Here is a 246262-nt window from a genome sequence, read left to right on the forward strand (position 1 = left end):
TGTGTGTGTGTGTGTATGGACACAGCTGGCCCTCATGCTCTTGTGTGAGCATGTGTGTACGGCATCTATCACTTCCTACCTTATTTATTTTTGAGACAGGATTTCACTGTGCAGCCATGGGTGGCCTGGAACTCACTACATAGACCAGTCTGGTCTCAAACAAATAGGTCCACCTGCCTTGGCCTCTCCAGTGCTGGAATTATATTTATATTTATATTTCCCCTCACTGAACCGGGAACTCATCAGTCCACTTAGGCAAACTGGTTCCATGAACTCTGGGGTTCTGCCTCCTGTCCCAGCTCTTCAGGCCACCAACCCCCAGTGCTGGGTTATAGACCACTGCACCGGGCCTTGTACACGGGAGTTGAGACCCTGAACTCAGGTCCTCGTGTTTGCACAGCAGGCACGTTGCCGACTGAGTCATCTTCCAAGCTCTGCCACTTGAGACTTTAGCTGATTTTTTTTTTCAATTTTGAGAGGGTCTCATGTAGCCCAGTTCAGGCTTGGAACTCCCTGTGTAGCTAAGGATAGCCTTGAACTCCCGAGTCTCCTGTCTCCACTTCCCCAGTGTGGGTTCCAAGCAGGTACCACCACACCCAGCTTTCACTGATTTTCTTCAACCCTTCTCTTCTGGGGAGATAGGAGTTTTCCTCCCTTGCTCATCTGTGCTGTGGGGATGGATATGCTGGTAACTATGCTTGAGATCACGGTGAGAACTTAGCTGGCCAACCTCTAGGGGCCCAGAGTGAATGAGTCCCTGACCCTGCTACCTTGAGGAAGAGAGAGAGCATCCAATTTAGGAGCGTCCATGTTGGTGGCTTTAGTTCTCTCCCCATGAAAAGAACGCAGGGCCCAGGCTGGTGAGAGGACTCAGTGGGTACAGGACTTGCTGCCAAGCTTGACAACTGGAAGAACACCGTGCAAGGGCGCGAACACCTCAGGCTGTCTGCTGTCTTACCACTATGCTCATGCTAAAAAACCAAACCAAACCAAACCTAATGCAGAGGTCATAAACTAGAGTTAGTATTAAAATATACTTGGTGAACCAGTGTGGAATGGTAACCACACAAGCCCAGAGGACAGATGATCCGGCAAGATGTTTATCAATGAGGTGGACACCAACCTGAAAGGAGTCCTGTGACATCAGGTGGCCTGTGCCCCCTGTCTCCTGGCAACCAGACCAGCCGGGCCTATGCAGGGAGATCCCATCTGTCTGCCTCTCTCTGTCACACACACACACACACACACACACACACACACACACACACACAGAAGGGACTGTGTGTGTGGGAACTGTCCTGGCCTCTGATCTCCCTGACTCATGATGGAGTCCCCACTTGCTCGTGGCTGGACCAGATCCTGGCATCCTCAGGGCAGCAGGGTGGGTGTCGGAACTAACTTGTGTTGTTTCTCTCCAGGCAGAGGGTCTACTGTTAGGTCCTGGTCGGATCACATGGGCAGACAGAGGACAGACCTCAGCCTTATTGATCATCTCATTGCTCTCTCTCTCAGGGTCCTGGCCTGGCCTCGAGGCTCTGGGCGGTGCTCTTTTGCCCCCCTCTTGACAGTTTCTCTCCTGGAGGCTCGTGATATGAAACAAAGCCACGTCAAGGGTAGGAGTCCTATGACGCTCTTTGACCGCTGAGAAACAGGACGGCCTTGGCTTCTCCTCTGACAGAGTGGGGTGATACTCAGTGGTCACAGCCACCTGTCACCACAGCTACCCCGTCCTCAACCCAAGGCCCACACAGTGGATGAAAACTGTTTGAAGTGAAAATATGAACATTATTTAATAACTGATCTTCTGTAATAAACCATTTGAAAATATTTTACAAGGAATCACACACACGATATTTTACAAAGTTTCTCGACTTTTTTTTGTCGCTGTTGTTTTTCCAACTTGTCTGTACAAAATAGAATAACAACGAAAAAAGGGCAAAGTAAAGGAAATGGCCCCCCAAGTCCCTCAGCCCGAGGTGAGAGGACAGCCAGGTCAGGCGGGTGGATGAGAGGAATGGACCCAGCCGGGGGACAGACAACTACTTGATGGGGACTCTTGTTTCTGTTGTTTTTAAACTTAAAATATATACCTATTTTTCTGTATACATTTGTTTCTTTTTCGTTTATATTCTCCATTGAGCACCTGACTACACTACAGTTACACACGCGCCCCCACAGGACACAGCTGACATCCAGGCTGGGCACACATCATGGATGCCCACCCTGTCACCAGCACTGGGCATGGACCATACACACACTGAGAAAGCAACAAGCAACGTGACATTAATTAACGAAGCCATTAATTAATGCATCACCCTCCCCCCCTCTTCCCGATCCAACTGAGCCTCATGGCTATACCCCCCGGCCCTCAGTCCCCTATTGGCCCCCAGGTTGGGAGGCCTTTGGGAAATGACAGGGATGAATCGTGTGAAGAGATGTGTTCAGGCCCAGACTCGTGTGTGAGTGTGTGTATGTGTGTGTGCAGTGTTTATATATGTGCACGGTAGAAGTGTGTGTTCAGCAAGGGAAGGGTAATTTGGCCTCCTAAGGGAGGGAGTGTGTGTGTGTGTGTGCATGCAGTGTTTATATGTGTGCACGGTAGAAGTGTGTGTTCAGCAAGGGAGGGGCAATTTGGCCTCCTAAGGGAGGGAGTGTGTGTGTGTGTGTGTGTGTGTGTGTGTGTATGTGTGTGTACAAAGAACAAAGAGAGTTGGGCCTGAATGTGTAAGAACCAGATTGGGGGTGGGATGGCCCAACCAGGAGAGACCAAGTCACCCCTGCTAAGGCAAAGAGCAATGTCTGGAGGGGTTCTTCTGCTAAAGGGGTTCAGGCAGTGATGGGTGGTCCTATTAGGGTCCTGACACTAGTGAGGAATGGGTATAATGAGCACCTGGCAGGGAGAGGGGCACTGGAGGGACACTGGTGGCTAGGGGTGAAACAAAGAGGCCTCTTCCCCAGCATTTGGCACTGACATTCAGCTTTAGAGATGGGAGGGCCAGCGGGCTGCATCATCTCCGAGTAGAGGCAGAGGGGAGCAGAGATGGAAGGCACAGGCCTACCCTCTCTCTGACCTCTTGCCCTGAGTAAGGCTTTGTGGGCCCCCCCCCCCACGGTGTGTGTCCACATCTATTCCTGTGTTCCCTCCGGGGCATGTCTAGTGAGAGTCCAGTTTCTGCTTTCAGGGGTCCAGGTGTGTGTGGGGTGTGTCCGAACTGATGTCATCGTGAGACTGTCCCGACACCTGCAAGGCTGGGGCGTGGGTTTGTGGTTGTAGGCCTGAAAGGAGCAGGAGCCTGTGGGGGGGCTGCCTCAGAATCTCTCTCACCACTACCACCTTACTTCTTCCATTTCCCCCCCCCAGAGAAGGTGAGTTTGAGCGTGGGTGGGGTCAAAGGGTCAGGTTAGGGGCACCCAGCAGAGGCAGGGTTGCCTATTCAGAGGAAGTTTCCAGGCAGGTTGGTTGGTGGAGGCCTGGTTTGGCACCAGTACTTGTGGCCTCCTTGTCCCAGCCCACGGAGATAAGTCCGGGGTCTGCGGGCACTTGGACAGTTCAGGGGTGAGATAAATCTTGAGTGCCAAACACCATGACACCCTACGTTGGGGCTCCCCTGCCCCAAGGCACAAGCTCTGGGGGGAGGGGCCCAGGTTCTTCAGTGAGGGAGTGGCCCAGGCGCTAGTTTGGGGACTGTGGGATGAGGGAAATGGGAGGGTGAGCGAAAGAGTAGGAGGCCAAGGCGGGGGTATGGTGTGTGTGTGTGTGTGTGTGTTGCAGGGGGGTCGCTCAGAGGCGGCGAGAGGCAGCAAAGGAGTGGACTTGAGGCTGTGGCCGGGGCGGCAGGCCCAGGAGGAGCAGCAGCTGCAAGGAAACCAGGACGCCCAGCGACGGCGGGAAGGAGGCTCCGCGGCCACAGTCTGAGGTATCTTCCTGCAGCGGGGAGGGAAACAAGCAGGCGGTCGTTCCCCAGCCGGCGCAGGATCGTGGACGTCAGCAGAGCCGCTCCCCCGACTCACCGTGGCGTTGTAGTCAAAACAGATGTGAGGGCCTCTTCGGTACCGCGGTCTCTGCACCAGTTCACATTGCTCCGGGCCGTCCGCTGGGCATGGGTGGGGAGTCAAGGAGGAGGCGGCAGCAGCGACACGGAGGGGAGCATAGGGCAGGAAGGGCGCGGGGAGGGCGGGGGCAGGATACAGTGTGTCTCCTTCTGCAGCAGCCGGCCCGCCTCGCACTGGCTGCATAGCGGCTTCTCCGCCACCACGAACAGAAGGTTGGTGTTGGTCAGTCTCTGCGCGTGGAACAACCTAGAGGGACGATCGGAGGGCGGCACCTTGGAGGTTCGCTCCTCTCCGGAGCCACTGCCCTGGCCACGCCCACCAAACAGACCACACCCCTGCGACACGCCCCGCCTCTCGTCCTGCAAGTACCTGCTGCAGTTTCCGCAGTCGATGATGGCGTTGTAGGACGCGTTCACCGAGCCGAAGTAGTACTGGGTCTGCTTCATGACGCAGCTGCTCTCGCGCGTCTCGGGGCTGCCCTCGGCTTCTGCCGGGTCTGCGGGGCCCAGACGCCTCAGCCCCGCCCACAGACCCTGACACGGTGTCGGCCTCAGCTTGGCTCAGACCTAAGCCCCGCCCTCCCCGGGAAGCGGGCGGACGGCAATTCCCACCCGTGAGATGTAGATTCGAGGCCGAGCCTCCCAAGTCCTACCTACCTGCCTGGAACCAGCTGTGGTAGATGAGGCCGTAGAGTAGCTGCTGGAATAAGGACCTGTAGAGCACGGGGCACCGAGTACTGGCGGTTAGGAGAGGCCAGTGCCTTCCTGGCCATCTTTACCAACCACTCCTCCAGGACTCACCAGGCGGCAGCAGAGGTCCACCAGGCCAAGTTAAGGAAGTCTGCAATGGTGGGCTGTAGTGGAGAGAGGAGCATGGGCTTCTACTGTTGCCTCTGGCTCTAAGTCAACCCCAGCTCTCTCAAACGTTAGACGTGGGGGAGGGTTCGCTGTAGGCGGGTCTTCCAAACACCCCTCCCCATCTCCGGGCATTTCGGGAGCTCACCACAAAAACACCCCGGGGTGCAGCACCCAGGTTTCCAGGAGGCTGTGGGGCACAGGCTGCCTGATAGTCATAGGATTCCTTTCGGGTGTAGAAGGAGTTATTATAGAGTGCCAGCATCAGGTTGGCATCCACCTCACTGAAGAATCTGCCAACCTGGTGATGCAGGGAGGGAGCAATAGTCACAGGGCTGGCAGTGCTGCACCTCTAGAAGGCTCTGCCCTATACCTTCCTTCCATTTTCTTCCGGACCCTCACCTGGTCCCACTGATGGTTCTGGTTTGACAGTACCAGGAATCCTCCGTCATCGATGAGGACACAGAGTAAGTCCTAAGTGGCAGGAAAGGGGGAGAAATACCGTGAGGGACCCCGCCCCAGACTATTTCAGACTCGGGCAGTCAAGCTGTTCCGAGTGGGGGCGCCAATGCTCTAGGTCTGTCAAGACCGAAGTCAGGGTAGGGGTGTCTGGGGATGAGGGAAGTTGGGGTCCAGAGCAGAGTCACACTCACCTCATTGTTAACCTCGCAGTCCATCTCACAGTGGCTGCTGGGGCCGCACTGCTGGGCAGAGAATGGGGTCTGTGAGGTGCCAACCAGTTTCCCTCATTTCTGCTACCCTTCATATGCTGGTTCTGCAGCCTATCTGAAGTACCCCGGCTTCCCACAGGTGCCGGACCCACTGCGAGTGGCAGGCTCATTAGGGGTCCTTGGGGACTCCAGAGAGGACACGGCTGGGCTTACTTCCCCTTCCCCTACCCAAATACCTTCTGAGGTTGGTCTTGATGGGTACGGTTGCTGGCAAGCACCTTGAACTTTTCGGCCCAAGCCTCTAGGTCCAATTTGACACCCACCACTGTGGGAGAGAGCAGTGGACTGTCTATGCTACCCACCTAGTTGATTTCCTGACTACTGTCTCTTGCCCCACCTCCGTCTTAGTATTCACCTGCTGGCCTCAGTGTGCGACGACCTAGACTCAGTTCCACAGCTGTGCTGACGAGGACACCCACCGTGTCATTTTCCAGCTCCAGTGGCCTTAACAGCGCTGGGATGGATGGGTGGAGCAGTCAGAAGGGGAGGCTGGCCATACTGGCCACTCCAAACTGGGTCCTACCAACCCGGGACTAGACCCAGTCTAAGCCTACAGCATCCCAGACAGTGTTTGGCATGGCTTTTCTCTTCACATGTCCCTGGTCTCAGCTGAGGCCTCCCACCTGCTGATGGGCACCATGGACAGACACTCACAGTCCTGGTGTGGGGGCTTGAAGACATAACCATGGTTATCCAGGCTGCGGCGATAGAAGCTGGCATTGAAGGGTTCAGGGTTCTCTGTCCAGTCTTCGGCTGCCCTAGAGCGCCCAAGACAGGCAGAGCTCAGTGGGTATACGACTGGATACCAGGGGCAGCTTGTGGTATACAATGGTCTTAGCAGTGCAGAGGCTTCTGGGTAGTAATGGTTAGGTCCCAGACAGGAAGGGCTGTTGGTGAGTGGGGTTGGTCACTTACTTGTTGGGGAAGACACGTGTAATGCCACCATCCGTGGCAGCAAATACGGCTAGCAGGCTGTACCTGGGGACAACAGGGAGGTGGGGTCACAGACCTGCCTTCTACTGTGCAAGGCCAGGGCCTCTGGGTCAACCCCAGCCTCCTGCCACACACAGTCACAGCCAGGGTGGTGGTGCATACGTGTTGAGATCTTGGTCCCGCCACACACGTTCTACTAACTGCTGTGTAATGCCCGTGTCCAAAATCAAGTTATGCAGAAGGAAGTTATTGCCTGGAACAGAAGGATAACTTGGAAGGATATCTTATTGTAGTTCCCTATCATTCCTTCCCCTAGTTTCCAGGGCTCTGGTGAAAGCCTTCTCTATGCCCTGGTCAGACCTTGCCTGCTTGTCTCCAGGCTTCTGCGGGTATGGCCTCCTCCCTCCCCTCACCAACCCCAGGCGCTGCCCAGATCCAGATGCCCTGCCATATACTCACACTGCTTGGAGTCTGGAGTCACTTTCTCCATGAGCTCAATGAAGTTTTTCAGGAATTCAGTGTTGTTGTCTGAGACATTCAGGTCCTTGCAATACTCTCTGGGGTAGGGAGGGGCAAGAAGAGTGGGCTTGGGGGGGCCGCACAGGGCAGAGGGTTCCAGGCTTTCTGACGGGTTGGCCTGGACAAAAGCTGAGAAGTTCAGATTGAGGGGCGGGGCATGAATGTCCTCACAAGCTGTGGTCGCTGTGGGCCTGTAGGCTGCTTGGACTTAAGGTAGGCAGAGCAGACAGAGGATGGGGGTCTGCTTCCTCCGCCCTGGTGGGTTTTCTCTTTCCTGGGGTTGGCCCTGCAGAACCTGCCATCTCTCCTGTATAGCTGAACCCAAATGGTGCACCCAAGAGGCCTCGGGAAATGCAAATGTCAGTGTCTGGCTCATCTACCTGTATGCCCTACAGTGTTCCTGTGGGCATGGCTGGGGCTGAGTACCAGCACTTGCTACTGCCAGTCTAAGGCCTCATCTTGCCTCTTCCTGGCCTTGTGCCTTTGGGCAATGCATTCTGCTTTCCTGGGGCTCACTATTTTCATCATGTCACAGTTGGGAAGTCAGTAGGAATGTGTAGGTCCCAGACTGGCTGTTCCTTCCCTCAAAGTGAGCAGGCCCTCATGAGGCGCAGGCTCTGGGTCCAGCAAACATGGGTGCGGCAGAGCCTCGAGAAGGTTCTTGGAGAACAACGTTTCTCTCTCCCCTGATGGATGCAACCATCTCTCTTGCTCAATCCTTTATCCACTCCCCTGCCACCAGGTACCTCTCCAGTGGCCTATATGACAGCAGCTTTGTGGGTAATTTAAAAAATGTGCTACTTCCCCATGCTGTGCCAGGACCCATGAGTGTGGGCACCTGGGACTGGATCCTCAGCCCTCACTGCTTTACCATCCCTCAGTGCCTATGTGAAGTGTACCCTCTGTATGGATGTACCCAGTGACACCCACACAGCTGTGCATAAGACACACCACACACATGATACGTGTGGTCACATTGTAGGGTACTTCATTTGCTCATTTTATGCACACTTATTCATACTCCTGAGCCAGTTATTAAGATGACACACAGATCTCTTCCCTCAGTTTCTGCATGTGTCTCACAGGCTGTTCCTAATCACTATTGCATACAGCCCACCCCACATTTACCCGTGGCCTCTTGCACATGTACACAATGACTCACAAGTACAAACATCTACAGAGACTTGTGGGTGCATGCACACAACGTGCATACACACAGAGGTTAGGGGTGTCCAGAGCCCCATGTGGCGCCGGGGAGTGCTCTCATTCAAAACTCGGGTCACAAGAGAGGGCTTCAGCACCAGGAGGCCATGGCAGCCATGACCTCCTCAGAGGTAGTCCATGGCAGATTGTGTGTACACTGTGATGTGTGATGTGTGTGTTCACACTGAGTGGACTCCAGGGTTGGCTCTGGGCCCTGAACCCTCACTTGCCAGAGAAGATCCTCAAAGCCTTTGCCCTCCTTCCCACTCCTCAGGACTGGCACCACTGGCACTACCCACAGGGGCTCTGGGTGGCTCAGCCCTCAGACCCACACGAACACTGACACAGGACAACCATGGGGGGTGGTCAGGTGAAGGTATGGGCAGGACACCACAAACCAGAGCAGCAGCTGCCCACTGAGGGTGCGTTAGGGGACAGGCCAGCCCAAGGTAGAAAGGGCTCTTTCCTGGTTGCCTGGGAGGGCACAGAAGGTTGTAGAGAATCCAAAGCCCGCCTGCCCCAGACCTGGTGGGACATAGGCTGTGGGCTACTAGCTACTGCTGCCTGGTGCGGCTACATGGCCTGGGTATGCACACAGCCGCACATACCGGGCTATGCATGGGGTTAGGAGCATCACTGCACAGGACATAGACACACAGAGCTCCAGGCAGCAGTGCAGGAAGTAGGGCAGGACAGTCAGGGGAGGGGAGGATGCCTTAGCAAGGCCACACGCAAGCTACCTGGGAGCAATGAAAACATGTCCTTCAGACTCAAAGCTGCTGGGGAGCAGGAACTCAAAATCTGCAACAGAAACGGGGGGTTATCCGGCGGGGGCTGGGGAGGCAGAAGGCCAGGGGGCTCAGAGCTGATGGGGCTGGAGGGGCAGGTAGGGACAAGGCGGCTTAAGGGAGGGGGAAGACACCAGCAAAGAGGGAACCCGCCACTTCCACGTTCAGGTTTGAGCCAAAGAGAAGGGAGGGCGAGGAGGGTGTAGGGCCTGTGGAAACTACAGCATCGCAGGAGAAGGGCAGTTATAGCCAATATGTTGCCCGGGCCTGGTCCTCTGTCGGTAGTGAGTCCCTTGGCGTGGCTGTATATGCTTCCATACTGCTGTATAGCACATATACACGGACACACACACACACACATATATATACACACACTGCTATATATATGCATGGTCTGGGGGAGGCGCCAGTCTTGTTCTTATCACATCCATAATGGAAAAACCGCATGCTGAGCTTCCTTTGCCTCCAAAGAGACTTTGAGGAAGGGAATTGGCTTTTGGCTGCAGATTTTTATCTCTCTTTACCGCAGCTGTTTGCATTTTGGTAGGTCTTGCTTTTGTTCTGTGTCAGGCATCAACATGGCCAAACCGAAAGGGTTTCTCACAGGCACAGACAGTCCAACCAGAGACGGGCGCGAACAGCTGGCGGTGGCGGCTACTGCAGTGCATCGTGGAGGTTTGAGGGTGGGGTGTCCTTCCTGGAACAGGATGCTGGGTGAAGGAAAACCCAGGGGGCAAGGACTGTTCCACAGTGTGTGGCGAGACAGGGGTGCTGGTGGACTCTGCACACCTGCTTTCCCAGCTGGGGGCACAGGGCACACGGGGAAGGAGGAGCCTGTGGGGAATGCTGGGAGTGCCTAGGTGGGTGGTCTAGCACCTGTGCCTGTGCCTCAGGCTTAGGAGCTGTGCATGTAGGTGGCATGGATGTACGAGTGTGTGCACACTCGTCTTTATATGCATGGATGCACGAGAGTGTGCACACTCATCTTTATATGGGTGTGTACTCACAGGCCTGAGAATATGACTGTAGGACTCCATTGTGGCCTCTCCTTCTGCCCAGCTGGATTGGGTTACTCTGCTGTGTGCCTATTTTATTTTATTTTTTCGAGATAGGGTTTCCTGCAGTCCAGGTTGACCTAGAACTCCCTTACACAGCCGAGAATGACTTTGGACTTCTGGTTCTCATACATATACACCTTCAGAGAGCTAGGATATGGGCAGGAGCCGTCACCTCTGGAATATGTGATGGTGGGGATTGAAGCCAGGACTTTTGATAAATGCCAGAAAATGACAAGCATTGTTGCAACTGAACTATATCCCCAGCCCTGTTACGTGTATCTGTGAGGGCCCTTGGATAGTATAATTCTGGCAGTTCAACTCCCTAGATTTTTAAAAAGATGGTCTCTGCTCTCTTAACTAGCCTCCAATTCATGGAAATCCTCCTGCCTGAGCCTCTTGAATGCTAGAATTTAGGCCTAGGCCACCACACTTGGCTTTCCCTATCCTACCCTCACCCACATCCCGAACTCTCACCCCAGCGCTTTAGTTATCCCAGAAGAGGGATTTTCACTGTTCCCAAATACTCCCACGATGCACTGCAAAGTTCTGGACAGAGGAAACTTGAGGTGCTTTGGGGGGCTGGGCAGTCACTGGTTGGACTGTTCCTTTCTGATAGGACTGTGAGGCAGGGTTTGGACACAAGCCGAAGGGGAGGGAGTAGGGGGGGAGGAGGAGGAGGAGAAAGAAAAAGGAGGGATGAGGGACAAGGAGGGAGACTATACTATGTTTGTTATGTTTCCAGGGTCTTGAAGTTCTAGGGTCAGCATGTGGGGTGTGAGATGGGAGAAAAGACAACTCAAGCCAGTGGAACTATGCAACCCACTCTGACCGAGGGCAGCAAGGACAGTTTATTCCCTTTGTTGGACTAGGCTAGACGGGTTTCTTGGGGAGTCCTCTGCTTCCAGGTTGGGGACATCCCCACGTGGTTCTCCATACCCCACAAGGTCAAATGTTCCCTGGGAAGGCTGCTCTCTGTCCACCAATGGCAGACATCTTCATGTGCCACCTTTTCTAACTCCCATTGTCCTCTGCCAAGGCCTGGCGGTTCACCATCTACCATTTTGCGATCTGACTTGGAATCCTTTCCTTTGTCACTAGCCTGGTTTCCTCTGGTTGGCTCTAGGGATCCATGCCTGGTGAAGCCTACGGTTTCTGAATCTGCCTTTATTTCCCCAGGGGAATAGCTTTCCCACACCTATGGACCCTTCCTAGGAACAGCGAGCACCTAAGATCAGGGATTGCCCAAGGGTCCTTAGCAAAGAAGTAGGAACCGCAGAACATAGACGTAACCCAGGATGGCTGGTTAGCCTTGCCCTCCTGTGGCCTGGTTGCCTGTGTGACGCCCCCACTAAGGCTTCGGAGACTTGCAACCTCTTCTAGGAGGGCTGTGAGCTCTGGGGCCACAGCAGAACCAGAGGCCTAAGTGTCATTAGAGGGTGCCTGCTGGGATTTTCCTCTTCCACATTCTTAGATGAGTCCCGCTGAGGGCTGACCTATCAACTGTATCTCAAGCTTCCTGCCCTACTGGGAAGGTGGTAGTGGAGAAGCATCCAGCTCTGTTCCCACTGTTGAGTTGTCTTAGAGGGGCAGAGAAATTGGAGAGGCAGAGGGCTTCCCATGGGGTCCCACAAAGACTACGGAATAGGAGGAAAGGGTCTGGGCCCACAGGCACGGTGGAGAACTCTCCGCAGACAGCCCCAGAAGTGGGCTACTGGCTCTAAGAGGGGTGTCAGGATCAGAGGAAAGGCAAGAGCCGAGGAGCCAAGGGATGCTGGAAGGGAGCCCCAGAGGGCAGGGGTGTGGCTGGTCCTGGGCAGGAAGGGGGGCAAGCAGGGGCGTGAGGGCAGGTGGGGTGGGGAGAGGAGGGTGCACTGGTTCTGAATATACTTGCCCTTCAGTTTGCTGATTGGCACTGGGACAGTCCACCAAGAGAGAAAGCGAGGAAAACAAAAACACAAACACAAAAACAAACGAAAAGGGGGAGGGGAAGGGGAGGGGCACAAACAATATTTTATTCAATGGCTGTTTGAATGAAAATATTGTGTCTCATCATCATACCGAAAGGAAACTTCTTGCAAAAAACGACATGAGAGAGAAAGAGAGAGCGAGAAACTCAAAGGAGATGAGCCCCAGTTGGCCAGGCAGGTGGGGGGGCGCCCGGTGGGGCCGGAGCCCCAGCCTCCCTCCCAGTGACCTCTGGCATTGGGCAGGCAGGGCCAGGCCTGAGATCCAGGCCTTTCCAGAGAGGCCCATGGTGAGCAGGCATGCATGGGGAGCCACAGGCAGAGGAGTGGGAAAGCCGAGGAGGGAGAGGGAAGGAGAGAGAAAAGATGAGAGAGATGGTGTGTAGGGGTGAAAGAGGGAGGAGCGGGGGGGGGGGGAGAAGGGTGTAAGCCAGGAGTGAGGGAGAAAAGAGAAAGGGAAGAAAGAGAGAGGGAAGAAGACAGACAAAGGGAGAGGGGGAGGGCAGGGGTTCTGGGTTGGGGAGAATAGATGGTGGGAAAGTGAGAGGGACTGAGCAGGAGGGAGAGGAAGAGAGGATGGGGAGGAAGGGGGGAGAGAGAAATGATGGTGGGAGAAGATGACTTGGGAGGAGGGGAAAGAGCGAATAGGGGAGGAACAGAGGACAAGAGATCTTGGGACAAAGGAGGCACCACAGGAGGAACAGGGGAAGGAGCTCAGAAGAGAGGGAGGGGCAGGGGTGCTTTCTAGGAATGTAGCCCCCAGGAGTGTTTAGGGCAGGCAGGCTAGAAGGGAAGACACGGGCTAGGAAAAACCAAAAACAATCCTCAACGGAAACCATGAGAGAATGGTCTAGAACCAAATCTGAGAAAAGGCAAGCATGCAGATTTCCACAGACTTCGAAGGCTGGTTCCCCAGCCTGTGGGCACGCCTGAGGCTGGGCAGACTTGGCAGGAGGGGCTGCCTTGCCGGCAAGTGCGGCTGGCTATGCTGCCTGGGGCCGGCCAAGGGTGCAGGGGCAGAGGCAGGGGTGCAGGGCGCAGGCAGGGGCCAGGCCACTTACACTTGACCTGCAGGATCTGGTCGCTGAGGTTGGCTTGGAGGTAGAAGGTGCTGTAGGGTGGGAGCACCAGCCCCAGGCTGGGGAGGAGGGGAGGGGAGAGCACAGGTCACTGATGAGGATTGGTGGGCCACACTAACACTTCCTTCCTAGGGCCTTAGAGCCACAGAGGCCCAAGCTGTGGCAGCCACAAGTCCCATGAACAACTCCATATCCTAGGAGTTAGCACCTTGGAGGCCTGAACCTTCTCCCCAAACCATCCTGGAGGCCTCGAAACTACTAGTCCCAAAGTGATTTCCCACCCTACTGCCCACCTCAACACCCACCTGCCCCACAATGTCCTGACCAACAGGAAGCTTTTGAGGGACAGACATGAACCCCATGAGAGCCCAGAGGCAGTACGGGCTGGTCCCGGGGTGTGACAATGCTCCTATCTTTTCAGAATAGACTACAGAGCAGTTGAGTGAGGCGCGTGAAGACAACCCCCGGGGTCAAGACTGGCTGAGGCTGCGATGCTGACTGTGAGCAGTCAGGGAGTGTTGAGATGATCCCTGGGGTGTGGTACCCAGGAGATCCTCCAGGAAGGGGGATGCCAGGGGCACTGTCCTGTCCTCAATCCCGTTCTTCCAGGACCTGCTGCTTGCTCCACAGGGCCAGGGGAGGCCCTGGGGGACCAAACATCTCAGGTTAAATAAATAGTAAGGACAGGGGTGCAAGAGGGAGAAGCAGCTGGGTTCAGATTTCGGGATCACTCTCGCCCTTCTCTGTCTACCCAGCTCTGGCTCACTTACCTGTAGTTGGTGCTCCTTATAGGCACCCAGGTGTAGTTCCGAATCACCTCATCTATGTACCTCTGGGAGAGGAGGCTGCGTCAGGTTCTTGGGTGAGCAGGCTAGGATGGGTGGGTAGGGATGGGTGCCCATTCTGATGCCCTTGTTTCCCATCCTGTGCCTTCATACCTCATCCAGGGACTTGACTAGTGTTCTGATCTGCTTGTGGCCCTTGTTGCCATCAATCATGCTGCGACGGATCTGCAAGGGCCAAAGGTGTGAACCCCCTGCTCCTGTGCTAGCCTTCTCCCTACTTCCCTGCCCTCACCCATGCTCCTGTGCTAGCCACCTTCTCCCTGCCTTCACTCCTGCTCCTGTGCTAGCCACCTCCTCCCTGCCTTCACCCCTACTCCTGTGCTAACCACCTCCTCCCTGCTTCCCTGCCTTCACCCCTGCTCCTGTGCTAGCCACCTCCTCCCTACCTCCCTGCCTTCATCCCTGCTCCTGTGCTAGCCACCTCCTCCCTGCCTTCACCCCTGCTCCTGTGCTAGCTACCTCCTCCCTGCCTTCACCCCTGCTCCTGTGCTAGCCACCTCCTCCCTTCACCCCTACTCCTGTGCTAGCCACCTTCTCCCTGCCTTCACCCCTGCTCCTGTGCTAGCCACCTCCTCCCTGCCTTCACCCCTACTCCTGTGCTAACCACCTCCTCCCTGCTTCCCTGCCTTCACCCCTGCACCTGTGCTAGCCACCTCCTCCCTACCTCCCTGCTTTCATCCCTGCTCCTGTGCTAGCCACCTCCTCCCTGCCTTCACCCCTGCTCCTGTGCTAGCTACCTCCTCCCTGCCTTCACCCCTGCTCCTGTGCTAGCCACCTCCTCCCTTCACCCCTGCTCCTGTGCTAGCCACCTTCTCCCTGCCTTCACTCCTGCTCCTGTGCTAGCCACCTCCTCCCTGCCTTCACCTCACCTCCTCCTTGTTCTCATCTTCCAGCTCTGCATCCAGGAAGTCCAGGGTCACAGGCTCCCGGAAGTTGGTAGTCTGCAGGAAGCCAGATAGGAAGTTAGGAGTCCTCATTTTGGAGGGTTTACCTGCCTTCCATGGCCACTCACCTGGCTTACCTGGGGCTTGAGATTGGGATGTAGCAACACGTAGCCATTCAGGTCAATAGCAAACACATAGCCGTTAGCGCCAAGCTGTAAGGTACAGATTGGGGGTTCAGAGGCTGTACAGGGATTTTTTACACTATGAGCGTCTCTCTATTCTGTTTCCCATGCTGCTTGCCTTTGGCCAAAGGCCCCCTCCTGGCATATGGCCCTAAGTCTGCCTCTGAAGCCAGGCTGGGTGCCCCTCATACACCAGCCCCCATGAAGACTGACTGGCCCTGTAGGCAGGCATCCTTCATTTCCTGTGGAGGTACCAGCCAGCCTACTTCTGCACCTACATGAGGCCCACAAGGCTGCTGCCTTTGTACCACTCTGACCCTCTTGTACCTACTGCTTTCTCAAATTATGCTTTCCTGTCCCCATTTCAGTGTCGTCGGACAGGAGGGAGAGACGCCTGGGAACCCTGCAGGCCTGCTGGAAGGCAAGCAGGAGGGAGTGGAACCCAGGGACCAGCCTTTGCCGCGGACTTTGCCGTGGAATCTCTCAGGTCAAGCAAGGGTTTCATATGGTTCGGGCTTAAAGCTGTCACGCATGTCCTTCTTCCCCTTGCTTTCATAGCTGAGACCTAAGTTCTCTAGCCGAACTGCCATCCCATCCCTTCCCCAGCTCCAGCTTCTGCCTTTTGCTTTCAGGCTGCTCTCTGGAAGAGTTCCCTCTGCTCCCCCTCCCCAGTTCTCCACCCAGCACACGTCTGGGGGCCGAATCTGGCTTGCCACCTGTCACAATAATTTGGATGTGAGTCTCATATGGGTTTTAAGTTTTTGTTTTCTTCCCCAAGATATGATTTCTCTGTTTAACAGTCCTGGCTATTCTGGAACTCACACTGTAGAGCAGGCTGGCCTCAGATTTACAGAGATATGTCTGCCTCTGCCTCCTGAGTGCTGGGATTAAAGGTGTGCCCCACCATTACCCAGCTGGGTTTTATGTTTGTTTTTAATAGATTTTATTTATTTATTATGTATAGAGTGTCCTGGCATGTATGCCTACACACCAGAAAAGGGCACCAAATCTCTCATTATAAATGGTTGTGAGCCACCATATGGTTATTGGGAATTGAACTCAGGACCTCTGGGAGAGAAGTCAGTGCTCTTAACCTCTGAGCCATCTCTCCAGCCCTAGGGTTTCATTCCTTTTTTTTTTTTTTTAAAAAAAAAAAAACCAAAGAAGGAACTGGAGCGATGTCTCAACAGTTAAGAGCACTGACTGCTCTTCCAGAGACCTGGGTTTGATTCCCTGTATTCACATGGCAGCTCATAAACATCTGTAATTCTACTTCCAGGGGATCCAGTATCCTCTTCTGGATTTCATGGATACCAGACACACATGTGGTATCGACATAAATGCAAGCAAAATATCCATACACACTGAATTTTTAAAAAAAATCTAAATAATTATTCTCTTTTATGATGTGAAAATAATATAAAATTCAAATATCAGTGTCTACAGATAAAACCTAATGGGCCGCCAGGCATGGTGGTGCATGCCTTTAATCCTAGCACTTGGAAGACAGAGGTAAGCAGATCTCTGTGAGGTTGAGGCCAGCCTGGTCTACATAGTGAGCTCCAGGATAGTCAAGACTACATAGAGAGACCCTGTCTCAAAAAACCAACCCAAACAAAAATGAAATGAAACTCTACAGGCCATAACTATTCCCATGTGTGTCTGCTTTCACAATACAATATTAACACGGGAAATAGCTGTTTAGGTCAGCAAGACCTGACTGAAATAGTCACAGCCTAGTCTTTCCCATGAGGCTTGCTGGTCCCAGATTTGGACAAACCTTCTTGGGAAACTTCTTTCTTTCTTTTCTTTTCTTTTTAAAATTTGTTTACTTTATGTGCATTGGTGTTTGATCTGTATGTGTGTTAGATCCTCTGGAACTGGAGTTAAAGACAGCTGTGAGCTGCCATTGGGTGCTGGGAATTGAACTCAAGATCTTTGGAAGAGCAGCCAGTGCTCTTGACCTCTGAGCCATCTCTCCAGCCCCCCTGGAAGTCTTTCATGATCCTCTGAATTCAGAGTGCCCTGTGAAGACCCTTCAATCCCTGGATCTCCTCTGCTGAGTCTGGCTTGTCTCACCACGAGAAGCAGGATAGTGGGGCAGGTGGACACTTACGGTGTAGTTGGGAGTCAGCCTTTTGATGTCATTCAGGGCCACATCGATGCCCATCACACCCAGGATTAGCTGGTTCTGGGCACAAAGGAATGGGATGGTATACTGTAATGAGTCAAGTCCATGGGGGAACCCCCGGCCCAGGCCTCATACTAAAGGCCTTAAGCTGCTGACACAGACAGTCCCTTGTCCAGTTTGTAGGATGTCCTATCCCTCCTCCATCCCCAGACCTGCTAAAAGCATGCCAGCCCCTCCCCCAGACAGCCCACTGGGCACCTCACCTTCTTTTCCCCAGGGCCATCCTGTGTCAGGTTGAAAACAGGTAGAGTCCCAGTTACCACCAACCCCAGTCCCTAAGAGGAGAGGAAGAGGATGAGGTCTCCTATGGCCAGTTCTGTCCCTACTCTGAGTGTTCAGAGCAGGGGCTCAGGCATAGGCCACCTGTCATTTTCCTTTACTTGGTCAACACCAACAAGGGGGCTCTCAAGGGTCTTGACCCTGTGGGCATATCCCTGAGGGAAGGCCTCCAGTCCCCTTCTTTTGCCCAAAGGCCTTACCAGTGCATCTTCATACACGTTTGTCCATTGCACCTGCTTGGCTTCCTTGCCTGCCAGTACCATGGGCCTGCCCAACACATCTAGGTATTCCTGGGTATGGGGAGAAAGGCACTTAAATGTCCTTCCCAACTCACTTTCTCTCATCTGCTGTCATGTGCCTTAGCAGCCACCAGGGGTCGCTTTCGGCCCACGGCAGTGGCAGGCACTCAGCAGCAACCAGAGGGAAGCAAAGAACTGGGAGGGGCGGGCACCTCACCTGTGTGTTGATGCGGATGGCTCCGATGGAAGGGATCTCAAAATAGTAACCTGTAAAGGGAGGAGAGGTAGGCTTGTCTGGCACAGCGAGACCCATATCGCAGGGGGCACTGCCTCCTAGGGCATATCGGCAGTCTTCTGTGTATTTAGTTACTCCCCCCAAACTTCTTTGTGCTCCCTGGCATTGCCCAGGCACTGGTACAGAAGAGGATGGATTGTAGGGGGGGAGGGGTCTAAGGAAGCAGTGGAGGTGGAGTAAGGAGTTTCATTCTAGGACATTAGTTAACATTCAGAGTTTACCCAAGTGCACAGAGAGATGGATTGATCAGCAAACAGATGTAGGAGCAGAAAAGCTGGACAGATGGACAGTGGACATACAGCCAGATGGGCAGGAACATGCTTTGTCAGATAGACAAGTAAGACAGCCCACCAAACAGACAAAGCAATGGACAGCCATCTGTATGGAAGGACAGACAGACAGTGAGTGAACCAACAGCTGGACATATGGATGGACAGCTGGCAGCAGCACATAGCAGGCAGATGCCTTGGCAGGGAAATCCAGCGAGGTACCTTTGTTAGTGCAGGCCATCCACTGCAGAGGAGTGACGTCATAGTTATGCTGCCCGACGGAGAATGTGAACACGCGCACCTGCCGGAGCAACGAGGTTATTCCTGTGGCCACTTGAGGACAGCCCTCTCCTGTCCAGGGCCTAGTTCAGGGCAGCCACCCATCAGGGTTGAGCCTCACCGTCCGGTTGGGCCAATTGTACTTCTCGAAGACATCCTGCACACGATCTTCGCCCCCATCCGTGAACATCATGATCATCTTATTACAGTTAGCTCGAGTGATGTTGGACTAATCAAGGGTGAACACAGAGTCAGGCAGTCCTTGGTCTCTCATAGGTCCAGGGCAGGGCCTCCCTCCTCTGGAAGGTAAGCTTGGCCCTCTGGCCCTTCTCCCTCCCTCAGAGCAGGTGGGTTATCTGTCTAAGCTGCCTGTTTAGTGTGAACAAGGCCGTCCATCTTTATCTTCCCACGACACTACGCCTGGTCCCTTGCCCACCCTTGCCCACCCATTTGCCCAACCATGCGGCTCACATTCTGTAGCTGGTCAAAGGCATACTCAAAGCCGGCCTTGTAGCCTGTGGTGCCCTTGGCCACCATGCCCTGCACGGCTTCCTTGAACACCTTCTTGTTCCGCACATTGGCCTGCACCAGGTGTGTGAAGCAAGACACAGGCTGCGCCTTCTCGTTGAACTGTGGGGACAGCGGGAGGGTGAGTGGCTTCAGGCTGGCCACCGCGGACAGCTGTTGCACAAGGCTGATGGTTGTCATGGGAGCAAGCTGGACGGGGGGTGAGTAGCTCCCAGCCCGCCTGCCACCTTGGCACTCACTGAGGCCACGTTCACATAGTCATCATCAGAGAGTGTGTCCAGCATCTCACAGACGGATGTCTTCATCAGCTTCAGAGTCAGGCCGCTCACGCTACCACTCCTGCGAACCGGGCAGGGGCTACGTATGTGTGGGCTCTCAGACTTCTCCCGCCCTCTCCTCATAATGTCCCCAGGCAGAAGACTCCAGCCCTGGCCCCACCCCAGCCCCACCAGCCTACAACGCTCACTCACACATCCACAATGATGACCATGTCCTTGGGGGATGAGGCCCCCTGTATATACCTGCCGGTGAGAAGACTCAGTTAGGGACAGCACCTCGGGACCTGTGGCTTCTTCCTCCCTCTACCCATTTATTGGTTCATATATTTCTATTGGCCATGTACTACATGGGTCGAAATAGGTCTGGGCACTGGGGAGACCATGCTCTACAAAAGAAGACAGCTCCTTCTCATGGCATGAGTGATTTGGTCCCTGATTAAGTGAACAAGAGGTGTGGGGGGCAGAGAGCTTAGTGGCTTGTGTCCTCTGCCCCAGATAGAGGCTTCACAGAATGGGGGAGGGGGAGGGAAGGTTATGACGTAGGGAGAGAGGGGGAGAGCAGAGGGCAGGGGTGTCTAGGGATCAAAGGAGTAGGGTGAGGCTCTCTAACCTGGCAGAGGCTATATCTACCCTTGGGAACATCCTTACTGGGCTGATCTCTCAGTCCTGAGTGGGTGGAGGGGACTGGGTAGTGGACGGTATGTGTGGGGGCAGAGGCAGCTGGGCGGCCTGCCTGGGTGATGGGATCCATTTTCCAGTGGCAGCGATGTGTGAAATGAAAATTGGATAGAGCTGGCTGCGCCCTGCTCGGAGGTCTGGATATTGAGAGGGAGGGGAGCAGGCAAGAGATGGGGAGCTGAGGGGGTATCTCTCTCTTCAGTCCCCCCTTGCTCACTCACCAGGGTCGTCTTCGGACGTCATACAGGTCAATCTTCTTGGGGGCTCGCCATGGTGTGGCTGTGGAAACCAGGTGGAAGGGCCTGACTAGAGCAGCTCGGAGTCATGAGAATGACTTGGTTTACTCTGTGCATCTCAGGATGGGTGGGCTTAGAGATGGAGCAAGATGGATGTTGGATGGGCCAAAGAGACAGGTTGGCACCTACCTGGGTAATAGCGAGTGACTCCCGTGGCACTGCCGAAGACCTGCCACAGCAGGGTAGGGTCTTGTCTACGGTTCTCGATGAAGACATTCTCCAGGGCCTCGGTCCAGTTAAGCTCATTGAGAATGACAGTAGCTGGGGAGCAGGGCAGAAGGCTGGGCTGGAGAGCTCTAGGTGGCCCCTGCTAAACCCACCTCCACAGCACTGATGCCTAAGCCTCCCCCGTCAGTGGCCTCCCCTGCTCGTGGCCTGCTCAGGCTTTCTTTGGTTTTTCAGGATCTCACTAGGAACCATACCAGCGCCCCCGCTCCCCGAAGATTTTCTTGTCCTCCCTGCTCCAAATCGTCAAAGCAATTTCTCAGCCTACCCCTCAACCAGGCCTCAATGAGCAAGCAGGGCTGATGTGGCTTGTGGCCCATGGAACAGGGCCGCCTAGGTGGCAGGGAACTGTGAGCTGGGCCCCCATCCAGCATGCTGCCTGGAGCCTGAGGCTGGTCCCCAGGGAGCTCACCCACTCAGCATGCACTCCAGGCTGCAGCCACAAGAAAGCAATTAAGGGCCTGCTGATGGGGCTGGAATTATTCAGCTATTAAGGTACCTGATAAGCTGGAAGCCACTCAGCTTCATGATTAATCAACTGGGGCCAGGAGCAAGCAGGGGCAGAGGTGGGGGCTGTGGAGGGGCAGGGGTGGGGCCAGGATCCTACTCCAACACAGGCACGTGTACTTGCACACTCATGCACATGTCCACGCAGCCTGCATCCTCGGCAGGTATTCCTGGCTCTAATCTCCGCGCTTCCAGCCAAATGTAGGAACCCTATCCCCTTTCTTCCCAGCAACATGATTGCTGCCATGGGTAAGGGGCACACAGGAGGTCTTACATGCCACCACCAATTACCCATACCTTCCATTCCCTAACCCCTGGAGTTGCACATAGAGTGGCCCCTCCCTCCTGCCAGACTCACCCCTACACACCCTCACAGAGTAAGGCTGCTCGCTACCCTGCTGACCAACTTGGGTGGCATTCCTGTTCCATAACTCAGGGTGTCCTTAAGTCTACCTGATGTGTGTGTGTGGGCACATGTTCTTATGTATACACTGTACCAGTTCCTGAACAGAAACAAACCAGGAATGCGACACCTGCTTCTGCCAGGCCTCTGACTTCTGTATTTCTTCTTAGTTTCCTTCTGTCTTCCCACGGGGAACCCTGGCACTCAACCTTCCATGATCCCCATCAGAGATCTCAAGTGACAGCCAGAGAAGGCTCCATCGAGGCTTTGATTCCCTCAGAACAGATAAGCTGAGCCTGACACACCCTCACCCACCCCTCCGTCCTTCCTTTATGTGCTGTGTCCCTCTGTCATCTAGCTCCTTCTTGGCTTTGTGGTTCCCCTTAACTGACCACAATATGAACACAAAACCTATTTCTATCATTGGCTCTGCCTATTGAACACTATGTTATGGTCCTGTTTCTGATTTAGAAGCCTAGTGAGTTGAACACTTTCTATTTTTCTTTGTAAGGAAAAATGAAGTGAGACCCCCAGACGTTTCACATAATGCCATTTGTCTTGTGAGCCTGCCGGGATGCCTGCCTATCACTGGGCCTTCAGTCTTTCTTCTGGAGAAACTTGGAAGTCCCTCAGGCTGCCAGCAGAGGGGTGACCCCCGCTCCAGGTGGGCTGTCCTGCAGATATGTGTCCTGCAGGACACACTGATGCAGCCCCCACATGCACACAGTCCTATATCACACCCGTGTACACACACTCTCAGATCACACTGAGTTGGGAAATGGGGACCATGCCCCCTCAGGCAGGCGATTACAGATTTAATTAAAAGTGACACAGTAAATAAAAAACATATAAAATGTAATTTGTGTGGGTAGCGAGGGGTGACTGGGGAGGGTGGTGTGGCTCCTGTTTTAATTAGCGTGCCTGTTTGTGATAGTGCCCCTCGACTGGCTCAAGCAGGTGGTCTCCAGGCAGCGTGCAGGTAGGGAAGCATTCCCCCTCAACCTGAGGTCACCCAGAAGACTTGACTGACGTTGTGGGTGTCAGGGGCTTCCTGGGATACCCTAGGAGTCCCTGCTTTCTGAACCTACCTTTGTCCTCAGCTCCCCAGCCCCCAGCCTCCCAGCCTCCTAGCCCAGCAGATTCTGAGGCTGTCCTATAGGTAGGTGCTCAAATAGTTGTGTTAGAACCAGAGCCTTCAGTCAACTTCTAGAGGACATTTCTGAGGATTTGAGTGCTGTAGGGAGAAGATGCCAAAAGCTGAACACTCGATGAGGAGCTTCGGCAAAAGACGGACGCTATAGCGACCTCATTTCCCCACTGTGCAAAGCTGCCCTGTCCCTGGGACACGGAATCTCAACTACGTTTTCCTGGTCCCGCTTCACCACACCTTCGGCTGCTCCAGGCTAGAGCTATTTCCCACTCTTCCAGCTCTGTGTCACAGAGCAGAGTGGGCTAATCAGGTCTGGGGCTGCTGTTTACGGCAGGCGGCTTGCTGTCCTTAATCTCTGGGTCCGCCTTATGCTGGGGCTTCCCAGCCCCTCCTAATAGAGTCAGAGAAGGGCAAGGGTGGCAAGGAACGGCTCTGAGGATTCAGCCCAGCAGTGAGAAGCAAGGCGTATGTGCATGTGTGTGTGCGAACTGTGTACACACAGGCTTGAGCCCACGCCAGCAAAGGTAAGAGGCTGTTTAAGCTCTGCTGAGAGTGGCTGCAGGCCTATATGTGGGTAAGCCAGAGAAATGAACACGTATGACCTTGTGTGCAGGGGGCTGGCTGGAGGGAGGTGGCACTGGCCTTCCATCTCAGGGACCTGGGAATGCTTGGGAAGTGGTCTTGCCCCAGGTCGGGGTGGGGGAAGGGCTGTTCCCAACCCCCTCACACTCACAGCCTTTGTAGATGTCCGTGGGGATCTGCACAGCCGTGTATGAATAGTTGACTTTGTTCTTGAAGTTTGGGTCCTCCATGAAGTCCAGTCTTAATGTGCTGGTCTTGGATCCCCTCTCCACGTCTTCACCCTCAGGGTCATCCTGCAGAAAGCACCCCCGCCCGTGTCAGGTTTGGAAAATGGTGAGTAGGCCTGTTAGGTTTGCTGGTGAGCTGGGGAGGGCCAGAGTCCAGGAGACAGGGTCATCTTAAGGACACAGGTATTGCAGACACAAGAGACAGGATGGAGAGACAATGGGAAAACACGGGCATAGCATATGAACCCCTCACCCAGAAGGCTTGTGGATTAACCTGCCTTTATCCACCGTTCATTTGCCAAACCCCAGTTAAAACCAAAGCCAAAATGACCCCTTCTCCACATCCTTGAAAAGCAACTGTCACTGAAGGAGGCAAAGTGGGGAGCCAGTTAGGAGTGGGCTGCGGACTTCTACTTCCAAGGACATGACTTATGCAATCACAGTGAGCCCTCAGCAGTTCTGCATCCCCATACTCCCCACTGAGTCCCACCCAATCCTTGCAGGAAGACTCCTTGGTGAAAGAGAGAGAGAGAGAGAGAGAGAGAGAGAGAGAGAGAGAGAGAGACCTAGCCCCATGTGGGGCACCATCCCCTGTAGTAGGGTAGCTCTAGAGCCGAGTGGGGGTTAGCACAGAGACCAGGTGACTTACAGAGGGTGGGTCCACCATGCCTACTAGCAGCAGGATTGTAAAGGCCCCGTTGATTTTCTAAAACGAGCTGCAGCCGCCTGACAGGTGCCAATTACGGTATCTCTCGGCCAGGCAGGCTGGGCATGCGCTGTGCAACCCCCCCCCCCCCACCGCCTACTACCACAGGCTGGCAGGAGTGGGGCTGCGGTTACAGAGTGGATGCTGTAACCCGTGGGGGAGCAGGCTCGGGTGCAGGTGTGCAAGCCTGGAAGGAAGATGGTGGAGAGAGCATAGGGTGGGAAGAAAAAGCCAGACAGGAAGGCAAGGGAGACATGGAACGCTCCACACACTCCCTCACCCTGTTCCCCCAGGATGCCTCAGCTCAGGCATCCTCTCTTTGCTCAGATTCATCCTCTCTTTGCAACGGGCCCCGAGCTGCTCCTCTGCTGCTCCCTGAATGCCCAGGCATTCCCTCTTTGTGTGTTCCGAGCTCTAGGTTACTGCCCAGGCTGTTTCCTTTCACCAGGCCATATCCCAGGACACCACTCTTAAGTGCTCTGAGACAACCCCCTTCCCTTCTTTCCAGGGAAGGTTCTGGACAGCAGAATTCAGGCTATTGTCCTTCATGCCCTTCACTGGGCACACCCACCTCCTGCTCACTCAGGGAAGCCTGTGAAATGTTCTAGGTGAAGCCAGAGTCGGCAGCAGCTGAACGTACGGGCTGGAGTAGGGAGTCAGCCGTCTGAGAGGCATAAGCCACGTACGCTCCACTTACAGGCCGAGGTGTGGGAGAAGAAAGCCCCCCAAATGTCAGCGGCAGATGAAGGGCGCTGGAAAATTTAATCTTCCAACTTTCCCAACTAATGTGACATTTGGATTCCATTCTGATAAGCTTTCAGCTGGCGAACTTTTTCCTTCCTTCTCTTTCCTCACCCCCACCTTCTGGCTGGTAATTTAAAAGTAAATGGTCTAGAAAGATCTCTAACTGTACCTCTGGCAAAGATTAAAAAAAACAAAACAGAACAACACAACACAAAAAGCTGGGGACTTGGTGAGTGTGTGCTGTTATTTAGGCCGGGTCTGGGGGCTTCTGGCCTCACTGCCCCTAGTCCAGCCCTGCCTAGAGCAATACTTTCTGACTGGGTAGTTCCAATCCCCCTGAAAGGGCTGAGGGAAAGACTCAGGCACTTGGAGCCGGGGGTTGGGGTCCTGGATAGAGCTGGGGGCTGCTGGGAGCAGGGAATAGTGTCCTGGTCAGGGTTTGGGTACAAGGCTGTCCAGGGAGCCTTTCTGTGCCATCCCAAGCCCAGGAGCTCGGTGCAGTGGGCAACCGCAGTCTCCTGCTTTATATTTAATGCACTGATTGCTAAAATTACAGCCCGCTGCCGAGGGGGGTAAGGAATTAGATTCAGGGTCTAATTAAAGGTTCGTTCTTCATTTGAATTTCAGATCCCAGCTTTAATTTTAGCAACTTCTCCGGGAGCCACGGAGCTCAGCCAAGGGGAAGCGCACCTGCTTGAGCCCACCCCTCCTTCTCGGCCCCCTGCCCTCCTGAAGGTTTCCCAGGCCAACCTGGCACTATGGCCTCCCACGCAGCCATCCTTTCCAACCCTCTCACCTCCTGGTGTCATGGGCTACTTCTGCTCAGGCCGGGCGAGCCTACAGGTCCAAAAAGGGAATGCTGGACCTTGCTTGGGTTTTCTGTATCAGCAAGCACAAGTCAGAGCTAGACGCTATTCCACTGTCCCACCCCTGTTCACAGTTGGGTTCAACCACTGCGTTTTGGAGGCAGACATTGATATGTTCACAGAACACTGTCTACTCCCGAGTGCTTGAACCCACAGACACTCTTTCTCACCCCACAGTCATCCTCGCTGAGGTCTCTACTGATGGGGACCTCACTACCTTATAAGCCAGCCCAAGCAGACCTAAGCTCATGGAACAGGATGGCGCAGGCCCAGTGTCGCCACTTCTGGGAGATTATCATAGAGGCCTCATCTGAACAGATGCAGGAGCTCAGCTGCCTCTGTGTCTGAGGCCAGGCCATAGGTGTTCTCAAGGGCCTGATGTTCTGAATCCTAGGGAAGGGAGCCTCCACTGTCTTGGGGAGGGGCCTAGATGTCACTATGTCTCACTCCAGGAAGGCCCCTCCCCCTGTACTCCCATGGTGCTCAGAGAGTCCCTCATGCTGAGACGGAACTGTCCTGATGTCAACACCTTACCACCCTGCCCAGAGAGGGAGACACTGTGCAGGGAAGCTTTGCCCATTGTGGCGATGAAGTCACAGTCCTGGACTGACAAGGACCTCTAGGGAGTTGTGGAAGATGAGAGACCTGACCCAACACAACTCAGAAAGGTTGAGTCAGAACGGTGACCCAGCAGTGGGGGTGTGGCTCTGGCAGCTTCCTGTCCTCTACAGCGAAGGCGGGGCACTCACCAGTTCAGCATCAGCCTTGGCGTCATAGTATATGATGTCTTCCTCCTGGTGATGAGAGAGAAACCTCAGCATTCATAGCTCAGGGGCTCCCAAGACGCAGTCTGGACTCTTTGGGTACAAGGCTTAAACCAGCTCTCTGGATTTCTCTAGGACTGAGACAGTCCCCTCCTCCACCCGAAGCCACCCCAGGAAAAGTGGGATGAGTCAGTGCTGCTGATGCCCTGCCCCCACCCCAAGACTCATCCTTCACTCTCTAGAAGCTGCTGTACCCCAGGCTCCCCACACATAGGGTACTAGAACCTTGCCCTGCAGGCGGGTTGAGGGCAGGGTCAGAGCCAGCTCGGCTGCTGAGAGACTGGCTGAGGCAGGACCAGGGAGTGAGGAAGACAGAGACTCCGAGCTGAGCCTGGGCAACAGCGAAATAATGACTTCACACTGCATCTTCCAATTTCTTCTATTAAAAAGGCTGCTCATTACGAGCATGTACTTATTAATTATCTGTGATTTGTTGTGAAATGCAAAGGGGTTTACACAACAGGAGCAGGAATAAACAAAGCTGGGCCCGTATGCCTGCCCGTGGCCCTCACTCACATGTGCCTGCCTGCCCATCCTGGCCCGTGCCTGCCTGTCTGCCGCCTGGGTTCTCGGCCATCTGCATGTCATAATCATCCGCCGCCCCGGGGACCCGTAACACAAACGGGCTAATTTCATGTTTAATGATCTTTAATCAGAACCGAGTGCAGCTGACAGAGGCCGCCAGAAGGTCAGCCTTGGTGTCAGCAAGTGCCGCGCGCACAGAAGGGGCCATCCGACTTTGCCCCGGTGGGCTCTAGGGCCAGGGCCATTGTCCGAGTCACTCTCCCCAGGTGCCTCAGCGGTTTTATACAACAAAATCCTTTAGTGTCGTCCCGGGGGTTCCTTACGCATCTGGGGCTGTTCCCAAGGACCTGCCTGCAAAGCAGCATGCACAGAGCCAGCTCCATGATGGATGGAAGACACATAGGCTACCCTGCCCAACCACGGCCTGGCTAGGGCATACTGGGTGACCTGAGGGTTGGCCACCCTTTCTCTGAGTCTCTTTATGTCTCTAGGGGCGGATATGGCCAGATGCTACGTCTGTGGCTAATGGTTATAGATGGTTGGTATTTCAAAGTGTTTAAGGCAACTGTCTCAGGCTGTCTTCTTTAGGGGTTTTGGGGTTACGTACAGGCTATTGGCCGGACATAGTGACTTAGGTCAAGCATTCTGGATCTGTGACTGAATGCCTGGCACAATGCCTCAACATGAATATTGGGCCAAGGGAAACTCAAGAGGTGTCTACTATGTGTGGCACTTCTGGTGGCCGACACACACAGAGACATCAGGGCAGGGACAAAGAGGGCCTTATACCCAGGCTTCAACCTGCCCTCCCAACTCATCTCCAGCCTCATCCAAACTTGCCACCCACCCACCCATCTTGGAAGCCGGGCCTGGGTGGGGGCTGGGGCAGGGCGCAGGCTCCAGGGGGCTCGGCCTTTCCCTGTGCTTGGCTCACACAGAAGCACGTAATGAAAGCTGACATTACATCAAACACAATAAGGAGTTTCGGTTGATGAAGATCATTCCTGAACACACAAACCCATTAAACTGAGGGGAAAAAAAATATCAATTCAACACACTCGCAGGCGAAAAGAAAATGTGATTTGTTATCTAAAAGGGGGTTATAAACACGGTTCTGATGCTCTTTCCCTCCGTAATGAAAACAGGCGGGCGCAGTGGGAGGACTGCAGATTGCAACCTGGGGCTTCTCTTGCCAACTTTTTAGGCAAACCTCCTGCAAGGACAGGAAAGGGCGTGGGCGGGGGCCAGCCATTGCCAGGCTGTGGAAGGGGGTCCGTCTGTGCCCCAGTCACCTTTGGGATGCCCTGGCACTCACTTGGGCCGTCTCTTCAGCAGTTCCCATGGTTCTCTTTATTTGTCCTGCTGTTTCACAGTCTCAGGGGAAGACAGAATGCTGGTAGCATCCGAGATAAAAGAAAAATGGCATCCAGGATTGTTAGGTTCCTGAAGACTACAGGTGGGGGGCCCAGGTTACCGTAGTCTTCCTGCCCCTCGCCTTGGCTGGTAGCCTTGGCAAGGTCACATGTGCGAATACATGGTAAGCACAGCTGTGACTGCTATTTGTGGTGCAATATGGAGCTGGTGTGGCAGGACGAGCTTTCACAGTGTGCGGGAGCAGGTCCTTGTGAAGCTTGCATCTGCCTTACCAGAGCAGCATCAGAATGCTGGCTTTAGAGACTCATGTCCTGGTTTAAACAGCAAGGAGGCAGACTAGTACGTGAGCCCAGGGGCCTGGGAGAAGGGTCTGTGGGTCAAACTCTGACCATCAGTGAGTAAACACAGGCTGAGTAGGCTGGGTGTGCTGGCGCACGCCTTTAATCTCAGCACTCGGGAGGCAGAGGCCCAAGGAACTCTGTGAGTTTGAGGCCATCCTGGTCTACATAGTGAGTTCCAGGACAGCCAGAGGATAGTGAAATCTTGTCTCAAAACAAAAACACAAAAGCAACGGCAACGGCTGGAGAGATGTGCCCCAGGAGGCCCATGACGATCTCCAGGATCCACCCCCATGTTGTTAATAACGCCTGCTAAGATCATGCAGCCTCACTGAGCTTGGCATCCGCGTGTGCATCACCCACCATAAAATCCAGAATCTGGAAGAGGACAGAGAATATCAGAGGCCTCTCCAGGAGGCCAACCCACAGCCCATATGAGGGGCTGAGTGTGGAGAAGGATCCTTGGAAGATCATCAGGATTGAGAGTATGTCCCAACGACTTTCCTCTGTTCCCTCCTTTTGGGGGATTGTTTCACTCAAGCTTGGCAAAGGGTGGAGAAATCACCTCCCCAACTCACACGCATGATCCCCATCAGGAACCTGTACATGAAGGTGGCTGGTGAGGGGCGGGACTCAGTGGGTCTGTGTGTGCACGACGCGTTTGCCTCTTAGCGGGAGCCAAGCCTGGGCAGACACAGGGGTGTTGGCAGCTGTGGGGCAGGGTGAAGAAGACGGTCTGGGGTGAGTGGAACAGAGGTCTGGGGTGAGTGGAACAGAGGGCTGTCATGCAAAGTTGGTGTTTTGTAAGGCTGCTGCCAAGGCTGCCCAGACATGACTGTCACCTGCCCACCAGTCCCCTGTGCAGAGCCCAGGCAGTCACCCAACCTTGCCAGTGAGGTCATGTGGTCTTCGTTCCATGACCTACTGCCAGCTCAGCTAGACCAAAAAGGACTTTTTTTGAGAGCCGTCTGTTGCTGGCTTGGTGGAGACAGGTGGTGAGCACTACGGCTGGGTTGGACCCTTAGGCCGGGGGGGGGGCACCTGTCTTGTCCAGCTGGCTCTTCAGGCCTTAGTCCTGACTTCACAGGTCTCTCTTTAGATTCCCTAGGTAGAGTTACCTCCCCCATCAGACAGGCAGGGCCATTGCCTCCACCAGACTCCCAGGGAATGATTTATCTTCTATTGTACGTTGAGGCCTGTCCTCTCTCGCCCCTCTGACCCATGCCCTGGCCCAGATCCTCCCTGGTGGTGGCTTAGGTGGCAAACAATGTTGGCACAGTGTGATGCTGGCACCAGGCACAGTCTAGCAGGTGGCCCATCTTCATCTACCGTTAAGTGTTATGGGTACCAGACCACCTGCTGTCCTGTCTGTGCAGAGTCACATGCTGCCACGGTCTCTCTAGTAGTCCCAACTCTGGTTCCTTGACCCTGCCAGGATCAAATGGGTAGGGTCATGGCCTGGAACTAGACAGTGTTTTTATTTTGTTTTGTTTTATCCTCCATTCATTGGCCCCTTGACTGTATCTCAGCTCTGGTCCTGTGTCCTCCAGGATCCTCAGTTCCTGCTTGTGTCATAGGGTAGGCATGTATAGGGTAGGCATGTGTGCATATATACAAGCACACCACAACTGTCTGTTCCCTGCTCTGTGCTGTCCACACTGGGAGATCCACACCCTACAAACTGTACAGTGAATTTTAGTCTAGCTCCCTGAGTCCAGTATCTTTCCAGTGCCCACAACTTCTGGATGCCACCATGTTCCCAATTCAGAAGTAAAAAGACCATTCCTGGTCACTTTGCCACCAGAGCATTGGGCTGGACAGGTGAGAGTTGGCACTGACACTGGTCTGTCTGTCTATCCCTGATCTGAAGGAGTCACCAGTGAGGCAAACAGACGGGACACTTGCCTGGGCGCTGTCTGTGATACAGAGGTGCTGTGAGCACTGGTTGGGGCTGGAAAGAGGAATCTCGGGCGTTGCCCTACGAATTAGGTGACAAGAAAGTTCCTGAGAGAAGGCTGAGCCTGGGAAGGGACCTGAGCTTGAGGCTGGGATTGTGACATGGGTCGGTTATCTCTCCTGAGCCCGGAGGAGGAATATTACTTCACTCCCTGTCGGTCACCTTCTCAAGGTCACTGGGTTTCAGTGGATTTTATGCTTGCAAGGGACAAAATACATCCTTTCCCCAGCCATAGTCGCTGTAAGTCCTGTCATGAACAGTCCCTGCCAGCGTTCCCTAGCAGTGCTGGCTGGCGGGTGGGCTAATGGGCCACCATTAGAACTAATGCCTCTCAGACAAGCAATTGCAGTGGCGGCGGCGGGCAGCGGCAGCAGCAGCAGCAACAGCAGCAGCAGCAGATCTTCATGGGAACAGCAGTGACCTTGCAGCCTGGAAACAGGTCACTATAACCCTTGCACCTGAGGATCTCAGGCAGGTGCACTGATGGGCTGGGAGTCACAGAGAAGAGGACACTGGGCAAACAAGGCTGTGGCCAGTGCTGTCTGTGGCCACAACCACATCTGTAGCAGCTCAGATCAAGCAGGAGGGTAGTTAGTCAGAGCCCACTTCTGCTTCAGCCCAGGGCAGTTGCAAGCAAGGCAGGTATGGACAAAGATGCTGCATATATCAGTGGCTTGGTATCCAAGCAGCTTGGTGAACATCTTCATCTCTTGGAAGCCACACCAACATCAGCTAACCAATGGGGAAAATGAAGCCCTTGCTGTGTCTCACAGAAACTGATGCAGTGATATAGGAATGCTTTTTTTTGTTTGTTCATTGTTTTTGTTTTTCAAGATGGGTTTTCTCTGTGTATTCCTAGCTGTCCTGGAACTTGCTCTGCAGACCAGGTTGGCCTTGAACTCAGAGATCTGCTTGCCTCTGCCTCCCAAGTACTGAGATTAAAGGTTAGGAAGGGTTCTGAGCAGCATCTCTCAGTGCTCTTGGGTACCCCTGAGCTCCCACATTCTCTCAGGCATCCTCAGCGCCCAACCTGGTCCAGAATAAGTGGAATTGCTTATCCACATATCCACTGAGATCCATGGACCAGGGACCTGGCAGGACAGCACTGGAAAACACATGGTTTGTTTGTTTTGAAGAACCTGGAAGAAGAACAGGTCTGGAGCTGTGGAAGCTTCTTTGTCTCCCTCTCTGGGGCTTGGACTGGGAAGGAAAGAAAATCAAGAGGAGGACAGGCCTCTTGTGCCTTTATTTCTGGACTCCTGCCCTGCTCAACATGAGTACTCACGGGGGAAAAGAAGCCAGCAGTCAGAAAAAAAATGAGGAAGAGGAGAAGTGTGTGTGTGGGGTCCTGGATACTCAGAGGGTGGAGGAAATAATGGACTGAGGAGAGATAACAGCTTAGGATGAGCATCCTAGGAGGAATGAAGGGGATTCCAGGCGGAGACCAGCAGAAACAAAGGCCCAGGGACAGGAAAGGGCCTCCAGAGGTATTCAGTATGGTAGAACATGTGGAGACCAGCAGAAACAAAGGCCCAGGGACAGGAAAGGACCTCCAAAGGTATCCAGTATGGTAGAACGTGTGGTAGAAAGGAAGGGCCGAGAATCAAGGCTGTGGAAGGATGCAGGAGGAGCCAGACAGCTGGTCCGAGTGCAGACTCAGGGCTGGCGGGGCAGGTGGAACTGTGAAGCAGGGGTTATCTGGATGTAGCAGCATGGTCTGAATGTCAGATAAGAGGCACTGTCTGTCTGTCTATCTATCTTTCTCTCTTTTTACTTTTTAAAAAAAATATTCATTTATTTATACATATGAGTGCTCTATCTGCATGTATGCCACCATGACAGAAGGGAGCATAAGATAGAAGAGGGCACCAGATCTCATTATAGATGGTCATGAGCCATCAAGTGGTTGCTGGGAATTGAACTCAGGACCTTCGAAGGAGTAGGCAGTGCTCTTCCTACTGAGTCATCTCTCCAGCCCTCTCTTTTTACTTTTTAATTTCACATGTATGAGTGCTTTGGTTACATGTATGTCTGTGTACCATATAAGTGCCTGATGCCCATAGAGACCTGAAGAGAGCACTGGATCTCCTAGATGGAGAGAGGGAAACACACACATGTGTGTGTACACGTGTGTGTGTGTGTGTGTGTGTACGCGTGCACGCGCGTGTGTAACATTCACATGCTTTGATGCTGATGCAGGTGGAGAGGTCAGAGGACAACTTTGTAGAGTCAGCTCTCCTTTCTACTTCCATGTGGGTTCTTGGCATCAAACCAAGGTTGCCAGGTTTTCATGGCAAGCGCCTTTACCCAATGAGACATCTCTCTAGCCACCACTCCCATCTTTGAGATAAGGGTCTCGTAGCTCAGGCTAGCCTTGAACTTGCTATATAGCTGAAGCTGGCTCCTTACTTTCTTGCTTCCATTTCCTGAGTGCTGTGACGACAGGCATGCATAGTGATGCCTGGCTGAGGAGAGACGGGGCTGTGATGTAGTCGGGGTAAGAGAAGGGTTTCTCCTGGGTTCCGGGGAGCCTAGTTAGTTTAGGGGTAAGTCACTAACTTATGTAGTCATTGAAAATATCATCTTGGGCTATGTATAGTTCATGGTAGAGTGTTTGTCCAGCATGATCAAGATCCTGGTTCCCATGAAAGAGAGAGAATGAGATACAAAAAGAAAGAAATCAGGAGCTGGAGAGATGGCTCAGAGGTTAAAGAGCATTGCCTGCTCTTCCAGAGGTCCTGAGTTCAATTCCCAGCAACCATATGGTGGCTCACAACCATCTGTAATGGGGTCTGGTGCCCTCTTCTGGCCTGCAGGCATATACACAGACAGAATATTGTATACATAATAAATAAATAAATAAATATTAAAAAAGAAAGAAATCAGCTGTTGCCCCCAACTCCATGTAACATGTGAACTCCTTGTACCCAACATCCACCAAGTAGTGGAAGAAGCTCCCACGAGGGCAAGGCAAGACAGGGGAGGGCAGTCTGAGGAGAATATGAGCAGCCGGTTTTGAGATCCAGGCCACAGATCTGAATGCTTGGGAACTGACAGCAGCTATAAATCTTTACTACCAACAAAAGACATCAGCAAGTACGGGTCACAGCCCTACCTGCTTCCTGGGGCACATGGGTCTAGATCAGACTGGCTCAGAGCTGGAAGGAGCAATGTATGTCCCACCCTCATCCTATATATTAGTCCCTGGCTCCTGGGGATAGCTCTTGGTGCCTCTTTATGTTCAGCAAGGAGACTACTAGGAACCATGGCCCAGACCCATGGAGCCCTGTTCGCTGGTCTGATTACTGAGGGTGCCATGCCCCTGGTTCCAAGGCTTCCCTGAGCCTTGCCTTAGTCAGAAACTAGCCCAACAAGACGGGTCAGGAGTGTACAGCTCCAGTCAGGAATAGGCTTTGTCCCCTCTGACCCTCGGGGCCCTTTACATTCTATTCCCAAGGTGTTTGAACCTTTTCTGTTTGCAAGATGGAAGGAAACATTTCTGTGACTTTGACAGGCCTGTCTCTGGGATCCAGCCTGGGGATCTCCTAGGAGGACAGACGACAATGCCCTTTTTCAGGGTCTCTTCCGGGTCATGACATTAAATTCTCAGATGAGTCCTGGGGTCAAGAGGCACCTATGACCCTGGAACTCTCTAAGACTCACGGTATCTTCTTTAGGAAGGGCCATTTTAACAAAGCTGTCTGCTCATGGGTCACCCCAAGACTCCTGTGGAGTGACAGCGGGCTTATATCCACATTGCATCCCCCAACACTGAGGAAAGCTTTTTTTTTCCTGAGGGTTGGACAAAGGATCAGAGGGTCTGTGCAGCACACACTCCTCCTCTGCATACCACCCAAGTTCAAGGTGTCATACCCTGCATGCTGGAGGGTGGTATAAGTTTTTTTAATTACATTTTTTTTATTGTGTGTGTCTGCATGCACACATGCCATAGTGCATGTATGGAGGTCAGAGGACCACACACGGGAGTGGGTTCTCTCCTTCCACTAAGAGGGTCCTGGGGATTGACGTTGCCAGGCCAGAGGTAAGTGCCTTTAACCACTGAGCCGTCTTTCTGGTCCAACATATGCTATAGTTCTTACCTTGATATTGTCCTGCCAGCGGTGGGCTTTCTGGAAATTCTCTGCAGCATCAGCCAGTCTCTGAGGGACAGAGCACATACATGGGAGTCAGAGGCTGAGGCAGGATGCCTGCTCCATGCCCAGCCCAAAGCCCTCTCCATACCCAGTACTCCCGAGGACCACGATGACTCAGGACCTCCCTCTGTCATTAGTCCAGACAGTGCCCAGCTTGTAGGAAAGGACACCTTACCAAGCACCTGGATCACGCGGGAGACAGGACGCCTGCCTGCCTGCACAGGCAGTCTAAGTGGCTTTTCCACAGGTCTCCGGCCCCGCAGTGCTTGCTGCTCAGACGACGGCACAGGCAGCTCCTGGCCAAGCTCAGTGGTACCTACCCTCCACCCTCTCTCTATAAGCTAGGGTGTGAAACCCCACACATTCTTGCGCGTCTCATCATGTAACTTTGCCTTGGCCAGGCTCAGCAGGACATATCTACAGTCCATTTCCACTCACTCAAACTCGCTGTCCTCTCCCAGGCTTCCTGAGACCCCCACAGGGCTCCCAGGCCTCCTCCCACATGAATCTTTCCCAGCCTTGAAGGCTAGCTTCAGTGATTGTTGACAATGGAGCCCAGTCCTGAGGGCAGAGCGCCCCTGTACCTGTCCATATTGTGCTTATCACGAAGCAGGCTTAGTGCTAGACTACTCTGAGATGGGGAGACGTGGCAGACTCAGCCAGCCCTGCTCCTCACGGTGGGGAAGGGTAAACTAGTGCATAACCAGGTATAGTTATCAGGGAGCTGGTTAGAGCCGAGAGGATGGGGCTCATACTACTGGTACCGGACACATTCCAGAGGTTTATGGTGATGGCACTGGGACATGGCCACCCTCTGGGCTTGAACTTAGGACTCCTATGGATTCTGTTCTTTAGGAAGGACCAAGGCTCTCAGGATGAAATTGAGTATGGTCCTCTAGACTTTCTTGAAAAGCAGAATTTAGTGATATCTTGAGGACTACAGTGATAACCACCACCAGGAACTGGTGTCCAGTTTGTGGGGAGGGCACCGTATGCCAAGTCCTCCCCTGACCAGTGCCATATGTACACCCCTTACTGCCCACTGTGTGTGGTAACATTGTGAATTCTCCAATGAGTATGTCCCAGGCTTGGAACAGTGAGCAACTTGACCAGGACGCATAGTGAGTCTGGGTTAATCTGGAGCCCTAGTCCAGCCCCTACTATTACATTCACCGTGCTTAGTCCATGAGGTCCAAAGACCACTCCTCCACAGGGCCCCCTATACCTGGTGTTCCTCATTTTGGCCCTACCCATCCCATGTCCCGACTCTAGGTTTCCAACTTGAATCAGAAGACCCCAGTCTCTTGGCATTCAGGACACTGCATCCTCATCCATCAGGCATGTAGGCCCCAGAGAAAAGGGTCTAATAAAGCCTATCTGAGGCCTTGGAGCTCCTGGACACTCCTGGGGGTGACCTTCAACCTACATGCCCTCCTGGAACAGTTCTCTTGTCATTGTATGTGGATGAACACACACACACACACACGGTATGAGTGTGTATACACGTGTGTGTTTGTGGGTATGCATGTAGAGGTCAGAGAGTACCAAATGTCTTCTTTATTTAATATGGTAGGGTTTCTTACTAAATACAAGGCTTGCTGATTTGACCAGCCTTGTTAGCTTGTCCAGGGATCCTGTCTTGACCTTCTGAGTGCTGGGTTTATAGGCAGGCTGCCACACCCACCCATTTTTTATGTGGATTCTGGGAATCTGAATTCTGTTCCTTAAGCTTGTGTGACAAGCCATCTCAGTCCTGGTAGAAACCATCTTCTCCCCCTGCCCCCTCTCATTTGATGTTTTCTGAGATAGGGTTTCTCTCTGTTGCCTTCTCTGTAGATCAGGCTGGCCTTGAACTTAGAGATCCATTTTTCTCTGCCTCCCCAGTGCTGGGATTAAAGTTGTGCGTCACCACTCCCAGGCTAACCCTCTTCTTTTGAGACCTCGGTCTCCTTCCTTCCAACCTGTCATCACTAACTCCCTGCCTGCTAGTCTCCTGCCCTCCAAATCACATCTTTCTGCATCCATTCCACACTCAAGACCTGGAGCCTTATCTCAGAGTGCAGATCTGATCATGTGCCTGTCCCCACCCCCCCAGCCCAGCAGGCGTTCCAATGCTTTCATGTAAAAGCTTTCTTGAGACTGCAGAACTCATCCTTTTTTTTAAAATCTTGGATTTTTACTTGGCCTAAAACCCCTAGGATGAATGAAGGAGACCCCAACTTTCACAATCCTGTAGTACCTTTCTATGGAGGCATGTGTGCCACTTTAAGTGGATACCCCTCTACACCAGGTACAAAGCTACTTGGGCTAAAAGATCCAGCAAGTCCAGGGAAGTAGCCCCGAGGTACACCTCAAAGCAGGAGCCTTGGACAATCAGTCCATCTTCCCTTCTCTTATCTAGTGGACCCCTGTCTTTCCTGGGACCCCAGATGTACTTGAAGGGGGACTTGAGGCTACGTGGGGCCCTGCAGAGGCCATTGCTGTTTATAAGTGTCATGTCTAAGGCAATGTAGGAGCCAGATTAAGGCCTCTTAGTATACAGAAGATGGAGAGAGGAGATGGGTTATAGACACCAAGCTAAACCATGGCTAGAGAATTTGTTACTTTCAACCACTGGCCAGTGTGCATGTGTCTGTGTGTGTGTGTGCGCGCGCGCACGCACATGTGTGCTCCTTCACCCCCTCAGCACACAGCTTTGACCCTGGGATTCACGGGCCCCAAGAATACGGGGATCTCAGGCTCCATAACCTAGCAGACAAAGTAAGGCAGCACCCAGGAGGGAAGGCCCCAGTCCTTGGTCTCCTTAAGCTCACAGAGTCCCAGGGGCTCAAAGGCCTGGGTCAGCCCGCTGACTCGTGAATAACGAAGTTGCAATAGCCACAGCAAAAGGATTACTTTTAATCCTCAGTAACGATCAAGCCATTATTATTTTTTCGGTGTTACAGATCAATCAGTCCATCCCCAGGCGCTGGACGTGTGGGAACTGCTAAATAGGCAGTTCCAGTAGTGTGGGAAGGAAGGGCCAGTCGGTAGGATCGGGCGAGGTGGGCAGACCACTGCTGTTCAAGGTCCCGTCAGACCGGGCAGTGGGAGGGTGAGTGGTCGCAGGACCACTCTGGTCTGCTTCAATATGGTTTTCTTAAGAAGTGGCTTCACCTCTCTGGCCCTCCAGATCTTTCTGTGAACTGGAGGTGGTAACTGATCCACATGGAGGGTGGGTAGGCTCTTGGCACCCCCTTTCTCCGAGCCTAGCAGTTCTCATAGGTAGCTGTCCGCCGGAGTTTTCCTTCAGGTTCTTGCCCACTCGAGGTCCTCCTTCTCTTATCTGCTTTTCTGCCTGGTTATCCACCTTCTCTGGACATTTCCTTTCACCCTTGCCTAGCCGGTGGGCTTTCCTTTGCCTCTTCCAGGCAGTGCATGTCCTTGGATTTATGTGGGGGCTCTAAGTTTAACACCATCTGCCTGGCCCAGGCTGGGTACTTAGAGCCTTGGGTTTTTATCTCTACAAAGCCCATAACAGTCAGGCCTGCTTTGGGTTGGCCAAGGGGTCCTCACACTCCCCCAAGATTTATGTTCCCGGCACTTTTCTTCCATCTCTTCAGAGCCCTGTGATGGGCCAAGGGTAGGCAGGATGAGTAGGGAAGGAAACAGTGGAGATACAAGGGGGAGAACCTACAGGCTACTCTGGGTTAAGCTGGAGCTACAGTTTGGTTCGCCCCAGGGTGTCTGCTGATAAGGGAGAGACATTCTGTTCTTAGCCTGGACTCTGGACTCTGAGTGACTGTCCCCCTGGGACTGACTCCTTGCTCAGAATCTGGGCTCTGCTCTTGGAGCCACGCTTAGTCCTTGGCCTCCTGCTACCAGGCCCCTGTACACGCTGTTGCCCCTCCATGCACTTCTGACTAGATTCTCTAGTGTTATTCACCCCCTCGCTCTTGACAAATCCCTGACTCCTGTCAGGCACCGGCTTCCATTATGACACCCAGGGAACCTTCTGTGTGTCTGCCATCTCCTTGATCTCAGAACTCAAGCGGGGAAGTGCCTAGTTGCTATTAAGTTTAGGGTCACTTGGATCCTAGCGTATAGCGAGTTTGTTAAATCAAGGTCGGAGTGTCTCTGGACCCGTATAGAGGTATGGGGCTTGAGCTGAGCCCTGTCCAGGCAGGTGTGTGATTGCAGGTGTGTGGTTTGGGCTCTTGGGACCACCCTGCAGGGTGTGCTGCTGCTGCTGTGAAGTTACCGACAGTGTCTGGCCTGGCTTGTGATGTCCCCACCATGGTCAGCATGGGAGGGGGCTGCAGTGGGATTCTGAGTACGGTTGTTCCCAGCCAAGTCCATCACGATAACAGCAGGCATTTCAGAGGCAATTATCAGAGAGTTTCACTTAACAATCAATTTCCCTCAGCTCCAGGAGCCTTTCTTATAAGAAAAGGCAAGAAAGAAGGGGACGGGCTGTGCGCTGGGCTGGGGACAATACTCTCCTGGGGAGCAGTACAGTCACCAGTACCTTCGAATTTCACTAAGTTAAACATCTTTAGCTTAGGGGAACTGAGACAGACAATGGTGTGAGAAAAGGGGCCTGGGGCACGGACAGTTCCTGGAGAGTAGGAGTCCCTATATCCTGGCCTGAGATGGGTTTGGGGATGGTGGGGGAGGCAAGAGCCCTCTTGTGAGTCACCCTCTTAAAAAAATCTGCTTTCTCTCACATCAGGCTGAGCACTCCACACTTCTTGCTTTTTTGATCTTCTTTCACCTGGGAACCCCTTAGCTCAGTGCTGGTGGCAGAAACTTCTGGAGACAACCACCCATGAACCACACAGCCCAGAGGGAAAGTTCTGAGTTTTTTTTTTTTTTAATTAGTTGTAGCTACTCCTGCTTTCAAGAAGATATGAGAGGTTTAGAGTGAGAGGCCCTGAACTGGGGATGTGCAGGATGGCTGAGATCTGGGGTGCAGGGGGGTAGGAGGGACGAGTCAGGAGGGAGCTGTGATGGAGTGGGGAGTGGGGAGGTAGAGGCCAGGGCCAGCAAGCCCAGAGCAGAGCGGCAGCACCAGACAGATGAGAAACTGCAGGAGGGCTGTCAGGCTAGCATCAGGCTAACTAGTATCAGATGTGCCCAGCACCTACCTAGGCCCGCACACTAAGGCAGGTAGCTCAATGCCAGAGAGAAGACTGTGGGGTGCCAAAAAGGGGATCTTTTGTAGCTGAGGGGAATGAGGCACAGAGGATTAGTGCCACAGCCACAGCCGCCTGGTCAGGAAGTGGTTAAAGAGACATCTTCAGTCTACCTAGTGCCAAAACCCAGGAGGGTTGGGCAACAAACTTCTCAGGGCAGGAGCTAATCAGGTCAGGTATGCCTGGCTAGCGAGACATAGCAGCTTTGCCCCGTGGTTCCTTTGTTCTTTACCCAACAGAGAAGAACAGTAAAGTGGTCTCCCAGAAGTATCCAGAGCTTACCAACTACCCCCGGTACCACTGGGTCCAGTCCTGAGGGAGGCAAGCCCAGCAGCCCCACCCAGTTGCCTTGCCCAGCTCAGCCCTCTCCTGTTGTCACCTTCCCTCCTTCCCCGAGGGCCCCCACATTAGATCCATATTGTGCACTGATAGATACTAAATACAGATTTCCAATTTCCAGAGCTGTTATGGTCTAATGAGTAAATAATATACATATTTAAAACTGTCTAAAAACATATCTGCATAATTAAAATATCTGCATAATAACGAAGCAAGAAGCAGCTCAGCAAAGAGGGAGCTGGAGACCCAAGTCTGACAATAGGAACAGTAATGAAGGCTGTGTTGGGGGGTCCTGGCCCTGTGAATTTCTCCTCCCTGCCACCTTGGCCTTGAATAAGCAATGGTGTGTCCACCCAAGTACCCCAGCCAGGGAGCAGGAGCACCCCAGCTCAGACCCACCTCTGTGCATCTTGTGGTCTGAGTCTGTGCATGCACAAACCGGCAGTGTCCAATCCATGGACTGCTGATTCCTTAGTGGCCCAGGCATCTTCCTGACACCATTTGCAGCACACGAAGAACTCGGAGCTTTGTGCACACGACCTCATTGACCATGACCTTCTGAGGGAAGGCCTTGTCCTAGCCCCCCACTTTCTAGAATTCTAAAGGATGAGGGAAAGTGTGGCAGTTTGGGCACAGGTCAGTCACACCCGTACCTTATGTGCCCTGTGATGGGGACACACACATCAGTAGCTTGCTTTTCAGGGCAGGCACTCAGCCTTGGCCCATTCTGTAAGATTCCTTCCTCCATCCATCCAATGCTGCTTCCAATATAAAGATAAACTCCCCACCGGAACAATGGAAAACCCCAACCCATCACCCAAATTCTAGCAACCAAAACAGCCAAATAGCAAACAGCCCCTGGAATGGCCAGTCCTGCAAGGAAAGTACCTTGCATTTGTTGACAGCAACAGGATTCCTGACCTTTTCCCTCACAGGTCACATACACACTACATGAGTTGCTTAAAAAAAATGGATTTGTTTTCTTATAAAAAGGTCAGAACACATGTAACAGAGAAAACCTCATCGGAGCAGTGGTCTGTCTCTGCAGGTGCGAAGCTGCTTCTCCACTTCTGAGCCTGGGCCCCCCAACTCCCTGTGGGCCACATCAGTTTGGCTATTGATTCCTGAACCATTCCATGCCACCTGGGAGGGATGGTTTATGTTTCAATTTCCCAGGACAAATAGGAAGATATAAAGCATGGTCTGGGATGGAGGAGGGGGCAGCAAGACCGTGGCCCCATCTGGTGTCTCCAAGGTGTGACTCAGACCACACAAAATACCTCAGGAAATACTGGGTCTTTAAGGACTGGGTCCCTAAGGAAGATACCCATGCAAAAAGCCACATTCTCTTGTAACCGGTACTTGATCCCCCCAAAAGGGGGTAGTGTTGGGGTACATTCTAACATTAAGAAGAGGAAAGTTAATAGCTTGGAGACACTTCTTCCCAGGGAACAAAAGGGGCAAGCGCATCCACAGGTGGCTATCAGTTCCACTGGCTTGATTGCTTTAGCTTTAATGGGAACTCCAGACTGTATAGAAAGAGCGGGTTTTATCACCGGATGGCAGCCAAATATATATCAACCAGGCGAGGGACTAGGAAAGGAAACTCTGTGGCTTGGCATACATTGTTGGGGTCAGCTTGAATTTCCAATGCAGTTCCGAGGTCCCAAGGGGAAGTGGACCCTCTGAAGAGTTTGATTCTTGCAATGGGCTGCTTTTTAGGAGGGCTGAGTGTAGACCTGGATCGCCACACAGGGCTCTAGAGCAGGGCAGGGGGTGGGGTGTCTCACAGGTCCACCTAGTCATTCTGCAACCTCTAGGCACTCCTGCTGACATCTGATAGAGGGCACCTGGTAAGAAACAAACCAGTATTTCCAATAAACAGCTTTAGGTTGAAATTTGGGTACGGACTTCAGAGCCAGGCTGTAGGTAAGTGTTTTCCACCAAGGAGCACTGAGATAGGGGTATCTCCAGGGCTGCAGGGGCTCAGTCTGAGATGCTATCTGGCCCAGCCTAACCTCTTCAGGGTGTCAGTGACTGAGAACCTCTAACTTTGTGTTCCCCACCCTGCTTGAACCACAGCATGAAACCTATATATCTCTGCAGGTGAATTAGTCCCTGATGAGCCAGGGGGACTTTTCCAATAATTTAACCAGATTTGCTCCCTTTGAGTTCTGACCTAGTACAGTCATCAAAGTTTCTCTCAGCCTTTACCCAGACACACAGACAGCATCAGCATGGCATTATCTGAGTTCCCCTTGGAGCACACTGGTACCTTTGCCCCTTCATCAGGCTGCATTTCTGAGTCAGACAAACGTAAGCCTGTGTGTATGTGCTTGTGGGTGACAATGCTGTCCCTCTCACACCTCCCAAGCTGGAGGCCTGAGCTCAAGGCTCAGCAATTGCCCTCACATGAGATCGGGCCATTGCCTTCACTTCTCTGACTTCAGTTTCTCACCTGTATAATGGGAACTAGAGCCCTTCAGGGCTATGAGGACATGGACAGAACGGGTCTAGACAGAGGGCAAAGCATGGTCTCGTTCTGGATCCCAGGTCCTGGGTTTCCCTTTCCTTTGTCTCTGTTGATTGTTCCCTTCCTATTCCTCAGCGCACTTGATCATCTAACGTTGGCTTGACCTGACTTCCGCAGCTTGTGTCAATGGACTGTCCTGCTCTTTGGCTCAGAGTTGCTTATTATTCCCAGCATTTTGGGGATCTCTAACCTGGTGCTGCCACAGCAGGGACCAAGCACCCAGAAGAGTGTCCTCATCCAAGCCTACCAAGATGTACCATCCCTTATGATGGTCATCCCAACGATAACGCTCATCTTCCTGATCAGACCCTTCCAGAGCCCCCAACACCAACTTCAACCTCCATACCCAAAGTGTCTGGCATGAAGTCATCCATCTGGGTCTCTACTGGCCTGTGTCACCATGTTGGTTCTTATATCTCTGCCAGTGATTTCTGGGTACTCTGATCATGCTTCCTTCCTGTTGCATTTTTCTTTAAATTAATTAATGTGTAGTCTCTGAGATAGGGTTTACTATGTAGCCTGGCTAGCTGAAAGTCATCATATAAACTAGGTAATCTTTCTGCCTCTGCCTCTGAGTACTGAGATTACAGGCAGGTAATATGGCACCACACACAGCTCCTGTTGCCATAGTACCTCCCCCTGAAACAAGCTTTCTCTGTGGAGCTCTGGCTATCCCAGAACTTGATTGGTAGGCCAGTTTGGCCTCGAACTCACAGAGCTCTACCTGCCTCTGCCTCTGAGTGCTGGGATTAAAGGTGTGCACCACCACACCCGGATTCTGGTTGCCATTTTTAATAGGGTTGTCTTAACCTTGTCACACCCCTTCTGTGCTGACTTTGAATGTTGTCCTCTACACTCAGGTTGCAAACCCTTGTTTTTGTTGTTCCCTGAGCCTGGACTTATCTTTCCCCTCGTCCTTTGGAATTGGTGTTTACCAATGTGCTTCAGGAAGCTTGGTTCTCTGCTAGGCTAGGATCCAGAATCCTTTGGGGCTCCCATTTCCGTATACTGTGTCTGACTCCATTCCAGATGTTATCCCTCTGGGCAGGGACAGATCATGGATCTGTGCAGTCTCAGTACTGGACACAGGCCCAGATTAACCAAAAGCACTGCGTGATCTCAGGCTTCTATGGTGGTCAGTGAGGTCAGAGGTGGATCAGGGTTCCCTAAGGCTCTGGGTTTCACTGGAACAAAGACAGCAGAGAAGAGGAGATGTGGGCAGGATGAGGCTGAGTCTAAGCTCAAGTGTCACCTGGCGCCCATGCAGAGAGGATCACTGGCATTGTCTTTCTAGGGTCCCAACCCCGCTCTAGACATGACAGTGCCACCTGTCAGCCCCATCTTGCTGCTGTCAAGTCAGGGATGAAACAGGAAGGAAAGTCACTGGGGTCTGTTGACTATGAAGCTGAGTATGTGTGGTCACACACACCTCATCAGCTCAGGGGCCGAGTCCTTGGGGAGAAGTGACACCCTGGCCCAGGACCAGTATGTTCTCCAGGCAGGTCCCCAACCTCCATATCTACTCAGACATCTCTAACATTCACTGTGGCTCACAGTACTAGGCTGTGCCTGAGAGCTCATTGGCTGGATTGAGGGTGAAGGGTGGTGGCTCCCGAGGGAAGGCATTAATGTGTCTCTGTGTCCTCCTTGTCACTAAACGTTTACCGAGCACCTTCTGTATGCTTGGCCTTTGCTAGGCATGTGCGGGCCAGTGAGCATGGCTCTTCTGCTGTGTGGCACGTCACCAATAAGGTTTCCATTATATTCCATCTAACTGTTCCCAACTGCAATTCAGTTTCACTGACCTGAACACAGAACTTGCCTGAGGACTCTTACAGTAAAAACTGCTTGGGTTTGAAAATTCACTGGCAGAATGTAGGGTGTTAGGAAGACCCTCTGCTATAGAAAGTACTCCTATCAGGAAGCTGGGCCTGGGCCACCAACCCCAACGAAAGCCCAAGCCCTCGCCCAGCCACCATGCTCTCGTCTCACGATGTTATTTTTATACTTTTCCCTAAAACATAGCCTGAGCAGGCCCTTCTCAACTCTATTAACATTAGGAATCTAATCAGTAATCAGGCAGCTCATAATTTTCTGATTAGCTCTGATTAGGCCCAACCTCGGGAGAGGGAGTGGGACAGTGAGGAGGGGGGCGGGGCTGGACAGGCAGCGGGAGGTGCCTAAGGGGGCACTGGCTGGGCTGAGGGTGGAGGGCAGAGGGGGAAGAGCCCCATTCCTATTGCTACCTGTTACGGGGAAGAGGCACAGAGTGAGCTTGGTTGGTATAAGTTGGGTCAGAGGGACTGAGGGCTCAGAGAGAGAGAGCGCAGGTTAGGCCCAAATTTCAGTACCCTGGATAGAGACAGACACTTGGCAGGTGGACAACAGGGTCGGGCTTGGATAACGACCTGGTTTCCAATGCACCCAAGTCTGTCTGAATTCACAATCCAAGCAGATCCCAGGCAGAGCCTTGAGTGGCAGTGACAATGAGTGTTCAGAGGGCTGCGACGTGTGATATGGACCCAGGCCACTTTCCTGAGCACACCACAGAGAGGGCCTGGCTGGATGATCATCACTTTTAATGTGAAGGCCATGAAGTTGCGGCCTATTGGCTCCACAGCATATTGGAGGAGCCAAGGCCTGGAAGGACTGCCAGCCGTCATGCCACTTAGGGAAAGAACCTGGGTATATACTGAGGCATACCAGGGCCAGTTTTCTCTAGCTCTGGCCTCTGCCACCTTTCTTTGCCTCATGTTCAGATGGACACAGAGTATTGACCGAAGCAATCCCTCTGGGCCTGGCCTTGTGGGACCTATCCCTGACTGACCATGAAGCCCTTCAATTCACTGCATTACCCCACAACCCCAGGCTCTTTGGAACCACATACTGGACCCCTGTTTAGGTTAGGATCAAGGCGGTCCTGCACTGGCTGTCCCTGTGATCTGGGATCACGCTTCTTGTAGAATGTAACCATACAGGTGACCTGGTAAAATACACAAGCCTATTGGAAGAGATGTGTACAGCTAATGCCATGCAAATTGGCACAAAGGCAATCAGTCTGACTCTAAAAGCTGCCCCACCGGCCGCAGGCTGGCTCATTGTCTTTTCCGTCAATTTGCATCTCATTACCCACAAGGCTCTGCTCACTGGAGGTTAAAAGAAAAAGGGAACCAAGCAAGCCCTACAGTGTTCTGCCTCCATCTAGAGCACAGTCCACCAGTGGGTCAAGTTGCTCAGGACTGACCCAAGAGGTGTTCTCCACAAGGAGCCCTGCTACCTCTACAATGTTATTGCCACCCCACCACCCCTCCCGCTTCGGTCATCCACCACAGTGGCTTCCCGTTCCGACACCAACATCACCATGTTCAGCCAACATCACCTCTGTGACTGCCACAACCATTCCTTCCGTCATCATTTTGGTTTCCTCCCCATCAGCACCACAAGCATCTTCATCGCTAACTTCACCCCTGTCTACCACCGTTATCGTCCATCACCATCATCTCCATTACTCTTTACCGCCAACATCACGTCATCACTGCCACCACCACACCCCTGAGGCTGCCTCTGCTATCACTTCCGGTCTCCTGGTGACCAGCACCACTGCTACTGACCCCACTGCTGCTTCCTGTGCTATCGCCCATGCGCCTCTGGAAACAGTGTAATAAATAATAGATACACGCATGCTTTCCTCTTCCCTGTTCTTCATGCAGAGGGTTAGGGCACCTGTGAACACATGACCCAGTGACCAGAGACCTCATCTTCAGCTCAGGTCGGGTGATGGAATGGAGCTTAGTCTACACCCCAGGTTCCAGCAGAGCCTGGAACGCCGGTAGGAGAACACCAGGATGGTGACCTGTGGCCTGGATGGCTGATGCGGCTGAGTCTGGATTACCTCACCCCTAAAATGAGCTTCCTATAAATTGGACGAGAGACTGAGGAGACAAGGCTAAACACCCCCAGGAGACTCCATGTGGGAGGATGTGATTAGTCTCAGCTAAGATGGCTTTGGGAAGGGGGGCAGCAGACGCAACCCGAGGGAACAAGGTCAGAACGAGGGGGGAAGGAAAGCGGATCCAAGTGGGAGCCTCTGCGGGACAAAGGTGTGGAGAATGCATGGTCTTCTCTGGGGGGAGGCAGGGCAGGTGAGGCTGGGCAGCTTAGTGAGACCTCTGCTCTCCCCTAGCTCCTCCCCATCCAAGGGCTTATGCCCAGGGTGCTGGGTGCTGACCAGCATGGTCAAGCCTCTTCCACAGAACTCTTTATTTCTCCTCACGTCACCCAATCCGTCCTCTCAACTCTATGAACTCCGGTCAGTATGTTCATTCTACAGACAAGGGTTCCAGGGTTCAGAGAGTGTGAGTCACTTGCCCAAGACTACACAGTGATGCCATGGCAGAGTTCAAACCTGAATACGCCATTAACCACGCCAGTGCTGGCCTCTGACCTCTCTACCCTCCCTGGCAACAAGACTAAGAGATGAAGCTGGACCAAGGTGAACTTGGGGCTCCCCACAGAGGTCATCCACAAGAGTGGGAATTGAAGCCATGAATTTCCACCCAGGATACGGCTGTGAGTGGATGCCTGAGACTGCCCACTAGCTTTGGTGGCAGCAGTATGGGTACTACCCTGGACAGAAGGCTGGGCACCAGCTGGCCCAGAGGTCATGCTGGGAGCCTTGGCAAAAGTGACAAGCAGACAAAGGCCTGGAGGTGGAAGGCAGGGTGGGCGCAGCCCGGTTGCCAGGTGGAAACGCCCAGCGTAAAAGCCGCTCTGAACACTGGCTGCGTCCCGCTGCTGCAATCAGCCTCGACACTTGGTTATTATGAGGAGTAAAGGCGGCCGGCGGGACAGCTGGAGCCGTGGCGACAACATTTAAGGCGTTTGTCAGAGCTGTGGGACACGGGCTGCCAGGCGCTAATGGCTTCTGTGTGCTGCTGCCAAGTGAGAGGAGGGCGGGCAGGCGGAGGCGGCCTTGCTCCTGCCTGGGCCTCGTGCCTACCTCATGCTGCGTGGCCGCTCCACGACAGGTAGGGCCCACCTGGGCCTTACAGATGCCTAGCAACAGCCACATAGCCTTGGTACCAGCTGGAGAGGGTGGGGCGGTAGCTATGCAGCACATGCCTGCCTATTTCGGACATTTTTTGCCGTCTCCACCTCCAATCAGGCCTCAGCTTCCCTACCCATTGGGACGAGGGATTGGGAGTCTGTTCTCCATTATGCCATGCCCAAGGAAGGGACTCCTAGGTCTCAACTGGCTGAGTTTCTGTCTCCTCTTTGGGTTGGACTTTGTGAGAGACAGATTCTGCAGGAGAAGGACCCACACTGCACTCACATCCATCCTAACTGAGCAATTTCAGCTTTAGGAGCCTCAGTTTCCCTCCCTGTGAAATGGGAAAATAGAACCATCCATTTTTGATTGCATTGACAAGAAAACACAGAGGAAGCTCGACGAAGTGTCACATGCCTATAATCCCAGAACTTGGGGTCCATAGCGAGGGACCGGTGGGTCTGGGAGTCCTGCATCTGGAAGAACATCTGTTGGACCCGGCACCAACACTGGGTGCTGCCACAGGTTACACCTCTGAGCACATGCTGAGCCCCGGCTGCTTGCCAGTCCCATAAAGCAGATCTATTCTTGTCCCATTGTACAGATGAAACTGAGGCTTAGGAGCATTCAGCTTTTGGGACTGAGGAGATGGCTCAGCCGTTAAGAGCACTGGCTGCTCTTCCAGAGGACCCGGGTTCAATTTCCAGCACTTATGTGGTAGCTCACAACTGTCTGACTCCAGTTCCAGGGAACCCAATCAATACCCATGGCAAAAACACCAACGCACATTTTTAAAAAAGTACTCAGTTTTCAGTCATAGCTCACGTGGGCAGAGTAGGGGTTTGTCCCAGGGGCTGTGCTGGTGTGTCCCTCACCCCCCTCTCACTGATTAAGTCAAGAGATACTTTGAAGTTCTCTGAGGAAGATCTTCAGCTGGCCATAGATCAGGAATATGCATAGGGAATCACCACGAATCTGGGAACAGACCCAGGGGACAGGAGATCTTGGTGGGCCTGAGCTCTTTCCCAGGACACAGAACAAAGCGAGATGTGTCAAGAGGGTTCCTGAAGGCCTAGCATAGTGGTGCATGCTCTTAATCCCAGAATTTGGGAGGCAGAGGCAGGCGGAGCTCCACGAATTCAAGGCCAGCTTGGTCTACAAAGAGAGTTCCAGGACAGCCACAGCTACATAGTGAGACCTTGCCTTAAAAACAAACAAACAAACAAACAAACAAAATAGAGGCCCCCTAAAGAGGGGACATGAAGCTAATTTTGGAAACCAGGAGACCTACCCACTGGTGCTCTCTCCCTCTGGTACTGTTGATGGGCACGTCTTGGAACCCGCATGGCACAGGGGACTGGGACTGGGGGTGCACTGCTATAGTTTAGTTGTTGATGTGATGGTCACTGACCATTTGGAAGAAGCTGCAGTGGCTCTGTCTTTTTACATTTTTATTTTATGTGTCTTCTGCTTATCACATGGGTATAGCGCCCACTGGATTGAGAAGAGTCTTAGATTTCCTGAAACTGGAGTTGCAGACAGTTGTTGGTAGTCATGAGGCTGGGGACTGAACCCAGGTCCTCTAGAAGGGTTGACTGGGGCAGCCCAGGCCATCCCTGCACATCTGTACAGGGCTTTCAGAGAATTCTGTCGGCGCCCTCATCCCACTTCCGAAAAGGAGAAACCCAGGCAAGGGTGAGTAGCCAGGCTTACTTGGAACATGGCCATTTCTGGGGTCTGCGTCACTTCTTTGAGCCCACAGAGCTAGGAGCTCCCCACATCAACCCAACTTCAGCCCTCTAAAGTTATTAAACTATATTGCGGGAGGGCTCTAGGCAACTTCATTCGGTGCCCAGTGCTCTGCTAGGGCTCTACCAGCCTACTCCTAGGATAGCATCTGTCCCAGCACTCTGGGGCCCTGCTGTTGCTACTGTACCGCCAAGGCCATCTCCACAGGAAGCAGGATGTCTGTGACTGTGGTCTCTTGGCTCTCCACTGATGTTTACAAGGGAATGTTGGGTTTGTGACAAGTTGGAAGTGGGTGGGGGGCTTCGTTCTGACTTTGTGACCATCAGCCTTGCCATCCTGGGGGTGGTGGGCTTTGAGTTAAAGAGGGAGTATGTACATGTGAATATAAGGTGTGTGCAGACCTTTGAGTATGGGAGAACATACACGCATGTGCACATGCCCACACGGTATCTGGGTCTGAACATTTGGCCAAACCCTTACCTTTGCGTCCTTGACTGTTTCTGACATGCTGGTAGATTGGGCTTTCTCTGGGGATGGAGGTGAAGGAGTCACTGAGCCCTGGCTCCCAGACACTCAGGTCCCAGGCCTTGCCACCAAGTGGACTGTCCTGGCTTGGGCCGGCTTGGTTCCCACCCAGAGGTCCCCTCCTCCAAGGTGACCTCAATCTGTCCATTGCTTTTCCTCCCTCCTGGCCTTCGTCCTTGCCTCTGATCATTCTGTTTTCTGTTATCTCATCACAGCAAACATCACAATGCAGAATAACAGAAAAGGTGACCCTGAGGGCTTCTCTTCTTTCTTCAACCAACTAACATTATTTGTGGTGCGCAGTGGGTGCTAGAGACACAGGAGGGGTGAGTGGGACCTGTCCCCAACCTTGAAGAACTCACGGTACATGGGAGGAGCCTCCACTTGTCTCAATACCACCCCTCACCCTAGCCAGGCATAGTACAGCCAACACCAGGCTAGACCAAAGAAACCTAGTGTGCTAACCCCAGGTGCCTCTGGGATCCTCACATATGACCTCCACAGCTACAGGTCGGGCAGGGGTGGGGAGATGGCAAGGCCAGAGCCATTTGTTCATTTCTCAGAAAGAAGAAGGTTCAGACAATGCACAGTGCTCAGAGTCCACAGAGTTGGCAGGAGAAGGGTCTCTGCCGAACCCAGGCCTGCAGCTCCACAGCCTGTGATGGTTACACCAGGGCGAGCAGCAATCATGATGGCCCGTGGCACCTGGTGGAGCCTGGGATCACACTGAAGCCAAGGTGCCAACCCCTAACCCCTGTTCCAGGTAAAGGTGGACAGAGCTGAGGACACCATCCTCTGAGTCCCAAACACCACCTGGGCAAGCTAGACTAGGATCCCAGAAGACCTGACCTGAATGCCTTATCTCCTCTGGTTAAAATACAAAACGCTGGATCTCTCCCTTAGCTTTCAGGGGGCCCAGAGTCAACCTGTCTACTCAGCTAGGCCAGGTGCTCCATCCTGGCCCCAGCTTCTTATCGTATCCCTTTTGCCCTGTCTTTATTATTCATATTGTATACAAAAAACCATTCTACATGTTGCCAAATGAACTGAGGAATAAACCCAATTAAACTGTCTTTCCTCCAGCAGCCAGGCAGGAGAGGTTGCTTGGTGAAGTTGGACTGACTGTGGGGCCCTGTGCCGAGCCACCACCCCGACTAGACAGGCAGGCCAGCATCTGGCAGGCGCAGCCGTCTCCCTGGAAAACGAGATGCTTCTTATTGAGATAACGAATCGCTTCATTTAGATCCAAATTAACCTCCCCCAATTACCCCATTCTCTACCACATTTCACCAGATCGAAACCCCTTCTGCCTGCACAGTGCCCAGCCCTCCCGAGGCCAGGTCATGTGCATCCCAAAGCCACCGTAGCTCAACAGCCTCAGCCAGGCCAGCAGCCGCCGCAACCCCCCCCCCCCCCGCAATGGGTCACGTTTTCTTTTCTTCCTTTCTTTTTTTGGGGTGGGGGTGGAAAGCTTGATGCAGCTGCTGCTCTAAGGAGTGGGAATTTTTATTTTAATTTTTTTTAGCTCGTTCTTTGAAATAAGGATGCAATATGGGATCAATTTTTGATGACAGTGAAGTAAAAGGGGAAAATAGTAGCAATTTTCTCTTCTGAACATGCCCTATTTAATGGAAGGATGTCAAGGTGGAGTTTTATATGGAGGAGAGACCGTGTGTTCCCAGGGACTCACGGTCAATCAGAGATGCCGGGCACGATTTCAGCTTGAGGGTGGCTGGGAACCCCTCCCCATTCTCTAGTGTCTCCCACTTGGGGGTTACCAGGGGCCCAGATGTGGGGCAGGGAAGGGCTGAGCTTCTGTCACCCCCACCCCTTACCTGGCTCCACAAAGGACCCTCCTTGCTTTGTGCTCCGCTGGTCTCTGCATCAGGATTCAGGAGCTGAGACCCCAGGGGATCTTGTGTTAATTAGGGTTATAAAATCCTGCCCAGCTGCCGTCGCCTTTATGGTAAACCCAGGAAGCTGAGCTTTAGTTGGCCTGAGCTTTAGGGCAGGGGGTGGGAAGCGGGTGAGGAGGGGGAGGGGCCCGGGTTGAATGCCTGGCTGGCAGGGCTGGGATAGTCAGCGCACCCAGCCTATTGTCTGGAGCCTTCGGACGGGGAGGTGGGACAAGGAAGGGGCTGCTCACGGAAGATACTGAGGGGAAATGCCACGCCTCCAGGCCACCAATGTCAGAGATAATTCAGTGGATTCAGACTCAGCTGCGGGCACTCACAGTGAGGTTCAGGCCAGGGCAGAATAGACCAGAGTTCAGGGTTTCTACCTCAAAACCCACCCCCTAACTCAATTTACCACAGAGCCCATTGAAATCTGGGGTGCTCGCCCGCATCTGAATGGCACCTTACCGGCCTATTCCTCCAGCGGTCTAGACTGGGCATACATCTTTCAAGGCCTCTGCCCCTTGCAGTCCAGAGCAGAAACGAGGTAGAAGCAGTATACTGCAAAGGCCCATGCAACACAAACACAGTCACCAGATTCACAAAGCCACTCCAGGCTGCGTGAACTGAAACAGGGCTTAGGCATACGGGATTCCCACAGGCCTACACAGAGCTGTGGTTCCACAGACACGTACTCCATAAACACACCTCAGTCAAGGTGAAGCCCTTCCAGAGGACAGCTTTGGTGACACACAGGAAGAAACATGCTGGGTCTTTTCCATTTTTCTCCCCCCACTCCCTGGACCTGCCACCCATGGACCCACCAAACACAAGCAATTTGTATCCCAAATGTCACTGTCTAGAGTCTTTGCCATAAGGTCAAAGCAGTGCTGGCACCAAAGGCCTTGCTGCCTCCTCCAGAGTGCCCACCACAAAGAACAGAAACCAAGGAGTGGGCAGGGCAGGCCTAGATCCAAAATGTCGGCAGATTTAAGGAGGGTGTGTAGCGGCCTCTGGCCTCAGCACCTGCCCCAGACGCCGCCACCCAAAACCACGCCTGCCACCTCCTTTTCTTCCTTGGCTGTGGCCGGGCCTCTGAAATAATTAGCAATTCTGCTCAACAAAACGCAGGCCCGATGGGATAATAAACTCCAACATCTGTCAGAAGAGCGAGCTCCTATGAAATTGCCAAGAGAAACATTTTTCTCCTCATTCAATTCACATTTAAATCGAAAACAACCCCTGCAAGTCTGCGCCAGGCCTGCGGCGAGGGGCTCCGGGAGCCCACAAGCTGTTCCTGGGCCTGCAAAGAGGCTCGGACGAGTGGCGATCACTCACTCAAATTAACAAATCATTTTATTTAGAAATGAAGAGAATTTGTAAGTGACGGATGGCTGCAGGGCCACTGAGGAGGGGGGAAAGCCAGTCACTGGTCTTGTTACCACACAAGGTAGGCAGCTCTAGGTACCCCTAGCAGAAAGGTCTTCCAGGGAATCCAGGGTTTAGGAGCCAGTACTCTCCATTTCACAGCTGCCTGGTGAGGTAGACAAGCTAGGAACCATGCTGCCATTCTAAGGGGGTACACCGAGGGCCAGTAAATGCCTACCCAGGGCTGGCTCTACCCGAAAAGGAGCCTCCAAGGCCTGCAATTCAACCGTCGGGCTGTAGGAGGTGCTATGCAGAAAGGCAGGAGTCTTGTGTGACCTCAAGGTTGGATTTGGATATGGAAGAACTTTCTCAGTATAATTATACTCCTGTTACAGGAGCTCCAGAGACTTGTGCTCCAGGCCCAGAGCTGCAGTTTGGCCATTTTTACAATTGGATTGCCGTGGGTCCTCTCATGTATGAAAATCTCTGAAGGCCAACTATCAAATACCAAATAAAAGCATACTGCTGGTAACAGGCTCCAGACCTTGCCAGACCCTCCTTAGGGTTCCATCATATTCCCCTTTGGACTTATGAGGTGCCTGCACGTTAACATTGGGTCCCTCTTTCAGGCTCTCACAGGACCTAACTTTAAACAGACACAACAGCCTACTGTGGAAGGCAGGGGTACGCTTTTTTCAATCACAATGGTCTCAGGGCCCAGTAACTATTTCTTAAATAAACAAATGAATGGGTGGATATAAGGGCCATGGCTGCCTCGACATGTGTGAGATAGGGGACACTGAATGCCTGTTTATTATGATACATTTTCATATCCTTATCCTTCGGCATGGACCATTCCTTCTGCCTAGAACGTTATTCCTCTCATTCCTCTCCAGTTACTACCTGAGCCTCTTCAGCTTAGTCTCCTCATTTTGTACACCTGTAACTCTATGACTACAGCCCACTTTGAACCAGTACCCCCCCCCACCTGACCCTAGCGTTGGAGATTGAACTCAGAATCTCACACATGCTAGACAGGCCCTTTACCACGGTGCTACAGCCCCAGCCTTCGGCCAGGTTTTCTCAAGTCAGCTGGGACCTGGTTCCTCTTTGCCCTTCCTTGAGCCATGGTTGAGCTCTTGAGGTTGAGGGCTTGATCCACCTTTGAGAGCTTCCTGGCTGGAAATGTCATGAGTTATTAAAACAAACCTAGAAGGCAGAGGGGCTTGTGGAGGACAAGAAGACAGGACGGGGCTAAAGGGACGTGCCGTAAGAGAAAAGGTGTCTGGGAAGGCAGAAGGAATGCTGGGGCTGATAGTGGGGCCCGGGCCTACTGGAAATGGAGGCTGTAGGCTTGGGTTTTATCTGCATGTCTAGGTGGTACCCAAGTCCCCTGGAAACTTGTGCAATGCCATACTGCCGCAGCAGGAACCCTGAAGGGACAGAGCTGTGCCCTTTCTCACCTCTCCCGGCTCTCTGGGCTTTCCTAGCATGCTTAGGGGATTAATAAATGAGCACAGCTCGGCATAACGGGGTTCAGGGAAGACAGACATATGCCACAGTGTGAGGAAGAACACCGCCATCCTTGGTTGGTTCCCACAGAGGAGCGAGAAGAGGGCAGTGCTGTAAGAGGCGAGGCCAGCGGGGGCGACACAGAGGCTCCTTTCCTAAGACTCTGCCATCCTAGAGCCACAGCTTACCTGGATAGGAAGCAGGTATTGCCTGAGCTCCTCAGGGCTGGACCACTGGCACAGGCACACAGCAGGTGCTCAACAGGTCTTCAGCAGTAACCTTTGCAGGATTCCGGGGCCTGACCTCAACTCAGAGTCTGAGGTTCAGGGCTCCTGTCGCCGTCTGTCATCTCTCCCTGCCCTACCTCTCCCTCCACAACCCCTTCTCTGTGCCACTCCCTACCTTTCTCATTTGCTTATTTTCTTCTTTGTGTTTATATTTGTGTGTCGGGGGTGGGCAGGAGGGCAAGTCAATCTTTCTCAATCCTTTCTTTACCTTGCTTTTTTTGAGACAAGATCTCTTATTGAACCTCGAGCTGACCAATTGGCTAGACTGGTTGGTTATCAAGCTCCAATGATCCTCCTGTCTCCACCTTCCTAATGCTGGGATTATAGGTATGTGCCACCATGCTTGGCCATTTACAGGGGTGCCAGGGACCTGAACTTAGGTTCTCACACTTGTACAGTAAGCATCTGACCAACAGAGCTATCTCCTCAGCTCCTGCTCATTATTTATTGATAAGTAAATAGCCTGGGCTATGCTCAAATTCACTATATAGCTGAGAATGACCCTGAACTTCTAATTGTCCTGCTTCTACCTTTCAAGTTCTGGTACTGCAGGCATTTCCTGCCATGCTTGGTTTCTGCCTTTCCTAAGTGGCCCACAGGTTTCTTTTACTCTCTATTCCTGTGATGATAGCTCCCTTAGCACCCATTCCCAGGTTACTGGGGTGGTCTCAGGGTCTATGAAGCAGGGGGCACGCAGGGTTTCTCAGGAGGGATGGCGAGGACAGTCTAGAGGACGTGTGTGTGTGTGTGTGTGTGTGTGTGTGTGTGAATCTAGCTCCATAAGGCTGCACCTCCATTATAGTTCCTTCCCTGGGGCCTCCTGGTGATATCTATTGCCACTGCTTCAGGCTGGAGGAGGAAGGAGAGGTTGAGGGAAGAGATCATCTACAGGCAAGCAATCCTTTAGTAATACCTCTGTTCCTCTTGTGGCTGGGACCTGCCTGGCTTGAATTCTGAGTTTCTACGCATGTAGGGGTTTACATGGGGATGGCCTCTGCCTTGAGGGTGGAGAAAATATAACCCACTGGAGCATCTCAGGGTAATACATGGATATCCCTGGGTAAAACTGTGAGTTTATGACACCTTGTGGAAGTGTGGAGAAATACTAGGGATATGGGTGGTGGAGACTCAATTCTATTTCCTGTGATAGAGAGAGTGTTTGATGGAGAGTATCTATACCAAAATTCTCTAGAGATACAGCCCAGGAACTGCTTAGGGTTCAGCAAGCACAAGCATGGTTTGACCCAACGAAGGAACGCTTGAACACTTCTAATTGTGAAGCAGGGAGCTGGAGACGCGGTGGCATCTCTCTCCAGGGTCGGCACAGACTGACAGGTCAGCTAGAAGAAAGAGCTGAACTCGCCCCCTCCAGTTCTATAATTACAGATTCTGATTTGGTTCCCCGATGTCAAGGACCTGTATCTCCAGTATCCCTGGGGCCTTGATCTTGTGAGCCAAGATCTGACAATGTGCCCCTGAGACTGAGCTGGGAATTTGACATGTGATGCTTCAGTGACCTAAGTGGTGACCTTGAGACCCATGATACCAGCCCTGGGCTGTAACTTGCTTGGTAGGTACTTCCTTAGCTTGCAACCCATGGATTCACATATGACCTTGAGGCCACCACAACTAACAGCACCCTCACAGAGAAGGAGGAGGCCCCTTTACTCAGGGAAGTCCTGGCCTGTTTAATGGGCACATGCTGTGTCCCTGAGTGACTATGCAGGACGTGGTGGTCCACACACAAGGCCCCAAAGCTCCACTTTGAACATGACATTCAGATCCTTAGAAATTATTCCCCTGGCAGAGCTGGGATGCCACACATGGGGGTATCCTCTTTGGGGCTAGGGCCTGGTTCCCAGAATCCACCACTGAGACCCAGACAGGCCTGACCTGCACTCGTTGGCTTCGCCTATCCTGCCTTCTAGAGGAAAATCACAGGGAAGTAAACCTTGAAGGGAGAAAGGAGAATGTTTTTAATTAAAAGTTTAAGAGAATTCACGTCCCGAGGGAATCACAGCAAGAAGAGGCGGGGAGTCAAGGGGCGGGGGAGCGGAAAAGTAGGCCATGCCAGCTAAGGCTCCGAGCCCAGTTCTTCCAGTTGCCTTGTGCACTGCCCAGCATCAGCGGACTGGGTCCTGTGCAATGCAGCCTCAGTTCTCCACTGGGGGGGGAGGGATGGAGATGCAGGGCTCAGCACTGGTGGTCAGCCTGGGACCGTCCTGAATAAAAGCTTAAAGCTGGGCACGAAAGCACACATTAATATTACTAACACTCAGGAGACTGACACAGAATTGCTTCAGTTGGAGGCCAGCCTGGGCTACCTAGTAAGACCCTATTTTAAAGCAGTATCAACACAAAAATCAACCAATTGGCTTAAACTAGGGACCGCTCTCTCTGCGTAGCCCCAGCCATTTCTGATCCCAGGAAGATGAGGCTTGAGGCTTGGTCGGGAGCTGTTATGCCTAGCCAAGGCCTAGGGACGTGCAACCCACTGTAAAGTTCTGCATGTATCTTGCCCACAGCCGATGGCTCCAAGGAGCCCCTGCCTGAGGGCTCATCTATCACCTCTGCCTACTTACGTCCAGTTTGCCTACTATACACTTGTCTATCACAAGCTGGGCTGTCGGCGGGAATAACACCATGTATTTTATTAGTGTGAGTCCTGCGATTGGGCAGCAGTGCCTGGATGTGAATAAAATGGTGGGTACTCCTGGGAAGGGACCGGGTGAAGTCTGTGCAGTCCTTTTCTCCTGGCACAGGAAGGGCTCTGACATCTTCAGGCCTAACCCACTGATTTTCTTCTACTTATACCAGGCTGGGGCTGGGATGTATTGAGGGGGGGGATCATTGCTTGTGGGGCCTTGTGTGGAGGAAACGGGGCCAAAGTTAACCTATGAGATGTCCCTACCCCCAGAGGGCTCTCCCTAGCCCTTCCACCCTTTACTGGGAGAGGAAAAAGTGAAGGGGACACTATGACAGATGCAATAGTTTGCAAAATGAACTAATTACACGGTAGTCACACAGGGAGATGAGATTAGCAGAGGAATATTTGATAAAAGGAAGCCCGGGTGTGCATATGAGTGGCAGGAAAGGCCGGGGCTATCTGGAGACGATGGAACTTGGTACTCCTGCGGAGTCTGGGAGAACAGGGGCAGTGGTCCCCTGAATTAGTGAATTGCTCACAAATCTGGGTTGCCACTACTGTCCATAGAGTACGGCTTACCCGTTGGCCCCAACTCTTCTAAGTGGCTGGGACCCTGGAGTCTATCTAAAAGCTGGCTAGAAGCAGGTCCCCAGCTCTGGGAGCCAGGGCTTCAACCTGTAAGCGCAGTAGATCTGACGGCCCTGCTAAATTGCAGGAGGGAGAGTGTGTATCCACTGTGAAGTTACCCAAGACCCTGCGATTTGACAGAGTCCATGCTTTTACCACCCTTGCCTGGAAGCTTCCTACTGTTACAGTCCATACGCTCCAGGCTTGTGGCAAGTGACCATGCGAAGACGGTGAGTAAGAGAAAGGCAGCAAGTGCTGCCCACTTCCTGACAATTCCTTTGGATTCTCGGGGTTTGGCTTCACTCCGCAGCCCACTCCCATCCAATATCTCCTGCTTCATACATGTCAGCACCAGGAAGTGTCCTGGGCTTCCACCTCTTTAACAAATGCAGCCAACCCACCCTTGCTGCCTTCCCTGATCCTGAAATTCCTCCACTCTTCCACATAAGGCTGCAGGCCCTCAGCGCCTCTCCTGACACCCAGAATAGTTTTTCCTTTTCCTTGAGTTCCCTTGAGTTGGGAGACTGGGTAGACCACTCCAGAGCTCAGGCATCTAACTCTGCGCCATCTTCCTTTCCTCTTTCAATGTTTGCCCTGTTCTCGGAGGGGCAAACTGCCTCCTTTTCTCCAGCCTTGACCTTGGGGTCACCTTTCTGTGTTTCCAAGCAACTGGGACACCTTTCCAAAGAATCTAAAAGAGAACTGCAGTAGAGAGAGATTCACCTTGTCAGACCCCATCTCGGAGTTCACAGTCCAGAAAAAGCCAAGCCCCTCCTCCAGGTGCGGTGATATTTTGTTTGTAATCTAACAAATAAAGCTTGCCTCAAGATCAGAGTGCGGAGCTAGCCACAAGTTAGCCATAGAGGCCAGGTTGTGGTGGCACACGCCTTTAAACCCAGCCCTCAGGAAGCAGAGACAGGTGGATCTCTGTGAATTCAAGGCCACCCTGGACTATATAAGATTCATCCAGTCTAAAAGAGAAACAAAGCCAGGTGGTGGTGGCAGCTCACATCTTTGATTCCAGTATTTGGGAATCACACATCTTTAATCCCAGCACTAGGGAAGTGGAGACAGGAAGGGATATGGCTGGGCAGAGAGAGGAATATATGGTGGGAGGAGACAGGAGCTCACCGCATTCAGTCTGAGGATTCAGTCTGAAGATTCATGGAGACAGGATCTTGCCCCCTTTGGTCTGAGGATTTGGCAGACTTAAAAAGCCTCCTTAGTGACCGGCTCCTTTACTTCTCTGATCTTTCAGCATTTACCCCAATATCTGACTCCAGGTTTTTATTATTAAGACCAATTAGAATTTGCGTTACATCCAAGAGTCAGCACATTGACAGTTTTGCCTCACTCAGAGGGAACCACCCAGTAAACTCACTGGATGGATCTTAGCACCTGTCTCACAGGTAAGGCAGCCGAGCAGAGAAATGAACTGACTACCAGCCTCGCAGAAGGCTCTGAGGCTGACGTGGCAGTGTTGCGGCTGTGATCTTACCTGTCTCCACCCAGTGGCCTTGTGCTGCCCTGGAGGACTGTGTTCCCAGAGAGTCATTCTCTAAGGTGTTTCTGGAAAACCTGCTCCTTTGTTGCTCTCTGGTCCTCTGTTTCCATGTTTTTGAGAGCGAGTCTCGGCACCCTCCCCCACACAGTGGTTCATTCCCACTGTTTTAGGATTATATAGTTCCTGTATGGACATCGGCTTCCCTGGTTTAAGGCCCCCTGGAGTCATGGAGTCTCTGTCCCTTGCCTTGTTTCTGACTTACTGCCTGTCTATTCATCTGCTCACCTGCCTGATGCTTAGGCCTCTTTTAAGCCGCTGGACCTGGTGACTGGGGACACACAGGAGGAAGGGGTCTGGAATTATGGGAGGTCAGAGGGACCCTGAACAAAGGGCTGGGGGACCCTGTACTTAGTCTCAAAGCCTTGAAGAATGCCTCTGGCTAGAAGACCTGGGTTGTGTACGAGGGAACTTGCTTTCCCTGGTTCCAGCTGTCTGCCTCATCGTACTTGGCTTTCTTATGGACAAATGCATGGGATGTGGGTGAGGAGGAGATATCCAATAGTTCACCGACCCCAATCTTGCCAGGTAAGGGCTGAACCCCAGGTCCCTGGGCCGCTGGAGGATGCGGCTTCATGTCTTCAGCCATCTCCATAGCGGGGCTCCAGCTGGTGTTGACACAGCAAACATGGGACAACTCTCCTATTCGCTGAGAAACCGAGTGGGCAAACACAGGGAGGCTGCAACAAAGGGCCAGCAACCGTGACCAGCCTCCCAAACACCAGTTTCAGGGCCTGGGCCAGAACACAGGAAGCACTGTGCAGCCTGAACACTGGGAGCCTTGGAGGTGCAAGTCGGAAATGGGGTTCCTTGTCAAGTCCCCAGAAAAGGGAGGGCTGACAGGGTGGGGCTGAAGGGCTACTGCTGGTCCCTGAACTTCCATGTTCCCTCTATATTCCTCTGGCATTCTCCTTTCCCTAGCTAAGTCCTCCTCTTCCCAAGCTCAGTCCCAAGTTCCACACTTTGTGCCATGGATCGTAACACTGTCCCCTTCTGCAGACTGTACTCCCTTAGGTCTATGCACAGTGTCCCTGGCCCTGGTGACATAGTACAGTGCCTGTATGTGACAGGCAAGTACTCGGTACTCACTATCAGAAGCCGAAGCAGGGCACCTGAAGCTCCCAGGATCCTGTGACTTGATAACCAATCACCTGGCCTTCTCATTACCCCTGTGTGGTGTCTACCACCCCGAGAGCAGTGACACCAACTGCTGAGCCAGTACTTTCTCCCATAGGCACCCACTGTCACCAGGGAGCTGCTGTCTATTGCATAGCCCGAAGCTCGGAAAACTGGGTGAGAGTCTGCTCCTAGATCCCGCTTTGAGAGCGGACCATGCTTAAGGATGTGCACTAAGCATCCCAGAGATCAGGCAGCGGGTTCTGTCTCTAGCTTCACCTCTGCCACATTGCCTTTTCCCTGCAGTGGAAACTGAGGCACAGGCTGCACTCTCTGCTCACGCTCCTTACTAGGCTGGTGTTGGACCAGACATTGCTGAGATAGCCCTTCTTTTCTGCTCTTGACAATTTCTCCTGTCTCCTAAGACTCGGTTTAAACTGCCACCTCCTCCAGGCTGTCCTCTTAGACTTCTCAGTTCCATGGTGGCTAATTTGCACACTGACACCCCATGTCTCCTTGAAATCTGGGACCCAGAGGGTCAGGATCAGCCTGGCTGGCCCACTGCTACCCTCCCCAACCCGCACACACAAGGATTTCAGAACAAAGGGCCACATGCTATTAAAACTCAATTAAATTTCTCACTTCTATGATCCTAAATTAGTCTGGTTTGTCCCTGCGGCGCCTGTAGGTCCTTTCCCTCTGCCTCCTAGGCTCTCTCCATCTTCCAGCTAGGACTCCCTCCCCCCATCGGTCCCAGAAGAGTAGGCATAGTAGAGGGGATTCTCCCTCTGAGTTTAGGCCTTGTCTGGGAGTGGAGTTCAGTGTTCCTCTGTGGGCTCAGGGATCATTTCCTCCATCTAGCTGGCCCTGCCCTTGAGTCAGGGCAATGCTGCTTCCTGGCCTAATACATTCAAGCCATCAGCCCCTTCCTTTGATTGGTAGATGCTGGGGAATGGCAGTGACTTTTCCGGACCCTTTTCTCTGGAGATCCCAGGCGAAGACCCTATTGCTCAAAGGCTACTTGAGACCAGAGGCCAGCTCCAAACAGACATGGTGACATTTCTGGAGGCCCAGTAGGTCTGAGTCAGCTGGGTGAGTAAAGATGAAGGCCTGATGAGACCCTGGGACCCCTTGGCTATGCCCCAGCCATACTATATATACCTGCAGTCCTCCTAGAGACCCAGGGGGACTAGCTCTTGGCCCCACCAGCACAGCCTAGTCCTCCAGAGGATCTCAGGATCTCCGGGCCATCCAACAGGGATGAAAGTAGGAGAGGAGGGCTCCACACTCATGTCCACTGGGAACTGGGAACAGTGTCTTTCTCTTGCTCATGCTGACTGACTCCAAGGACAAGGACGCTCGGGTGTGCAGAGAGTGTCATCAATTTCTATACACATTCAGGCCACCTCTTCTGAGAACCCTTCGCTGAACTCCATCCTTCTATGGCGACTTAAGAGAAACCTCAAGGCTACCTGGGCTCTGCCATTCCTGCCCCACCCTTCTTTCTGGCCATACACGTGAAAGGTATTCCATAGATGTCCATTCATCAATCCAGTGCATCCTCGTCCCCAGGGGCCCCCAGCAGGCTCCTCTGGGTGGCACCTTGCCAGGAAGCAGCACTGTTTGGGTGAGGGGGAGAATAATCAGCTGTAAACGCCGCAATCAGGGAGAAAAAGCTGCTCAGGCCCTTGGCGCCCACGCGTGCGCCTAATTGGCTCCACGTGTCTCAGTTCTTTTCAAGAGCGGGAAAGTGGAAGGGTCAAGATCTCTTAATGTTCGTAATGGAAGGGAGGCAGAAGCCACTGCCAGCCCCACATAAACACCTTTTAATTGCTCAGAGAAGGGTGGGCGGAGACAACGGGTGCTACAGACTCCCTTGTCTGTCAGCCCGCCATTACTGTGCCTGTTCTGAGCTTCCCAGAACTGGAGTCCGACCCCTGAAGCTGAGCTCCAGCAGAATCCAGAGCCGCAGTTCAGCATCTGTTCTGCAAATGCTTACAAAGTTCCTGTTGCAGGCCGGGCCTTGGCAGATGACTCATGGCCTGAATTGCTCAGGACCAACCTATTTGTTGAACGCTCATCAATGAATGCACCACTGGACTCAGCTGAACTGGCCTCTAGCTGTCTCAGAGCTCATCTATTCCCCTTGCTGCCTCTTCCGGGCAGCCTTTCCTCTTGCCCCTTTGGAAGAAATGATTTTTTTCTCTTGCTCAGGCTGCCCTATTCCGTCTGCACATCTCTCAGGTCCCCAATTCCCCGCTGCCTGTGGACTTCTATTCATTACTGTCACATGACCAGAAAACGCTAGGCCGCACATGGAGACACACTGTGAGAGTGGGGTGCTACTGGCATCTAGTGGGTAGAGGGCAAGGGTGCTACCAAACATGCCCCAGTGCTTGGAGCCGGCCCCGCAAAGGCCGATCCAGTTCAAAGTGCCCCTGGGATTGAAGCTTTGGAAAGGAAGCAGCAGTTGAACTGGGAGGAACCTTCTCTTCCTAACAGAGTAGCCTGTCCTCAGGCCCCCAGCCTTACCTCCTGTTCCTTTGAACACCCACTCAGAGCTCCATTCCTGAACAGACCCAGCCACACTGCCAACATGCGTCAGCTAATTGGGTTAAGTGGCCATTAGCAGCAAAAGCAGGGCGACCGCGCTCAGAAGGGTTTTTAATTTTACTCTTTAAATGACGCTAATTCCCCAGAGGACACTGGTGGTGGGGGTGCTGCCCACTGGAACCCCTAGATCTGAGGCTAGGGCTGCACTTCCCTTTGCCCACCCATGGGAGTCTTGTGGGGGCCTTTTCATCGTCTATGAAAGAAAGTAAGGGATCAGGGATTTGTCTAAGGTCACTAGGTCATCACAGACCAAGGTCCTGTTAGAGGAAGCCAGTGCCTCATCTTCTTTTTCCCCTGGCCTGTTCTTCTGTAGACAGCTAATGCTACATGGTTGTAATGGTGGCAAATATGAAGGCGCTGTCAGTTTGTATGGCCTGAGTTTCTAGATTCTGGAGTCTCAGCCAGGCCTTGCCACTGCCCCCAGCTTGTCTGAGTTGGAAGGCAAAAGGACTTCCGGGCTGCCAGTATCCACACTGACAGTCTCAGTAGTCTGCTTTGGCCTCGGTGCCATGTCCTGAGTGCCGTGGCCCTGGCATTCCCATTCTCTGGCAGTTAGTTCACTAAGCCATCAGGCCTTAGCCTTGCCTATGAGCTTATCTCTTACTTTATCCTACGACCTCTTCTCTAAGCCACATGGCAAAGGTGGCAGGGATGGGCAGCAAGCAACATAGCCTTCCTTTATGTCCTTTATGTCCCGGGGTTGTGAAACTGGAGGTACTGGGCAGGGAGGGTGCTCAGGTCCTTAGTTTAGTTGATGGCCCCTTGATGTTGACAGGTGGTTTTGAACTCTTGAACTCAAGCAATCCTCTTCTCTCGGCCTCCTGAGTAACTGGCACTACAGGCACAGAGAAGGAAGTTAGGGCCTGAGATGGAATGGTCTTGGCATATGAAGGTAGGAACATGCCTGGCCTTCCCTGCACCTTCTGCAGCAGCACGGAGATTATCACACGGTTGGCCATGAGTGAACACAGGTGACAACACTGAGTGGGGATCGTAATGATAGATAAATGACCTTTCTGAGAAGGAGGCTGTGTGCAGAGGCCTCAGTTGAGAGGACGGGGACCTAACAATTGTGCTTCAAATCTGCCTGAGTCCTCATGGTGAGGCACAGGACTCAGGCACCTTATTGTCCCTTCTGGGGCTCAAGGCCCTAAAAAGCCCTGGCTGAAAGGCCTTGTCTCCCTGGGTGGTTGAAATTTCCGGTTCCCTCCACATGCCCAAAGCAGAGAAACTAGCATGGTTTCTGAGCCTGGGAACACTGCTTGCTTGTGTTTGCAAGGCCCTGAGCTGGCCTCTTCTGACTCTTGACTTCGGTCAAGAAACATCTGATGGACGCTGATTGGACAATACAGCGACCTTGTGTCCTGCAGGTCTCAGCTCCCTCTTCACAAGCCCCAAATTAAGATTCAAGACCAGATCAAGGGTTTTAAATTGGATTACTGGACGGGGTCCAGGGAGGGGGGAGCAAATGAATGGGGGGTGGGAGTCAAGCCCCCCCCCCCATGCCCTTCCGCTCATTTGTACTCAGGCTGCACACAAATGTGGGAAAGAAGAAAAAGGAGCAGAACTTGATTAAAAGCAAACTTAAAACAATGAAGTTCAAAGCTTACTTTGAACAATTAGAACTGAGGGCTGGGCAGTCCTGTCTTGGAGGGATGTAGGGTGAGCCTGAAATCAGACTGCAGCAGAAGGAGGTGCTGGGATGGTAAGGGCTGTAGTCTTAGTGCATGCCTCGGGACTGTGGGGGCCACGGGCTGGGATCCGGGTCAGGAAAACCTGTGTTCAAGTTCTGGCTCTCTTGTGTCCTGTCCTGACACCTCCAAGTCTCAGTGTCCCCTTCTGTAAGAGGAAGGGACAAAGACTTCCTTTTGTGGTTGCTGTGAGAACGACTCGTGATCCACTGACCACGTGGTGAGTTCCTTTTCCCATCATTCTTTCATTGAAAGTCATTCTGTATTTGGCTCTGACTGTGTACCAGGGAACAGGCTGGTGCTGTCTACTCAGTGGGAAGGAGGCAGATATCTGTCCTCTCTCTCAGGCAGGGATGAGTATGTGGGGTACAGGATGAGAGTTAAACAGGACTCTAAGCCTGTGGCTATGCCCCAACCCCCTCTGCTATTAGGGCTGGTTGTTCTTGTAGTATTGGGTTAAGGGGGTAGGGAATCAAGACTATGGTTTCTGAGGAGGATGGCGGGGCCTGGGTTCTGGGAAGCTGGCAGGGTCATCCTCCAGCACAGTCCAGCCTCTACCAAGGAAAACCCGTTCTGAAGTCTGTGTGCGACTCCCCCTAAGACCTGAACATGACCTTTCGCACGCATACCTGATGTCAACAGTAATTTGGGCTGGCCAGCCAGGTACAGGTAGTATGTATTTGTAATCCCAGCTCAGGAGGCATGGGTAAGAAGACCGGGAGCGTGAGACTAGTCTGGGCGACATACTAAAACCTTATCTAAAAAAGTTTGAGCAAGGCAGCCACAGTCTGTAAAGGGGGAGGGGCAGGAAAACTAGGAAACAGTGTGCAAACTGGGATGAGAGAGGGGCAAGGAGGCAGAGAACAAGATGAAAACGGACACATTTGGGAGGGGCAGTGGACAGGTGTGGTGTGCTAGCTGGGTAGGTGAGCACATGGTATAACACTAGTAGGCAGAAGCATTTGACCCCTACAGCTGGTACCTGGCTTTGCCCCTTCGGTGGCAGCCTATCTTTCAGTTGACTTTACTTATCTGTGACCAGGAGATCCCCAAAATCAGGCAAGACTAGGCTCTCTAGGTACAGCTCTGGGTTTGCTGGGTTCCTAATTGTTGGGCGGTCCTTAGAACCATTTTTCCTCCAATCAGAAGGTCATCCTCACTCTCTTACATGCACCTAGGTCACATAAAGCAGGGTTCTGTGAGGGACAGTGGGGTCCAGTTACTGGGGAAAGGGGACTCATTCTTTATTGGGGTCTAGATATGGAGGATCTAGGTTAGCTGTCTTGACTTGACCCTGGCCATAGTTGCGGATGGATGCGCTAATTTTTTAAAAATTGCTTTATTGAGATTTAATTGACAGAGCAAATTCAGTCACATTAAACATGCATTTCAGTGGTTCTTAGAATAATTAGAGTCATGCAACTATCGCCATAATCTAAATTTAGAATATTTTCATCACTACCAAAAAGAAACCTTGAATTCAACTAGCCCTATCTTCTCTCCACCAGCCCTTGGCAACCAGTAAGCTAGCTTTCCATGTCTGTGAATTTGCCTTTACCAACATTTCATAGAAATAGGATCACACACGTGGCCCTTGTCACCGGCTTCTTTCACTTGGCACAATGAGTTTCAGCTCATCCATGTTGTAGAGCATACCAAGATTTCTTCCTTTCTTAAAAAAAAAACAGATGTTGCGATCTTCTACAAAGGCTGGGGGGCAACTACAATGGTGCCACTGATTTAGGATCAGAATGGATGCTCTTGCCCATTTAGTAATGACTCCGTAGCTCCTGAGGGCACCCCCCACCCACCTGCTGTCCTTGGAGCGAGTAGTTGCCTGGCTGCTTTGTCAGGCTAGCCTGGCAGGTCTTACTACTAGCTGCTAGAGTACACTAGAGTTTAAATGGGGGGACTGAGACCCGGAGCAGGCAGAGAAATATTTAGATAAGGGCAGAGCAGGGACTCCAGCCTTCCCACCTGTGGCTGCCTCAACGCCATCCCCTCCCCACCAGCTCCTGCAGCCCACCTAGGAGCATACTCTACCACCCACAGACAGACCAGGGGACTGAGAGGCATGAGAAAGCTCCAAGGCCCTGCAGGAGGGAGAGGCAGGACTGCCTAGGTCTGCCGGGTCACCACACATGCAGCCAAACCCCATGACAACTGCCATGGCTGCCCAGTCCTGCAGCTGTTTCTCCTGCCGAAATTCAGGATCCAAGCGTCCTGTGACAATGAGGGTCGGAACACTGCTTGAGTCAAGGCTACCCCACCTTCCCTTAATGTTCTCTTGCTCCCGACACACTGGCCTACCTTCAGGCCCTGCACCTTCCTGTCTAGCAGGCTCTCGATGTCCCCTGCCACCTTCTCCACCAGTTTCTGGGGTTCGTTCTCTTGTACTTCGAACAGGTTCCGATTGTCCTTGTAGATCTAGAAGAAAGCAGAGGTGGAGGGTGAGGTCAGAGCAGCCCATAACTCCCATGCCACGGCCTCACATACTGTCACTGCAAACACAGCTCAGTTAATCCTTATTCCTATAGGACCTGGCTTTGGCCCTAACAAGCAGAGTCCAGGACCTTCATGATCTCAGGGAAGGGGAACCACAAGGCTGGAGTTCTATAGCTTGCACCTGGGATGAAGGTCCAGCGTGGGCTAGTTGGTGGCCAGTGTTGGTGGTTCATGGGTCCAAGTCTGCCTTGTCTGGGCCTCAGGGATCCATTTTCAGGGGTTATGAGTTGTCTCAACTTTAGTTCCAAGTGCCTATGAGCAGCAGAGGGGGAGGGGGAGGCTGGATGCGAAGCAGAAGGCACGTTAGGTGGTGAGAGAGATGGAGCTAAAAAGCAGACATCACAAACCACATCCCGACATGAAGTTGTCCGCACACCCACACACGTACATATATGTGCATAGCCACGAACGAATCTCCTGCGTGTGCAGATGCACAGCTACTCCTCCATGTAGCCTTAGGCAATGCGCTCCTTTTACGGATGCTGCCCTAGGCCATTTGCAGAAATGGAGAGCTCTGCTATTCAAGGCACAGAATATTGAGGGAGACCAGGTAGGAAGAATTACTCTGCCCATTCCCCCTCCTTAGGAGGTGGAGTCTGAGTACACATGCATGTAAACTGGTGGTTAGGATGCGATGTGGCTTGGCACTGCCATCTGTGTGCACACACCAGCATGCGGGCTTTAGGATGGGTGAGGCTAAGTCCTCTGAATACAGCTTGTGAGTCTCAGAGGCAGGTTTCAGCAGGCATCTTTTTTCATGCTTGGGTCTTGGTTATGTGCATGCATATGTACGCGTTATACACCTGTGAGTGTCTCCAAGCCTGACCCAGACCAGTTTGTGCATTCATTCAAATGACTGCGGGAAGTCTGTACCGTAAGTTGGCTCCTCACCACTAGAGGTCTTAAGCCCGGCTTCCATGGCAGAGCCTTGCCACCAAGTTGTGCAGAAGTGGGGGCATGCGGAGACAGAAAGGATTGGCGGTAAGGGGCAATAAGAAGGTGACACAGGCACCTGGTGAGAGACAGACAGGCAAGGCGTGATAAGGTCGGGGAATGACAGAAGAGGTGCAGAGGTAAGGACTCTGTCATCTGATAAGGGGATGGGCTGGGGGCTGGAGGCTGCCAGAGCCTCAGTCTTGCTGCCTGCCCAGTGCCTGGCAGCTCAAGGGTTAAAGCAGTAAGCGAAGCAGGCTCAGGCAATCTCCTTCTGCCATCCCCCATCCCTTTCGGCTTCTCTTTTCTTTTTGTCCTCCTCTTAGAACAAAATAATTTGTGGTGAAGTTGTTCCTTCCTCCAGAGCTGTGGCAATTAGGGGGCGAGTGTCAGGGCCTGTTTGTATAGCCAGAGAGGACCGAAGCTCTGAAGCTCTGAACAGACACCAGGGCAGGTTGTGCCACAGAACCCAAGCTCAGCTCTGGACCAAGGTCCTCTGATGGTCCTCTGTGATGGAGGCAAAGAAAAGGAAGAATCACAACCCAAGGGCTGCAGAGAAATGCAGGGAGCCGGTATCCTACATTAGGGGAACTGAGAATCAGACAGGAGAGCACAATTCTGGACATAGGGCAGAGTGGCAAAGCCAGGTTCCATCTTCTCTGACCCATCCTTCTCAGGTTTGGAGGTTTAAAACATCTCACCACCTCAGCTTTGGGTCATAGTCTGGTTGTATAGCAGCCATGATCTGGGCCACACAGTTGAAGCAGCACCCAGCCTATTTGTGCCAGCAGGGGGCGCAGCTGCCTGGCTTCATCAGGGCCAAGGGATGAAGCTCTATACATTAGATTTGCTTGTCAAGGTCATTCCCAGGCTCTGAGGCTGGGCCATGCTGGTTTTCCTGAAATGTCTGGGAACTCCTTTCCCAGGTTTACGATATACTTTGAACCCTATGTGGCTACTGGGTTGGGGTCAGCAAAGGGAAGCAATCTGGTGTCTTGGCTCTACCTCAAGGTCCCAACAGGTGACACAAAGCTTGGAGGCGGAGGTTCTTCAAGAAGCCTCTGAATTTCCAGGGTTCGATATATCTGTGAGAATGGGAGTCCTTCCAATTCTCAACTGAACAACGGCACAATGAACAACAGCCAATGAACTACAGCACAGTTCGTGTCCTCGGAACCCTGTACTGTGGCCACCACGGCTACTGTCTGAGACCGCCAAGACGGAGGAAGTAATCTCAGTCCCCTCCCTGCCCCCACTCTTCTGCTAGGTATGCCCGCTGAGACCGCCATCAGCTTTCTTTCCAAGGAGCCAACCTCCTTCTCCTGGTTTTGCCCCTGAGTCCCTCCCTCAGCCACCCTGTCTTTTTCCCTAACACCTCAGTCTCAGCCCCAGAGGTGATAACAGAGGAGTCCAGACACCAGGGAGCCACTGATAGTGCATAGCGACAGCTAGTTCTTTTGCTGTCCCCCCAAGCACCGTGTCTGTGTGGAGAGGACACTGAACAAAGGCATGTGCCCAACTCCGTGTTCAAGGACAGAGCATTGGGCCCTGGGTCAACGCTTCACCTCTGCTGCAGCTGTGGGAGCTCCCGAGCCCGGCAAGCCTCTGCCAGGCCTTTTTCCTGCTCCCCTTCTACCGACGGGCCTATGATGGCGTCCTTCTGCTGGCTCCCCGGTGCCTGAATTTGAGGCCTCTCTGGACTATTGCTAGCAGACCTTGCCCATGTTGTCCCTGCCACCCTGTCTTCCCATATGCTCTAAATCCTGTCTAGAAAGAGGAAAGGGATTGTAAGGGGTTTCTGGTGTAACAAAGACAAAATCCTAGTGGCTGCTCAAGTTGCCAGTCCAGACAGTCCCCAGCCCCAAATGAACCCCTGATATGCAGCAGCTCCTGAACGGCAGACCCCTGGAGTCTTGTCCTTTCAACATTCCTTTGGATCTGTTCCAGCTGTTCTGTTCCCTGGAAGGGCCCTGAGCTCAGCTCTGAGCCCAAGGGAGATCTGAGTGGCACAGTTCAGAGGTGCCCCTCCCCACGGGGTAAATCATCCCCACATTGATGTGGGCCAGGAAGCTGCTTTCCAGCATGGACCCAGGAGGGACACCAGGGAAAGCATAGTGCTTGGACCCTACCAAAGGCTAGCTCCTCACCAGCTATAAGCCCGAGCCTTGGGACCAGCCGGGGCATGGCAGAAAGGCCACAGGGAGCTGGGCCTCAACCAGCAGGACCACACACCTTCTGGTTTCCTTGGCCCAGAGAGTTATTTGGAAAAACCAGAGTTCCCAGAGCAATGCCGCCTTCAGCGGTCCTCACCTTTAACCAGAGAGCTGGATTGAGGTGAACAAAAGAGCCAGTGCACACACAGGCACTGCAACGCTAAGCCATCCATGGTAGCGGGGCAAGAGGCAGAGGCTTCACCAAACAGGGAGTAGAAGGAAGGTGTCGGGATGGGGAGGCAGACAGAGTCACGGCTGAGGGAAAGGGACAGTGGCAGAGGGCCAGAGAACATAGACTGCAGGGGTGGATAAGACAGGAGGGACAGTTTAGGAAGCTATCTGGAGTCCCTCATGCTACAGATCATGGGCCTCTATCGTGGATTTCTAGTCATCATTTTTAAAAATGTGTTTGTATGATGTGCAAGTAGGTACAGGTGGAGATCAGAGGTCAACACCAGGTAACATCTTCAGTTTTTCTCCACCTTATTTTGTGGCGGCGGGGGTGGGGTGGGGTGGGGAGGCGGTCTCACTGAGTCTGGAACTCACTGATCTGGCTAGAATGGATACCCGTGAGCCCCAGGGACCCTCCTGACTCTACAGTGTCCCTAGTGTTTACAAAGGTGCCAGAGTTTAACCTCAGACCCTCATGCTCATGTGGCAGGCTTTTTACCAACTGAACTTCCCAGGCCCTGCCTAGGGTAGTGACTCAGTAGGGGTGCCTTTTCCCCTTTAGGGTGCTCATATTAGCTCTCTGGTCCTTTTGGAGGCTCCAGACCCAGCCTCCTGCCTCCTGGGGGCAGTCTAACATAAAAGAGAAGTGAGTCTGAAGGATGCCTGCAGAACAGCAACCTTGGATGGGAAACGTGAACACTTGCAAGGTAGAAGGAGCCTGGCAACCTCATACACAAATTCAAAAAGCTACCATAGGAGAAAAAAGATCCCAGGACAAGTAGCATGGACAGACCCCATCAGAGACATTTTACAAAGTCCCAGAAAGTCAGCAACAGTGGGGCCCAGACCTGAGTCAAGGTGAGAAGTTAAGAAGGGAGGAGGGAAGGTGGGAGGGACATTGGCTTACCCTGGGGCAGGTGCTTTCATACTTGCCCTCACTGATCCATGCTGGCCCAGGAAGACGTGTATCCCTGTGATCTCCATCTAACAGGCAAAGACGCTGTGGGCTAGAGAAGTGAAGTCCCACGGCAGAGCTGGAGTCTGCACAGGGCCCGTCTGATTCAAAGCCCTTGCCTTAGGGTACTTTGTAGCTCTGCCCTGTGTATCTCTCTCTAAACTTGAAGGTAAAGCTTTCGAGAAAGGGGGCATAAGGGTTTAAAGGGATGAGCTGGAAGTCTGACCAACCAGAAAGGAGCTTGGGGCAGATGATGATGCTGAAGAGCTTGGGGTCAGTGGGAAGTCAGTGGCTCCAGAAGGGAGGGAGCGGAGGCCTGGCAGGACCAGCTAGATCCCCTAACCAACCACATAACCCTGGGAGTGAAAACAGGCACACTCTGGAGGCTTCTCTCCGCAGTGAAGGTGAACGAGCCCTAATCTCTGGAAAATTAAATCAGAAAGAAAATGGAACAAGAAAGATTTGATGCAGGCTTGCCTTGCTTCTGTTTGTCACCTCAAAGACACAGGCTCAGCGTGGGGCCCAGCTAGGTGCTCCAGCATCCCAGCCCCCATTCCGAGCCTGGAATCCCTGGGTGAGCATATGTCCCCTAAACCCTCTTCTGCCACACCTCCTGGTGTCTGCTCTTTTGTCTGACAAAGACCAGCCAAGGTGGGTGTCTTAACTGCCCCATCTTTCATACCACCAGGCTCCTAATGGGGAGGGCAACATGAGGACCACAGAGGGCAGATTAGATCTCCTAGGGAAGAGGTCCTGGGGTCTGGCACTGATGGTGAGTATCCACTGATAGACAGGGCTATGCTAGAGATTAGGGAAGCCACAAATGAGAGTCATAGGTAGCTCAAGGCCAGCAAGGAGGTAAGAAGAGTGGAAGACAGGTATGACTAGCTAGGCAGAGTAGAGACAGAGTCAGGGCCCCTGGCCTCACCTCTAGTAGGCTGCTTAACCAGGCTCCTATCTTCATCATGGTTTATAACATACCATTAACCATCCTTGAAGATGGGAAGAGTGACGCAAGGCTAGGCACCTGGAATTCTTTCCCACTTAAGCACCTAGGATATGGGGTTGGAGAGACGGCTCAGCATTTAAGAACACTGACTGCTCTTCCAGTGGACCCAGGTTCAATTCCCAGCACCCACATGGCAGCTCACAACTGTCTGTAACTCCAGTTCCAGGGGATCTAACACTCTTACACAGATATTCATACAGGCAAAACACCATAAAAAGAAGTAAAAATTAAATACCCAGGATAGATCCGGCACAAACCATGCCTTGTTGGGACTTAGAGGGTGTACATGTTGGTACACAAAAACCCTAATGCAGGCTGTTCTACACTAGGTTGTGTTTATGACTGGGAACTCCCCAGGCAGCTTCACTTGCCATGGACAGGGCAAGGGTAAAGGACCACTGGAGCCCTCAGAATACAGTGCTCGGGCACCGGCATGTGCCATTCAGCAGAACACAGTGCTTGGACACCAGTGTGTGTGCCACTCAGAACACAGTTAGTGCTTGGGCACTGGCGTGTGCCACTCAGTTCCAGGCTTTCTCACCTGCTCACATCTGTCAACTGCCATCACTCCATGATGAGTCAGCTATTTATGGCATATTGTCACAATCAGGGTCTGTATACTGTGACACTGTGTGACACACTGTTAATAATAATTCACCTTCACATTGAATAGGTTGCCTGGGGAACACCCTCTCTAGAGGGGATCACAGACAGATGTAGCCAGTCTTGACTGAGGTACAGGGAAGGACTTTCTTCAGTGGGTGAGGACACAGCCCTCTTGCGTTGAGAGCACTACCTTTCTTGGCCCTGCCCTATGTACACAGCCCACACTCCCCAGGGGCACCCCACATTTGTGACATATGCTGCTTGAGCTTGGGTAAGGGAGAAGGGCCCAGTGGCTCCTTGGTTTGGGCTCCAAGAGGAAGCTTCTAAGAGCTTTAGAAGGCAGGCTTCCCCATCCCTTTCACAAAACCCAGGGAGGGGGGATAAAGTCCCCCAACCACCCCCAGCAACGCCTCCCTGTTTTTAAAGTTAAAGTTTAGTTGACTGTCATCCATTACTGCAATTAGTACATTATGTCTAATTATGCAATTAGTGTAAAAAGTGCACTTGCCGCTGAGAATGGGAAATTACGCTGCCTCGTTACGCTGTAAAATCCATGTCATAAAAAGGCTCAATCTCTTGTTTTTCAAAAGACACAAAACCCAACACAAAACAATAAACCAAAAAATCTTCCTAGCCAGGCTGGGACCAGCCTGAGACAACTTCCCCAGGGTGGCTCTAGGAAGGCCCCTCTCCCTGTAAGTCCCACCCTACTTCAAGCAGAGGAAGCAGAGACCATTCCTGGGTGCGGCCCTGCCTTTGCTCCTCTGAACTGTGGATTTAGTTTCTAAATGGACTTATTTATTTATTCAGTTTATTCTTAGAGACAGGGTCCTTGCTACTTTGTAGCACACACTGCCCTCTAACTCATGATCACGTTGTAATCACAGGCATTTACCACCACACCCGTCCCACACTAACTTTAAAGCCTTGGTAAACTTGACTGTCTACTGAAGCCTGTATCCCATATGGGAGCAGTCCCAGTTCCAAAATCAGAGGTCCTTCCTCCAGGGTTCCTAGGGGTACTGTGAACATAGGAGCATATCCCACCTCAGGAAAATTAAACGAGCATTTTTATAGCCAGGATTCCCCAACGCTGGAAGCATTGCTTGGCAAGCAACAAGTTCTCTGTCATGGGAACTATTGTGAGCCCAGCTGTCAAGGAGGCTAAGGGAATCACCTACAGTTACCCAACACAGTGGCTTGGCTCCAGGCTGCCATAATTAGATGACAGTATTCCCATGGCCTTATGCCTAGGTGACACTCAGTATATGACTAAATTTTACCTACATTCTGGCTCTCTTAGTACTGAAGGGATGTTCTGGGAACAGGCAAGAGATGAGAGAAATTTGAATTTTTTTATGTGTATGGTGTTTTATTTGCACATACATCTGTCCGCCATGTCTGTTCCTAGTGCCCACAGAGGCCAGAAGAGAATGGTCCCCTGGAACTAGAATTGCAGATGGTTGTGAGCTGTCATGTGGGTGCTGGGAATTGAACCCAGGTCCTCTGATAGAGCAAAAGGTACTCTTAACCACTGAGCTGTCTCTCCAGCCCTAAGAGAGAAACTTTATGGCTTTCCCTACTACAAAGATAGCAATCCCTCCCAAATGGCTCATGAAGAGTGGGGAGGGATTACACTTTAGTGTATTTCAGTATTGAATTCTAATGGCCAAAGCCACTCATGACCCATATTCAAGGTCACAAGCTATAGCTCCAGCATGGATCATTAAGTGCCTGCTAACAAAAACCTGGGTAGCACCCCTGAGCCCTTACCTCCAAGCTCCCTCCATTCTTTGACTCAAAATTCTCCACTGGGCCTGGAGGCAAGTGATGTCCTCACAGTGGGCATCTATCTTAACCTCAAGGGGAAGATGCCATGGCATGGGAATGCCCTTACAGTGGGCATCTATCTTAACCTCAAGGGGAAGATGTGTCTCCCTGTTGCTATGCCAAGATCATACATGTTCACACAGCAGAGAACTTGAAACACACATATTTCAGCATCCCTAGGACATCGGCCCAACCACAGAGCCCATGCAGCTGCCCCTACTTACAATGTGCATGTTTCTGTTTGGAGTGTGCTGAGATGCCAACAAGGCAGTTGGGGTGTAGGAGGAAAGGACTCGGACCCCACTGGAGGGACACATGTTGTCTAAACTCAAGACGGGGGTCCCTGGAGAGATGGAGCTTGCAGAGCAGGAAAACCAGTTCCATCCCAGTCCAGTTATATGACCAACTGCCATGGAGACTCTCAACACCCCCCGTTGTCCACATTTGACTTTGGAAAGCATCAGTGATGCAAGCCCGAGGTGAACCAAACTGTAGGCAAGATCCAGGGGCCCCTGCTCACACTCCCCTCCCTGAGCTGGGAGCTGCCGGCTGTCGAGGCAGCTGGGAGGGAAGCTGTGCCCAGCATACCAGCTGGCACGGGGGAGTGCGAGTAAACATACCCGCACTTTCCCAACTCATAGAAGTCGCGGGTGGCGGCCGGCTGGTGTGGGTGCCCATGTTTATGGGAAACAGATTGTTTGTGTCGGCATCTGCGGCCCCTTGCCACCCACCCTGGCTGCACTCTCTCCTGTTGCCTCCCACCCAGTTGGCTCATATTTTCTTCCCACGGGAATTCTAGCAGGCACAGAAGGACAATGACAGTCATGACAAGGCCCTCTGTGCATCCAGACAGGGCTTGGTGTATAACCCCCAGTCCCCTTAATAATCCCACGTTTACTATTCCCATTTTACTGCTGAAGAAATCAAGGGTCTGGGAGCCAGAGAAACTGTCTAGCAACCATGAAAGTATGCCTCGGTGGCACGGGACTTCTCAGAATCATCATCCTTGCCAGGCCCTGGGTACATCACCACTCTTAGGTCTGCCAGACATGTCTGGTCTGCTCTGTACACCCTCATTCACCTCCTTGAGTGGCGACCTAGCGCTCAGAGGAAGCAATCAGCTTTCTCTCTTCCCAACTGGAGGGACTGGGCTTCATGACTGCCTTGCTGCCTAGTCTCTTTAATTCTTTCTCGTCTCTGCCTCATGCTTGAGGGGTTTATACAATGGACTGGAGTAAGGTTTCTCTATGACCTCTTGGGAGCACAGTGCTGGGAGGGCCGGAAGGGGGTCTGGGAGCCAGGCAGGCAGATGCTCAGTGTGGTCCTGGTGAGCCAGGGAGGCTTCTAATTATTTCACAGATCCAAACTGTGACCACATCCAAAATGATGGCTCTGAGAAGTGCCCTGGCTATCCAGATCTTATCAGAGAAGTCCATTTCCCATTCCCTGAAGTGATAGCAACTCACCCCTATAAACTCTCTCATGAGATGTGGTGGAGGCTTGGCCTGAAGCCTGGTTCTAGAGGCCAGAGAGCAAAGGACAGAACTTGCTTCGTATGCCTGTATGACCTCCATTTTACTGGTATAACCCAGCAGAGAGGGTTTAGTGGCACAGAGGCTGGGGTAGGTCCCTCAGGGACTCCAGACCTTGCTCCAAGAGTCCCCCAGTTAGGCTTCCTTTTACATATTCCACCATAATTAGCTGAGAGGGCTGGCCGGTTTGTCATCTTAGAGGTGAAGAATGGCATCTTATAGGTGCCATTCGGGTTAGAACCTGTCCAAAGGTAAAGTTTCCCATGTCTCATACCTATGCGCTAGAATGTTTAGACACATGAATTTGAATTCCAGCCCTGTTCTTTATGAGATACAACCCTTTCCCCTCAGCCTGGCTGTTCTGAACATTCCTCAAAGATTGATGGCTATAATGTAGGGAGCTGGAGGCCTCTTGTGGGGTTTCCTTCTAGGGTTGCTTCCATGGCCCTGGGTACCTTCTTTGCACAGGCTGTCCTCCACGGGCCAACTTTCTGGTCTCAGGGGCTATCCTTTACTATTAAGACTTGCTACTAACAGTGCCAACAAACAACGACAGCATCAGTAACAGCTCTTGATCACGAGAGAGGCTGCTAGGGCCCTTGGGCTGGCTGATCATAAAATCATGAGATCCTCACACGAGAACAGCAGGACATAAAGGCAAGGATGGCACCAAGCCTCGCGGTGGTGGCTGCAGCCTCCCACACTGTGTCAAGAGATCCCCTCCTCTGGTGGGGCTGCAGAGATGGCCTGGCAGTTGAGAGCCCTGGCTGCTCTTCCAGAGGTCCTGAGTTCAACTCCCAGCAACCACATGGTGGCTCACAACCATGTATAATGGGATCTGATGCCTTGTTCTGTCATGCAGGCAGACATGCAAGCAGAGTACTCATATGCATAAATAAATAAATCTTCAAAAAGAAAGAGACCCCTCGAGGGTAAGGCCATCCCAATGTGCTTGCTCCACACCTGTCTCCACAGGCAGCTTCAAGCACACCTGTTGGGGCTGGAGAGGCTTCTGAGGGGTTAAAAGCGTTTGCTGTTCTTTCAGACTCAACCCCTAGCACTCTCATGGCAACTCACAACTGTCTGTAACTCCAGTTCCAGGAAGTCCACCTCTTCTGGCCTCCACAGGCCCAAGGCATTCATGGGGTACACAGACATTCATGCAAACAAAACATCTATACACATAAAAAATAATAAAAAGAAATAAAAATAAGGGCGAAAAAAAAGCACCGACTTGTCACCCATACCGACTTTACCTCATTCACACCCAGCGCCAGGCAGTGACGAACAGATCCCACTTATATATTCCATTGAGACTCATGGAGGACGCCTGTCACTGGCAGCCCCAGGCCTGGGTCAGGCTCTATGGGTCTCCCAAGCATATCTCAAGAGGAGTTCCCAAGTCACCTTAAATCATGTGCGATGTTTTAAGCAGTGGAGCTTTGCAGCTTTTGGAAGGCTAGGACGCCCTGAAGGTCACAGCCCTAGCCCATCTTGAGGCGCACACTGCTGGAGAGGCTCCTAAGGATGAGGCTCCTCGTAGGAGTAAGGACATGGCATGGTCAACAGTGGCCTCTGAGTCAGGTCCCAGGAGACACTGGGCTTGCCACCCAAGTCCTTGATGCAGGTTGATCAGAAGGCTCAAGTCTGAGGCAGCAAGAAGGCAATGGGCACTGGTACCAAGCTGGAGCTGCCCACGTGAAGAGTACTAATGAGCGTGTGAGGAGCACTCAGGCCTGAGCCATCTTGTTTACTTCCTCTGTCAGTATCTCTCAGCTCCATCTTACTCCCTCCCCTACTTCTTCATTTTTCTTTCTTTTCTACTCTCAGTTTATAGCCCTTCTTGAGTTTTATGTATCCTTGTAAGTGCCTTTACATCTTCCACAGAACAAGTTGAAAGCATAAACAGACAGGACCCAGACACTGGGGCCTTTTGCACACACTAAAAATATGATGAGAACAGATATGCATTGTGGGTATGCGTGCACCCAGGAAACACCCACACTGGGGGCACAACCCCAGAGGAGACCCTCATCATTCATAGCCTCTCCTAAGTCTTCACGGGAAAGCTCCCGACTTCAAATCTGAAAAATGCTGGCGGTCATCCCTCAAGGATTTTCTGAGCTGGGGTCAGCGAACTGCTGACCGGGTGTCTGGCAGGTGTTCTCATGCAGGCTCCGGCCCTTCTCTGTACCCTAGTCTCCCCTTATTTCGCTGCTTGGGGAGAGGGAGAATGCCTGGCACCTGAAACTCCAGGCTCCCTCTCTATGAATGTAAGAACTCCAGCAACCACAAGAGCCAGCATTTACCTTCTGTGGGCCTGAGCGGTGTTTGCCATGCAAACCAACTATGCAAACAGGACTGGCAGCCCGACATGCTGGCAAACACTGGCAGGCCCTTAGCCTGAATGGTCATGAACTTCTAAATAAGTGTGCTGTACTCAGGAGAACAGGCTCTGCTTGGGGCCCCATCCCATGTGGGCTACCTCCTCACCCAGCTTTGGGGGCACTACTGAATGGGGTGATGATTACTGCAGGAATACTAGCAGAGCAGAAACAATTCTCCATTCCGGTCATTTGCGGTATTGAGTCCTCACGAGCCCCTGTCGCTGTCCCTGCTTCCTAGATGGGCCAACTGAAGCATATTGCCTCAATGACTATGAGGCCTAACCATGCGCATAAACAGAGAACCTGGTCCAGATCCAGCCCTACGTCCCCAGCAACTGGTCTTCAGGAAACCATTCAACTGCCCCCCACCCCAGCCATAGGTCTTGGGCCATCTGTCCCAGGGCTATGGAAGTCAGGGGACAGCTGCGTTCTGAGTTGGCAAGTCCATCCTGTTTTGAACATCCTATGAAGAATTGTTCCTCCGAGACTGCCGAATGAATGATCAACAGGAAGCCAATCTCCTTACATTAAGGGGCCCTCGTTCATCTGCCTGAGGTTGTCCATTTAGATCTATCCAGGGCATCAGTTGAAGTCCTGGTCTGCTCAGTGGCTCCTCCCATGGGCCTCAGGGGAATATTACATATTATCTAGGCTGAGGCCCTGAGGTTGCAACTACCCAAGAAGTTCCCTTTACCCAGAGGGATTGTGGCAGGGGGAAAACCCCATTCTTAGACAAGACCAAATCAGAGCTTCTGGAGGGGACCCAGGGTGGGGAGGGACATTTTTGTCTCCTACCCCTTGTTAGATCTGGAATGGGGTGTCTGCCAGTGCAGATTCTCTGGGGACTAGGAGCTATCATGCTGTGACCGCTCCCCCTCGGTTTTCTCACAGACTAGACGTCCTGGTCTGGCAGGTCTTAGCAGGGACAAAGCCTAGGGCTCCCACATCCTGTTTAGCAGCCTCTACTGGAGGGAGGAAGGCCTGAGCTGCTAGCTCTGTCAAGGACTCCCTGAGCAAGGAGGTGGTGATGGTGATGACGCCAGGACAAGAGTGGAACAAATTGCCCCAATTATGTAAGGCAGCCCTATTCCCCCTTCACGTGGGCAGGAGAGTGGACAGCTGTGTTCCTTCTTACCTCACTCCACTGTGGCCTGGGCTTCCTGGGAGTGCTCTGGAAGGCTCACAGGCCAGACTCAGGTTACAGCCAGTTTGCGTTCCTGCCTGTACTATGGGCTGGGCTGCACCCTATCCTCTTGCCTCCGCCACCAAAGAACCCCAAACTACTCCAGAATCTAGCTGTAGCCAGCCCTGCCACACACTCTCCCCCACTGGGGTACTCCCCAGAGCTGTTCTCAGTGCAATGCCCATTTAGTGCCTAGAGTTAGGGTAAGAAATAGACCAGCTGTGTCCTCTGCATGGCCTACAGACTGTCCTGCTTCCAACCCTGGGCTACAGCTACTACTTTTCATCCTAGGACTAGAGATGTCCCAAGCTCAGGTCCCAAGGTGATGACCACAGTCCCGACTCTTAATCTCTCCCCAGCATAACCTAGGCAGTTCCTGCATAGACCCTTGGAGGACTGTCCTGCAAAGTAGGCTGGGAAACCCCTCCTGTACAGTACATTCTCGGCAAGGCTCAACGGAGCCCAGGCTATTGGCTCTTTATGGTTATAATCCTGGCAGGTTTAGGGCTGCTAAACTGTAAATTTATCTCCTCTATAAACCCAGATAATAGAGGAGCCAGTGTGTGTGTGTGTGTGTGTGTGTGCATGCGCACATGCAGAAGTCTAAGTATGCCTGTTACACATGTGTTGAAGGGCACACCCATGTGGGTGGTACACAGCTACGTGTGTACACTGATGTGCACATTAGAATGATGCTATTCCAATGGACAACACATGTCAAACAAATGTCCTAGCGACTGTGTGTCCTCAGGTATTTGGAACACCGTGACACATGTCTCTAGGTACACATATGTCCTGATGTGCAGGTGTCCAGGTATATATGTGCAAGCTGGGGGAAAACGTCAATTCTTTCCCGGAATAAAACCTCAAGTTCCAGGAGTCTTTCTGCTTAAACCCAGTAGATCTCTTCTCTTCTGTCCACCGTCTTAGAGACTAGAACTCTGCATTTGCCACATGTTTAGCCCCAGGCAACTCAGAACCTCCCACTAGGGATGCCAGGCTGCAAAGGGCCCCATCACAGAAATTCAGGGGTGGGGACACAATCAAAGACTGTCAGACAAAGCACCCTCTCTACCTACCCCATTTCCATGCTGTTTCTAGGTACTCTTGCGGTACCCCCTTGCTAGAGAAAAGCACCTTTTTCTGAACACCCCCTTAAGTCCACAGCTTAATTGAGGCTCTGTCTCAATGTGGATGTGACTGAACTCCATACGTAGATTCATTGAAGCCCAGAGTGTACTTTTAAAGATTCTGATGGATGTATCACCAATGGGCTCAGTTTCTAATTAAGATAAAGCCCCCACCAACTCATGACAAACCTGGACCTTACACCACGCAATGTGCTCGGATGATGCTCTCCGAGGCAGGTAGGCAGACAGGCAAGGAGGCAGGCAGGATGAGAGCAGCAGGAATCAGGTCCATATGCTGCGAGTGCCCAGCTAATGGGCTAACAAATTAGCAGGTCTCCCCTCTAAAAGGTGATGAACGAGCAGCAGGCCAGGAGAGCTGGAGGATGGGCCCCCTCCCCCACAGCATGCCCTGGGCTCAATTTCTGTCTGGTCTCTCTGGGATGCCCAGCTCTGCCATGCTGGAAAGGATATGAGTTAGGGATAGAGGCTGACTACAGGCCACAGGCAGGTGAAAGACAGAAAGGGAACCGCAGCTCAGGACATGAACCTGATGAGCTGGAGGAAGGCTCTGTCTGTGGACTGTGGTTCTGCTATCTGGAAAGCACCTTTAAGAAGGTGGGGTGAGGGAAACACAGCCCTCCTCAGACCCTTCTGAACTGCTTCCTACACACTGTGCCGTTATTGTCTTGAAGGGGAGAGCAGGCAAGTGGAAACCTTATCCCGAGTCACATCCCCATGCCTCCTACATGACTCCTTGGAATTGGGGGTTGATGAACACAGCAAGAGCTCTGATTCTGGGTCTTGGGGGGTCTGCTCATGCACTGGAGCTGCTTCTCCTACACAATGACAGGCTTGGAGCCACTCCAAAGCATGGACCATGGAGGAGACATATACTTGGAGGTACACAGGCTGCATATAGGAGAAAGAACAGTTTCCAGAGACGTTAAGTCCACATGCAGAAGGAGATCAAGAGGAAGTAGACCTTTCGGTCTCAGCTAGACTTCTCTGATTGAAAGTTGTGCTGAATGGTCACTTCTACTGAGGGCCCAGTGTTCTCCATTTGTCCCTTAATCATTAGGGAGTCCTTTTCCATGTACCTGAAACGGGGCGGGATTTAACACATTCTTTGATAGGAGACTGTATGGGTCCTTTTGAGAGCCTCTGGCCAGGGGAGACAGCCTCAACCCAGGACCTAGTCTGTCTGTGGGCTCCTTGTGCAAACAGCACCAAGCCCCCGCCTGCACCCTCACCTCCCGCATGCCCGCCTGCCCTCCCCGTGTAAACAGAACCCGCCCGCTCTCTCCCAGGGGCTGCTAATTCCTCGCCAGAACTGCTCGGACGTGAAATTGGAGTGAGACAATGTGTGTTTAAGGAAATGAATCTCGAATCTTAAGAGGCTCGGGGAGCCCGCCCTGCACCCCCATCACCTCACCCACCCACCCAGAGCGAGGAAAGGCACACTTGGCATCCGAGAAGAGAAAGGCGGAGGTGACATCCAGTGCCAAATTAACAGCCGCCACAGCCAAATATTGTACTTGCCTCCAATCTTCTTTTATTTTTGAAAGAAAAGGCTTTTACAAAGTGAAAGAGGCTGTTGGAACACTAAGGCTGATGATGGTTTTTAACTGGCATGCCAGCTTGCGCATGCCCGGCTCAGAGCCTTCCTTTTCGCTTGCATGCCAATGCTTCCCTCAGCAGTCACACCCATAAGACACCAGCCCTTATACTCCTGCCCTTCCACACCAGCCACAGGCTGATGCCGCAGGAGTATGGGGCCAGTGTGGCAATGCTTCCCTAAGCAGTCACACCCATAAGACACCAGTCCTTAGTTCCTGCCCTTCCACACCAGTCACAGGCTGATGTTGCAGAAGTATGTGGCCAGTGTGGCAAATTTGGACATGGAATCTACTAATGAGCCATCTTCAGGCCTGCACAGGGCTCTTTCAGATAAGGAATATGTCTAGTGTGCTCATATCTGCCTTATTTGCAAGACCTCAACAAAAAGAGCCCATCCACGACCTTGACAAGGGTTCTTTGGCCGATCTCTGGAGGCCCCATTGTCTCTACCACAGACGACACCAGCCTGAGGAGGCCCCATCGTCATTGTTCCTCCGACCAGGGGCTCTAAACTCTATCCCCAGGCTGCCTAACGGACTTCTACTCTTCAGTCGCTTTGCTGAACAAATGTCATTGGTGCCGTCCCAAGTCCAGACTGCCCCATCTGTCATTAATTAATTAACCCATTGAGGCAGGCTGAATAGACCCCTGCCCTGCTTGCCTCTACAGAACACTATTTCCTTCCCTGACTCCTTCCCCGAATACTCAGAAAATGTCTTTTTCTTTGTGTCAGGGTCTTTGTAGCTCAGGCTGGCCCGGAACTCACCATTCTGCCTTTCCTCCCAGTTTTGGGAGTTACAGGCTTGGGTCACCAAGCTAGGTGCTCCAACAGCTTCAGTGGGGCTTCTTTGGCAGGGCAGACTTGACTCATGGCTCCTATTTCCACAGATCCAGGCTGCCCTTGGCCTTGATTTGCCTGTACAGTGAGACTCCCAGCTGAACAGACAATGACGCTTGGCCCTGACCCATGTGTGTGCAGCCCAGAGCTCACACCATGCTCAGTGCCCCTCTCAGATCCCTTTGTATCCTAACTGGAGGTGTGGCAGTGCCCTGTTGGAATGTATAACACTGGCTGCAAGGGTCCTTGAGGCTCACCCAATGCCTCAGAGCTGGAAAGAGACCATCCAGAACCTCGGCAGGAGTTACAGTCAAATTCTCGTCCCTGTCTCTCCCCACATGTGCCAGGAGCGTGACTGCTGATCACTTGCCTTTGAGTCCTTCCTGGGCCATGCCTGAGTAGTAGGGAGCAGCTGGGGCCATCACTGAGGGGCTAGTATAGGTGGAACCAACTCAGACTTTGGTCAAGAGTGCATCACTACCCAATCAACTCTGCTTTGTCTGCCACCCATATGTGGTCCTCAGTAAACCCTGGATGCCAGCTCCACCTGACTCCAGGGAACTAGCCCATCATAGCTGGCGGCAGGAAAGGTTCAAGAAAGCAGATTCTAGGGTGGGCACCGTCCCACTGCCAAAGAGAACTTCACTGTGGAGGTAGGTAGGGTACTAACTACTCTGGCATGTGACAGGCACAACTGATCAAATGCCCCCTCCATCATCAACTGGGGTGGAACACTCACAAATGGGTGCAATATTTCAGGTAGCTGCGAGGCCCAGGGAAGTGTGATTATAAGGACTGTGGAATGGGATGGCTGTTGCTCTGGGCTATCAGCACTTTGGAGAGACAATCAAAGATGGAGTGCGATTAATCACAAATTTAAGGTGAAATGTGTAACTCAGAAGCCCCTTTGGCTGGATATAAAAAGACTCTCTCATCTCTTGCAGCCAGAGGCAGAGAAGCTGAGGGTCAGGCACAGGGCTTAATTATAAGCGTCAAGGACCTGGGGGTGGGGGCATCACAATCCCAGCAGGCTGGTTACACAACATCCAGGACGCTGACTGGAGTCCTGAGTCATGGGATGGGGACATCCGGGTCAACTCACTTGGGGACCTTGAGGTCCCATTAACTCTGGGCCTATAGAGGAGGACACCCCCCCCAATTCCACTAAAAGCTGACTTCCCATGGTGGACTTGTTGAAAGGTCTCCTGTGTTCACGTCTAAGAGTTCATTTCCAAGGATATGACCCAAGACAAAGGCTTTGCTCTCTCATTCTGACCCTCTCTACACATCACTGCATCCCCAGCACCAAGCTCTCCCTCTCATCCTATCAGACCTTTGTCCGTGCTTCACCGGAAATGTTCTTCTCTCTGCCCTACCTTCCTCCGGTGCCTTTGCTAACCCCTCAATAGTCTATCCCATCAGGTCCTCTTAACCTTAGCAACATATACATGTGTCTGCCTGCACGCACGCACGCATGTGCACACACAGTCATGCACACAGAGTCTACAGCATGTACCTGCTTTGGTATCTTGACATTCAGACATCATCTGAACAGGGCAGAGTCACTGAACTGCCCCATCTGTCTGCCAAACTCTCAGCCAGTTTACAGAGGCTCAAGAAGGCCGATCATGGGGGCTGTAGGACTGCTACACCCCTACCCTAGTTCTGGGCCTCACATCTCCCAGCCCCAAACTAAGGCCACACTCTGTTCAGAGAGGTTCAATTATTAGGCCCTTTTGCAGGCAAGGAAAACAAAACTAAGAATGTATGTCACCTGCCCAAGGTCACAGGAAAAATTCTGAGAGTGACAACGACAACAGTCTGCTTCCTTCTATGCTGAAGACACTTATGGCCTTGCGCAGGCTAGACAAAGACTCTATCACTGTTTTAAAACATAAAGCAAAGAAAAACTAGCCTACAATTCACAGTCCCAGAGAACCTAGACAACAATGAGGACCCTAAGAGAGACATACATGGATTTAATATACATGGAAAGTAGAAAAAGACAAGATATCCTGAGTAAATTGGGAGCATGGGGACCATCGGAGAGGGTTGAAGGGGAGGGAAGAGGCAGGGAGGGGAGCAGAGAAAAATTTATAGCTCAATAAAAATCAATAAAATTTTAAAAAATACAAAAGAAAAGATTCTACCACTGAGCTATATTGCCTTAGCTCTCTTTACTTTTTTTCCCCCGAGAAAGGGTTTCTCTGTGTAGTCCTAGCTGTCCTGGAATTCAATCTGTAGACCAGGCTGGTTTTGAACTCAGGGATCCACCTATGTCTGCCTCTTTGTTGCTGGGACTGAAGGTGTGTGCCACCCCACTCGGCTCCTCTCTTTATAAGACTCAGTCTCACTAAGTTTCCCAGGCTGGTCTTGAACTTGTGACTATCTTGTCTCAGCTTCCTAAGTAATTGGGATTGTAGGCCTGAACCGCCAGGCCTCTCTGTCTGTAGCTTTCTGATTGTTAGCTCCATGGTTTCTGTCATGGCTGGTGGAGCAGGCCAGAGTGCTGGCATGGAGCTGTGGCCCCTCAGAAAAGTTAGGTCCCCTTGGGGATGGGGATGGGTTTCATGGAGCAAGTCTTGGGTTTGGATAAGAAGAGGCACGTGGAAAGGTTCTGCAGAAAGAGGAATTGTGGGACAAAGGCTGACAGGTCACAGGGAAGGTAGTGGTGGGTAAGGAGCCCTGGCTTGGTGATGAGTCAGGGAATGAGGGTGTGACCTGTGTGAAGGTCGTGGTGGACACAGATCAGGCTTGGGTCCTGCATCTGTTTCAGCGCTTCCCCCTTTACTGGGTCCTATATCCATCCCTCCCACCCCCAGGTTCCGGTGCCTGCTCTGAATGGCCAATGAGGCCATCTGATTGGCTCATCAAGGGCAAATAATAGCTTTTGCTGAATTCAGCTGCAGCCAATCAGAGGCAATCAAGCACACAAGAGGCCTGATGGGCCATACGGGCGCACCCACGTGCATCAGAGCTGGCCCCTCTGCCTGGCTGTGGAACCTTCCTCCCACCCTCATGGGTTTGAGAACTAGGGTGGGGGGCTGGAAGGAACTGTGTTCAGGAGGTCTCAAAAAAAGACGAGGAAGGGGCCCAGCTGGACTCCTGAGCATGAACTTGGCACCTGCTGTGCTCGGAGAGCTAGAAAAGCTGTTAGCTGCTGGGGGCAACCTGGGAGAAGACACTCCCTAGGCCGGTACAGGCAGCCTGGCTCCCAGCCCCACAGCAGCCTCCCAAGATTTGTCCCTCGGTGTCTGTTACAGAGTCCCTGCCTCTTCCCCGAGGAGACCGGAGCCTCCAATCAGGCCCTGGGAAAGCAATTTTTCAATCTTCAACTGCAAACACTAATACCGCTGAAGCTAATTTTACAGATTTCCACTTCCAGGCCTCGCCTTTGTCCCAGAATCCCTTAGCCTGGGAGATTAGCAGTTTAGAGACTGGAAAAAATAAGGTATTTTAAAATTCAACATAAAACTCTCTCTTAGACTCAGTGAGCTAAGAAAAAAAAAAGACTTTAAAAGACTTTTTTTTTTTTCTAATTGGAAAATAGCCTGTTAGTGAGGGAGGAGCCAGGTCCAGCTTCCACTAGCAGTGGGCTCCAGTGGACCTGCCTTTCCACCGAGGCTCAAATCTGCAGCCACAGACGGATAACGGGAAAAGAGTTGGGAGACCTGCATGTGGATGCCTGCTGACAGTACCCTCGGGCCCTCTGCAAGAGCTCTGCGTGTGCCGCCTTTGAAGCTACCCAGGACCTCCCTGACGCTGACCGGGAAGCCTTTCCAGCTGTAAAGACAGGCTAGGACAGGCCAGTGGCCTGCTGCTTGTTTTACCGATGAAGTTGATTCTACTCCAAAGCAGACCCTCTTTGGGCCTCAGTTTCCCCCACTAAATCAAAGTTCAAAGTCCCTGGCCACATGTTTATAACATGCACACAAAGTTCAGAAATGGATACTGTCTGCCCCAACACACTCCAAGACCCACACCCAAGCCCTTCCAACACAGACAGGCACAGGATGCTCTCGGTGGAACTCGTTCTGCGAGCACCCCTCTATTACATCTCTTGTGGATGAGCAGCGTAATCACTCCGCTCTCCGGGGGCCACAAGCTCAGAAACGTCCTAATGAAAAATAAATGTATTTACAGGGAGACGTCAAAGCCGCCAGGACGAGTCAAAGTAATATGCCTGCGACAGGCACGCGGACTTTTATTTCTTCCCCCTCCACGCTCCAGAGCTGCTCCTGCGGCGTGGAGAGATAAATATTTTAAATAGCGACACTTTGGCAATGCACGGTTATGCAAGACAAGGAATAATTAGAAAATAAATTACTTTTTTTAAACACAGCGTTACAAACATTGGGCGCATCAGATTACTGCTTTATGCAGGCCGAGGCAGCGTGGTTTGAGGAGGCCAACGTAGCAAGGACCTCAGGGAAGATCTTAGCCTGTCCCCAAAGCCCCCAGATGGAGAGACACTCCTCCTGCCCGCTCTGGGAGGCTCCCAGAATTGAGCTGAAGACCACACTTGGCAGCTTCCAGAAAATCTCGGCGATGGAAAGGCTTCCTCCGGCGTCTCACCAGCAGTAGGCACGGACTAAAAATAGTTTAATCTCCTTGAAAGCAAAAGGAGCAATCAGCAAAACAGACACTCGGGCCTGCATGCCCCACTCCTCTTCATGCTCTGCTCCATCCATCCCAGCCTGTCCCCAGTGCCAAGCATTGTCAACCTTTGACAGATTCCAGGAGGGCAGGGTTTCAGCGGCCATTCACCCTCCCACCGCCACAACCATGGAGGATGTCGATCAGCCACCATACAGTACCTCTTCTTGCCACCAGCCCAGCACGTTATGTGTGGCTTAAATTTGGAGACACCCCAGGAAAGGACCAGGGTATGTAATGTTAACTCCGCTTTCTAGGTGGAGAAACTGAGGCACCAGAGAGGGCCACATGCCAAGGGGAAGGGCTCAGCGGGAAGGAGGCTGGTGGCTTTGAATTAGCGCCGAACCAATCTCTATGGCTGGTTCCCACAAAATAGAGGGCAAGAAAAGATGAGGGCTTATTGGGCGGGGGTGGGGAGAAGCTCCCATGATGGGGCCAGCTCCCTTCACGGCTGAGTGCATCTGTCACACAGGTGTATCTTACCTGCTGCAACCAGCACAACAGATTGACGTCATCATTTTCACCCACTGACCCGGGATGGAATTTGCTTCTAGTGTTCTGGCCCCCGCTTGCTGTATGACCGAGAGCCTGTCGTGGCCCTCTCTTGACCTCAGTTCCCAGGAGGGACAATTCCCCAAAGTCATGCCTGCTCAGGACTCATCAGGACCCCTCATCTGCCCCTCCTCATTCAGTCCCACCTATTTTGACTTTGTCCACCTGCCCTTCCTCCATGGCTAACCACTCCAGACCAGGAGCTCAGAGCGTGACAGTGGGTTCTGTATTACCACTCAATTTTGCAGGAGAAAAACCAAAAACAGGAAGGGAAAGCCCAGATATCCAAATCTTCCCTGATGAGGTCAGAGTAGAGCCTGGCCTCTCATTCCACCTCTAGCCTCCCCAGGATAGCCTCCCCTAGAATACCACTGTTGAGCTGGGGAGGTCACTTAGTCGTAGCGTACTTGTTTAGCACAGATGAGGCTCCAGGCTCCATCACTAGTGACACACACACACACACACACACACACACACACACACACACGTGTGCGCATGCACGCGCGCCCTCAACAAACAAACAAACCACCACTACCTCTTTAGAGTTCTTGAATGCCTTCTGTCCCCTCTTCCATCCTTTCCCAAATGAAGCTAGTACAAAAAGCAATAAAGTAGACTCTGGCGGGTGGTCCAGCCAGCCTAGCCTCTGGAAATGCCATCAGAGAAATTGGAAGTGAAGTCTCTTTTCCTTCTCAGCATCTTTCCTTGTAACCAGCAGTTGCCTGCAAAAAGCCATTTCATTATCTTAGCTCTGAGCTTTTCAAGAACGGCCTGTGGCTCACCTAGCCTGCCCAGGTCTATCTGCAAGAGTGAGGAATGTCTCTCATCAGCCCCTGGAACCCTCAACCTCACTCCCAGTTGCCCTTGGGTCCTGGGTGCTCCAATTTACCTATATCCTCGGGTCTTGTCCGACCTCCAGCTCTGGCCTGTGTAGCACCAAGCTCCTCTGTCGCTGCCTCTACATACTTGTAGCTTGGTTCTGTCAGCTGCAGTAACTCCACTTCCTTCACCATCTCAGCATGGTTCAGGGTTCAGGATTCAGGGTTCAGGGTTCAGCATGAACCCTCCCTTTTAGAGATGAGGATGCTGAGATCTGTGTCATCTGATTTGGGTAATTTATTGGTCTGATCTCCCTTAAGACCCTACCCAACCTCACTTCTTCAGCCTTCAGGTGAGCTCAGTTTCAGTAGCTGGAGTTGGTAACTGGAGAAGGCTCCCAGGAGGACAGAACTGTTAAGATAAGGGCACAGTCCTGGGTGAAGCTCAGAGACCTGGGGCAGCAGTGAAAAGAAAACTTGCCCTGGATGACTCAGAACCAGCTGAGGCTTTGGGGGAAAGGCCTCCTGGCCACAGGGGTCTTATTTGCTAGACTACAGTTACAAAGGTGTTGGGCACTGGGCTTTCCCAGAACAACTGATGCCCTACCATCAAGGCAGTACATTCTCCTTCCACAAAGCCCTCCCACAACCACTGAATGCATGAACTAAGTCTGTCAGGGCCTTCCCTGCAAGTAGAAGACCCGAGACTCAGATTGAGGGGTGCCAGATCATAGGCAGGGGGAGAACCAAGTTGTCTAATTGTCCCTCTGAAGCTGGTAGTGCCCTTTGCCTCTCTTTGTTCTAACTCCTTGGATCTCAGAAATCTCACTTCTGCCAGTAGTGGGGGAAATCCCAATATTTGGGAATCCCAAGGCCCAAATGGGATATTGGAAGACTCTTCTCTTGGGGGGACCTGCAGCCCAGGAAGACAATCTGACCAGATCTTACACAATGAACATCATAATCCATACGTCCCTTGACCACACCCAGAGCTTCTACACACACCATTTGGTGACACACCGACTTGGGATCTCCAGGGTTGGGTCAGTGCCATAATCCTATCACACGCTCTTCTGCGTCTGTTTAAAGATGTTCAGAGCGAGAGAAACCCCAACATGGAGCAGGGAGGGAACCACGCACCTCAGAACCAGAGACCAACTGGCACAGGGAGAAAATGTAATCTGTGCTATAAACACTGGGGCTAGACGAACCAGTGTGTCTTTTACATATAATGAAAACTGGGTTCTTGCTGTTGGAGAAAGAAATCTCTAGAAGGAAAGAAAGAAGAATTGAATGAGCCTCTGAGGTTGCTGTACTGGAGCCTGCCCACTGTGGTTTCACAATTTGAAAACATATTGAAGAACAGATACAAATGTAATTATAGATGTTGTGCTTACCTGGGTGAGCGTACACTCCCACACCCCCCCCATACACATTTCCTACTCCTAGGGCCTAGAGGCAGCAATAACATGCAGTGGCAGCAAGCACACATGGCACCCAGATCTTGATGTCTAAATATTCTCCAATGAATGGAGCTAGTATTCCTAGGAGTAGTTTGGAGTTCAAGAGTGGGACAGGAAAAAATACAAGATGTGTCTGAGCATCTCGCGATGACAGAAATTAAAATAAGGGCTCAAGCAAGGCTGGGGGCATGCCCAAAGAGCGCAGGGGGTGACCTGCTCCAGGGCTGGAGCAATCTGCACAACAGAACTAATAACAATACCACTGAATTATATCTATAGACTACAAAGAGCATCCATGAGTCCACCCTGAAATAAATAATTGAAAAAATAAACAGAGGAAAAAAGACAGCTCTTCCTTACAGAAGAATTCCAGTTAATACATGCAGAAGGAAAGAGAGAAATAGAAAAGCACCATTTGAACATTCCAGTAATAATCGCTGCAGGCAAGCTTCAGCAATAGGATGCTAAAGCTGACAGCCAGAAGTTTGAGAGAAATGGGATGTTTGCACAGCCTCAAAGTATCTCCTCCAAGAAAGGTTTTTAAAATTATAAATGGAAAAAACAGCAAGTTTACTATGGAGGAAGCAAGCAGAAGCCCCTTAGCCAAGTGACCAAGACCAAGACATACTGACATCATGTAGCCCTAATACAACACACTGAAATGGACATACATCTGTGTCCTTCTTTAAAGGTGTAAACCCTCAGTCTAATCACAAGGAATCTTCAGAGAAAAAAAAATTAGGGGGAGAGGCACTAGACAAAACAACTGAGGAATACTTTTTATTGTTTTATGTTTTTCATAGATGATAATATTATTGAGCTATAACTCAATGATGGGTTTTGCTATGTAGCCTAAGTTGGCCTCCAACTCGCCATCCTCCTGCCTCAGCCTGTCAACTGTTGGGATTGCAGATGTGAGTCACCACACCTAGCTTTGGCTGGTACTTTATTATTATTATTTTTCAGTTTTATGTGTATAGGTGTTCTACCATGGATGTTGGGTCCCCCAGAACTGTAATTACAGACAGTTGTGAGCTGCCATGTAAGTGCTGGGAACTGAACCTGGGGCCTCTGGAAGAGCAGCCAGTGCTCTTACCACTGTGACATCTCTCCAGCCCCTTGACTAGTACTTTTAAACACGTAAGACAGGGGCTAGAGAGCTAGCACAACAGTTAAGAGTACTTACCCCTCTTCCAAAGGACTTGGATTTAGTTCCCAGCACCCATATGGTGGCTCACAACCATTTATAACTCCTGTTCTGGGGATCCCATGCCCTCCTCTGGCTTCCACAGGCATCTGGAACACACACAGACCATATACATACATGCACATGAACCCCTATGCACATAATTCTAAGTGTTAAGGAAGTACGGGCTGGGGAGATGGCTCAGTGATTAAGAGCACTGGCTGCTCTTCCAGAGGACCCAAGTTCAGTTCCCAGCACTTACATGGCAGCTCACAACTGTCTGTAATTCCAGTTTCCGGGGATCTGACACAGATCTGACACAGACATACATGCAGGCAGAACACCAAAGCACATGAAATAAAAATATATAAACTAAAAAAAAAAGATAAGGAAGGACAAGTAAAGATACAATCTGCCACAGACTAGAGGAGATGAAAGAAACATGGCGGCTAAATATAATGGACTGTCTTAAATGTGGTCCTGGAAGAGAAAGAAGACATGGATGTAAAATCTAGTAAAACTTTGCATTACTTCTCCACTTCGGAGAGCAGGGCTACACTGGTTTCTCAGTTGACATGTGTACTGCGGTTCTGCAAGGCACCTAGAAGAAACTGTGGAAGGGATTGGGGCACTTTTATATGATCTTTTCAACTTCTCTGTGTGTTCTCTTTTTTTTCCAAAATAAAAAGGTTTTCTAAAAAGGGACACTACTGAGAGTTAGCAGACACCGAGGCAACAATGAAACAAGAACAAGATGTTATTTTTAAAAAGGTGCAAAAAGACATCTTAGAAACTTAAAATATGGTGGTAAAATGTAAGACTTGATAGAAAGATTAGAATATAAAACTGAGAAATCGCCAGACAAAAGTACAGACATGGAAAACCAGAGAGGAGGAGGAATAAGAAGTGGATGGGGGAAGAGGGAATAGGGCAGGGGGAAGAGGTATCAGAGTTGAGAGTTCTCTAAAACAAAATAATAAAAAAAAATAAAGAAAGGGAACGAGAGAAAGCAGAAAAAGAAATCAGTGAAGAAACTTCCCGAAGTGAAGGCCCTGAGCATGGAGTCGCGGTGTCCACCGAGGGAAATAGAAGTAAATACTATTAGAGTAAGTGTGGAACCGTTTAAACACTGGGCAGAGTGGGAAATTTTTATGTTTCTGGTTAAAGAAACAAAACAAAACAGGTCATAGTCAATGGGTCAGGACTCTGGCTGCTTTGAAACTGTGTCAGGAGAATGGAAGGAACTGCTTTAAAACACGGGAGGTGGGTGGTTTCCAGTGGACTCCAGCCCACCTATGTTTCTGTGATGTGTGCAGGGGCAGAAAGGCTGAGACCTACAAGCCAAGAGCCAGGTTCCCTTTCTCAGGAAGGCAAATGAAAACATTCTGTGCCAGACAAAGGGGAAAAAAATCAAGACCCAGGACCCAGGAAAGAGGGGACACGTGCTAGAGAGGTGGAGATGGTCCCAGGGACGAGGCCCAAGCTTGGGAACAGCCAGTTTTCACCTGAGCAAGCTGCAGTGAATAGAACCTGGAGGTGTCAGCTTGAATGAGGAGGGTCAGGTAAAATGGCACGCGTGAGTCTGAGGCAGAAGCAGTACAGGTCACAGGACACCCAGCAAATAAATTAACAAACAAAACCCTGACAGTTGTCACCTTTAGGAAACAAGTTCAAGATTGTGTGTGCTATGACGTAGGGTTCTCGACAGCACTTGTCAGGTCAGGACAGGGTCAGCAGTGAGTTCGAATCTGAGGAGGCGCAGGGCCAGAACTGCCTGCGGTGGGAGGCACCTTCTCATCTCTCACAGCGGGGGACCTGTGGATACTGCCTAAACCTGAACAACCATGCAGCGACGACATAAGTATGTCATTCTGAGATACGGAGCTCGGAGAAGGGAAGTACCAGCCTCTGGGGAGTTAGAAATGCAGAGGGGTCTCCACCGCTTACACAGCTTGCTGGTGTAACCATTACTTTACACCAGGTGCCTTGTAATACAGAACTTAAAAACCCTGAATTTTGAAATCCATCTAGAAATGTAAGGGAGGTTGAGAAGGCAGAGAAGCGAAGGAAGGAAGAAGGACAAACAGCAGAGGCAGAGATATCAGACTGGAGATCGTTTGACCCCAGCTCTAGCCGCAGGACGTGGACGACAAAGCCGTAGAGCCTACCATTTTACTCGGTCTGAAAGGGAAGGCAACTTGAGGTTTTAATTCTCTGATCACAGGTACAGGTGACCAAAAGACCAATTTGGTGTTTGTGACCTCTGTTCTGAGGTCCCTTCCTTACATTTTTTCAAAGTGTGACTCAGAAAAGGATAGGAACCACTGGAGTGTTCTGACAGATAAAGGCACCCATGCCAGGGGGCTGAGGGACAGTGCCAAGGGAGGCTGGAGACACTCTAGGTCTTTCACAATTGTTGGTGCTCATACCAAAGTCCAGGGTCCTCTCTCATCTGGACGGATAGGCAAGCCTGCCTGGGAGGGGCTTGGGAATGAGAGCGGCTGTCTGGAGTGTGGGACTGAGTAGGGCTGTCATTTGTTAACTCTCACAGCCTTCGTGGAATACAAACTCCACGATGAATACGGAATGCACAACACACACAAATGTATAGGGATACCTCAACTCCATAGCCTCCTGTTCAAGGGACAGGGTGGAGCCCAGATCCTGGGACAGGAGGACCAGTATGTGGACCAGTACTGTTCGGCCTCAGGTCAAGTACAGGCTCAGATGAGTGGTTTGGAAAAACTCAGAGCACTGAGTTCTTCAGACAGTGACATGCTGGATCCAAGCCCTCTGGGTGGGCTCAGCTCTCCCAGCAAACCATGTTTGGAAAGGCGAGATGACAGACAGGACTTGTGACTCCTCCAGAGCCTCATCACTGTCCTAGTCTTTATAAGGCCTGGGGACTTCCGTGCCCTCAGATGCTTTGGTAGCACCACAGCCCCTCCACGGACCCTCCACAGCGGCTGATGCCCCAGGATGTTGGCATTGCCCCAAACTAACCCTTTCACACCACATGTTCACTGGTGTTTCTTAGAGGGCTCAAGGTTATAAGAGCGCCCCTTGGCCAGATAAGACCTTTTAAAAAATTAATTGATTATTATGTGTGTCTTTGTGTGTGTGTTCACTCCTGTATGAGAGTGTAAGTGCTTGGACGCCATGACACATGTGTGGGAGTAAGAGGACAAACCCAGGCGGCTGTCCTCACCTCACATCTGGTCCAAGCCATAGTCTCTTGTTCGTTACTGATGGGCATGCCAGGCTAGTTGGCCAGTGGTCTCCCCAGGATTCTCCTGCTTCTGCATTCAATCTCCCTGAGATCACACACCCACACTACTGTACCAGGCTTTGTGTGGGCTCTGAGAATTCAAACTCAGCTCTTCATGTTTGCCTTTACCCACCGAGCTATCTTCCCAGTCCCGGACCTTTTGTGGCTCCACCCCAGGGTGTCTATCGAGGCCCTGCAGATGTGGGGGATCAGAAGCCAATCTTAGGTGGGAGGTCTCATCTAATGAGGCAGCTCATTCAACTTCCTGGGAACTCCCCATCTGTCCCCTAACAAGCTGTGGTCGGAGGTGTAAACGTTGTGCAGGCTCCCAGAGGCCCTAACCAGAAATAGAAGCTGCCAGACCATCCTTGATGCAAAGCAGTGAGTTTTCAGGACCCAGTTTCCTGTCCACCCCCCAAGCAGGCTCCAGACCTCCCTGCCTCCTTCTCACTGAGTGGTTCCTTCACCACTTAGCAATGGAGACAATTTACATAATGCATGGAATGTGAGCACAATAATGGCTGGGGAAGCAGGGTGCCTGTTAGTGGCTCCCTTAGTGGCTCCCCGGGAGGGGAAAATACCCGCTCCAACACGGCTACTACCTCCTTCCTCCTGGACTTGGCCTGTAACGCTGCTGCGAAGCAGGGCCTTTAAGTGCTCAGCAGCTGCCAATAAGAGTCTGGAAAGGACGTCCCTGACCTGAGACATGTTCTGGAGCAACCTCAGGACAAAGCTACACACTGGAGGAAATTTCCAAAGTACTCAAGTTTGGAACACAAATCCACCAAGCCGTGCTCCTGGAGTCCACACCCCTGCTGGGCCCAGACCCTGTGTGCTGATCCTTCCTGGAAGAGGCCGCTCCTACAGGCAGGAAGCTTTAGCTAGGCTGCCATGGAGCCAGGCTGCAGCTGCCCAGGAGGCGGTCACGTTCAAACACAAAGGCAACGAAGGAAGGGGGAGAATACATAAAAATTACTGGCATGGTAATTGCTTTTTATATAAATGTTCCTTTTAAAAGTTTTCCCCAGTGGTAAAGTCCCTCTTTAAAAAGAATAAATTCACCGCACACCGATTTATTCCACGCCTATAGATGGAGCATAATGAAAGCTCTTCCGTCAACACCTGATCAAGAGGCAAGTGGCTGCCTCTTGACCCATCTACCCAGTCTGACTGCGCAATGATGCAGCAGAGTATCGAGGTGGGGCTGGGGGATTTTTGAGGAGTGAGGGCTGGAGTTAGCACTGAGCCCAGACTACAGGAGTCTGGTGCAGAGCTCACCAGTGTCTCAGGAGCTGTGTCTGCATGGAAGATCCAGAGCAGGGCAGCTACAACCACAGTGATGTCGCTAATAGGAAGGAGTGTGGGGCTGTGGTTACTGGGAAATGTGAGGGCCCTCATTTTGTGGGGACACGACAGCGTAGGCATTAATGCAGAGAATATCAGTATGTGGCTCTGAGAACTGCCTGAAGAGCCCAGCGGTGCCTGTGGATTAAAGAAATGCTCCCTGTACGCATCCAGAGGCACAGAATCTGTGCCCTCGGACCAGCCACCGCTCCACAGGGACAAGGTCCTAGGTGGCTTTACAACCTGGCCTTTGTACTGAATTAAGGACATCAAGAACTCTCCTGCACAAGGTCCATGATCTCCATGGTGTGGTCACTTCATCCTGAGCATGACACACAACTGATGCTATCCTGCCCCCTCGCAGGAAAGCTGCACACATCGGCGAATGACTCGGGGGAAAGCATGTGTGTAACGTGTGCTTCTCATCCACAACTGAGATTTCTCAGCTTGGATAATGAATCGGTTAAGTAGTTCTCACCTGCTTAGGTGACAGAACTCTTGGCATCTGCCTCCTTCAGCCCCACCCTGCCCTATGTACGCCTGCACACACCTCCACAGGCAGCTCTTGGCGCCACACACTGATCCACATGCGCCCTCTTGCCTGGCCACACTTGCCACGCGGAATACATGCAGGCATGAGCACTCAGTTCCCTGAACACACAAACACTCAGTTGTTCACGCCTCCCCTGGAGCGCTTAGGCACAGGTGTGTCTTCAGTGTGAACACGCGGACTTGCACTCCCATGCAGCATCATGCATACTTTATCCTCTCTCCCATACACAACAGTCAGCCAGGTACCATTTCATATGAGTCTCAGCATGAAGGCACTGACTTGCAGTGAGTCACCAGGGCTAATGGCCTTCCTGGTTATTCCGGTGGACTCTGGCAGGCCTGGACATAATCCTGCCTTCTGGTCACAGTTTCTGTATTCCATATGATGAAATCATAACACTGGATCTCCCAGAGGTTTCCTGGCAGCCTATGTGCACAGTAAGGATGCAAAAGCTGACGGGAGTGGGAAGTCTTAGACACCTAGGGCCTTGACATTGACCTAGAGGGTTTCCTGGAAGTGGAGAACTGTGGTCTTGGTTTAAATCAGCAGAGGTGGAGAAGGTGAATGAGGAAGAATAGCAAGTGGATTTGGAAGAAGTCTAGTGAGGGTAGAGGCACAGGGCAGCGGGGAGCCCCAAATGCCTAAGCAAAGCTTCTAGCTGCCTCTGCTCAGCGCTTCCACCTTAGCTGAGATTTTGCATCACCCTAGAATGGCCCACACTCCCTAGCTTCAGCCAAGTGCCAGCGTATCTGTGCAGCCAGCTCTTCTCCAGAGCACCTCTCCCCAGCCCATGTCCTCTACTTCCTCATAGAAAGCAACCAGGGGCTCCTGTATGTAGATTGCATTCCAGCAGCCCCATACAGGCCTATCTCTCCCAGGGTAGCTAGCACTGACCTCACTTTCCCCAAGGGGGCTAGATGGTACCCAAGGCCTTGTGGGACAGTCAGAGCCCCCAGTGCCTCCTTCTCAATCTTTAGATGTCTATCTTTGGTTATCCATCCACAGAACTGTCACTAGCTGATCATCTGTTGTTACAGCCATGAGGTGTCTACTTGCATAGCATATACTAAAGCCACATATGTGCACAGCCTGTTTCTTGTCCTTCTGTGCACCCTGAGGCTAGGCACCCAAGCCTAAGTGTCCGTCATGTGGCTATCCAGCCAAGGAGAGACAAGGACAGGGCCTTGGGGTCTACTCAGGATCTAGCTACTTCAGTCTCCTCCCTAGTGTGGAATAGGTTGGCTAGCCTTCAGAATCATCAGGTTCCAAGGCTGGGAGAAAGGTAAGACCAAGGCTGTGGCTCTGCTGCTTTCTCCAAACACGGCATCTTTATCCATACAGAGAGGACAGCTGTACTCAGGAAAGGTGGGGAGAGGACACCTCCATTTTCGGCCTGGTAGTGGAAAACGCTGCCTGTGCTGCCGCCCCTGGGTCTGGCTGTGGTTTGTCAAAACCAATTACTTCTCTGCCTCTGTCAAGCGCTTGGGGCTCCATGAATCTGAGTCAAGTGTCCCCACGGCTGCCACCGATTCAGCAATGGATAAGAATGGGAATGGGGAGGAATACAGAGTGGGTCAACTGTCCCCCATGGCCCAAGATGGAAACCCACTAGGCTCTCTATCCCATCCCCCATCTCCCACTCTGGATCATAAGACGAGCCCCTGGCTGTAGACTCGGCAGTCCCAGCACTCTTCAGAGATGGGTGTGGAAGCTGGGGAAGGAGAGCAGAGGCCCTAGCTACTTCCATGAGGACTGGGTCTTCATAGAAGCTGGACTCTTGTTCTTCTGCCACAAAGCCAGCTTCTCTGGGGATCGCAGAGGAGAGTCCATGTGTTCACTAGTACATCTTTTCCATGTATGTGTGCATTGAGAGGTGTCTTGTTTTATGAATAGGCATTGGATTAGCATTCTTTATTGGATAGGCGTCTCCAAATTCCTGAGACAATAGACCTAAGTGACCTTCACTTCAGGGAAGTACTGTCTGCCTGGAAAGGTTTTGCTCATGTCCTTCAACATGACAGGGAACCCCCGGCCAGAAGACCCTGAGATTCCTGGAGTTTCCATCTAAAGAACCCCTGATCCCAGCTATGGCCTGATCAACCAACCTGCCCGTTCCTGTGGCCAATACCTGGGAACAGTCCAGAGCTTGGTGGCTTTGTACTGTCCCCTAGTTTATGCTAGGCAAGCTCCATATTCTTCACTCTTCTTAAAGGGCCTGAGGGCCAAGCAAGTGACTTGTTGGCTAAGAGGATAAATCAAGGTTTCTCCCCTTAACCTCTGCCATCTCCTCCCCATGGTGTCTCTGGATTTGGCTCCCTGGACTTCTGGCCAAGAAAAGCACTACCCTCATTTGATCACAGATTCATAGATGCTATTTATTCCAGTCCTGCCCAAGCTTGGTGGCCTTTATGCCTTTCTCAGTAAAATGTCTCCAAAATATGTCATGATCAGCCAGAATGAGAAAACCAATTTTCAAAATCCTGGGTTGAGCTAAGCAGAGACGACACCCTGATATTTGAATTTTTAAAAAACCTGTGACCAACCCTTAGAACTGCAATCAATTTGTTCTGGAGATACGGAAGGAAGACACCCATGCTTACAGGGCTCCTTTTTCTGGCAGAAGAGCTCTCATGTGTACGCCTCTGTAGCCAACACCTTTCTTCTTTTGCTCCCCTGAGGCTCCTCCATCTCCCACAAAGATAGAACTGCTTGGATCTCCATATCGCAAATGGGGGCAGAAGCTCAAACAGGCAGGAGAGCATGCCCCAGGTCCAATGCTGAAAGTCCAGCCCTGTCATTCCCACCCACATTATCCTTCAATTGCTGTTCAAGGTGTGAGCTCAACCCCAGCTCCACCTCAGTGTGAGTCAGGGAAGATTCTGTCTTCAGAAGACACAGACCACAAACATGTCCTTCCTATTACAAGTTATTCCTCATGTCCTAGGGATGACCTTGGAAGTGCCCCATAGGGACCTCTTGTCAAAAGTTAGAAGCCAGAGGCCTCGCATCCTATGCTTGTATCTGGTAGTGGGTCCCATCTATGGACATTCTTCTAGACCCTTCTGTGTCTGTGTACTCCCCAGAAACCTTAGCAACATCTTCCTGAGGAGATTCCAAAAATCCCAGAAACCATCTAGCAAGGACCTCTGCCTCAGCCTTTCTCAGTTGAGACTCCAGGGGTGAAGAGCAGGCATGTGTGCCCAGTGAGTTCTGGATTTTTCTACCACTGAATCTCCACCCGCTGAAGTCGTTCGGAAACAACATTCTCATGCTCCCAGACGGAAGGAAGAGGGGAGGGTTGGGGCTGAGAAAGGCTCTAGCGTCAGTCAACCGCAGCAGCCTGGCAGGAGCTGCCAGTGCTGGGGCCACTAAGGCTGTTGGTGCTCGAGGCATGGATACTACCTAGGGAAGATGTCCTGGGGCAGTCACCCTCCACTGTACTTCCCGCAATGTCTCTCTAATGTGCTGTGTAAAAGGGTGATAGACCTTAGCCTGGCTGGCCCATAGGCAGCAGTTCCTTCCATAGATGAAACAGCTTTTAGAAAAACTCCTCAAAAAATGGAAATTTTTCCCATTAAGTCTCATTGGAGAGTGCGTATCTCAGGGCGGAGCAAAAGAGCAGCAACCACCTCCCACCAACACTGCGTAACCCCACTCAGGAAAGCGTGCTCCAGACAGCGTGGTGTCTGGGGGGGTGCGTGTGCTGTCACTCAAAGACAGGCAAAGAAAGGGAAAAGGTAGGGAGTAGGCTAGGCTGAGAATAGGGTACCAAAAGGGGGTCCAGACAGGGCTCGTCCAGGCTCTGATGCACCCGCCTCTCTGTAACCAATTATGCTCAAGCAGCGGCCTCATCACGTTTCAGACGCCCTCCCAGGAGCCCCCCCTCAGCCCCATGCATCCCCGCTGGGTGCCGAGCAAGAGGACCATATGGAGGGAATAATAAGACAATTAACTTTCCATTAAAGAATAATATATGTGGGTTTTTAGGGAGGCAAGCGACAGCAATCCCTACCCAGCGGCATATTTCACACCCGAGCCCCTTGCCACCTCCCCCACTACAAGGCGCCCCACATCACCATCATCTGCGCCAGGGGAGAGGAGGGTGTCGCTGGGCCCCCAAAGGAAGGAGGCAGTTGGATGAAGAGGTGGGGCCTGTGTGATAAGCAAGTGCAGAGCCACTAAGAAGCTGGTTCTGAGATGGGGGGTGCAGTAAGCCCGGAAGGATCTGGGAGGGAGTTGGTGGGGTTCTCTCAGCATCTCCCAGCAGACTCTCAGTGCACTGCATCCCTAAAGAGCTGCTTGCTGCCTGTCTTTCAAAGGCGCACACACAAACCAGTGTGTGGACCAGGGGTCACAACCACTGCCTTTGCCTGGTCCTTCTGGGACTTCTTCGAACCCATGGCACATCCCCTCACCCAAGCCTCTTCTTCTTTTCTTCTTCTTCTTCTTCTTCTTCTTCTTCTTCTTCTTCTTCTTCTTCTTCTTCTTCTTCTTCTTCTTCTTCTTCCTCTTCCTCTTCCTCTTCCTCTTCCTCTTCCTCTTCCTCTTCTTCTTCTCCTCCCCCTCCTTCTCCTTCTCCTCTTCTTCTTCTTCTGCCCCTCTATGGTTCTGGTGCTCCATGCAACTTTAGGGCACTGTCAACCTTGCCTTGGATGCCCAACACACACTTTGCTCAAATGGGAACAGACCACATCTTCAGCAAATACTAAAGCCAGTGTGTAAGTTTGCAGAGGTGAGCTGGGGAGGACGTGGCAGGGCAGAGACATTTCTCAAAGGCACCTACAGAGAACCATAGATGTTTCCAGGCTTTGGTTCATGCTGATAGCCAGCTCCAGATGTAGCGCACTGCAATTATTATTTACACATTTCTGGAGTGTTGAGGAATAGCGGGGGTGGGGGGCGCGGGCAGATAAGACAGACAGGACTGGCAGTGGCACTGGTTTAGAAATACTATTTTTGGCCTTCATAAGAGGTTGAGGAGCCATAGACTCCATGGGCCTGAATCACTCTGACTGGAGGATGTCAGAAGAGACTGGGACTGGGGATCTGAACCTAAGGTCCTGCTTCTTGTGGACACAGTTTGGGAAGGAGTTGACTATGCTGGTTCCATTGCCAGGACACTGGGCTCCAGCAACGGCTGTTGGAGATGACTGACCAAGACCTTGGTTTCCCTCCTTCACAACAGGTCTGTGAGGATACCCAGTTGCACGTAGGTCGGCTAAGACCGCCATGAAGGAGGAGGCATCTGGGATAGAGCCAGGGCAACAGGCATTTCCACCCTGACCAGCAAGTGAGGCCCATGGAGTTTGACACGGGCAGTATGGTTCCAGAAGATAGGCATGATCCTCACGACATCTCAGGTCCCTGCTCCCAGCCAGCCTTGTCAACAGCTTCCTCCCACTCTTAGCAGATGGTCTTCTCCCCTATAAGCAAGCATCTTACCTATCCCAGGGCTGGTACACCCGATGACTGTCCCACGCCTGAGGACAGTCTCTCCTGCCTTGCTTTTCACAAGGTCCCCAGAGCTGTTCTTATAACCTGCCATCCATTCAGAAGTGGGAATGTACCTGCCCTAGGCTTCAAAGAGGAGAGGATCTGCCCTTCTCCTCATCCTCCCCTTGCACCCCCAAGCAACTGATGAATTATTCATCTTGATATCCTCATTATGCAAATGAGCTCTGAGCCCAAGCATATGTTCTCTACTCTCCCCCTAGCATGGGGACAATATGGTGCTGATGGGGGAGGGTAGAGAAGGGGCTCAGGAGATCCCGCTCAGTCCCATGGGGAGGCGGAATGTTTAGGGTCCACACTTTCATGGACTACACAAGGAAAAATTGGCAAGGGCTGGGGTGGGGCTATTACGTTCAAGAAAGCATAGCTCAGGGCTATCTGGCTAACCTAAGGAAGAAGAGATGACAGGTTATCAGCATACCAGGTACTGGCCTGGGGTCGGATGAGAGGATGACAGGGTCTTCATACACAGCTTCCTTGCCATGGTCTGCCATGGTTTCTAACCTATAAATGGGCCACAGTCTGCCCCCAGCCATGCCCCATGGGGTTGGGATAAGGTCGGGAGGAGGAAAATGCCAAGGCAAGGAAAACTCTCCCAAATGCCACTGTCTGCAGTTTCTGCTCTCTTGCAGCTGCCAGCCCTTGAGGCTCCAAGCTACTGGGGGTGGGGCAGCCTCTAGGAGTAGGGCAGGCAAGGAGTGGAGCCATGAAAGAGGCTCTGATCACCCCAGTGTCAGTGGTTAGGGGAGCTCAGAAGCCCGAGGAGGGGCAGCCCCAATGAGGGCCTAGGTTGGCAGTTTGGCACCATTAGTGAGAGGGCCAGTGATAGCATTGGTCACAGCTCTGCACCAACTATCCTCCTGCCCCACCAGAACCAAACACAAGCAGGGCACACCAGTCCTTGCACAAGCATTGGAGGGAGGGAGAGGGTGTGAGGGTTGGGGTTAGATGTGAACAATGGAGCAGGTAGGGAGTCCACTGGCTAGATCATTCTAGCTCCCACAGGGTTGCTCTCTTCCGCTAGATCCGTACACCTGTCCCCTCCCCCATGGATACATCTTGGCCAAATAGTCGGTGCCAAGAAGCAGTCCCAGAGCTGTCAGCAGGAAGAGGCTGAGGAAGCAGGTGAGAAAAACTGGACTAGGACAGAGCCTCTGAGAGCTGGCAGCCGTGGGCAGCGGAGGGGCTGCCAAGAGTAAGGGACGCTGGGTCAGCATTTCCTTGCCCACCTGCCACACCAAGCACAGCCCTGCCCAGGTTCCCAAGCCGCAGGCATCCTCTGTGTGCCCAGGAGGAGAAAAAAAGCCAGAGGCTGGGCTAGAGCAGGAGGTAGAAGCCCCAGTGCTGCCACAAGCCTGCTGTGGCCACTTGTTCACTGCCTGGCTGGTGAAAGTCAGGAAAGATATGGTCACTGGTAAAAGGGCCTGGAATTACCCACACGCCACCCAAAGGGAGAGAAAATTTCCTAGAAGAGAAAGTGAAGAAAATTCTAATGATTTCTGGATGGGGGGCGGGGTAAAATTGGCTTGTCCATTGCCACCTTACTCCTCATATTCCAGGCAAAACCCCCAAGGGAAGAAGGACAAACAGGGGGATCCAGGTCTCCCCAAGGTGCATATGACAGGTTTGCTGTCAAATTCCATGTCTGGTCCTCACCATCCAGGAAGCTCACTCATCCAGACAGATCCACATCTCATGCATATAGCGTACATTATTTTTTCATAGATAAATGTTCGTTCCGAGTCGCTCATAAATATGAAATCCTGGAGGGCTCTTAACTGGCATTAGATATACGCGGATGTACTAATGCCCCATAGAAAACTTGGAAAAAGCATGCACTACAGATTCCAGGGGCCTTACCATTCCTCCATTAACCTACACGGTCGCACTTGGCAGTGCCCACTTATAGCCTGGTTAGTGCAGAATGCTATTCCTGAGCCTAAATTGACTCCTGTTCCGGAACAGCTTTTCCCACAGTGCTTTCTCTGGAAGCTCTGGCGGCTTCCAAGTGCAGCTGAGTCATTGAGAGTTCACAGGAAGAGTAGGATGGGGGCTGCTGCAGTTCAAACCCAGCACCAGAAACAGGAGTTCTACAGGCCTGGGCCATCTCGGGAAGAATGCTGAGCAAGCTAGTAGCTCAGACCTCCAGACCTGAATGCCCTCCTCACCATGCCACCCACTAATGAGCCACCTCTGCTTAACATCATTTGTGCCAGGGGTCCTACATCCATAAGCAATGTAAATATACTCACTCCAAGTTAACTAAGCCTGAAAAGGGGCTGAGGATGATCCTACAGTCCCTGCCTACATCTCCTAACCCTGGATGACAGAAACACTAACTACTGAGCCCTAGGCCTAGACGCAACCCCCAATAGAAACTGTTTTCTCTGCTGTCCCCAGGCCAACGATGGAAAGGAGAATCCCATTATTCCTCTGCTTGATTCTGGTCAGGACCTCCCTGTACAGACCCCACTGAACAGACACCCTCCTATTAGAGCCTCACACCCATTGCTGTAAGAACTTCGTTCTCTGAGCCTCGCATTCCTCATAAAGAGCTCAAGCCTGTAGCCTGACGGCAGCACATTTTGCAGCCTTCTGGGGGTGACGGATGGCCGGCTCTTCACATCACTATTTCAAACATTAACATAATCTCCCAGGATGAATGTGGTCGCTGGCGCCTAATCAATCACCCCTCCCGCACCTTGATCCCTCATTCCGACACTTAACATAGGCTTGCCACTTCATACAGACTATAGTGCCTGGAATACCAGCCTCCCACCCTCTTCTCTGGGTCCTGCTTGGCTTAGCCATCCTATTTACTTGCTGATGAGACTCCTGGCTTCTGCACACCTTGTAGCTATGGCCCCTAAAGGGCCTGGGTTCCCACCCAAGGCATTGTCTCAAATGCCTTGAAGAGCTCACCGACATTGAAAACTGGGAAGTCCCAACACTCTCCCAGACACAAGGTTCATCAGAATGGGCCACCATTCCAACAGGTACCTGGAGAAGGTTAGACTGAGACCTCATGGAGTCACTACTTGAGATCCACTATGGCTCACTATGCCAGGACTTCAACAATGTCACCTCCTCCTCTTCTCCTCATTTCTCCCTCATTTCCTCATTCCTGCTGGGAAGAAGGTCCCGGATGAAAAGCAAGTACATCAGCTTACCTCTCGGAGCTGCTGCACGCCTCCAAAAATCCGCATTACGCCATCAATCTCCTGCTCTAGGCGCCGGGCCCAGTGCTGCATCCTGCATCCAGGAGAGAAAGAGATGTCAGGAGCTGCAGCTGCAACAGCCCATTTCTGGCCACCCAGGGGAACCAGGGCAGCTACTCACTCAACTCAATTTTCACCAGAGAAGGAGCAGACACAAGGAGTCAGAGTGAGCCTGTGATTTTTCCCTTTGATGTCTGGCCTGGTGGCCTAGGCTTTCCTCACACTGACTGGCAGCTAGGAAGGAGAGAAGAGTGGGCATTGTGGATGCGCTGAGGGAGTTCAGCAGTTTGGAAGAAGCCTGCAGAGACACTATTGTTCACTAGAAAGACCAGTCCTTGATGTAGCGGTTCTGAACATGGGGACTTCTGGACACCAGGGAGGTTGGAGACCTGAGAAAGCCAACTGAAGTTTGAGGAAAGGGATGGGACCAGATGTCATCCCCAACCCATCATGTAAACAGGAGGAGGTGGAGGTACCCACTTTCCTGGGCTTCATCTGAGCAAAAGACACAGCTCCCAACTCAGATGGCCCTTGCCTTCCTAGTTTCCTGTCGGAGACCCAAGGCTGGATATCGATCATGAGCCCAACTAGGGCTCCAGTACAGATCATCCAACTCCTTTCTGGAGGTCTGGCGAACCCCTGAACTGCAAGCCTACATAACAGGCCGCCTGTATGCTGGACCGTATGGTCATTTAAAACCATCTCTCTCTCTCAGCTTCCTCTTCTGGAATGTGGAGCTAATTCGGGGTCATCTTTAGAATGGTACAAGAAAACGTAAGAGTAGGTTGAGCCAAGGATGCTATATTCTCTGTGAGTGGACAAGATGGACAGGTGTCCATAACACTCTGTATTCTCAGCCCTACATCCATTTTAGCAAGCTGTAGACAAGGCTCCAAGACAGCCCATAAGGGACCCACCACAGAGATGGAAGAGGCCAGGGGTTCATAGAGCACAACGGAGTAGGGAAATGTCAGGAAACTTCTCAGGATCCCAACACCCTTCTCAGGGCCAATTACATCCCCTGGTGTCATTTAGGGCCAGGTCTCTCTTCTGGCTCCTTGTCCCACATTTCTTCTCAGGCCTCTACTAGGGGGTTGGGCTCATGCCATTGTGTGTGCCCGGGTCGGTTGGCATGGGAACTCAGAGCAGGAGGCGGGCAGATCACTAATTGCAATTTGCCAAGCTGAATGTCAGGACCGTAATGAAAAAAAAATCAACATCAAAAGAAAGAGGTATTAGCTTCAGCTTGTTGTGGGCTGAGCTACTGCCTGACTCCCCAACTCTGTTCCCCACCATGGAGGAAAGTCTAACCTAGAGTCTGTGCAGAGGCCAGGCTGCCTCAGCTGCCAGGATGCAGAGGGAAGAGTGCTGCTCCCTGCCTGACCCCCGCCCACCAGCACCGAGGCTCTGGCCCTGATGGCACATGGACAATATAGCAGGTGGCTCTTTTGTGATCCTGCGACTACAGAACCTTGGGGGCTAATAATGGATGGAGTCACTCAGTCCTGTATCTGGACCGAGTGGGCAGAGTCAAGACCCACTCTCCGAAGACATCTATTAGCTCTACCCTGACCCTAAACCGGACTTCAGCCATTCAATGGCTTAGAGGACAAGATACCAGTCATACTCCTTCCTGCGTGAATATACAGAAGGGCACCCACTATCTACTCAGTACAGTACCAGCGTGTCATGTGCTTTATGGCTTCAGTCTGCAGAGACAAACAAAATCACCAAACCACAGATGAGGAAGTTGAGGGTTTAAGAGGGGGGTTTAGAGACCTATCTAAGGTCACTCATCCAGGAAAGGGGGGACACAGGACTTATTGCAGAAGCTTGGCACAATCGCAAGAACTGACGCTCAAGGGTCAACCACGTGCATCTCCTTCCAACTTAGCACACCACCTTCTGTGCTTGAACCGGCCACAGCGGGAACATTTACACCACAGAAATGAGCAGATTTAGGAATCACAGCACCACTATCACCCCCAGCAGCAAACTGATAAGCATTTAAAAATGCTTCGACAATTTCATACAACATATTCTGGTCATATTTACCTCCTCCACATCCTCCCAGGTCTATCCTTACCTCCCAACTTTATGACTTCTATTTATTTGCTTATTATTTATTTATAGATCGGTTCCTACTATGTTGCTTTAGTCAACTCTCTGTGTAGACCAGGCTGGCCCGGACTCACCTAGTCTACTTTTCTAGTATTGGAATTAAAGTTGTTGCCACCACGCCTAGATCCTCTTTTCTCTTCTTCATGTATTTGGAAATAATCTACTGAATCCCATAAGTGCTGCCCACATACTCATAGGTGGGGGGGACACCCACTGCAGTGTGATCAAACTTCCTGGGACCATACTGTTAAAGAAAACCACTCTCCCTCCCCCAGGAGCTATCAGTTGCTAATAGCTGGTAATATTTACCAGTTCACCAAAGATTTCACCTGGGTATGGCCTCTTTGCTAGTATGCATATAGACCTTTGCTTCTGGAATCTCACAGGCAAATAAAAGACAATAAATTAAAAAACTAGGCATGGATGGCAAGTTTTTATTTTGCTCAGACAACACATTATTAATATAGTCACCATCACCTCATGTAAAGAGGCTAATTCAAATTCTTCCCTAGGACATACATATACACTCCTTCCCTCTCTGTCTTTGTATCTCTGTCTCTCTGTCTCTCTGTCTCTCTCTCTCCCTCCATCCCCCCCCCCCGGGATTTAGGAGCAGCTCTAGTCCTCAGTCTGACTTAGTCTGCTATCTGGGGCCTCACAGCAGGTCCCCAGTTTGCAGCCTATCAGTACAATGCTAAGGAAAACAAGTTACTCTGATTCTTCACCTAAACCAAACCTAATTAGAAAGGCAATATCTGTGTTCTGGAGCTAAAAAGGACTTGACAGATAATCCATCTCATTGTCACACAGATATGACTTTGTGGGTTCGAGGGTTTGGCCAGTGGCCGGTGCTAGCTGGGGGGCGGGGGAGATGTACAGTACTGAGGAGCTGATGAAGTGAGTGCGCCTGCAGCATTCCTAGAAAAACCACACACCAACGCAAGTTCAACCCTGACTGAGGCATAGCTGGGCTTAATCCCACAGAAAGGCATGGGCGCTTTGGGAGAATGAGAGATGCATCAGAATCCAGAGTCTCACTCACTCAGAGGTAAATGGATCACATCCTGCCCGTGTTCCTGTGGACTTGGACCCATGAGCCCATGCCAATGCCCCCTGGCCAGATAGTGCTGCCCACAGGTCATATTCTAACAAAGATGTCTACCTGCTCTATCCTCAGATCCTGGGGATTTTCCATCCTCTTCGCTGAAATGACACTGCTTATCTCTAAGTGCCTGTAAGTGCCAAATTAGCAGGACGGTGAGGGAGAGAACTCTAGAGGAGGAGGTGGTGCAGCCGGGGGAGGGGGGGCACCGCACTTCATGACTGCTGTGGGGACAGGATGGAGACTGCACCCAGTCTTTCCACGAGCCTGAACTGGGGGAAGCAAAGGCTTTGCAGCCCTGATTTATAGACAGCAAAACCAAGCCACCTGGCGAGATGGGTGCCCGATTATACACTTAAAAAGATGTTGGCTCCATTAGGTCCATCGTCCTTGCAGGACAAGGCAGCTCTGAGAAGCCTCAGGAGAGACTGCCAGCTGTGGAATATTGGAGAGTTCTGTCCCTGTTGGAACTTCAGCTTTCCCACCTGTCAACAAGGATAATAATAATTGTCTGAATGCTGGAACGGGGGGCCTGGGGGACATAACTCAGTTGGTAGAGTGCTTGCCTAGTACCACATCAACCAGGTGTGACGGCATACGCTTGCAGCAGCAGAACTCAGGAGGTGGGAGCAAGAGAATCCAATGTTCAAGACCAGTCTAGAACACATCCACAGGGACACCTTGATAAGCTGCAGTCATGCTGTAAGTCTCCTAAGGACTGGACAATCATACAGTATGGCCTTTATCCTCAGGATCAAAGGGCCTACTGAGGGCATGGGTGTGGGGACAGACCACAAAGGGAGAGTGGGGTGCAGCACACTGAGTCAGCCTAGTAGGAAAGAAACTATCACTGGGAACTGTAGGGTCTCAGGTCTCAGTCTCTAAAGCCAAGACGCCAGTGTGTGTGTGTGTGTGTGTGTGTGTGTGTGTGTGTGTAGGGGGGTGTCACCATTAGGTAAGAGAGAAAAATCAACCCTATGTGAGGAGAAGAGCTGGTGCTGAGAAGCCATTTAGTAGACAGAACCATCCAGAAGCCCTCTAGAAGGCTGAGAGTCTCTAGGTCCAACCTCAGGTGGGGCCATCCAGCCTTGAGACCGGCTGCAAATGCTCACCCCGAGGACAGGGAAAGAGAGAGGAGGGCACGGAGGAGGAGAGGGGGCAGGGAAGGGACAGGGGAAAAAAGAGAAAGAGACCGGGAGCAGATGCAGCGGCATAAACTGTTGTTGGTTGTTAATTTTATATGTGAAGTTGTTGATCAGAATGTGATTTAATTGTACAGTATAATCCAGGCTTTTGGAATAAATTATGCAGAAAACTCATCTATAATTAAACAAATCAAAAAACCAGAGACAGGTGACACTGCTGGTTCACCCTCAGAGGGCATGGACAGCGTGGGCAGCCTGGACCCCGCAGAGGGACCAGAAAGGAAGGGAGGGACAGTGTGCAACAGCAGACACGCTCAGAAGAGGCCAAGGCCTGATGGGAGCGAGGGACTCTCTAGACCCCTGAGTCCTGCCTCTGCAGGCCTTTCTCACCACATTGGAAGCAGTTTTTTTTTCGTCATCAAAACCCTGCTGCCCCTGCCAGGCATCCTCTTTCACCAGGGACTTGAGCTCCGCAGAGCAGCCATGGTTTGTAAGGGCAAGGGGTGCACACTAGGGGTGGAGCAGGAAGGCGGGTGTGAGGACGGGGCTCAGCTGGAGCAGGCAAGGGTGTCAGGGAGAAGGCACAGCTGAACCTTCTGGCTGCCAAGGGCACAGAGAACCAAGCTTGGCACTGGTAAAGGCCCCAGGTCTCTTGCTTCTCTTGTGACAGGCTGGCCAATTATTCTCCCCGCGTTGGGGGTGGCAACAATTTAAAATAAAGTGCTATTCAATTATTCTGATTATATTTCAATTGGTCTGCCACCTCCACCTCATCTCCTTCACAGGCGTCTGAGAGAAAGAAAGATAGAACAAGAGGGGGAGCAGGAGATGGAAAGACAGACCAAAGATTTCTGGAGAACCCCGGCCAGGCTGATCTGGCCTGGGGAAGACAAGTTGGTGGCATTCACAGAGTCCACTACCCCATGCTGGCCCAGGAGTGGCGTGCTTCCCCCACTGGCAGCTGTGAGCAGCCTCCCCCACCTAGGCTCTCACCTACTACAGGTGGCAGAAAGTTCAAGGCTATCCTGGAGAATCGTGGCATCCTCAGGGCTACCTCCCTAGGGCATCCTTCCAGACCATGTGTGGAGATGATATGTCATACCCAAATGCCTAGGTTCAGCCCTTGCTATTCCAAACTCTTAAACCAGATGTGTGCTCTCGGGTTTTCCCACCCAGAAAATGAAGATTAAGCTGACTATCTTGTCTGCTTCCCAGGCCCAAAGAGGAGGCAAGTGGAAGTTTGTCTCATATTCAGAATGCTAACAAGGACTGTATCCCACACACTCACGTATACAGCCTGTCTAGGCTGTAGGGCTATCTTCCTGCCATCCAGTCTCCCTCAGATGGGCACACCCTCCCTGCGTCCTGATTCTGAAAGCCTTGGGAAAGAGAAGGGACCGCCGAGTCCACTGAATCCTTCCTTCTGCTGAGCCCCAGCATTTTTCAAAGTTCAGCACTGACGTCAGGAAGGACCCCACCACAATTTGATCACGGGTGACAAAGCTGGCAGAGGGAACAGTCTAGTCAAAGTGACTTGTTCTCCGGCCAGAGGCCAGGTGGGCCGAGCCGTCAAAGACAGTAAGATCAGACACAACACCGGCTTCACACTACCTGTGTCAGGCCATGGTGGGAGCGAGGCCAGAGCGAGGCGGGGCTGGGTGTGCATGCTGGGCTGATTCGCGGTGGTGTAAGGCTTCTCACACCCTCTCTCCAGATTCACAAGCAGAGAAACTGAGGCACAGGACTCAGAGGGGACTAGACATCATCCAACTATTTGTGACTCAAGGGGACCTTCAGAGTGAGAAACACGAAGTTTCCTGGAGCCCCTCCCCATCTCATGCAGCCCAACTGTCACTAGGGACTCAGGGACTCTGGGAAGTTGGCAGAGGCTAGTACTGCCGATGCTTGAATTAGTACAAATCCACCGCCTCGTCTACTCCTCTACGTGTGTCTTGGGACCCTGCCCAAATACTGCTTCTTAATGAGGTTATTAATTATGGGGCTGTCCCTTCTTTTCTTTGCTGAAAAAGAATTTTTCCTTCTAATTGGTGCTTGGCTGGGAGGCAGCAAACTTGTACCCTGGCCCCACCCCCCACCCCTCTAATGGTCTTTTGGCTTTAATTAGGGCACTGGGTCCACCCAATATTTACTCATAACAGTCTTCTGGGGGTTGGGAGAGGAACAAAGGAACAAGGACGGGAGCCAGGGAATCTTGTCACTCAGGGCCAGGAGAGTCCAGGTAGCCCACTTGGCCGAGAGAAACATGGAAGAGATCCAGCGACACAGAATAAATGACCACAACCCCCTATCTCACCACCAAGGGCGAGGAAGCTGGTGCATGAGCAAGGAGGGCTGTGCGCTTGGGTCAGGCTTTAGTTGGAGGGGGGTGGCCAGAAAGAGGGGTGCTGGCGGCAGTTAGGGATGGTGGTGAAGTTCTGAGTCTCACTTCTGATTCCCTCAGGTTTTGCTATATAGGTACGACTGTCTCCTTCAGGTTTCAATGGAGCATTCTAGTTACACCGAGAAACCCCTAAAGTAGATTGCTCTAGCAATCTCAGTAACAGTGGCCCTGGTGGGAGAGGGGCTGGAGAAGGCAGATGGAACAGGGAGAGGGCAGAAGACCCACAGCAGGGAAGTGTGGAGGAGCGGGTCAGCACGGATCAGGGTCCTGGCCTTGGTGGGCAGAGACCCTAGGGTCATCTTTCTTCCATCTTCCATGTACCAGGCCATTCATCCTCCATGGGCCACATACAAATCTCAGTTTTCCTAATCAAACAGGGCTGTCCCAAGGTCCCCAAGACCACTCCAGGATTCATGCCTCAAGAGGTTTGACTGGAGCCCTCTTGCCTAGGGCCTCCCTGGGACTACAATGTATTCTCTTAATTAACCGTCTCAGCAGCCCAATCACTATCTCCAATCCTCAGGGGGGAAACTGAGGCAGAAAGCAACTGAGTGAAGTCCCCAAGGTTGCACGGTTCATGAAGGCCAATCAGGATGGCTTATCTCTTTCCTGAGGACACCAGTCTTGAATGTCTAGTTGCTGATGTAATGTGGCCACTTGGGTGTCTAGCAGGTGTCTGAATGTGTATGACGTTAAGATCCTGGTCTTCCCTCTGGGGCCACTCCCCTCCCCTCAACCTCTTACCACTGCTGATGGTCAGCCCTGTTTGGGGGGTGACTAGGAACCTATTTTTTCTCACACCCACAACCAACTTGTTGTGCAAATCCTACTGGCTGCACCTTCACAATGTGCCTTTCCCACCCCACTAATCACCTTTCTGCCCCCACTCCCAACCCCTACCCCCAGTCTGGCCTGGGAGGACATCACCTCCCCTGGACCAGCCGCAGCTAGCTCACTGGTTGCTTTTTGCTTCAGCAGCACATCTCTCCAGTTTCTTGATCATACCTAGCCAGGGTATCCTTTTGGGATGGGATTCCTCTTATATGCAGCAAACTTAGGTCCTGGGTCCGGAGGAAAAGCCAAAGCCATATCCCCATATCCTTCAGTGGCCTTGCTCAGTGTGGCTGAACATAGCCTTGAGCTCACAGTACAAGTCTTGGAACACACGGTTTCCTCAGCCTAGAACAGTCTCTCTTTAGTGGCCCACAGTCCTCTCCCCCTCTCCAGGCCTCTGCATACATGCGCCAGCTCAGTGAAGCCCCCAGGCCTCTGCATACATACCGCCAGCTCAGTGAAGCCCCCCTAACTCCATTTTAAAATGCAGTCTCTCCTCTAGCAGTCACTGGTCTCTATTCCTCCTGGAGGGTCACTGTTTTAACTAGCCATTTTCTCCTCAGCAAATGCTTCTGACTTGGGCTGCAAGCCCCGAGGCTCACGTTCCAGATCTCTGGCCTTGAGGAGCAGGTCCTTGACTGAGCAAATATACTTCCCCTGAGACCAGCTGACCTCCCCGGAACGCTGCTCCAGCCCGTGCATGGCCAGCTCTAGGCACTCACCAATGAAGGCTGTCCCAGAACTAGCCCAGGAGGCCCTCCCTTCCCCATGGCTCCTCTCGGTATGAATTATTAAGGCTCATTTATGATGGGCCTGCCCAAGCCTGTGGCTTCCCTGCATAATTCATGGCTCTCTCAGAAGGGTGGTGTGCTGGCACAGACACTTCTTCCAGGAAGCAAGAAAAAAGTGCAGAGGAATAGCCCAAATGAGGACTGTCCACCACCCTGTCACCCTGCCCCCAGTGACGGCCACCAGGTACCTCCACCCACCCTTTGGCTCAGGGTGCTTTCTCATGTCCACTTGGGTTCTGGTGCCCTGAACTGAAAGATATGGACTCCGTGCAAGCACACATACTCTCCTGTCTGTGCCTCAGTTTCCCATCTATAGGATGATAAGTTTGGGCCATATGAGTGGTTTTCAACAGCTCTGGCAGTAAGACCTTTTATTTTCCAGCTAAATTCTATGCGAGTCCTAGAGTCTTATTTAGCACTATACCTTAGTTTCCCTGCACTATGCTGAGAAAGTCCTGGTGTGTGTGTGTGTGTGTGTGTGTGTGTGTGTGTGTGTGTGTGTGTGTGGTTTATAGCTCATCGCAGAAGGGTAGGGTCTGGAATCCTTTCCTGAGATCCTGGAAAACGCCAACAACTTCCCTGGCAGCCGAGACTCATGAATGCCAGTACCCAGGTGTCATTGTTTGTGAAGTTCCCAATCCTAACTGGGATTCAACAGTGAGCAAGAACCACTTATGGAGTAACCGAGGCCTCGGGGCAGGCCAAAGGGCTTAAACCATAGTTACAGGAGGCAGATTTTCTGTCGTAGACTTCCTAGGTCCTCAGTCACCTGCACCAGGCACAACATGCCTCCTCTTCTAGTACATTCCCTATAGTCAGGCCCCACCCAGACCCATTTCCCAAGCTGGTAAGCTAAGGTCCCTCAAATTGGCTCATAGGAGGTGGCCATATGGCCACCACCCTGTGTGCCTAGCCAGGTGTGCTATGATGGAGTGAGTGAGTGGTCTCAGAAGGTAAGAGCAGGTCTGGGACACCTGTAGAAGTCATCAAATAAGTTAGGGACAGCTCTTGTATGCCATCCTCCCATCGCTGCCCCAACCAATAACTAAAGCCCCCGTGGGGGTGTCCAGACAGACCCCACCCACGTCATGCCACCCGTTCTGGTCAGATTCCATGATTCACCAGTCCCCATCTCCCCTCCTGCACGTCCTTCCCCTCCCCCAGTATGAGTCAATTCCTCACTGAGCTACAAATAGCTGTCCTCTGCTTGTCCTCAGTGTGGTTTCATGCCTTGAGGAGGACAGAGACCCCCCCTCAAGAGCTCTTGTTCCTCCTTAGTTCCTGGGCCTTCAGAGACCCAGGAGAATCCAGGTCAAGACTTCAGAGGCTAACCCAACAGGGACAGCTCTGTTCTCTGGCCTCCCTCCTCATCTGGCCCAGTCACCTCTGACAGAAAGCCCTTCTGGATTTCCCTCACCAACCCCCACAAATCCACAGTTCTCACCATATTTTAGCAAGCCTCACCTTAGGTTGAGACTGGAGCCTGACTCCAGAACCATTCTTTTTGTGGTACATAGTTTGGAGCCAGGGAAAGAAATCTTCTGGGAAGATTAGAGGACAGACTCCCCCCCCCCCCAAAAAAAAAACTGGCACCTGATCTGACCTTCTCTCTCTGCAGTGTGAAAGAGGCTGCAATGGGGGGCTGGGAGAGAGGCTTCACCCTCAGCAAACACCCAAACACACAGGAAATAGGGGGTAAAACACCCATTGTGTGCGACTGCTACCAAGATAAACAGCCAGGCGCAAACCAATTCATGCCCACTTCACAGACACAGACACCGAGGCCTGAAAACGTGGGGCAACTTGCCCCAAACTGTACTAGGTGGTAAGGGTGGCAGGCTCCCAACAATGAGGTATTAGGAAAATAGACACAGCGGGTGGGAAACGCAGAAGTCATGGAGCAGGACACTACTCAATTCCTGGATCCCAACGTAGGCAGGTTATAGCCTAGCCAGGATCTCCTCTGTATATACCAGGAAGCTCGGCCCTCTGAGTTGGTAGGAAGGGAATACAGGCTGGCAGCTAAGGACTACATGTCTAAGGACGCCACTCTAATCAATCACTCACAGAACACAAACCTGTGTCCATCACAACTGGGTCCTGCTGCTGAGTCTGTTGGCCCATGTTTTTTGTTTGTTTGCTTGCTTGCTTTTTTTTTTTTTTCAAGATAGGGTTTCTCTGTGTAGCCCTGGCTGTCCTAGACCCCCCTTTGTAAACCAAGCTGGTCTCAAATGGACAGAGATCCACCTGCCTCTGCTTCCCAAGTGCTGGGATTAAAGGTCAGCAGCACCACCACCCTACCGGCTCATGCATTTCAACATTGTAGCTTATATTCTGTAACTAGTATCCTTATTCCTGAGGTGGGAGTCATAGGTACTGAGACTCAGTCCAGGTAGCAAAGGCTAGCCTCAAATTTTATACATAGTTGAGGGTGACCTTGAACTTTAGAGGCTCCTGACTCTACCTCCAGAATGCTAGGGTTACAAACCTGTGCCACTATGCCCAGTTTAGGTGGTGCTGGGACTTGAACTCAGAGCTTTGTGCATGCTAGATAAGCACTTGACCAACTGAGCAACATTCCCAGCCCAAGGCTGGAGCATTATTATCCTCTACATTCTTTACCCTGCTGCCCCAACATCAGACCCTCTTACTGACAAGAAAGGTCCATAAGGCCTTTTACCATTTTCGGTATTTTTTTCTTGCTCTCTGGTACTCTATGCAAAACACCACTGTGGGCTCCTAGGGATCCACACCTATATCAAGAAAGGGTGGCCCATAAGCCCCACTTTGAAAGGCACCTCCAGGATGGTGGCCAGGCAGAGAGGAGCTACATGCCATTACAACATCAATTGTTCAGAACAGGGCTAAATGACTGATAAAAACACATCCAATTCCCTTTAAAGATGAAGTAACTAAGGCACCGAATGCCTGGAGCTCTGTAGCTAGGAGGCATTGTGATTCCTCAGCTCCTCTCCCTGCAGAGTTTCTAGCACATAGTAGGTATGCACATCATACAACAAGAAACCCAAAGCTACAGGTCCCTCCAGATGGGCACATGGAGTCTCCATCCTGCTTCATTTTAGAGTAATGGCCTCATCTGTACGCCACCAGTCTGGAAATCACCTGTGAAATATATTTCTCCCGGCACTAGCTCAGGAACCATGTAAATCACTCGATTTAATGGCCTCTGGGATTGCTCCTTGCCACCCACTTCCCAGAAGCTCTGTGCTAGGAAACTGGGGCTGTGGGGCAGCAGGCTGGCTGGCCCCAGTTGCATGGTCTGGCTTCCTAAGACATTCTAGGCACTAGAAGGCACTGCCCAAAGGGGCAACAGTGTCGACGAGCAAGGAAGGAGAAACCAGGGGTTCAGCACCTGGAGCTGGAGCCAGGTACTAGGCAGACTCTTTCAGATTCTACCCCTGCTTTCTGCCTGGCCCCACGACAGGAGCTTATCTTCAGTGGAAGGTGGGTCGATGTGATCCATCAGAACCTCCATAACCCCAACTGAGGAAGGTTTAGGGCCACTTGAATGACCAGGGACAATCGGTGGCCTGGAGTATGATGTCTCCACATTCCCTGGATATTCCACGATGCCTGGGTCATTCAGGGGTATCTTTTGTTCAGCTACACGCACATGTCTTCTTCGCTGTCCACCTTCCCCACAGACCGCGAGCTCCTGAGAACAGGGACCCAGTTAGCTCACCACACAGTGAAGATGTGGGAAGATGGGTTTGGACAGACAAGTAGCCTATGAAGTGTTCAACAGGGAGGTGGGGCTTGGGCAAACATCAAGGCAGAACAGATTGGAGGGAGTGGGGCAGCCTCCTCAGGAGGCCAGGACATCCTCCCCCCACCTCCCTACCTAGGAAATGTGCAGGGCTTTGGGAACAGCATGACCTCTTACTCTGGCTGGGGAAACTCCTTGGAGCCAGTCCACCATTCCCCTCACCCTTGTCAAGAAGAATGGGTATTTATTTCCCCATTTCTCCCCTTGGCCACAGTTCTCCACCTTGGCTAACCTGGAGGGCTCTAGAAAAATACGGGTTCTGGTCTGGGGATGAGGCCCATTTGGCAGTGTGTTTGTCTATCATGTATGAGGCCCAGGAGGTTTAGTCTCCATTGCCACATACGCCTGGTGTCATGGTACATGCTTGTGACCCCAGAACTTGGATCCGGAAGCAGGAGAAGCTGAAGTTCAAGGTCATTCTTAGCTAACCAGTGAATCTGAAGCCTGAAGCCAGCCTAGGCTACCTCATCTCCAAACAAATAAACAGAAAAGGAAAATGCTGACCTCCACCTCCACATTAAATGCTACAGTCCTATGGGTCTCCGGCCCCCTCTTCACCCTCAGGGAAACCAGTGCAACAACACTGCTGGAAGACAGGGGTGCAGCTTGCACTCTGGCAGCAGCCAAAATAGGCCCACAGGAGGCCCCACCCCAAACCACGGCTTCAGTCTGCTTCAGCTTCCGGAGACATGACCAGTTCGGCCCTGGGACCACCTGTGCAGATCATGAGCTCCTCGCTCTGCAAACATTTACTGAGCACTTGAGAGTCACAATCCAGGAACTGAAGACAGTAGCCTGGGCACACAGCCCTGACAGACACATACTGGAGAAGTAGATACTGAAGTATCCTAGAATGCCCATGACCCTCCTAGGGAGGTTTCAGAGGACAGTGACTCCTCACCAAGCAAACATTAGCTGGACCACAGGTGGGTTTGTTTAGGGCTGATCGGACCCTCTGAAGTTCTCAATTGTCCCCATCTTCATAGTAGGTGGAAGGCAGTATCTGGTACCCTAGTAAGCAGAGATCCTCTCCGGTGCTACCCCCAGCCCACCCCTGGCCTACCAGAAGACAGTGGGCACCAGTGAAGAGCAGCTTACAGGGCAGGACACAGAGGACAGATAAACAGATGGGGTGGCAGAGGAGTATCTTCACCAGCTGCAGGATCATTGCTCTGAAAGGGCCTGGGAATGATGAGGTCCCCTGAGGCTCAGAGGAGGAAGATGGGGGGTCGGGGCGGCTTGTCCCACAGTCAGCTGGGCAGGGCTAAAGCAGAACAAGAAGGGTCTGGAGAAAATGGGCAGAGGGGATTCCTGAGGTGCTCATGTACAAGTCCTTGGTGTTTCTGGGCCTTCCTGACTAAATAATTGGATGGGCTGCCTCCCTCCCTGCAAGTCTCCCTGCCCACATGATGCTGGCTGCAACCTGGGCAGAGGGACTACAGGAAGGTAGAGGTGGAGGTGGGAAATAAGGAATGAGCCTCGACTGTGCTTCCCCTCTACTCCACATGCACACTGGACACAATGCCACCAGCTTCCAGCAGGTGCCAGAAATAGGTGTGGACCACAGGAGGACTGTAGTGGACAGAAGGGCTCTCGGCTGTGCCCAGGAGAGGCCATACCCTTTCCTTTCTGGATTCCAAACAGTTCTGGAGAGCCATACTCTCATGTGGTAGGTGGGGATTAACGACCAGAGGGGCACTCTAACCCAGGAGCCAGAAAGAGCCAGGATGCCCAACTTAGACTAAGGACTGGTTCAATGAAGAGTGCAGAGAGAAATGGGAAGGTGGGCACCGGGTCATGGGAACATAGCTGTTTTAGAGTGAGGACTTTATCATTCATCAGGAGCCAGTCAGCAATACCATAGGCTTTTCACAGCACCCAGCACAAATACAGTCCCACTACTGGCACAGGTATAGCCCTTCCTGAAGCTGCCCTCCCTCTAGAGTGAGGAGGAGATCTCACAGACAGTACCCAGTGAAGTAGGGATCTTCCCCATGGCCACGGGATGCTTATGGTAGCCCATTAAGGCAGGCCAGCAGATTGGCTCCACAGCAGCAGGATATGCCCCTCTGCCAATGGGTTGGTAATGTCTAGCAGCTTCCTGCTGCCCAGAACAGCTTGCCCTTGCCTTGACAGAGAATCGAAAGTGACCTGAATGACTTCCTCCATCCAGGCACAGCACAGCATCTTTATGGGTTGGGGGTCTAAGCTATGCCTCACCTGCTCGGAAGTTCAAGCGCTGTCTCTTACTAGGACTCAGTTTCTCCACCTGTACCTTGCAGGAGTTAAACTGGATAAGCTGGCACAACACAGGCACCGAGCGACAGCTATGTTGTAGGGGGAAGCAGTGCTGTCCTACCGGGTCCCCTAATCTCTGAGTTGCCGCCATCCCCAGGTCTGCTCCAGGCTCAGAGAGAAAGCTCCCACGACAAACCCACCAAAGTTTCCGTCAGAGAGGGCCAGTCCTTGCAGATGACCATGTATGATGAGACACACGGATGTTACAGTGACACCCCAAATACCCTGCGGCTGGAGGCTGCCTGGAGCTACATGGAGGCGTCTGAGTGCTTGGTTCTGAGTGCAGAGTGGGAACCCTGAGATGCCACTTGTTATATGCAAGACAATAGCATCACCTAGCCTTGCCGGGAGCCTCTTTTGTCTTGAGTGTGAAACAGGGTGTGTGTGAATTGGCCTCCTTGGACAGCATGTACAAAACACACTACCAGAGCCCAGCTCTCAGAAACTGATGTTGTGGGTCAAAAAACTACTTTCTTGCTTTCTTGACCATGTCTCCCCTTTCCTCTCATCTTTCCCCCTCCTCTCCTGCTTCCTTAGCTCCTCCTGCCCCTCTTGTCTAACCCTGGAGCAGCCACAGTCTCCCTACCCTCCATCACACCAGCTTTCTTGCTAACAGAACCCAAGCCTGCAGAATCTCCACCTCCAGCCCCAAGGTGACCCCATCCTCAGCTCAAGGGTAAATCCTGATTAGCCTGAACCAATCACAATGTGCCTTCTCTATCGCCAGTGATTGGTTTAGAGTGGGCATGTGACCCAGTGCTAGCCAATGCAGTGTAAGGGGAAGTTGACTAGGGCCTTCTAGGCAAGGTTTCTTCTCCTCTTAACAGAAACCTAGAGGAACTATCTATCTCATGTTCTATCCGTAAAGTCCGGGTCTGACGTGATGCCTGGAGCTGTGGCAGCCATCTTGTTGCCGTTAGGGAAGTTGACCAAAATAGTCGGCCATACCCAAAGTAAGGCCAGCCAGGCAGAGCACAGAAGAGCTGATTCTCATTGACAGCTGATACTTATCAACCTCAGACTTCTTGTCAGAGGAGGAAAGGCCTAACCATAGGGGAACCTACTACTGGGATTGCCGAGGTGTACACCGGAGCAGCCTTGATTTCTCATCACCATAGCCAAACACATCCCACGAACTCAGTGTCCACTGCGTGACAGCACAGTCCCTCCTCCTCCACTGTCCCCATAGGGTAGCCTAGCACTGGCCCAGGTGCGGGACTATAGGAGGGACACAGAGTGGAGGGAACACAGGGCATCACTCAGGAAGGCTCCTCACCCCAGCTCTGGGGCCCGGAAGACCAACCTGGCAGAGAAGTCTGGATGAAGCCAGGAGTCAGGGAGGCCAGAGAGCCTACAAGACCTGCACGAGGCTCTACCTGGCTGGAGAACAGGTATTCCCAGGGCTAGTGGCAGCCCAGGCAAAGATCTGAATTTCAGGCCAGAGTTAGGTAATAGCTAATTCCCATAAAGGGACATGGCGGGGACGGGTCCCAGAGAAGGGAGCCCCCCGCCCAGCGCCTGCCCAGAGAGGACAGAGAAAGGTCCTTCTGTAAAGGCTCTGTGCGGAGGTTAGCAGTCCTGTCAGCGCCTTCACATTTCTAATAACTGAAGTTGGGGGCAGGGCCGGAGTGGGGTGCTTTGTTGTTTGTTTGTTGGAGCTGATGGCAGCACTGAGCCTGACCTTTAAGGCTTCAAATGCAGCATTTCAGGCAGCGCCAGCGGGAGAACGCGGTTGCGGAAGGAAGCTATCAAGACTGAAATGCCACGTCAGGCTGGAAACTCGTGGCAAAGCAGGGCTTCTACCTGTCTGAGGAGCACACCCATTTCTTGGTACCCAAGGAGAACCAGAAAGCTTAGGTGACTCTGAAACAGCACGGGGACATCGGCATCGAGGTCTACCCCCACCCCCAATAGGACTGGAGTACCACACTACAAAGGCAGTCTGCTTTAAGTTCACCCAAGGGACCCCCCAACTGCTCCTTTACCCCAGGCCACAGATATGGCTATTTAAGACAAATGATTATGTGTCCCAGTGTGCAGATGGCTGCATGGGAAATCACCCTTCAAGCTGCATGCACTGAACCCTAGCCCACAACATAAATGTGGCGTCTGAAGGCTCCCTTCCCTCTCCTTGGGCCTCGGTTTCCTTGCATACGAAATCAGGTCATGTGGCTCTCTTGGAGCTTCTGTGACTGGGTCCCTCCTAAGTCCAGCAAGTACATGAGGCCCATAGTGCCCAGCTGGTTTCCTTGATCCTTCAAACACACTCCCTGCAGCTCTACCTTCCTGTAGTCCCTCTGCTCAGGTTGTAGCCAATATCGGGCGGGCAGGGAGACTTGCAGGGAGGGAGGCAGCCCATCCAATTATTTAAATTAGTCAGGAAGGCCCAGAAACACCAAGGACTTGTGCACGAGCACCTCAGGAATCCCCTCTGCCCTTTTCCTCCAGACCCCTCCTGTCCTGCTTAGCATCAGCCCTGCCCAGCTGACCGTGGGAGTCCTGGACAAGCCCCCCTTACCCCCCCCCCCGTCTTCCTCCCCTGATTCCCCATCTTCTTCCCCCGAGCCTCAGAGCCCCAGACCCTTTCAGAGCAATGATCCTGCTGGTGAAGATACTCCTCTGCCACCCCATCTGTTTATCTGTCCTCTGTGTCCTGCCCTGTAAGCTGCTCTTCACTGGTGCCCACTGTCTTCTGGTAGGCCAGGGGTGGGCTGGGGGTAGCACCGGAGAGGATCTCTGCCTACTAGGGTACCAGATACTGCCTTCCACCTACTATGAAGATGGCATCCCTTCTCAAATTGCTCAGAACCTTAGGCCATCCTGCCTCCCAACACATAGACATTAAGAACACCAATAAAGTCAAACTTATGGTTCTCGCAGACATCAGAACCTGCACAGCCCCAAGCGCCAGTGCCCTAATGAGGGGGACCAGGACAACCAACTCATAAAGATTCAGCACACGAAAATTCATCCTTGAATCTTACTAGAGACACCAAACAGAGCACACAGGGTCAACAGGTCAGATGCTGAATAGTGACTACTGACCGCATGGGCATCTTGCCTTGGGCAGGGACCCCAAAACCTGCTGCAGGTGCTCCTTGCCCTTCACTGTGCAAATGGGAAATATGCAGAGAGGGAAACCCATCAGTCCAACGTTACACAGCCAAAGTCTTCCCGTTTGCCAGCACCCTGACCTCCTCCATGTGACCCCTACAGACTTTCTCCACACAAGGGCTACTTGCAAAGACACTCTGCTTCTCCAAGGCCTCCCAGGGTTCCCCAGAGTCCCAAGTCCTCCGGTGAATCTAAATACCATTCAGTTTGCAGAAATCTGAATTACGAGGACACAGCCTCCGTGTGTTTTCTTCTCAGACTGTCATCCTGCCAGTTGGTAGATGATCAAACTTTGTAGCTCAGCCTCAACTCAGGCTGTCCCTGACACAAGAGTTTGCAAAACACAGGTCTTCACAAGCAGGAGGCTTTGTTTCCCACTGCCAGCATTCGCCCACCAACTTCTGGCATGCGCATCAAAGGCAGGTACAGAAGGTGGGTACGGCAAGCGCATTCTGGCTGCAGAGATAAACTGGCATGTGCCTGCATCACACACACACAGAGGCACATGAGCACACGCCCACATTTGAGCTCATATGTGCCTGTGTGAATATACCTGCACTACTCTGCGCATACAAACATGTCTGCACATGTGCATACAAGTACTGTGCTAGCATAAATACACCTAAGAACACACCTACTCACAGGCACACAATTATGTGAGTAAACAAGTATGATGCATGTCCAATACATGTGCAAAGTCATACACAAACACACAGCTGTAGACAGTCCTACCTATAGGCTTGCATTTGCTCTCGGGCCAAGATAAGGGCCCAGTACAACAGGAAAGCCCCAGAAACCCTAACTGGGCCCAAGTACCGACAGGCTCTGACTGAATACTGGATGCTATAGGTAAGGGGACAGGTCACTCAGGGTAGGCACAGCTCTCCTTGAGCACCTTCCTACATCCAGAGCCTAGAAGTACATCTGTTCCTCATGATCTGCACCATCTCAACCCTATGGGGTACCACAGAGGTTCCCAACTCCAAAGAAGCCTAGTAACTACCCAAAGTCATGAAGCTGTGGGGGGGGCACTCTTAGGGGCACACTAAGAGGGCATTGCTCAGAAAGGACTGGCCTGCTATTGGGGGAGGAAGCAAGGAGCCTAGGATCTAAGGGAATGGAAGGGAGAATCATGGAGGGGTGTCTCCTTCCCTGTTCCCTTTGTTTAGTGAGTATCACTTTTAAGGTGGGAAGAGATGGTTAACGACCAGCAGGAAAGACTTCCTCTCTTCCTCCTTTTCTGCTAAACAATTAGGCTAATTAGAGCCCAAAGTGGGTCAATCAGAAGCCAAGAGGCATCAAGGCACCCAAGGTACTAGGCCCAGACAACTTCATGCACACAGAGAACAGGCGGGTTGGTCCCGCCTCACCCCTGCTAGAATGGAGAGGAGCTGGAAGGCAGATTCCCACACTTGTCTTCTTAGAGGGCTAGAATGTCAGGGTCGAAAGATCTGAGAAGAGAGGAGACTGAGGCTAGGTGTGGGGACTGGGAGGGAGACACCTCTGTCCAAGGTCACCAGAGAAGGCTGGGCTGGATTTGCTCTTGACAGAGGCACCCCAACTGGAGTAAAGCGTACCCCCCCATACACACACAGCTAAGCAGGGTCTGCTAGCACATGAGGTCATCCTCCTACCAGGCTCAGTCACCAGTAGCAGCGGGGGACAAAGAGAATCAGACAAGACCAGACAGGACCATGTGGCCATGGGAAATAGCAGGACCGGAGGAGGGAACAGGATCAGTTGTGGGAACAACCACACCGACTGTCTGAGTCTCAAAGGGGCAGGGTAGGACCTGTCTACATAAAGCCACGCTCAATCTGTGTGCATCCAAAGGACATAATTCTAGATTCCTTAAGGACGTCCCAGGAAACCTCTAGGGACTTCAGACCTTTAGGGACGTTTCAAGCTCAGTGGTCATCTGAACGGACACTCTCCACACCCTGAGGTCCTTAGTGACACTAATGCAGAAGACTCTTTAGGTTACAAAGAACGAGGGAAAAAGGGGATGTAAAAAACAAATTTAAAAGGAAGAAAAAAAAGAAGTACAAACCATACATATAGTTTCCTTTGGGAATACACGTATTGATTCTGTAGCTTCTTGTTTAGACAGTGGCACCAGGAAGAACAAACCTGACATGAAAAGAATCTCCTCAGCAAGTTTCAGGCCTGTGTCTGTGATAGGAACCTCCTCACCATCAACTTGGGGACTTCAGGTACCAGTGCCCCTCCCAGGCCTAGGACCCAATCACCAAAAGACACAGATCAGGGATTCCCAGGCAATTTTGGAATGGGTTGGAAGTTGGAGGTGAGAAAGGACCTTTCTCAGAAAGAGATCATTCCCATCCCATAGGCAATGCTACCCTGCAGGGCCCAGGCCTGCCGGCTTTGACTCCTAAACCTGCAGGCAACCTCTGAATAGCAACAGGCCCTCAGGAACCTAGGGCCTTCTGCCCTAACCCTACCTGGTCTCAAGCATCTGGAAGCTCGGGGTCTTGTGAAGTTCTATGGGTCTAGCAAATTAGCTGAGAGGCGCCAACTTCACACATGCATTAAAACCTAGGCTCTACCCCAACCTCTGACCTTTCTTTAGGGAATCATAATAGAATGTGGAAATGGAGTCACCACACACACACACACACACACACTGCTGCTCACTACCCTGCCCGGCAGACTTTGCCACAATTAAAGCAGTAGGGCAAGGACAATTCTGGGTTGCGAGGGCATTCTATGATGAACAACATGCACACATAAAAGAGGACTGGCAGGCCAGCCTTGGCCAAGGATGGCCCCCTCAGGCTTACATTAGGACCAAAAAGAGAAAATAGGGACAAAGCAGGCAGGGTCACAGAGGGGAAGGGGGCTCTCACCCACCTCCCACGTCGTCGGTCTTTTCATTTTCTTCCTAAAGACTTGAGTTTTTAGCTCCTCTCCCTACTTCCGGGACCCCGGTCCAGATGTCCCCAGGCCCCTAGCAGGAGGGTACATCTCTAACAGATATCCTCTCTTGGTTCTTATAGGGAACATAGGTTTTGGGTAGGCCCTTCCATCTTTTTGGGTCTCAGTATCCCAGTCTGAGGAAGGCCTTGACAAGGGTTCTGAGGACAGCTGGTAACAGGGGTGAGCAGCTCATCCTGGGCTCAGTGAGGGGAGTCCACCATCACCCTGGCAACAGCTTCAACCACCAATCACCAGAGACAGATGGTTGGACGAGGGGAGCAAAGGAGAAACAAGAAGGAAGTTCGTGTCGGACGTGGTAGCACACTTTAGTCCCAGTGCTCAGAGGTCACTCTGGTCTACATAACAAGACCTTACCTCAGTAAATAAATAGATATTTTTTTTAAGAAAAAAAAAAAAAGAATGCGGTCAACCAAGTGGGGGCGGGGCACTGTGAAATGACAGGCAGCTGAGGTCCTACAGCCAAGGTTTGTGAACTTGATACAGATATGAACAGTCACTGCTCTGGTTCCTACTTGCTGGTGGCTGCCCTTCTCCCATTGCTTCTCCCCACTAGCCTCTTAAGATTATATTAATTCAGGGGGGAAATCAAGACGAGGTCATCTCAAAAGACAGGGTCCGATCTAAAGGCCAAACGGAGCATACAAGGCTCACACCGACACCCAGCATGCCTCCAAACTGTGTCCTTCAAGAGGCTAAGAGCTGGTGGTGTCTATCTACACTCAAGCAGAGGGGAGAAGGAGACACTGAATGCTGAAGGGTTCACTTGATTTGCTTGAGAGTCAGTTTTACTTTGTCACTTTGGGATCAGTCTCTTCTGGGGACATAGGTGTGGTGCGGAATCTGGGAAGGTACCCATTTTAAAGTGGCCTTCTTCCCTTTTCAGGAGATTAGTCTGACCTATCTATCCAGGAGGAGTAGCCTAATAAAAGTCGGGTACAGAGGGCACGGCAACCAAAGATCTCCCCTAGAACCTCAACACCAGGAGGGGTGCAGGCACCTGGCAGTGCCGCATTCTACTGACAGCAGCAGCAGGCCTGGAAGCCTCACCCCTCCCTCCTGCGAAAGCTGCGCAGGTTGTTGGAAAGAGGGGGGACCCACACATGTAATGTTGCCTCCCACCAATAGGGAGAGCCACAGAGAGGTAGAGAGACCTACTCCAGGCCCAGACAGACACGCGTCACCCACCATTAACCATAGCTAGACTGACGCATGCCCTGTCATGGGCACTGCTCCCCATTTGTCCGCTCAGAAGAGAAGCACTTATATACTCTGACAGGCATTAATTTGTTGGGGGTACAAACCCTTCAGGGCCCCTCACTGCTCCTCACCCAAGCTGGAGGAAGGAAGGCACCAAACCTACCCCATCGCTAGAGCAGAGCACCTGTATTAAGAGGTGCAGGCAGGCAGGTGGGCAGTTCAGATGGGCACCCTATGTAGCGCTTAACCAGAACTCCACTGAGCAGGGGAGCGTGAAGATCAGGGGTGCCACAGGGCAGGGTACAGGGACCCAACAGAAAGGACGAAAAGGCAGGCAAGCCAGGGTGGGCAGAGATTGAAGACAGGACAAATAAGGAGGTAAGGAGAGAGAGAGACCCTAAGCCCCAACACTGGAGTGTGGAGGCAACAAAGAGGGCCAGAAAATACATAAATACATCAAGGCTGTTAGCAGCCAGGACCAACTCTTTGCCAGCAGCACCGGCTGGCCTGACCGCTGGGGTGGGCGTAAACGGGAACAGAAGGAAGCAGGTAAAAGGAAGCATGTGTTGTTCTAGGACTCCATCCTCCTAGACACGAGAGTATATACACACCCATGCATGATACATGTATCTGAAACCCCGATTCAGATCCAGGTGGGCAACAGAGGCCCCTCTTCCTAAAACCAAAGTCCCGTCCTCCCTCCAGTGGCAACTCCTCTGCCCTTTATAATCTAATGGCTCGGTTCATTTCACCCGATGGCAGACGGCCACACTGCCAGAGAGATAACGGCCACCAGATCCTAAGCCCGCATTTGATTAAAACCAAGCAGTTTGAAAAGCTGGCCCCTTCCCACAGCTCCATACCCTGGAGGGCATTCTTAATCATTGAGGGCCCTCCCCACGGAAGGCTTGTTCCATGGCATCCCGCTACCACGGGACTGATAGTCCTACTTTCCAGCTTAAGAATCCACCTGTATCAGCGTCCTCCGAGGCTGGGCACTCTGACCCGGGAGAAGGTTCAAGATACCACCCAGCCCTGAGCAGCCCCATGGAACCCTGAAACCCCCAGCGGCAGCATCAGCCTTTTATGTCATTTAACAAAAGCCTTAACTCGGAACCAAGCAGTCACTAGGAGGGGTCCACAAGAGTCCCCTTCCTCCTCCAAGGATCAATAAAATCTACATCCACAGGACCAGGGCGGCTGAAGGGCGCTGCCTGTCATGGCAAATCTGCTTCGATGCCACACGTTCGTCACCTCCCACTAGACCCCAAAGCTCCACAGCCCCTGTTCCTTCCCCTACTTCATCCCCTAATTATGGTTTGTAAGACATGTCCCAAACCCTCGAATTAACTCCAACAACATCAAAAGGAGAAGAGTGTCCAGTGGGAAATGATGTGTGGCTGTAGTCACACCCTCCTCAACATCTTCTGGGGGCGGAGGGACAGGTGCACCCTTGCTCAGGGTTTTACATTGTCCTAGGGGAGACTCAGGAAGGCCCAGCAGCCATGGGAAGCACGCTGCAGGGAAGGGGAGAGAGGTCAGGAGAGGCAGAAAGAGGTGACTACTTAAACCTTCACTTGAGGAGCTGGGAAAGAAACAGCTACGAAAGGAAAAAAAAAACTGTGGCTTGCCTTTGAGGAAAAAAAAAGAACAATAAAAAATGCTTTTGCTCTTTTTAGACGCCGTAGTTCCAGCCCAGTTTCATCGCTGCACATGAAAGACGATAACACACCCCACCAACCCTTGAACTTCCCTGCGCTCGTGAAAACCCAGACAGCTGACAGAGGACACGTCTGTGCAGCACCTGTAATTTGCCTTCTGATCACCTGCCTGAGCACGGCCAGACTGTGTGAGGCGAGCGGCGGATGGCAACGAGGACAGCGAGACAGGCTCGGAGCAGTGCTCCATCCGAGTTTGTTTTTTCCTCATCTGGGAGAACCTGCCAGCTGAAGTAGGCAGGTTTTGTGGCAGAACCAGGGGCTCCTACCCAAGGGCAGAACCGCTCTTATGACGCAGACTAGCCGGACCAGACCCTTCCTCTCATGCCCAACCCTGGGCCAGGACACTCGTGAAGGAGTCCAGGGGACAGGTGGCTCCTCAAAGTCGAGGACAGAAAGCAGAAGCGCGATCCTTGCCATGCCCCCAAAGGGGTGTCTGGACAATGGCATATGGTTGGGGCATGGTGTCAAGAAACAGATGTTGTCCTAAAGGCCACATCCAGAATACCCACTTCCTATCTAGACACATCTGCCCGACTTTGCCAGCTCCTGGGGAAGGTGAGAGACTCAGATGGAGGCTGGTAGAACCTGGAAATGCTATTACCCTGTTAGGAGCAGGAGCGACAGGGGCAGCAGTATCAGGGGCAGGCAGGGGTCCTCCCCATCATTCACCTTCTGGCCCAACCCCAGCACCTTTACCTCCTTATACTTGAGCTCTCCAGGGACGCCCCCTCAAGTGGGCGGCCAAGAACAGGTGACGTTGACCACAGCAAGAAGGTGCTGGTATCTTCTGCATCCAGCACCCTCCCCCCCAACCAAAGGAAAAGGCCCAAGAGGACCAAGTGTGGATGTCTGATTCCACGTCTGACTCTAAAGGGCTAGGTTCCCACCCGGGATAGAACACAGAGCAGATGCGTTCTTTGAAGTCTAGCGGACAGGGGTCTCTGGCCATTCTCTCAACCAACCCCAAGATCCTCTATTACCAGGACAGGGGCTGGAGTATCAGCTGACAGACTCGAACCCCTTGCTCCATCCCTGGGATTGAAGATTTTTTTGCTCAGTCCCCTTGTGGGTGGGGGGAGTCTATGGGAAGCAGGGGCACCGCAAGGAAGTTTCGCAACGCAGCCAGAAGCTCTGGGACCCTGGCTGCCAGCCCACGGGGGTTTGTAGCCGCCACCCTCAGTTGCAGCATGCCACGGGACCCAGAGCCCCCGCCCTGACACCCGGCGCGAGGAGGGGCAGACGCTGGCTGAGGGGCGCAGAAGAGCGCGGGGCTCCGCGGGGTCCCGCGGCTGGCCGAGGCCACTTACGTGTGCTGCTGGGGGAAGCTGTAGGCTGAGGCGCCGGGGGCGGTGAGCAGCGGTAAAAGCAGCAGCGGCGGCAGCAATAGCAAGAGCGGGCGTGCGGGCCCGGACGCTGGGTCCCGGGGGTCAGGGAAGGGCCGGGGGCCCCGACCGGGCCAGGGGCGCGCGGTCCGCACCGGGCCGGGCCAAGAAGCGCCGCAGGTCCGAGCCGGCACCGCCATGTTTCCATTCAAGATGCGGCGCCGCGGGGAGGGGGGGGGACGGCGGCGGCGGCGGCGGGCTGGGGGGGGGGGGCGCGGGCGGCGGGCTGCGGGCTGCGGGAGGCAAGCCGGCCTCTTTTCCACCTCCTTCTTCCGCGTGGGGCCTCCGGGGCTGCACTGGCCGCAGCGCCTCTGCGGGCTGCGCGCAACGATCTCCCCGCCGCGCTGGCTCCAAGCGCTTTGAGCGCCTGGCCCGGGACCTGCGCTCAAATAGCGGTCGCCGCCAACCTGCCGGCGCCGCCCTCCCCTGTCGCTCCTTCCCTCCCTCCCTCCCTCCCTCTCTCTCCTCGGCCGGCCCGCCTCCGCGCGCCCCCGCCGCGGCCACGCGCCCGCCTGTGCCCGCGCGCCCCTCGTCCCCGTTCACCCCCGAGCCTGCCCTATTGGCTCGTGCAACCGATCTGAGTCCTGGCTCGCGAGCCCTACGTCCCAGCCGCTGTCCGAGCGCCAAGTGTACGTCCCTACCTCCACCCCTCAATTTAGACCTGGAAACATCCCCCTGCCCTGTGAGTGAGAACTCTCCTAGGCAGTTGTACATCTGACTCTTAAGGGGCTCGACCTTCAACAGGCTTAAGGCCTGGAGTCCCAGATTTAATGATGAAATGGCAGGCTTCGGCAGACCAGAGAGGAGGGTGGCAGTGCTGTCCCACCCACAGTAGTTCGAGCTACCTCAAGATTTCTTCCTGCGGGGAATAGCGGGGCTTGCACTTCCAACCCTTGGTAGAAAAAAAGGATTTTGATTCTTCTGGCTCCTTGGAAAGGAGTTTGGGTGGTTGGAGACCTCCGCTTTTGCTTTGCTCCTCATTGCTGCCAAGGCAACGTGTGCAGGGGAGCCCAAGCCTCAGCTCCCTGGACTTGCACAGCCTCTAGTCGAGGCTCAGGGAGCTCACCCCAACACAATCCATTCGTTTCTATCCTAGTGACCCCTGGCAGTTCCCTGCTGTAGCTACAAGGATAAGGCTTGTGTAACTTTCAGCTTGTGGGTCACCTTCTCAGAATCCACCGTTTTCTTAGGAATACGCTTTAGGTCCTAGTGTCATTGCCAGGAAAAGATGAGAAGGGGTTAAATGACCTGGTAGCTGAAGCCCTCACAGTTGGGACTGCTGAAGTTGGCCCTTGAGTCCCACATTGTCCCCCTCCCCCACTGATGAGAATGCTCTCTGACAGCCTGGCACAGGGATGAGCCCCTCTAGCAGTAGCTGCTCACAGATTCTGCCAAACATGAAGCTAAGGGGTTCTTAATTGCTGGGTTCAGTTCAGAGATGCCAAGGGACTCTTGTCTCGCGCCCGGGTAGGTCACCTATCATCCACTCGTAGGAGAGGTTTCAGAGAAAGGAGAGAACAGTGGCCTCTGGACTGAGGGCTACAGAGCCTGCAGAGACGCAGGGCAACCTTTCCTTGATTTTCAGCTCTGCTGTGGGCTTCCCATCCTTGCCCCACTCCTATAAGTTAGAACGTGACAAAGGAATGACTTTCTCTTTTCTGAGTGACATTTCAGGGCCAGGTTGACAATATACTAAAAATCAGGAGGCCCCATTAATGATATCAAAGGGGGCCAGAGGTCCTGGGCTGCCACTAGTTCCTGGGACCTGACAGAGAGGAAGGGCCTAATGAACTATGGGAGGCTGTGTCAGGTCAGTTCTACAAGGAGACACATGCTGGGCCCTCCCTGAGCCAGATGTGTGATTGAGTCAAATACCCACTGCTCCCTGTCCCCAACTCTGGACAGGTCAGTTCCACCACCAAGTTGAATAAAGGCAGAGTCCTGCACTGGAGTCAGTCAGCCTGGGTTAAGAATCCCCCTCCTAGCCTGCTAACTCCTGTCTCTAACATCTGTATCCCTCACATGCAGGGAGGACTGGCCTAAGATGCCCTCCCCCGCTCATTGGCTGGACAAATAACTGTTCAGCCCAAGGGATGCAATCCCTTTTCGGTTTCTTCTAAAGGGTGGTACTTTCCCAAGACAGACTCTGCAATGTCCTGACACACGTCAGGGACGGCCCGCTTGACCTTTGACACAAAGATGGCAGTGCTGTCCTCGGAGAGAACCCAGGCCGTCAAGCACCTGGGGCCAGTCAGTTCGGCAGGAAGCGCTGGCAGTTGGGCCTTTCAGTCTCAGCCTCCGCAGATGTGCACCTAATTGAGGCCGCTGGCGCCGAGGGAAAGGCGGGAGATTTTGGTTGACAGGCCGTTAAAGGAAGACAAATAAGGAGGGGAGGTAATTAAGAGTAAATGGGTAGTAAGAGTTTACACATTCCGACTTGGGAGACTTACAATATCCTCAGCCTCCCAGCAGCTGGCTCCAGCCACAGGTTAAGATCTGGGGAGGAGCAATTGTGGCTTACCAGAGAATAAGATGTCCGCAGCATTTTATGGAATGGGTTCAGCAGGAAATGCCTAGCACCACCCATGACCAAGGTGACTGTCTGTCTTGGAAGGTGTTGGGTGGTAGGGGCGTGTAACATTGCAGCCCACAGAAAGAAACCAGTTCTTGCCAGGGACCTGGCAGGAGCTCTTTCTGTGACTTACAGGAGGTCAGATCAGTAGCCAGAGAGATTGACGGAGCTTTGTGGAGAACCTACTTTGTGCCAAAGAGAACCTACTATGTGCCAAGGAGGCCTTACGCTCAGCCATACCACTCAAGGGAAGAGGAAGCCCAGAAGGAATATTTACTATGACAGGGCAGCAAGATTTCTACCCCCAAACTACCCCACCTTCAACATCCCCACTTGTCCCTCAAGCCTACAGGCTGTCCTGCAACCTTTTCAGTGAAAACCCCTGCCCTGAGGCCTTAGTCCTGCAGCTTCTTCTCTCTGGGGGCATACTCTTGCACCTTTACCACTTGGTCACAGGATAGTCAAGAGACCATCAAACTACTTACGCCAGGAAGTACTAGAACAGCCCCTCCACAATTGGATGGGCCTCCCCCCATTTCTCCTGCTTCCTCTTCAGCCACACACAAGTGATGACTTCTGCCTGGGGGTCTGAAAGACACCCACACTCCCTACTTTTGTCAAGTTGGCACCTAAAGCTCTCCGGGCCTTCTCACACTCTCTAGGTACTATGTAGGTTGTGGTCATTTGAAAGAGCAAAGAAATCTTGGCATAAAGAAGCCAACAGGGGGCCGGTTGAGGAGCCCGAGAGTTATGCCCAGGAAGTGTAGCCTGATCTGGAAGTGAGGTGGATCAACTTTGGCAACAGGCATTATGGATTATGTAGGCAAATCTATTCTGCCTGTGTCTTCATCCACCTAGTGCCAAAACCCAAAGCATGTAATATCCTTAGGGCAGGACTCAACATTTAGCAAGTGCTTAATGAGGGAAGACAGAGGAGTCACACATCCCCTAGGAAGGGCAGGCTCTACACTGAAGCAAGTGGGAGTCTCCTGGAAAAGGAGGAAAGACTAGCAGGGGTGTGCTCCCCCAAATGCCCCAGTCTAAGCATGGTGCAGATGAACTGTAACCTCCATATGTAACCAGAAGAGGGCTCCACCTCTGACCACATAGTGAATATTTCCAGCTGAGACGGGATCATCTGAGGCTTGCAGGATGGATTTGAGCCCAGGAGTTCAGGGCCAACCTGGACAACACAGTAAGATCCCGTACCCAAAAAATAAACAAATTTGATCAAAACCAAGAACAAAAAAAGTCTTTAATCTCCTTAGTGAAATTGCTAACATTCACTGTGATGGAGGGATGTGGAGTTTAAGCCTTTCATCTGCAAAATCGTGGGCTCAGACTGGCAGAACCTCCAGTATCTTCTTAGACTGAAGGGGAAACTGAGGTCCAGAGATGGTACAAAACTTACTTAAAGCCACTAATATGTTAGTGAAGGTCTGGACATGAGGCTTTGAATCTGGAGATGGCATTATTAACCCAGATCTGTCTCCTACGATGAAGAAGGAGGCTGGTCATAGCCTCAGACCTGACTTTGACATGCTTATCCTGGCGTCTGGAAGCAGGGAAAGCTACAGTCCCAGTTTGGGGCCCATGGGAGAGCAAGAACTTTTTATATTGCAACAGTAGCTGCCTACTTAGATTGCCATTATCACAGGGGCCACTGAACTCAGATCACCTGCTCGAGTGGAAAACTCTGGTTAATTAGGTAGAGCCAAGTTTTTAGAAGAGGCTTGGTCCATGTTTCCTGGAAACTCCCTATTTAGTAGGGAAACACGATACACAGGAAAGATATGATGGATACCTCAAACATGCATGCTGATTTAAAAAAAAGAAAAGCACATAATCACACAGGGCATAGAATTACTGTGCTCTGCGAGGCCCAGGCAGTCGGGAAAAGTCTCCTAAAGGGGAGGACCCCGGGAGTGGCACAAAAGGGCAGGCAAGAACTGGAGTGGCTGTGTGATGGAGGACAAAGGAGCATCGCTGGCAGACAGCCTGCATAAAGGCCTGAGGGAGGAGCGGGCTGGGCCCTTTCTCCAGGGAAAGAGTGTGTGAGTAAGCAAGAATGAGCCCCCAGCAGAGGCAGGCAGATGGACAGTGTGATCTCCTGGACAGCATGAGGTGCGTATGATAAGATGTCAAGGCAGGCTGTTTACTGTTGTACCCAGGGCTCCAGGACCCTGGGTAGCCTCATCCATAAAGAAGGAAAGTAAAAATATGTCAATCACCCAGTGAGCTTAGGGAAGCAGTCTACACTGCTTCTATTACTTGTAACAGGCTTTCTTCTAGCTCAGGTTCTGTGCAGACAGGCATGGTTACACAGCCACCTGTGTAGTCCTACAGCTGGTGTTGCTCAGTGAGATCTGGACCAACCTGCTCTTGTTACAGATGTGGAAACTGAGGCTCGGGGAAAGGCAGGCTCATCCAGGGGCTCAGTAAGCAGAAAGAACCAAGGCCCAGACTAGATGTGGATGTGGCTCAGCGATACAGTGTTTCTCTGCCTGTTATACACAAAGCCCTGAGTTCAAACCCCCTCTACCACAGAGAGAGAGAGAGACAGACAGACAGACAGACACACACACACACACACACAGAGACAGACACACACAGAGAGACAGACAGACACACACACACAGAGAGACAGACAGACACACACACACAGAGACAGACAGACAGACGCACACACACACACACACACAGATCCCAGGCTGGTGTTTGGGTTCTGTCCTCTATGCCTCCTTCCCACTGCTGTGGCAGAAATGCCCAGATGCTGGTCTTGCTCACTTTCCTCAGACCTTCATCCCACTCTGGCAGGAGAAAATGAGGACAAATAAAAGAGAGGAATTGTCCCCTCAGCAGAGCATTAGGTGTCTGAACGGTTTTCGAATAAATAAAAGTCTCCTCAGAGCCCCTGGCCAGGGCTGACAGCAGCTCTAACTTCTCCACGAGATGTGTTTTTCTGCCTCCAGGTGGAAGTGAAGGGTGGCGATGGTGAAGCTAAGTCAGGCTTTGGTAGAGGCAGCCTTTCATCACCGCCTAATGTCCCTTCAGCGCCTTTGCCTGGTGGCCACAGCAAATTGCCCCCTCTGCTAGCTGCCCCTCCATCCCACCAGAAGAGGGTGAGGGCCAGATACTGTCCCCATCGAGAGTAGGAAAGATCGTTCTGGGCAGGACTGCCCAGGCTGCTAGCACCCAGTTAGTAATTGTGGAAATGGTTTGTTCCTAACTTGGTCATTTTGCAAGTGTAGAGATTGAGGCAAAGAGAACCTTGATCAATTGGTCAATGAAGTCAACAGGCCAGGGATGCTTCTCCTGAATGAGCCACCTCCGCACAGCATGTCAGGAGTGAGAGAGCCATTTCCTAAAAGGGGCCTTTCCGAGACAGAACCACTCCTCACACCAACCACCCTCCCTTGGCACTAGAGAAAGGCACCTGAGTATGGAGCAAGATAGTGGTGCACCCAGTACTCAGGAAGCAGAGGCAGGTGGGTTTTTGAGTTCCAGGCCAGCCAGGGCTATATGAGAACCTGCCAGGATAGGCAGGAATAAGAGGAAAAACAGAACAGGAAAGAAAGGCTCCAACATGATGGCTCTAGATACCAATGAATGAAATTGAACCTGAGGAAGTGCAATCTCCAGCAATAGACTGGGAAAGTACCCTGGGGGAAATCCCTAAAACTGTCTGCTTCCCCTGCTGGAAGTGACCGTTGGCTTTGTTCATCAGCCCCTTAGTGAATTGACCTCTGGAAGACAGGTAGCTGGAGGGCAGCACCCGATTCCATCATGACTTCATTTAACTGATGATGCTGAGGGTGGCAGGCCCCGTTCCATTTGTCGAGCCTTGAAGATGGATGTGGCTAGAGGCTTGTCTTTTGGCTCTGGAGGGGAAGTTGAGGCTGTGCAAGATGGCAGCATAGCTAGTGGGAGCTCTGTGTTGTGAAAGGTTGTAGCCAGCCGTGCCCCATTTTGTGAGGTCCCTCCATCCTGGGGGTGGTACTGTCTCCTTTTGAACCTGGGCCAAGTCAAGGAAGGGACATTTTCAGCCGCTGGCTATGCATGCTTCCCTAGGTAGGTCAGGTGCAGTTTTCCTCTGCTGGAGCTACGGTCCTGCTTGCAGACCCCACATCTATCCCTGGGGCTGGCTAAAGGGAGGGGACATAGGGACAGAGGAAGGAGGAGGCATGTGACTCCTCCCGAGTGGCTGGAGTGCCCTCTTAGTCCAGGTCTGTTGTCCCAGAAGCCATCGACTTCACAGACACTCCAAGTGAACTTAGGAGTCTTGTTATTTAGTACTTCCTCAAGCCCTCTTAAAAAGAAAGTATTTTCCAGCCCCAGCTCTTGTGAAACATTGTTTCTGTTGCTGTTCTGTACCAGGCATTAGACAAGGGCCTTCTGCATATTAGGCTAAGGTTCTACCAGTGAGCTACCCCGCTAACTATGAATTCTTCAGTGAGGCTGGTCCAAGAAGGGATGGTTCGAACAGAGTCTGCAGGGGAAGACATTGGAGGCTGCTCTGTTACCTAGGGGACACTCAAGAGAAATGGGCTCTGTAAGGGCAGGTATGAAGGCCAGGAGTTCTGATTCTTCAGGCTACACAAAGGGGCAAAGTCAATAGGGCTGGTGCTCTCTCAGTCAGTGTGGAAACACACTTCCCACCTTCTCTGCTGGCTGGAAGTAGTGCCGTTCAGGAAAAGGGACGCACCCTGCAGCACGTGTGGTGGGAAACAGGAGGATGAGAATAGCCTGGCTGGAAAAGGGGAAAGGCCAGGGCCTTATCTTAGCATTTTCCCTGGAGTAGGCTGGCTGACAGAAGGGCCACATATCTATGTCAGAAGGCATGATGTTCAAAAGAGGAGATTGTCCAGGGTACCAGTCCAGGAATAATCATTCCTTGCACGAATTCTGGTCCCACCTTACCTGTGTCCGGAATGTGGGCAGAGAGGAAACGCCACTCTAGAGACAACAAGCCTCAGAATCCCTTCAAAGAACAGCAGCACCTCTGTGGACTCTCGCTCCTTTCCATAGCTGGGCAAATGAGCCTCTGAGCTCTCTGGGTGCTGCCTTAAGTCACACAACAAACAGTGACACCTCTTAGACCACAGCCTATACTGTGGATCCTGATGTGGGCCAACCATGACTCCATCATGTGGTCAGAGATGACTATGGCTAAGTGAGGCTATCAGGAGGCTTCTCTAGGCTCTAGGAACGTAGAATGGGTGACTAGGAGGCCTTACTGAGGAGGAAGATGGGAACAGGGAGAATAAGGAGGCTTCTACCTATTGACTCTCACTAGCTTGTTGGGAAGTTCTCTCTGGCCCTACCTGGCAGCTCAGCACTATCTTGCTGGCTTGAACACTAAATGAGAAAGGAAGAAGTTTTAGGGAGGCAGAGGTGAAGAGAGAGACTTGCTGGAAGAGAGGCCTTGGAGAGGAGGACCAGGATCTGGACTCAGAAGTTTGCAATAAACTGCTGAGAGCTTACCTAAAGATCCAAGCCGGTTGTCATGGGGTGGCTGAGAGCAGACCCCAGACAGGGTTCACTAGTGGTTCTTTACACAGAAAACAAGAAAGGGGCTGGGATAGCATCCAAGGGACAATAGGTCTGCCAGGCTTGCCCAAATCCCTCAGAAGATAAGGCATTAGCAAGTATGGATAAATGACTATGATAATAATCACCTCTTGCTTGCTACTGCCTAGAGTCGAGCCTGGCAGGCCTACAGATCTGATCCCTGGGGGGAAGGTTGGACACTGCTCTAAGAACCCTGTGTGACTGCCTCCTCTAGATCTGCTCTTGGCAGTGTCTTGAGACCTTGCCTTCACCTCACTGAGTTTAAGAGTGTGAGAGAAAGAGGGCATGGAGCCTATGACCTCACAGAGACTGAGGCAGCACACACAGACCTGCGCGGGTCTGCACCAGATGGGGTCCTGGAGCTGAAAGGAGAAAGTGGACACAGCCCCTATCTCCGATTGATAACCACTTGCAAATGAAAACTTAGTGTTCTCCAAAGGAGTCTTACTGGGGAAACAAATCATACTTAAAATCAGGCCACAAGCCCAGCAGCAGATGGCCAAGAAAGAACACAATCAGTGACATCTTTGGAGGTTTCTTGTCACACAGGTACATTTTTTTTAAAAAATGAATCTTAGATATTACATCCTAAAGGTAAGACTAGTTCCAATCACCATTCCTCCCCTCTGCTCCAACTCCTCCATCTTCACTACCTACCAAGACCGAACCAGAAGATCTCTAAGTCTCAAAAGAACCTTCTGTACCTACTGTAACATTAGCCGATTGGGCAGATGAGTAGACTGAGGCGCCAGCAGTCCTGAGTGACTATTTAGGCTGGTCGGGAGGCAGTAGATAGGCTCAGACTTTCTCGATTCAGCTCCTCCTGCATTAATGCAAGAGGGGCATGCTGTAATCTCTCTCTTTTTTTTAATAAGCTCATCTTATCTCAATATGCAAAACTATGCATGTGGCATGCAAATTAGCATTTCCTGCCTGCTCCCAGGATGTCAGTGCAACCTTTGGGTTTTACCAGTGATCCAACAGTCTGCCCTCCTCCACCCCCCACGCCCTGCCTCTTGGAAGCATCTCTGCTCTGCCTGCTCTATCTAAGTACCTAAAATCTGGGCTTCACAGAAGAAAGTTGGGGATTTGATGCCATGAGGTTGGTGGGCAGGTCATAGATTCTAGGGGTGAGTCAAGGGCCTTTCGAACTTCCTACCCCTGCCCTTCCTTGGACCCCAGCACTGCAGCATCGGGACATCTGCACGCTGAGGAGCGAGAAGCATAGGACTCCTGCTGTGCCCGGAATGTGGAGAAGCTTCCTGGAGGTGGAAGAAAGGACGGTTCAGGTGACGGGAACCTTGGACAGCTAGTAGATCTGCTCCAAGAAAGCCAGTGAAGCATCTGAAGTCTGTTGAGAGGAGCGAAGCCTCCCTGTGATGAAGGAGCCCACTGCACTGAAGCAGGCAAGTCAGGAGGCTGGCAGGCAGGTGGCAGGATTGCAACCAAGTTGTGGCCGCAAATCATGGGAGAAATGTCCCATGGGCACAGAGTGGAAAGGACAGTCAAGCTAGAGCCTTGGTCTGATTCATAGTCAGGCAAGCATCTTACTGGGCCCAGGTAACCTTGAGCTTGTTGCCTAACATCACTGTACCTCAGTCTCCATGGAGGGAAAATGGGCTCACATCATGCCTCCTGGTCTTCCTCTTAGGGCTGCTGGTAGATTACTGGCGGTCTGAGCTACCGCTGAGTTTGGAAGCACTGTGGGAAGTGCATACTCATGACCCCCCACCCCAGGTTCATGATGGGCATGAACACTGTCCCCACTCCTGCACACACTGCCCATCACAGGTGGTGAGCCATGCCTGGCACACAGCAGACAATGTGGAACTGAGCCCCAAGGCAGAGGCAGGACCAGAACTGGGGTACACTGCAGAGTGACTTAATTGGTGAAGGTGAACTGGTGAGCAAAGCCTTTCCTGCCGCCTGGGTGCACAGGGAAAGGAAGCTGGACCAAGAGGTTTCCTAGAGAGAAATATGAGACTAGGAACAGGAGGTGGGGTTCAAGTCAGTCTAGAACGCTCTAACAGAAGGCCCTGGGAGAGTCTCTGGTATATATATATTCCTCTGGGAATGTGGTCAGATAGAACAATAGCCAAGCAGTAAGGGCATCTACAAAGGTCAGCTTGACCTCGTCAAACACCCAGCTTTTTGAGCCACAGGAAAGTTATTTTAGAACTAAAATTGATACAGGCCCACAGTGTATGACAGATTGAAATGGGGTTGCTCTGAAGGAGGAAGTGAAGGGGTCCCAAGGTTCCCGGAATAGAGTCAAGTTGAACAGCCCATACCAGACTGGGGAACAAGGAAAGGTAAGCACTGGGCAGGCCCCAGCCTGAGGAATCTGAACTGTCATTTTACCCTTCACACGGTGACCTTGGGATAAACTTTTTGCAGCTGCAGGCTGCACACCCCCATCTGAAGAATGGGGGTTTCTTGGTTCCCTGGGGGCCTGCTTGTCTCTCAGTTGCTGGATCTGATGTGGGACTGTACCCCATCCTGTAGCGGAGGCTGTTTATTCATCTTCCCAGAGCTGAGGTCCTGACGAGCTCATCTGCTTCCTAGCTCAGCTAATTGGAATCACTTTTCCCTTTTTTCCCTCTGACTCTCAGTAAATTATTCGAATTCCCCCAGTCAGAGGCCTGGGTGATGGACAGCCCTGTCACAGCAGCCTAAGTGTTTAGAGAGCAATTGTTCTGTGGAGGGCTGCTATTCCTCAAGCTGGTGCTGTGCAAGGTACCACAGGGAGAATCTGCCAGGCCCTGTCCTTGCCCCTGCCCCTGCCCCTGGCCCTGCCCCTGCTGCACACCAGCCCAACTACCAGAGCCTGCTTGGCCTAGCCAGCCACGCACAGGCTTCCGGTATGCGATCCTTGTCATAACAATCAGAGCAGCCGAGAGGTACTGCTCTTAAACCCTCAACACACATTTTTATAACCTTTCTGTTTAATAAGAAAGAGACAGCTCCAATTAGCTGGGAATATTCCGCAGAAATGGGATTATTTTAAAAGCTCCGGCAATATTATAAAATAGCTTCAGTAAGTGAACAGCTGTTGCCGGCCCCGCCCGCCATGCGCACTGCGCCTCCCTCCCTCCCGCGCGCGCGCTCTGACACCAAGGCTAGGGCCCCAGCAGCTCCCCAGGCACTCACTGAACCCTGCTATGCTCTTGCTCGCAATCCAGGAGTATTTCTTCAGGTAGCCACATGTGAATCACGGTACGTGAGGAACAGGGACCCCTTGTCCCAGACTGATGGGAGGGAACGATTTAAAGCCTTCCCTGAGTTTGGATCATAGCATTGCTGGAGTCCTGTTTTCTTCCAGAAAAGTCCATGTGGAGACATCAACACTCTCTTTAAAGGGCCTCCAGGGGCTGAGATGTAGGTCAGTGATAGAGGCTTTGTCTAGCATGTGCAAGGCCCTGCTTTTCATCCCTAGCACCACAAAATAAATAAATAAGATACAAAATATCCAGCAAGTCTCTTTGCCCCTGTGACCTGCTGGTGCTCCCTGTTGACATCAGGACTCCTATTCAATGCCTGAGCTTTCCTAGAGCTCCAATCAAAGAGGCAGGGCATTGCCTGCCAACCTAAGGGCTCCATTCCCAGTCCTTTCTGGGAAAAAAAAACCCACAACACCCCTTCTTTGGAACCCACACCTTCTATGGGCCTGCAGGAGTCATTTCTCCAGAAGGGGCACTGTGTCTGATGCCTTGCCCATAGAAAGCTTCATCAGTAGGTAGTCTGAGCCTCCATAGCTGAGCTGAGGGGGCCTGGAGATCCTGACTTGTCCCCTTTATGTTATACTATCAGATCTTTACAGAACTTTGGGCTGTACGCCTTTAATCCCAGCACTCGGGAGGCAGAGGCAGGCAGATCTCTGTGAGTTTGAGGCTACCCTGGTCTACAGAGCAAGTTCTAGGACAACCAAGGCTACACAAAGAAACCCTGGGCTGTATCTGACCCACGGGTCCACTGTCAGCTCCCAGGCTTTTCTGGGCCACCTAGGGCAATAGAGCAATAAGGAACCAGGGTGAGGGCCTCGGCAAAGTCATAGGTCCTCTTTGACTTTCTGCACGGAGAGACGGGAGGGCTTTATTACATTCCTGCTTACTTGCCCCTTGACACATAGCCACGGGGCTTCACAATGCTGGGTCTCTTTAAAACTTCAGGCTAAAGACTGAAGGATGTTGGGCTGGAGAGATGGCTTAGTGGTTAAGAGCACTGACTGTTCTTCCACAGGCCCTGAGTTCAATTCCCAGCAATATCATGGTGGCTCACAACCATCCATAATGAGATTTGGTGCCCTCTTCTGGGGTGCATACATAATAAGTAAATCAAAAAAAGTAAAATATCTGTTAAAAAAAAAAAAGAGAGAGAATGAAGGATGTTTGAGCAACCTTTGGGATGGATGGAGTTGGGAGGGATTTCAAAGTCTGGCCCTTGTCACTATGTAGTCTAAGTGTGGGGAAATGCCTATGCTATACTATAAGATGGAGGAGAACCCAGGCTGTCAGCCTCAGTCTAGGCATTTGTCCTTGGTGGGTACCAGCATAGGCAATGTTGGGATATGAACTCTCAGGCCTGGTGTGGTTGGTATGAGCCCTGACTCAGTTGTCCTGAGAATCAGGAATGGGGTGAGGGCAGGACCCCAGGGCTGATATAGTGCAGGCAAAGGTTGGGGGGCAAGTGGTAAGCAGGAAAGACTCCTATAAACGCTACTATGACAGAACCAAGTCATAGACACTGCCAGTTGGAGCTCACTGGAGCCCTCAGAGGCCCCACTTATTTATCCTGCCAGGTTTCTTCCAGGCCTGGCGGAGCTGGAGGGCTACAGGGGTAGGGACGGTGCCTAATGGCCCAGGGAGTAACTATACAGTAGGCTCCTCTTGGAGTTGGGGTCCTTGTTGTGCTGGGTCTAGATCTTAGGCACCCTGCCTAGGGAATGGGGACAATTTCGGGACATCCTTGGCAAGAGACTGCAGCCTAGGAACTGCAGCGGGAGGCAAATGCACCATGTGCTAAATGGGGAAAAATGAATTTTACACCCAGACAAAGTGACTTTTATCATGTTAACGACCATGGTTTGTTCATCGTGTCTGGCGCAGTGAAATGGGGCCCGTGGATGTTTTTCTTTTAGTTCTGCTTTTAAATGGAGGCATTCTCCCCCATCAGAGCAGACAAGCCAAGCCCCTCAAATTGGGATGACAGAAATGCCAATTCAGCAAAAATAAAAATGTAAGTTTTTGTTTTGTTTTCTGGCAACCCCCCCCCCCGCCCTGCCATTTTCATCCGTGTCTTCCAGCAAAAAATAGAACTGGGAACGAAGCACTTGGGTTTGCTGCGAGAAGTCCCAAGGGGCTGAGGGAGGAATCCTGAGTGGGAGGCAGGAAGCTGGCTCTGGTCCAGCTCCTCCCTGTGTGACCCAGGACCTGCCTCACCCATTTTTGACCCTAGTCTGCCGGTCAGTATCTGGGAAATAGGCTGGAGATGGACGCACTTATAGCCAGAGACCTGCTCTGCCCTGCTCACTCAGATAGCCACGTCATACGCATCACCCTGGGTGCCTGGATCAGAGCTTCTCTAGTAGCCAGAGACACCTCGAAAGCAAGCCAGGGCAATCATCCCGGGACCCAGGGTGCCCCTCCACTCCCTCCACCACCGAGGCTGGTAAGAGGTCCTGAGTGGAAAGGATAAAAGTGCTGATGGAGGCAAGGCTGTTTTTCTGAGCTCTGTAGGCAGCAGAGAGTTGGCCATCTTCTAGCCACCCCACCCCCAACTCTTCAGTCTGCATACAGAGCACACCATTGGCACATGGCAACTCCATATTGTACCCATCAGCTTTTAAGAAAACACCATCTGATGCTTTGTACGGTTGCCCAGTCGGGTAGCACCCAGCTCCCCAGGAAAAGCCTGCCCTGGGCCTCCTGGGACAGGCTCATCTAAGGCAAATAAAGAGGTCTTGGGTCTGGCAGATCTGGCAACCTCTGCCCTGACACCATGCATTCCTGCTCTGGAAGGCTTGCCACGACCAGACAGGCAGGGCGTTTGAACAGCAGAGATCAGTGGACAATTAGCCAGTCCAGTGGAGGTAATTAATCAATGTTCCAGGCCTTCCATCCATCCAAGGCTATGTGCACGCCGCTCGGCCTGGACCCTCATTAAAATCAGGGCCTGCTGAAGCTAACAGGAATGGGCTCTACTGCCATCTGTGTCCCTTTTGCCAGCCCAAATAGCATCGCCAACACTACAGCTAACAGCTTGGTGTTTCTGTTACTGTCATAGCCGCTGTCACCGTGACAGTCCCGCACAGTGGCAACAGCACCTCTCAACCAGGACTCACAATTCACTGCCATCATCCCCACCTACACTGTGTTCACTCTTCCACGACTCAAAGATTTCGCACTGTCCCCTTATTTGATTCTCCCCACCGTCCCCAAAGACAGGCAGATCACTGGTCAGGAGGCCAAGGCATAGGGAGGTGTGCTCATTAGAGCAGCGTGGGGACCCGGCCTCCCTGAGCATAAGCTGATCCATAGAGGAGGGCCCATCCTCCCTCTTACATCAGTCAGGATGGACACAGTTAGGCTGCAATAACAGTCATCTAAATCTTGGTGACTTAAAATAATAAAGTCTTATTTCCTCTCCCTGCTCCATGTCCTTCATGGGTCACCTGAGGCTCTGCTCCATGCCGTCTTCACACGGAGAGCAGGCTGACCAAACCGCTAAGCCTGGAAGATTGACTGTTGCTTGGCAGATGAAGACAGGGCCGCTAAAGGACTCACACCAGCTGAAGAATTCCTTGGACTGCTTGAAAATAGGATGGAGTTTGCTGACCACTCTCATTGGCTAGAACCAGAGGTACAGCCCCACCTGACGGCCAGTGGGAAGAAAAGGGGCACACCTGTTTTTAGCCTGAAGAAGGTGATGGAGTAAGTGACAAAGGCATCAAATTCTCCTCCTTCCTTCTCTCCTTCCCTCCCAGTCCTACACAGCCACGCTCTCCAGCCCGCTGGTCCAGCAGGATTAGGAAGGCTGAGACAAGAGATCCATACTCTTCCTGTAGGGGCTCTTTGCTCTCTTCTATCTCCCAGATGCAAAAGTCACGCAGGTAGACAGGCAAGGAGGCTCAGGGATTCCTAGAGAAGAGGTCTCTCTGGGGAAAGCACATGAGCATCTGTCCTGTTCCCAAGGAGCCTCCTGGACATGGAACTGGGGAGGGGGCAGCTTCGCTTGGACTCAGGCAGTGCACTGGTTGAGAATGGGATGTAGGCTGAGAAAAAACCCAGCTGGGAGAGTGTAGAGAATTCAAGAGGGAAGTTCACAGGATAGATGAAGAGAGAGCCTCAGAGCAGAGGCCAAGACAAAGGAGGATAAGCAAAGCAGTCACTGAGTGACCAGCTTATTGGTCAGTGATGGACCTCGCTGTCTGCAGGTATTTGTAGCACACCATCTGAAATACCCAAGTCACACACTATTCCTCCAAACCTCTAACTTGGGTAAGGGTCCCCTGCAGTTTGAACTGTAGGACTAAATAGAGGTTAGAGAGTGGGGAGGAGCCAGGCGCTGGTGGTGCACGCCTTTAATCCCAGCCCTCGGGAGGCAGAGGCAGGCGGATCTCTGTGAGTTCGAGACCAGCCTGGTCTACAAGAGCAAGTTCCAGGACAGGCTCCAAAGCTACAGAGAGACCCTGTTTAAAAAATAAAAAACAAAAAACAAACAAGTAAACAAAAAATCTGGAGAGTGAGGAAGGAAAGGGTAATTGGGTAGCAGATCTGGGATACTAGGGCTCAGCCTCAGGGCTCCATTATCCTAGAGCAAGGAGAAGCCAGGTGACAACATGGGAAAAGGTCCAAGTAAAACTGTCAGGAGGGTGCCTGTGCCTGCGAGGGTGTGGCTCTTCTCACATCATCCATCACTGAGCCACAGAAGACTGGCCATGATTAGCAAAACAAACAATTATCCTGTCACTACCGACTGCAGGCCTGTGGCTGGTCAACAGGGTGGGGTTGGGGGAATCAAGGCTATAATCGAGACCCTAATGGAAATAGTCCATACTTTGGGTGTTGACCTGGGATTGGGGTGCAGGGGATGAAGACGGGGCTGCCCCAGAGTAGGAGCAAATCCAGGAAGACTGAGCTGTCTGATAAGCCACATCCAGAGCAGTGGGGGTAAGCAGTCCCCCATATCTCTTAGTGGGATGGGATGGGCCCATCCCTTCATCCCCTCGGCTCCCTTTAGCATCGCCTCTCATGTGTTCCAGCTTACACTAAGGCCACAGTAGTTAGATATGCGCAGTTTCACTGTGGATTAGGTACCCTCCTCTGAACTCCTAGCTCAACTCCTTCACCCCAGGATCTCTAAACACTCAGTCAAAACGATATTTCACTGCTCTCTCAGGGCACTTTATCTCGGCTGCCTAGACAGGGGAGGTATTAAAAGCCGTCCATACATGTCTAGCTAGAGAGACAAACAGGAGTTGCTATCATCCTAAAACCTGGGTCTTGGCTCCTGCATGATGCTCAGGGTCTGGTCTGGGGACAAGGAAGCTGTTTCCTGAGGCCCTGGAGAAGTAGACCCAGCATCTGCTGAGTCAGTCGAGAGGAGCCGGGGCCACACGGCCATGGCCACCTCATTCCCACCAACTCTTCCTCCCGCTGTATTCCCAGCCCCACAGAGGGGAAATCTCCTCCATCAGAGGGAACGGACGAGAGAAGTGATTTATTATTCTATTCCATTATGCCTGTTTCCAGAGAAACTAATTATGGTGCATTGTTGTATTAGATACTTTCAGAAAGATTACATTTTCTTACTTTGGCCGATAAAAAAATTAAATCCATCAGTTTTCCTAAACACATTACAGTAAAGACAGACTTGCTCCTCGTAATTATTAATCAGTTGGATTTGGGGACGCAAAGCATTTGACTTAAGCTCAATACAGTCACGAACAATGTCCCAGGATCGCATCTGGTATTGAAACAATTTTTCAATTTATTAAAAAGTCATTAACGCGGTTGGGATGGTAGGAGGAGGGGAGAGCTGGACTGAGACACTGAGTCAGAGTTCTGCATAAGGAAGAAACCCCAGGTAGGTCTTCTCCCTAAGCTCGCCTCACTTCAAGGAACCTGTTCAAGTTGAAGATGGACCTGGATAAGTCACCCTCCTACCCCTAACCCAGCTGCCCCACTAGCCCGCCTGTTCTGAGTCTACCCTCCGGGCTATGAACTGTATGGAACACTGTGGTGGCAGGAACAGGCTACCCATAGGAAACAGTTTGCCCAACTGAGCCCTGAGCCCACTGTTCCATAGTTTGGTACTGAGGACTGAGTCAACCTGACTTCACTGTGGCAGGGAAACAGGCCCTCCTGCAGCACCAACACTTGGAGGCCCCACGTGGGGACATGTGGCTATTTGGAAGGACACCTGGTGTGGCCGGGTGCCTCGTTCCAGTTGCTGACTCTGCTCATTCAATCATTTAATTACTCCTCTGACACTCTGTACTCCCGGGAGGGATTTTCAAGGGTTTAGGAGACTGGCAAGCTGCAAGCTGAGCTTAGCCTAAGTCCTGGCTCCGGTCAGAACTGAGGGATGGCAATAGGACCCGGGCATATGTCACAGCTCGGCCACTCAAGAATTCTTGCCCCTACCGAATCTTAGTTTCCACTTTGGAAGAAGAGGGTGCTTCTGTCTATCTCTTCACCCAAGGCAAGGAGAGGTCATGTGATCATGTTTGTCTTGTTTGTCCTTAGCTGGAGCTCTGTCATGCTTCATGTGCTGCTCCCAAGTCTCTTGAAGTCCGGTTTCTTTAAGGGCTGCTTCATTTGTTCTGTTCTCTGAGGCTAAAATACCTGCCCTTCCTTTAGACCTCTGTTTCAGTCGTCTCTCTTAAGTCTGGAGTAGGGGCCTCTTGATATTCCTGCAACCCGTGGGTGGAGTTTTTCCATCTCATGGTGCTAACAAGGGCCTCATCTTCCCCTGTTTGTCTTGGGTCCCAGAAAGGCAGAGTTTTGTTCCTGATACTCTCCAAGCAGTACAGAGACTATGTTCACCCTCCATTAAGGACCCACTTCTCTCCAACTCAGCCTTGGACCTCCTGGGTGGGGCAGATTGGCCTTTCTACAGGTGCACTGCAGGTACATTGTCTAGCATACTGGTTTAAGGACATTAAAACCAGAGGACCAGACAACTGGATCTTCTGTCTCTGTTCCCTACCTTTAGCCCAGTGCCAGAGAGGAATTCAGAAAGAAAAGAGAGTCTCACTCTCAAGATGTCTGTCTCTTAACAAACTTAGCAAGCAGCCCTGCCTTTGTGCACCTTAGCATCCCAGTATATACACATTTCCCCAATTTCTGAATGAAGATGAGGTGGGGATGAGAAATCTGAGTGGTGGCAAAGACTCCAGAGGAAGGCAGAGGGCCCAGGAGACTTGTGATCAAGCATCAGGAGCACTGGGGTGATGGGAGGGACTGGAACTGGGCCTGAGCTCAGATGAGTTCCAGGCCTGTCTTGTTTTCTGCTTTCCAAGACCACAGGCTGCAGAGGCCCTGCCCCCCTTGCCTCACCTCTCACCTGCAGGCAGGTAGAGCTGCACATGTCCCAGGTCCCAGACACTCTTTTCCCTCGGGATTTATGGAGGGTTTTATCTTCCTTCTTTGATCACTGGTGAGGGGAAGGAGAGGGCAAGCTTGGCTCCCTCTCCTCCAGAGGAGCAAAGAATAGCAGCCTGGCCACCCTGGAGCTTGGAAAATACTGTCTGAACCCCACCTTAGCAAACCCTCCTTCCCCCCATGGGGCCTCGTCAGGGCCTGGTGGATATGGGGAGGAGATGGCAGCCATTTAAGCTGTCACCAGCTCCATCAGAGGATTTAAATCACTGACACAGAGTAACAGCGTTGTAGATTATAGTGCGGGAGCCACGAGGGCTCAGCACAGCAGAGGCGGAGGAGGGATAGGAGGGGATTAAGGAGATACAGGCCAGAGTTATTGCCCTGGCACCCGAGTGGTGAATTCTCTGCAGGTAAAGCCAGCCCAGTAAGGGGATCTGAGCACCCCACCTGTCTCTCCACCAAGATCAGACCCCCATAGGAACCCATATGCCCCTGAGCTTCTCCAGACCCTCCCCCTCCCACACACAATTCATCCTCTATGTCTTCCAGATAAGAGTTGAGATCTTGGCTTGTCTCTCCCTCTGGCTGCCGATGGACCTTGCACCCAGAGGCCTTACAACTATGGGCACCCCACGAGAGGGGGTGGGGGCACCTGGCAGGGAGCCTGCCTGCTCCCGCTCATGGGCGCCTAGCCATTGTCTCTGATTGTATGGTATTAGTTGTAAATTACAGCCTTTGGGAGGCCGCATGTAAAAATAAAATAAAATAAGTGTCAGAAGACAGAGAAAATATTGATTCTTCAGGGAGAAGAAACGATGGTTTGGTTAAATTAAAACTTTGAGAGGAAATAGAGTATAGGAAGATGGTCCCTAAGATCCAAGAGCAGCCTGGGGCATGGTGGAGGATTTCTGGGGAGAGCATCATTCAGTACTCACGTGAGCCAGGAGATCCTGATCTATCTAGGCCAGAGTGAGGAGAGCGCAGATAAGGTGAGGCCTTGCCTCTCAGAGGGACAGGATTTTGAAACTCACCTGGAGAAGTAGGCATTGGTCATAAGCAGACTAGGGCCGCTGGAGTCTGCCAGGCAGGCGAGCCGTGGGAGCTCTCCGTGGTGCTGATGGTCATTGCCCAAGAGAGAAGCCGGACTGGTTTCTTCTCCTCCACCCCTACCTCACAGCCAGAAGGACTCTGTCCCTTCTTCTCTGCCTGGATCTGTGTTCCAGAGTGAGGCCCCCAATATAACCTGGTTACCCTCATCTAGGGACCTTTTGCAATCATTCCTCTTTGGGTTCTTCTCCATCCTCTTTGTGTCCTGCCCCACTGAAAGATGGGGATTCCACCCAGACGGTGCCAGAAAGGCGCAAAGAGGGACCAGACTAACTGATACATGGTAGCTTTGACTGCAGAGCAAATAGAACATGTTCTCTGCAGGCTTCATTTCCAATGAAGGAAACACTGTCGTCAGGCCAGCTAGTAAGCAAACATGTACCCGGATTTATGCTTGAAAGCATGAGGGTATTACATCCAACGGACTTGTAGAGTCACCAAATGGGTTGCTTTGGTAACACCCAGACTGGCAGAAAACATCTCCATCATCACATACAGCCTGGGCTCCCTTGGAGGGATGAGGCAAATTTGAGGTTACACCTGTCTTTCTAGCGCAGTGGTTCTCAACCTTCCTAATGCTGTGACCCTTTAATACAGCCCCTCATGTGGTGGTGACCCCCAACTCTACAATTATTTTCATTGCTACTTCATAACTATAATTTTGCTGCTGTTATGAATCACAATGTAATTATTTTTGGAAATAGAGGTTTGCCAAAGGGGTCATGAGCCTCATGCTGAGAACAACTGTTCTAGAGATTTCTGAGGCTCAGGATAGGAAACTCATGTTTCTTCTATGAGGAAAATGCACTAAAAAGACACCCTACCTCTAGAAACCCAGGGTCCTTCACTCAGTTGTCACATCCATGGAGGAAGCAGACAGGAATCTCCCTGTCTCCCTTCTGGTTTCAAAGGTGGTCACAACGGAGGTATCTGTAAGTGCTTCCCCATGATTGGCAGATGCACTGGGCACTGCAATAGCTGTGTAGCTGGACAGGGCCTGAGCTGGTTCTTGTCAGAGAAGAAATAAGGTCCCTAGAGGCAAGAACACCTTATGACAAGGTCCAGGAGACCTGCCTGAACATCACACATCACCCCCCTCTCATCTAACCTGCAGCCCTTTGCCTTGCTCACCTAACAACTCTCTCCTCTGCAGTCCACTGAGCAGTTCTGATTGACCTTAAATCATGGCAGGATGAGTACCTGACATAGGTTGGCTGGAGGGGCCTTGGTGTGGTCCAGGCTTTTACACCGCTCACCCATCAGCAAGTAGGCTCAGGAGTGCTGTGACCTGATCCCCTTGCCTGGGGGGCACCTCTTCTGCTGAAGGTACCTACACTGGTGAGAGAAGCAGTCTCTGGCACCCTGATTCCCATTTCCTTCCTCCACAGTTGCCCTGTGACAGGTCCTCTTTGATTTTCCACAAAGCAATGCACTTGCCTGAGTTTTTACCCTGGCCTTCTCTCAGCTCCTGTGTCTTCCTGACCCTGCACTTCATGCTCACCTTCTCTGGATGTCCCTACTAGAGGACAGTTTGGGAGCCCAGGAACTTCTTAGGGTGAGTGGTTCCTCAAGGGCTCCACAGGCACTGAGCCAGAAAGTCCCCTCCAGATATATGAATACTCTCATGTTCTTGAGTTCTCTATGGTTTGACCCAGGGTGACCTGTCCCTTTGTCCTCTTTCCTCAGTTTCCCTCAGCTCAGCCTATGCCTCAAGACTCACTCTTGTTCTGAGCCTTTCCTTGCCCAGGACCCATGCTGCTGGTTTTCACCCCGAGGCTTCCTCATCATCATCTCCATCTCTGCTTGCCCAGGCTGATGTAAAGTCCTTTTCTTTTTTTTAAAAAAAAGAAAAAATTATTTATTATGTATACAACATTCTGCCTCCATTTATGCCCGCACACCAGAAGAGGGCGCCAGATCTCATTACAGATGGTTATGAACCACCATGTGGTTGCTGGGAATTGAACTCAAGACCTCTGGAAGAGCAGCCAGTGCTCTTAACCTCTGAGCCATCTCTCCAGCCCTAAAGTCCCTTTCTTTATGCCTCTTCCAAGCAGAGGGGTCAGGATGTACTCCCATGGGCTATTGGGGGTGGGAATTTAAGACCTGAAGCCTAGGGACCTTTTGTGTTCCATTCATGCCCCAGTATATTGGGTAACAGACACAGTCTGGCCATACTCCAATAGGCTGCTCATGTCTCCACCCATTCTATCATCTAGATCCTGGCCAATCTAGTAGATTCTTGAGATACATCACCTACCTTACCCAGAATGCACTTTCCGCCCCATGGACTCAGTTTTTTAGAACTCTATTTTGCTCTTGTGATTCCCATAGACCCTCTAAAAATTCCTTGTACCCACAAACTCATCCGTATTGCCAAAAGAAGGCCAAAGCTCAGAGAGGCCCCAATGTCTGCCACTTCCTTGTAACCCAGAATATATGTATTGGTGTGCACATAAAGAGCGGGGGCCCATAGGAGTGAAAAACATGCAAGCAGGTGCCTTGGTGGGAGAAGGGTTGCAAAGGCCTAGAGAGAGATAGGCGGTTCCTGCTTCTTTGGAGGGGAACCCCCTACCTAGATTACTTTCCTGGTTCCATTTCCTCTCCAGCCCCAGGGTCCCTCTTTGTAGCCTTGACTGTCCTGGAATAGGCTGGCTTCAAAATCCATCTGCTGCCCCTGTTTTCAGAGTACTGGGATTAAATGTGTGTGCCATCACTCCTGGCTCCAGTCTCTGTTCTTGCCCAGAGCAAAACAAGGCCTCATCAGTCTGTTTTGGGTATCAGTCTCCCATAATCCCTCAACCTCCTTCTTATCCCTGGCTCTCTCCCCTGCTTTTCCTCCACCACTTCCTATCATCTTCCCATAGAAGAGTCATTTCCAGCTCCCAGTGTGCTCCGGCCTCCTGCTGTGTGACCTCAGGCAAGCCACCTCACCTCTCTGAATCTCCTTTTCCTCAGGAAATGGGATGATAGCAGTCCTGATCTTACAAGGTGCTCTGAGCAGCTCACTTGGAAGGGTCCTGTGACAATATGGCCGTAGTGACAGCAATGATGGTAAAATGGCTCCCTTTCTCTAAATCCTCCTCAATCCCCACCCGTGAGGATATTTTTCTTATCATTTTTTTTTATTTTTGCAAAAGCTTCCCAGATTCTTACTGCTACTTTGTTCTAAGTTCCTATCCCTAAGTACTTGTGTCTGCCTGTAGGAGCATGCCCCTCACCAGAATAGAGCAGAAACCCATTCCCCCATGTGGCGCGCACACGCACAAATACACACACACAAATGGTAAACACAATATAATTCATTTGTAAAGGAGACGCTGGTCGTGCTATCCATCTTAAGCTAAAATTCAATACTTCTCGGCGCGGCCGGCTGCTCCTTGATGAATGGAGAGGACAAAGGCTCTGTCTCACGCTTACTGCTGAGCCTCCTTCTCTAGAGCAAGGGAGTGTCGGCCACAAGGTCCCACGGGGATGGAAGGAGCAGAGTCCTAGCTGCTGTAGGAGGTCAGCATCCATCCTGTCCTCAGAGGTTCCAACGGACGTGCTCTGGCTTCCCCCTCCTATCTGCAGCCTCCCTTAGATACACATCACCCTCTCTGGTGCTGCATGCTTTTCTGGGCACTTTGGAGTTACTGAAGCTTGGCCAAGGGTGGGCTGAGGGACCTCTAACTACCCAAAGTCTCAGCCTGCGGTCACTTTCCAAAGACCCTTGGCATTTGTGTAGACTATTGCCTGACTGTAGGTCACCATTCCTTTCCTCCTTGGTCTGGAGAACGCCAGAGTTAAGGCCCAGTTCAAACGCCCCTTTCTGGAAAGCAATCTTGACCTTCCCGAGTACAGCCAAGTTCAAGAAGTCAGGATGCCTAGAGCTTTTAGGTGAGGCTGGTAAAGGAGACCAGAGAAAGTGTATCGCTGCTCCATTCATAGGGGATACATAGTGAGCAATGGTGGGACATGAAAGGGGTTCAGGGGAAGCCTTTTAGTCCATGCGAGGTGCCCAGGTGGGGCTATGCACTAATAAGCCAGGCCCTTTCCTCCATCTCTGCCTGGGGAGGAGTCCCGGGCATCCGGTGTCACCGCACCCGGGTTAGCGCTTGCACCCTGCCCTGCCTCTCTAAGTGAACATTCCTCCGCTCGGGGGAGTTTTATGGCTCGCCGTGCTTCCTCCGCAATGGCCTGTGCTGTTTACGAACCTCTCCCCGGCTTGGAAATAGACTGTCTTTCCTGAACGATTTTCTCTTTTCCCATTTACTAAACATTGATTTCCCCCCTCCTGCGCCTCTAATAGAGCAGAAACCAATACGTCTTTGTTTGCTTTGCTCGCGCGTTCGGTGCACAGGCGGCGGGGGGCACGGGCTGCTGCGGCAGGGCCGGGCGCCTGCTCCGCGCATGTGCGTCGGTCCAGGTGGTGCTGTCCTCCGCAGCGGCGAGCTCCAGCATCGTTGCCCGTTACCCGCAGGCGGCCAAAGTCTGGGACACCGGAATAGTGGGGCACACAACTTTAGGTTAACAGGGCGGTAGGACCGGGAGCCTCCAGTCGTCTGGGATTGCTGTGGGAGCCGGTAGCAGGTATACTAGTAAGGCAACTACATCAGTAGTCTCTGAACTCTTCAATTCTGCCTGCCATGCCATTAAGTGAGGCCTCGGCTCCTCCAGCGCTGCCTTTGAAGTCCACATGTTTAGGATGAAGAGTGCATGAGCACCCGGGATGCGTTTAGCAGAGGCCAAGTTGGGACCAGATGTGAATTTCTTTCTTCCTAGATGCATTTAGTAAATTGTCAGACTATGGGGCTTCAAACCGGGAGCTCCCCCCCCAACCTCCACCCTGGGGGCTTGGCATGGAGGAGAGCTAGCAAGGCAGGCAATGTTTCCGCTCCAAGGACTCTAGCCACAGACCCCTTACACTTTTCCTCTCACAAAGTGTTGAGGTGGAGATGATGGCCGGGACACCTGCTAAAGGCCTTAGTTGGAGAGGAATAGTTCCGGCGGGTGCCAGAGAAGCCTGGGATTGCCAGGAATGGTCCAGGGCTAGTCATTGCCTCTAGCTGCCTCTAGCTGAGCCTGAGTCAGTTCCCCTGAAACAAGATGGGCTTTAGGGGTTAAATGTGGCCTTGCCTGTGCTCAGTAAACGCTCCTTTCCATGCTGGGCATGGTGGTTTACTTCTCCAGTAAATCCAATAGTCAGGAAGCTGAGGCAGGAGGATTGCTTCAGTCTTGAGGACAGCCTAGGCTACATTATGAGATTCTGTCTCAAAGCAAACAAATAAAACCAACCAACCAAACAACAAGAACAAAAAATTCTTTCCCATTCTGCCCCTCCCTGTCTCTCTGTAGCAGTGCAGATCAAATAAGGTGAACCTGACCTCAGTCACCTGTGACACAGCCATTCCTGATTCCTGCTCCTCATCTGGCCACTGATGTGTCCTGGCTCATCTCGCCAACAGTAAGGAGGCATCACAGATAAAGCCCTATTAGATCTGACGTCATTCATTCTTTGAACCCCAGAGTGTGTCTGGGTAAAATGCTGACATTTCTGACTGATGCTAGAGCTGCCCATCCCAGCCCTCAGGAATATCCACACTCACCAGTGTCCACTGAACAGCCCCAGAAAGGCTACCACAACCCTGGGTTCAAATTCCACTCTGCCTTTCTTAGTAATGGGCTTTGAGCAAATCGGATCTCTCCTTTCTGGGGCTAGTGGGTAGTTCCTATTTTATAAGAGTGGGCAGGAATCAAATGGCATTGTAGAACTCAGCATCTGCCACCCAGAAAGGTTCCAGAGTGGAAAGAATTAAGTCAGGCAAACAAAATGCAGGAGAGTCCTCCACATGGCAGAGGAAAACCAGAGGCCCAGGACAGACGTCAGAAGAAGGACTTAGTTCAGAGCTGAGGCATAGAGGGTTTGAGCAAACCAGGCAGTAAAAACAAACAAACAAACCAGAGTAGGGACTGGATACAGATTGTCCAGAGGAAAGCTCAGAACAACTTGGGGGTTGAAGACCGAGGAGAAGGCTGCTGTCCTAACATAGAAAGTCTCAGAGGATCAAGGCCCCAAGAAAGCAGAGTCAGGTGGCAGATGGATGGGGTATGACTGTGTCCCCTATGCCTCCCCACAAAAGAACAGAAGCAGTTATCACTGTACCCCGTACCCAGGGGAGCCCCTTAGTGTGCCTCTTAGGATCCCCAAGATCATTTCTAAGACTGAATGCTGGGTGCCCAGTATATGTTTGGGGGATAGACTAGGATCGGGTTCCTTCACCATACTAGGGGGCGGGTATATCGTGACTAGTAAGGACAGGGTGCTGGTGGTAATGGGTCCCAGCCATCAAAAGGGAGCAGGCTCTAGCTATAGACACAGGGAGCCTCACCCGAGTGAGGTCTGGACCAATTAGGAAGAAAAGGGAGGTAGCAATAATTAAAAATTAAAAGCCAACACGACAGCAGTTTAAAAATGGAAAGAACAAGTAAAAACAATTAGCAGAGATGAGGCAACAGGGCAAGCGCGATACAAATGGAGCCAATCACAGAGCACTAATGACATCGGGAAACCTAATTTTTACAGTGTCAGGCTTGTGTGATTGAAGTACCAGGCCTACTTCTCTGAAACAAGCTGCGTGCTTGTCTGAGCGGGGTAGGACTTTGTCTCCTCCATGCAACCCCGAGAGACCTGAGTGAAGAGGTCGCGGGGCAGAGAGGGGTGGCTGGCGGTAGGGGCGGGGAGGCGCGAGGTCCAGTAATGGCGCGAAGGGGCAGAGGTGATAGGCCGGGAAACTGAGCAAGGGCCAAAGTGGGGAAGACATACCCCCCCTTCAGTGTTCCTATCAACGACGGCAGTAGTGGTGGTGTCACAGTCCTACGCACTTGGTTGCCGCGGAGACCAGGCGACCCTCCTGGCAGAGGGAGGCTGAGTCAGTTTGAGTAATGGCGGAGAACGCTGCCGCTGATGGGGAAAAATACATCTTCATAACAGGGTGAACCTTTTGGAAAATGGAATAAGTAAAATAATTGAGAGAAAGAAAATTGAGTTTTTATTGCTTTTTAAGTGTTTAAGTGGAGGTTTCATTTAGGGAAATTATTGTTGCTTTTATTTTTAGCCACTCAGTGGGGTGGGGAGGGGTTGGTTTAGGGTGGGGCTCCTGTTTCCCGCCCCTCCTCTTGGTAGCCATACGGTACCCCCATTTCAGAGAAGGGAGGAGAGCCTTAGCTGAGTCTGCAACCATGATAAACCTATGCAGATGCCACCGTGTCTTCAGGATCCTCAGCTGACTCCCATGCTCTCACTGGTCAGTCCCCTTACTCAGCCCCACACCTTGACAGCTCTTGCTACCTTCTCGAAGGATCTTTGCTGCCTGTCTGGGATGAGCCCCATCTGACTCTGAGCTGCCTCATGTCCCTGAACCACTTGGCTTTCCGCATTTCCTGCCTCCTCCTACCTGCTCCAGAGTCTCCTTTCCTTGCCTTGCACAGAGGTCAGATAGGAGCTCAATACTTCTGGATGGGCTTTCTTTCTTCCCTGGGTTGTGGGGGAATGGGGGTGGTCTCCAGGCCAAGTACCTGATGTCTAAGAGGGCTGACTGAGCTCCACAGCGCCTCCTGCCGACCTGGGGTCTGCAGGCTCACCTGCACTTGCATCCCCATTCTCTGTTGCTTGACTTTGTTCTTTCTGCACCCCCAGAAATGGCTCCGGTGAAGGCCCCCGAAGACCACGCTTGGGAGGTCGCACATTGGACAAGGTTCACCCCTCCAGACTCCAAAGTCCCTTGTGCAGCATTTGGCATCACTCGGAGGCATTTACGGATCCATTCTTGTATTCCCTTCCCTTATCTGAGGCTAACTCCACCAACCCTCCCCCTCCCCCCAGAATCAACCATATTTCTTCCTGAGTCCCATATGGAGCCATACTAATGGACCTCTGAACCATTAGCTGTCCCTGCCCATACCCCATCTTACCCAACTCCCTTGCTCAGCTTAACCCCAATCCCTTCACTCCACAGACCTCTCGCGAGTCTTCAGAGCCCCAGTTCCCTGCCTCTGCAGCTTCTTTCTTCAGAAGCCTCAGGTTCAGTCAACACACGTGCCCTTGCCTTTCCCATCCTCTCTGCTCAGCCTGACCAAGCCTGTAGTGCAAGTCACACCTCACACCCTCACTCAAGTTACTTCAGTCAAAAGTGAAATATACTAGCCGGGCGGTGGTGGTGCATGCCTTTAATCCCAGCAGGCGGATCCCTGTGAGTTCGAGGCCAGCCTGGTCTACAGAATGAGTTCAGGACAGACTCCAAAGCTTATGGAGAAACCTATGTGTTTCAAAAAAACAAAACAAAAAAAAAAACAAAAACAAAAGAAGTGAAATAAACAACTGGGAAAAAGCTAGACCAGATCTATGCATTTCGGGCATGGTTGGATACAGGTGTTCAAATACACTCACTCAATCTTTTACTTTTTTTTTTTTTCCAAGACAGGTTTTGCTGTAGCTTTGGAGCCTGTCCTAGAACTAGCTCTTGTAGACCAGGCTGGTCTCGAACTCAAAGAGATTCACCAAGAGCTGGGATTAAAGGCATGCACCACTGCCGGGCTTTTTTATTTCTTTGTGTGTGTGTGTGTGCATGCACGTATGCATTGTGTGATAGCCACAGATGTGTATGTGTGTGTGCGCACGCCATGGGCTTCTTCAGATTCCCCTGGAGCTGAAGTTACAGAAAGCTGTGAGCTGCCCAATGCAGGTCCTGTATGTCTCCTTAACCACTGAGCCATCTCTCCAACCTGTGGCTGGGGGTCGGGGGAAAGCTTTGTTTTTGTTTGTTTGAGATAGGTTTTGTTGTGTGGTCCAAGTTATCCTCACTTGCGAACCTCCTTCCTCACCCTCTCTGAGGCTGAGATTACAGACATTCTTTACTACTTTCAGCTAGCTTCTTTGTTAATACATTTACTAGAATGTGACCTTCATGGTCACCCTTGCCTGTGACCTTACTCTCAGACAAGGGTCCTGATACACACATTGTTTTTCCAGCCTCTGAGCTCTGTCTCCATTCTCCCTGTGGGGTGCTTCCCTGGATGTTCCTAAACACACAGAAACCAGCAGGCCTCTGACCCAGCAGTTCAAGGTCTGTTCTCAGGCATGCCACCTTCCCCACCCACCCATTACATTCTGAGCCTTGCATCTCCTGCAGACAGTGGGTTTTAACACTCTAGACTGGACGGGCTCCTTCCCAGCCTTCCCCTACAAAAACCACTCCTGGCTCCTTATTGCTCTTAGTACTAGCCCAACAGCACCCTGCCCCGCCCCATGCTGGCTGCACCATCTCCTACCACAGGCCCTGATCTTGGCCTCGCCACAGGCAGGGCTATCTCTGCAGGGTGTTCTCATCCGCCCTGTACTGTGGCTCTGCTGTCCCCAATGCCTGAGTGGCCTCTTTCTCCAAACTCTCCTCTGGCTAATTCTCTTATTCTTCAAGCTTTGAGCTCAGAGATCACTAACTGTAGTGGGGAATATCCTGTGGTCCCTTCGCCTGGCATGGCTCCCTGTCCTCCACTGCTGTGGAAGACTTGTCTGTGTGAAGCCATGGCCTCTGAAGGGCAGCCATGACTCCTCATGCCATCTGACTGTGCACAGCTCAGAGCCTAAAGCTCAGTGCATGGTCTTACAGTGGGTGATGACTTTCCAGTGATGGGGCCAGCAAGTCCTCTCGTGTGCATCATGGCGCACGACCAATCAAAAAGACCTCCCAGGACTCCCCTTCTCCCACAGAGCAAACAGGGCAGACTCAGACACATTAATAGAGCCAATAGTGAGCTATTCTAGAAGGAAGCTGGGTACTATGTCTGTATCTCATTTTGCCTCCTACAATAGCAGGGGCCTCAGCAAGTTGAGAAGCCGGAGCCCCTCCTCCTGCTGGCTACGTCCTTCCTGCTCTGTCCACACCCAGTCCCACCCTAGTCCCGTGGTCACAGTGCCTTTCCTCTATGGAGTGTTTCTGTAGTGTAGCATCTTGGTCAATCACCCTTTTCCACACCCCCTCACCCCCCTCACCCATTTCATTCCTCACCCCCTCACCCCCTGCTGAGGGTTCCCTGCTTCATTCAGGCTCAGTTTCTCACACACAGGTCTCCATAGTACACAGTGCAGCTGCTTTCTTCCTCCAAGAAGCTAAGTTGACTCAATCTGCTGTGTCATTACCCTATGTGTGCATTGCCCACACAGCCTGTTAGCAGAGGTGGGTAAGGCCGTGGGCAGAAAGGCAGCTGGGGTACCTTAGTATCTCGGTGAGTCCTTACCTGTTCGTGCAGGAGTGCTGCAGAGCAGGCAGGTTTCTCACAGTGGGCAGAAGTGTGTGCACATCCACCCGCACACGCACCCAGCCACCCCCTCCCCACCCCCAGGCTCCTTGTGTTTCCACATGTTTAGTATTTGCACAGCCATATTCCACATAGTTAACCACGCATGCACATGCACACACGCACACACAATCTCCCACAGAGCTCCACCCACATCCATACCTGCTGATGTGCCTCCAGCTGCAGCTAGCAGCTATTATTAGCCATCACCGTCCTAGGCCTGGCGTTAGAGCCCTCTCTAATGAAATCTCAACAGACTGCTCCAGCCACTCTCCTTGAGGAATCCCTTGACACACGGGACATGGAACAGCTGAAGGATGGGGCTGGAGGTCAGGAGCTGGGCAGCTGAAGGACTGACCAGAGACAGGAGGGTCTCCATTCCTGCCCATCAGACTGTCTGTATGGCTGGGGGAATATATGCTGGCTGCTTTAGGGAAGTTCTCAGAGTTTCTGTCTTTAGCATCTTCTCTCTGAGCCTGAGAAGGTATAAGTAGCAAAAGGCTTCCCACCCTGAACTAGATGGTACCTGGATTCTGGCTCGCCCTGGGCTAATCTTGGGCACCAGAGAAGGAGAGTGTGGAGAGAAGAAGGCAGGACTCAGAGGAAAGCGGCCCCTTCCCAAGGGACTACTGGCCACTGGAGCCCCATTGCTGTCCTTGCCTCTTCCCACAACACTTTCAACTATCCTAACCTGCTCTCCCACCCCACACTGTCCTCTCTTTAGAGATCAGGAGGCAGCTCCTCAGGACATCCCTGCTCCTCACAGAGGCCTGCAGTTCCCTCTCCAGTGTCCTCTGGTTGTTTCTGCAAGGTCAGGGGTGTCTCTGAGGCCACCTTTTTGGAGCGGGGACTCGTTGTTAGTTGTTAATTGTTTACCACTAACGGATTCACTGAGCAGCTGTAGCTCTGCAGTCTTGTCTCCTGTGGACTTTTCAACGCCAGGCCACTGCCAAGGCCCTCACACGCTCTGTGGCAGTGACACACCCAGGAAGGGAAGTAAGACTCTGAGAGTTGAAGACGACTTGCTGGGAATCGCAGAGGCAGGAACTGACCTTGAGCTAGGTCACCAGTTGGGCTGGCCTGATACCCCACTCCACATAGATGGAAGGTTAAGGGAAAACAGCGGCAGGGTGGCCTCAAGCAGAGCCACACATAGAGCCCTCTGGGTGTGGGATGCATGACACTCAAACATGCTGTTGTCAGGGCTCAGAAAAAAATGACATACCCATATATGGCACCTTGGAGGTCATTCTGACCTTCTAGGGCATACTTCCTTCTGTTGCCTTCTCTCTGCTCCAGAAGGGGTCAGAAGCCAATTTTCTGTTTTCCCAATGCTAGTCACAAAGCTTGGAGAGGCTACTCTGCTCGACTCCCTTTTCCCTTAAAGACAGGTGCCTTAAAAACAGGTGTCTTGCTCCTTAATCGGAAGGGGTGAGAAGAAAGGACGCCTCACACCTCACACGGGACACAGAAAGGCAGCACCACGGCCGAATTTATTACCCTGATACCACACCCTTTCTCTCTATTTGTATTTCTCCACAGCTCTGCACACACACAAAAAATATACAAATAAAAATTAGCATAGAAATTCTGTCTTTCCTAGTCCTTGAGCCCTTCCTGAGATTCCCATGGCATGTGGCATGTAGTACTGGCTAAAGAAGGTCCGGCTTTACTCCTGCTAATCCAGCTTTTGTCAGAGGGACTTGGGCTACAACCCTTGCGAGAGGTAAAGCAATCATAGGACGTTTTCTTTCTTCCCTATTCTTTCCGGAGCTGTGTGACAAGGCTCCTGCCAGATTTCCTGAAGATTACGTTCTGTGGGGTGGGATCCAAGCCCTTTCTAGGGCAGGCAGCTCACATTTGCAGCGGGTAAGTGTGCCCCCACCCTTGCCTCTCTTATCTCCATAAAAAAACAGCCCCAGGCCCTCTCTTTGTCGGGTGTCATTAGCCGCTCTTCCCTCACTTGGCCAGATTAGATTGGGGTTTGTTAAGGAAGTGGCCCAGGGGTCTTTGTCAGCTGGTGCTGGTGCTGTAAGACTGACCTTGGAGTGAGTGTGGTGGCTGCTGGCCACTGTCCCTCAATTCTCCTCCCTAAGAGGTGTGTGTGTGTGTGTGTGTGTGGGGTGAATGAAGGAATGAAGAAAAAAGGAGGAGGGAAAAGGGAGGGGAAGACAGGAAGGAGGGGGAGACTGCAGGAGGGAGGGGAGGAGAAGGGAAGGAGGAGGAAGGTGAAGGGAGGAGAGGGGGAGAGGAAAGGGGAGGACACAACTGCCTGACCTGCAGGGGCTGGAGGGAGGGGGAGCCTGGGCCGCAGGGGAGTCAACCGTGGCTGCAGGAGACAGATAAGGTTGGGGAGAAAGACTCATAGTCACACAGTAGCTGATGGGAGCGTGGGGATTAGGGGCTCCAAGGGCTTGTCTTGCGAGTGGAAACCCAGGAAGATGAAGGCTGGAGGAAAGAAGAGAAAGCCCCTATTTAAGGGAACCCTCTGCCCTTGGGATGAATAAGAAAGCCCCCCCCCACCCCCGCTCCACCGGCTATGCCACCAGCCCCATCCTTGCAGCCTAGCAGACTAGAAGCAGGGACTATCTATTCAGGCCCAGGTGACTAGACCCAGTCAGGTTTCAGAGAAATAGGGTAGTGTGGAAGATTCTCTGCATGCAGGGAGCCTCCCAACCAAAGACAAGCAGTAGCTGTGGCCAGCCTGACCCCTGGCAGGCATGACAACCCATTCTAGTCATGGTAGCTGTCCCTGCCCCAGTGGGTTTTAGCTACCCTTGCATCGTTGTATAGCTATGTACTACAGCCCCCTCATAGAACGTCATTGATTCCTACACTCAACCTGGTGCTGTGGCTCTTATCCGCAGTAGATAAAAATGAGCCCCAGTCAGCTGGAGTTGGGCTGGGTGCTGGGTGAGGGAAAACCCCATGTTGCCTAATGGTATTCTTAGGATTAAATTCTGAAGGCTACCACCCCCTCACTCTCCAGGACAGGAGGTCCATGGACCCTGAGCTTTGGATGTGGTAAGCCTAGCCTGAGGCTCCCAGAGCTTGCCTTGCTCAGGGTACTGTGCACAGAAAACCATCTTGACCAGTGTTAGCATAATTCTGTGTGGATGGGGTGGGACAGGCCTCATTCTCTAATGCTAAGATATTAGAAGCTGGGGCTCCTGAGACTTAGTGGATGGAGTCTTTCCTCTAGGTCCCTCAGAACTAAGCAAGGTGCCCAACTGCTGTAGTGTCTTCCTTGAGGGAGTCCAGCCGATGAGTTGAGCGATCAGAGAGGACCAGCTGCCTCAGCTCCAAAGTGAGGAGACAGGACCTGTTGGCTGAGAGTCTGGCTCCTGCGAGCAGCTGATGGAGATAAATGGCTCCTGTCCAAGGCTGGGGTCAGGGCTGGGTAAGGTAGTATTGGGCCTGATGGATGACTCAGGGCTGGGCCAGGAAGAAAAGGAGGTCTCCCGTAGCAGAACTGCTCAGACAGGAGGGACCCGCTGCCCTCAGCTTTAGGGTGAGAGCTAAGCTGTTGCAAAATCCTGGTCGTTCATCCACTCTCAGGTCTGCCCCTGTTGTACTTCCTGCCTGCTATGAACCGTCTGTATTGGAGAGGTAAGGTCACCCATGTCCCCTTGCCTGGTCACCTGCATGCCCCTCCCACCACACTGTCCTCCTGGCTGTTTCTCTAAGAAGCTTCTGGACCTTTGCCTTTGCCATCAACAACCTAGCCCGTAACACCCCATTTGCAATGTCCCCTGGGGTTAGCTTTTGACATCCAGGTCTCCCACCCTTCCCTCCTTGGTATCATCCACACAGGTCTTGCTTGTTTCCTTTCGGAGCCTCAAAATAACTTATTTTATTTTACTTAGTTCATCAGCTCTTTCCACCAGGAATTTGGGATCCCCAAAGAGAAGCAAGTCCCTCATCAAGCCCTCCCTAAAATGTGAGGTCCTAGCTACCTTCCTCATCAGGTCCCTAGGGCAGTCAAGACAGGGCAAAGCAGGCTCAACTCATGGAGCAGTGGTGAGAGGGTTGTGGTTCATCTCCAAGGAACTCTGAAAGGCTTATATGGCTTTGGGGTGCAGGCTGTAGGAGGGGCCGTCTATATGATCGGGACTATAAGGGTACTGTAGAGCAGAAAGTACATTCTTGGAACCCCGCCTGGGCTAGACCCCGTGACCAGAGCCTAGAAGGGATGTTGACATAAAGTCAGGGCATCTCCGCCCCCAACATGACGGTGACAAATGAGAGGTGTCTGGATCTTTGACAAATGACAAGAAGCCTAGTGCAGCCCGAGTGATGCAGGACTTTGGGAGGTGGCCAAGGTGAGGTGTGTGGGACATGACGGGATGTGAGAATCCATAAACCCTTTAAAACACTGTCCTTGATGGAGGGGGGCAGTCTGGAAGGTATATGATGGTGAAGTCCAGGGTCTGGCTCAGCCTCGACCATGGAGGGGCCACATGAGAGCTCGCAGCATCACCCCGGTGCTGATCCTGGTAGGGACTGGCAGGCAGCAATGGAGAGGCTTCACCCATGACTCCTGGCTCCTACTCCCATCCGCCCTGCCCTCTTCTCTCTCCTTCCACCCTCCTAACCTCCTTCAGCTCCAGGAAAGGTCCTTTGTGGTTCACTGAGGGTATCAGCAGGCCTGGTAGATGCCGTGTCTCACGTAGCCAAGCTGCAGCTCCTCCGGCCCAACTTCTTTTTAGACCTTTTGCTTTAGAGTATAGGCTCATCCTTCTTCAATTCTGTCTGGTCCAGACCCACCAGAGAAACCTCAGATCTCTTTGGAGGTCAAGTCCACAGGGATCAGGCAAAACAGCCTACGAATTTCACTGCTGCCACCTGGTGGTTGAAGGAGAGTATATATAATGCTGTTGAAATTCCAGGAAATAAGGTGGGTGAAGGAAATAGCATAGAATTGAGGCAAAGATATGGGGGCAGAGGTGGGGTTGGGGGTGCCTCTCCCAGGCCACTATCCTGGGCCTTCACTTTTCTTGGTCTAAGTTTCAGAACCTTGCAGAACGTTATAATAAATGACTTGACTAGGATCAGGGGCAGCCTGTCCTGCCTACACTCTATAGAGCTCCAATGACACCAAGAGCCACATTCTACCAGTCCTGGTGACAGAGAAGAATGGCAAGAATGGGAACGAGAAGAGAAGAGGCAGAAAGAGCCACTGGGGCCCGGTAGTGGTGGCGCATGCCTTTAAACCCAGCTCTCAGGAGGCAGAGGCAGGCGGATCTTTGTGAGTTCGAGTCCAGCCTGGCTTACAAGAGCTAGTTCCAGGACACCTAGGACTATTACACAGAGAAGCCCCGTCTTGAAGAAAAAAAGCCACTGGAAAGTGGGTGCAGCCCAGTCAGGCCCTTCCTCTATTATCCCATCGTTGTCACAGCTGGTGTGAGTCTCACAGGCTCTGTTCAGCACTTGACTGTCACCCAGTGGTATCATAGTTGTATTGTGCACAGTTGCGTTCCTGGTTTTGTGACCAGGGACCTGATAAGGGCAACTTAAGAAGAGTTCTTTTTGGCTCACAGGTTTAAAAGTAATGTGGTCCGTCACGACGGGGAGGCATGGTGGCAGGAGCGTGAGGGGGCCGGTCACATTATATTTGCAGCCAGGAGGCAGATGAATGTCATTATTCTCCTTGCTTTCTTCTCTACACTCAGTTCAGGACCCCAGACCATAGAGGGGTATCCCCTGTATTCGGATGGGTCTTCTAATGGCAGCTGATCATCCTCATGGGTACTCCAGAGACTTGCCTCTCAGGGGATTCTATATCTCGCCTAGCTGTCAATCAAGATGAGCTACCATGCACTGGGGAGGTAGCTCAGTCTGTAAGGTACCCTACACACAAGCACTGGAACCCACATTCAGATCCCCAGTGTGCACGTAAAAGCCAGGTATCGTGAAGTGTCTGTAACCCTGGGCAGGGAATGTGAAGATAGAGTGATTCCTGGAACTCATTGGCCAGCCAGCCTAGTGAATCAATAAGCTCAAGGTTTAATGACAGATCCTAGATAAAGAAAGAAGTGCTAGAGAGTCCATCATGGCAGGGAGCATGACAGCAAGAAGGTAGACTTGGTAGTTAAGAGTTTTTTTTAATATTTATTTATTTGTTTATCATGCATACAGTATTCTTTCTGCAGTCCAGAAGAGGGTGCCAGGTCTCATTACAGATGGTTGTGAGCCACCATGTGGTTGCTGGGAATTGAACTCAGGACCTTTGGAAGAGCAGGCAATGCTCTTAACCGCTGAGCCATCTCTCCAGCCTGGTAGTTAAGAGTTTTACATCTGGACCCGAAGGCAACAGGAAGAGGGAGTGCCTCTGAGCCTGGCTTGGGTGCTTGAAAAACTCAAAGCCCATCCCCAGTAACACACTTCCTCCAACAAGGTCACACCTACACCAACAAGGCCACATCTCCTAATCTGTCTCAAGCAATGCCACTACATAACGACCAAGCATTCAAATATATGAATCTGGGGAGCCATTTGTATTCAAACCATCACAGAGTTCTTCCATTCTGGTCTTTCCAGACTTACTCTTAGTCCCGCTGCAGCCTCTCCTGGAAACCCCTCCTCCCACCCTGCCTCCATTCCCTGGAAACTCAACCTTTTGATGCAGATCTAGGATCCCCCATGATCTTTTCCAAGGATGTTTTTAGCCTCCATTTTGCCCATCTCCATTCTTCTGTGTCAGCTGACTAGCAGGAAAGCTCCATCAGGGCCCCCCAGTGCCCATACTGAGCTGAGAGGCAGATAGATGGCTCACTCAGTCCTCATCAGAGAAGCCTCCTCTTGCAGTAGATGGGAACTGACACAGAGACCACAACTGGACAGTGTGCAGAGCGAGAGACTTTGGAGAACTCAGTCCTGAATGGGAAGTCTTCATCAAAGCCTTCCCCTGGAGGATCAGGGATCTATGTGGAAGAGGAGGCAGAAAGACTGGAAGAGCCAGGTGACTAATAGCCATCTATTACCTCTAGGTGACTCCAAGGGAACAATATCTAAGGCATAGCATGACTGATGTGCATACAAACTCACAGCACACGCAGGACTCGCTCAGGATCAAGCTGGATGTGCTCAGCTCTGAGAGAGAGACGTGGACATTGGGTCCCATCCCTAATCAAGAAGCTGTCTGCAACTGATGCCCCAATTGGCAAGGACAAAATCCGTTTTCTCCACTGAGTGTCACTGGCTATATCAACCGCACTCAGGGGCAGGCCCTGTGCCCAGAAGTAGTTGGCCAACACAAAATGAACTCAGTGCTATTTTTGTGGACCTTTGGCTTTGTTTGATTTTTTTTTGTCTTTTTCTTCTTTGTTTTGGTTTTCATTTTTATGAGTTTTTTATGTTGGTTTTGTTTGTTTTAGAGAGACAACATGAAGTTGGGTGAGTAAGGAGGTGGGAGGACCTGGGGGGAGTTGGAGGAAAGGATAACATAACCAAAATATATTGTAGGTACCCAGGTCCTTCCCCCTTTTCTTCGTGGCGATTTGCAGGGCTGTTTGACCTCTGGCTCCCTGGCCTCTCTGCTCTGCACTGGCCTGAGGGTATAGCTTAGAAAGAACTTGACTCTTTTGTTATGGTAATTGCACCTGTAAACAAGGTTCCAGCTGCAGGCCCTATACGCCTGCCATGCCTGCCTCCCGCAGCAAATTCTGGCCTTAGGCACCGGGCACCTGTCATCTTCTTCCACTGCTCCTGATGGGAGGGGGCCGTGCCCTTTTGCCCTCTTGCCCACTACTATATATACCCGACTTGAGTTTAATAAAGTTGCCATTTGCTCTTTGGTGAATGAGCAGGTCTCTTTGTGTCTGTGTGTTTAAACCCTTAGGACAATCGTCCATTCTCGTGGACTCAAGTCAGGAAAGTGCGCGCCTGTTTCGAGGTCTGGGTATTCACAGAAAAGTGCGAGGCCAACAATATATCACATAAAAAATTTAATCAAAATACTTTTTAAGGGCTGGAGAGACAGCTCAGTGGTTAGGAGCACTGACTGTTCTTCCAGAGGACCTGGGTTCAATTCCCAGCACCCACATGGTAACTCACAACTGTCTATAACACCAGTTCCAGGGGATCTGATAATTCACACCAATACACATAAAATAAAGTTAAATATATTATTAATAAATATATATACATACGAATATATATTAAAAAGTATAAAATGGCTGGGCAGTGGTGGCACGTACCTTTAGTCCCTCAGGAGGCAGAAACAGGAAGAGATCTGTGAGCTCGAGGCCAGCCTGGTTTACAGAGAGAGTTCCAGGACAGCCACGGAAGTTACACAGGTCTCAAACAATAATAAAGTAGAAGATGATCTAAGAAGACACCAGAGACCAACTGGTTTCCACAAGAATACACACAAATGGGCACATGCATTCACACTCATACAGAAACACACACCTAAATGAACATGTTTATAACACACATGTACACACTCCAATTACTATAACACACTGCCACTTCCTACCCCACATTTCTCCAAGAAGATTCTGGACTCTTGCTTTTGCTATTCCTAACTCATTCTGGAACCCTCCTATACAAGATCACCTCATGGTCATCCTGGACTACGTAGTGAGTTTAAGGGTAGCCTAGGCTAAATGCATGAGACGGTGTCTCAAAAACAAACAGAAAAAAGAAGAAAGAAAGGAAGAAAGGAAAGAAGAGAAATATGGATGAAGGAGATGAACAAATAGTTCATATCAAAGGAAATTCAAAGATATACCCTGGAAGACACAACTGCATTACTCTAAGAGAAGCAGTTAAATAGGCAAATCTTGGAAGCATCCCACGGTGGGGGAAGCAGGAATTAAAGCTGTTTGCTGGGAGGAAATTGTTCAACTTCCCTGAAAGCAATTTCACAATGTCTGTCAAAATTTAAAATGCACATCCCCCTTGACCCACACAACCCACTTCTAGGGAATATCCTACAGATGAACTCACACACGTGTGAAATTATGCTCAAGGATGCTCACTACGCAGTGTTTGGAGGAGTAATTGGAAACAGCGGGCCTGGGGAGCACGTCTGGGTAAACAGGGAGTGGTTGCATCATGTATAGTCTGCAGCTACTAGGATGGGCGAAAGCTGGGGGCCACATGCAGCGAGAGAAACACGGGAAGTCCTGAAACTGTAGGATGCTAACCTGTTTTGTTTTGCTTTGCTTTGCTTTGTTTGTTTTTAAGAAGACAGCAGGGCCTGGGAAGACAGATGGCTTGGTGGCTAAGTGTGCCTGTTGTGCAAGAACGAGGGTCTGAGTTCTGGTCCTTCATCAGTTTCGTAAACAGCTGGGCTTTCTCTGCACACATTTGTGACCTCCTCTGGGAAGGCTGGTGAGGCTTGCTAGCCACCTGCCCAGCTAGAAAAGGTTGACTTCTAGATTCAGTGAAAGACCCTGTCTCGGGGGAGTCATCTTCCTGTGAGTGCAATAGCACACACACATGTGCATAAAAGACACGCAACTGTACACACACATGTGCATACAAGACAGGTACACGCATAAACAAATAATAAAAAATGACAGTCCAAAGCTTACAGTATTCTCCAGACCTCTCTCCATTTCCATCCCTACTGCCCTGTTCCAAAAAAATTTAACTGCATTTGGCTGTACAGCCTAGTGATCGGTACCTAGGGGTTAAGCAGGTAGGAGACAGAGGATGTATGTATTACCCTGGGCTCCTCCACTTGAGTTTTCTAAGCCAGGCGTCTGGTCACCTCTCTCTGTCTCTCTCTTCTCTCTATGTGGGTGCATGTTCAAAACATTGATTCCCCATTGCCCTTTGGATGGAGGTCAGAACTCTGTAAGGCATTAGAGGGTCAATTCCTGTCAGAAGTCCATCCTCTAGGCTCCAGAATAGTGCTTGTCAGCCTTTCTAATGCCTCAGTCCCTTAATACAGTTCCTCGTGTGGTGACCCCAACCACAAAACTATTTTGTTGCTGCTTCCTAACTCGTTTTGCTACTGCTATGAATCGTAACGTAAATATCTGATATGCAGGATGTCTGACATGGGATCCCCCAAAGGGGTTGCGACCCACAGGTTGAGAACCATTTCTCTAGCGTCTCTAACCTCTCCCAGGTCCCTGGCCTCTGCGTAGTTCTCTCCGTAACCCTCTGCCCACTCTAGGGTACAACCTCAAAGAACCTCCATCCTCCTCTGGCTTCGGTCCTCCTGCCCTTACAATGCCAGTCGGGAGTCTGGTGTCTGCCTCCCACCTGGGCTCTGCCAGGTAACAGAAAGCACGCACCCTCCTGACTCCAGTGCCCATGCAGTGCAAAGCTGGCTAAATGGGCAGGAGTCGTATGGGTCCCCGAGGCCCGGCAGATTGTACCCTGCCGCAGAGGCCAACTCTGGCCCTTCCAGACTTGGGAAGAAAGTGACCCTGCTTGACTCACTTTGGGAGGCCAGTCCAAAAGAATCCAGGGGACCCAGGGACTGGCACCTGGCCCACCAGAGATCAAGGCTGAGGCAAGGTGGGAAGGCATATGTGTACAATGATTAAGATGCCATGTTTTTCAAAATGACTCTACTGCCAATGATGGTGAAACAATATACTAAATATGAGAAATAAATCTTGTTACCATGTAATGAGCTGCCTTATTAATGTGTTAAACTTGCAAGAAATACTTAAGTGTTTAATTGGCACCTAATGAGGGTGCCAATTAAGGATCATTATGCATTTCTTTAAAAATCATAATTGGCAGGGGGGCATTTCAATCAATGCCACAGGGCTGGCTCCATAGGGACCCCATCTTGGCAGTACATCTGGTGACTATAAGTGTGGGCCACCATCTGGTGGCTAACCTCAGAGGAGCTCACAGCAAGGTCAGGGCCACCAAGGCTGAGCCTAGCTCCCAAACCTCACCACACAGACAGACTCATTTTCCCCACTACTGCCAAGTCCTGGTATTGACCAAAGCTAATCTGAATGGCACCTCTGCCATTCTTCCAGGCAGACAGTAGCCTTCAGAGGACTGGGGACCCATTGAGGAGCAGGCTCACAGTTCTTCATCGATCCAAGAGTGATTGACTCTTCTGGGATCCTGAAAGAAGTTTCCAGGAGGCTGTAGGGAGGCTAGGCAGGAGGTGGGACAACCACTTTAGGAGTAACAAGTCCTCATAGCTGGATACAGGCTGAGAGAGTGCCGAACTATAGCTGGGAGCTCCCCCTGGGCCTCTGGAGGTGGGACTGGGTCTCTCTCCCTGAGAAATTGCAGTCGAACGTCCCCCCACCCCCACCCCCTAGCTGCTTAAGAGCATTCAGAATAGACCTGGATAAACCTGGTCCCCTCCCCCTTCCCAGGAAAGTCGAGCCAAGCAGATCTATATTCCAGGGCAGGCTAGCTAAAAAGAGCATCCTGAAAAGCCAGAACATGATTAATTACTAAATTAATTGCCAAATTAATCACCCAGGTAATTTCCAGAGAACTGGGTGGAGGGCAGGGAAGAGGCCACTGCCCACCAGGGGAAGGCCTGGCCAGGGGCAGAATGAGGAGTGACCACAGCCCAAGCAGAGGGTGAGGGAGCAGCAGCAGTGACCGGATGGTCTGGGGTCAAATGGCTGGGGCACAATGAGAGGCAGTGCATGGAGGACCTTGGTGGCCAGACTGGGCTCTTCATGAACTGAAGTCTCTTGGGTGAAGATGGTACAAAGGGAGCATGGTGGGGGAGACTGGGAGGCTCAGTAGGTACATACACACATGCTCATAAAACTGGAGGGGAGAGAGTAACTGGCCTCTGGGGCTGGAGAGAGCGTGATATCTGACCTGGGCACTAGGGAGGGAGTGGGTATCTATCCTAAGACAGAAGCTGTAGCGAAATGCCCTTCTGGAAATGTCATCTCAGGATTGAATAGGGAAGTAGCCCCTGCCATTTGTGTTTCCACAAATCTTAGGAACCTCACCCTTGCCGGTGTAAAATGTACCCCCATGGTCTTGTGACTCAAGGCTGCCACTTGAAGCCTTGTCAGAGGGGTTCCCTGGCTCTAGAGCTCAGGCCCTGTCCCAGAGTTCCCAGGCCAGACCATTCCCAGGCCAGATCCAAGAAGTACAAGGTCAGTTGCATCTGAAGTAAGGGACTTCCTCGCTTGGCCTTGAGAAGCTTGGCAGGAGGTCTGCACGTTTTCTGTTGGTCAGGGGCCGCTTTCCTTTTTATGGTGCTGGCGATCAAAGTTAGGGCTCTGTCCTTGGTAGGCGGGCTCTCTACCACTGATGGGTAGCTTCAGTCCCCTTCTCTCATTTTGAGGCAGGGTCTTACTCTGTAGCTCAGGCTAGCCTTCCATAGTCTCCTAAGTGCTGGTGGTGGGAGGCCACTTTGCAACTTGAGCCACTTGGGAGAGTCAGAGCGGAAGGTGAGCCTGGAGTGTGACCTAGAACTAGGGGACCCTGCAGCCCAGTGCAGGACTTTCCAAAGACTGAGCATGAATGTGGCTCAGAGGCTTCACCCCTGCACAAGCCCATGAAAACATCAGCACCCCCTGGACCACCCTTTGGACACCCCTCCCAGTTTCAGCCCTATTCCCACTCATCACCCACTACGCCACCGTTAAACCCAATATTCTAACCTATACTGTCACCTGGTGGTCACAGAGGGAATACTCCCAGCAGTGCCGCTGCCTCCTCTGGCCAGGGGGACTTGATTTCATCTCACTCATTGTCCGGACTCGGAAAAATTATCACTGAGAGGGCAGGAGCCAGAGACAGAGGTGTGGTCTCAGAGCAGCATCCAATAGAGTCATTTCAGCCAGCACTAGTCCCAGGAAAGGCAATTTAGAAAGGGAAGCAGAATGGGTGTGTCGCGTGGTGCGGACCCCACACAGCCAAGTGCTCCATGTTTGCAGGGTTGCGGTGAGATCGCCATTGTTAGTGGCCTGCCTCTGATGAAGCGCATCCCCGTTGAAAGCATACCCCTATGGCTTTATATCAAACCTAACTCAACCCCCTGAGAGACCCAGCACAACACACTCTTGCCTAAGGGTCCTCCTCTCTATCTTCCTGTGACCTCACCTGTGCCTTCCCTCACTTCCTGGTAAGGGATGTCATTGCTCATGGCCTTGTTGCCCTGACTCTCAACAGCTGGGGTTCTTCTAAGGCCAGCCCCATCTGTGCCCGTCAGCACTAGAGCCCCGCAGAGGACCTGGTGTAGAAAAGTTGAGAGTGGCCAAAAAGAACAAATAACTAGCCAAGAAGCAGCATATGGTCCAGAGAATAGTCTTCCCTTCTTTGTGAATTTTGGCAGTGAGATCCAGGGCTATCTTGCCTGGGGCCAAGTTCAGGCTCTGCTATACACTAGGCTCCCCTATTGTCCTGTGGCTTTGTTTCCTGTAATCTGGACACACAAAGGATGCTCCGAGGTTGCCAGGAGATTGGAGAGCTCTGGTTCTGTCTTTGAGGACCCAGGAGCTTCACACACTTCGACCAGGCTTCAAAGTGTCATTTTATTGATTTGTTGTTGAGCTGTTGGTAAATCTCTTAAATCTCTGATAATCTTGTGTTCTTGACTTCCTTCGGTGAATGAGTCTTTTGCTGAATGCAAGGCAGGGAAGGTTAGGCCCATTTTGTGGCTCTCTGGGTCCTGCAGTCTAATGGCAGGAGAGCAGGGTGGGCCCTGTGGATCTTGACCAACAGAAGTCTGGGTAGCAGCATGGGTGTCAGGGTGAAGTGAGAGAGGCAGTCAGGGTACGGAGGTAAGGAGTGAGTGTTCTCTTTGGCGAGAGTGCATGACCAGGGTTTCTGGATAGAGGAGGGAAGGGGAAATGGGGAGAGGAGGGGACAAGAGGAGAAGAGGGGAGAAGACGGGAGGAGACAGGAGAGGGGTCCACGAATGGGGTCAGAGGACAGCTCTTAGACTATCCATTAGTACTTGGCTGAGGCTGTCACTGCATAGAGTTGCCAGCAGGTGGCATCATAGTTGCTTTGAGAGGCTGCAAGGCCGATTGGAATGGAGTGTGGCAGGCGACCAGTCAGGCTCCAGAAACATCCCCCCCCCCCCCCCCAGACCTCATCTGAAGCTCTGGTCTGGAAGTGTGTAGACGGCCCTGGCCCAGTTGGAAGCCTGATGCCCTCAGTCTGTGATTCTAAACCTCCTGTGCTATGCAGGTGACCCTCTGCCTGCTGGAGGGGCCAATCACGCACGCAGATCGCACGACCACGGGTGTCTGCGATCACCATCACTTCGCTGTGCCTGGATCAAGTAGTCTGGAGGCAGACTTAGCACCTGAAGCCACCGCCAATACCTGCTCCATGCACTTGAGTTGAGGGGTGTGGTGGGTATTCGTGGGCTTTCCCACTGTAGTGAAAGTAGGTGAGGGGCCTCCTCTGAGCCAACTTTTCCAGGTGTAAGCTCTGCCTCTCCATTCAGACTGTTGCTCAGTACCTTTTCATTCTCCTCTGGACAAAGGGGAGCGGGCTATCTCTTTGATGGGGTCTCCATAAGCAAGTCAGTCTGTAGAAAGTATTCTGGGGGGGCTGAGAAATCAGCAGCCTTCCTGGGTACCAGCTCTGCAAAGAGCCAGGCATGTTCTCCAGCTATCCCCCTGGCGTCTGGCTTCCTGGCCATAGGATCCTGAACTAGTCCCCGTGGCTCCCTGAACACACCTGTGCTTTCTCTGATAAAGGCCCTGGAGGGGGTTGGGCGGAAGTACCTGACTTGCCGCAGATACTATGTAGCCCACAGGAGGCTGTTACTTTCAGGTTCTATGTCTGGCAGTTTCTTTTTCTGCCTCCTTTCCCTCCTCATTTTTGTCCTCTTCCTATGATGTAGCCCGGCTGGGTCTCAAACTCACAATCCTACTGTCTTGACCGCTATCTAAAAGTCTGGGACTGCCAATAGACGCCACCATGTTCAGCTTTGCTTTGTCCTGTTTTAGGCAAAATAGAGAACCCACTGGCTGGATCAAAGGGCAGGTGAATGGAAGAGAAAGGGTGACTGCCCTGAGGGGTCAGGAAGAGCCCCCAGGTGGGGGGTGGGTGACCAGGGGGAGGTGCCACCTCCAGGGGGAGGTGCCTATGAGGGCGAGCTGCGCCAGGATTGGGTGTTCTTACCTCCTCTGACAGTGGTTCCAATTCACAAGGCAGCTCCCTGTGAGTTGTCACATCCAGCAGGAACTGTGTCTGTGGGAGGAGGGTGTTCCAGGTCCCATTCCTGCCAGTGCCGGCAGCTGGACTCCAGCCTTCACGCAACCTCCAGCCTCTGGCTAAGCAATGCAGGCAGCTGGACTCCAGGCCTTCACCCAACCTCCAGCTTTGGGCTAAGCATGTCTTCTGCCATCTGACCAGATGGGTGCCTGGGTGCCAGGCAGGCAGGTTTCCTTCTACGCCTACCTGCCATCTGTCCTGTTCTAGGCTCATAGGTACCAGGCCTCTAAGATGACTTTACCCAAGTCCTCCCCCTAGCACTCCTCATGAGGGATAAACCCTCTTCCCCTGCTTTAGACCCAAAGGGCTCCAAGACCTGGGAAGAAGCTTTACTTTATTTGAGTAGAGAAGCTCACCCCCAGGCTATGGATGAGGGACCTATTGTACTGGGATTCCAACTGACTCAGAGCTAGGAAGCCTGAATACAAGGAAATCTGCCTAGAGTGTGGAATCTCCTGTACGCACTGTGTTTGCTGGGGGAGAGAGCGCTAACTTTCACAGGATTTCTTGGAGAAGTCATAGGCGAGTCATAGCCACAGCCACAGCCATGTCCTGGACAGCTGAAGGAGAAAGTGGTTGGGCATGGCCCTGTGCCTCCTCCAGGAAGCCTTCCCTGACTAAAATTTTGGGGCCTGAGAGCAGTTCTGGTCAGTACCTTTTCTCTAACTCAGCAAAGCCGGTCCTGGAAGTCAGAAAGCACCTCACATGTTGTTAGCCACATTCAAAATGCTTGCTTAGTCCTGTGTACTTTGTGAGGTCTGAGGGGCCCGGGGAAGAAAGGAAGCCACATGCCAAAGACTCCTGTGTCAGAGTCCTAGAGCCCCCACCCATCCATGGCGCTATAACACGTGAGCTGCAGAGGTGTTTGTAGGGGCATCCAGCTGGACTGAGGGAAACAGGGAGGAGCGTGAGTTCTCTCGCCAAGTGGAATCCAGCCCAAACTGTGGCTTCTGCCAAAACTTCCGTCCCTGGGGACTGGCCTGGATTCCATCTGGGACAGGGGCGAGTGGGGTGGTGAGAGAGATGGCTGGGGTGAGGTGAGGTCAGACCTGGACTTCCAGAGGGATCTTCAGGCCTGCCAGTCACCTGATGGAGCAGGGTACCAATGGGCCTAGTGACCAGGCGAAACGGAAGAGGCAGTGGGTACTTGGCCCAGGCATCCTCCTGTCTTGCTCTGGACCAGGCTAAGCCTCTGATGGGGAGGTCTAGACCGAAGATCATGTGGCAATGTGTCCGGGAGCCTAAGGAAACCATCTCCCAGAAACAGAGGGCCTGGTCCCTGCTCTCCTCAGGGGGTATTCCAGGAGGCAAGAGAGAGTCTGTTCTCCCCAAGCTCGCAGACCACCCGACAGGCAGATTCTCAGCCTCTTCCTAACCCGTCACACTCAAGAACTGGCTTATTTATGTTTCTGACCACTTTGGGCAATGTTTGCTGCTGTCGCCTTCTAGGCCACTGTGAGGGTCCATGTCACCCCTGTGTCGGCTACCAGCAACTATTACTCAGAAGGCTCTGTTGTGCAGTGGAGCCCAGACTCCAGAGGCCAGTGAGAAATTTAATGGGGCTCTTGTACTCACTTTGACTTCAGCTGTGTCCCGGCCCTCCTCCTGCCCTTCTAGCTACCTACACATTCTAGAACCCTCACACTATACGGGACACTTGAAAGGAGGCCCTCCTGTGATCGATTCTGTTTCCAAGCTGCCTGGGGCTTTCCTCTAACTGAGGACCGTGCTGTGCTGGCTAGTTTTATGTCAACTCGACACAAGCTAAAGTCAGTTTGAAGAAAGAGCCTCAACTGAGAAAATCCCTCCCCATCACACACACACACACACACACACACACACACACATACACACACACCCTAACTGGCCTGTGGACAAGCCTGTGGTGCATTTTCTTGATTAACGATTGATGTGGGAGGACCCAGCTCACCGTGGGTGGTGCCACTCCTGGACAGGTGGCCTAGGGGTGTATAAGACAGCAAGTTGAGCAAGCCATGAGGAGCAGTCAGTGGGAAGCACCCCTCCCCCATGGCCTCTGTACCAGCCCCTGCCTCCAGGCTCCTGCCCTGACTTTCCTCAATGGTGGATGACAGCGTGAAACTGTAAACCGATATCCTCACCAACTTGTTTATGGTCATGGTGTTTTATCAGAGCAATAGAAATCCTAAGGTGCTAGCCCAGGCTGTGACCCTGGTCAGAGATAGGACCCCTGGCCTTGGAGAAAGGCAACCTCTCTCAGTCCCCTCCCACCCGGCCTGCAGGTTCCAGCACTTACTTCTACACTAGGTACAGAAACCCTGACTCTGAGGGACCTTGCAGTGTCCCAGCCTTCTTCCTGTCCACCATACAGGGATCTCAGGCCTGTCAATCATCGATCCGACCAAGTTCCAAGGGCGTCACCTTCACAGATGAACTGTGAGAAGTGAAAAGTGTCCCGCAAACTGGAATTCTCAGAGAAGTGGACTTTCTAACACACACCCCTGTCCCAGGGCAAGGGCGAGGGAAGGAAACCGCCTTCACATCTCAGCACTTGGTCCCTCTACCTCCTTGGCAGTCCCTCTCCTGAATGAAGGCTCTATCACTGAGCTTTTCTCTGGGATTCTTGAAAAAAAAAAATAATAAAAGATTTATTTGTAGTTTGTAAAATTATCTGTATGCATAGGTTTGTGTACCTGAGTGTAGATGCCCATGGAGGCCCGAAGTGGGGCCCTTTGGAGCTGGAGTCACGGGGGTGTGATCCATCTGATATGGATGCTGGGAGCTGGAGTCACCGGGGGTGTGATCCATCTGACATGGATTTTGGAAGTGGAGTCACAGGGGGTGTGATACATCTGACATGGATGTTGGGAGCTGGGGGTCACAGGGGCTGTGATCCATCTGACATGGATGCTGGGAGTTGGAGTCACAGGGGGTGTGATCCATCTGGTAAGAATGTTGGGAGCAGAACTGAGGTCTTCTGCCACAGCAGTATATGCTGCAACCACTGAACAGTCTCTCCAGTCCTTCTCTGAGATTCTCATCCTTACTCTGCATGCTTGCTTGCTTCAGCTAGATTTCTTGAGGCCTTAGGGTGGGGGTGATCAGAATGTCCCAAGGAGTCCTGTCCCCTACCCTGACCTGCCTCTGAAGGACCCATTCTGAGAAGTAAGAGCCAGTGAGCACTGCCACCTAACTCTGAAGGTGAAGTGAGATGGCAAGCAAAGGCAAACCTCGTCCCAGGTGGGATGGCACGTGTCCTAATCCTACTTGGTGACACCTAAGGGCCCCATCCTCTTCCTCTCCCTGTACCCTCACAGATTCCGTGTTCGTTTCTCAGTATGGCCTTTCAAGGGGGTTCTCTGGGAAGCCACAGCTGTCCCACCTGCAGTTGTCCCCATGTCCTGAGCCCTTGGAGGCCAGGAGGCCCTGGGATTTCCCTCAGACATTCTTAGACAAGCCCCACCCTGACACACACACTGAGGCCTACCAAAGAGGTACAGCTTCACAGGACAGCGTAAGGATGTCTGAGCTTGGAACGCTCCAGGCATTCCCTGACCTAACCTTCTGCCTTTCTTTATGTTTGTTTAGCTGTAAATATAAAGATATGGACACACAGGACACTTAAAATAACACTGCTCATTTTTTTTTCTACTTGGCATCCTTCTCTTCCGTGTAGAACAAAGTACAGTGTGGGTTGGCTCACTGATGGGCAACTGGGCTGGAGGGAAATGTTTCTAAGAGTCTCCAGGAAGGTCAGAGCACCACCGTTTTTTTTTTCTTTTAGAAAAATTTGTCTTTGTGTGTGTGTATGCACATATGCATTGTGTGATAGCCACAGATGTGTGTGTGTGTATGCACATATGCATTGTGTGATAGCCACAGATGTGTGTGTGTGTGTGTGTGTGTGTGTATGCACATATGCATTGTGTGATAGCCACAGATGTGTGTGTGTGTGTGAGCCATGGGCTTCTTCTGATTGCCCTGGAGCTGAAGTTACAGAAAGCTGTGAGCTGCCCAATGCAGGTCTTGTATGTCCCCTTAATCACTGAGCCATCTCTCCAACCTGTGGCTGGGGGTGGGGGGTGTTTTGTTTTTGTTTGTTTGAGATAGGTTTTGCTGTGTGGTCCAAGCTATCCTCACTTGCGAACCTCCTTCCTCACCCTCTCTGAGGCTGAGATTACAGACATTCTTCACTACTTTCAGCTAGCTTCTCTGTTAATACATTTACTAGAATGTGACCTTCATGGCCACTCTTGCCTGTGCTTTGCTCTCCCTGGCCCTGACCCTGGCCGTGGCCCCACAATATTCTGTCTGCATGCAAAATATTCTGTCTGTGTGTATGTCTGCAGGCCAGGAGAGGGCACCAGACCTCATTACAGATGGTTGTGAGCCACTGTGTTTTTGCCAGGAATTGAACACAGGACCTTTGGAAGAGCAGGCAATGCTCTTGACCTCTTAGCCATCTCTCCAGTCCCTTTTCCTACCTTTTTAACTAAACCAGGTTTACTCAACGTGGCGTGTGGGGCACATCTGCATTCCCCTAACATGTGGAGCACAGGGGTCACCACGGGCCTATTGGCCATTAGTGTACCTCATAGAGGAGGTTTAGATAGATTGTTTCTCCGGCTTTAAATTGGATTAACCTTTCGCTGGTGTTTGTAGTCCCTTGTATGTCTTGGATGTGAGTTCTTCATCAGGCACATGAATGCACCAGTATTTTCTTCTTCTAGCCATCTTGCCTTGCTCTCCTTGGCGGTGTCTGAAGCACGCTGCTCATGGTGATGGAGCTGTTAGGCTTTAATGTCCTGACACAAAGTCTTGCCTGACCCAGTCACAACGACGTGCGCCCATGTCCTTTTCTTAGAGTTTGCGCATCTCATTTCATACTTTTAGTGTTGCATTCTGTGTGAATTTTATTGGTGGTGATTCATAGTCACCAGCACTTGTTTTTTTCACGTGTGGATACCAAATTCTCCCAGAATCATTTCTTCTTGGAAAAAAATTGTCCTGGAACTAGCTCGTATAGACCAGAGTGGCCTCGAACTCACAGAGATCCGCCCGCCTCTGAGTGCTGGGATTAAAGGCGTGCACCACCACAGCTAAATATGTTCTTAAGAATGATTTTGCAGCATTTTGTTGAGATTCAATTGATCATAAACATGGGAGTTTGCTTTGGGTCCCGCAAGCCAGGACCAAATCAAGTCGATTTCTCAGGTGAGAACTCTTTTCAGGAGTGTGTGGTTTATTGCCAGCTGTCGTCGGTAACAAGTTGCTGGGGTGGAAGCGATAACTTCATTCCAGTGTAGACCTTCTCCTTCTTTTTTTATTGATATTTATTGAGCTCTACATTTTTCTCTGCTCCCCTTCCTGACTCTCCCCTCCCCTTCAACCCTCCCCCAAGGTCCCCATGCTCCCAACTTACTCCAGAGATCTTGTCTTTTTCTACTTTCTACTTTCCATGTAGATTATATCTATGTAAGTCTCTCTTAGTGTCCTCATTGTTGTCTAAGTTTTTTTTTACAGGAGCTTGGAAAACTTACAAGTGGCTACACCACTAGGGAAGATGTCTCTGCCTCCCCCAGGAACCATTGACCGTCAATATCAGAAAAGAATGGGGCCTCATGATCCCCTCTCCTGTTTATGACTGAGCACTGACTGGCCTGGTCTTGTCAGGTGATCACAACTGCTGTGAGCAGCGCCCAATCACGGCCTCAGCTCTCACAGACGGTCCACCTCCTCTTCTCCAAGCCTTCAAACAGTTGATGCAGATGAACCAATCTTACATGTATACAACCTCACGTCAAATGATACATTTGGGGCTGAGCGTTTAACAGTCACTTATTCTTAGCCCTTTGACCAGTTCTAAGTCTCGGCATTGACTGCTGCCCACTGTAAAAGGAACTTCTCTCATCAAAGTAGGGATAGTCCTAATCCATGGACATAAATACAAACATTTAGAAGGCAGTTTGACTACACATCCATTCAGCAAAACCACAGTATCAGTGATCCCATCAGAGTCTTGGAGGTTGTCAGCTATGAGCTATTGACAGCAGGCCTCAAATTCAGTCAGAAAATGGTTTGTGGCCTTTACAGTTATGGCATTTTTGTGTAAGGGGACACAAATTGATGTTTAATCTTGAGTAACTTGATCAGATCTGTAAACAACTAAGAAACACATCTCTGCATGGCCCCAGAGTGGATAGGCAGCACCCTCCATCAGCAGCCCAGATATAAAGAGGTCCAGGGTTGGGGGCTGGAGAGATTGCTCAGTGGTTAAGAGCACTGGCTGCTCTTTCAGAGGATTCAGGCTTGATTTCCAGCACTCACCTGATTGCTAACAACTGGCTGTAACTCCAGTTCCAAGAGAACCTCTGGCTTCTAGGAGCACTAGAAAAATATGTGGTGTACAGATTTGCATGCAGGCAAAACACCAACCATAAAATAAAAATAAATATAAATAAATATTTTTAAAGATTTATTTATTATGTATAGTATTCTGCCTCCATGTATGCCTGCAGGCCAGAAGAGGGTACCAGATCTCATTGCAGATGACTGTGAGCCACCATGTGGTTGCTGGGAATTGAACTCAGGACCTCTGGAAAAGAGACAGGGCTCTTAATCTCTGGACCATCTTTGCAGCCCAGATAATTTTTTTTTTTAAATGGAAAGCATGTACACGAAGAGAAAGACATATCAGACAGAAGAAGCAGTTGTTTTTCTGCTCGGCTTCACCTCTTTTGTTTGTTTGGTTTTTGGTTCTGTGGGGCTGGTTGATTAGTTTTGAGACAGGGTCTCACTCTGTAAACTGGGCTGGCCTCATACTCACTCTGTAGACCAGGCTGGCATTGAACTTACAGAGATCCTTCTGCCTCTACTTCCCCAGTGCTTTGATTAAAGTTGTTTGCCACCACTACCCAGCATGGCTCCACCTTTACTTCATGTTGATGAGTGTCTATTTAGCCCTTTTTGTCTAAGCCATGATATGTATTTCATGATATATCTTCATTCTAACACTACTGTTCCTCCGGATGCACTGGGTACCATAGCGGCACGTATAGACCCTCAGAGGCAACGGCGGATATTATGGTACTTCTCCAACCCAAGTTGAGCAAGGCTCAGCTTCTTGTGAAATTTCAGGACCGATCTATTGATTATCATCTAATGGTCACAGACAAATATGACTACACGTGGATTGGAGTTGACCTGAGCTTCTCACACACACCTGGCCAATTTTTAACCAGGTTACCTAGGGCCAGAGCCAAGGTAGGAAGAGTTGGACAGGAGACTTTGCTCCTTCACTCGCCACTCCTGACTGACAGCTGCTAAGGGGCACACGGAGCCGGGTCTGCCTTGGTCTGTCCTGGGCAGACATCATCTGAGAGACATCATCTCACTCCACATGGTGGAATAACACTGAAGTATGGTACACCAGGCATGGATGATTTGGCAGAAGACGAAATGGTAGAAAAAGCCCTGAGATGGGATCCTGCCTCTGTCTCCCCAAGAGGGACTTCATCTGGGCATGGTGACTCACATCTTCAATACCAGCTCTTGACTCAGGAGGCTGGGGTTGTCTAGCAGTCTTACTCCTAGGCTGGCTACAGACTATATAATGAGAGTCCTGTCTATAAATAAACGAGTAGAATCAGGATTGTGATCTGTGGGAAGAAGAAAACTCCTCCATCTTCCCTCTTCTCTAGCTGCTGGTTTTCCTTTTCTTTTTGGAGCTCTGGCTAGAACTACTGTGTAGCTCTGGCTAGCCTGGAACTTGATAAATAGAGTAGGCTGACCTCATACAGATCTGCCAGTCTCTGCCTCCCAAGTGCTAGGATTAAAGATGTGCACCACAATACCCAGCTAAACTGCTGGTTTTATTCTCCTTTCCTGCAGGGACCTGAATTCTCTGACCAAGATCTGCCCTTAGCTTTCACTGGTCTGGGCTGTAGCACTGAGAGTGTGGTCTGCACCGCCCCCTTGTGGTCATCTGGTAAAACTGTTTCCCTTAGTGGTTGACCTTCTACCCACAGACCCACAGACCCCACCCAAAGTAGTGCTGAAAGCGGTTTGTGTTACAAATGCAACTTTGAGGGAAACCACAAGTCTTTCCTCTCCATAAATTCCAGAGAAACTACTAATAGTGTCCATAACATGTGCCCACCCCACCTTTCTCTGGATCCTTTCTTGGACAGTTTTTTTCAGATCAAATTGAAGCAGAAATTCTTTGTCTAGGCAGGTGTGGTGACGCACCACCTGAAATCCTAACACCTGAGAGAGAAAGTCAGGAGGACTTGGTTTTCTGAGCTAGAAATCAGGTGGGCCACAGAGTAAGTTTCAAGCTGGGTTTGGCTTGTTGCTGAGCATCTCAGGGTAAAGCTTAGAACTAACTAACTACATAACTTGGACACACAAACCATCATCAGACCCAAAACCATGGGGGACCAGAGTCCTCAGGGACCTTCTGACAGTCGAGTGGGATTGATGTGGGATGCCCTTCTGTATGCTGTGAATATTTTGTATTACCATTGGTTAATAAAGAAGCTGATTTGGCCAATAGCCAAGCAGAATAGAACAAGGCAGGAAATCTAAGCAAGGCAGAGTCTGGTAGATGCCTACATCTACCAGAGAAGCAAGATGTGAGGTAACAAGTCAAAAGTCACGTGGTAAAATATAGAATAATATAAATGGGTCAAGTTATAAGAGCTAGTCAATCTTAAGCATGAGCTAATATGCCAAATGGTTTGTAATTAATATTACGCTTCAGAGTGCTTATTTATGTTTGAGAACCAGTGAGCAGGAGAGAAACGTCAAATTACAAATGGCACGTATTCTGGCGTGGATTCACATAAGACCTGAAAAAGGTTTTAAAAGGTTCTGAAGATGCAAAAACAGACCTGTACTGGACTTCCTAGTCTTAACAGTCTCTTGCCAGCAACAGCCTGCAATATGGAGCTGACTGCCAGTCGCCATGAGCTAAGCAACATGGCAGGTTTCTGCAGTGTCACGCAGGCCTGGCACAGAGAGGATGCTCAGTTGAGCATCACGCTACCTTGAAAAGAGTTTCTGCTTTTGTTTCCACAGAAAATGAACAGTTGTGGATACCTTTCAGATTAATATGGTTTGATCAAGTAAACCACCTGAAAGGTGTCCAGTGAGAGCAATAACCCAGGCAATCCAACATCCAGAACAGCTTCCAGGTTACTGGCTGAGATGGACCAAACCCACAAAATACTCCAGTAGGACTTAGCCATAATTCTAATTTTTCTCAGGATTCCCATAACATTACCATAATATTGGATTACTGCCAATTAGCAAGAAGTAGTATAGAAAACTATGCAAAAATTCCCAAAAATATTTGTAACATGCAGGGCCTGCTTGTTGGGGTTTCTGTCCTGCCCGGTACCCCACAGCTGGCAAGCCCCAAAGAAAATCACACACAGGACTCCATAAGATTATAAACTGATTGGCCCATTAGCTCAGTCTTCTTATTAACTAATTCTTACATCTTACGGTAATCCATAATTCTTGCCTGTGTTAGCCATGTGGCTCAGTACCTTTTCCAGCTGTCAGCTCACATGTTGCTTCTTTAGTGATTTGGGCAGGACCAGCAGAGGGAGCTTCCTGCTTCCCAGAATACTCCCGTCCTCCTTGCTCCACCTCTACTTCCTGTCTGGTTTTCCCGCCTTTCTGTCTGGCCAATCAGCATTTATTTAAAATATGATTGACAGAATACAGACAATTCTCCCGCACCAAATATTGTTTATGAATGTTATTTTCATTTAAGGGAGGTTGTTTATAAATGGTTAATGTTCACAGTCAATCTCTTTTTAAAGAAAAAGGGGGATATGATATGGAAATTATTAAAAAGTAGACTATTAAATCTACTTTAATCCAAAACACAACTATTAATCTCAGAATACTTTCATTGGTTTGGAGTTTGAAACTCCAAAAATCAATCAAATTTATTGATACAAATTTAAGGTCAATTTTGTTATTTTATATATATATATATATATATATATATATATATATATATATATTTCTACTTGTTTTTAAAGTTTTATGTTTATGCAGCTCATTGAAAAATGTATAGTGAAAAATACAAATTAACAATCATCTATAATAGTCAAACTTGTCATATTAGTTAGCTTTTCTAGATATGCAGAGATATATTTTAGAAGATAAGTAAACTTTAAACACTTCAAAGACCTACAGAATATGGTATTTAAAATGCTTTAAGAGCTTAGACTTTTGTCAACAGTGAGAGATGTCTGCTCCTGGCAGTACCAATTACTTCAAGAGGATAATGGGCATTGAAGAAGCTCCTTATGGAGTTTGTCTTCAATGTTGCAAGGCTAGTCATTTGGGAAAGAAACTGTTCTTGCCTACTTCTGCTTGACAATATGTTATAGAAAGTGAACATGCAGAACCCACGGAAAAATGACTGCCGAACTTACCAAAACAAAGTGGGATAGTCCTTCAGCATTCTTGCTTCATGAAGGAGTCTGCCAGACATTCTGCAGGACACAAAAGGAAACAACTGATGAATTTTGCCAAAATAGATAGGACAGTCCTTCAGATTTCCTGCTTCACTGAGAAGAGAAATTTGCCAGACACTCTAGCCTCTTGGCTGAAAGATGGATGTCTCAATTTTACAAAAGAACATTGGGTAACTGTCCAGGCAGTCAAAAGTCTCTGTCATTTCTGGAGTTTTGAAAATTGCTTACAATGCACTTCCTTTTTGCTTTGGTAATATTATATCCTTCTGGGGTCTTTGATGGAGTTGAATACTAGATAGTTATAATTATAGTTTTCCTTAGTTGTGGTAAAAGAGAAAATAAAAGCTTTAGACACACAAAGATAGGATAGATGACAGAGTATTTTTTTAATTTGTCCAATACAAATAGACTATTATGACTTTTACTCTTGCTTGATACCTGTTTTGTTATATGTAATTTTACATTGTTAAAGTTAAAACCTTCTTTTTAATTAGACAGAAAAGGGGAGATGTTGTGTGATGCCCTTCTGTATGCTGTGAATATGTTTTGTTACTCCTGGTTAGTAAAGAAGCTCATTTGTATTTGAGCACTATGCTTTGCTTTTTTTTTAACATGGTCACATTATTGATATTGGTATATATAATAATGTATAACATAAGTATAATGTGTTTATTATAAAATTGTATTATCTCACAAGCTAACTTGCTGTTATGTGACTATAGAAAATATATACTATAGACTAGTTAGAAATCTTTTTACTTATACAAAGATACCATGTGCATCAGAGGTTCATGTTAAATAAACAAACATGTTTCAGATGAACAAAAAAGGAAACTCATTTGGCCAACAGCCAGGCAGAATAGAGTCAGGGAGGAAATTCAACAATGATACAGGGAAGAAGAAGGTAGAGTCTAGGGGACACCAGCAGCCACCAGAGAAGCAAGATATGATTTAGCCTGCCACAAAGCTTGGGGCAAAATATAGAATAATAAAAATGGGTTAAGTTAACAATAAGCCTAAGCTAATAGACCATACAGTTTGTAATTAATATTAAGCCTCAGAATGGTTATTTGGGAAATAGTGGGCGGGAGAGAAAACCCCAGTTACATGTGTTGTCCTGAAGTGCACCTTCCCCTGCTTCAGCTCCTATTCATACCCCATCTCACTCCAACCCCAACACACTAACCAGCAAAGACCCATACACATTAACATTTCCACAGAATCAAGAAAAAGCCAGTGGGGAAAGGGTTAAAAGGCTAAAGGGGAAAAACAAGAATAACAAAACTAAGAATGTGAATGAGGGGCTTGAGAGAGGGCTCAATGGTTAAGAGCACTGGCTTGCTCTTTCAGAGGACATGAGTTTCATTCCCAGAACTCACATGGTGGCTCACAGTTGTCTGCATCTCCAGTTCCAAGGGATCAAATTCCCTCTTCTGGCCTCCACAGGTACCACTAATACACACAATAGACAGGCAAGCAAGAAAAAATACTCATACACATAAAACAAAACCAATTATCTAGAGTGCCACTGGAGGTGAGAAAACTTTCAAGCTTTTCGGGCATATCATGTCCTGCTGTGTATATAAACTAAGGCCTAGTATCAAATACCAATGGCCGTGTGGCCTGACCTGTGGGGGATGGTGAAGGGAAGGAAGGATGAATGTCGGAAAGTCTTCAGGATGAAGGCCTCCAGATAGGGCAGCTGAGGTCTGTCAGAAAGTCAGGGCCTCTGATTCCTGTCAATCACTGTGTCTATGACGTACACTACCAGTGTTTGTTCCTTCAAGGATATAATGCTTTATCTAAAAAACTTTTGAAAAGGATAACATGTTTCTCTCCCTCCTATTTCCAATAGGCCAGTGGGAAGGGAGATCACTGGCTTGTTTGGCTAATGCTTATAATCTGGTACTAAAAATAAACTATACAACATGAATGGGATTCTCATGTCAATATGTCCTGGTTTGGATGAATCAGTTCGCCTGACTACAAATTAGAGTGGAGTTTTCAAAGAAGGTCATTAGATCATTCCCGTAAGACATATGATGTATCCACATTATCCATCCAACTAGGACCTTGGGACATGGGGAATCTTACTATCAGTTTCTCCTTCCTTCCTTCCTTGCTTTCTTCCTTGAGACAGGTATGAAGCCTAGGTTAGTCTAAAACTCACAAAGTTCAGACTGGTCTTGAACTCACTCTAATCCTCCTGTCTCAGCCCCCAAAGGAGGCTGGATTACAGGCATTCACCATCCACACCAGGTACCTAGTTAAGATCTTCTGTACCCTGAGTCTGAGGAAGTGACCCTAAGTGTTGTCACTTGGGACAGGCTATGTAGCAGTGAATGTTGGTCCTTATATAAGCAGTTCCCGAAGGGACAGACAACCTTCCTGATTACTGAGCATTCCCCCTCCCGTCAGGGCTAAGTACTCACTCATCATGGTTGACCTGCCACTGGTTTATGAAGATACAACGTTCCTTAGGAATGTGGAAGCCATTCAGTGAGGTGTCCCTCGTTGTGCTGAGGAGAGAAGAGAGCTCTGTCCAGCTCAGGGCTTGGAGACGCTGTGGTGTGGCGTGTTCCTCCCTCCACTGCATCCCAGTGTCTGATTACCACAGTCTCCAAGCCCCATTCTGGGAGGTCATGTGAAGGGCAGGGACATGGGGAATTATCCTTCCTTTTTCTGGGAACCTGTTCTTCATCTTCAACACTTCTTTACTAGATTTCCTTCTGCTCAGATGTGCACTGGGGCAGTCTCTGAAGCCAAGCAATCAGGGGATGGGCCTTGCCCTGGGGAGTCTGCAGATTTTGTACCAGGAATAACTAGCCTATGGGGTGGGCAGAGCTGAATGTTCAACTCTCACAGCCAAGTCGAGGAACTTGGGCTGTAAATCTTACAAATCCTCAGAAGATGAAACTCTACTTGGCTGATAGCCAAAAAAGGCTTCTAGATGGAAGAAGACACTTGTGTCAGGATTGACCTTTGGTAAGGGTAGAATTTGGGAGCCAGATAAATGGATAGACACTTTCCAGGCAGAAGGTCTTATTTAAGTAATGTTGACAGGTGTCTGGATTCCCCTTGTGAGTGACAGTGAGGAAGGCCTGGCTGAAGCAGAAGATTCCATAGGGAGCAAACACAAGGGCAGGTGAGTGACTGCTGAGGCCATAGCGACTGGACTGGGTGGGGGAGACCAGAGATTGTGGGGTCAGATGTTGAAGTTACCATGTTCAGGAATGAGATGAAGCCTGAGTTGTTCCCAGAGCTCAGGAACAGGGTGGGTGAACAGTATGACAACTTAGGGGGCACAGAAGAGGGCCCTTACCTGTGGGGGATGGTGAAGGGGACAAAGGATGTGTATCGGTAGGTCTCCAGGATGAAGGCCTCCACATAGGGCAGCTGAGGTCTGTCAGAAAGCCGTGGTTGCCGATCCCTGCCAATCACTGTGTCTGCAAAGCCCAGGCAGAGCTCATGGGGTGTTGTCTGCCCCACACAAATGTGCCCCTGTGATACTAGGGTCACTCTATGTTGACCTATGTTTACTCACGTTTCTGAGACCCCACGGTCCACCCACACCTTATGTACAAAAGTGGGGGATGCTATGTTCCTAGGACTTACACATAGAAGACAAAAGAACACTTATTTGTAGACAGCAAGTGACCTGGAGGCTCCCAGCTTCTCTGACTAGAGGGTTGAGAGCAACACATACCTATCTCCTTGTGGATCTTCCTCTGCACATTGGGCCATGTCACAAGGAGCAAAAGGCTCCAGAAGATGGCTGTTGTGACTGTTTCAAATCCTGGGCAGCAGGGAGTAGGGAGAAGGAGAAAGAACAACAGGGAGAAGGAAAAGATTTAAAGGAGCTTCTCCATAAACAGAGCAAGTCCTATCCTCTCGGGCTCCCATCCCTGTGTATCCTGAGGGAAGGGCTGAGACCTCAACAGAAACTTGAAGCCAAGCACGGTGTCTTATACCTTGAATTCCAACTCTAGAGAGTCTGAGGCAGGAAAATTGTTGCAAGTTTGACAATTTGAAACCAGCCTGGGTGGGATACAGAGATGACACCTTGTCTCAGACAAAACAAGTCAGAACCAATCAATACAAAAACCAAAACAGATCAATCAAACAAGAACCTGGTTTTTTAGTCAGCTGTTGGAATTATAAGCCTGGATTCCAGGTTGTAGAACCCTTTTACTTTCCAGGTAGGAAAACCCTGCACCCAAAATAAGAGGAAGGTGGTGGGTTTCTCCCAGAAGTTAATGGGACATCATGAGGTCACACTTGTCTCTCCTGTGTCACCTGCCATGTGGTTGATGTGTTAGTAGATAGAGTGGGTATGGGTAAATAGCCACTGATGGATAAAGGGGCAGGGGCAGGGCTCCTACCAGCTCCAAAGAGGTCATTGACAATGTTGACAATCTTCTCATGAGGGATTTGGACACCGTAATCTTTGGAGTTCTCAGTGTGCTTGAACAGGGCCCCTGTGATGTCCTGGATACTGTTCTAGAGGACACAGGTTTAGGGGAACTTTAGCATTTCAAGAGCCAAATGCCAGACCATGCCCCATTCTATTTGAGATGTCTTTAGTGCCTGAGAACTTCCTTGTCCTCTGGCCACTGGGCTGGGGCTCAGAGTTTTGAACTGGTGTCAGAGCTAAATAGAATATAGTCACTTCCTGTTCCACTGACCATTCTTTCTCTTAACTTCAGGGGTCATATTCAAGAAGGAAGAAGTATGTGTGAACCCAGGGAAGAAAAGTGACCTGAATCTGGAGCTAAGCCCCTGTTGAGGTTCATGTTCCTGTAGAACAATAGCCTTTAAATTAACAACATCCTACAAAGCTCTGCCAAAACTCCATTCACCTAGCTTTGCTTTCTGGGGTTTGGAGAAGCCCCCGGGAGAACAGTAGGGAACAGGGCATGACTGCAAGTCACAGATCTCTGAGTGGTCCTGAGCCTTCCTAGTACTTGGCAGCACATGGCAGTCCAAGTACGGTGGAGTAGGATGTGAGGGGATGCTCTCTGGGCCTGTGTGATGTGGGTTTACTATCTGCCTCCCAGTCTCACCTTGTTGAAGTATTGATAGTGCTCCTGGACGGTCTTCTGTAGGAACAGCACAAATTTATCATTGAAGTTCTTAAACCTCTTGAGGGCCGGGTTGGGCAGGTAGCGCAGGATGGGGAAGAAGTCCACAGCATTCCCTGATGAGACATTCTCCACAAAGTCATTGCTGCTCTTCACGATGCTCAGCATCTCTTGGCTCTTCCGGGGTGAAGATCTTCCCAAAGCTCTAATGATGTTAGCTATTAATTCAACAACTAAATTGACAGGTTCAAAGTGCCCAACTTCTGCTATCTGCTTCTGGAACTTTCTGACTAGATGTTCGCCTCCTTGTTCACATGCTCCTCTAAGTAGCAAGAGGACGATGAGTTTGGGTCTGAGGCTATGGAGCAACTCTTCAGAGCATCCATGGCTAGGATATGGCAGTCAACCCACACTGGTCCAGTGTCTGGGTTGAAGGTCATGCTCTGGCCATTAGTGATAAGTGTGAAACTGTAGAAGTCTGGCCTCTCCTTGAAGCCATCTCCCTTCTTCACCAGGGCCCGCCTATGGTATCCAGGCCACTCAGCACCACCACAATTATGGAGCCAATGTGGATTTGCAGTACACCCTCATATTGCTTGCTCTGCTTGGTCAGTGATAGGTGTGGGTTCTTCCCCAGGGTCAGCATATGCCCAATGATGGGCCACCCCCAGGGCACAGGTGGACTTTTCAGACCTTTGGGGACCCGGGTTCCTAAAGTTTTGACCACACAAAATACTATGCAGAAGATGACAGTGGCCAGTAGTAGCTCTGGGGTCAAGGAGATGTTCTGGGACAATGCCATCTGTTCTGGCTGCAGGGGAAATGGAAGGGTGGGGTGGTTTAGCATGGATTCTGAGCCTGCATTTATTCCTTCACTCTCTCATTCAGTCAATTGCAAAAGAACCTTAAAAGCCTTACATTGACCAACTTTAGTCAACTTTAGTTTTCCACCCCGGGGCTCTCCTGTCTATGTCCTCTCCCATTTCCATTTCTGAGACTGGAGAGGATACAAATGTCCATTTCAAAACAACGAAGCTAAAGACATCTTCTCATCAGTCCCAATTACAGAGTGTTTGCTGGGATTTCTGCCAAAGGGTCTAACACAGTGTGGGCTCCCTGTTGGAACCCTCTACACACCTATGGAGCAGAAGATGTCCACTTGCCCAAGCAATAGAAATCAGTAGCCTCGGAACCACATCATTGACCTGTTGTATCCCCCGCCCCTCTCGGTGACTCTACCAATATCAAACAGGAGCATCTCCTCCAAAAATGAGTCTTCAGTGACCTCCATAAGTGGAGGATTAAGTAGGCTACAGCCAGGTCTAAGGCTCCTCAATGCCAGTCGGGTATTCTCTTCTTATCTACTCACTCCAAACAACTGTTCTTAGAGATAGCCTACTTGAAACTGCCTAATTAAAGGAAGGGAGGGAGCCAGTGAAATGGCTCAGGGGTTCAAAAAACTTGCTGCCAAGCATGACAACCTGAGTTTGATCCCTGGAATTCACATGGTGGTCAGAGACAGTGCACAGCTCAACTGACTCCTGAATGTTGTCCTGTGAGCTCTGGCATTCAGATAGACAGACAGACTGACAGATACAGATACACAGACACAGACACACACACACAGACCGGCAGACAGACAGACATACTTAGATACACACACAGTGAGAGAGAGAGAGAGAGAGAGAGAGAGAGAGAGAGAGAGAGAGAGAGATAGGCTCAGGTTTACAACGAGAAACTAAGATCCAGGGCTGAGATGGAAAGAGCTAAACCTCAGATCTCCTTCAGTCCCTACAGGGTCCTCATTTCTCCATCTCTAATATCATTTAGGATCTAGAAGCAGATTTCATGACAGAAAACTCAGACATAACTGAAGGGTAGGAACTGGAGATCATAGAGTTGTAGGAGATCGTGTAGAATTTCTGGGTTCAGATGATTGGGCCTTTTATAACACCACCCTCTCCAGACTGGCCCAACTGTCCAGGTCACTTGATATCAAAGCTGGATACTGTACAAAGTTGGAAGAATTATTTCTTGGCTTTTGGTCAAGATTCCTCTGCCCTGCATTCCAGTCGGGTCTCAGGAATAGCTCTTTGAGACAGAAGATGTTCTGATTTTTGTGGAGATAAATATCCATAGCATTTTAGAGTCCAGGGTAGAGGATACAATTCTTTCAAACATAGCAGAGTCCAGGGTTTAAAAATTAAGCCTGTGGGCACTATGCCCTCTTTTGCACTGTATCCAAACCAAAGGTACATATCTGGACCCCAGTCCACGCCAACCAGGGGAAGATCGTGCTCCCTATGAAGGCAGAGAGGGAGTTGCATTATCTAATGACTTCTCTACATTGACAAACTACTTGACAAAAGTAAGTTAAGGAAGGAATGTTGCTTTGACTCACAAGTTTGGAGTGTAGTCCATGGTGGCAGGGGAAACACAGCAGCAGGAACACGAGTCAGCGGGTCACATTGCATCTGCAGCAAGGAGCAGAGAGAGATGAATGCTCCTGCTAGTGACTCTCTCTCTCTCTCTCTCTCTCTCTCTCTCTCTCTCTCTCTCTCTGCCTCTCTCTCTCTCTCTTTTTCTCTGTCTCTCTCTCTCCTCAACCAGGGACTGAAGCCTAGAGATGGTGTAGTCCGTGGTGTGGAGAAACTTTCTGGAAAGGTGTGCCCTTGGGGAATCTTTTAGGTGACTCTAAATCCCTTCAGGATGACACTGGAGATTAACCATCACGGGTATATTCCAGCTCATCAACAATCCCCACACCTCTGTGGTGTGTGTGTGTGTGTGTGTGTGTGTGTGTGTGTGTGTGTGTGTGTGTAATTGAACCTACATCCACAAACGTACCTGATGAGGACTCTGACACTGAACTGTGTCTTGACTCCTCTCCCAACTTTTATTTTCTTTAGATTTTGTATTCTAAAGAGAGACTCTTTCCACCCTCCTTTCGGTGTCTGATGGTAAGAAATTAAAAGCCAGTGAATTAAATTCATCGTCTGAATTGCTGATAATGTCAATTGGTTAGGACTCTTCCTAGTCAACATGATTGGGTGTGGAGGCAGGGGAAACAACAATAAACCAGATAGTTCCAGAAACAAGAGACAAAACAATTAAAAACAAAAGCAGTGCTGGGTATGGTAGTACACCTTTAATCCCAGCACTTAGGAGGCAAAAGTAGATGGATATCTTAGGTCAGCCTGGTCTACATCGTAAGTTTCAGATCGGCTGGCATTACAAGACTCTTTTAAAAAAATCAAATGCAGGGGCTAGAGAGATGGCTCAGAGGTTAAGAGCATTGCCTGCTCTTCCAAAGGTCCTGAGTTCAATTCCCAGCAACCACATGGTGGCTCACAACCATCTGTAATGAGGTCTGGTGCCCTCTTCTGGCCTGCCAGCATACACACAGACAGAATATTGTATACATAATAAATAAACAAAAAAATCAAATGCAATGTATGAACTTGTTTGGATTCTTAGTTTAACAAAACGTAATTTTTAAGAGTCACATAAGACATTTTTTGAAAGTTACTTCAGGATTCATGGATATGGCCTGGAGAATAAGCTACATTCTGAATGAATACCAGATTTCTCAGACATGACATACAATCATGCTTACATCATACCTTAATTACTGCTCTAGTTCTGTGAAGAGACACCATGATCAAGGCAACCCTTATCATATAAAGCCTTTAATTGAGGGCTTGATTGCAGTTTTATAGGATCAGCCCATGATCATCATGAAAGGAAGCAGACAGACAAGGTGCTAGATCAGTAGCTGAGGGGAGCTTTACATCTTTATCCATAGGCAGAAGGAAAAGGGGGATCAAGATTGGGCTTGATGAGGAGTTTTGAAACCTCAAAGCCCACACCCAGAGACACAATTCCTCCAACAATACTAGACTTCCTAATTCTTCCCAAGCAGTTCCAGTGACAGGAAACCAAGTGTTCACATGTATGAGCCTATGGGGGCCGTTCTCATTCAACCTGACATGTGTGGGACAATGTTCTTGTTCTTAGGAGGTTAATGCTGTCTGCTTTAGAGGTGAAGTTTCATGATGCCTGTAACCTTTCAAGTGGTTCTGTTAGAAAAGTCTAGAAAAACTACATTTTGGGACTGTTGAGATGGCTCAGTGGGTAAAGGTGCTTGTCACCAAGCCTGATGACCTGAGTTGGATCCCCAGGAGTCACATGGGGGATGTCCTTCTGTGTAGGTGTTGCTTTTATTGGCTAATGAATAAAGCTCTTTTGGCCAATGGCTTAGCAGAGTAAAGTCAGGTGGGAAATCCATACAGAGATAAGAGAGAAAGTAGGCGAAGTCAAGGAGACGCATGTAGCTGCCAAAGGAGACAGACATGCTGGAATTTTACCAGTAGGCCACAGCCTTGTGGTGATACACAGATTAACAGATTGCTTTAACTTAAGATGTAAGAGTTAGTTAATATGAAGCCTGAGCTAATAGCCCAAACAGTATTATAATTAATCAAGTTTCTGTGTGATTATTTGGGTCTGGGCATCTGGGAAATGAACAAGCTGCTTCCCTCTACACCAATGATCTTCACATGAGTGCCTTGGCACATCCTCATGTTGGCAAATGTGTTCTCTCTCTCCTACACACACACATGTATACAACAGATAAAATTTTAAAACTTTAAAACAGGCAGTTGTGGTGAACACCTTTAATACCAGCACTCAAGAATAAAGGTAGGCAGATCTTCGAGTTGGGAACCAGCCTGGTTCCAGGACAGCCAGATCTACACAGAGAAGTCCTGTGTCAGTAAAAAAATATGTATCATTAACAACATGTGAATATATGAATGCACACACAGAGAGAAAGAGACACATTCTGGGCTGTCATGATGGCTCTGTGGGTTAAAGTGCTTGCTGTCAAGTCCAAAGACTTGGTTCCCTAAAACTCATGGTGGAAGAAGAGACGAAGATATCCTGCAAGATGTTCTCTGACATCCATGAGAACACCAAGGCATACCAGACAGACAGACAGACAGACAGACAGACAGACAGACAGACACACACACACACACACACACACAGCTTCAGGATCAACTTGTTCAAGTGTCAAGGATGTGTTGTGGGATATTGGTAAAGTGTGTGATTTGCTGTGATTTGTGGAATAAAATGTCGAACCACCAGTAGCTAGGTAGAGGAGTATAGGTGACATAGAGCAGACTTCCCGGCAGAGAGAGAACTCTGGGGAGAAGAAAGGCTGAGTCATACACCAGACAAGGAGGAAGCAGGATGGGTAGTATGGAGATGAGGGAACAAGTCATATAGAAGAACATACATTACAAAAATATGGGTTAATTCAAGTTATAAGAACTAGTTAGGCCAGAACAGGCTCCAAAGCCACAGAGAAACCCTGTCTTGAAAAACAAAAACAAAAACAAACTAGTTAGGAACAAGCCTAAGCTAAAGCTGAGCTTTCATAATTAATATTAAATCTCCGTGCCATTATCTGTGGGCTGGCAGTCCTGAAGAGAAAGTACTGCTATAGGATGGGAACTCTGACAGAGTCACAGAGCCAGTGTGAAGACAGCTGGGAAGGAGGGAACACTGGTTCCTGTCTGAGTCTTCACTGCGTTCAGCTCACTCAACAGAACAGGTCGGAAAATGAGGCTAAGTGTCATACAGATTTCTTTTCTTCTTTCTCATTAACTGAATTCCATGGCTTATTTTATCTAGCTGCCTCCCCACCCTTTATTATGAGACAGGATCTGTCTCTTGTAGCCTTGGCTGTCCAGGAACTTACGATGTTACTAGGCTCACATTTTGGGGCCTCCACAAACTTAACAAAAAGTAAGAGGACACTTTCTCTTTAGCTTTGTTCTAGAAAAGATAAGCAAATATAAAGACTGCCCTAAGGCTGTGCCCAGCCAGGAGAGTCACTCTGCAGTGCAGCCCAGTCAGGTAGTTTGGAGCAGTCGCTTTACCTTTCAGGCTTCAGTTACATAACCCAGAGAGGTCAGACAAGATTGCCCAAGTCAGCCGGGAGGTGTTGGTGCGGGCTTTTTAATCCCAACACTCAGGAGGAAGAGGCAGGTGGATCTGTGAGATCAGGGCCAGTCTGGTCTACAGAGTGAGTTCTAGTACAGCTAGGTCTACACGGAGAAACCCTGGTTAAAAAACCAACCAAATAAAAGGTGGCTCAATTCAGAAGGTACTGGTCTAGGGAAAGATCTGAGCTACATAAGACAAGAAGATGTAAAATTCCTACCCCAAATAGTACAGCTACCTTGAAGAGAGAGGAGCTTCCCAAAGGAGTTGAAGCCGCAGTAGGGTCAGGACTTACAATGGGTGGAGATGCCTGGCACTAGGCTTTAAGGACATGTATGTGTGAGCTTGCTCTAGCCTCCGGGGGGAAAGGTCCCCCTGGCTGTCCCTGCCCCCTTGGATGAAAACAAGGTGCCCATGTCAAAGTCAGCTGGTGTGATAAGGACCATCCAGCTACCCAGCTCACAACCAGATAGGGGTCCCAGCGCTGTCAAGCTAGCAGTGGGCGGGGAACCAGGGTGAGGCTCTTAAAGCGCCAGTTTCTCTTGGGGCATGGGGATGGGTCTTTAGAGATAAAAATGGTCTAGATTTTTCAAGAGCGCAAGTAGACAAAGTCAGGCAGTGCAAAGATCCAGGTTTGCGTGCGGAGCTCAGCATCTGCCTGAGAGCAAAGGTCTGACAGCGTGTGGCCACATTTTTAGTGGCAGGACACCCAGCAACACCACCTGGCACACCTTGCTCGCTGTTTGGAGTCACTCTCTGGCCCTGAAGAGTGTTCCCTAAGTGAGAGTCTAAGGAGAAAAACTAAACTTGTTTGTTAACTCGACTTCATCTGTTCCTAACTAACATCTTCACTTGCCCTCCTTGTGAGCTCCCAAGCCCAGAAATAATATTGCCCTCTCCTCTGTGACCAAAGTCAGAAAAACAAAAGAAAAAAGAAACAACCCCCCCCCCCTCACTTCCCACTCCACTCACAAGCCACCTTCATGCATGGCCTAAATATTTACAAGTGCCTGCTATGTGCAGGACGCTAATTAATGGTCCTTTGATGGAGTTATCCTCTGCTGGGGGAGACAGCTCATAAGAACACAACACAGAGACGGGCAGTGAAAATATAAAAATGGGTCAATAAAACAAAACTGATAAACAGAGGTCAGTTTACAACCGCAGTGGGGTTGCCAGGGGTGTGAGTGCTGTCTGAGATGACACTGGGCAGGGGTAAAAGTGTGGAATGAAAATGAAGCCTCCCAGATACCTACCTGGGGGATGCACCTGTAGTGGGTACACCTCCTAGGCACAGAGGCTCCAGAGGACTGGTTATGGAATGGAGCGGTGTTCTCCTGACGTGGGTTTCATTGAAAGAATTAACCCCACACCATGGAAGAAGAGAATCTGTAGTGTGCATCCGGAGCAAGATTACTCAGGCTTCTGTGCTGGAAATAGACTGCAGGACCAAGAACACCTCTGTTCATTCTGACATCTGTCTAGCCCCGTGGTCACAGTCTCATCAAGGTCCCTATCACTGCTCCGTAGAGAATGGAGTCCCCTTTGCTTTTGGACTCTGTCAACTCCTTCTTCCCCACTGTGCCTTCCAGAATGTGAAAAGCTTTCTGTTACCACCTTTGCTCAGATCCTTTGGTGTCTGAAGATAGAAACCAGAACCTCTTGCAGAATCTACCAGGTCTGCCCATCCAGGCTTCTAGTAGTCCCCATTTTGAGTCTTCAATAACACATGCCCACCATATCCTTTCCACAGCAAGTTAGAGTTCACCTGCTGTCAGTTCCAGCACTTCTTCATGGGCAGTCTCAGGACGTCTGACCCCATAGCTATGATCCTCATCCAATCTCCTTCTTCTTCCTCTATGCCCCAAGGCAGAAAATCTGCATGTCGAAATTTAATGAAATATACAAGTCTTTGTGAGGAAGAAATGATTGCGAAAACTGCATTACAGATGAGTATATGGCTACAATAATATTAAACTCCCAGTGTGTAATGATAATGATTAGGCAACAAGTACCTATAACCTTAACCCTAGAAAAGGTGAAGCAAGAGGATTTTCATGAGTTCAAGGTCAGCCTGAGCTACATAGTAACAGTAGCCCAGCCAGGAGTACTGAGCAGACACAGGAAGACTGGAAGAAATAAAAACAAGGAGGAGGACAATGAGGAATAGGAGAAAAGGAAGGGGAGGGATGAGCTGGACAACAGAACAAGCAGGAGACATAGGAGGTGGAGTGGCCTCCTCAGCATCCTCACAGCCGTTCCACTCACTGCATCTCTACTCAGACTAAGAAATGTCCTGGTACCCACTTTGGAGCCAGAACCAGAGACCTGCAAGAGCTTGTGTAGAAATAAATCCTGGCCAGGAAGTGGGAGCCAGACCCTTCTAGATCCCTCAGCCTGCTCTACAGTCACTCTCTTCCTCCTATTTCTGTTGTCCCTAGCAACGCCTTAGCTCCAGAGGGTCGTGGAAACCTACTCCTCATGGCTGGAAGACCTAGTTCTCAGACTTGCCACACTGAACACAGGAAGCCCCACCATTTGGCTCCTGTTCTTTACTAGGCTTTTGACTCCAAAACTTTTATGGGCTAATAATAAAGGCAGTCTCTCTTTCCCTTCTCAGTTGGATAAACTGAGGCCAGAAAGAACAGGCACAGTGACCTGGGGCAGATGAAATCAGAGCCCAAATCTCTGGCATCCTGCTTCCAGGCTATTGCTCTTCCTGCTCAGGGAAGCTGCAGGGCCACAAGCTCAGGCTCTAAGCCAAGTCCCTCATCTCCCCAGACCCTGTGCACTGGGGTAATGGGGACTTTACATCTACTGTCACCAAGACTTGTCTGGGCTAGCAGTCACAGTGGAAGGAACAGGGCCCTTGCTAATTCCTCATTAACTGGCAGACAGAAGGTTTGGAGACCTTGGCACAGAGTTTAACACGCAATTCAAGGTCAAAGTTTATGCCTTTGCGTGAGAAGCTAGTTGACTTTCTGAGTAACTGATACCAGGAGCACATTGGGAGGGTGAGGGCTCTGGACTGGAGGTAGGCAAACAGCTTGGGAGTCATCCTGGCAAAGTCAACAGTTGGGGGATTTTGGTCAGTACTGCTGAGGGCTAAGGAGCAGAAGCCAGAAAAGAAACAAGACTCTACAAAAATCTCTTAGTCCATAGGGAAGAGAGGAGTCACACCCCAAAGAAAGCTTGGGCAGAGTCCATAGATGCTACAGAAACCAGAGAAGGTAGAGGCAGGTGACCCAGGGACTCTGGGGAGCTTGAATGAATGTGAGGAACACAGGAACAGTATTGCTGACCTAGGCAGGTGGCACAGCATGAACACAAACAATAGTGGAAGGTGGGAAGAGTGGAGTTTGCATGGATGTGGAAACATGTGACTTATATCCTATTATGTCCAACTAGGAAAAAAAAGAGATTCTTTTCTGCAGGGGTGGTTGTACTAGGTGGCTGGGGCTTAATTTTAGAGAAAGTCACAGAGGGAGCAGGATGTAGCCCCCAGGGTCTATAAATTCTATAAATTAAAAGTGGAGACAGGTCAGGCTCAGCTGCACAGGGAAGGTCCAGGCTGGCTTGGTCTATAGAAAGTCCCCATCTCACAGGCTGGTGGCAGCATACGCCTTTAATTCCAGGACTTTTGAGGTAGAGTCGGTAGATCTCTGAGTTCAAGGTCTGCTTGGTCAACAATGTGAATTCCAGGATGGCCAGAACTGCGCAGAGAAACCCTGTCTCAAAAAACAAACAAACAACAATAACAACAGCAACAAACAGTTGGGGCATGGTGACACTTTAGGAAATCCGTCCCTCATCCTCAGTCTGATGGTCTATCTTTTCTTTTCTTGCCTCTCCTCTCAGCAGCCACCTAGGTCATGCCTTTCCTGCATGGACTTCTAACCTTCCTGTCAGCCACAGAGCTGCTCCCGGCCATCACCACCTTCTGCCTCGGATTCTGGGTGGTCAGAGCCACAAGGACCAGTGTCCCTAAAGCCTGAAGACTCCACCTGGGCCCTGGGGATGGCCCCTTTGTCCACGCTGAGCAAGCAGTATGGGGATGTGCTGAAGATCCGCATTGATTTCACTCATGTGGTGCTGCTGAGTGGCCTGGACACCATCCGGCAGGCCTTGGTGAGGCAGCAAGGCCTCAAAGGGCTTCCTGTGTAATTCTAATTTCATCAGTAATGGGCAGAGAGTAACTTTTAAACCAGACTCTGGACCAGTACAGGTTGCCCAACAGATCTTGGCTCAGAATCAAGCTTCTTCATCCTCTGGCTGCTTGGGGTGGGGATATGTGAGCAAGGAGGTAGAATACCTAATTGTCAAATTCCAGAAGCTGATGGCAAAGGATGGTCACTTGGACCCTTATAGGTATTTGTCGATGTCAGTGGCCAATGCCATCTGTGCCATGTGCTTTGACCAATGTTATGATCATGATAACCAAGAGCTACTTAGCATAGTCAATCTGAACAATGCATTTGGGGAAGTTACTGGATTCCCAGCTCACTTCTTCCCTGTCCTCCACAACCTACCTGACTCTTCCCTGGATGCCTTCAAGGACCTGAATAAGAAGGTCTACAGCTTCATGCAGAAGTTAATCAAGGAGCACTACAGAACATTTGAGAAGGTAGAGGCTGTGGAGGAGCAGGTGGTGGTGGGAAGCAGGTAGGGTCCAGGACCAGAACGTCACAGGCAAGCTTGAAGCCAGTGGCAGAGTGCACTCCATTCTCACCAGAGCACTAGAACTTTTCTTGACTAATCCCTCTGTGCATCTGTCAGACAAAAACCACCAAATAGGAGTCCTGGGCCAGTTCTTGCTGGACCAGGAAGAGTTAAAACCCTGTCTCCAGGACTCATAGTCTAAGACTAAGAGTGTCAGGCTCTGTGCCTCAAAGGTCCCGTGAGGCACCTTTCTCTGAAGTTCTCTGAAGTTCACCTTTCTACCAGTTCTCTGAAGTAGGAAGGAGACTTGGAAGAGGCAAAGGACAGCTAGGACAGCAGCCTCAGAGTGTCAGCTCTTGCACAAAGGCGCCAATGACAGGGAGGGACCAGGCCTAGATGGAGAGGTGGGTCTAGACTTGGGTTATGTCTCACCCTGTGCTCCTTTGCCTCCCAGGGCCACATCCGGGACATCACAGACAGCCTCATTGAGCACTGTCAGGACAAAAAGTTGGATGAGAATGCCAATGTCCAGCTGTCGGAGGATAAGGTCATTGCTGTCGTCTTTGACCTCTTTGGAGCAGGTATGTGCTCTTCAGTGAACCATCCTGTGCTCAGGTGCCCGAAGCTGCCACACCCCTAACTTCTCCCTCTGTTCTGTCCTGGTCAGGGTTTGACACAGTCACCACTGCTATCTCTTGGAGCCTCATGTACCTGGTGACAAACACTAGGGTACAGGAAAGATCCAGGAGGAGCTAGGTAGGTGGTGGCTCCACTCAAAGGAGTCCGTGTACGGGGACCCTGATAAAGTCTGGGCAATCCCTTAATCCTCTTGAATTCCCCATATTCTGTAGACACAGTGATTGGGAGAAATCAGAGACCCTGACTTTCTGACAGACCTCAGCTGCCCTATCTGGAGGCCTTCATCCTGGAGACTTTCTGACATTCATCTTTCCTTCTCTTCACCATCCCCCAAAGTAAGGCAGTGCAAAGGGCCACGATTGTGTGTGGACCTCAACTTCTGTCTGAGAGCAAAGGTATAACAGTTTGTGGTCACATTTTTGGCGACAGGACACAAAGAAGCACTACCTGGCACTCCTAGCTGGCTGTTTGGAGTCACTCTCTGGCCCTGAAGAGTGATCCCTAGGTAAGACTCTAAGCAGAAAACCTAAACTTGTTTGTTAACTCGGCTCAACCTGTTCCAAACTAACATCTTCACTTGCCCTCCCCTGTGAGCTCCCAAGCCCAGAAATAACATTGCCCTCTCCTCTGTGACCAAGGCCAGAAAAACAAACAAAAAAGAACAAAACAACAAACAAAAAAGCAAAATAAAACAAAAAACTTCATTCACTTCACAGCTCCCACTCCACTCACAAGCCACCCTCATGTATTGCCAAAATATTCACATGTGGGAGGGACATTTGCATAAGCAGAACTGGGCCAGTGTTCTAGGCCAGAGCAGGCCTGAGACGGCAAGCTTCCTAGAGTGGGACTGAGCTGGTGACCTAGGCCAGAGCTGGCCTGAGACAGTGAACTCCACAGGAACAGGTACAGGAGAGCAACCACTGAGTGATTGGGCTGGAGCCAGAGACCTCTGAGGGTTCAGGCATGAATCTGGGACTTTTGAGGGAGTAGACTTGAGCCAGGACCCCTGTGGGTCCAGGTGTGAGTCTGGGACCTCTGAGGAAGTAGGCCTGAGCCAGGACCTCTGCAGGACCAACCCCAAACCAGGGACCTCCGCAAGAGCAGTTTCAGACCAGGGACATTTATAAAAATAGTTCTGAGCCAGCAACCTAGACCAGAGCAGGACTGACACAGCAAACTCCATGGTAGCAATGCAAACCCCAGAAGCACTGAGCAACTTCCAGGAACATGGAGTGATCAACGGGGTGACTGGAACCTTGGCACTGACTGCACCATGAAGAGCAACCATCTGAGCCTTGGGTCTACTGGCACCTGTAAGATTGATCACCAGAATCACAGACAGCCCCAACTAAACCAATTAGAGGAAAAGATGGGTGAACAAGGTAAGAACACACACAACATGACAAAAAGCAACAACACGACACCAGTAAAATCTAGTTACCCTACAGCAGCAAGACTTGAACAACCAAATATCGATGAAGCAGAAGAAATAATTATAATATAAATATATAAGAAATAACATAAATCGACCTAAAAAAGAACTTCAGGAGAATGTTTCAGGCCCTTAAAGAGGAAATGAGAAACTCCCTCAAAAAATGGATGGAAAGACAAACAAAAAATTGGAAGACATCAGCAAATACCTTAAAGAAAACCAAGAAAAAGCAATCAAACATATGAAAGAAACTATTCAAATCTTGAAAACTAAATACAGACGATAAAGAAACACAAACCGAGGGAATTACAGAAACAGAAATCATGAGAAAATGATCAGGAACCACAAATGTAAACATAAACAGCAGAATACAAGAGATGGAAGAGAGAATCTCAAGCACTGAAGATACAATAGAAGAAACAGTCTCAGTCAAAGAAAACATTAAATCTGACAAAAGCTTAACACAAAATATCCAAGAAATATGGGACACCATGAAAGACCAAACCTAAGAAAAATAGGTATAGAAGAAGGAGAAGTAGTTCAACTCAAAAGCACAGAAAATATGTTTAACAAAATAATAGAAGAACACTTTCCCAACCTAAAGAAAGATATGCCTACGAATGTACAAGAAGCTTACAGAACACCAAATAGACTGGATTAAACAAAAGTCTCCTCACCAGATAATAATCAAAACATTAAACATACAGAATAAAGAAAGAATATTAAGAATTGCAAAGGAAAAAGGCCAAGTAACATATAAAGGCAGATCTATCAGAATTACAGCTGACTTCTCATTGGAGACAATGAAAGCCTGAAGGTCGTCATCAAGCATTATGCAGACATTAAGAGATCACAGATGCCCGCCCAGACTATTGTACCAAGCATAACTTCAATCACCATAGAAGGACAAAACAAGATATTCCATGACAAAACCAGACTTAACTAATACCTAGCCACAAAGTACTAGAAGGAATACTCAAACCCAGGGAAGTTGGCTACATCAACAAAAACACAGACAATTGATGATCTCACAGCAGCAAATCCCAAAGAAAGGAAAAACACATGAATTAACATCAGCAACAATGAAAACTAAATTAACAGGAGATAGCAATCACTGGTCATTGATATCCCCTAATATAAATGGACTCGGCTGACTAATAAAACGACACATGCTAATTTATTGGATAAGAAAACAGAATCCATCCTTGTAAATGTTGCCTTTTTACCTTTTGTTTCTGTTTATCAGAGTCTATGATTTTTTTAATCTTATTAAATCTGTTTATCATTGTCTTTTGCAAATTCTGAATCTCTTGTCCCATATTATGCTCCAAAGCCTTTATTAATGATTTTAAGGCATGGAGCTTGTCTGTTAGAGACATCATTTCCTCTTTAGACATTATCACCTTTATTGATAATTTTAAGGCGTGGAGCTTGTCCGTTAGAGATACCATATCCTCCTTGGATATAATCCTTATGGCATGTACTGTGCCTTTTTGTTTGGAAATCCTGTCAATTAATTTATCATATCCTTTTGATAAAGTTTAATTTTTACATTTAATGGTTTTAATCCTCTCAGCTAATGTTTTAGTATTTATAGTCATGGACTGGAGGTTACGAGTCATTTTGGTTGTCCCCTCCTCCAGAGCAGTGAAGCTCCCTTTTAAAGAAGCAATATCAGACTGTACCTTCTTGATATTTTGGTCAGTCAATCGAGTCATATCAGACAAAGATCTAGTCTCCTCCTTGAAATTTTTAAACTCTTTTTTGAGAAGGTTGGTGTCAGTCTGAATTGTCCTTAAGGTTTTAATCTCTGCCCTCAGCATTGTATAATCAATCTGTAAGGACTGAATCATCCTTATAAAATATCCAAACATCAGAAAAGCGACAAGTCCCAGAAATAACCAAGTAAGAGGAATATCAGAAACCTCATGGAGGATATCCTCCATGGCACAATTAAAAAGGCCATTGAATTTTTGGATAGTAATATTTTCTGACATGTTCAATCAAAAGAAATTGTATTTATTTATTTGTTTTTAACTGAAAAGAAAAATCTTACCTGTAATGACCCTTGCCTGCCAGTAAGTGGCGGGGGTGCACCTGAATCCACGTGGCAATGGCGCTGACCTGGAAAGATTCTGAAATATATATAAATTCAAATCCAGAGGTTACTTTCAGGCTAGCAGCGCAAGTCAAACTCAGCCGGGGCTGCAGGGAATACATTGCCCAAGTTGAGGGTAGAGCTGCCGCTTGCCCGAGTTCCATGGCTTTTGCAGAAGCCGGAAATTTCCCGGCCCGATTCTATTGAACGGAGCTGGGATCCAGTGCAGGCTTTACTGTAAAGGCCACCAGGTGCTGTGTGCGCTCAGGCTGCTAGGCCCGTGCCACGAGGTGGGAAAAAGGCCCCATGTTGGGTGCCAAATGAAGCCACAGGGCGACTGGTAATGAAAAGTCCCCAGACTATCTTGATATAAAATATATAGCTTTAATAAGCAGAAGTAAGACTTACAACAGCTTACACCAGAATCCAAACGATCCGTCAGGACGCAGGAGCCAGGCAAAAAGAGGGGCTAGCAGAGCATGCTTGCTAGGTTTATAGGCAGGCTTTAGCCTGAGGGCGGCACGCCCCCAAAACAGAATGTGATTGGCTGAACTCCCCTATCACTTCTGCTGCATACAAGAAACACATCTCAACCTCAAAGACAAACACTGTCACATAGTAAAGGGTTGGAAAAAAATTCCAATCAAATAGACCTAATAAACAAGCTGACGTAGCTATCCTAATATCTAACAATATAGACTTCAAACTAAAATCAATCAAAAGAGACAAAGTAGGTCATTTCATATTAGTCACAGGAAAAACCTATCAAGAGGAAATCTCAATACCGATCATCTATGCCCCAAATACAAGGACACCCTCATGTGTAAAAGAAACACTTCTAAAGCTTAAATCATACATTAACCCCACACACTAATAGTGGGAGACTTCAACACTCTACTCTTACCACTGGGCAGGTCAGTCAGACAAAAAATGAACAGAGATATAAGGGAACTAACAGATGTTATGACTCAAATTGACTTAACAGACATCTATAGAATATTCCATCCAAACAGAAAAGAATATACCTTCTTCTTCGCGCCTCATGGAACCTTCTCAAAAACTGACCACATACGCAGTAACAAAACAAACCTCAACAGATACAAAAACTTGGAATAACCCCATGTATCTCATCGGATCACCATGGCTTAAAGCTAGAATTCAACAGCAACACTAATTCCAGAAAGCCCACAAACACATGGAAATTAAACAATGCTCACCTGAATCATCAATGGGTCAAGGAAGAAATAAAGGCAGGAATTAAAGACTTCCTCAAATTCAACGAGAATGAATACAAAACATACCCAGATTTATTGGACACAATGAAAGCAGTGTTAAGATAAAAATTCATAGCACGAAATGCCTACATAAAGAAGCTAGAAAAATCCCACATAGTGAATTAACAGAACATTTGAAAACTTTAGAACAAAAAGAAGCAAACTCACCCAAGAGAACTAGACGGTAGGAAATAGTCAAATTGAGGGCTGAAATCAACAAAATAGAAACAAAGAAAACAAAACAAAAAATCAATGAGACAAAGAGTTGGTTCTTTGAGAAAATCAACAAAATAGACAAACCTTTATCCAAACTAACCAAAAGGCAGAGAAAGAAAATCCAAATTAGCAAAATCACAAAGGAAGAGGGGGACATAAAAACAGACATGAAGAAAATCCAGAGAATCATCAGGTAATATTTCAAAAGTCTGTACTCCACAAAATTGGAAAACTTAAAGGAAATGGACAACTTTCTGGATAAATATCGCTTACCCAAATTAAACCAAGACTGGATAAGCAAATTAAATAGACCTATAACTGCTGAAGAAATAGAAAAAATTATCAAAAGTCTCCCAACCAAAAAAGTCCAGGACCAGATGATTTCAGCTCAGAATTCTACATTGTTTTCAAAGAAGAACTAATACCAATACTCTTCAAATTGTTCCACACAATAACAACAGAAGGAACATTGTCAAATTCTTTTTATGAGGATACAATTACCCTGATACCCAAACCACAGAAAGACATTACTAAGAAAGAGAATTACAGATCAATCTCACTCATGAACATTGACGCAAAAATACTCAATAAAATATTGGCAAATTGAATCCAAGAACACACCAGAACCATCATCCACCGTGATCAAGCTGACTTCATCCCAGAGATGCAGGGATGGTTCAACGTACAAAAATATGTCAACATAATCCACCATATAAACAAACTTAAAAAATAAAAACCACATGATCATTTCATTAGATGCTGAAAAAGCTTTCGACAACATGCAACATCCCTTCATGATAAAGGTCTTGGAGAGAGCAGGGATACAAGGAACATACCTAAACATAATAAAGGCAATATGCAGCAAGCAAACATCCAACATCAAACTAAATGGAGAGAAACTCTCAGCGATCCCCCTGAAATAAGGAACAAGACATGGTTGTCCACTCTCTCCATATCTATTCAATATAGTTCTTGAGGTCCTAGCTAGAGCAATAAGACCACAAAAGGAGATCAAGGGGGATACAATTTGAAAAAAAGAAGAAGTCAAACTCTCATTATTTGTTGATGATACGATAGTTTACATAAGCAACCCCAAAAATTCTACCAAGGAACTTCTACACAACTAGTAAACACTTTCAGTAATATAGCAGAATATAAGATTAATTCAAAAAATTAGTAGCCCTCCATTACACAGACGATAAATGGGTTGAAAAAGAAATCCGAGAAACATCACCCTTCACAATAGCCACAAATAGCATAAAATATCTCGGAGTAACTCTAACCAAACAAGTGGAAGACTTTTATGACAAGAAATTTAAATCTTTGAAGAAAGGAATTGAAGAAGACACTAGTACGTGGAAATATCTCCCATGCTTTCAGTAGGTAGAATTAACATAGTAGAAATGGAAATTTTACCAAAAGCTATCTACAGATTCAATGCAATGCCCCTCAAAATCCCAGCAAAATTCTTCACAGACCTCAAAAGAACAAGACTCAACTTCATATGGAAAAGCAAGAAACCCAGGATAGCCAAAACAATCCTGTACAATAAAAGAACTTCTGAAAGCATCACAATACCTGACTTCAAACTCTACTACAGAGCTACAGTATTGAAAACAGCCTGGTAATGGCATAAAAACAGACAGGAGGACCTATGGAACCAAATAGAAGACCTGGATATTAATCCACACACCTTCAAACAACTGATTTTTGACAAAGAAGCTAAAAATATAAAATGGAAAAAAGAAGGCACATTTAACAAATGGTGCTGGCATAACTGGATATCAACATGTAGGAGAATGAAAATAGATCCATATCTATCACCATGCATAAAATTCAAGTCCAAATGGATCAAAGACCTCAACATAAAGCAAGCCATACTGAGCCTCATAGAAGAGTAAATGGGACGTACCTTTGAGCACATTGGCACAGGAGACCACTTCCTAAATATAACCCCAATAGCACAGACACTGAGAGAAACAATTAATAATGGGACCTCCTGAAACTGAGAAGCTTCTGTAGAGCAAAGGACATGATCAACAAGACAAAATGGCAGCCTAAAATGGGAAAAGATCAACACCAACCTCACATCAGACAGAGGTCTGATCTTCAAAATATACAAAGCACTCAAGAAATTGGTCATTAAAAGAACAAATAATCCAATAAAAAATGGAGTACAGACCTACACAGAGAACTCTCAACAGAGGAATCTAAAATGGTTGAAAGATACTTTTAAAAATGCTCAACATCCTTAGTCATCAGAGAAATGCAAATCCAAGCAACTCTGAGATTTCATCTTACACCTGTAAGAATGGCCAAGATCAAAAACACTGATGACAACTTACACTGGAGAGGTTGTGGGCTAAAGGGAACACTCCTGTATTGCTGATTGCAAGCTAGTACAGCCCCTTTAGATATCAGTGTGGTGATTTCTCAGAAAATTAGGGAACAACCTTCCTCATGACCCAGCAATACCACCTTTGGGTATATATCCAAAGGATGCTCAATTGTGCCACAAGGACATGTGCTAAACTATGTTCATAGCAGCATTGTTTGCCATAGCCAGAACCTGGAGACAATCTAAATGCCCCTCGACCAAAGAATGGATAAAGAAAATGTTGTACATTTACACAATGAAGTACTACACAACAGAAATAATGACATCTTGAAATTTGCAGGTGAATGGATGGAGCTAGAAAACATCGTACTGAGTGAGGTCACCCAGACCCAGAAAGACAGTTATCATACGTACACCCATAAGAGGCTGTTAGACATAAAGCAAAGAAAACCACCCTACAATTCACAATCCCAGACAACAATGAGGACCATAAGAGAGACATACATGGATCTAATCTACATGGGAAGTAGAAAAAGACAAGATCTCCTAAGTAAATTGGGAGCATCAGGACTACGGCAGAGGTTTGAAGGAGAGGGGAGAGGAAGAGAGGGGAGGAGAGGAACATATATAGTTCAATAAAGAAAAAGAAAAGAAAAAGAAAATAAAGAAAGAAAAGAAAAGAAAAGAAAGGAAAGGAAAAATAATCACAAGTGCCTACAATGCAGAGGATGCTAATTAATGCTCCTTTGATGAAGTTATTCTCTGCTGGGGGAGACAGCTGATAAGAAACAACACAGAGCCTGGCATAGTGGAAAAAAAGGGGTCAGTAGAAACAAAACTGATAAACAGAGGTCAGTTTACAACTGCAATGGGATTGTCAGGGGTGTGAGTGCTGTCTGAGATGACACTGGGCAGGGGTAAAAGTGTGGATTGAAGAATGGAGCCTCCCACTTACCTACCTGGAGATGCACCTGTAGCAGGTACACCTCCTAGGAACAGTGGCTCCAGAGGACTGGTTATGGGTTGAGCTGTGGAATGGAGCAGTGTTCTCCTGACATTTGCCCAGTGCAAGAAATAACCCCACACCATGGAAGAAGAGAATCTGTAGTGTGGACCTAGTGTGATCTGAGCAAGATTACTCAGGCTTCTGTGCTGGAAATAGACTGCAGGACCAAGAACACCTCTGTTCATTTTGACATCTGTCTAGCCCCATGGTCACAGTCTCATCAAGGTCTCTATCACTGCTCCCTAGAGAATGGAGTTCCCTTTGCTTTTGGACTCTGTCAACTCCCTCTTCCCCACTGTGCCTTCCAGAGTGTGAAAAACTTTCTGTTACCACCTTTGCTCAGATCCTTTGGTGTCTGAAGATAGAAACCAGAACCTCTTGCAGAATCTACCAGGTCTGCCCATCCAGGCTTCTAGTAGTCCCCATTTTGAGTCTTCAATAACACACGCCCACCATATCCTTTCCACAGCAAGTTAGAGTTCACCTGCTGTCAGTTCCAGCACTTCTTCATGGGCAGTCTCAGGACGTCTGACCCCATAGCTATGATCCTCATCCAATCTCCTTCTTCTTCCTCTATGCCCCAAGGCAGAAAATCTGCATGTCGAAATTTAATGAAGTATACGTGTCTTTGTGAGGAAGAAATGATTGCCAAAACTGCGTTATAGATGTATACATGGAAACAGTATCATTGAGCTCTCAGTATGTAATGATAACGATTAGGCAACAAGTACCTGTTACCCTAATCCTAGAAAAGGTGAAGCAAGAGGATTTTCATGAGTTCAAGGTCAGCCTGAGCTACATAGTAACAGTAGCCCAGCCAGGAGTACTGAGCAGACACAGGAAGACTGGAAGAAATAAAAACAAGGAGGAGGAGGACAATGAGGAATAGGAGAAAGGGAAGGGGAGGGATGAGCTGGACAACAGAACAAGCAGGAGACATAGGAGGTGGAGTGGCCTTCTCAGCATCCTCACAGCCGTTCCACTCACTGCATCTCTACTCAGACTAAGAAATATCCTGGTACCCACTTTGGAGCCAGAACCAGAGACCTGCAAGAGCTTGTGTAGAAATAAATCCTAGTCAGGAAGTGGGAGCCAGACCCTTCTAGATCCCTCAGCCTCTTCTACAGTCACTCTCTTCCTCCTGTTTCTGTCGTCCCTAGCAACGCCTTAGCTCCAGAGAGTCGTGGACTCCCACTCACCTTGCTAGAAGACCTCCTTTTGGGCCTTGCAGCCAGGAACACTGCAGAACAGGAGGCCCCACTACTTGGCTCCTGTCCTGTACTAGGCTTCCGACTCCAAAACTTCATTAGCTAATATAGGCAGTCCCTCTTTTCCTTCTCATCTGGACAAACTGAGCCCAGAAAGAACAAGCCCAGTGACCTGGGGCAGATGAAATCAGAGCCCAAATCTCTGGCATCCTGCTTCCAGGTGATGGGTCTTCCTGCTCAGGGAAGCTGCAGGGCCACAAGCTCAGGCTCTAAGACAAGACCCTCATCTCCCCAGACCCTGAGCACTGGGGTAACAGATACCTACATCCATTGTCACCAAATCTTATCTGGGCTGACAGCCACAGGAGAAGGAATGGGCCCTCACTATTCCCTGGCTAATAGATAGGCAAAAGGTTTGGAGACCTTGGCACAGAGTTTAACACCCAATTCAAGGTCAAAGTTTATGCCTTTGCGTGAGAAGCTCATTGACTTTCTGAGTGACTGATGCCAGGAGCACATTGGGAGGGTGAGGGCTCAGGACTAGAGGAAGGCAAACGCTTGGGAGTCATCCTGGCAGAGTCAACAACTGGGGTATTTGGGACAGTATTGCTGAGGACCAGGGAGCAGAAGCCAGGAAAGAAACAAGACTCTACAAAAATCTCCCTGCCTTGAGGAGAGCTCAGCCACCACCCAGGCCTACGTCCAGGGTCTTGGGTTGGCCCAGCCTAACATCCATCCTATCTATGATCTACTGCAACTCGTGAAGGGACTGGACTCGGGGCAGCTGCAGGGTATCTAAGTAAAGTTTTGGGGAGGGTTCACTGATGATGGTGTACCAGAAAACAGAGGCCTTGAGTCAGACTTGTAACATGACGACCGGCTTGTTGGGGTATCTGTCCCGCCCAGTACCCCACAGCCGGCAAGCCCAAAGAAAATCACACACAAGACTCCATAAGATTATAAACTGGTTGGCCCATTAGGTCAGGCTACTTACTAGCTCTTATAACTTATGTTACCCCATTATCCTTATCTACATTAGCCACATGGCTCAGTACCTTTCTCAGCTGGGCAAGTTACATGCTGCCTCTTCAGTGGTCTGCACAGGAATGGCAGAGGAAGCTTCTTGCTTCCCAGAATACTCCATTCTCTTTGCTCCACCTCTACTTTCTGTCTGGTTTTCCCGCCTATACTTCAGCGTTTTATTAAAATACATGACTGACAGAATACAGATAATTCTCCCGCACCACGGACTAATTATGCATAGCAATGAACATTTGCCAGGAAAACTGAGAGGACAAAAGGTGGGCTGTGTGGCACGCCGAGGTTCCCAGTGACACCGAGACAAATGGAGAGGCGTTGGAGACATGGGAAAGAGGGAGGAGTGAGGCTTTTTAGTTTGTTTGGTTTGATTTGATTTTAGATTTTTAATAAATTTTCTTTGCTGGAGATGTTGCAAGGATGACGGCAAATGTGGGGGACTAAGACATGAGCAGAATTGGGGTGCCAGATATAATAAAGATGCCAAAGAATCAAAAAATTATGTTAAAATATATATTTAAAAGTGGATAAAATCACTTCTCAGCCTAATATCAAGTTTACTTTGGAAAAACTTGACAGTTACTATTCAGTCAACTGATGAAAAACTCAAAGACAATAGCTGATTGCGTTAATGTCATTTTACCTCTGAGACCCTTCTACCAACAACCCACAGCCTCAGGCTTGCCAGAAAAAAAAAATAGAAAATCAATTCTAACAGAGAAATGTACAATAAAATACTTGATTCAGGCTCCTTAGAATGGTCAAAGTCATCAGAACCAAGGGCAGCCTAAGAACCTTGTCACAGCCGAGTTTCTGTGTCTAAATATCACCTAGTATCCCAAAGAGGGACCCTGAAATGAGTAAATAACAGTAAATGAAAATTGATGACATCTAGGAGCTGAAGAGATGGCTCAGTGCTCTTCTAAAGGACTCTGGTTCCCCACCCATTTGGTGACTCATTACCATCTGTAACTCTAGTACCAAGGGTATTTGATGCCCTCTCCTGGCCGCCATGGGCACTACACCTGTGTGATTCACAAATACACATGGGGGCAAAACACACATGCCTAAAATAAAATAAAAACAGTTTCTGTCTGTTTGCTATTTTAAAGTACATCTATAGCAAGACATCATGACACAGACCTTTAATCCTAGCACTCAGAATGCAGAGGTCATAGATCTCTGAGTTCGAGGCCAGCCTGGTCTACATAGTGTGTTCCTGGGCAGCCAAGACTACAATAGACAGATCCTGTGTCATAATAAAGGGTGGGGATGCATCTAGATAAAATAATCCATGGAATTTAGTTAATGAGAAAGAAGAAAAGAAATCTGTATGAAACTTAGCCGATTTCCAGATTGACTTGTTCCATTGAGTGAGCTGAACGCAGTGAAGACTCAGACAGGAACCAGTGTTCCCTCCTTCCCAGCTGTCTTCACACGGGCTCTGTGACTCTGTCAGAGTCCCCATCCTATAGCAGTACTTTCTCTTCAGGACTGCCATCCTACAAATAATGGCACGGAGATTTAATATTAATTATGAAAGCTCAGTCTTAGCTTAGGCTTGTTGTTCCTAACTTGTTCCAATAACTGAAACTAACCCTTATTTTTTAATCTTTATCTTCCATATGGTTTGTTACCTCACGTCTCTGCTGCCCATCCTGCTTCCTCCTTGTCTGGCTGAGCGCTGAAACTTTCTTCTCCCCAGAGTTCTCCCTCTGCCCAGAAGTCCTGCCTATAGTCCTCTCCCTAGCTACTTGTGGTTCAATATTTTCTTACACCAATTACAGCAAACCACACACTTTACAAACATCCCACAGCACACCTTTGACACTTAAAGAAGTTGATCCTGGAGCGTAGTGTGTGTGTGAGTGTGTGTGTGTCTGTCTGTCTGTCTGTCTCTCTGTTTGTCTGTCTGCATTGGTGCTCACATGGAAGCATGGAAGTCAGAGGGACATCTTGCAGGGCATCTTCTTTTCTCCTACCACCAAGTCTTTGGCAGCAAGTAATTTAACTCACTGAGCCAACTTGACAGCCCAGAACATGTGTGTGTGTGTGTGTGTGTGTGTGTGTGTGTGTGCATGTATTTAAGTATATTATTAATGATATCAATATTTCTATTTTTTTTCCTGAGACAAGATTTCTCTGTGTAGCCCTGGCTGTTCTGGAACTTTCTCTGTAGACCAGGCTGGTTTCCAACTTGGAGATCTGCCTACCTCTACCTCCTCAGTGGTGGGATTAAAGGTGTTCACCACTGCCTGGCTTATATTTTTTTAAAGTTTTAAAATTTTATCTGTTCTGTACATGTGTGTGTAGGGGAAAGAGAACACATTTGCCAATATGAGAATGTGCCAAGGCACACATGTGAAGGTCACAGGTGTAGAGGGAGGCAGCTTGCTCATTTCCCAGCTGCCCAGACCCAAATACTTACACAGAAATTGATTAATTACAACACTGTTTGGCCTATTAGCTCAGGCTTCATACTAACTAACTCTGACATCTTAAGTTAATGCAGTTCTATTAATCTGTGCATCACCACAAGGCTGTGGCCTACCTGTAAAATTCCAGAGTGTCTGTCTCCTTTGGCAGCTACATGGCGTCTCCTTGACTTCGCCTACTTTCTCTCTATACCTCTGTATGGATTTCCCACCTGGCTTTACTCTGCTAAGCCATTGGCCAAAAGAGCTTTATTCATTAGCCAATAAAAGCAACACCTACACAGAAGGACATCCCCCATGTGACTCCTGGGGATCCAACTCAGGTCATCAGGCTTGGTGACAAGCACCTTTACCCACTGAGCCATCTCAACAGCCCCAAAATGTAGTTTTTCTAGGCATTTTCCTACAGAACCACTTGAAAGATTGCAGATATCATGAAGCTCCACCTCTAAAGCAGACAGCATTAACCTCTTAAGAATAATAACATTGTCCCACACATGTCAGGTTGAATGAGAATGGCCCCCATAGGCTCATACATGTGAACACTTGGTTCCCTGTCACTGGAACTGCTTGGGAAGAATTAGGAAGTCTAGTCTTGTTGGAGTAGTGTCTGCTGGGTGTGGGCTTTGAGGTTTCAAAACTCCACATCAAGCCCAATCTTGATCCCCCTCTTACTTCTGCCTATGGATAAGGATGTAAAGCTCCCCTCAGCTACTGTTCCAGCACCTTGTCTGTCTGCTTCCTGCCATGATGATCATGAACTGATCCTATAAAACTGCAATCAAGCCCTCTGTTAAAGGGTTTATATGATAAGGGTTGCCTTGGTCATGGTGTCTCTTCACAAAACTAGAGCAGTAACTAAGGTATGATGTAAGCATGATTGTATGTCACGTCTGAGAAATCTGGTATTCATTCAGAATGTAGCTTATTCTCCAGGCTATATCCATGAATCCTGAAGTAACTTTCCAAAAATGTCTTCTGTGAGTTTCAAAATTGCTTTTTGTTAAATATATACTCTAATCCAGTTGATACATTGCATTTATTTGTTTTTTAAAGACTCTTGCAATGTAATTCTTTTGTCTCTTGGTTCTGGAACTTGTCTGGTTTGTTGTTGTTTCCCCTGCTTCCCTGCCCAATGATGTTGACTATGAGTCCAAGTCGGTCGCTATAAGCAGCAATTCATGCCATGAATATTCTTCATTGACTTTTAATTCCTTACCATCATAAACTGGAAGGAGGGTATAGAAAGAGTCTCTCTTCAGAAATACAAATTTCTAAAGAAAATAAAAGATGGGCAAGGAGTCAAGACACGTTTCAGTGCCAGAGTCCTAATCAAGTATGTTTTGGATATAGGTTCAATTACACCCACACACCCACACACCACACAGGGGTGAGGCATATTGAGGTAGATAGAACATACCCATGATGGTTAATCTCCAGTATCATCCTGAAGAGATTTAGAGTCACCTAGAAGATGCCCCAAGGACCACACAATGGACAACATCTCTAGGCTTCAGTCCCTGGTTGAAGAGAAAGATAGAGGAGGGGGGGAGAGGAGAGAGAGAGAGAGAGAGAGAGAGAGAGAGAGAGAGAGAGAGAGAGAGAGAAACTTGACCCGCTGACTCATGTTCCTCCTGCTGTGACTCCCCTGCCACTATGGACTACACTCTAAACTTGTGAGTCAAAGCAACCTTCCTTCCTTCACTTACTTTCGTTGTGTAGTTTGTCATATGGAGAAAGTCAGTAGAATAATGCAACTCCCTCTCTGCTGCCCCTGGCTGGCCTGGCCTGGGATCTAGATATGTCCCCTTCTTTGGGGTACAGTGCAAAAGAGCATATACTGTACACCATCTTAATTTTTACACCCTGGACCTTTAATGCCATGAATGTTGATCTCCACCAGATCAGAACATCTCCTGACCCAAAGGGCTATTACGCAGACCCAATTAGAATGTGGAGACAAGGGATCTTGACCCAAAGCCAAGAATTGGTTCTTCAACCTTTGCACAGTATCCAGCCTTGATATCAAGTGACCTGGAGAGTTGGGCCAGTCTGAAGAGGGTGGTGTTATAAAAGGCCCAGTCATCGGAACCCAGATGTCCTGGACTGGCTCCTACTACTCTGCAATCTCCAGCTCCTACCATTTAGGTATGTCTACGTGTCTTTTCCGATCATGGCATCAGCTTCTATATCCTAAATACTATCAGAGATGGAGAAATGAGGACCCTGTAGGGACAAAAGGAGATCTGATTTGCTCCTTGCTTCTCAGCCCTGGATCTTGGTTTCTCTCTCTCTCTCTCTCTCTCTCTCTCTCTCTCTCTCTCTCTCTCTCTCTCTCTGTGTGTGTGTGTGTGTGTCTGTTGTCTCTCTCTGTGTATTTTTCAGTTTGTTTGTGTGTCTGAATGCTAGAGCTCAGAGGACAACTCTCAGTTGTCAGTTCTCTCTGTCCACCATGTGAATTCCAGGAATCAAACTCAGGTTTAATGCTTAGCAGGAAGTGCTCTGAACCACGGAGCCATCTCACTAGCTTCCTCCCTTTAATTAGGCAGTTTCAAGTACACTATCTCTAAGAACAGTTGTTTGGAGTGAGTAGATAAGAAGAGAACACCTGCCTGGCATTGGGGAGCCTTAGGCCAGGCTGTAGCCTACTTCAACCTGCAATCATGGAGTTCAATGAAGACTAATTTTTGGAGGAGATAACTCCATGGTGTGGATAGAGAGTCATGGAGGAAGAGAAATAACAAAGGTCATCGGTGTGATTCCAGGGACACTGATCTTCTGTTGCGTGGGCAAGGGGACATCTTGTGGTCCATGGTGTGTAGAGGGTTCCAACAGGGAGCCCACACTGTGTTAGACCCTTTGGCAGAAATCTCAGCAAACACTCTGTAATTGGGACTGATGAGGAGATGTCTTTAGCTTCGTTGTTTTGGAATGGACATTTGTATCCTCTCCAGTCTCAGAAATGGAAATGGGAGAAGACCTAGACAGGAGAGCCCGGGGTGGAAATTCAGACACTAAAGTTGAGAAACGTAAGGCTTGTAAGGCTCTTTTGCAGCCCTTGAATTCTGCGATGGGGTAAGGACAAATTCCTGATGGAGCAGGACACATGACAGGTGTATTGTCACTGTCCTGGTGTGTGGCCGAAAGTCAAACATAGAAAGTCTGCTGCCTGAATGAGAAATTGGAGGAATAAAGGGAGGCTCAGAATCCATGCTAAACCACCCCACCCTTCCATTTCCCCTGCAGCCGGTACAGATGGCATTGTCCCAGAACATCTCCTTGACCCCAGAGCTACTACTGGCCACTGCCATCTTCTGTATAGTATTTTATGTGGTCAAAGCTTTAAGAACCCGGGTCCCCAAAGGTCTGAAGAGTCCACCTGGACCCTGGGGATGGCCCATCATTGGGCATATGCTGACTCTGGGGAAGAACCCACACCTGTCACTGGCCACGCTGAGCAAGCAGTATGGGGACGTGCTGCAGATCCGCATCGGCTCCACGCCTGTGGTGGTGCTGAGTGGCCTGGACACCATCCGGCAGGCCCTGGTGAAGCAGGGAGATGATTTCAAGGGCCGTCCAGACCTCTACAGTTTCACATTTATCACTGATGGCCAGAGCTTGATCTTCAACCCAGACAGTGGACCTATATGGGTTGCACGCCGCCGCCTAGCCATGGATGCTCTGAAGAGTTTCTCCATAGCTTCAGACCCGAACTCATCATCCACTTGCTACTTAGAGGATCATGTGAGCAAGGAGGCTAACCATCTAGTCAGCAAGTTCCAGAAGCAGATGGCAGAAGTTGGGCATTTTGAACCTGTCAATTTAGTGGTGGAATCGGTAGCTAATGTCATTGGAGCCATGTGCTTTGGGAAGAACTTCCCCCGGAAGAGCGAAGAGATGCTGAGAATTGTAAAAATCAACAACGACTTTGTGGAGAATGCCTCATCAGGGAATGCTGTGGACTTCTTCCCCATCCTGCGCTACCTGCCCAACCCAGCCCTCAAGAGGTTTAAGAACTTCAATGATAAATTTGTGCTGTTCCTACAGAAGACCGTCCAGGAGCACTATCAAGACTTCAACAAGGTGAGACTGGGAGGCAGATAGTAAACCCACGTCACACAGGTCCAGAGAGCATCCCCTCACATCCTACTCCACCGTACTCGGACTGCCGTGTGCTGCCAAGTACTAGGAAGGCTCAGGACCACTCAGAGACCTGTGACCTGCAGTCATGCCCGGTTCCCTACTGCTCCCCCCAGGGGCCGTCTCCAAACCCCAGAAAGCAAAGGCAGGTGAATGGAGCCTTGGCAGAGCTTTGCAATATGGGGTGTCATTAATTTAAAGGCTATTGTTCTGCTGGAACATGAACCTCAACAGGGGCTGAGTTACAGTTTCAGATCACTCTTCTTCCCTGTGATCACACATATTTCTTCCTTCTCTGAAACCCGACCCCTGGGGCTAGGGGAAGAAGGGTCAGTGGCACAGGAACTGACTATGCTCTATTTAGGGCTGATGCCAGTTCAAAACTCTGAGCCCCAGCCCAGTGGCCAGAGGAAAAGGAAGTTCTCAGGCACTAAAGACATCTCAAATAGAATGGGGCATGGTCTGGCATTTGGCTCTTGAAATGCTGAAGTTCCCCTAAACCTGTGTCCTCTAGAACAGTATCCAGGACATCACAGGGGCCCTGTTCAAGCACACTGAGAACTCGAAAGACAGCGGTGTCCAAATCCCTCACGAGAAGATTGTCAATATTGTCAATGACCTCTTTGGAGCTGGTAGGAGCCCTGCCCCTGCCTCTTTATCCAATAGCTGCTATTTACCCATACCCACCCTATCAACTAACTCACTAACCACATGGCAGGTGACACAGGAGAGACAAGTGTGACCTCATGATGTCCCATTAACTCCTGGGAAAAACTCAACCAAGTCCTGTTCATTTGGGGTCCTGGGTTTTTCTACCTGGAAAGTAAAAGGGTTCTATAACATGGAGTCCAGGCTTACAATTCCAGTAGGTGACTATGAAACAAGTCTCTAATAGGTTCTTATTTGCTTGACTTGTTTTGGTTTTTGATGTGGTTGCTGTTTTGTCTGAGACAAGGTGTCATCATTGTATCCCACCTAGGCTGGTCTCAAACTTGTGACAATTCTCCTGCCTCAGACTAGACTAGTGTTGGGATTCAAGGTATAAGACACCATGCTTGGCTTCAAGTTTCTGTTGAGGACTCAGCCCTTCCCTCAGGATACACAGGAATGGGAGCCCGAGAGGATAGGACTTGCTCTGTTTATGGCGAAGCTCATTTAAATCTTTTCCTTCTCCCTGTTGTCCTTTCTCCTTCTCCCTACTCCCTGCTGCCCAGGATTTGAAACAGTCACAACAGCCATCTCCTGGAGCCTTTTGCTCCTTGTGACACAACCCAATGTGCAGAGGAAGATCCACAAGGAGCTGGGTATGTGTTGCTCTCAACCCTGAAGTTAGAGAAGCTGGGAGCCTCCAGGTTACTTGTTGATCTACAAATAAGAGTTCTTTTGTCTACTATGTGTAAGTTCTAGGAACATAGCATCCCCCACTTGTCCTCATACGGTGTGGGTGGACCGTAGGGTCTCAGAAACGTGAGTAAACATAGGTCAACATAGAGTGACCCTAGTATAACAGGGACACATTTGTGAGCTCTGCCTGGGCTTTGCAGACTCAGTGATTGGCAGTGATCGGCAACCACGGCTTTCTGACAGACCTCAGCTGCCCTATCTGGAGGCCTTCATCCTGGAGATCTACCGATACACATCCTTTGTCCCCTTCACCATCCCCCACAGGTAAGGGCCCTGTTTTGTGCCCCCTAAGTTTTCATACTATTCACTCATCCCGTACCTGAGCTCTGGGAACAACTCAGGCTTCATCTCATTCCTGAACATGGTAACTTCAACATCTGACCCCACAATCTCTGGTCTCCCCAACCCAGTCCAGTCGCTATGGCCTCAGTGGTCACTCACCTGCCCTTGTGTTTGCTCCCTATGGAATCTTCTGCTTCATCCAGGCCTTCCTCACTGTCACTCACAAGGGGAATCCAGACACCTGTCAACTTTGCTTAAATGGAACCTTCTGCCTGGAAAGGTGTCTGTCCATTTATCTTGCTCCTAGATTCTACCTTTGCCAAAGATCAATCCTGACACATGTGTCTTCTTCCATCTAGAAGCCTCTTTGGCCCATCAGCCAAGTAGAGCTTCATCCTCCAAGGATTTGTAAGATTTACAGCCCAAGTTCCTCGACTGTGAGAGTTGAACATTCAGCTCTGCCCACCCCATAGGCTGGTTATTCCTGGTACAAAATCTGCAGACTCCCCAGGGCAAGGCCCAACCCCTGATTTCTTGGCTCCAGCGACTGCCCCAGTGCACATCTGAGCACTGTGGAACAATGGCCTTGTACCCTGTAAAGATTTGTCACTTGTATTGGTTAAATCAAGTGCTGATTGGCCAGTAGCAAGGCAGAAAGTATAGGCGGGGCAACCAGAATAGGAGAATTCTGGGAAGAGGAAAAGTTCAGTCTGCAGTTGTCACCAAGACACAGAGGAAGCAAGATGAGAATGCCCCACTTATAAAGGTACTAAGCCACGTGGCTAACACAGACAAGAATTATGGGTTAATGTAAAATATAAGAGTTAGTTATAAGAAGCCTGAGCTCATAGGACAGTTTATAATTAATGGAGGTCTTTGTGTCTTTCCTGGGGACTGGACGACATTGGAACTGGGTGGGACAGAAACCTCTGTCAACATCTGAGCACAAGGAAAGTCTAGTAAATAAGTGTTGAAGTTGTAGGACAGGATCTCAGAAAAAGGAAGGATACTCCCCCATGTCCCTGCCCTTCACATGACCTCCCAGAATGGGGCTTGGGGGCTGTGGTAATCAGACACTGGGATGCAGTGGAGGGAGGAACACGCCACACCACAGCGTCTCCAAGCCCTGAGCTGGACCGAGCTCTCTTCTCTCCTCAGCACAACGAGGGACACCTCACTGAATGGCTTCCACATTCCTAAGGAGTGCTGTATCTTCATAAACCAGTGGCAGGTCAACCATGACGAGTGAGTACTTAGCCCTGACGGGAGGGGGAATGCTCAGTAATCAGGAAGGTTGTCTGTCCCTTCGGGAACTGCTTATATAAGGACCAACACTCACTGCTACATAGCCTGTCCCAAGTGACAACACTTAGAGTCACTTCCTCAGACTCAGGCTACAGAAGAACTTAACTAGGTACCTGGTGTGGATGGTGAATGCCTGTAATCCAGCCTCCTAGGAAGACTGAGACAGGAGGATTAGAGTGAGTTCAAGGTCAGTCTGAACTTCTTGGTGAGTTTTAGGCTAGCCTAGGCTTCTCACCTTGCTCAAGGAAGGAAGGAAGGAAGGAAGGAAGGAAGGAAGGAAGGAAGGAAGGAAGGAAGGAAGGAAGGAAGGAGAGATTGATTAGGAAGTCTCCTTTGCTCCAAGGTCTCAGTTGGATGGATAATGAGGATACATAATATTACTTATGGGAATGATATAATAATCTCCTTGAAAAATTTCTCTCTTATTCCATCCAAACCAGGACATATTGACATGAGAACCCAACATATTTGTATTGTTAATTTTTAGTTCAGAAAGGAAGCATAAGCCAAGCAAGCCAATGATTGCCCTTGCTATAGGCATACAGAGAAACAAGTTTTCCTTCTTTCAACTTCCTTTTGATAAAGCATTATTTCCTTTAAGTAACAAATCAGAAATGATCTATAGCTCACTGGTAGTGTATGTGATGTGGAAGGTCCTAAGATCAAATCTCAGAACCGCATCTCAAAAAAAAAAAAAAAAGGAACTAATAAAACCACTATCAGCCATTGTGTATTGTTCCCAAACACTTTTAATCCCAACACTTGGGAGGCAGAGGCAGGCTGATCTCTGAATTTTCTACCAGCCTGGTCTACACAGAGAGTTCCAGGACAACCAGGCTACACAGAGAGACTGTCTTGAAAACCAACACAATAAAACAAACCACCATCTTGCACCATGGGAATGGGACAGCAGGTAAAGACATGTGCTGCCACACCTAACATCCCGGGTTCAATCCCCAGGCCCCACATGGCAGAAGGGGAGAGCTGACCCCTGCATGTTGTCCTCTGACCTCCACATGCACATGAGAATATAAATAAAATTATAATTTAAAAATTAAAAATAACCAAAATCCACTCTCCTTACGGTGGGTCGTTTAAGAGAGAATGTTATTTTCAGAAGCACTACTATGATTGGAGGTGCAGCTCTGTCGGTAGAGTGCCGTGTGGTAGAGTGCTGTGTACCGTGCCCAAGGCCTGGGTCCATCCCCAGCACCAGGTGTGGAAGCCCAGGCCTTCATCCCAGCACTCGGGAGGTAGAGGCAGAAGGGGCAGAATCTCACACAAGGCTTATCTACAGTGTTCAAGGCCACAGAAGCAAACAAACACAAAAGAAAGCAAACAAACACAAACGAACCATCACAAAAGGAGATAAACATCGAATCTGGTACCTTCCCCACAGGCTCTTGGTACCGCCAGTCTTTTCTAACACCCCGTTCTTACAGAAGCTGGGAGGACATAGCTACCCTTTCCTCCCAGAGCCCACCCACTCAGGTCCTATCTGTTCCTCTTGCAGGAAGCAGTGGGAAGACCCCTTTGAGTTCCGTCCAGAGCGGTTTCTTACTGAGGACAGCACAGCCATCAACAAGACTCTGAGTGAAAAGGTCATGATTTTTGGCCTGGGAAAGCGTCGGTGCATTGGAGAGACCCCGGCCAAGTGGGAAGTCTTCCTCTTCTTAGCTATCCTGCTGCAGCAGCTGGAGTTCAGCGTGCCACCAGGCCTCAAGGTGGACCTGACACCAACCTATGGGCTGACCATGAAGCCTCCGATCTGCAAACATCTTCAGGCGTGGCCACGCTTTTCCAAGTGAAAATGGCCAAAGCAGGAGAAGAGGCATCCACGGACCACCAACTTGTTTATTTCCCCTTCTTTTTAAATAACAGCTTTTTTGGAGTACAATTCTTTCACCATTTAATTCTCTTCCAATCAATTTTAGAATATTGTCTATCATACCCCCATACCTATACCCATTAAGATTTATGGCTATCCTCCTAACCTGTCCCCCTTGCCCACCAGATGCTAATCTAGCTTTGACAAGTAGATCTGCCTACTGTCACCATTTCGCACAGACCCCATGATGTATGGTCTGTGACTGGCTCTTTTCACTTAACACAGTTCTCTCAAAGTTCACTCATGTGGTCTAAGTTAATAAACCTCGGTTGCTTGAGTCCTGGGACTCCAAGCAGCCCTCATTCTGCTTCCTCATAGTTAGTGTGGGCTCCTCTTTCCTGCTTTCTCTTCCTCCCTTCTTCTAGGACTTCAGTCTTTAAATACTTAAATGGGACAGAGAGGAAGGAACCAGCCTGTGGTGGACATGTAGCCCCTATGTCCTATCCTCAAAAAGTAGATGTTGTGACTTTTCATGGTGAGGGGAGAATCACAACCCCAGATGTATGTGGGTTGACTGGAGAGTGAAGACAGGGACCTGGCGAGATGATTCTGTGGCCAAAGGCAATCGCTGTGCAAGCATGAGGACCTAAGTTTGAACCCCAAGGACTCACGCATAACAGGGGGACATGGCCATACCTGCCCCAAACCCCAAAGCTATGGGGCAGAGACAGGTAGATCCTGGGAGCTTCCTGGCCAGCCTAACCAAACAATCAGCCCCCAGTCTAGTAAATAATCCTGTTTAGAGAAAGATGGTATACAATGATAGAGCAGGATCCCTGACACACTTCTCTGGATTCTGAATGCACATGCATAGTTTGGGCACGCACACCCCCATGTTCATGTGCACATACACACAACACACCAGACACAAACACAAAAGGGGAAAATGAACATACAGCTCATAGGATGGAAGATAATTGCAAAATATACATCATGTCAGGTACATGCAAAGACCTTCTATAATTCAAAAACACCCCAGTTCAAAAGTGGACAAGGGACTTGAGTCAAAGGTTCTCTTAAAAATATAAACAACTGGGGCTGGAGAGATAGCTCAGTGATTAAAGAGCCCTGACTTCTCTTCCAGAGGCTCCTGGTTCAATTCTCAGCAACCAAATGGTCACTCACAGCTGTCTATAGCTGTACTTCCAGGGGATCTGATGTCCTCTCCTGACCCCAACAGGCACCCGGCATGCATATGAAACACAGATATATACATACTGCCAAACATCCATACACATAAAAATAAATAAATCTTTAAAAAAAATGGACCAATGAATATAAGACAAGACGTACAATACCATAAGTCACTAGGGAAACATAAGTGAAAACCACAATAAGGTGGGGGCAAGGATCGAACACCTGTGGGCCCAGTCACACAGGACACTGATAGGAGGGTCACTTGAGCCCAGGAGTTCACTATAAGCGTGGGCAACATAGCAAAACTTGCTCCCACAAAATCAAATTTAGCTAGAAGTGGTGGCATATGTTTTTAACCTCAGCACTTAAAAGGCTATGGCAGGAGGATCTTTACGAGTTTCACACCAGGCAAGGCTGCGGAGTGAGAACTTGTCTCAGAAAATAAACAAATTTAAAAGCTATCCATGGCACAACCTGTACCATACAGTTGAATCCATCATGAAGGGAAATCAAGACAGGAACTCAAGGTACAGGAATCTGGAGGCAGGAACTGAAGCAAGAGACCATGGAGGAACACTGCTTCCTGGCTTGGTGCTTTCTTACACAACTCAGGACCACTTGGCTGGGAGTGGCACTGCCCACAGTGGGCTGGACCCTCCCACACCAATCATTAATCAAGAAAATGTCCATATACATGCCCACTGACCAGTCTATTGGAGACAATTTCTCAATTGAGGTTCCTTATTTCCAAGTGAGTCTAGTTTCTGTCAAGTTGATAAGTAGGATGTCACTAATTTTTAAAATAGAACATGGTAAGTATTGGGGAGCATGTGGAAAAAGTATAACCTTCATATGCTGCTGGTGGAAACACACTGTTTCAGCCACTGTAAAAACCGGTTCAGTGGTCCCCCGGGAAGATAAACACAGATTTACTATGATGTGGCCACACCATTCCTGTTCCTCCATACCCTCCCTACCATGACAGACTGTATTTCCTCAAACTGTAATCCCTGTAAAGTCTTCCTCCCAAAGTTGCTCCCTGTGAGGCCTTTGGTTACAACCATGAGAAAGGACTCATACTTGTGATAAGCTCACAGAAAGGAACACTGGTCAGCCCAAAGTAGATAAATCTGCATAAGAAATAGAGGTTTCCATAGGTTTAGAGAAGGCAAGAATGAGGAGCTGGGTTTTTTTTTTTCTTTTTTGACTTGGTATTTAAGGAATATAATTTCTGTTTAGGATTATGAAAGAATTCTAGAAAGGGGATGGTCACTGTTTTGTTTTGTTTGTTGTTGTTTGTTTTAGTTTTCTAAGACAGGGCTTCTCTGTGTACCACTGCTGTTCTAGAACTTACACAGCAGACCAGGCTGGCCTCAGACCCAGAGAGTCGCCTTCCTCCGCCTCCCAAGGGCTGGGATTAAAGGCCTGTGCCACAATGTCAGGCTCCATCTGCACGCTCGCTCCTTCAGTTTGTTTCTGCTCTTTAAGACTCAGAAAGTTCCAACCAAGTATGTCCTACAAATTATGATTCTCTGAAATAAGAAGTAGCCAAAGAGGTTATTTCCAGAGATGCTAGTCCTCTTTGAAGTAAAGCCGAGAGAGCTGTTGTCTGTGGATATCATAACAAAAAATTAATGTTGGGAATATAAGGAGGAGGAAAGCCCAGCCACTGGAGAGCAGGGAGCAGTGGCCTTTTTCTCCACCCCTTGTTGAGAGAAGAGGCATGGCTCCTGTCTGAGGGGCATGGACCACGTTCCAGAGCCTTTAGTCTAGTGAAAGACTCCCTGGGCATGATAGCTAACGTTCTTGTTACATTTTATTCATACACAGTAACAGGTGTTAACTATGACACTGTCATAGGTGTGTTTTATGTGTTTGAGCATATCCACCCCCCATCACCCTCTCTCGTTATCTTCAGCTTCCACTGATTCCTTTCCTCTTCCCCAACAGTCTTCCTTTGACTAGGGTTTCTTCCATGAGTGCAGGTGACAGGTTTTTTTTACAGGAGCATTGAAAACTTACAAGTGGCTACACCGCTAGGGAAAATTGTTGTGATCCAGCTGCCCTCACTCCCCCTGACCAACAGGGGAACTTCTGTAATTAACAAGGATGTTTATGTTCTTTCTGGCCGGTGGTTTTCAGAGAAGCAGTAGAGGTATAAAAGGCTTCTAGCTGAGGGCAAAATAAACGTTGCTGTTCTTCCACCTGAAATGAAGCCTGAGTGTCTCAATCCCGGCACCCACCACCAGTCTAGGCATCCAGGCTGCGCAGCAGAAAATGTCTTTGCCTCCCCCAGGAACCACTGACTGTCAATATTAGAAAAGGATGGGGACTCATGATCCCCTCTCCCATTTATGACTGAGCACTGACTGGCCTGGTCTTGTCAGGTGATCACAGCTGCTGTGAGCAGCACCCAATCACGACCTCAGCTCTCACAGACGTTCCACCTCCTCTTCTCCAAGCCTTCAAACGGTTGACGCAGATGAACCCATCTTACATGTATACAACCTTACATCAAATGATACAGTTGAGGCTGAGCGTTTAACAGTCACTTATTCTTAGCCCTTTGACCAGTTCTAAGTCTCGGCATTGACTGCTGCCCATTGTAAAAGGAACTTCTTTCATCAAAGTGGGGATAGCCCTAATCCATGGACATAAATACAAACATTTAGAAGGCAGTTTGACTACACATCCATTCAGCAAAACCACAGTGTCAGTGATCCCATCAGAGCCTAGGAGGTTGTCAGCTATGAGCTATTGACAGCAGGCCTCACATTCAGTCAGAAAGTGGTTTGGCCTTAACAGTTATGGCACTTTTGTGCAAGGGGACACAAATTGATGTTTAATCTTGAGTAACTTGATCAGATCTGGAAACAACTAAGAAACACATCTCTGCATGGCCCCAGAGTGGATAGGCAGCACCCTCCATCAGCAGCCCAGATATAAAGAGGCCCAGGGTTGGGGGCTGGAGAGATGACTCAGTGGCTAAGAGCACTGGCTGCTCTTTCAGAGGATTCAGGATTGATTTCCAGCACCCATGTGGGTGCTAACAACTGGCTGTAACTCCAGTTCCAAGAGAACCTCTGGCTTCTAGGAGCACTAGGCAAATAAGTGGTGTACAGATTTGCATGTAGGCAAAACATTCACCACAAAATAAAAACAAATATATATATATATATAGTATTGTATTCTGCCTGCAGGCCAAAAGAGAGCAGCAGATCTCATTGCAGATGGCTGTGAGCCACTATGAGGTTGCTGAGAACTGAACTCCGCACCTCTGGAAAAGAGACAGTGCTCTTAATCTCTGGGCCATCTCTGCAGCCCAGATAATTTTTTTTGGAAAATGGAAAGCATGTACATGAAGAGAAAGACATATCAGATAAAAGAAGCAGCTGTTTTTCTGCTGGGCTTCACCTCTTTTGTTTGGTTTTTGCTTTTGTGGGGCTGGTTGATTGGTTTTGAGACAGGGTATCACTGTAAACCAGGCTGGCCTGGAACTCACTCTGTAGACCAGGCTGGCATTGAACTTACAGAGATCCTATGCCTCTACTTCCCCAGTGCTTTGATTAAAGGTGTTTGTCACCACCACCCAGCATGGCACCACCTACAGGATTTTCATTGTCCTAGCCTGGGGTAGGGTCAGACTCACTGAACTTAAAAGTAAAGGGATCCAGCTGTCCCCAAAGAACAGTTGACACAGAACTGAGAGTAGAAAGGACTCTAAATGTTGGGTATACAGAACCCTCAAAAGTCCATCATCACTAAGGTGATCATGTAACTCAATGTAGGAGCTTCCCCGACTAGTCTAGAATCTTCTAAGAATAAAAGAAGGCACTCAAATATTTATATCAGGACAACAGGTGTACTCATGACTTCCTGCTGCTGGGGTAAAATAGCTGACAGAAACAGTCTGAGGAAGGAAGGTTTTCTTTGGCTCTATTGTGCTCTACCTGGCTTTCTCCCTTGTAGTTGGACCTAGACCCAGACTCAAGAGATGGTGCCAGCCACATGGCAAGTCAAATCTCTTGGAAATACATTGGAACACTCAGAGGCAGGGTTCCATGGTGATTCTACATTCCGTCAAGTTGGCCGTCAAGACTGACCACTACCACAGCATTAGAACAAGACTGTCCTAGGAAAGTAACATCGCTTTAACTGCAGCCGACAAGAGTCAGGCAGTGGAGGGCAGTGCCATCTGGGCCTGGGTCCTACCGACTGAATCTCAGTGGGTCTCTGGGCACAGAGAGGGAAGGTGCTCAGGCTCACATGTTGGCTGCCCTGGAGGGAGACTGGGTGGGAAGAGGACATAATGAGAGACAATCACAGGTTTCCACATCCACGCAAACTCCAGTCTTCCCTCCTCTTCCTCCCGCCTTCCTCTATTGTTTTTGTTCATGCTGTGCCTCCTGCCGAGGACACCAAAACCATTCCTGTGTTCCTCACATTCATTCAAGTTCCCACAGTCCCTGTGTCACCTGCCTCAGCCTTCTCTAGTTTCTGTCGCATCTATAGACTCTGCCGGGCTTTCTGTGGGGTGTGGCTCCTCTCTTCCCTGTGGAGTTAGAGATTTTTGTAGGGTCTTGTATCTTTCCTGGCTGCTGCTACCTAGCCCTCAGCAGTACTGACAAAAATCCTCCAACTGTTGACTCTACCAGGATGACTCCCAAGCTGTTTGCCTACCTCCAGTCCAGAGCCCTCACCCTCCCAATGTGCTCCTGGTATCAGTCACTCAGAAAGTCAACTAGCTTCTCACGCAAAGGCATAAACTTTGACCTTGAATTGGGTGTTAAACTCTGTGCCAAAGTCTCCAAACCTTCTGCATGTCAATTAGCCAGGGAATAGAGAGGGCCCGTTCCTTCCACAGTGGCTGTCAGCCCAGACAAGTCTTGGTGACAGTGGATGTAAGGTCCCCACTACCCCAGTGCACAGGGTCTGGGGAGATGAGGGTCTTGGCTTAGAGCCTGAGATTGTTGCTGTGCATCTTCCCTGAGAAGGAAGAGCCATAGCGTGGAAGCAGGATGCCAGAGATTTAGGCTCTGATTTCATCTGCCCCAGGTTACTGGGCCTGTTCTTTCTGTCCTCAGTTTATCCAACTGAGAAGGGAAAGAGAGACTGCCTTTATTATTAGCTCATAAAGGTTTTGGAGTCAAAAGCCTAGTAAAGGACAGGAGCCAAATGGTGGGGCTTCCTGTTTTCAGGGTGGGAAGTCTGAGAACTAGGTCTTCCAGCCATGAGGAGCAGGTTTCCACGACTCTCTGGAGCTAAGGCGTTACTAGGGACAACAGAAACAGGAGGAAGTGAGTGACTGTAGAGCAGGCTGAGGGATCTAGAAGGGTCTGGCTCCCACTTCCTGGCCAGGATTTATTTCTACACAAGCTCTTGCAGGTCTCTGGTTCTGGCTCCAAAGTGGGTACCAGGACATTTCTTAGTCTGAGTAGAGATGCAGTGAGTGGAACGGCTGTGAGGATGCTGAGGAGGCCACTCCACCTCCTATGTCTCCTGCTTGTTCTGTGGCCCAGCTCATCCCTCCCCTTCCCTTTCTCCTATTCCTCATTGCCTCCTCCTTGTTTTTATTTCTTCCAGTCTTCCTGTGTCTGCTCAGTACTCCTGGCTGGGCTACTGTTACTATGTAGCTCAGGCTGACCTGGAACTCATGAAAATCCTCTTGCTTCAGCTTCCCAAGGCTTAGGGTTATAGGTATGTACCATCATGCCCAGAACTTGTTACCTAATTATTATTGTCACATACCAGGGGCTGAATGCTATAACGCAGTTTTGGCAATCATTTCTTCCTCACAAAGACTTGTATACTTCATTAAATTTTGACATGCAGAATTTCTGCCTTGGGGCATAGAGGAAGAAGAAGGAGTTGGATGAGGATCATAGCTATGGGGTCAGACGTCCTGAGACTGGCCATGAAGAAGTGCTGGAACTGACAGCAGGTGAGCTCTAACTTGCTGTGGAAAGGATATGGGGGGGTGCATTGGTTATTGAAGACTCAAAATGGGGACTACTAGAAGCCTGGATGGGCAGACCTGGTAGATTCTTCAAGTGGTTCTGGTTTCTATCTTCAGACACCAAAGGATCTGAGCAAAAGTGGTAACAGAAAGCTTTTCACACTCTGGAAGGCACAGTGGGGAAGAAGGAGTTGACAGAGTCCAAAAGCAAAGGGGACTCCATTCTCTAGGGAGCAGTGATAGGGACCTTGATGAGACTGTGACCATGGGGCTAGATAGATGTCAGAATGAACAGAGGTGTTCTTGGTCCTGCAGTCTATTTCCAGCACAGAAGCCTGAGTAATCTTGCTCAGGATGCACACCACAGATTCTCTTCTTCCATGGTGTGGGGCTACTTCTTGCACTGGGACAAATGTCAGGAGAACACTGCCCCTTTCCACAGCCCTACCCATAACCAGTCCTCTGGAGCCACTGTTTCTAGGAGGTGTACCAGCTACAGTTGCATCCCCAGGTAGGTACTTGAGAGGCTCCATTCTTCATTCCACACTCACATCTCAGACAGCACTCACACCCCTGACAATCCCATTGCAGTTGTAAACTGACCTCTCTTTATCAGTTTTGTGTCTATTGTGCCCTTTTTTCTGCACTATTTCAGTCTCTGTGTTGTGTTTCTTATCAGCTGTCTCCCCCCGCAGAGGATAAACTCCATCAAAGGAACACTGTTAATTTTGCTCCGAGCATTCAGCGCATAGAAGGCACTTGAGAATATTTGGGCAATGCTTGAGGGTGACTTGTGAGTGGAATGACTGCTGAGGGGGTGGGTGAGTTTGGTTTTTTATTTTATTTTGTTTTCTGGCCTTGGTCCCAGAGCAGATGGCAGTGTTACTTCTGGGCTCAGGAGCTCACAGGGGAGGGCAGGTGAAGATGTTAGTTAGGAACAGGTTGAGCTGAGTTAACAAGTTTAGCTTTTCTCCTTAGACTCTTACTGAGGGAGCACCCTTAAGGGCCAAAGAGCACCTCCAAACAGCCAGCTAGGAGTGACAGGTGGTGCTGCTGGGTGTCCTTCCACTAAAAGTGTGGACACATGCTGTCAGACCTTTGCTCTCAGGCAGATGCTGAGCTTCGCACGCAAGCCTAGCCCTTTGCACTGCCTGACTTTTTCTAGTTGCACCCTTGCAAAGCCTAGACCATTTTATTTTTTTTTTTAACCAGGGTTTCTCCGTGTAGACCTAGCTGTACTAGAACCCACTCTGTAGACCAGACTGGCCCTGATCTCACAGATCCACCTGCCTCTTCCTCCTGAGTGTTGGGATTAAAAAGCCCGCACCAACACCTCCCGGCTGATTTGGGCAATCTTGTCTGACCTCTCTGGGTTACGTAACTGAAGCCCGAAAAGTAAAGCGCCTGCTCCAAACTACCGGATTGGGCTGCACTGCAGAGCGACTCTCTTGGCTGGGCACAGCCTTAGGGCAGTCAGTAAATTTGCTATGAAAGTGTGGCTCTGTTGAACTAGGAGCACTACAGCTGAGAAAAATGTGGCTTGGGGACTGAGTTTCTGTCCCCTTGCATTTCTGTCCCCTACTAGGGTACGGAGACTTCTCTATAAGAGCTCAGTCCATATGAACCCAGCCTTTCTGTGTGTGGGGAAAAACTACTGAGGAATTTTTGGCACAGAGTGCCTGCTCAACAAACAATCTCTGTCTCCCTCCATGCCCATTGAGTAGCACTAGGTGACAGGCTTCTCCTTTCCTTGCCCAGCATGGTCATGCTTTAGAAAATCTGTCCTCACCCTCAGTCTGATGGTCTATCTTTTCTTTTCTTGCCTCTCCTCTCAGCAGCTACCTAGATCATGCCTTCCCTGTATGGACTTCTAACCTTCCTGTCAGCCACAGAGCTGCTCCCGGCCATCACTACCTTCTGCCTCGGATTCTGGGTGGTCAGAGCCACAAGGACCAACGTCCCTAAAGGCCCGAAGACTCCATCAGGGCCCTGGGGCTGGCCCCTTATTGGGCACATATTGACCCTGGGGAAGAACCCACACCTGTCACTGGCCACACTGAGCAAACAGTATGGGGACGTGCTGCAGATCCGCATCGGCTCCACCCCTGTGGTGGTGCTGAGTGGTTTGGACACCATCCGGCAGGCCCTGGTGCGTCAGGGAGATGACTTCAAGGGCCGTCCAGACCTCTACAGCTTTAATTTAATCATTAATGGGCAGAGCATGACTTTCAACCCAGACTCTGGACCAGTATGGGCTGCTCGGCGGCACCTGGCCCAGGATGCCTTGATGAGTTTCTCCATAGCCTCAGACCCAGATTCTTCATCCTCTTGCTACTTGGGGGTGACGGGGGTATGTGAGCAGGGTGGTGGAATACCTCATTATCAAGTTCCAGAAGCTGATGGCAGAGGACGGCCACTTCTACCCTTATAGGTGTTTGGTGGAGTCAGAGGCCAATGTCATCTGTGCCATGTGCTTTGGTCGACGTTATGACCATGATAACCAAGAGCTACATAGCATAGTCAATCTGAGCAATGAGTTTGGGGAAGTTACTGCCTCTGGGTTCCCAGCTGACTTCATCCCTGTCCTCCGCTACCTACCTAACTCTTCCCTGGATACCTTCAAGGACCTGAATAAGAAGGTCTACAACTTCATGAAGAAGTTAATCAAGGAGCACTACAGAACATTTGAGAAGGTAGAGGCTGTGGAGGAGCAGGTGGTGGTGGGAAGCAGGTCAAGTCCAGGGCCAGAACATCACAGGCAAACTTGAAGCCAGTAGCAGGGTGCACTCCATTCTCACCAGGGCACTAGAACTTTTCTTGACTAATCCCTCTGTGCATCTGTCAGACAAAAACCACCAAATAGGAGGAGTCCTGGGTCAGTTCTTGCTGGACCAGGAAGAGTTAAAACCCTGTCTCTAGGACTCATAGTCTAAGACTAAGAGTGTCAGGCTCTGTGCCTCAAGGGTCCCGTGAGTCGGGGCCACCAGTTCTCTGAAGTAGGAAGGAGACTTGGAAGAGGCAAAGGACAGCTAGGACAGCAGCCTCAGAGTGTCAGCTCTTGCATAAAGGTGCCAATGACAGGGAGGGACCAGGCCTAGATGGAGAGGTGGGTCTAAACTTGGGTTATGTCTCACCTTATGCTCCTTTGCCTCCCAGGGCCACATCCGGGACATCACAGACAGCCTCATTGAGCACTGTCAGGACAAAAAGTTGGATGAGAATGCCAATGTCCAGCTGTCGGAGGATAAGGTCGTTAGTGTCGTCTTTGACCTCTTTGGAGCAGGTATGTGCTCTTCAGTGAATCATCCTGCGCTCAGGTGCCCGAAGCTGCCACATCCCTAACTTCTCCCTCTGTTCTGCCCTGGTCAGGGTTTGACACAGTCACCACTGCTATCTCTTGGAGCCTCATGTACCTGGTGACAAACACTAGGGTACAGGAAAGATCCAGGAGGAGCTAGGTAGGTGGTGGCTCCACTCAAAGGAGTCTATGTGCGGGGACCCTGATAAAGTCTGAGCAATCCCTTAATCCTCTTGATTCTCTGTATTCTGTAGACACAGTGATTGGGAGAAATCAGAGGCTTTGACTTTCTGACAGACCTCAGCTGCCCTATCTGGAGGCCTTCATCCTGGAGACTTTCCGACATTCATCCTTCCTTCCCTTCACCATCCCCCACAGGTCAGGCCATAGAGCTATTGGTATTTGATACTAGGCCTTAGTTAATATGCACAGCCAGTTAAGGCTCCTGAGAGAGACATGACATTAGAGACAGGGATAGATTCCCCCTGTGTCCCTGAACCTGACTAAGCTTCCTCTTTCCCCAGCACCACAAGAGATACAAGTCTGTGTGGCTTCTATATCCCCAAGGGACGTTGTGTCTTTGTGAGCCAGTGGCACATTAACCATGACCAGTAAGTTGACTGGGGCAGTGAAAACTCCTGTGTGGGCGAGGTCCATCCTCTCCTGGGCTTCAGACCCTCCTACCTCTTGGGGATTGACCTAACTGATGCGTATAAGCCCCTGAACATCTACTTCAACTCTCTTCCTCTGCTTACAGTGAACTGTGCGGTGACCCAAACAAGTTACAGCCTGAAGGTTTTCTCACCTCCAGTGGCACCCTAGACAATTGATTTCATTTTATGTGTATGAGTGTTTTTCTTGCTTGTTTATCAATTGTGTGTATGCGTGGTACCTGTGGAGGCCAAAAGAGGATATCAGATCCCTTGGGACTAGAGTTACAGATAATTGTGAGCCACCATGTGAGTGCTGGGATTGGAACTCATGTCCTCTGAAAGAGCAAGCCGGTGCTCTTAACCACAAGCCATCTCTCAAGCCCCTCATTAACATTCTTAGTTTTGTTATTCTTATTTTTCCCCTTTGGTTTTTCTAACCCTTTTCCTCATTGACTTTTTCTTGATTCTTATGAAATGTTTATGTGTATGGATTTTTTTCCTGGTTAGTGTGTTGGGGTTGGAGTGAGAGGGGAAATGAATAGCGGTTGGAGGAGGGGAAGATGCAGTTCAGGACAGCACATGTAACTAGAGGTTTCTTTCCTGTTTAATATTTCCTTAGTAACCACTCTGAGGCTAAATATTAATTACAAACTGTTTGGCCTATTAGCTTATACTTTTTATTAACTAACTTATGTATCCTAACCTATTTTTATTATCCTATATTTTGCCATGAGGCTCATAGCTTGTTACTCATATCTTACTTCTCTGGTGGCTGCTGGCATCTCCCAGACTTCACCTTCTTTTTCCCTGTGTTTTTGCTTGGATTTCTTGCCTAACTCTATTTTGCCTGGCCATTGGCCAAATCAGTTTCTTTCTTAATCAATAGTAATAAAACATACTCACAGCATACAGAAGGGCATCTCACATCATCTCCCCTTTTCTGTCTATATAAAAAGGAGGATTTTAACATTGTAAAATTATATATAGAAAAACAAGTATCAAGCAAGAGTAAAAGTCATAATATTTAGTCTATTTATATTGACAAAATTAAAAAAATACCCTTCTCCCTTCCCTCTCCCCTTCCCCCAACATCACTCCTACCCTTACCCCCACCCCCATGCTCCCAACTTTTGCCCGGCAATCTTGTTTGCTTCCAATTTCCAGGAGGATCTATATATGTTTTTCTTTGAGTTCACCTTGTTATTTGGCTTCTCTAGGCTTGTGAACTATAGACTTAATGTCCTTGGTTTATGGCTAGAGTCCACTAATGAGTGAGTACATACCATATTCATCTTTTTGGGTCTTGGTTATCTCACTCAGGATAGTATTTTCTATTTCCATTCATTTGCATGCAAAATTCAAGATGTTATTGTTTTTTATTGCTGAATAGTACTCTAATGCATATATATTCCACACTTTCTTCATCCATTCTTCTATTGAGGGGCATCTAGGTTGTTTCCAGGTTCTGGCTATTACAAATAATGCTGCTATGAACATAGTTGAACAAATGCTTTTGTAGTATGCTTGGGCATCTCTTGGGTATATTCCCAAGAGTGGTATTGCTGGACCCTGAGGTAGGTTGATTCCCAATTTCCTGAGAAACTGCCACACTGATTTCCAAAGTGGTTGCACAAGTTTGCATTCCCACCAACAATGAATGAGTGTTCCCCTTACTCCACATCCTCTCCAGCATAGGCTATCATTGGTGTTTTTGATTTTAGCCATTCTGACAGGTGTAAGATGGTGTTTCAAAGTTGTTTTGATTTGCATTTCCCTGATCGCTAAGGAAGTTGAACATGACCTTAAGTGTCTTTTGGCCATTTGAACTTCTTCTGTTGAGAATTCTCTGTTCAGTTCAGTACCCCATTTTTTAATTGGGTTAATTAGAAGGGAGAAGGGAAAGACTGGCAAGAGCTTGGGGGAGTGGGAAGCTGTAGATGGAGGAAGGGCAGATATATAGGAGCAGGGAAGAAGATATCTACATTAAGGAAGCCATTTTAGGGTTGGCAAGAGACTTGGCTCTAGAGGAGATCCCAAGTGTCCACGAGGATGTGCCCAGCTAGGTCCTTGGGCAGCAGAGAAGAGGGTGCCTGAACTGTCCTTGCCCCACTATCACACTGATGATTATCTCGAATATCACCATAGAATCTTCGTCCGGCAACAGATGGAGATAGAGACAGAGACTCTCATCAGAGCAATGGACTGAGCTCCCAAGGCCCAGTTGAAAAGCAGAAAGAGGGAGAAGATGAGCAAGGAAGTAAGGACTGCAAGGGGTTGGTTCACCAACTGAGGCAGTGTGCCTGTTCTAAAGGGAGCTCACCAAATCCAGCTGGACAGGGACTGAACAAGCATGTATTCAAACAGGACTCTCTGATTGTGACTGACAATGGGGGCTGACTGAGAAGTCATTGATAAAGGCACTGGGACTTGTTTTTATGGCATGTTCTAGCTTTTTGGGACCCTAGTCTATATGAATGCACAGCTTCCTAGGCCTGGATGTAGGGGGGAGGGCCTTGGACTTCCCACAGGGCAGGGTTCCCTGCCCTCTCTCAAGCAGGGAGGGGAAAGGAAGAGGGTGAGTGGGGAGGGGGAGGGAATTGGGAGGAGGGGAGGAAGTGTAAATTTTTGAATGGAAAAATAAAAAAATTAAAAAATGCTCTTATCATCTACTAGATCTTTGTGAGTCTAAAGTTTTATATCTGATTTGTCTTTTATCATAACTAAGAAACACTATAATTATAACTATCTAGTATTCAACTCCATCAAATACCCCTGAAGGATATAATATTACCTACATAAAAAGAAAATGCATTATAAGCAACTTCCAAAATTCTAGAAATGACAGAAACATCTGGCTGTCTGGACAGTCACCCAAAGTTCTTTTGTAACATTGAGGTATCCATCTTTCAGTCTATAGGCCTAGAGTGACTGGCAGATCTCTCAGTGAAGCGTGAAATCTGAGGGACTATCCTGCTCATTTTGGCAAAATTCATCAGTTGCTTCCTTTTGTGTCCTGCAGAATGTCTGGCAGACTCCTTCATGAAGCAAGAATACTGAAGGACTATCCAACTCTGTTTTGGTAAGTTCAGCAGTCATTTTTCCGTGGGTTCTGCATGTCCACTTCCTATAGCATATTGTCATGCAGAAGCAGGCAAGAGCAGTTTCTTTCCCAAATGACTAGCCTTGCAACATTGAAGACAAACTCCATAAGGAGCTTCTTCAATGCCCATTATCCTCTTGAAGTAATTGGTGCTGCCAGGAGCAGACATCTCTCACTGTTGATGAAGTCTAAGCTCTTAAAACATTTTAAATACCATATTATGTAGGTCTTTGAAGTGTTTAAAGTTTACTTATCTTCTAAAATATATCTCTGCATATCTAGAAAGGCTAACTAACATGACAAGTTTGACTATTATAGATGACTATTAATTTGTATTTTTAACTAAAATTACGTTTTTAAATAAGCTGCATAAACATAAAACTTTAAAAGCAAGTAGAAATATATATATAGTATAACAAAATATATAAAAATCGACCTTAAATTTGTATCAATAAACCAAAATCCAAACCTATATAAAATATTCTGAGATTAACAGTTTTTTTGGATTAAAGTAGATTTAGTAATCTCTCTTTTTTATCATTTCCATATCATATCTCCCGTTTTCTTTAGAAAGAGATTGACTGTGAACATTAACCATTTATGAACAACCCCCTTTAAATGAAAACAAATACTCTTAAACAACATTTTGGGAATTTGGGCATAGTTTTTTATACTACTTCTTGCTAATTGGCAGTAAACCAATCTTATGGAGACATAGCAAGAGAGTAGGCTAAGTCAGAGAGATGCTATGTAGCCACCAAAGGAGACAGACACCTGATGCTGGATAAAATCTTACTGGTAGGCCACAACCATGTGGTGATACACAAATGAATAGAAATTGGTTAATTTAAGATGTAAGATCTAGCTAGGAATACACTAGAATTATTGGCCAAGCAGTGTTGTAATTAATATTGTTTCAGTGTGATTATTTCAGGTCTTGGCAGCCGGGAAACAAACATGCAGCCTCAGACTACAGATTGGCATGCCAATGTGGGGCTGACTACATCCATTTAAGAACCTGAAAAAAATTGGAAAGGAATTCTAGACCCAAAAGAACAGAGTTAAGAATGGCTTCTTGGTAGCCAGCATTTTTTTCCAGATGGTCTCTGTTTGCTGGTGACAAGCAGGAGAGCCGCTGCTTCTTTAAGAAAAGGTTTACTGACTCAGCATTAGAAACGGCAGTTTCCTGATTCATGCTGCCAGCATGAATGTTGACTCTTTAAGGAGGCCAATACTTAAACGGGGTTTGTGAGCAGCATGTTGTTAGTGGTTTAATGGTGACAAAGACTCACTGTGACCCTGGAGCTGGGGCAGCATGAATGGCTCTCAAAGGCAGCAAGCATGCCTCCGCCATGTTGGACAGGGAAGAAACAACAGGTAGGACAGTAGAGTTGGTCCTAGCCATGGCCACTTAGCATTTTTTTAAAAAAAGTGCTCCTGGTCAAAAAATAATTACAGATATGCATGCAGTAAATATAAATTCAGATGGAAAAGACCTCCAAATGAGACTCAGTGTGTTTAAAAAATGTACATAGGCTTGGGATATAGAAGAAAAAGAATATAGAGAGTTACAAAAAGGAGCAAATCATTTCAAAAATAAAACAAAGTCTTTAAAGAGAGTATAGACAGTCATAGATAAAAGGAGTAAAAAAATAAAGATGGAAAATACACAGAGAGTCTGGATCATGTATATTATTGTGTTTTCTTTGAATTTTTGACTGTGAAGGAGCTAAATACAGAGAGATATTTCACTGTAAGGGCTGCTAAGCTAAACCAACATATATATTTTAAAGGTATTGAGTTTGAAGTTTGGGTCTAAGGATATGTTGCTTTGGAAAAGAGGTTCTGCTTTTGTTTCCACAGAGGATGAGAACCTGTGGATTCCTTCCAGACTAAGGTGCTTCGATGGAACAAGACCCCCTGAAAGGTCTCCGTAAACCCCTAAAATTATTTTACCCAACAAAAAGCAGGAAGCAGTTTGGAGAGAACTATAACCAAATTCCCAAATATTGTTTATATACGTTTGTTTACATTAAAGGGGGATATGCTACATAGATGAACATTTTGCAATGATATAGTTCTTGGTTTATTGATACAAATTTAAGGTCAATTTTGTTATATGTATATTTCTGTGCTTGATTAAGGTATTGTGTTTGTGCAGCTCATTTAAAAATATAATGTGTAATTAAGAAATATAGGTTAATAGATAATCATCTGTAATAGTCAAGCTTGTAGTTATGTTAGTTATGTAGATATGTATTCTTCAAACTTTTCAAAGACTAACAGAATAAGACATTTAAAATGTTTTTAAAACTTAGGACTTTTATGACAATGAGACACATCTGCTCCTGGCAGCACAAATTACTTCAAGAAGAAGATGAGCATCAAAGAGGTTCCTTATGGAGTTTACTAGCCATTTGGGCAAGAAACTCCTCTTGCCTGGGACTGCTTGAAGTTATGCTGTATGAACTGGATATGCAGGACCCACAGAAAAATGATTACTGAACTTGCCTAAAATCATCCTTCAGAGTTCCTGATTCATGAAAGAGTCTGCCAGACATTCTGCAGGACACAAAAGAAAGTGACTAACAAACTGCTAATATAGGTGGAACTGTCTTTGAAATTTCCTGCTTCATGAAAATGTCTGCCAGATACTATGGACTTGTAGTCTGAAAATGGATTCCCCAATGATACAGAAAAACTTTGGGTGACTGTCCAGGCAGCAAGATGTCTCTGTCAATTCCAGAGTTTTGAAAGTTGATTACAATGCACTTCCTGTTAACTTAGGTAATTTTATATCCTTCTGGGGTCTTTGATGGTGTTGAAGAATAGATAGTTATAGATATAGTTTTCCTTAGTTATGATAAAAGATAGATTAGATATAATTTTAGACTCACAAAGATAGGGTAGATGATAGAATATTTTCCTTAATTTGCCAAATGTAAACAGACTAAATATTATAACTATAATTTTTGCTTGATAACTGTTTTGTTGTATGTAATCTTGCAATGTTAAAGTTAAAACCTTCCTTTTTAATAAGACAGAAAAGGCAAGGTGATGGGCTGGAGAGATGGCTCAGTGGTTAAGAGCACTGACTCCTCTTCCAGAGGACCAGGGTTCATTTCCTAGCACCCACATGGCAGCTCACAACTGTCTGAAGATCCAGTTCCAGGGGATCTGACACCTTCATACCAATGCACATAAAATAAAAGTTAAATAAACTATAAGAAATGTTTTTAAAAAAAAAGAAAAAAAAGAAAAGGCAAGGTGATGTGGGATTCCCTTCTGTATGCTGTGAATATGCTTTACTGCCATTGGTGAATAAAGAAGCTGCTTTGGCCTATAACAGGGCAGAATATAGTCAGGCCAGAAAAGATATAGCAAGAGAGTAAGCTGAGTCAGAGAGATGCCATGTAACCACCACAGGAGACAGATGCCGGATGCTGGACAGTAGGCCACACCCACGTGGTGGGTACACAGATTAATAGAAATGGGTTAATTTAAGAGATAAGATCTATCTAGGAATACACTAGAGTCATTGGCCAAGCAGTGTTGCAATTAATATAGTTTCAGTGTGATTATTCCTGGTCTAGGCTGCAGGGAAACAAACAAGCAGTCTTCGCCTACAGTTGTGTGCCATCTGTAATTGGAGGTTTCTCTCCTGTACACTAGTTCCCAAATAACCACCTTGAAGCTTAATATTAATTATAAACTGTTTGGGGCTGGAGAGATGGCTCAGCGGTTAAGAGCATTGCCTGCTCTTCCAAAGGTCCTGAGTTCAATTCCCAGCAACCACATGGTGGCTCACAACCATCTGTAATGGGGTCTGGTGCCCTCTTCTGGCCTGCAAGCAGACATACAGACAAAATATTGTATACTAAATAAATAAATAAATAAATTATAAACTGTTTGGCCTATTAGCTCAGGCTTATTATTAACTAGCTCTTATAACTTAACCCATTTCTATTATTCTATATTTTACCATGTGGCTTGTGGCTTGTTACCTCAAATCTTGTTTCTCTGGTGGCTTCTGGCATCTCCCAGACTCTGACTTCTTTTTCCCTGTGTCCTTGCTTGGATTTTTTCCCTTAGCTCTATTTTGCCTGGCTATTGGCCAAATGAGCTTCTTTATTAACCAATGGTAAAAAACATATTCACAGCATACAGAAGGGCATCCCTCATCAATCCCTGTCAGCAGTCAGAAGGGCACTGAGAACTCTAGTTCCTCACATTCCTGGGACTAATGATGGGGTGTGTGTGTGTGTTTGTGTGTGTGTGTGTGTGTGTGTGTCTAAGCTATGTAGTTCGTTGGTTCTAAGCTTTTCCATGAGATGCTCAGTATCAAGCCTAGGCTGGACTGAAACTGTGGCCCAGCCTGGTTTCTAGCTCAGAAACCCGAGTCCTCCTGACTCAGCCTCTCAGGTGTTAGGATTTCAGGTGTGCGTCACCACACCTGGCTGGACAGGGAATTTCTGTTTCAGGTTGGTCTTTAAAAACAGGTCCGGAAATGATGCAGAGAAAGGTGGGTTGGGTACACGTTATGGCCACTATTAGTAGCTTCTCTAGAATTTATGGAGTGGAAAGATGTAGTCAGAGGCTACTTGTTGGTTCCTGGCTGCCTGGCTAGCTAAGACCTGAAATAAATCACACAGAAACTGTATTAATTAGATCACTGCTTGGCCCATTAGCTCTAGCTTCTTATTAGCTAACTCTTACATATTAATTTAACCCAGCTCCATTAATCTGTGCATCCACACGAGGTCGTGGCCTAACGGCAAAGTTTCATCATATCTGTCTCCGGTGACAGTTCCGTGGCTTTTCTCTGACTCTGCCTCCTTTCTCCCAGCATTCAGTTTTCCCTGCCTAGCTCTGTTCCCCCTGCTATAGGTCCAAAGCAGTTTCTTTCTTCATTAATGGTAATCACAGCATACAGAGGGAAATCCCACATCAGAAAGACTTGAGATTTCCCTTGAAGTTGCATTTGTACCACAAACCACTTTCCAACCTGATAGCCTACTACTTCTGCTGGGGTCTGTGGGTTTGTGGGTAGGTCAACCACTAAGGAAAACAGTTTTCCTTAATGACCACAAGGGGGCAGCGCAGACCACACTCTCAGTGCTACAGCACGGAGCAGTAGAAACTAAGCGCAGATCTTGGTCAGAGAATTCAGGTGCATGAAAGGAAAGGAAGATAAAGCCAGCAGTTTAGCTGGGTGTTGTGATACACATCTTTAATCCTAGCACTTGGGAGGCAGAAACAGGCAGACCTCTATGAGTTCAAGGTCAGTCTGCTCTAATTAACAAGTTCCAGGCCAGTCAGAGCTACATAGTGAGACCCTGTCTCCAAAAACAAAAGGAAAACTGACAGCTATGAAACAGTGAAGATGAAGGACTTTTCTTCTGCCCACAGTTCACAATCCTGATTCTGTTTGCTTATTTATAAATGGTGTCTCACTGTGCAGTTCATGGCTGCCCTAGAATTCAGAGTGGCCAACAACTCCTGCCTTCTGACTGCTGGGACTGAAGGTGTGAGCCACCATGCCCAGATGATTCTCAGTCTCTCTCTCAATCTCTTTCTCTTGCTCTCTCTCTCGCTCCCCCCCTCTCTGTGTCTCTCTATTCCCCACCTCTGTGTGTGTGTCTCTCTGTCTCTCTCCCCCCTCCCCTCTGTGCAGCCCCCACTATCCTAGAATTAGCTCTGTAGACCAGGTTGTCCTCAAGAAACTCAGAACCTGAGTGCTGGGATTAAAGGCGTGTGCCACCCCTGTCTGGCATCCAGATTATTCCTGTTTTTGTTTGCTTGTGTGTTTTTTGAGACAGGGTCTTGTTATGCAACCCT

General features: G+C 50.0%; 2 protein-coding genes and 3 pseudogenes across 6 annotated transcripts; 3 read left to right on the forward strand and 2 right to left on the reverse strand.

Annotated features, from left to right (window-relative positions):
- Positions 1 to 1764: 1764 nt before the first annotated feature.
- On the reverse strand, positions 1765 to 132160 carry Cacna2d2 (calcium voltage-gated channel auxiliary subunit alpha2delta 2). Of its 2 annotated transcripts, none has more exons than XM_087905271.1 (38): positions 131946 to 132160; positions 107122 to 107203; positions 68002 to 68118; positions 34954 to 35013; positions 26585 to 26629; positions 23444 to 23585; positions 20555 to 20686; positions 20351 to 20408; positions 19644 to 19694; positions 19413 to 19512; positions 19117 to 19275; positions 18767 to 18874; positions 18589 to 18667; positions 18020 to 18069; positions 17764 to 17853; positions 17488 to 17559; positions 17210 to 17284; positions 15049 to 15123; positions 14897 to 14968; positions 14121 to 14192; positions 13953 to 14014; positions 13165 to 13241; positions 9034 to 9094; positions 7031 to 7128; positions 6734 to 6824; positions 6554 to 6616; positions 6293 to 6396; positions 5994 to 6092; positions 5815 to 5903; positions 5561 to 5608; positions 5310 to 5381; positions 5056 to 5208; positions 4854 to 4906; positions 4710 to 4765; positions 4423 to 4549; positions 4190 to 4299; positions 4012 to 4094; positions 1765 to 3925 (listed from the first exon to the last, which is right to left on the reverse strand). In XM_087905271.1, exons 1-38 carry the CDS (start codon positions 132158 to 132160, stop codon positions 3782 to 3784), a joined length of 3444 nt encoding a protein of 1147 aa, XP_087761397.1. In that variant the 3' UTR covers positions 1765 to 3781. The 2 variants fall into 2 exon arrangements, with proteins under 2 accessions (XP_087761397.1, XP_087761396.1); XM_087905270.1 differs by having other exon boundaries at positions 5561 to 5611.
- A 58093-nt stretch (positions 132161 to 190253) lies between these two features.
- LOC125393257 (cytochrome P450 1A2-like) lies at positions 190254 to 193708 on the reverse strand (annotated as a pseudogene). Its single transcript, XR_015737609.1, has 5 exons — positions 192889 to 193708; positions 192208 to 192325; positions 191532 to 191621; positions 191148 to 191271; positions 190254 to 190344 (listed from the first exon to the last, which is right to left on the reverse strand). The product of XR_015737609.1 is annotated as a cytochrome P450 1A2-like (transcript).
- Positions 193709 to 202787: 9079 nt separating this feature from the next.
- LOC148122200 (cytochrome P450 1A1-like) lies at positions 202788 to 206861 on the forward strand (annotated as a pseudogene). The gene is made up of 4 exons (XR_015737610.1): positions 202788 to 203539; positions 204029 to 204155; positions 204242 to 204330; positions 204426 to 206861. The product of XR_015737610.1 is annotated as a cytochrome P450 1A1-like (transcript).
- Positions 206862 to 219249: 12388 nt separating this feature from the next.
- Positions 219250 to 226597, forward strand: LOC148122201 (cytochrome P450 1A2-like). Its single transcript, XM_087905272.1, has 7 exons — positions 219250 to 219409; positions 220508 to 221344; positions 221916 to 222033; positions 222616 to 222705; positions 222946 to 223069; positions 224246 to 224332; positions 225906 to 226597. The coding sequence occupies exons 2-7, from the start codon at positions 220517 to 220519 to the stop codon at positions 226198 to 226200; spliced, it is 1542 nt and encodes a 513-aa protein (XP_087761398.1). The 5' UTR covers positions 219250 to 219409; positions 220508 to 220516; the 3' UTR covers positions 226201 to 226597.
- Positions 226598 to 235212: 8615 nt separating this feature from the next.
- Positions 235213 to 239835, forward strand: LOC125393258 (cytochrome P450 1A1-like; annotated as a pseudogene). Its single transcript, XR_015737658.1, has 6 exons — positions 235213 to 236066; positions 236530 to 236656; positions 236743 to 236831; positions 236926 to 237049; positions 237196 to 237282; positions 239470 to 239835. The product of XR_015737658.1 is annotated as a cytochrome P450 1A1-like (transcript).
- The last annotated feature ends 6427 nt before the right edge of the window (positions 239836 to 246262 follow it).

This window comes from Myodes glareolus, chromosome 4 (genome assembly GCF_982192425.1).
Source record: "Myodes glareolus chromosome 4, mMyoGla1.1, whole genome shotgun sequence".
NCBI classification, from domain to species: Eukaryota; Metazoa; Chordata; class Mammalia; order Rodentia; family Cricetidae; genus Myodes; species Myodes glareolus.

Bases quoted from the DNA above. Each gene is read 5' to 3' on its own strand.
- Cacna2d2 (XM_087905270.1), bottom strand. From the start codon at position 132,160: ATGGCGGTGCCGGCTCGGACCTGCGGCGCTTCTTGGCCCGGCCCGGTG. The intron at 107,204-131,945 runs GTAAGTGGCCTC...TCCTGGATGCAG, and splicing joins AGCTTCCCCCAGCAGCACAC to GATGCAGCACTGGGCCCGGC. The intron at 6,825-7,030 runs GTGAGTATATGG...CTTCTGTTCCAG, and splicing joins GACTCCAGACTCCAAGCAGT to GCAATAACTTCCTTCTGCAT.
- LOC148122201 (XM_087905272.1), top strand. From the start codon at position 220,517: ATGGCATTGTCCCAGAACATCTCCTTGACCCCAGAGCTACTACTGGCC. The intron at 221,345-221,915 runs GTGAGACTGGGA...TGTGTCCTCTAG, and splicing joins ACTATCAAGACTTCAACAAG to AACAGTATCCAGGACATCAC. The intron at 222,034-222,615 runs GTAGGAGCCCTG...CCTGCTGCCCAG, and splicing joins CAATGACCTCTTTGGAGCTG to GATTTGAAACAGTCACAACA.